General features: G+C 37.5%; 2 protein-coding genes across 4 annotated transcripts; both read left to right on the top strand.

Moving 5' to 3' along the window:
- The first annotated feature begins 84,913 nt into the window (after positions 1–84,913).
- On the top strand, positions 84,914–244,051 carry LOC131036862 (GATA transcription factor 26). 2 transcript variants are annotated; one of them, XM_057968860.2, is made up of 9 exons: positions 84,914–85,424; positions 153,784–154,149; positions 239,943–240,202; positions 240,290–240,408; positions 240,571–240,640; positions 240,946–241,049; positions 241,182–241,407; positions 241,722–241,836; positions 243,116–244,051. In XM_057968860.2, the coding sequence occupies exons 1-9, from the start codon at positions 85,385–85,387 to the stop codon at positions 243,607–243,609; spliced, it is 1,794 nt and encodes a 597-aa protein (XP_057824843.1). In that variant the 5' UTR covers positions 84,914–85,384; the 3' UTR covers positions 243,610–244,051. The 2 variants fall into 2 exon arrangements, with proteins under 2 accessions (XP_057824843.1, XP_057824842.1); XM_057968859.2 differs by having other exon boundaries at positions 239,943–240,408.
- Positions 244,052–282,705: 38,654 nt separating this feature from the next.
- On the top strand, positions 282,706–287,468 carry LOC131036871 (kinesin-like protein KIN-8A). 2 transcript variants are annotated; one of them, XM_057968878.2, is made up of 8 exons: positions 282,706–283,724; positions 284,405–284,678; positions 284,768–284,818; positions 284,916–285,008; positions 285,095–285,334; positions 285,638–285,760; positions 285,911–286,834; positions 286,996–287,468. In XM_057968878.2, exons 1-8 carry the CDS (start codon positions 282,955–282,957, stop codon positions 287,029–287,031), a joined length of 2,511 nt encoding a protein of 836 aa, XP_057824861.2. In that variant the 5' UTR covers positions 282,706–282,954; the 3' UTR covers positions 287,032–287,468. The 2 variants fall into 2 exon arrangements, with proteins under 2 accessions (XP_057824861.2, XP_057824860.2); XM_057968877.2 differs by having other exon boundaries at positions 286,930–287,468.
- The last annotated feature ends 890 nt before the right edge of the window (positions 287,469–288,358 follow it).

Raw genomic sequence — 288,358 nt, 5'->3', positions numbered from 1 at the left:
ACTTACTCTGCTTGATCAGATCCTTTTCATGCTCCTATCTGCCTTTACACATATTGTAGATACATCTCCTGGTTTGGCAACCAATCAATCTTACATTCAACCAAAATTGCCAACACTACAACAAAACAACTCATTGACCTTATAAGCAAAACAATAGGTCGGTAACACATCACAAACCTAAGATCTCATAGAGATTACAAACAAATCGTTTCAAGTATGACTATTGGATTACATAATAATCATTTCACATCATTCAAGACAACCTCGACCACTCCTTGATCACCACTTCATCTATCCCTGTAACTCATCACGCGGTTTCCATTAGATGCAATGAACTTGCTCATTCCCAAGATAAAACCATTATCTTTATGTGCCAAAAACCATTTCAAACTCTTCTCATACAACATGCATATGTGGCATAATCATTATCGCTCACCTTTTGATCATAAACCAATACAACCGATTCACCAAGCTTCATTGGTTAGGGTTTATCACATCAAGAGGTAGGGTTTACCGGTTGATCTCACTTCTTCTTGATTAATACCAATTTCCTTCACAAGCTCACTTACCAATTGCAAAACATCATTATTACAACATCATTACCAGTTATAATTGACATCAATGACAACATAATAATTCATCAATGCAATCTTCATGCAAATGCCAACAAGAACTGTCATAACAAAATCATCATCATAAGATCGTTCTTATAAAAAGAATAAAACATACATTTATCCATAGATAACATGCATATAGTTTGTCGAAAATCATATATATCAACAATAAAAATAAATGTTGAAAAATAAAATGATATAATAAATAAATAATTATAACTTGAGTTATCACAAATATGATCATACATAAATGGTACATGTCTATAGATTTATCAAGAACTACCTTCAAAAGTTGTTGGAGTAGGTTGTTGGCTATCTAATGGTCCTACCCTTCCTAAACCCTCTGGTGGTCCTAGTCGAGGTGGTGGCCCCGTCACTCCTCCACTCTCCATCAGTGTCCACCTAGATCTACGATAGGAGCTCTGATCAAAACTATTTTCTCTCTGATCTAGGGGTATTGATTGCTCATATAAATATCTACAATAATATACCTCCTTCCCCACACACATCATAGCCATTATATTGTCTCCATGAGGACTCTGGGTTGTAGTCTATTGAATTTGCTCTAGTAAGGCCTCTGATTTTCTATATTTGTCAATACTAGTATCTTGCGCCACTATCAACCCCCTCAATTGTCCCTATAGCTGAGCAACCTGGGCTCGTAAGGCTACCACCTCTCCATAATCTAGCCTTGCTACCTAAATAGGAGGAGGTTGTCCCTTAGGTTGTACCTAATCCTATACCTGCGTCTGTGCCTAATAATGACCCTCACCCTTTCCCTAGGGCTGTATAGGTGGTTGAGGCTATACTTGTGGAGGAACTCTACCAAGTCTCCTCAACCTCCTCCCTCTATCACCTCCACCTCTTCCATATCCTCCATCTCTCCCACCTACTACACCTTGTTGCCTCCTCCTCCTAGGTGGCTCCTCCTCATCCTCGTCCTCTAGCCTAGGTTGAATCTCACCTGGCCCCGTTAGTCTTGGAAATATTGGCAATATGTTGGATTTAGTTAAGTTTTATCATTGATGTCAACACTGTATCCTGGTTGGATATGGTTCTACTATCCCGGTTGGACCTATCCCAATTAGACTTGGTGTTTATCTTGGTTTTATCTGCAATTCTAATCTAGTATGATCAGATCCCTGGTTTCAGTTTTTAGATGCTTATTCAGGATGGTTAAATGCTTGCCATATTATGTTGGTTTGTGATTTGGTGCTCCGGTAGCTATCACTTATGTTCCTAGTTGGTATTCCCGGTACTGGTTAGCTTTACCGGTTAGCGATATTTGATGATTTGGTTAGGTGATTTTGGTCTTCCTTATGAAACAATTTCAAGCATGCTGAAGGTACTTCTTGATCATTTCCTAATTGTTTGGTGACTTTGCATTGGCTGGCGTGCTATTATGGTGGTCCTATTTGGCTCAGGGTAGACTTCTTATGTTATTGCACTGAAGGTTTCTACCGGTTGGTGAAATGTGTTGGTGATTGGTTAGCATGATTTCCCAAGGATATAATTGTTTGGGAATTTGTTTTAGGTCCACTCTATGTAATATAAATCATAATATTGGTCTGGTGATATCGTGTGATGTAATTTTTGTAATTATGGGTTTATGGGTTTAGGGTTTAGCCAACCTTATCAAGAAGGTTGATGATCTGTATTTATAGGTGACTTATTCATGTAATTGGGTATGGTTTGTTGGGATCGATGGTATGGTATGGGATCAATGGTTATGTCTACATTATCATAGGAAGGTTTATGTGCAAACATTGTTATATCATTCAGCGAAAGGTTTTGGTGTTGCAGGGCATACATCTATGCTTAACCGGAACTGTATCAAGCATTAGGAGATGCTACTTTCATAATTCACTTTCCAAATTGTAGTTTGATGCTTTTGTAATTTAGTGAGACTTCTATTTTGTGATGAGTAGTGAGCTCTAGGTTGTTGTCTTGATTGCAAGTGCAATCCCCATTGTAATTATTTCACATAGTGTTGCAGAAGTATTATTCGATTGTGGGTAGGGTTCCCCACCATGGTTTTTCCTTTTATCGGGTTTTCCATGTCAAATATATTGGTGTTGTGTGCACTGTGCTTTCATGTTTTATATTTCATTATGTTGGTTTCCTTGTGCTCTGGTATAAAGGTTATAATCTACAATAGTTCTGATTACTAATAGAAAATTGATTCACCTCCCCCTCAGTTTTCTCTCGGTATCAGATTTGTCTAACAATTGGTATCAGAGCAAGGTCCTCTCTACAGAATCTTAACCGCTTGAGGAGATCTGATGGCATCTGCATTTAGTTCCATATTTAATCCCTACCAAAAGGAGAGTCCTAGATTTGATGGCACAAATTACAAGATATGGAAGGAGCGAATGAAGATTCATCTTAGATGTCTTGGAGCTGAAGTTTGGGAGATAATGGAGAAAGGGTATTACCTCATGATCCTAATTCTGGAACACCGACACCTGTTGATGAACAAAAGAGAGCTGAAAATGATGTTAGAGAAAAAGAAGCATTTCTAAGTGCCATATCTGATGAAAAGATATTGAATGTCATAGAGTTGGAGAATGCAAAGCAAATCTGGATAAAGCTTGAAACTCTTTATGAAGGTGACCAAGCAGTAAAGATTACAAAATTTGAAGGCTTCCAGGTAAGATATGACACTTTTAAGGTAGGAGAAGATGAGAAGATCAGTTCTTTCATGGATAGAGTGAATGAAATTATCATGGGAATCAAATGTTGCGATGGATCAGTTAGTGAGGATGAGGTTGTGTCAAAGATTCTAAGAGTTCTACCTCTGGCTTACAAGATGAAGGCTACTGTAATTAATGAACTCCAAACAATGTCAAGTACCCCTGTTACCAGAGACACATTACTTGGAAAATTGACTGCTTTTGAGCTTGAGGAACTTGGAGATCAGAGTGCTACTAAAATAGAGACTGCATTTAAAGCATCTACCTCCAGTAAGTAGAAGATAGATTGGAAGGAATTATATGCTAAAGATTTGGGAGACATTGAGAGAGAAGATGAAGAACTTGAAGAGTTGGAAGCTCTAATTGCTAGAAGAATCCCTAAAGGACCGTCTGGAAGTAAGTAAGAAGGAAAGGTCCCTTTTAAATGTTTTTCAAGTAATAAGATTGGTCATTTTGCTTCTACATGTCTGGAGAGAGCTGCTAGGAATCATGAAAGATTTGTGAGGAGTTATAAGCGTAATCCAGAATATCAGAGCAAACCTAGATTTAGAAGGAATGAGGATAAATCATGTTATTATGTTGGTGATGATGATCTTAGTATTACTGATAATGATGATGATGAACCTACAAGTGGATCTGGTAATGGAAGCTCCAGTAAAGATTGGATCTTTATTGCTATCAAGGATGATTCTCCAGAATCTGTCATTGAAGCTACTGATACTAAGGAGAAGGCTTTAGCTATTAAAATTGAAGAAAAGGGTGAATGGGTTATTGACAGTGGATTCTCACATCATATGACTAGTGACAAGAGGAAGTTATTAACTTTGCAAGAATCTAATGGCAAACTAGTCAGATTTGGAGGCAACAAGGCATGTAGGATCAAAGGAAAAGGAACAATATCCTTGGATGGTAAGACTAATACTGATAATGTTTATTATTTTGAAGGGTTAAAGAATAATATTTTAAGTGTAGGTCAAATGGTGGATAGAGGATTTCATTTGCAATTTAAGGATGGTAAATCCAAGATTATCAATAGATCTGGATTGGAGATTGCATCCAGAACTCATACAAAAGGAAACATCTTTCATCTGAACTCCGGTCAGAAGGCTTGCTTGCTTTCTCATATTGATGAAAGATAGTTATGGCATAAGAGGATGTGTCATGTAAATTTTGGTTGCATAGTCAAGATCAGTTCAACACAAGTTGTCAAAGATTTGCCCAACATTGTTAAACATCACAATCTGGTATGTAGAGAATGTCAAATGGGTAAGCAAGTTAGAACTTCTTTTAGAAGCATACATGATAAATCTAATGAAATTCCTGATCTGATTCATATTTATCTATGTCGACCAATAAGGACTAAAAGTTTCCGAGGTGATAGATATTTTATGTTAGTTATTGATGACTATTCTAGAATGATGTGGATTGCATTTTTGAAAGAAAAATCTGAAGCTCTTGAGAAATTCAAAATTTTCAAAGCTATGGTTGAGACAGAAACAAGATTGAAGATAAAATATTTAAGATCAGAGTAAGGTGGTGAGTTTACATTCAGTGAGTTCAACAAAATTTTTGAGAAGCATGGAATCAGAAGACAACTTTTTGCACCTAGAACCCCACATCGGAATGTATTAGTGGAAAGAAAGAATAGAACCATATTGGATGCTACAAGGATAATGATGACTGAAGCTAAATTGTCTAATATCTATTGGAGAGAAGATGTCAATACCACTGTATAACTTTCAACAGAGTACACATAAAAGATGATACGGATAAGACTCCTTATGAATTGTGGTTTGGTCATACTCCTACTATCAGCTATTTCAAAAAATTTGGAAGTAAATACTATATCAAAAGAGATGATGCATTAGGAAAATTTGTTCCTAGAAGTGATGAAGGAATATTTTTGGGTTATTCTACTAAGAGAAAAGCATATATATGTTATAACAAAAGATTGAATAGGATAATGGAGGGCATAAATGTTAAAGTGGATGAGAAAGGCAATAATCAGATCAAATCATATGACTATGGACCGGAAGATGAATTTGTCAGACCAGAACCGGTAGTGCAAGAATCTATTCAGAGCATTGAACCAGTGACTCTGGCAACATCAAAAAATTCAACAGTGACTGTTGAACAATAGAAAGAGTCATTAAATCAAGAAAATTCAAAGACTCCCAGGTATGTGAAACTAAATCATTCTAAAGAACATATTATTGGAGATAAAAGGAAAGGTGTGATGACTAGAAGAAGGTTAACTACTAAAGAGGTATGTTTAATTTCTCAAATTCAAATTAAACCGACATCTTTTATTGAAGCAAGTAATGATGAAAATTGGATGAAAGTGATGGAAGAGGAATTAGATCAGATAGAAAATAATAAGACATGGGAATTAGTTCCTAGACCTAAAGATAATAATATTATTGGAACTAAATGGGTTTTTAGAAATAAATTAAATGAGGAAGGTCAAGTTGTGAGAAATAATGCTAGACCAGTTTGCAAAGGTTATTCATAGGAAGAAGGAGTTGATTATGATGAGACTTATGCTCTGGTTGCAAGAATTGAAGTGGTAAGACTATTTCTTGCCTATGCTGCACACAAGAACTACAAGGTATATCAGATGGATGTCAAATGTGCATTTTTGAATGGAGAGATTGAAGAGGAAGTCTACATTGAGAAACTTGGTGGATTTTATTTATCAGAGGACAAGGACATGGTTTGCAGATTGACGAAATCTTTATATGGGTTGAAACAAGCCCCTAGAGCATGGTATGCTAGATTAGATAAACATATTTCAAAGCTTAGTTTTAGTAAAGGTAATGCTGATAGTAATCTATATTATAAGATTGAACATGATGACATATTAATCATTAAAGTCTTTGTGGGTGATATCATTTTTGGTGGAAAATAAAGTTTATGCATGAAATTTGCTGATGATATGAAGAATGAATTTGAAATGTCTATGATTGGTGAGATGAATTTTTTCTTAGGTTTGCAGATCACTCAAACTGATAAAGGCATTTTCATTTTTCAAACTAAGTATGTGAAGGAATTGCTTAAAAAATTTGGACTTGAGAATTCTAAACCTATCGATACTCCTATGATAACCAGTTGCAAATTGTCAAAGGATGACGAATCTCCTAAAATTAATCCAAGCAAATACAAATCAATGATTGGTGGATTGTTGTAGTTAACTCAAACTAGACCTAATATAATGAATGTTGTTTGTATTGCTTGTAGATTTCAGTCAGATCCTAGATAAACTCATGATATTGTTGTCAAGAGGATATTCAGATATCTAGCAGGTACAACAGGCTATGGGTTATGGTATCCAAAAGATGATGATTTCAGACTATGTGCATATATAGACACTGATTGGGCAGGAGATGTGGATGATTGGAAGAGAACTACAGGTGATGCATTATTTCTTGGAAATAAGTTGGTTGCATGGCTTAGCAATAAACAATCTTGTACTTCACTATCTACTACTGAAGCGGAATATGTAGTTGTTGCAACTAATTATACTCAAATATTGTGGATGAAACAGATGTTGAAAGATATAAGGGTAAGTTATGGTGAACCTCTTTTTATTCATTATGATAATACTATTTGTAGACACCCAAAATTGTCATGTCTAATTAAATAAATATTTTATTTATTTAATTATCTAAGCCTAATTCTTCTATTAATTAAATAAATCTTTATTTATTTAATTAATTCATTTATCCTCTTCTAGCCTTATTTCTCATTTAAATAAATACATTTATTTATTTAAATTATCCTTTTCCTAAATTAAATAAATATCTTATTTATTTAATTGATCTCATTTCTTCTATTAATTAAATAAATCTTTATTTATTTAATTACTTCATTAACCTTTTCTACCCATGACACGTGTCATTCATCTCTTAATTCCTACACTACCTACCCCTTTCATTATTTTATTATTTCTTCTACCTACCCTCTAATCCTAGCCGACCTCCTTTTTTACACCTCTCAATCTTATCCCTCCATTTCATATAGTGTCTTCTATTTAAGGAGATGCTTCCTTCATTATCAAACCCTAATTACTAATCTTAAGGACTTGACTATACTATGATCCTACTTGCAACCACATTCCGTTCTTTGTTGAGCTCTTGTGCACATAAAATCTGAGGGCAAATATATCAAGCAAGATCAATGGAGATAGGAAGAATGGAGATCAAAACCCTATTGGACATGTGATGGTATAATCTTTGTGATTTCATTTGATTTGCATTGTCTTAGGTAATCTTCATATGTTATGGTGGATCTTTGTTGTTGTTAGGCTAGGGTTTGGTGGTTGAAGTCATTTAGTCTTTCAATTTTGTTATTATTGTTAACCATTTTCACCATATACATTTTGGCACACCTAGTGGGACTCTTGTCCCTTGGCATTTAACCTCCTTGTTGCAGATTTTGTGTTTTTGAAGTTGCAAATCAAACGTTTTCGACAGCATTTTTGGTATTTCTGCGTCTGCGTAATTTCGGATCGCATTTTTTATTTTCTGGCGCGTCTGCGACAACTTAAATCGCGTCTGTGTTATCGGCAACATTTTATTTTGCAGGTTTCAGAACTTGTGTTTATGCCCTGAAATCGCGTCTGTGATTGCTGGAGCCACGTCTGTGTTGTATACCCGTGTTTGTGACTTATAGCCGCGTCTGTGTCTCGCATAACCACGTTTGCGTCATAGAACCACGTCTGCATCGAGGATAGTCACGTCTGTGTTTAGCAGTTTCAAAATTTTGAAGTTTATTCATTTAATTCCAGTTTCGCATTTTGGGTTTCAGATCTGGTTTATTTTGCGCTAACATTTTCAGATCTCGCTAACGAAATTGGTGCAGCTTGTCTTGGAAGCAAAACGTTTGGTTGAAGGCCCCTATTTTCACAAAGTCTTTTGGGTTTAAAATTTACCTAACTTGTGTGCTTGCAGGAAGGGGATTATTTGAAACAATCCAAACTACTAATAAATTTTTGTTGCAGGTCCTTGGCAAGGGTTTTTGGATTTTTATTGTGTGCCTTGTTTTCATAGAATAGCAAACACTTCAATTGGTGCACTAAAATTGAATCATTGTCTTTTGTGTCTTGAGCAATAGGCTCTTTTTGTTTAATCTTTAGAGGGCCTGTCTTCCCATGTGGTCATTAGGACTACTAGTGAGAAGAGAATGACCCAAGTGGTAGCGAGGAAAACCCACCTCTTCCGAACCACTATAAACAAATGTATTCATGGTGAAAACTATGGATAACATGTGCTGATTAGTTCATACCGACACTATGTCTCCCCATAAACCCGTTTGATCAAATTTATTTGATCATTTGTAGGGCGTAACCCCTACCGGCTGGGAGCCTTCTGTATTTACATAACTGAAAGTGTCGCATGTATGGCCACACAAGCGGATGCCCTTACTAGCACCTTTTTGTTTTAGAAGCCCAAATCCTTCTAGTTGTTGGGGTAGGAGGTCGGACCTTTGGTAGCGGCCCACACACATACGGTTCTTAGTAGAGATACAAAGTTTGCCACGGGGAGTTTTCGTGGGGACTGATGCTTGGCTGACCCGAGAAGTGAGTGTCGAGGGTGGAGCCAGTGAGGTCAAGCATCTAAGTATCCACTCTGAATAGCATAGCCTTGGGGGTAAAACCCCATGTGGGATCAACAACTATTGTCTTGGCCAGCCATAAGAATTGTGCTTGACTTATTTTAAACATTCAAACATTCAAGACCAAACAGCAAAACATTGTGTCTTTTGTGTCTTCAAGTGTATGCAAAACAATTTTACATCAAACAACACACTTTTCTTAGAGTCATTGTCAGTCTAAACACTTGCAAACATTGAGTCCTCATCAACATTGTGTCCTCTTGTCACGAAAAATAGTCAAATAGTTAGATTTGGTCACAACAAAATGACTTCATAGATTGGAAAAAATTGCACAAATTTTACAAAAACGCGTCTGTGTTTGTTATAATCGCGTCTGTGCCATATAACCGCATCTGTGAAGGGCATAATCGCGTCTGTGTCCCAGAATCAATAGTGCATTTCAAAAAAAATCTCAGAAGCGCGTCCATGTTGAACAGAGTCGCGTCTGTGTCGGGGAGCCGCGTCTGTGAAGTATAAAGGCGCATTTGTGTTCAGAATTGCAAAAAATTTTACAGTCCAGCAAACAAACACAGTCAGTTTCAGAATTTTTGAGCTTCCTAGGTTGTTTCTCCAGGTTTCATCTAGCATTCAACCTATCTTGGGATCTCACACAGTCCATCATTGCTTCACATCTTGCATTACATTCACACTTGTCTAAACTTGAGTCAAAAGGTCACTTGCTTGTCCTCACTATACTTTGTCAACACATTACATACAACAATACTTTGCTAAGTGGTCTCTCATCAAGGTTTCTTACCTTTGGGTCTCATTTGGTCTTACTTAGAGTCAAGGTCAACTTTCCTCATCAAGAGAAACTATCCTCTCTTTGGAAGCCACGCCTACTCTACTACATACATACTTGGTCTTACACTTTGGACATTGCAAGTACACCTCAGATTCATTTACACTCCATCCAACTCTTGGTCTTCCATACTTTTTCCATTTTTCATCTAGTCTCACACATCTTGGTCAATACCTAGTTCATGGTTGAAACTCGTCTTCAAAAATCTAGGAGAGAAACTAAAGAGGCTCAAGAGTCTGCAAACATGAGTTCTTATGAGTATGACAATGATATCTTTTTCAATACTGATCACACTACATTACCTAAAATGGATGTCTATAGAAACATTCCAAATGTTGAAAACATGGGCACTACAAACAATAATGATACACATAATGACAATATGGACAATTTTTCAATACATTCAGCAGATGTGGAAGAATCCATTATGAATCCCCATTTCAATTGATTGGTTGAGGAAATAATGAGGAGGGATAGACAATACTTCTTACAAATGATGGCACAAAGTGGAGCCAAGATACCTCATGATTTTGACATGTCTCAAATAATGGAAAATCAACCTTTGCAACAAACTCACTCCAACATGGATCAAAGGAGGCCTAATAGTGGAGGAAACAGAGGACCATATATGGTACCTGAATCACCATCATCTTTGCTTCAAAAACCAGAGGTCCCACATACACATGGTCAAGCATATGATACTCACCTTCGCAGACCATTATGGAAGTCTTATGCAGACAGATATGCTCAATCACATACTCAAGCTACGAATCAACCAAAGCAATTGGATATTCAAAGGCATGCTCAAAATTTGGACACAAGGAAACCCCGTGTCAAATTTGGGGGCAACACATTAGAACATGACATGCCTGTAGAGTATGGTATACATGGACAAAATAGATATTTCATTCCTCAACATGAATCTATACCAAGTGCTCCATATACACAGCATCACTATAGACCTCCTCCATATGAACATGTGTATGATCAATATCATCCATATATGCAACATGCTCCTCCTCAAATTGGTGCCTCAAACATGGGGTATGGTCCAAGAAGTCGATCTCCACCTAAGAGCAATTTGGAACAACAAATCAGGGACTTACAAAAGAAAATGGAGGACATAAATACACCGAAGCCAACATACACAATGAGAGACATGTCCTTATCCATTCGACAAGAGCATTCCAATGCCTCCATTTCCTACACACTTTGTGACACCTAAATTTGATAAGTATAGAGGAAAAGGGGATCCTAAGGCACACATAAGACAGTTTTTCACAGCTTGCATTGAAGTAGCTTCAGAAGAGACATATTTGATGAGATTATTCCCACAAAGCTTAGGTGATCAAGCTATGGAATGGTTCTCCCAACTCCCACCTGGTATTAAGTCATGAGGTGACTTAGCAGAGGCATTTATTCAACATTTCTTCTACAATATAGAGACAGACATATCAGTCACTACCTTATGCAACACCAAGAAAAAAGAGGGAGATTCTTTTGCATCATTTTTACAAAGATGGAGGAATCTAGCTAGCAGATGCTCTTGTGAAATTCCACAAAAACAAATGGTAGAGATGTTCACACAAAATGTTAACAAAGACATTGGCTATGATCTAAGGAAAGCTTGTTTATCCACCTTCAGGGACGTTATTGAAAAAGGCTTAGCAACAGAAAAGGTCCTAATTGAGCAAGGAGTCATTAAGATATTTAAGGAGAACAAAGATGACTTTAAAAGAAAAGACAAGCCAAGATTTTGGAATAAAAACAAGAACACAGTCAATGATGGTGTTGTTGATGCCAATACAGTGCGACCCAAATTCATCTTTTTGGGATCAAGTTCTACAAACAATCAAGTGAATACTCAAACAACTTCCAGATCACGAAGGAAGTACACCTCATTGGGAGAACCACTTGAGTCAGTCTTCAAAAAGCTAGTGGCTAACAAAGTAATCACAGTTCCAGATTTTCCTCCATATGAACCAAAGGTCAAACCAAATTGGTGGAATGATGATGAGTATTGTGAATTTCATAAGAGCAAGGGTCAGAAGACAAAAAATTGTCATCGACTGAAGAACATCGTGCAAGATCTCATTGACAGAGGTGACATTGAGATTGAGGGACATTCATCCAATCAAGAACATGAGATGTTCAAGGAGCCGTTCCCAAAGCATGACAAGGGAAAAGCTAAAGTCACAGATGATCAAGCCAACTATACTAGAGCACCTTACAACTATGATTCAACTATCAATCACATCTCGATGGACAATCATGTCTCTACTATTATCATCAAGGACAAAACTCCTGAGAGTACTACCCAACGACCCAAGATTGTCCTAAGAGGTGTTGGATCTTCTTCCGAACCTACCTCTAAATGTCATGTTACAACTCGTCAAGGTAAAATCACTTTGCAAGGTGCCTCCACTAAAAATACCACTTCTTCATCAACCAAACCTGAGTATGACCTTGTAGAACAGTTAGGGAAGACACCCGTGCTCATCTCCATCCTTGAGCTCTTACACATATCCCCCGCTCATAAAGCTATTCTTGACAAAATCTTGAGAGACACTGCCATTCCTACTGATCTGAACGTGGACCAATTTCAAGCCTTGGTGGGATACCTTTCTATTCCACACTCCCTTACATTCACAGAAGCCGATGACGCCTCCATAAGTCAACCACATAATGCACCATTACATGTTGAAGCCTTCATACACAAACATAGAATAAAGCGAGTCCTGATAGATGGAGGAGCTGGTCTAAATATTTGTACATTGAGCACCATTAAACAATTGAGATATTATGATAAAGCTATAAATTCAACAAATCAAATCACCATCAAGGCATATGATGATGAAGAATGCTCATCCAAGGGCACAGTCACCTTACCTCTAAGAATTGGACCAGTTACAAAGGATGTGGTTTGTCAAGTCTTGGATCTAGATCTCACTTATAATATATTGCTAGGACGTCCTTGGATTCATGAAATGAGAGCAGTCCCATTGACATATCACCAATGCATTAAGTTTCCTCACAATGGAGTCGAGGTAACAGTTAACGGTGATCCTAATCCGTTCATATATTGCAATAACCTGAGATCACATACTGAGACCATCATTCCCAGTAATCGTGAAGTTGTTCCTTCTTCAGCATACATTGATCCTGAGTCATTGAAACCTTTGACATCAAAACAAGGTGAGCTTAAAGGCAAATTTCAGGACAAAGGCATGGGAGAATACACTTTAAATCAGACCATGTACTTATGACAAGTCATGAGTTCTCCAAAAGAATATGGAAGACCACATCCTAACAAGAAAGTAGACATCATGGTACTCAAATGGGACCCTACTACCTTTCAAAGATGGGGTGAACTGGAAGAGGAAGACTTATACAATATGCTCTACAAAGATATTGAAAATGACACACAAGATCACATCAATATACCCTGTGAGAAATATGGCAAAGGCTTCAAGATTCTACAAAAATTCGGGTATGATGGAAAAAGCCCTCTTGGGTTATGAAAGGAAGGCATCATGGAACCTTTACAACCTGAATTGACTGTAAAAAAGGAACGCTCGAAGGGACTTGGTTTCCTGACTTCCAAGATCCACGCTAAAAGGACAGAAGAAGCATTACAAATCAAAGCTGCCAAAATTCAACAAGAGGATCGCTATTCCACAGACTCCAACAAATGGGAATGGGGTTCAGACAAATCCTCCAGTGATTACGAACTCACTGAGACATTCAGAGAGCCAGATGAACCCACAGAAGAAGAGGAATTTTATAAAAAGTTTAGAGTTGGTCAAGAAACAACCCATGAGGATGCCACATGGTCTTTTTCTCAAGGTTCTAGGTTGAAATCACATAGGATGAGAACACCTGTCCCAGAATGCACTACTAGTGATGACAATTTGGATTCGCTCGCGATCGAAATTGATGAGGAGAGTGCCATTGATGACCTCGATGATTACCTTGACATACCCGAATATAACTGTATCTTCACTCTTAGCCCCGCAAACTTTGAAGACATTAAAGGCCTTCCCCTTGTTCACCATCAACTCATTGACTGGGATCATGAAGGACCAGCACAGTTTGACACATTCCAAAATGATGAAGTTATTATTGACTATCTTGGCATACAAGACGACCTTCCCCCTGGAGACCATAAAGCAGGATACATTATAGAACTCAACAACATGGCATATTTTGGTGAGGGTGTCGGACCTTCTAGTCGCAAAAATGTGAAAATAAGAACAAACCAAGGGTCTTATGGTGAAAACCACATCGTGGCGCTATCTAATCCCAAAAAATTAAAAAGAAAGGACGTATCTGAGGGCGAAAACCTCTCTGAGGCACCCGAAGATGGAAGGCTTGACATTCTCCCAGCATCATATGAGGAAAAGTCATCCATGTTGGTAGAGGAGACTATCAAAACAAACATTGGTACAGAAGAGGTTCCACACAACATATTTCTGGCTCAATCATTAACAGAGTCCGAAAGGTTAAAATTCATAAGCTTCTTCAAACAACGGCAAATCAACTTTGCATGGTCATAGGCTGATATGCTTGGACTAGATCCGGATTTGGTAATGCATCATTTGACAGTCAAACCAGGGGCAAAGCCAGTGAAACAGAAATTAAGAAAAATGCATCCACAAGTGGCATTACTAGTCAAAGCAGAGCTAGAAAAATTATTAGATGTCGGATTCATACGCCCAATCATGAATGGATCTCCAATTTAGTACCTGTCAGTAAACCGGACCCCAACATCAGAATATGTATAGATTTCAGAGACATCAACAAAGCTTGTCCAAAGGATGACTTCCCATTACCAAATATTGGCTTGATTGTTGATCTCACGGCAGGTCACGAAATGTTATCATTGATGGATGGATTTTCTGGTTATAATCAAATAAGGATTGCCCTCGAGAATCAACACAAAACATCATTCACTTGTCCTTGGGGAACTTTCTGCTGGAATGTCATGCCCTTTGGGCTAAAAAATGTAGGTGCTACATATCAAAGAGCCATGACTACTATCTTTCATGATCTCATGCATGTAACGGTGGAAGATTATGTTGACGATCTCTTGGGTAAATCAGTAGATAGAGATACACATTTGGACATACTTTCAGTCATCTTTGATCGGTTGGAAAAATACAAAGTAAGATTAAACCCCAAGAAATGTGTCTTTGGAGTAACCTCTGGGAAGCTCCTAGGATTCATTGTGTCCAAAAGAGGAATCGAAGCCGATCCGGCAAAATTCAAGGCCATCTTGGACATGCCACCACCTAGAAATATCAGTCAACTTTGATCCTTACAAGGGAGACTCCAGTCTATACGGAGATTCATAGCACAACTTGCAGATAAGTGCAATCCTTTTCAGCACTTGCTACATAAAAACATCAAATTCAAATGGGATGATAACTGTCAACAGGCTTTTCAGACACTCAAAGATTATCTTTTGAATCTGCCAGTCTTGATGCCACCAGTTCTAGATCAGCCTTTGTTACTATACATCTCAGCTACTCCAATAGCACTGCGGGCACTCTTAGCACAACAAATTGTTGAGGGCAAGGAAAAGGCAGTATACTATATCAGTCGCACGTTGGTGGGATATGAGCTAAACTACACACCAATCAAACATGTATGTCTTGTCGTGGTCTTTGCTTCACAAAAAGTATGACATTATATGCTCACTCATAAGACTAAGTTGATTGCAAGGATAGATCCGTTGAAATACCTTCTTAACAAAGCAACACTTACTAGACGACTAGCCAAATGGGTAATGATCCTGAGTGAATTTGACATCGAGTATGTGGATAGAAAAGCAATAAAAGGACAAGCCATCGCAGATCAATTAGCAGATGCCCCCATGATTGATGATGTTCCTCTAAGTTCAGAATTTCCAGATGAATCCATTTTAACAATATCACATGCAAAGTCATGGCAACTATACTTTGATGGCTCATACACACAGCATGGAGTAGGAGCGGGCATCCTCTTTATAACTCCTCAAGGAGATTCTATACCAAAATCATACCGCTTATCATTTCCTTGCACTAACAATATAGCGGAATATGAGACATTAACAACTGGATTACGAATTGCAGTTCAGTGGAAGATCCAGGAACTTCATGTTTTTGGGGATTCTCAACTTGTCATCCGTCAAGCAACTGATGATTACCAAACAAAAGATGAAAAACTAATGCCTTACAAACAAATGGTGGATGACCTAAAACAACACTTCACAAAGATAGATTTTGAGCAGATACCAAGAGAGCAGAATCGCGCCGCAGATGCCATGGCTACAATTGCTTCACTGATCGATCTAACGCCAAATGAAACCTGCTATGAGTTCTTGGTGGATAACCTTTTGGTTCCATCATATGAGATCACTCCTACTGAGATGATATGTGTTGTTGGTCCTGAGTCCCAGTTATATGGTTCCATCTTCACATACCTTCGTGACAATACCCTACCTCCTGATCTATCAAATAACCAACGTCGCACCTTAATTTGCCAATCCTATTGATATGTCATTTTAGCTGATATCCTATACCAACGAGGTCTAGATGGCACTCTTCTTAGATGTTTAGAAAGCGACGAAGCTCAGATTGCGTTACGTGAAGTACATGAAGGGATATGTGGTCCACATGCTAGTGGTCCTACCTTGGCCAAGAAACTTATTAGGACTGGATATTACTGGCCCAATATGGAAAAAGACTCATATCAGTTTATCAAGAAATGTAAGCAATGTCAAATTCATGGAGACTTCATACATGCGCCAGCACAAGAACTACAACCACTTGCGTCTCCTTGGCCCTTTTGTCAGTGGGGACTTGATCTCATAGGCAAGATTCACCCTCCTTCTAATGGTCATAAATTCATTATCACTACCACAGAGTATTTCACAAAATGGATTGAAGTCGTGCCTCTCACACAAGTCACTGGAAAACAGATTGCTACGTTCATCCTTAACTATATCATTTGCCAATACGGTATTCCTGTTTCCATTATCACTGATAACGGGCGTCCCTTCAAAAATCAAGATGTTCGTGAACTTTGTGACCACTTCCATATTTCCCATTGTTTCTCCACACCATATTACCCCCAAGGTAATGGCCAAGCTGAGGCATCCAATAAAACAATACTTAAAATCCTTAAGAAGACAGTCGACGACGCTGGCCGTAATTGGCATATCCAACTTAATCCTGCACTTTGGGCCTATCGCATAAGTGTTCGCACACCTATAGGAGCTACACCTTATTCACTTGTCTACGGCACTGAAGCCATCTTGCCTATTGAGGTCGAGTTACTCTCTTTACGGGTCTCTTTGCAAAATATCATCAGTGATGAAGATTATAGGGTCTCTCGCTTACAAGAACTTGAACTACTGGATGAATGGAGACAAACTATTTTTAATCATCTCAAGGCTTACCAACAATGAATGAGTCACAGCTACAATCGCAAGGTCAAGCCTCGAACATTTGAGGTAGGTGACTTGGTTCTCAGAGAAAACCCCAAGAATCAGCAAGACAGAGAGAAGAAGGGCAAGTTCGAACCAAATTGGCTTGGTCCTTACATCATTATAGCAGCATATGGATCTGGGGCATATCAGCTCTCAACTACAGAAGGTGAACCTTTGGAGGATCCTATCAATAGCATGCACCTTCGCAGGTTCTACACATAGCTTTTCGGAATATCCTAATTCAAAAATACAAAAAAAAATCAAAAATTCAAAAATACAAAAAAAAATCAAAAAATTCAAAAATACAAAAAAAATCAAAAAAATTCAAAAATACAAAAAAAAATTATAAAACAAAAAATCGTTACTTGGTGAAAAGCTGGCAAATAGGTGCCTTGTGACACAGAAAAAATCAAAAAATCAAAAAAAGTAAAGAGAAATAATTTCATCCAACGGTGAAAACCACTTCGGTGGCACCCTGGGCAAGTACCATGGTGAAAACTGGGTCACTAGTGCCATGCGTAGAGACATCGCTCCTCCCTCCTTCAAGATCCACTTTCATCCTTTCACTTTGTACACACTCATGACCAATTCATCCATAATAAACTTACCCATTCCCATCATGGCTTGTTATTGATCTACCCAAGATTGGTTAGCCATTCATAATAAACCCCTCTTTCCATCCATAATAAATCAACTCCTATCTGTGGCTAAGGCAAATCCTATGTCTAGTGATGGGTGTGGAACTAAGAACATCACATGTTTCGAAGAGTACAGTTTCTTCCAGCTTCCTTCAGTCTATTCGTGCACAATCCGCAATAAAGCAACATTTGCATCTCCAGTCCGCAATAAAGTTCTGTCTTCTTCGCAATAAAGTATCAGTTTCATGGATTCAGTCAGTTTTAGATGAGACAGCAGCAACAATGAGCTTCAACAAATCAAATCTTTCAACAGACTCAGACAACATATGGTTCAGTGCTATCTATCCTTTTTGTGAAAGTAAACATTGTGACCACAATCAAATAAGACTTATACAAGTGACAAGAGACATTAAACTTGAGGACTACAGTGGATGTTGGTGTCGAGTCTTGGTTTTCTTTTGATTTTATCTTTTGGTGACATGTCTTTTAGCTTTTCCGAGATGTCTTTGACTAGAGATTCTATCGCCAGGATGTCTTTGACTGGAAAGGCGAGGATGGGGTATCGTCACCTATTTGTATTTGTTGTTTGTGGATTGTCTCTTAGTAAAGCTATGACTTGTCCAAGGATATGAGGACACTGTGAGTCTAGTATGAATTGGGGAATTCCTTGTTTGTGACTGTCTTATCTCCATGCAAACAGGTACAATGACTTTCTAGGTTGAACATATGCCTCGATTGTCATAACCTACTTGCCATAATAAAGCTCAATGATGATAACGCACAAGAAGCTCTTTCACGTTCATATCTGCTATCTTTCATCCCCCTTTCTTGATTGACTTCCATCGTCCTTCTTGAGTCCATGTAGCCTTCTATCACATGACTGAGTATAATGACACACCAAAAACATTTGCATTTCATGTAGTTTGCACCTGCATTACCACATATAAGCATATCATACATATATATAGATATCACAATTGCACCACATCCTGCACACAACACATGTTAGCACATCTTACATTTTCATCATGTAAATAGTTCATTTGCATTATCATATTCATCTGCATTACATAAATTCACATTTGCATCATGCATCACATATAAAACATAAAAGAACAAAATATATATATATATTGCATTGCATCATGTACATATTTGCATCCATATTATAAGCATCACATAAAACATACATCATAAGAGCATCTCATCACACAGGTACACATGCATATAGCTGTCGCAAAGATGAATCATCTCATGTATCTATAATCATAAAGTGTCATGATACAATGATGTCAAAATCATATGGCTACAATCACCCGCAAGTGTCTACATCATCATACAAAATGGTACAATAATGATACATAGGGAGCCCTCTAAGGCTATGATGAACTCCCTCCCTCGGAGCCACTTGGCCTCGACGGAATCTGAGCCCCTGAAGGACCTGCCCCAAGATCATCCCTCATGTCCCCTCTATCTGGTGGTGGTGGAGGACCCATGACCCCACCACTCGATGCATGTCTCCTCTGGCTCCCTCCCATAGCTGTCGCTGTCCGCGATGGTCTATGGAAGCTCCTCGCCCGCTGATCTGCTGGCACTGCACCATAATAGAGATCCCGCTAGTAGGCAATATCCTCCCCTACCCGCAGGACATAAGCATATCCTGCCCCTATGTCCTCCGCTGCCTGTCTCCCCGCCCTCAGCGCTGTCTCAGACTCTATATAACACTGAATCGCCTGATCTCGCTCCTGCTTAGTATCTCAGAGCCTCCTCCTAAGCCGATCCGTCTCCCTCTCCAACTCCTGGATCCCATCTACCTGGCCTTGGCAGATCTCCCTCAGCTCTATCAGCTCATCCTCCTCTGCGTCAGCCTCCTCCGCCTTTGCTTATGGCTCCCCCTGTACGAGTGCCTGCACCTGTACCTACCCCTATGCGTGTACCTGTACTGGTGCCTGTACTGGCACCTGTCCCTGTACCTGTCCCTGTCTTTGTACCTGTCTGGGACCCTGTGCGGCTGGCACCTGTACTGGTAATCCACCGCGACCCCTCACCACCCGAGCTGGTCTCTCCTCTCCACCCTCCCTCCGAGGTGAAACCCTCCTCTCTCCAACTACTCCCCTTCTCCTCCATCGGCCCCTGCCCCCATCACCTCCACCATCATCATCATCCCCCCCATCATCTCCCTCAAATAGCTCCCCCAGATCTGTTAAGCGTGGGAAGGGATGCTCCACCCAATATGCTGTATACTCGGCATCCATGCCGGCATCGTCGACCTCTAGCCACATGTCCTAGGGTAGGGGCACCATCTCTGCTAGCTGAATAACTGCCTAATCATATGACAGTAGAGGCCCAAACTGTACCTGATCTTTCAATGTCCGTGCATACATGCCTGAGCCTCGTGGCATCCTCTGGATCCGGCCAAACTGCCTGCAAACCCTGTCTACAAGCTGCCTCTCTAGCACATAGGGCGTCCGCCCAATCAGATACTTGCTTTGGAAGGTGTACGGAAGCTCAACTACATCATCCTCCCACTCCTCACATCCCAGATATGGCCTCCAGATGACCACATCAATGTCATCTATCACTCGTCACCAGTGCTCCAACCTGCCAATCCATGGTTGCGATGTGATCATATCGTACAGATGAACAAAACTGCGTCCATGTCCCCTACCTCTAAAGTGTATTGGCCTCATCACTGGCAGATGCTCATAAGCCCACACCTACAGCAGTGTCACCCTGCAGCCCAATCCCACTGATCCATGATATACGAACTGATGCAGCTCATAGTACAGGTGTGCCAGCACACACGATCCCCAGGCATATCTGGTGTGTTGTGTCACCAGTGTCTCCAATGCACCTCCCCAGCCTACAGCCAACCCCCATGTCGCCCTATCTGGACACAGGAACCCACTGATCGCTCCTCCTACCACTGCCGGCAGCGCTAGCCCTATGGCTGTCATAGTATCCCATGCCACGTGTCCTGCCCTCATCTCCAGTCCTGGGTCCTGGAATACTCATCTTAGGGCCTCCCTATCTGCATCTCGATTGTATGGGATCAGATCCCCATCGATCGGTATCCTCAGTATCCTGTAGACATCCTCAAGGGTGACTTTCATCTCACCCATCGGCAAATGAAACGTACAAGTCTTTGAGTGCCATCTCTCAGCCAGTCCAGTCAACAGTCCCATGTTCGCTCAAAAATCAGGCACATATAGCACATGTCTCAATCCCATCTCCTCAATAGCAGCTCGCTCCTCGGTTGTCAACTCAGGTCGCAATCTCTGAGTCGACGGGAATCTCTCCCGTGACTCCAGCATCAGCAAATACTTCTGTAGTCAAGCAAATCAATCGTGTCAGTCATAGTGACATTCACTGTCTATCACAAACTACTACTTTTTGTCTGAATGCATATGGCTATCTATCCTAGTGACACTCATTGTTCATCACAAAGTGTTGCTTCTATCCTAGTAGTTCTCCCTGTTCATCACAAAGTACTACGTGTGTGACACTCACTGTTAATCACAAAGTGTTACTCACATTTGCACTCCCTATTCATCACAAAGTGCTGCTCACATTTTAGTACTCCCTGTTCATCACAAAGTACTCTATCTTGGTACTCACTGTTCATCACAAAGTGCTTTGATCTATCCTAGTCTTCCTTAGAGGACATTTGCAGCTTATCCAATCGGCAGCATATGTTCATCACAGAACTGCCGATTTGACCTAGAGGATAAAAATTTGCATTTTTTAGACATAAACGTTCTTTCCTGACACAAACATGCTTGAAGACTGCACAGACGTGCCTGAATAACACAGACACGCCTGTATGACACAGACGTGCCTATGCTCTACACAAACGCACCTGGGTGACATAGACCAACCTTCTTGGCACAGATGCCCCTAAATTATACAAACGCGTCCGCATTTGACATAAACGCGGTTCTAAACACAGACGCGCCTGGCACCCACACAGACGCGCCTGGCAAACACAGACGCGCCTGGCACCTACACAGACAAGCCTAGGCATTTTTTGACATTTTTGAGACCCTATTCTAAGCGCATTTATTTCTCTACCTAGCATGCATTAATGACAATTAAATGCGTCAAAGTACGAGGAGGTTTGGTGGTACTTATCAGCTCTCCTACCTCTGCTGGCCTCTGAAATTGGCGAACGTGGTCGAATCTATGAACGAAAGCCATCGCTGCTGACTGCTACTACTCTATTTTTGCTCTGCACTCTGATCTCTTGGATGTGTGGATGACAATGAGGATGTCTTTTGCCCGTGGTCTATCTTATAGCCTACCCTAGCCCTCGCCCTTGTTTCCCGTGTCAGTCTTCTTTATCCCGTGACTCTATCACTTTATCTTGTCAATCCATTCTATCCCGTCTTTCTTATCGAGAGATTGTCTGTGGTCTTTTCAGACATTTTCATCCAATCTCTCGAGGGGGCATATCATTCCCATCTTGGGGCAACTCTGTATCAGTTCATATTATCTTCTTTGAAACAACGCGACAAGCCGCATTGTCTCAAAGAGGGGCAAAATGTAGACACCCAAAATTGTCATGTATAATTAAATAAATATTTTATTTATTTAATTATCTAAGTCTAATTCTTCTATTAATTAAATAAATCTTTATTTATTTAATTAATTCATTTATCCTTTTCTAGCCTTATTTCTCATTTAAGTAAATACATTTATTTATTTAAATTATCCTTTTCCTAAATTAAATAAATATCTTATTTATTTAATTGATCTCATTTCTTCTATTAATTAAATAAATCTTTATTTATTTAATTAATTCATTAACCTTTTCTACCCATGACACATGTCATTCATCTCTTAATTCCTACACTACCTACCCCTTTCATTATTTTATTATTTCTTCTACCTACCCTCTAATCCTAGCCGACCTCCTTTTTTACACCTCTCAATCTTATCCCTCCATTTCATATAGTGTCTTCTATTTAAGGAGATGCTTCCTTCATTATCAAACCCTAATTACTAATCTTAAGGACTTGACTATACTATGATCCTACTTGCAACCACATTTCGTTCTTTGTTGAGCCCTTGTGCACATAAAATCTGAGGGCAAATATATCAAGCAAGATCAATGGAGATAGGAAGAATGGAGATCAAAACCCTATTGGACATGTGATGGTATAATCTTTGTGATTTCATTTGATTTGCATTGTCTTAGGTAATCTTCATATGTTATGGTGGATCTTTGTTGTTGTTAGGCTAGGGTTTGGTGGTTGAATTCATTTAGCCTTTCAATTTTGTTATTATTGTTATCCATTTTCACCATATACATTATTGTTATTGATATGTCAAAAAATCTAGTATTTCATTCCAAATCAAAACACATTTCTATAAGGTATAATTTCTTGAAAGAAAAGGTTGAAGCAAAGGAAGTCTGATTGGTTTATGTGCCTACTAAGGAACAAATTGCAGATATTCTAACAAAACCATTTCCTAAAGATACTTTTGAATATCTCAAAGATCAGTTGGGGGTTACCACCCCTCCGGAAGAGACTTAGAGATGCAGTAATGCATCAATCCAGTGAGCCTATCAAACATACTTTCTGATTCAGGTTGATGAGATGATGTTGCTGCTTAGGGCGAGTAGTCAGCCATTTGGTTCAGATTTTCTTTTTGGTTTGGTATTCATCCTTTGTCATTGATGTCAAAGGGGGAGATGGTGCTCATGTGAAAAACAACTTGGATTTTTTTCACATTCAGTGTTGGGATCAATGCCAAAGGGGGAGATTTTTGGCAATATGTTTGATTTGATTAAGTGTTGTCATTGATGTCAACACTGTATTCTCGGTTAGACTTGGTGTTTATCTTGGTTTTGGCTGCGATTCTGATCTGGTATGATCAGATCGTTGGTTTCAATTTTTGGATGCCTATTCAAGATGGTTATATGCTTGCCATATTTTGTTGGTTCATGATTTAGTGCTCCGGTAGCTATCGCTTATGTTCCCAATTGGTATTCTTGGTACCACTTAGCTTTACTAGTTAGCAATATTTGATGATTTGGTTAGATGATTTTGGTCTGGCTTATGGAAATGGTTTCAAGCATGTTGAAGGTGCTTGTTGATCATTTCCTAATTTTTTGGTGACTTTGCATTGGCTGGCATGCTATTATGGTGGTCCTATTTGGATCCAGTTAGATTTTTTGTGTTATTGCACTGAGGGTTTCTACCAGTTGGTGAAACGTGTTGGTGATTGGTCTTAGCATGATTTCTGGCAGATATATTTGTTGGGAAATTTGTTTTAGGTCCATGCCATGTAATTTAAATCATAATATTGGTCTAGTGATATCATGTGATGTAATTTTTGTAATTATTGGTTTATGGGTTTAGGGTTTAGCCAACATTGTCAATATGGTTGATGATTTGTATTTATAGGTGACTTAGTCATGTAATTGGGTATGGTTTTTTGGGATCGATGGTATGGTATGGGATCAAAGGTTATGTATGCATTATCAGAGGAAGGTTTATGTGCAAACATTATTATATCATTTAGCGAAAGGTTTTGGTATTGCAGGGCAGACATCTATGCTTAACCAGAACTGTATCAAGCATTAGGAGATGCTACTTTCATAGTTCATTATTTTCAGATTATAGTTCGATGCTTTTGTAAGTCAATAAGACTTCTCTTTTTTGATGAACAATGAGCTCTAGGCTATTGGCCTAATTGCAAGTGTAATCCCTGATAAACTTATAAGGCACTGAGAGGGGGGGTGAATCAGTGCAAGCAAAAACTTAATAAAACTGATAACAACTTTCACCAACTTGAGAATCAATAAGCATGCAAGAAATTTAACCACATAAGGAAACATCCAACAAAGCATGCAAACCATAAAACAATGATTTTTCACGTGGAAACCCAACTAGGAAAAACCACGGTGGGAATTAGTACCCACAAATATCTTCTAACTATATTTTAGAGATCTGACCGGTTAAGGTCATACAACCACCTTGTTAGGGGCACACCCGCTTAAGAGTTTTTTAGCCCGGTTAAGAGCTATACAATAAGACCTGTTAGGACCCAGCCCTGTTGGGAGCTACCCACATTATTGGGATTTACAAATACAAGCTAATGTGTCACCTGGTTAGAGTATTTCACCTTCGAACCTGCTAGGATCCTACCACACCTAGTTAGGAGTGACCTTGTTAGAGGATTTTATTGCTGCAACTATTAGGAAGACAACAAGTTCAACTGATATGAAGTTAGAACCTCTGTGCCTAATTAGATCCACTTCTACTCAGCTTCTATCACTAACTAAATGTCAAACCCTAACTTCTCCTTCAACCACATGATCAAATTCTCACTCTTGATCCATAAAATCATACAACTTACATCACCTTATAAAGAACTTTGTTAAGTCGGCTAAGAACCTTGGAACAATTCCCTAGGTTCATTGAATCTAACCACCTTTTACATTTTCCCTCTCATTACACTTTTCTCTTGTCGGAAAAATAATTCTTAACTTAAAAACATAACAATAAGTCTATCGGTTACCGATCAAACTAACTCTGCTATACTAGTTCTCTATTCTTCCTGATTGTGATTGGCAAATTCATCATAACTCGCTCAATACACTAAATCTATTGATGTGGTTTGGAACATAGGTGCATGTTCCTGTCTCCAACACTCTATTAAAACCACAACATCTAACTCTTCAGCAATCATATGTACCAGTCGCTTGATCATCGCTTTGTTCTTGCTTATCAGTTGACAAGAACTTAGCAGTTTTGTTGTCTAACTGATTCCACTACCTATTGGTCTAGATGACCTAGATGACTAAAAAAACATGGTTGCCATTAATGACAACACAAATAAAGTCATCATACAACCTATTACAACTATATCATCATCATCAAGCCAACAATCCCCATTATAATTATTTCACATACTGCTGCAGAAGTATTATCTGATTGTGGGTAGGGTTTCCCACCATGGTTTCTCCCTTTACCAGGTTTTCCATGTCAAAAATATTGGTGTTGTGTGTACTATGCTTTCATGTTTTATCTTTCGTTGTGTTGGTTTCCTTGTGCTCCGGTATAAAGGTTATAATCTGCAATAGTTCTGATTACTGATAGAAAACTAATTCACTCCCCCCTCCCTCTCAGTTTTCTCCCAGTATCAGATATGTCTAACAGGAAAGGGATACTCTGCAAAGTATCTCACAAACTCCTATGTCATCCCAACATCAATTATATGTCTCCTCATATCCCCAATCCTGATATGAAATAGACTGGAAATATGCATGTGCCCGCTCAAATGAAACCAATACCCCACGGGTAATGCTCCTTATGCGTCCAAGCAAATTCAGCAGTACCCTGGGGCACCCCTTGAGCCCTTATGCGTATGTTGTAGCACATGGGTAATAATATGCATCTCAATAACGTAAGGAGTCCAACCAATCAACTATCTCACTTGAAAGGCATAAGGTAGCTCTGAATCCTCCTCCTCCCAGTCCTCACAATCTAAATATGGTCACCAGATGACTGAATCCATATTATCCAAAGCATGTCTCTAGTACTCTAGCTTTCCTAGCTTGGGCTGCGATATCATACCGTGCTCCCATGCCCATATATGTAATAATGTGACACCAGTAGAAAGGCTAGCAGTCCCATCATAAATGAACTAATATGGATAATGATACAAGTGAGCCAGTAAATCGACACCCTAGGCAAATTGTGTGCCCATTGTCACCATCCACTCCAAAGTCCGACCCCATCCTACAACCAACCCATGTGACCTCCTATCAGGGCATATAAAGCCTCTGATCAATCTTGTTAAAATTGAAGGTAAGGGCTCATAGTACTGAGCCATCTTTGTCCAACTAATCTTTGTACCATTTATGTCCTGATCATCAAAGACTTTGTGACATGCATCTAATCCTGCCCTACCATTCTACTCATTTGCAACTATCTCTCCATGTATCAGAATCTTTAGAATCTGATACACATCCTCAAGAGTAACTATCATCTCTCTGGTAGCTAAGTGGAATGAGCTATGCTCATTGTGGCATCTCTCTACCAAAGGAAATTGACATACTGAGATTCACCTAAATCTTAGGCATAAATGCCACATGCCATAGTTCGTTCAATCCAAGAATTAGATGATCTATCGGTGACAAATCTGGACATAACCTCTGTGTAGATGGATATCACTCCCACAACATCATGACATCCAAATCCTCCTCCAAACATCAAAACAAGCATGTTAATCAAACTTGAAACTGAAAAAATATCAACCTTATCTATTATCTACTAACACTATCCCATCATCTCTTGTGTAATTTGATCAATCCATAGAGTATCTATTAGTTGGCCACCATCAATCACAATGTTCTCATCCAAACATCTAAGACTTTGTAGTTTTAACTATCATACGCACTAAAAGGATAAAAATGAAATAAATTTGTGTGAATGTGCAATTATAGAATAAATGCATGGGAAGGCATCATATATGCGCAATTTTGAGGCTTTAATGCGTAGGTTCTAAGCAAAAGAGCAACAATATTGATTAAATGTGCATAAATAAATTTTTTGCACATATGAAATAATTGACACAAACCCCAAATTTTGAACATAATAAATGCAACCTAAAATTCAAAGGAAGGTACACATATCGGGGGTCCATAATCCTCAATGTGCTTGAATCGACAGACTCGCTTGAACCTGTACTGGGACATCAAACTAACCATTTTTGCTCAGAATGTTTTGCTCTATTGCTCTCCACAACCAATCTTCTAAAACCAAGTGTGCAAATGAATTGGAATGAGGCCCCTAACCAATATTTATAGCTAATCTAACCCTAATTGGAGATGTATTGACCATTACTATTAGAGGCATACAAACTTAATTTTCATAGCTCCATTTCCATCCATTTTACATCATGAGAGCTTGTGCTTTCCCCAAATAAACCAAACATTCATTCTTATTTATCAGGAGAGCACCCACCACTTTAATTTCTAAAATAATTCCTCATGATCTATCTCCTGAGGTGATATACTACCAACACTAAATCCATACCAGGGGCAAATCGAGGCATGTATTATGTTTGTAAAAAAATTATTCTTTGAAACAACGAGATAAAACACATTATCTCAAAGAGGGGCAAAATCTATACAGTTAAAAATGGCTCGAGATAAATTAAATATACCAATTTATTTATTTGATTCACATTTATCCCATTCTTCCAATAATCAATGTATTTAATTAAATGTCCTAATTCTTCTAAAGTTCTCTATAATTAAATAATCCTAATTTTATTTAATTAGTCCTCTAAGACATAGTCATATTCCTAAAATTCACATCACTATCCATATCATCCTCCACATCATCTTACACCTCACCTCCATGTTGTTAACAAAATTAAATATTATTAATATTTTACTAGCCATTTATCCTCAACAAACCTCCTAGTCAAAGGGGAGTGGAGGCCTATGTGGCATTCCATTTCCTATTTCCTCTCAACCTTCCCTACATTGTAGAGATTGTTTTTTCCACATCGTCTTGGTCAAAGGAGACTCATGAGGCACTTGTCTAATAAAACCTATATTCCCTCCAACCTTCCAACAACTTAGGCTCCTACAACTTTTCTCTCATGGTCTTTGTGAGCATCCCACCATGTGGCTCCTTCTCCCACATATCCCTCCATCTTGTCAATGTAGGACGAACATCTTCCTTCTATCTCTCCTCTCATTCAACCAATTCAATATTGACCCTCCATTTCACAAGGTTGCTTCCTCAACCATTGATTTATACCACCTTGGATCTAAGCCATGATTTGCCTATAAAAGGAAGCCTCTCATCCTTATTTTGGAGCTAGCTAATATACTTTCATACTATTTTAAAGAGATTAATAGATCATAGCAATAACAAAGTGTGCCTTTGGCTTTAGTTTACATAGTTATCATAAACATTTGCAAGTTAATTACCATAGCATAGTAACATCCATTATTGCATTGAAGTCTCATTATCTCATTTAGCGTAGCCTTCATATCATTAGCTTTATTCTACCAATATCATTAGCTTCACCACAATCTTCATCATTACAACATTCCATCATTTTAGCTTTGCATTATAGAATCATTTACTTTGAATTCAAATCCACGACAAGTCCATTTGTCTTAGAGTCATCTTGTAACAAAGGAATGCATTCTAAGAGTATAATTATAGTAATCAAAATCAAGATCTCGAGCGATAGGACACAATGAGACACGGAGGAGAAATTTGCAATTTGAAGGTATAATTGTATTTTTTTATTAGTTTCATTGGCGATATTGGTTTTAGTAGAATTCTAGAGTTTCTGTGGTAGCTTATTAGTTTCTATTGTATTTCCACTTTCCATTATCACGAGATCAGTTAAGAAACATATGAAATTGCTAGGGTCTTTAAATGAAAATGTAAAAGGCTTTTGGTGATATTCAAGTGTTGATGAGCTTAATGCAACAAGATTCCTAAATGTGCTTAACCCCAATAATAAAAGATTGCTTTGAGGAGATATGACCAACACAATATGCTATCAAACTATAATTCTCATACTACTCTACAAAAGTTGTTGAAAGAAAAACAAAAGCTTAAGTTCAAATTTATGAACTCTTGTGAATGTCATATTGATTATTGTTAGAGTAAAAGGTATTAGTTTACTTAATTAATTAAATCATATTAATTTAATAATTAAGTCACCTTTTCTCTATTTCACTTAAGCTAAATTTAGGAAAGTTAACTCAGGAATATTAATTTCTTTTAGGGTTTATGTTTCTAGGTTTGATCTCCTTTTAAAAGGATTGATCCCTTTGTAATCTTAACCAATTTGATTATTATTATTGCATTCTTTTGCTCTAGGTTTTCAAAGCAATCTTTGAGTTTTGTGAATCTTCCATTGTTGTGACAGGTTATATGCATGCAGGTGTTCACTAGGTTCTGTGAGGTTGTATTTCCACAACTTTAACATGGTATCAGAGCTTCAGACCTGAGGCTTTCCTATTCTTCAGATTGGGAGATTCTACCTATATCAGGTCTTTTGTTCAATTTGGGTTGATTTGGACCTCACCATTGAATCCGACACGTGTCAAATAGTCAAGATTGACCTTTTGTTTGTCAATTTTTTATTCATGAGGCTAGATCTATGAGGATTTGAAGATTCAGTTTTTTTTTTCTGATCCAAGGGGCACTTGATTTTAGGAGCAATTTGGGCCCAAAGGACTTCATGGTTGGCTTCAGGAGGTCGATTTCATAAATTTTCATATATAATTCAACCAATTTGGGCATCAGAGACCTCTGAGGCAAAAAACTTTTTACTTGTACGGATCAATTTAGCTAAGGGCACACAAATTGAGGCAAAATATAGGCACTTTGGCACAAAACAAAGGCCACCATCATGCTCAGAAGGCCCAAAAACCCCTAAATCGCTTGTCAAATCATCAAAATCGGAGTTCAAAAGAAAAAAAAAATTGGTGATTTTTTATTGGCACGCTTTACGATGCATTAAATCTGTACAAACATACTTGCACATGCACCTGCACCTGCGTTAGAAATATTTTTTAAAAAAATCAACTCACTCTTAAAACAAATAAATTTTGATTGCTGGGTTTTTAATTTTTTTTGTTAAAAAAAATTTAAAAAATCAAATTGGTGCATGTTGTTAAAAGATTTTTTAAAATTAACAAAACAAAACTCAACCCTTTGAAGCAAAAGTACATTGCATCAGTGCTGACATCATCATGACATCATTCTGACATCAGCGATACAGATGGCTTGCATCGCCCCCTATGACCCTCTTTGTGCCCTAAAAGAGGGGTTTTTTTTGTTTTGGCCATAACTTGGGCATACAATATCTTTTTTTGGCAAACGAGATATCATTGAAAAGTTGGTTTCGTCTACTTTGCATATTTGTGGGTTTTGTCACCTATTTTTTCTTATGGTGCATTATACAACCATTTGAAGTCAGAGGTGTTGTTTTCAGTCCTGAACTCGTAACTTTTCACCAGTTTCTCCATTTTTTGCGATTCTAGCAGTGTTGGGATGATGCTTTAGAACTCTTCACAACCATCCATGCACTTTTTCCATATTTTACTCTATGTACATTTTATTCAGTTTTTTGTGTTTTCACACTCTAGTGAATTACTTGGACATATGACATCGTGGAAACTTCTCATTTGCGTGGGATGACTCATTTTTGGCTATTCTTCATGTATTTCCAGTCTTATGTCTTTTTTTTTTACATCCTGAGCTTTCATTATAAGCACTTATGATTTTGTAAACACATTGAGATAAAGTGCCTCTATATTGCACATGTATTATGGGATCTTGCACATCATTTTTGTGCCTTATTGTACTCGCACTATGATATAAAGTGTCATGGGGGTTTGATGTTTTTCTTTGTTTGCCTTCATATCTTTCTCATGTGTGTGTACCTTGGTTTGCACACCCTTTGTATTTGCTTGTACTTTCATGTCTGCACGGTCAAATGTTCTTGGTTCTTCTTCATGCACTACATTATGGCTTTCAGATTCAATGTCCCTGTCATACCTCTCCCTTGTCGGCATTATGGGGGGGGGGTTCTACTGTTGGTGCTAATGCTTCCTTAGTTTTATATTGGAGTGAGCTATGTATTCAGTATTTGTTTCTATGTACTAGGCAGATGCAGTGGATGGTTACCCATACATTTCGGTGAGATGGAATACTTACCATATGGACACTCTTTCATTCCAATTTTCTGGAGGCGAACTCCCATTTTTTATTTGATCAGTTCTTTAGATTGTTGGTACTTGTGCCATCTATATCTTTTTGCCTGTGTTTGTCATCTGATTCAGATTCGAGTAGTCTCATTGAGGGCACTCGTGCAGATTCATGTCTTCTTGATCCTAATCATCTTTTGTTTCAGAGGAGGTTCTTACTACAAGATCTTAGCAGTCAATCTACGATAGAGTTTGTAGCTTCTTCATGCTTTAGTGATTTTTCATGCTCGTCTTTTGTTCCCATCTTTTGGAACATTCTTGTTTGGAGGCTTCTTAGTCATTCACTTGAGCTTTCATCTCTTCTTGGAGAGGGTTTTTGTTCCCACGAGGTTTGCTCTTTTTTCTCCATTTAATAGAGATTTCATTGTACTTGGGTACCTCATCAGGCCTTGTTGTTGGGACCCATTTTGACTTTCATACATCTAGTCCTTAGTTGTTTTTTAGCTTCTCCCTAACTTCATCTTAAGAGGGGATGTTAGAGTAAGAGGTATTAGTTTACTTAATTAATTAAATCATATTGATTTAATAATTAAGTCACCTTTTCTCTATTTCACTTAAGCTAAATTTAGGAAACTAAACTTAAGAATATTAATAATTAATATTAATTATTAATTGCTTTTAGGGTTTATGTTTTAGGTTTGATCTCGTTTTATAAGGATTGATCCCTTTGTAATCTTAACCAATCTGACTATTATTATTGCATTCTTTTGCTAGACTAGGTTTTCAAAGCAATCTTTGTGTTTTGTGAATCTTCCATTATCGTGACAAGTTATATGCATACAGATGTTCACTGGATTATGTGAGGTTGTATTTCCACAACTTTCACAATTATTATTTGCAAAAAAAGAAAAAAACATTTATAATAGTTCAATCTTATGAACCCATCATAAACCATAAAAATAGATTTGTAAACCCTCTTAGATGCCATCTTCATTACTGTCCACAACAAAAATTAACAAAGATAAAACAATAACCATATTAATGTTAATAATTAATAATAAATATAACCTTAATCTACCTTAAAGACATAACTAAAAACAAAACTAATGCACAAACCCCTATATTATCTTACACAATGATTTAATGAAAAAACAATCCAACCGTTCCAAATGGTCGGTTACCATTGTGAAAAAACTTTGAATGACAAAAGATTCTTTGGCTTTAATTCGATTGGACGTTCCCTAGTGGACAACCTAGCTACCTAGTCAAACAAAGAAATGATTTTGAAAAGTATCGCCTAAAAGGAGCCTTGACCAATAAAGGCTCTTATCCCAATCCAAAATATATACATGAAAGAGATGTTATCACGGCAAAATAATTTGCAATTAAAGATAAAGATTATGAATACGCTTTAACCATTTTACTTAATTAATAAATAAATAATAAAATATATCGACTTTTTGTATATTTAGAATAATAATACCACATATCAATGTTCGCGGGGCCTTGCTCTGAAGTAAGATGTTATTAAGAAAGTGTGAGTTTATTACGAGAAGAGATTAAGTCTGTTGTGTTTGTTGCTTTTTAATACCACTTGTTTGGCTGTCCCTAATTAATTTTAGATTGTGCGACTCTTAGTATGATTATTTTAATTAGATTTGAAATTTATGGGAGAATTAGAAGTTATCTTGACTTTAAGAGTTGATTATTATTTTGATTATAATTTTGAAATTGTATTTAAAAATTTCTAAAATTATATATATTGGATTTAAAATTATGAACTTTGATTAAGGTTGTTTTCAATATTTTATGAAAGATATTATCACAACCACAATTTGATCTAAATGGTGTGACTATTTCTTATGTCATGATTCGTCTTATATAGAATCAAACTTTTATTACTTGAAAAAAGATTTATATGGATGATATCTAATGGAAGGAAAAAATAGATAATGCTAACAAGTGCACAAGGTTTGCAATGGAAGTGTTCAAGTTTATCACTTTCTAGCAACTTACTCAAGCCTTGAAATCGAGTTAAAAGTGATAACTAAAAAGTGATGATAAAGTAGAGAGACTCGTGTATTAGTTCTACAAATGTTACCAACATATGTACATGTGTGGTGTTTAAGAAAATTTTCTCTAAGCGATAATGCGATGTGTCGATGACCAATGGATGATTATTTTGAATGCATTCCTTAAACACATAAATCAAGGCCTTAATGACTCAAGGAAACTTAGGAACATCAACATGTGTGCAAATTGATTACAAATAGAAGGGTACTCTTAAGAACATAAACTTGCGTGTGAACTAAGTGTTATGGTATGTTGTAGTGTCAAAAATTGCATACCCCTTTGTAATTCGACCTACATATTTTTTAACCACTTTGGTATCCATTCCCCTAGTACCTGAGTAGGCTCATTTCAGCCCTTGCATCAACCTTTTCCCTCTCAAGATGCTCAAGACACCTTTCAACAACTATCCTTTTGATTTTGCTTCCTGTTAGCCACGTGTTTCTCTTGTCACTTGTCATTTTTTAGTGTGATTTGTCTGGACACTAGCACCTCACGCGGACGCCTGCGCGCCACGCATTCGTCCCGTGACATCTTAACATTCGAATGTCGGTTCTAAGCATGCCTTTCCACTTGTCACTTGCGTATGTTGATGGAAACGACTTCGAACCTTTCAAATGGCTCGCCAACCCTCTTTTCCCTCCTCTTCTCTCATTTTAAACCCATCTTTCTCTTCTTTCAAGCTCTCTAGTTCCTCCATACAATCTCTCTGATTCTCTTGGCTCTCAAAGCTCTCTCTCTTGCTCCCGCTTTTGCTACAACAATCTCTATTTTGCTACATCATTCTCAAGCTCTCACAGTATTCTTTTGCAACTCTCCTGGCTTTCTCAAGCCTCTTTGGTAATATCTATCTATTTATCCTATCTTTGAGCATCTTGGGAGTTATCACATCCCCCTTCTATAATTTATCATTTATCATTTATCATTTATCTTCTCTTGTATTTATCTTTTATTTGATCAATCTATATGGGTTGTCTGTGGTGGTGGAAACACTAAAACAGGGGGTCTGGCTGAGGCAAACTCCAAAACACAACCCCCAACATTTTCCTTCTTGCTTGTGTGCAGGTTTATAATCATAGGAAGAAGATCATTTTGTTGGAGGCTTCATATCATGGACCGGTTGTGAGCTTCCTTATTTTCCCTCTTCTCAAGTCATTCTAATCTTTCTCATTCTATGTTATTAGTCTATCTTGTTGTTTTTCTACATATATTTAATATTATAATTGTATCTGTAACCCTCGTACGATTTTTGTGTTATGTCTGTACTGGACAACAGCGCGTCGCGCTGGTGTCCCAACTCCGTGCAGTCATCCAGAGGATAGAGACTCAATAGAGTCATTTGGGAGTCTCATCTGTTGTTTATTAGCTTAGCTTTTCACTTTTATCTCCTGGCTCACCTTAGCGCTAGTTTGAGTGAGGTAGCGGCGGATCAATTTGTCCTTTGAGATTCATCATCTCAGAGGTGACAAATCCCCTCCTCTATATATGCATTCTTTAGCAATACATTAACCCCACTCTAGTGTGTCTACAAAACTAATTGTATATACATCTTTTATGAATATTCTTATTACACATATAATAAACAACGTTAAAATTGTACAATATTCACAAAAAAAGTTAGGTGTAGAAAGGAAAGTCAAACATGACCAAGTCCTCAGCATAGACAAAAATAAAGAGCAAATCCCAAATAGTACTACGTAGCTAATGCAATGCTAGGAAAGGGAGGATCCTAATCATGAGGCTTTCCCCACACATCCCAAAGGGTAGCATCATCAATTGACTCCCAAAAAATGAGACTATCATTATATTCTTTAGATTATCCTTAGTAGGTGGTTGGGCATGAATTAAGGAAATGATGAGTTGTATAGGAGGGAAGGTGCTTGAGTAAGGTCAACTAACTCCTTCATGTCTGGGAGTAGGAGTAAAGGGTTGCTTGGAGGGTTAATTCCATCCTCCATAAGCATCAAAATCCTTGGAATTTGGGGATGGGGGAGCATAAGAGTGAGAACCTCAGACACCATAGCCACATCTAGAAAAATGACAATGCCCATATTGATGACCTCTAGGAGAGGTAGAGTCAAGCAACATTTTGGCTGCTATATAAGGCACATTTCCCTAGTGCTCCAATAGCTCCTAAAGGTGAGCAACCTCCAATACAACTTTACAAATTTGCACCTAGACCTACATAAGAACATTAGAATAGATGATAGATTTAGTGTACAAAGAGAAATTATTACCAATAATACATTGATTAAATTGAGAAAAAATCAATATCCTTCCATATGTTGAAAATAACTTTCAATTGGAAATCATGTCAAATTTGTTAATACTTGGTCAATATAGAGGGCCTAAAACCACATGCTAAGAAAAAGGGGTAGGTTGAAAAGGTCTCAAAAATAATGGATCTCATTCCAAGCTTCCTAATTTTGGACAAAAATACAGAACAGGTGATTAATCATCTCAACTCATGCACAAAATGGACAGTGAGGGTTGGGATGCCTATGTGACCAAGACAGACCCCCATTAAAAAGCCCTGGTATAAAAGAAAATAGGAAAAATGAGTTAGTTTAGGTTACAAAATAGTCAATCAAATACATTGGAGCTATTTATGTCATGTTCCATGAGAAAATTGAAGCTTCCAGCGGTGATTAAGCTAACCCCTCATATGAAAATGCGAAGAAAACTGAGAGTATCCCTCACATAGCCTATATTTTCAAATCTAAATACCACTTCTAATATTTCTACCAAGGCTTAAGAGATTTCTCCCGTTGGCAAGAGACATTGCATTGATGATCGAATATTTCCAATGATGGAAACTTGAGTTAGATATCCATTCCGCAGTTCATGATTCATTCATACCGGAAGATTGATTGAGGTTCGGTGTGGTTCGGCGAAAAGAACAGGCCATCTGACAAAGTGTACAATATTTGATTGGCAGATCAGTTGTGTTGAGTATTTGGTGTTTTGAATCTCAGAGATGCATTTTGATTGTGTAATATGCCTTATTCCAAGATTGTAGCCTCTGGTGATAAGTTTTGGGTGAGTTGGAAGATCTGGTAAACATGTTTTTGAGTAAAACAACGTTTATCAGTTGTAACATGTGAAGATTCTTTATGCGGATCTTGTGGATCGATTTTGGTAGTCATTTGTGTGTTCGAGGTTAGTGAGCCGACATGTGGGAAGTGTATAGATATTTTGTTTTTGTCCGCTTGGTTGTTTTTGGATTAGATTGAGCCGACTTTAGGTAACATTTTTCATTTGTGTGTTATGCAGTTATTGGGCCGACATGAAATAAACCTAAATTGTTGATGCGTATATATTAGGCCAATTGATTTGATCATTGTTGATATGATAGAGATGTTTTATGTATGTATGAGCAATTGTGCACACTTTCAAATGCGAAATTGAAGGATTCTTGCTTAGAAATACGATAAAATATCATAACAAAGCAGTGGTGCAGAACAAGGTATATTGTGCTTAACCAGAACTATTTCAGGCATTTGTAGATGTTTCTTATTAGTTTAGATATTCCAATTATTATATGTAATCATTCTATAAGGCAGTGAGCCTTCCGGGTTGTAGCCCTAATTGTAAATATTGAGCAGTGAGCTCTAGACAGTGTGCCTGAATGCATGTGCATTCCCCTTATGTAATATTTTTATACTTCTGATACAGGAGCATCCCCGGTTCTTGGCAATCTTGCATCAACCAAAAATAATTCTTTTCTATTTGTTTTATGTTTTGCAGTTTCAACATTTCATTCTACATTTCTTGCATTGTCTCGCCGGATCTTACAAAGCTATATTTTGCTTGAGGACATGATCAGCTTCCTTATTCTTAAACCATGAAGCATTTGGATCATTTACCGGCAATTTCTCGATTATGGATTCTAAGACAGTTTTATGGCATCGAAACCGCTTGGACCTATGTGCATTAGTAAACCTTCCCTTTGATCCGCACTTTATCCTTTGGATTTTTCAAAGGAATCTCTTTGGCGGAGGCTGACCTGTTGGTTTTCATGTTTGATCTTGTTCTTCGGCAATTGATCCCTCTTGGGCCGACTGGATTTCCCTGGATCATGTAAATCATTATAATAAGCATTAGAATTCATTCTGAGAAAACATAGAAGATATAACCTAAGATTTAGAGGTCCAGAGTTGTCCGATTCTGTAATTGAACATGTATGTAACAGGCCAGTGAGCCGAATATTGTAACCTAGATGTTACTGGTTATCTGTTATCAGTTTTCATAATCTAAATCATTTAGTTCTGCATTGCCTCCATCATATTCCCTTGTTTCCATTGTGTTTACTCTTGCTGCCCAGTCTAGATTGATCTCTTTGAGGTCCCTCCTAATCGGTGATTGCACCAACTTCTAACAAAGTATTAATATTGTGGGTTTAAATCCTACCGCAGGTTTTCCCTTAACCAATTTTCCACGTAAAAATCTTGGTGTTATGGTGTTATTGTTGTTTGCTTTGTGTTTCTGCACTTTACTTTCATTCATTTGCATCAAGTGGTTTGAAGGACAGATTAAGAATGCTAAAAATTATTGAACACTAATTCAACCCCCCTCTCAGTGTTCCTAGATTCCAACAATTGGTATTAGAGCCTAGTTCCTCAGAAGAAGCCTAACAACTTGAGGAGAATTCAAGAAAGTGAATCAATGGATTCTGGTAGTCTGAAGCAGCAGCTTGTTGTAGCACTTGAGGATCTTGATCAAGCACAAGCTAAGGTCCGACAAGTAAAAGTAAACCATTAAGTATGCTGAGAACTTCATTGAAACATTGAAGGATCAGTTGATCAAGTCAAGGGAGAAGAGAAAGGATCTTATTGATTAGTTTAAACAGAAAGAAAGTCAAAGCATTGATGAAGAAGCCTTGAGGGAAAAGATAAAAGAATGTGACAGACTTGCTAGAGCTAATACAGTCCAAAAGAATGAAATGGAATCCATTGCGATGAGACTGATAAAAGAGATTGAAGAAAGGAAGAAGAATAAGGAGAAGTTTTCTCAATCCTGAAAGAAAAATTTGAATAATGTTGCAGACTTGAGAGTGAGCATGGACAATTGAAGCTTGACCTGCAAGACTCCAGACAACATGAGGAAGATCTTGAAAGACAAAGTATTCTTCTCATATATGATCTTGATGTTGCAAATGAGTACAAGGAGAAGTTTCAGATCAGCTCAGCCAAACTTGATGAGATGCTTGAAAGTTAGAAGAACCCCAATGATACTCAAGGTCTTGGATTTGAGAAAGGTGAAAGCTCCAAATCAGCACAATAGAATAACAACTCAAGAAGGCCTCTGGTAAGGCAACCTAATGCTCATAAATTAAATGGTAATTGTTTTTTTTGCAATAAATTTGGTCATATGGCTAGTCATTGCATAAATAGGATGAATAATAATGCTCCATATTTTACCAGTCAATGTTTCAAATGCAATAAGTATGGCCATAAGGTAAATATATGCATAAGTGTGATGAATAAATTTCATAATAGGAGAAATGTCAAATTTTATGCATGTGGTATGTTTGGACATGTTGCTAATAAGTGTGGATCAAGAGGAAATCAGATGAAGTTTAGACCTACCCAAGGAAATGTTGTTTTCTATGCTTGCAACAAATCCGGTCACATTGCTAAGTATTACAAAAGCAGAAATGTGAATAGGAGAGGTCCAGAAGATAAGAATAAGAATGTGAAGACTGATGAGAAGGGTAAAGCAAAATTTGAGGAGATCAGAGATCATATGAATAAAAATTGGGTGAAGAAGAGTGTTTATGAGGCACGAAGTGGGCACGCACCTAATTCTGGTGCTAAAACCTCATCCAATAACTAAGCAAAGGCATTTGGCCTTGGGGAAGCTAACATGAAAATCTTTCAAACCCCCTGTTTGAGATATGTGCCTGATTCTAGTAGGTTTCAAAGGATTATATGATGATTATAAATTTTTATGATGGATTTCTAGAAGAGTTCGAGCATCCAAAGAAGAATTTCTGAGAGACATAGAGTATCTAGAAGTATTAGGGTTTAACTGCATTTATTGTAGTGAAAAGTTAGGTTCCTGAAGGATAAAAAGTGATTTTACCTCTTTATCTCTCACCTTGCGATTGAATAAAATAAGTCTAAAGAGCTCTACAAAGAAGCCTATCGGGCAAGATCAAGTACTACATATTTTCAAAGCAATTTGGCAAGAAACCCTAATCCGATGCGAGGTATTTATCAGTAGAAATTTCTTAGTTTGAAATTTGTGAATTTGAAATAATGGTTGCATCTAGTATCACTACTCCTCTTGTTGTGAACATCACTGAACATGCCCATCTGAGCTTCAAGAATCATCCCTTCATTTCCATGGAGGGTGACCCTAAAAGTGCATTTTCATCGATGCCCTACAAAGTACTACATATTAAAGATATTAGGATATACATGCACTATCCCATTGAGGAATTATGAAGCTCTCAAATGTTGAATCTCTATAACAATCAACTAGCAGATAAGAGTTTGGTGTTGAAACCGGAATTCTAAGGACTGGAGGACAAGGATTTTGCACAGCTCGTCGGGTTTCCAATGTTCTATGAACAAGAATGGATCTAGTTCATCTTGAGATGAGTACATGATGAACTTATATGGTTGGACAAGCCCCACAAAATCACCAAGATAGTCATTCAAACCGTAATAGGATTACGTGCATTCGGAGAACTGTTATCCTTGAAAGAAGTGAAGAATGACATTGTGACCAATGCGACATGGTTAAAATTTGACAAATGGGCAATGACAATTAACGATATCTTGGAGCACGATATCAGGTTCACATCAATGGTAATTGGGTATATAATCTATTATTCTAGCAAGGAAAACTCTATCTCCGGCACTGCCATTTATGTCGCATATGAGATGATGAGAGAGAATAAGAAGTATGATCTTTGTGAGCTGCTCAAGAGTGAGCTTATCAAGAATATCAAGAAGATAAAAGAAAATAAGATACATCCTTTCAAGTCCGGCACATTTCTTCTTTGCATATTTTTCTACCTCATAAATGAGATTCTGGGTGTTGGTTCGGTGAAATCGACATGTGATAGACCTGTACGAGTTCAAATTTGGGAACACCTATAAAATTTTGGTGACTTCAAGGTCCGGAACAAGAATCTATGGGGTTATTTCAAGAACTTCTAGAAGGAAATGCATGAAAGGAAAAGAATCCCTCAAACTATTATAGAGAAATACCAAGACACCATCTGCTTCATGGTAGATACAGACCAATGTTTGATGGAAGTCATAGAGCCTTGGACAGTATGGATCATGCCAATGGGCTATGAGGTAGATGAACAAATTTTGGAATTATATTTACAACGTTTGTTGATTCAACCAGTGGACCCCAATGAGGAGAGGTTCAAAACATACAAGGATAAGAGTTTAAAATTTCATTAATAGTTCAAGAAACCAGTGATCCAGAAGAAGGTCTGGAAAGAGGTTGAGGCTCTTACAGAGAGCATGGGGATATGTAAGGAAGTGGTCTAGAAAGTTAGAGAGGAAAATATTCTCTCTGGGGGGCAGACTATAAAGAAGGAATCAAAACCAGAAGTGCCTAAACCTAAGCCAAGGCAAGTCAAAAGCATAGCTCCCTCCTCTGATTCTGCAAAGCCAGCCAACAAGCCTAAATCTTCAATCAAGCCATTCGGTGGTGAGAAGAAGAGGAAGACAATCAGATTTGTGACTATGGATGATGAAGAAACTGAATTTGATGAGGCAATGAAGGAGGTGAAGGCCAAAACTCCAAAAGACACCAAGATCACAAAGGAGAAACCCTCCGATAAAACAAGATCTGGTAAGAAATCAAAGACATCTGAGTTTGATGAGGCACTGAAACAAGGTAAATTCACTATTGTACCTCTTGTAACATTAGAACATATTGTGAATGAAGTTGTTAAGAATGGTATGAAAAATTTGATGAATCTGACAAGAGAACACTAGACGAGGCTATTGAAAAATACCTAAATATATATAGTAAATCTCTAATTGAATTAATTACAGTCCTACCCAAGAGCTTGTATGCCATTTTGGATGCTAGAAGGCAGACAACAAATAAAGAATATGAGAGATTAAAGGAGTATGTATTAGTCAACTTATGTTCAGTTATTTATACAGAGGAGATAGATATATTGCTTAAACTAGCAAAGAACGAATTCAAGAGTAAGCACAAAGTAAATAAAATCATGTTGGGGAAGATTGATGAGGTAGCAAAGGAAACTAAAAATATTTTTCCAAAAGTTTTGTTAGATAATCAGTATGAGGTAAATGAGGCTAAAGGGAAAAAAGAACCTCATTCGAAAGAATAGGACATGACATCACAGGTCAATCCAGAAGTTGAACAAACAATGGATGACACTTATGTCCAAGAAGTCTAGACTGATGAATAGGTAGAGATCAGTGTGCAAGAAGTTAGGGAAGAGGATGCAGGGAAAATAGAGGAAGGAAAGGACAAGGTTGAGAAGTCTCTAGTTGTAGTAGTCAATCCTCTGGTTCCTAACAATACAGAAAAGGAGAAGATGGAACCTAAGGTTGAGGTTAAAACTGAGGCAAAAGACACTGCTGAGATAGTGAAAGGAAAACAAGTCATTGATGATACAAAGTTCATTCAAGGTCTGATTAACCTCGCTTCTTTCTCTCCAATTCAAAAGCTTTAACTTTCATCATTTGCCCAAGCCAAAGCTAGCGAGGATCTTTTGAAGTCCCATACTGAGGATAGTATTTTGTTAACCCTAGTAACTAGTGTTTTTGAAAAGTTGATGTCCTCATTTCAAAAGGATAATTCAGACATACCATCTAGGAAATTAAAGAGTTTGATCAATTCTAAAAGGCTCTGAACTTTGAGGAAAATGATTACAAAAGATAGGTCCACATTAGGAGAATGTATGAAAATCAAGCAAGATCCAATGTCCAAAGGTGGTAATTTGTATAAATCGTGTCTATCCTTGAACAAGTTCACCATGGATATTGAGAAGAAGTCTCAGGAGAATAAGGATTAGTTAGAAAGCATATCTAAGTCGAGTGATCCTTTAACAAATTCTTTGAATAATCATGAAGATCAAGTAATCTCATTGCTTGAGAAGATTCAGAGTCTGAGCTATGACCGAGAAAGGTCAATAGGCAGAGTCAGAGAACTTAGGATCCACATTGTTCCTAGGTTGTATATAATGCTTAATGCCTTGTAGGATGCATAAAATGCTCTGACTGCTAATGAACCAAAAGATCTCAAGACTACAGAGGCACAATCTTACTTGTTTAGTGTATTCATTATGGTATTGGAGAATTTGTAGAAGGGTTGGGACAGTCACTTGGTCACATTAAAGAATTCATATACATATATCTTTAAGTTTTTGTGAGTTAAGTCTATATGTACATATGTATATAGCATTTTGGCTTAAAGTTTTGGTTTTCAGGACCCTACCTTTGCCAATGAAGTCAAAGGGGGGGTATAGATAAGTGAAAAATATTGATCTTAGGGGGATTTATTTGATTATTTTATTCTTTGGAATCCAAAGATTAGATTTTTGGTTGCAAAATGTATAGTACGTTGGTTTTGGTCTGACAGTCATTTTTCACTAATTGTTTCCATCAATGCCAAAGGGGTAGATTGTTGGCAAGAGACACTGCATTGATGATCAAATGTTGTCATTGATGGAAACTTGAGTCAAATATTTATTTTGCAGTTCATGATTCTTTTATACCGGAAGATTGATTGAGGTCCTGTGTGGTCCAGTGAAAAGAACAAGTCATCTGACAAAGTGTACAGTATTTGATTGGCAGATCAGTTGTGTTGAGTATTTAGTGTTGCAAATCTTGGAGATGCACTACGATTGTGTAATATTCCTTATTCCAAGATTGTGGCCTTTGGTGATAAGTTTTAGGTAAGTTGGAAGATCTCGTAGACATGTTTTTGAGTAAAACAATGCTTATCAGTTGTAACATGTGAAGATTCTTTGGGCGAATTAATTTTGGCGGTTGTTTGTGTGTTCAAGGATAGTGAATCAACATGTGGGAAGCGTGTGGATATTTTGTTTTTGTCTGCTTGGTTTTTTTTGGATCGGATTGAGCCGACTTTGGGTAACACATTTCATTTGTGTGTTATGTGATTTTTGGGCCGATATGAAATAAACCTAAATCGTTGATGTAGATATATTAGGCCAATTGATTTGTTCATTATTGATATGATAGAGATGTGTGATGTATGTAGCATCTGGGAAGGAATAACATTAATAATAGTCTAAGAAGTCTCTTGATCCTAGTTGGTGAGCCTAAACTTAAGATTAAAATCAACCCAAGATAAGAAGTTCTTGGTGGTGTGATGAGTGAGGTTGGGTAAAATCTGCACTCATTTAAAAAAATCAAAGATGAAACCAAGACTACTCGGCTAGTTGTTTGTCTTGAGGACTAAGGATAGGAGATCAACAAATGGATTGGTGATTAATGGATAATAAAGGGCACACAGTATATTAAGGGGGGGGGTGAATTAGTATATACCAATTTTGACTCAATTGATTAAGTGTTTCTTACCATTAATATCTTCTCCATACATCACATCTAAATTTAGTATTAAAATCAACTACTAGCAACATATCAAGTAAATAACATAAACACACATGAACACCATATTTATGTGATAACCCATAAGGAAAAAACCATGGTGATAATAGTTGTTTGCATCTACTACCCAATCCAGCCTCACAAAATAATAGATCACTCACAATATGAATTAGGAACCAACCTACTAGAGACACCAATCCCCAATTGTGTTTGCAAGAACCAATCCCCTACACAAATATTTGAGCACCAACTCAATATTTGAGACAACAATCCCACCAAAATACAAAGATATGAATTGTGAGACCTTCAAACTAAAAACTTAGCTTGCACTTGATTTGATCAACTTTCAAAACACTCTCCCATGCTACAGATGATATTATGATGAAACTGCATAGTGATATGAAATCTCTAAGATGATCCTCCCTTGATATGGCCTTATTCCCTAAAAATATTGGGATTTCCTTTTTTACCTCATTTTCTACAGGGTTAGGATAACTAGGAATGCCATTAAATCTAGTTGCCTATCTTTCCAATTGCATAAGCCTTCTATCAAAAGGAATTTCCCTTTGATGTCCACCCTGATTAGGGCCAAGATGAGCATTCTAATTATATTGCAAGTGGGTTGCTATTGTAAATTTTGATTCACACTAGGGTGAATATATAGGTTCCCCAATGTGTTTTTTTTAGGGTTAAAGTTTTGTTGTTGAGGTTATTGGGGTTGTTGAAGCATATTTTATTGATTCATTCCTTGATATCCACTTGGGTTCTACCCTACTTGAGGGTTTTCATATTGCATAATCACATCACCAACATATGGATTGTACCCATAATATTGATATATGTTGGACACAATGGATCACTGAGAGGGGGGTGAATCAGTGATATGAACACTTCTTTTCTAATCAAGGATATACCGGTATAATATAAAATAGACAGAGTGCTGACCGGTAACCCAAACAATGCAAACTTAGTGTGTGAAGGGATTCGCTATAACATCAAAATAACACATACATAAGAATGCATCAATAACACTAGATATATGAGGAAAACCCAATGTGGGAAAAACCTCGGTGAGAATAGTTGTTGGAGATCTTCTACTTCAATCTAGCCTCATAATGAAAATGATCTGATTACAATTTTAGGGCACCAACCAAAGGATCACCAACCCTTGATTTATGAGCATTGACTCAAAGGAGCTACAACCCCTGCACAATTTATGGGATACAACCTAAAGGAGCTACAACCTCTGCACTAAGCACCTACTTAGTGAAGACAATATGAAAATTTAAATACATAAGTAAATTACCTCTTGCAAATGAAGTTTTGCAAACCTCCAATATTCTTCTCTACCTGTTTCAATCTTATCAGTCTGTGAAACCTCCACACACACTGCAACATTGTCTTTATGCTGGTCCTTACTCTATTGAAACTTCTCTCCCTCTGATTGTTGGATTCACTTCATACTTGCTCACAATTTTCCAGGTTCTGTCTCTGTCAGTTTGTTCTTTGTTGGTTCACACACACCTTATCGGTTTCTCCTTCAACACACAGTCACTTAAGATTTTTCTTGGTTTTCACTCAAACAATCTTTTCTCCCTTACTTTCATTCGTCAACATCATCACTTTTGATATAGCAGCATCAACCTCATTGATTTAGACTTGTATATTTGAAAACAAGTCTTTCCACCAAAAACCAATTCAAACTTTAGGAGGTTAGGGTTTCTTTTCTTCAATCAAATCCATATCCAATCTAATTCGATCTACCTTGGATCATTCACCTGCTTTGGGGAGATGCATTTGTACACGTTTTTATTCAACCAATGCATGTTTGCTAAAAATAAAAAACTTAACCCTACTTTACGGCCTTGATCTTTGTCGACCCCATTTATAATCCAATTGTTTCTTTCTCGAGGTCAATCTACAATCAGAATTCGTGCTTCGATCACAATTCCTCAACTGTCTGATCATTCTCTGTCATACATTCTTCCTCGAGTTGCATCAGTCAAATATCATCCCATGATTTACGAGTTTATCATTTAATGACCATCCACTACACAGGCAACCATGTCGATGAACATTTCATTGACCTCTCCATATTTTCCACCTCATCTCCACGAGGGACACATCAACATTTATTCAACTTCACCGACATAGGGTTGGTTCAAACTTGAATAATCGGGAAACCCTTCTACTGGTATGACCAACACATTGATCAATCACTCTTACTAGCAACACATCATCCTAACAATTCATCTTGCCTTCCAGTATGACTTCATGTCATTCTTCCTATTCAACTCACCGGGTGTTCTTGTGATTCATCAATATTCTCCCTCTTCATCATAAACAAACAACCACCCTTCATACTAGTTTATGCCTTACCAGTTATAACTCAAGCATGCCAACTCACTCCTGCATCTCACCTCATACCAGTGGTATCATCTATCAACTCATAACATACTTCTCTTCTTTATGTCGGTTCGATCTTCTTCATACCGGTTGACACACTCTACCGATAATCTGCAATACCGATTGACATCAATGACAACTCAATGCCAACAATATATTGCCCCTCCTACACTTTCTATTGGAGGTTGACTACACATAGAGGGTTGTGATGTTGGCAATGAATTTATTGGCACATTTGCAAGGATGGATAAAGCAAGCGCAGATATTGGCAGTGTTTGTTGCTATGAATGGGACATAGAAACACTCACCATAGAAGTGTGTTGAAAAGTAGGAGCATGGTAAGATGTATCAGGTGCATTAGAAAAAGACATATTTTGTGTAGACATATTCATATGTAAAAAATAAGCATTAGTAGCACTAGCAACAGATGTATTAGTTTGTGTTGCAATACTTGGTGCAAGGACACTACTTAAATTGAGTAATGTTGTAACTCCTCTTTTTCCTCTAATGACTGCATCATAGCCACATGTATCCCAAGTTCCTCAACCTCTTGGTGTAATTACTCACTAGTAATTTCTTTGGATACTTGATAAGAAGTGGAACAAGTGTTTGCATTAGTGAATTGAATCATATTAGGTTGTGACCCTAATGCAACATATGGTGATGTATTTGTAATCTCAAGGGTAGGCTGAGTAGGTGGGTCAAATACAACTTGAGGAGATTTCTAATGATAAACTCTTGCTTCATAATCAGCCTTGGCTTGATTTTGGCATAAAACTTCATTGATTCCATCCTAAAACATTCTATCTTTAACTAGGTTAGGCATGTAAGAGTATATTTTAAGAATATTATTACCACTAGTTGCAAGTAAAAGTTGAGAATCATGGGAAGGGTCAACATAACGTACTTCATTACTTTTAGAATCCAATTCATAGCCTGTATATTTATGGGAACTACTAGAAAGTTAAACAGGTCTACTCCTTTCGGCTATATATTGGGCATTTTTTATCACTAGTAAGCAATGGAGTGGTTGTTCTAACTTCTTTATACAAACTAGAAGGATCAATAGCTATAGAAGGGGTTGACTTACCAAATTATTTTGCAATTCATCTTCTATTTGGTAATCTTGGATTCAATTGCTTGTTTGGGTGACCCATGTAGAGAAGTCACCTTTTGTTCATGCACAAATTTCTTCAAATGATATCTTATTTTATTCTTCACTTGCTTAGAGATTGTAGAGTTACCACCCACTTCAAGTGGGAAAATATCTTAGTAAAATTTGAGTGCTACTTGTTATGCAAATAAAAAGCAAAACTTTTATACATGACTATTGTAAAATATATTTGAATTAGCCTAAGATGGACTACTAGAGTGGATTAAAACTCAATTAGCGAAGCTCAATGCCCAAGCTCTTGGAATAGTGGCAAAAAAAAAGGACCCAACCAAAGGTTGAAATCCTCTACACTTCTAGCTCTACAAGACCTAGGTGGGTTTCCCTTGCAATATCTATGACATTAACCCTTTGTGCTTAGATATTGTGAAAATGCAAATATGTTCTCAATGAAAATATACCATGGAAATGCACGATCTCCTTATAATTTTATCCATTCATGGATATAAAAAATTTATCATTTTTCAAGAAAAAATTATAATCTAACCCTCTCCTAAAATAATATGAAAAAATAAAATGGGTCATATAATTGGTTATTGTTTCTGAACTAGGAAGTGGGTCACTCAAAAGATCGGTGCCTATCATAGGGCAAGAGAGTCAAATTATAAGAATTAAATCTATTATCCTAACAAATCAACTCAAACTAGTGGATGTTTGATGCAGGAACATCCCCGGTCGATGAGCAATCTTGCATCAACCAAAACTGTTTCCTTTCAGTTTTGTTCTTGTTTAATTCATTGTGCAGTTTTCTATGTTCTTACAGGTTGGTACCAGTAGTTTCTTGTTTTTCATGGTAGATCTTATTTTTGGTTTCCAAGCTGGTTCGTGTTCTTAATTCCAGATTTTCAGTTCATTTGGGTTCTTTTCCGGTCAATTATCGCTTCCGATTGACTGTTTCTGGGTTCCGAGACAATTCTTGTGCTTATCGGTTGGTTTTCCTTCATTACTGGCATGGTTCTTGGTGTGTGGATCTATTTTGGGTCTTTTCTGATGTTCTTTGGTGTGTGGTTGACCTTCCTACTGAACCACACTTCATGGTTGTTATTTTCCATAAAGATTTCTTTAATTTTTAGGGCCGACCTAGTTACACGTTTAATTTTCCTGCATTGGTAAATGTAATCTTATGAGGCTGACTTGGATATGTTTCGGTGGGTATAAATATGTTGTTATGTAATCATTTGTAGGGGTGGAGGAAGTAGAATTGAGAATTAGGATTGAGATTCGCATTTTATGATCCGATTGATTCTTAGAATCCCGATTGGATTTTATGTGGCTGATAGCCTGCATGTAACTGGTTAACTACCAGATGTTCTTTGATGATTATATGATGATAACCAGATGGTTGCCAGAAGTTCTAAACCAATAATATTATCTATTTATGTAATATTGCTATGTTTTATTGTTGCTTTTGTTGTGTTACTCTTGTTGCATAAGCTGGTTGATTCTCTTTGAAAGTTTTACTGGTTATGGTTGCATCAAGTGGTATCAAAGTTGGTTATGGACTGGCTGGTGGAAGAATTGTTTGTGAACATTTAGGCATTCCTTTGGGTGGACAAATTGTTGATTGGAGGTAGGTTGCGCGTGTGTTCAATAGATCACCGAGGGGAGGCAATTGAAACCGGTAGTCAGATCATCAAGTTGAGGCAGTTCACCAGAGTGGAAGAGGAGATGTCGCCTAGAAGGACAAACCCCTAGAGGGTAGAGCAAATGATGGAAGACTTCAAGAATGAAGTGAGGAATGAAATCCGAAACACTTTGGCTGGTTTGCGGTGAAACCCTGAATCTGAGGATGAATATGAAGAAGCCGGTGAAGAGCTCGAAGAAGTTGAAGGACCAAAAGATGAAAGTGTTAAGCCTATGAGGATACGATTAATATTGAGAGGGGGGTGAATAAGTAGTAAGACCAATTCAAACTTCAACTCAAAAACAAACTTATCTCAGATCTGAAACCATTTATCAAATGTCTCAACTTCTTTAATCAGATCTAATAACATCTTTATAAAATTTTCTTAACACATTAATCAAATCATTTATCAATACTTTCACCACCAAAACAATCATATAAACTTGATCATTTACCAACTCATTAACCTTATTAATTAGATAAATACTTTCACAAATAACTCCTTATTAGTACCGGTAACCTCTAATAAACTTCTGATAAAACATCATAACCGGTGTCTCAGAAATAATGCATGAAATGAAACATAAACAAGAACGTCACATGAAAAACATTCCACACATGAACACCATAAGTTTTTGATGTGGAAACCCAAATGGGAAACACCACAGTGGGAGTTGGAAACCACCAATATTTGTACTCTTTTGAAGTACGCCCTGTTAGGAGCTTACAATACGCCCTATTAGGAGCAGACCCTATTAGGAGTCACCCGATTAAGGGATTTGCCTAGAAACCAGGTTAGGAGCTTGATGACCTGTTAGGATCAACCTTGTGAGAGGGTTTAACACTCTTTTGAGAGATTCCTTGTTAGGGGACTTAAATGTTTAAGTTCTGTTAGGACCTACCCGGATAAGGGGGGATTTAACCTGTTGCAATTGTTAGGGAAAAACAAATGAAAGAAAATGATTTGTTACTTGCACTTCTTTGCTTGTTTGATCAAATCCAATTATATACAACACTCTGCAACTCTTAGGCAGATCTCACACTTCACTTGGATAGCTTAACACATTCTCTAAGACCACCGACACATTGAACATCAATTGTGTCAACCTAAATAGCCATCTCAACTAGGTCGGCCACTAAACCCTAAATAATATTATGAATTACAATATAGATCATAAGAGATTATCTTAGATCAATCATACAAATCATTACAATAAATTACAATGCAATATCAATTGTTGGTTGATCATAACCCATCACGAAAATCCAATCTATATCCTCAAAACACTCTACTAAGCGTTTCATTGATTCCCAAGAAATTCTTCCTTGAATCATGCCAAAACAACAATTAAATCTTTCACGCGGGTTGTGTCATGTTACCAACTTCATGTAGACTCGTCATTGATCACCGTCATAACATAAATCATTACCAGTTTGATGATTTCTTCACCAGTCTTAAACCCTACTAAAACCTTAGCAAAACTTCATCAGAAATTTGAAACACGCCTTCTGGTTAGATGGAACCGGATGACAGGGAGCTTATGGTGACAAACCGAATGAAGTCTTGTGGTAGAAATAAATCAGAATTGTAGAAGAAAGAGAGTAGTAAATAGAGTTAATGTGTAGATCTAAAGCAAAGGAAGATAAGCAAAGAGAGTCAGAGGTTAGAGACGTCGGTTGAGGCACTGGAGGACCTAAAGCAGAGGTTCGCAGATAAAGAAGATGTTTGGATCATAAATGAGCATGGGCTCTTTAATCTGAATCCTTTTATATGTTTGTGAGTTGCCTCTCATGGAACGTCTTTTTCTACCTAGGTTTTTTTATGCAAGATCATCCCCAGTCGATGAGCAATCTTGCATCAACCAAAAATATTTCCTTCCAGTTTTGTTCTTGTTTAGTTCATTGTGTAGTTTTCTCTATTCTTACCGGTTGGTACTGGTAGTTGCTTGCTTTTTGTGGTAGATCTTATTTTTTGTTTCCAGGTTGGTTCATGTGCTTAATTCCAAATTTTCACTTCATTTGGGTTCTTTTCCAGTCAGTTGTCACTTCCGGTTGACTGTTTCTGGGTTTCGGGATAGTTCTTGTGCTTACCGGTTGGTTTTCCTTCATCACCGACGTGATTCTTGGTGTGTGGATCTATTTTGGGTCTTGTCTGATATTATTTGGCGTGTGGCCAACCTTCCTGCTAAACCATACTTCATGGTTGTTATTTTTCGGAAAGATTTCTTTAATTTTTAGGGTCGACCTAGTTACACATTTCATTTTCCTGCATTGGTAAATGTAATCTTATAAGGAAGACACAGATATGTTCTGGTGGGTATAAATAGGTTGCTATGTAATCATTTGTAGGGATAGAGGAAGTAGAATTGAGAATAAGGTTTGAGATTCGCATTTTGTGATCCGGTTGATTCTTAGAGTCTCAGTTGGATTGTATTTGGCTGATAGCTTGCATGTAACCGGTTAACTACCGGATGTTCTTTGATGATTATATGATGATAATCGCATGGTTACCGAAAGTTCTAAATAAATACTATGATATTTTTATGTAATCTTGCTATGTTTTCTTCTTGTTGTCATTGTGTTACTCTTGCTGCATAAGCTGGTTGATTCTCTTTGAGGGTTTTACCGGTTATGGTTGCATCAATGTTCTACACTAATTTTTTACATTAGTTAATCCTCACATGATTTTCTACAATTCTACTTATAGATCCATAATAGTCATCCAATTTACTATGAATCATTTAAAGCATTTAATTATGTCCTTGAAAGAAACTCATAAACAATACACATAATCATAGAAACATTGTAATGATGAACATCACAATATCCTTGATATTTGTATTCATATAAAATTGAATGCACACTAGGGAGACAATTTTGCAATGCTTTTCTTGAAACTCATAACCTGGTTTGACATTTACTATTCAAAATTGAACAATTACAATTTGTAATTCTCCTCTATAGCTCTAGGTTTCATACTACATCAAAATAGCCTACCAAAAAAATTAAATTAGAACCCTTAATAAATGGCCTTGAATTCCCTTTTATAGCACAAGGGAGAAACTAACATCATGACATTTACAAATTAAGAGTTGGTAGGAGAGGCACAAAAGACAAAAACCCCTAAAAACACTAACATATAGGACAAAAATTTATCCTTTTCTTCACTTGAAGGTAGTTGAGGAAGTTAATTATACCGGTGACTCACCAGCTACATTTGCACACCAAAACAAATTTGATCTGATTCACCTAATGACTGCCACAAGATATCAATTATGTGTCTTGATTAGTGACCTCTATAACAACTCAAAAGACAAGCTGAAGATTAATTAAATATTTTACATTTACTGATTCTTCAGGATCAAAGGTGGTAGCTAGAAAGATGATTGATTGGAGTACAAATCAAATCATCCACTCATTTCCTTTCAATCTTAGAATTTTAAGAAATCTTCTTGCAAAAGACTATACCTATTGTATACAAATAAAATAGAATGATTAACTATTGTAAAACCAAAAAAGATCCAACCACATAAAAACCCTATTTCTACAATTAAAAATCTACCATACACTAATGAAGAACCTAAAACGTGCAAAATATCAAAAACAAAAAAGATTGTACCATTCACATGCTTAGTAGGGTTTGATCTCCATTGTTTCCTATCTCCATTGATCTTGCTTGATATAGTTGCTCTTAGATTTTGTATGTGTACAAGAGCTCAATAAAGAACGGATTGTGGTTGAATAGTCTCTTGATTGTTTCATCGCATGAAGATTGATTAAGTGATTAAATTGTTAGGGTTGATAAGGATGAAGGAATCCTCTTATATAGAGAACACCTTAAAGAAATGGAGGGCTAGGATTAAGAGGTGAAAGGATAAATGATCAGTGATGAGCCATAGTTTTATGCTTCTTTTATAGACATTTTTCTATCTTTAAGACTCTTATATTTTGATGATGGACTTGATGAACATGCTTTAACTGACCTTATATTCTTGTTTTGATAAGTCTTGTTACCTATAGTTGAAACCTTTATTCTAACAAGAACCATGAACTTTATAAATGTAATTATAATTATTTACTATTTTTATGTGTGACTAATGAATGTGTTCAAAATGAATGGTCATGATGTGTGGGTATAATGCTTGCTCTACCCTTTGTATGGAAGTTGCATGGAACAATCTTTATGAAGGAGCAGGGTCTCATTTATAGTAGTAGGGAACATGGACAAAGGATGGACAACAAGGCAAGAAGAGTTCAAAGATCTGTTGTGAATTCGGTCACTACTGTCCCTGCTCATTAAGGAGTTTTTAGACTAATCCTAATCCGTTAATAAAGATTGTTAGTTGTCATGAAGGATGTTAGAGAGGATTCAGGGAAAATCTACAAATGTTCAAGGAAGGACAAGAGTTATGATTATCTTATCTTTCCTAGCTTTTGAGTTTTAAATAAAGCTTCCACCTAGATAGTAGGGAGTGGAGCAAATGTTATGGGATTTGTTGTTAAGGATGAATGTTATAAATCATTTACGTATTCATGTGTTGTTATTTCTTAATCTTATACTGAGTAATGTTATGATGTCTAGTTGATTTATGGATAAAGAAAGTATTTATTTTCTAAGTCAATATAGCGTTTTGATATGGTTGTGGACTTAACAAATTAATTTCTATGTAGTTCTCATCTCAAGAGACTCATCCAAGGGGACCCACTTGGTGAGGATTCCATATGGTTTTCTTTTACACATTTTATTCTTCAAGTTACTTAATTTTGTTTCATTTGCTTGCTCACTGTCTGTTCCTGCAGCCATAGTCTGTAACTATGTGACTGTTCCTGCAACCACGATGGAGCATAATCGTTATTTCTATACAAGTTGAATAATCGGTATTTTGTTAGAATAAATTAAAATTATCTTTAGAGTTGTGATTTCAAGGAATTTCCTTTTCTGTAAACGGTTGTTTAATCACTTTCAATTGCTTAAAAGTAGGATAGACTTGTTCCTGGATATTCTAAGTGCATATACTTTGCATTCCCATTTCAAGTCACACGTCCTCAGATTGATAGATAAATGGTTTAGAATAATGGAATTTAGATAGTTGCTCAATGGAAACTTGTGTCTCTAGCTTGAGTACCTAGCTGTGTGATAACCATTGTTTTGCCCCCACTGTCAGTTAGGAATAAGGTTACATATAGAAAATAGGAAAATATGAAAGTGATTGTTAAAGGCAAATTAAGAGATGAATGACAAGTGTCCTGGAGGGAAAAAACTAATGTATTAATTAAATAAATAAAGATCTTTTTTTTTATCGGTAATATGATTTATTTTATTATAATATAAAAAAAGCAGTACATTGTCAACACGGATTGTCTCAAATATCAAAACACCCCAAATCCCATCTAAAACCACCAAACCACCCTACAAATCCAAATGTCAAAACCACCATCCAAAAAACCCACCAACACCAACCCACATCCAAATTACATCCAATATGTAGTTTTTCGAGCTTAAAAAAGGATGCTCGATACGACATTGCTATACAATAGTAACTAATATAGCAAGTATATACGATACCATTGAGAAAACAGATGAAAATTTGAAGCTTCCAGCATATTTTTTAAAACAAAATCTATAAACAAAGCAACCAAAAAATAGATCTACCCGAGTCCTAGCTAGATTCCTTTCATCTCTCAGTCACAACACTCGTCGCTCCACCTGTCCCGCTTCCTCCATTTCTTCGGAGAATTGCCAGTGGCGCATTCATTTCCATTAGCTCCACACTCCTATGTCTGGTCATCGGGCATTGCCTCCTCCCACCTCCTTCCTCTTCCCCTGCCTCCACATGGGCCTGCCTAATAACCTCCTCTAGTTCCATAATTTGCACATACAATTTCAGGGCCTCCCATCCTCTACTCGTCATCTCCTGAAACTTGGCCTTCACCTCTTCATTTCATCTGAGGAAATGAATGGGGCATATGTTTTCCCCCAAGTTCTCGATGATATTTTGGGATACCTTCAGCCACATCAAACCCCCGGCCCGACACTACCCATTCCAACAAAGACTCCAAATTATCAAGATATTCTTGTGGTACTATAGATTTCAATACCCTTCGGACCTCCGCACATGAAGAATCTAATTACAAGCCCCACACCATGATGAGGGAGTAGATGTCCGCCCTAGTCCTGTATGTATGACCTATCACTGCCAATTCTTCTCCCAACACCAACTGCACCGCCTTCAGGAACAAAGGTTCCTTCGAACGGAACATAGTCATCAATCGTCTCTCCGGAACTTGCCCCAATAATGTAGGCATCATTTTGGAGGTTCTCAATGTAAAATTGGCCTCCATTATACCCACCAACCACAAAACCACCTCTCACTGTCAAAAACTGCTTCCTTGGACCAAGAAAGGCATTCACCAGCCACATTGAATGAAATTTCATTTCCATTTCACCTATTAATGCGAAAATCCCAGCTTCTGCCACTGTTGTAGAGATATTTGGCTTAATTGCCAATATCAATTGAGGTAGCCTCGACACTCGGGCAAAGAAAAAATACACTCATCTCCCTTGCTTCATCTTGATCGTTTGTTCTGTCCAGTACAACCATTTAAACCTGCCACTGTATAATGTCATCATCTCGACCCCACCACCTCGTCGCCCATTTGTCAAGTTCACATGCCACATTGGATAAACAATCTACTAGAACATTACCACCTCTTCTAATATTAGATATACGAAAATCTTGGAAATAAATTAATTTTGATCGAATCAAAGCTATGAATTTGTTTAGCCTCCAGTTCGGGGTTTCTCCTTTCATAATTGCATCCACTACTACCTTGGAGTCTCCTTCCAAATGCACATTCAGAGCCTTCCTATTAACAGTCAATTTGACAACTAATAGAGTGGCATGCACCTCAACTTCATTGTTAGTCCCTTATTGTAATCTTTTTGCACCCTTGAAAATAATCAACCCGTTTGAATCACGAGCAATGTATCCTGCCCTGGAGACCCTTGGGTTACCCCTAGAAGCCCCATCAAAGTTGATTTTAATCCCCCCTCGCTCCGATTTAGACCACACTTCCTCCTTGGGCCCATTCACCTCACACAAAGGATGAACCCTAGAAAATCCATGAACGATTCAATAAATAAAGATCTATTTAATTAATAAAATTGTGACCAATTAAATAAATAAAATGTTTATTTAATTTAGGGAAAGGATAATTTAAATAAATAAAAATATTTATTTAAATAGGGAAAGGATTAATGAATTAATTAAATAAATAAAAATCTAGTTAATTAATAGAAGGCTTAGGATAAAATAATCAAATAAATAAAATATTTATTTAATTAGGCTAGGACAATTTTAGGTGTCCACCTATTTATTGTTGATTCTAACAAATTGAAATGCAAATCAATTTTGTATTCTTCTTTCACCTTTTATCAATATTTATCTCTTGTTGTGTGTTTCTTCAATTATCCTTTATCGTCAATGGTTTATCTATGGTGGTTAAATTGATGCGGCTTTTCGAACTCTAATTTGTAGAGGAAACACAACACCACAACCTTAAGCTTTGCACATGAGCACTTCAAACATTTTCTGGAGCTCAAGGGATAAACTCTTCATGATGGAATGAAGAAATGATTGATTTCTTTTATTTTTTATTTATGTCAACAGGAAACTGGCATTATTTCTTAAGCAAGTAAACAATGACCATGGGTAGCCATTTACTTTTGAGTTTGAACATTTTTCATATTTGCAAATTTGAATTTGATTCCATCTCTGAACATGCACAACTATGCAACCAATTACCATCGATATTTTGTACATGCAACCTCTAGCATTAAAAAACATTATCAGTGGGTCTATATTTTATATTTGAGCATAATACATGTAGAGGTTGCCATATGGAAGCTCTCCACATCTTGTTCCTAGATCAAAGACTCAATATCTTGGCACAAAGCGTTGTTGCGCCATGTGGCAAATTTAGACACCACCCACAAACTGATATTTTATTTTGCATGTTTGTGTGCGGGATGTAGATTTGGAGGCTTTTTGATCATGCACAATTGCACAATGCATCTAAAATATTGATGACATGAAGGTTAATTGGACCTTAACTCTTTTGACCCTTCCTTGTCCATGAGTGCACGAGATGAGCAATCCTTGACACATGTACATTTTATCCCTTTGAAAGCATCATCAAATCATCCTAGTGAATCAATTGCTTCAACAAAAGTTACTGACTTGATATGTTAATCCTGTTGAACACTATCAAATGCTGAGAGGGTGGGGGGCTGCATCAACATACATAAAAACTAATCATATTAAACCTTTACCACACTATATATCTCATTCATGATAAGCATGAAAGTAAATAATAGAAATAACAAGACAACCACAAAAGAACACCAATATTTTTACATGGAAAACCCAAACTGGGAAAAACCACGATGAGAGTCAAATTCACAATATATGTATTAATTGTTCACAAGATTTAGGCCATAGGCCAAGGAGCTCATTGACCCTAAGACAAATTGCACAAGCAAGGCATACTGCCTTGGAGAAAGATACAATGAGGACTTGCACAATTGAAGATCACTTCTTCAAGGAAATATACATAAACTTTGAAATGATAACAAAGGATTGAACTGCAAGAGTACTACATCTACCAAAGTGCAAATTATTGTTCGCACATATGAAACAGTTTTCAACTTTTTCCTCTTACACACCCGAGCCTCTATATTATATCATTGTTGCTTCACTCAATATCCATATTCAACTCACAATAATTTTGTTCTTTATATATCAACCACAACCTTGAAAGCATTCATCAGGTCGGCCTACAAAGATGTAACGTGTACATGTATAGCAATCAACTTGAAAAAAATCTCCAAAGTAAATCTGGAGTAAAATGAAGTATGTTAAGGGTCACACCAAGTCAATACACCTTTCAGATGTATTCAAGATAGCACTTATGCATCCACACATTACCACGTAGCCCAAAAGCATATGAGTCAGCCTCAATAGATGAAACAAATGAATCCAGATCAATACAACAAACAAAACCATCAAATAAGACCAAAAAAAAAACTTGCAAACAACCAAGGAAGCAACACAGATCATTAGGAATCTTGAAGCAACCATCCATAGCACTATCTCATCAATCAATCCAAGGAATGCATCACATTCCTCCATATTGCTTCACCATACAAAGCTTATTGGAACACAAACATACATAACTTCAACCATAGATAACTCAAAAACCAAAAAGATTGAGAAACGATAACATATTATGTCTACCAACACTATACAATGACTCCATAGCCATTTGACACAGATTTGCCACAAATCAGACTAGAAAGACTTCTCCACAATATTATTGTTATTACATTGTCTAGTTGACAGACCATCATGTCTTCAATAGTACGACATTTGAACATTTGAAATCTAAAAAATATGACCATGTGACTAGCATACTTCAATTGTATAAGCATCTGATACACATCCACCATACTCTAGAGCAAGAGCCAAATAGACAAATTGTTCACTGGAATAGTTAGAACACTGGAAACACCATTATTTATTATCATAAATATCAATATGTATGTTCCATACAACTGCAGGACTTCTATATCAACAAATATCAACCACTCACCATATAACACCTTCTGAACCAATAAATTTGACAATAATCAGACTACAAGACATATCACATACTAGACCACAAGTCATATCACATGCCGAACCACAAGAAATATCACATTCAACCAAAATTGTTACTAGGTAGAATCTCTTCATCTATCTATATAATCACAAAGTTACATCACTCTTTTCGTCGTCCTATAGAATAGCAACACTAGGCCACAAGGCCATAACTAGACCAACTAGACCGCAATCGAACCATACATCTAGACTAACAAGTTTGACATCAATGACAATATAATCTTGTATTTGCAACAAATCCAATCTAGCAATATTTTGTTGTCTCGCTAGGACACAAGAACTGTCCCAATGAAAGCTCAAGTTCCAATAAAAAGTTGACCTAGACCCCTATCATCCTTTTGAACTAGAAGTGTCGTTGATTTGGTCGTTATCATCATCTTTTAATTTTAGTCTATCATCATAGTTTGACAAGGTTATGTGAACCTTGTCGATGTGTGACATCAATTTCAAAACTCTCGATTTTTCTTCCCTTCGAGAGACCTCCTTTGCATCAAAAACATCATAATGAGAAAGTTTCCAAAGAAAAAATGGGTTGCAAGAACTCCTATGGGCTTCAAAAAGGTTTTCAAAACCTAGTTTACTTTTGTCGCTTTATAAAAAAAGAAGAAATTAATATTTTGTTGGGCCTGAGATGGGTTGTGAGAATTGCGTCAAGGTCTGATGTAGGTTTCAAAACCATGTGAAAAATCCAATTAAACGTGAAAATAATTATGAAATGAAAAATGTGTGCAAAATACAAATGGATTAAAAGATATCTAATTAACCAAACATACACAAAACATCATACACCTCAAGATTAGAATGATGAAATCAAAATGGATCTAAAAAAAAACAATGCAATGCAAACCAAAATGTCTGCTTCGATTTGATTATTCCTTGATTTTATGTGTGCTCGATGATTTCTTTAGATGCTCGATATTGCTCCATGATTATTGCTACAAATGATAATGGATGATGATGAAGTGGAAGTGAGTAATGATTTCTGCAGAGTAACAGTGTAGTTGGATGAAGATGGATGATATGCATAGGAAAAGAGGGGGATTAAATAGGAGAGGGGAGGAGGAATAGGGGTGAGGGAGTTAAACAGTTGTCCTTAAGGAGGACAAGTGGAACTCCAAAGGAAGCCATGTGGAAGAATATTCCACACTTGTCCTTGGCTCAAAGGGAAGAGATGAGTGTCCCAAGGGAGGGACACGTCTTGGTAAGGAATGACATGTGTCCTCAAGGACACATGTCTTTTTGGGGAATAACCACCCAAAAATAGGATATTTTCCAATATTTGGAAAATAAGGAGGAATATGCACACATGAAGGTTCAAAGGGAGGGTTGGTTTGAAAGGATAGGGTTGGTTAGAACCCAAGGGTAAGGATAGGGGGTAGGTTAGATGGGGGTTAGGCTAGGTAGTTAGAAGTTAGGAGACATGTGATCATAAAGGAATATTTTAATTAAATTAATTTAAATAAGGGGATGGAAAAGGAGATAATTAATTAATTAAAGGGTTTGGAAAGGGGTTAATTAATTAAAGGGATTGGAAAGGGGAGATTAATTAATTAATCGACTAATGGGGCATGGCTCCATTTCATTAATTTAGCCAAAAGGGATACTTGGTCTTAATTGAATAACATTAATTATTCAACCAATGCAAGGGACTTAGGAGATTTTATTTGATTAAATTAACAAGTCAAATTTAAGTGTCTAATTTTTTTTCCTCTTCGTGGTGGCACTAGAATAGCGTCGGTGTGAAGACAATATGACACTTGCGAGGGAAGAAGAAAAAAAGTGGAGCAAGAAAATGCCCCAAGTGGATGAATGAATTGTCAGGGATTCCCCCTCAAGAGGGTGCACAGGGAAAAAGGGTCTGGGTAGCGTCTCAAAAGAAACATTGGCCATGTGGACAGGACATAAAGAAAGAAACAAAACAGGAAGGGGAGAAAAATGCAAATACAATGGATGAAATGATCATGGAGCGTGAGCACCCGTGAAATTGGACGCCATGTACTGAGCACTTATTTTGATTTAGCATTGTATATGAGTCACCAAGGTATAAGGAATCAAGGTGGAATTTCACAGCCAATGCATGGTCAGACACATATAAATAGACATGCAAGGTTAATCCAACACCACACAAAGTTACAGAGACTTGTAGGATATGGTGCTAGAATAACGACAAGCAAAAGATATGCCCCAATGTAACATGAGATAGCAAAGACCTCATGAGGGTACAACAAGGGACACATCCAAAAGACACGCCTAGCAAAAACCAAAAGCAACAATATCACATATTGAGCCTTGTTATTCCCAACACACCATGATATAAAAGATCGTGGTGACCAAGAGGAAACAGAACCCAAGGAGCTTACAAAGATAAACAAAGATAAAAAAGAAACAAAGCCAACATGAGATCCTCAAATATATTTTGCCAAAAGGATAACTGATCGGATGAGGATTGACGGTGTTTGACTTGAGGAAGGATACATCTTGTGCAGGCTGATGATGGGTGTTGTTGATGTAAGAATAATATATCTCGAAACAACACCAGGATAAAAATATTGATGATGATGGGATGAAAAAAGGTACTTGATATGATCACGATGACAAAGACGCTCAAAGATGATTGTTGAAGAACCAGCTAATAGGATATGATCTCGAAGGACACTACTGACGCAAAGGATGAGACCTAAGGACACATATACAAGTGGATCTAGATGGAGACAGATGACCGACACTATGTACAAGACACTATCTACAAGATGTATAGGAGACTATGGATGATGGATGAGGACCCAATTGTAGACACCTAAAATTAATTAAATCAATATTTAATCAATCTAAGCCTATCAACATAATTAATTGATTTAATTATGTTATCCTTATTCCTCTTGGTATTGATTAAATCTAATTTAATTAATCCTATCATTATTTTCCAATAATTAATTTATCAAATAAATTAATTATTCCCCTATTCTTCTAAAGTCCCTCCAATAATTATCTCTTCTAAACCCACTCAGTTAATTAATTTTAGTTAATTAACCTAGTCTTATGATTCCTACAAATCATTTTTCCTAATCCCCACTCAACCTAATTAATTCTTCTAGAATCTCTCATATTCCCACTTATCATTATTCTCAAATTTTAAATTCCCACTCATGTCACATCAATCATTGAGCCTCTCAAAGAAATTCAAATTTCTTTGAATCCCCCTATGCATCCTCATTTTGAAATTCAAATTTCCTTTCCCCATTTTTCTTAAGGAATTTTATATTCCTTTTTATTTCTCCAATGCATCTTTGATCCATGTCCACTATCTTGAATTAATCATATCCTTTCATAAGCAAATCAATCTTGGCCCTCCATTGGCCTCCTCCAAACTATAAATTGAAGCATCTCTCCTTCTCAAAGAGGTCTTCCATTCTTCTATCCTTATGCTGCCCATTTCTCTTCTATCCTCTTCCTATCATACCAACATAATGCCATCATAATTCTTCATTCAAATCAAATTCTCAATCTTCATCCATCAATAATCCATCAATCCAAATCCTATCAAATCCTAATCTTGTTGAGAAAAGGAGACAAATCCACATCCACATCAAGCAAGGAGAAAATCAAGTGGAGCATCAAAGGGGCACCTTCACTTCATCAAGCTCAATCCAAGGGAGAGGTGAAAGACAAGGTATAATTTTGGTTATTTGCATGTGTATTGTGTCTTGTTTGATTTCTTTGCATTCTAACCTCCTTTATTCGTTCTCTGTCTTTTCCCCCTCTTCACCAAGGACAAGCATGAGGTTGTCCTAGTCAAGATGAAAAGCCACGAGAGATTGATGATTGATGTGGTGTTGTTGATGTGGGAATGATATATCTCGAAACAACACAAGGATTGGGAAGGATGCATTTTGATGATGATGATTGGATTGCGATCAAGGCTTGTAGAAAGGTTGGGAACAAGACCAAGGATACGATTGGATGATTGGATTGGAACTTGACCTTGGATAGTGGAGGGATATGGATAATATTTACACGTGATGGCGGATTACAAGGAGAAGATGGATTGATAGGATGAATTGTGTGGCAGTAGCTTAGAGCTAGATACCAATGACAAGGAATGCAAGAGGCGATGGAATGATATGAAAGGAGGATGAAAGAATGGAGGATAGGATGATCAGGATTTGGAGATGGAAGCATTATGGATGTGGCTGGGAGATGAAAGGATGAGGGACGGAGGTATGGAGGAACTAGGAGATAAAGATAGGTGGATGGATCAGGTTATGGATGAAGCGATGGAGGAAATGGGAGATAAGGATAGGTGGATGGATGGATATGATAAGATTACTAATAGAGGGATAGTAACTAGAACGAAGTGAATGAAAGACAAGGTGATGGGTGGATGAGGACTGTAAAGGTATGCAGAAGGATGACATGAAAGGGAGGAAGGATGGGTGGATAGGAAGGTGAGTGAAGGAAAAGTGTTATAGGGAGAGGCCAAGAGGTTTCCAAAGCATGCATACATGGCGGCCTTTTGTTTTTGTCAAGATCCAGGAGAGGATGGAGAAAGTGAAATGGATTGGATATGATGGGTACGGTAGGTAGATGGAGATGGAGTAGGAAATGCCTAGATGGCCAAAAGAAGTTGCCCCCAAGTGCAGAGAGAAAAAGGATAAGGGGAATTATGTATGTCATCTATTTGCCAGGTTTTCATCACGGTACTTATGCAAGGCGCTTGTTTGCCAAGTTTTCACCATTGGACGAATTATTCTCTTTTTTTTTTTTTTTGGAATTTTCTGATTTTTGGGAGGGAATTTATGGATGGAGATGGGTGAGGATAAATGGATTTGGAGGATAGGTGATAAGGGAGATGGATGGAGGACTCAATAATAAATTTTCATAACAAGGTATTAGGAGCTTATTTATAGTGATCACTATATGTTGGCACAACTTTATTAGGAATAAATGAATTATACAATTTTCTGGATTGGATGGTTTTTATGGGGGAGGTATGTGGTGCAAGGGACATGGTAGTTGCAAGTGTTTGGATGGAGTGAGGGAGAGTGAGAGTGATGGGGGGGTGTTGTCAGGACCAACATTGGCACATGTTGTGGAGGAAGTGGGATGAGCGGAGGGGAGATGGATGTAGCATGTGGATATGATGGAGGAATTATGATAGGGAGCTTTGGGACATAGGGACCCAAAATAGAATTAGGAGATGAAGGGGAGGAATGTTTATCTTGTGGGATATCAACTTTGGATGTTATTGTAGGTTTTTATTTTTGATTAATTTCTTCTTTTTCTTTGGGATCCACATTGTTTTTGCTTTTGCTTCGGTGGGCTTCAGCGACCTTTGGGATTCATTGCATTTTTGTATCAAATGTTTCTTTTTTGGAGCATGTCTTTTGAAGTGGACATGGTGATTTTTTTTTTTTTGGATTTGTAACTTTATGCATTTTTTACTTTCCATCCAAATTATTGCTAGTAGCATTGGAAAGAACATGCGAAGGTGTAGGAGATAGAGGAATTATGGATGAAGTGATGGATGTAGGATGTTAGATGGAATGTGGGGATATGTGCCTTTATTGATCTTGATTGGGAATGAAAGGAGTAGGAGGTTTATGATGGGTGATGGAGATTTGGTATTTGTGTATGGAGGGATGAGTAGGAAAATATGGAGGATGGGATTTTGGGATATAAGGGCCCTAATTGGATTTAGCATGTGGGGAATATATGAAGGGAAATTTTGGGATATAGGGACCCCAAATGGATTTAGAGGATGAAGGAGGGAGATGGATGGTTGTTTTGGCTTTATATTATGGAGGAGGGGGAATGGTGATAAATGATTTGGAATAATAATGGGGCAATGGGATGATGTGTTTGGAAGCATACTTGGATTTTGCATTAGTTGTACCAACATTTTTGGATGAAGTGTCGTGGGATATGTAATCGAGACCATGAGATCTTGGATGTGCTTTAACATGGATGAGATCCAAAGTACCTTGCTCATGTAGGCCTAAGCCTTTAAATTGATAGTTCATTTTTTTTAGCATTATATCTAAAGTAGGATACTTGTAATCCGGGTAACAAGATGCGAGTCCTTTATTAGATGGAGGAGAATGGGTGGTGTATATGAGATGTTCTTTTGCTACGAGTGAATTACCATGGATGAATGTAAGTGAACTAAGGGGATAAAGTGATGGTGGTGGCATATTTTGGATACCATTAAATGGAGGATCAAGAGGTGAATCATATGTGATAGGAGGATCTTGAGTTGGAAGAGGAAATGCTAGGGGCTCTTAAGGTGGAGGAGGTGGAATGGTAGGATCTTGATTTGGAAGAGGGCATGATAAGGGATCTTGAGACAGAGGAGGCGAAATGGTTGGATCTTTATTTGGATCAATAATTATTTCAACATGCTCTGGAACAAAATATTGGCATGATGGGATTGGTATGAATGGTGTGAGGAGAGGTGAGTGGATAAACTCTTCAGATGGAATGGAGAGAATGAGGGAAGGTTCAATGATTGGGATAGATGGAGTGGATGGAAGGATCAGAGGTTCTTCAATTGGGATAGATGGAGTATATGGAAGGGTGGTGGATTCATTGTATGGAGTGTGAATAGTAGTAGAAGTAGGTGATGGGGATTGCAGTTGAATAGTTTCAATGGATGGGAGGTTTTCAACGGTTTTAGGAAGTGGGAGAGGAATGATGGGTGTGGGAGTTGGAAGTGAAGTTGGTGGATTGCTATAAGATGGGGTGGACGAAGGTGGACTAAGGTAGGATGGACTAGATGGTGGAGGATTACGGTAGGATGAAGTGGATGGTGGGTTGAGATAGGATGAAGTATTATGGTTGGTGCCACGTGCTTGTTCCTGAATGTTCATCACAATGATGGAAAAAGGTGGTGCCTATAGATAACTGAATCGCAGTTGTGAAACAATAGGTTGCGATGCCACTCGAGGTTGATATTGGGAGGCACTAACAACTTGTGGCACTGATTGGATGGGTTGGGGCATAGATGATAATGACATTGTGTAATTCATGCCCTAATTATAGCTTGTGTGACAAATGATGGTGGATTAGGATAAGATGCAGGATTAGGATTAGAGATCATGTAATGGTTTTGGGTATAATGAGATGGTGGATTTGGATTAGGGATGTAAGTGGTAGTGTTGTGAGGAAAAGATGGAGGTTGAGATAGGACCATGGGAGAAGATGGAGGTATGGATGCTGCATATGAGGGATGCATGGATGTGATATATGAAGGAGTTGTGGGCATAAAACATTGTGGATTTCCCTTGTCAAAGGTGTGATAAGGATTATGAGGATGTGCATGGAGGAATGGTAGAGTAGCTAGAATGAACAATTGGATTTTGTATCTGACACTTGGTGCAAGCTTGCTAAGGATGAGGGCATCAATATTTTCAATCTCATATTCATCTTGATATACCATACTCTCATCATCATCGGAATGGGATGCAATGGAAGAAAATGAAGGATAACCAAACTCATTATAATAAAATTCTGACATGATTAGTTGATGAGTTGGAGACATGAAAGATGAAAAAGGATGACAAAGTAAAGCTTAGAATAGGACGAATGACAAGCTCAGACTAGGACGAGGACTAACTTTGAGGAAGTTGGAAAGAGAATGAAGTTTGATGTTTGATTTTGGATGTTTGATATTCAATCTCTAACTCAAGAATAAGGCAATGATGACATAAAGTAGCGGATGAGAGGTGATGATGGATGATAGTGACAACGCAATATTGAAAGGATGACCAAGATCTAATTAGTGACTAGGAAGATCAAATACAATGAGATAAACCACGCATTGGATAGACTATAATAATGATGTCAGATTTGAAATGATTACAACTAAGGTTATGACTCACAACTAAGATGATAAAAGTGACCATGCAAGTCAAGACCCAGTTAGACGATAATGATGACATCAGATTTGAGATAATGACAACCAAGGTGATGACTCAAAAAATGGGATGATAAAAGTGGCAATGCAAATCGAGACCTTGGGAATAAGGTAAGCCTGCTAGACTATGAAGCAAAATCGCTAGACAAATTTTGATAGCATAACCAGACAACAAGGATCAAACTCACTAAAGGAAGAGGAAAACCTGCCACAATAAGGATCAAACCCGCTAGATCTAGGTGCAAACCTGCTATAGCATCAAAGATAGAAATGATAGGTGAGAATGATGATGAACATGCTAGATTAGGGTGCAAACGCGCTAGGCCTAGGTGAAAACTTGCTATAATATCAAAGACTGAGAGAACTGACAAAAGTGACAATGAACACGCTAGAGTAAAGAGCGAACCCGCGAGTTTTCAAAGCAAACCCATGATAGTTTGAATGACACTAACTATGCTAAGTATATCAATCTAGCTCAAAATAGAGGCATTCCCTCTATACCAAGAAGCGAACCCGCTATAAGACAACAGTAACTAAGATTGTGTGAAATGTGATGTGTTTGATGACTAATACTAATTTTGACAAAAGATCGTTGTGACACAAACACAACAAGGACATACAAATGGAGTGTAATATACAATCATGTACTTCCTAGGATAGTCAAAGGACAATACTTGTTGAATCCCCTAGCCTAGAATACCACATCCAACTGAATAGATAGAAGCTTGGTAGTATTGACTCCACTCCACGATGCACACTTCTCAGGCATGCCAAGCTTCGAATTTCTAAAGATCCTAAGATCTCGAGAAACGTTCTATGTCAAAATGGGGGGTACATGAGGGGTATCTTCGGTATGCGCGTATCACAACATTTGAGTCAACAAGTAGAAGGATTAGGGCCACTATAACAATGGTTTGTAGTAGTTTTTCAATGGATCTAGTCCAACAATGAATTCGTGAAGCAAGCCACTCAAGGTTCCAATTGAGCTTATCGGTGTAGAGAAGGCCTCCACATACGACGAATTCACTCAACACTATGGCCTTTTGACCAAGTATTTGTATAGTGGCCCGAAAAAACACTGCTTGAGGTCACGTTGGGAGAGACAATATCCCTAACATGCCCCTATTTTGAAACACTCTCTTGAGGCGATGAGGCCCCCAAGAGGTGATTCTCTAGTATAAATAAAAGCGGGCGTCATTAATCACCTTTCTTTTCACCCAAGGTCCAGGAAGGCGAGGGGAGAGGATACTTGGTGTAATAGATGGTCCACCCTACATGTGCACAAGTGTGCCAAACACAAAAAAGTTGGTGTTATTTTCCTTTAAGAAATTGAAGTGTGCCTAGATTAAGCAAAAGACACAAATGTAAAAATGAAAAGCAATAAAGGAAATAGTTTTCGTGAAACCCTTCTTTAGCGGTCCTACAACAAATTGTTGGTGTTTTAAAAGCATGGGGTCTTTAATTACATGATTAGCTGCACAAACATTAGTGAAAAATCAATCAAACAACCAAAATTAACGAGTTAGTAATGATTTGATGAAATACGAATTCAGAAAAATGATTGTTAAAACACAGAGACCACAAACCCGCAGAAACACAGTGCATTCCTGTGGCTTTTTAGTGCATTCCCGTGGCTTTTGTAATTTTTTTTTTTAATGCAAACCCATTGGAGTTAGCTTCAAACCCATTGAAACTACCCACAAACTTTCCATAACTTGTTACATAATGTAGATTTTTAATTAACCAATAAAAAAAAATGCAAACAGAGTGCAAACCTGCTAGAGTTACCCACGAACCCACTACAACTACTCGCAAACCTACTGGAGCTTATTTTAAACACATAACAAAGAGCATCAAAATCCAAAATTAATTTACCAGTGCAAACCTGTGAGAGTTGACCATAAACCCACTAGAGTTGACCATGAACCCACTATTTCTCTTTTAAACTACACATAAAGCACAGAAAAACATGACAACAAAAAATTGGAAATTTACCTTTTGTACGTCGGTGGGAATGCATTCTTGTTGTTTCAAGTAGGGTTCTCGTTGCTTCTGAAAGCAGACCCGCTAACTAGTTTTAAAACCCAAAAAGCATTTATAGAAATCCTGAGAGCAAAATAGTTAAATTTTACTGTTTGTACAATTGCGAGATTGCAAACTCGTTGTTTCAAGTAGTAATGACGAAATCGATGAAATAGACCTTCGCCGAGGTAGAACTCTGCGTGTATTTTCACATTTTTGCCTACAAGTACTCAAAACTTGTGAATTACACACTCAAACAACAATAAACGTCAGAAATGACCCATGAAGTGAGTCCCACCAAGCGTGCCAGAAAATGTGCAATGAAAAATGTGTGCAAAATACAAAGGGATTCAAAGCTAGTTAATTAACCAAACATACAAAAAACATCATACACCTCAAGATTAGAATGATGAAATCAAAATGAAACTAAAATAACAATGCAACGCAAACCAGAATGCCTGTTTTGATTTGATTATTCTTTGTTTTTATGTGTGCTTGATGACATTTTCGGATGCTCGATATTTCTCCATGAATATTGTTGCGAATGACAATGGATGATGATGAAGTGGAAGTGAGTAATGATTTATGTAGAGTAATGGTGCAGCTGGATGAAGATGGATGACATGCATAGGAAAAGAGGGGGATTAAATAGGAGAGGAGAGAAGGAATAGAGGGTGAGGGAGTGCAACACTTGTCCTCGAGGAGGACAAGTGGCACTCCAAAGGAAGCCATGTGGAAGAAGATTCCATACTTGTCCTCAAAGTGGCTCAAAGGGAAGAGACAAGTGTTCCAAGGGAGGGACACATGTCTTGGGAAGGAATGGCATGTGTCCTTGAGGACACGTCTTTTTGGGGAATAACCACCCAAAAATAGGATATTTTCCAAATTTTGGAAAATAAGGAGGAATGTGCACACATGGAGGTTAGGAGGGAGGGTTGGTCTAAAAGGATAGGGTTGGTTAGAACCCAAGGGTAAGGATAGGGGGTAGTTTAGATGGGGGTTAGGCCAGGTAGTTATAAGTTAGGAGACATGTGATCATAAAGGAATATTTGAATTTAATTAATTCAAATAAGGGGATGGAAAATGAGAGAATTAATTAATTAAAGGGATTAGAAAGGGGTTAATTAATTAATTAAAGGGATTGGAAAGGGGATATTAAATAATCAATAGATTGATTAATTAATCAACTAATGGGGCATTACTTCATTTAATTAATTTAGCCAAAAGGGATACTTGATCTTAATTGAATACCATGAATTATTCAACTAATACAGGGGACTTAGTAGATTTTATTTGATTAAATTAATCAGTCTAATTTAAGTGTCTACAATAATTAAGTGTTTATTTGTTTGTTTTTTACCTGTCATCCATCCTTCCTTCTTCATGCCCTCGTGAGAGTTGCTTGGATGTTCTAGTGAAGGCTAGTGCTCCTATGAAATGACTTGTGCTTTGGGTTGGATGTTCATGTTTGACACATGTACTCTCTTCGACGATTTAGCAAAGGAGAAGGCTCTTGTGAAACATGATGATATCAAATTCAATAGCCATGTCACCTATCAAAGGTTCACCAAAGAAAGCTAGAAGCTTGAGCGAATGATATGCCTTCGATGAAATGAAAGGCTTGTCGCATCCTCCACCAAATGGGACACTTCACAGCTCCATTGAAAGCCCTGAATTTTTGTAACAAATTTGTATGTTTCAATGAAAACACTAACATGGACATGGGGAGACAACCGACAGGATGTACAAGCGAGAAACTACATGTGAAGACTTATACTTGACTAAGTTAAAAAAAGGGCCACGAAGGGGGACACAGTAAAATCAACCATGAGAAATCAAATGAAGGACCTGAGATATATTAAATTGATCCGGTTACATGCATTTCCTAGGATGAAAGGGTCGATCACACAAAATTTTATAAGGGCATAGGTTATAACTTAAGAAATTGACAACCAAACAAAAAGTCAACAATGAAACATAAAGCAAAGACAACAAAAAGCAATGGGGGTTATGGTTTAAGAATTTTAAATAGATTGCAAAAAATGTCCACACCTTAAAACCATATAGATTTAGCAAGTGATAATAGATCCAAAAATGAGAATTTACAACTAGTACCCCCAATTGGCATTGGAGAGAAGCACAAAGCAATATTGTTTGGTGAATGATGGGCTTGCATATGTCATAATTAGGTTGGAGGATGAATTTTCCAAGAGACTTTATGTGGATGTTGTAGCTAAAGTAAAGAAGTTGGTACATTATTATATACACTTTAATATCTTCACATACACTAGGGTTGCAAGATGTAACAAGGCACCCATGAAGCTCCTAAGGCACCCTTGTGATAGTATAATCTTATTTGAGATGTGCAATAAGTTGGGGAAGCTCACAAGTTGATTGTCAACAAACACGAGACATGCTTTACCTTCCCCATCAAGATTAGTGCATTTTCCTATCTTGATATGAAGAGTGTCAATGCTACAAGGATATAAATGGCTACCTACACTGTGAGATCAATGTTGGTGACAATAGATAAGTTTTATCTAATTAGAAAGTTTATCCCAATTAATGGAGAATTCTATAAACACGAGTCAATGATTAAAGAAAATTGGGATGATTGCATGGATAAGTACAATGTTATAATTAGAGACTTCTACAAAATGGACTTGGATTTTGAAAATATAGCTACAGGTCTTATGATCCCCAAAGGTTTGAAAGAAGATGAGAACAAATTGCACCATTTTTACAACACTATGGGAATCTTCAACATCCCCATATTCAATTTTGATCCCAACATAACTAAAGTTGGACATATGGATGAGATAGAAAATTAGGTGGTCTAATGGACCAAGGAGTGGTTCAATGGTCCATATGTTATTGTTACCTAATTTCACCTCCAACTCAATCAGGTAGAGATGGAACAACATTTACACTTAAGAACTAAAAGTACGTGTCTGATTATGCTAAGTGATAATACAAATAAGTGATGCTATCAACTGGAGCAAATATTCAATGCAAATGTTCTTTCAAGAAACAAGGATGTGCATCTTTGAACAATAGATTGCTTTCTTTATTCATGAATTCAAAAAGTATAATGTCCCACACAAGTTGTGGGATTGACTCATTTAATACATTATGAAAGGAACTATACATTTACAAAAGAAAAGCATATAAAAGAGTAGGGATCTATCATTGCCTGAATGACAAATCCTAGAAGCTGAGTTGTTGCATGTCTTCATACTCCTCTCGCTTAATTAAATGCAACTACATGCAAAGAGAACCTAATAAAATGATGAATGGAAATGATGATTAATGAAATGAAACACCTATCATGAATAATTACAATGATGAAATGAAATGGACTAGAAATGAAATGGAATGTAATGAAGATGAATTGGTTGTTTTTGTTAACGTTCAATATACTCAATCCCATAATAAAATAGATAAAATCATTTTAAAATCTCAAGCCCTTGGAAAAGTAATGTAGGATATGAATGGCATGCTTATGCAAGACACAATATGAATGCAATTAATCTTAAACATGCAAAATATAATTAATGCATTGTTGTCATCTTGTCGACCATCTTGTCATGCTTGTTATCATCATTGAGACTTTAAAATGTTGTAAGTTAGTACAAACATCGATGGTATAATTACACCATGATGACCTGAGTACCGCGTACATAGATTTTGATTTTGTAAGTTAATACAAGCATCGAGGTATAATTGAACAAAGATGACCCAAGTATTACTTGCATAAAATAAACAAAAGTTAATTCTTTTCCTATACAAATCTGAAATGTCCTCGATGATACTTTGTCGATCATGTCCTGCGATAAATTTGCACAGTACTAATGATTAACTCACAAACAACTGACAAAGAAAATATCATGCTCCCTCATTACTCCTCTAGTTCAAGACATCCTCGAGTCACTTAAGAGACATGATAACAAAAATTAAGATACAACAGTTGAACACTCATGCTAAAGTGATCAAACCATGATTCAAAAGAAACCTTCCATTGATTTTTGTTTATTGATCTTGATGCTAAGTTTGATAATTGTTTTCCTAAATTTTGAGCGATGTTCAATGTTGAATTTCATGATTGTTGTTTTAAGATTGTTGTCTTAATGTTGTATGTCTATTGTTTTGAGCTCAATGTAGATTGTCCTAACTAGGTTCAGGATTTTGTCCCCAGTCCAAAAACAAACCTTTTATTATGGATATGTACAATGATCACCAAGCCATGGTGAGACGCTGATATAATGCCTAATTATTTACATAAGGCTTTATTTACAGATATGTATAATGATGACAAAAGTGCAGATGCATAACATATGTACCAACAAATGGAAGAGTTGATCTATCACAAGTAGCGCATGTGTCCAGGTTTTCACCACTTTCTTTTATTGCACCTTTATTATCTTTCATGATTCTTTTAGATTTTTATCTTTTTCCATTTTTTTTTGTATTTTTTGCTTTTTCTGATTTGTTTGTATTTTTTCTTTTCACTCGTACATTGGATGAATTAGGTGTAGAATTTATTGAGGTGGATTCTATTGATAGGATCTTCAAATAGGTCCCCTTCAGGTGTAGACAACTAATATGCTCCAGAGCCATATGCAGATACGATGACAAAGGACCTAGCTAATTAGGCTCAAATTTTCCCTTCTTCTCTCAATCTTGTTGATGGCGAAGATTCTCCTTTAGTAACAAATCACCAACCTGAAACATCCTTGGTCTTACCTTGTGGTTTTATCATATTGACATCCTTTGTTGATAAGATTTTAGATGATCAAAAGTATGTTGATGGTGTTCATCTAGCAACCCCAACTCTTGTGGTATGGCTACCTGATATTCTTCATCTGGGATGAGTTCTTTCAATGATACTCGAAGTGAAGGTAGTTTGACCTCAATGGGTAAGATAGCTTTTAATCCATACATAATGGCATATGGTGTGGTTCCAGTGGGTGTGCGGATTCTAGTACTGTATGCCACAATGCAGGGTTTAATTGGATATGCCAATCGCAGCCAACGTCGTTAACTGTTTTCTTTGGGATTTTTAGAATAGTCTTGTTTGAGGTTTCTGCTTGGCCATTCCCTTGGGGATAGTAAGGTGTGGAAAATCGGTGTTGGATACAGAAACTATTAGAAATGTTTTGTACATCTTGGTTCTTAAAGGGCCTACCATTGTCAATGACAATGGAGATAGGAATGCCATAACGACAGATAATGTAATTTAGGATGAAATAGGATTTTTTTTTTCTGGTAATAGTGGTTAATGGGTCAGATTCAATCCACTCTGTAAATTACTTAGTGGCTGTGATAATGAATTTGTGGTCTTTTGAGGAAGAAGGATGAATATTATGCACGAGGTCAAGTCCCCATTGACAAAAAATCCATGTAAATGTCAGCGATTGCAGCTCCTGTGCAGGTGCATGTATGAGATTGCCATGAATTTGACACTTCTTGCACTTCTTAGCAAACTGAAAATATTCTTTTTCCATACTTGGCCAATAGTATCCCATTTGTGGAAGCTTCTTAGCTAGAGTAGGACCACTTGAATGAGTACCACAAATACCCTCATGAACCTCTCGTAAGGCAGTTTAAGATTCGTCACATTCTAGACCCCTAAGGAGAGTACTATCAAGACCTCGTCGATAAAGCGTATCAGCTATTAGGGCGTATCGAGCTACTTGACGGATAAAATTTCATTTTTGGTTTCGGGATAGATCGGGTGAAAGGGTATTCTCTTTTAGATATGTATAGATCTTCCCATAGGTTGAGGAATCAAGACCAACTAGATTACAAAAAAATTGGGAATCAAGACTGTTATATGCAAGAGTAAACATTTGTTCCACCAGTAATTCATAACAATTTTGCTTTTATGGAATTTGTCGGAGCAAAGCAATAGTTGCCATGGCATATGCAGCTTTGTTGTCTAATCTAGGAATTTATTCAAACTTAATCTCAATGAAGTATCTCTTGAAATAATCTACCATTATCTTTTATGACATCAACTTGTCATCTTTTGTTTGATATTAATTATTGACTTGATTGATGACTAGTTGAGAGTCTCCCTAGACCTGTAATTTTGCGATTTTCGATTCCACTGCTACCTTGATATTGGTGACTAATGCTTCATATTCGACAATATTATTTGTACAAGGAAACATCAACCGATAATATTTTGGAATTGTGTATCCCTGAGGAGTGACAAATAAGATTCCAACACCTGATCCATGTTGAGTGTAAGGTCCATCAAAGTATAGTTTCCAAGGGTGTGTTGTAATTGTAAGGACATCTATATAAGGTAATTCAATGAGCATATGGCGATCATCTTGTAATGGTACTTCAACTAATCGGTATGTGATCACTTGACCAATGATTTCTCTTCTATCCACATATTGAATGTCAAATTCACTCAATATCATCACCCACTTTCCTAGTCTACTTGTTAATGTGGCTTTGCTAAGAAGATATTTTAGTGGATTGATCTTGGCTATTAGCTTGATTGTATGTGTTAACATATAATGCTACAATTTATAAGAAGCAAACACCACTGCTAAACATGCTCTTCAATGAATGTGTAATTCATAGCCACTTAGTGTCCTACTGATGTAGTAAATAACTGTTTCTTTTCCTGTAGAATCTTCTTATGCTAACAAAGCTCCCAAAGATACCTCAGTTGCTGATATGTAAAGTAAAAGTGGATTTCCTGCTATTGGTGACATCAATATAGGGGGATTTATCAAATATTTTTTCAATTGATTAAAAACTTCTTCACATTTTTAATCCCACTTGAAGGGAACATTCTTATGTAACAAATCAGTAAAAGGATGACATTTGTTAGCCAATTGCGAGATGAATCTTTGAATAGATTGTAGCCTTCCATACAAAGAAATTAGTTGACTGATGTTCCTAGGAGCTGAAATTTCCATGATTGCTTGAAACTTTGTTGGATCTACTTCTATGCCTTTAGCTGAAACTATGTATCCCAAGAGTTTGCCAGATGTGACACCAAACACACAATTTTTTGGATTGAGTCGCACATTGAACTTTTCTAAACGTTGAAATATATTATCTAAGATCTCTAGGTGTCCTTCCCTAGTGAATTATTTCGCTAGCAGGTCATCTACATAATCCTCCATGAATGTGGGCATCATGTCATAAAAAATTATAGTCATTGCACGTTGATAAGTCGCTCCTGCATTCTTTAATCCAAAAGGCATGGCATTCCAACAATATGTACCCCACGAACATGTGAAAGTTGTTTTACCTTGATCTTCTGGTGCTATCTTGATTTGATTGTATCTTGAAAAACCATCCATGAGTGATAGCATATAATGGTTGGTTGTTAAGTCTACAATGATGTCTATGTTGGGCAAAGAAAAGTTATTCTTTTGGACAAGCCCTGTTGAGATATTTGAAATTTGTACATGCATTTTGATGCCCTTATCTAGTTTGGACACAAGTATAATGTTTGATATCCAATTTGCATAGTCGATTGGTCGAATGAATCCCACATCTAACGATTTCTTCAATTCTACTTTCACCAGTAGGGCTATGTACAAATGCATCTTTCTTAGTTTCTGCTTTACTAGTTTGGCTCCAAGAGTTATGGATAAGTGATGCATTATCAAATCAGGGTCTAGTACTGGCATATCAAAGTAGGACCAAACAAAATTGATTTGCCTTTATTTGAAGAACTTGGTGAAATTTGGTCTTTCTTGCTCTATCAATGATGCATATAGGTGTATGATCTTTGTTGTTTCTTCAATGCCGCTGTTCATTGATTTTGTAGGCTCAATAAAAACTAATGATCTTTCCTCATAATGTTCGGGAAGAGTGTCAAGTATCTCATCCTTCAGTGCCTCTAAGAGGTTTTCACCATTGGATATACCCTTTCCTTTTAATTTTTCATGATCTAATACTGCCATTGCATGGTTTTCAACATTATATATATATTGTTTGTTTCATTCATTTTGTGACTAAGATACTTGGCACCCCTTGATTGTCAACTTTGTTATTTAAATCACTGGTGGAACTTGTTTCGGTATTTACAGAACATAGATTGTGAACAATAGCATCATCATCTAGAAATGTGGGTATATCAAGAGGTTTCGTTTGTTCCTAATCAATAAGTTCTAGATGTACCAAGGGTAAGGGATCGTCTGGTTGGTTAAGGTCAAAGGCAGTACGGGTCATAATGGAAACATTGTCAAGGTTTTCAACAACAAAGTTGAGATCTATGATGTTACTCTCATCAAGATCGTTTATCTCGCTTAGTATCTGATTGTGCTTACTAGAGTCATCGTGAATATGTTGTGATCCAAATTCAAATGGTCGAGAACCCGAGCTTTGTCCCTAATAGAGTATAGGTGCATATGTTTGTATCACATCTATGCCTTTCTCTTCATAGGATTCTTCAGAAGGTGAATCCAATTCCCATTCATTTGAGTCTGTTTTAGAACTAGCTTTCAATTTGAGGATTTGTTCATAAACATTGTGAGTGGCTTCTTCTTGTATTTCTTCTTTGTATCCTAGTCCTATCTTGTCCCTTGTATTGGAGGAAGTATATTATATCAGTTCCACAATGCCTTATTTTTGTTTTCCTATGAGACCTTTTCCATCATATCCCATTTTTTGCATGATTTTGAATCCATTACCATATTGTTATGTTGGTAACCTGATATTTAAGACCTCTTCTTTAGATTTCTCTTCATCTTTGTAAAGCCATTGTAGGATGTCTTTGTCATAAGATTCATCAACTAGAGTACCTGCTTTTACAAATGCACCATAAAAAATCTTGATTGACTGTGAAGATTGTTGTCTGGATGTTGATGGTTGTCCATATGACCTTGGAGAAATTGGTAACTTTGAGAGACATAAGGAATGCTCAAAGGAATACTCTCCAATTCCTTTGTCTTTAAACTGTATCTTTTTCTCAAAATCTTTTGATAAAGAATTGAGAAGACTTTCATTACTTTCATGACTTGAGGAACTAGAAGCAAGAACTTCCCTGTTATGTGGTACAATAACATCTTGGACTGGCTTGAGATTGCTGCAATATTGGAAGGGATTGGAGTCTACTGAAATTGTGATTTCCTATCCATTATAAGGAAACTTCAAACATTGGTGGCATGTTGATGGTATTGCTTACATTTCATTAATCCAAGGTCTACCCAAGAGTATGTTGCAGGATAAGTCTATGTCTAAGACTTTGCATAGTGTGTCCTTTTGAATCGGTCACACTCTGATTGGAAACAATACTAATCCTTCAGAGGATCTTTCTTCTTCATCATAAGCCTTTATGGTGAATTTTTTTTGGATCTATTGCCTTTTCTAAAAATTCTAATGCACGGATAAGATTTAAGGTACATATATTTAAACTGGCTCCTCCATCTATTACAACATGTTTGACTTGGTGCTTATAGATTAAGACCTCAATGTGAAGTAGAGAATTGTGTGGATGATTCAAAGATACGTCATCATTCTCTGAAAATGATAGATAATGAGGTGTGGTTAAATGCCCCACCATGACTTGGAATTGAGTGGTATCCAAAGTGGTAGGTATTGTGGTATCTAGTAGAGCCTTCTCTAGAATGTCTTTGTGTTCGGGTGAGATTTTGAGAAGTTCTGATATGGATATCTGAGCTAGAGTATTTTCCAATTGATCCACTATGTTGTATTGATTTGGAGGAGTAGATGTTTTGGATGTGGTACCTTTCAAAATGACTTTAATAGCTCGACCTCTTGTCGTCACATTTCCGGTGCATTTTCTTGTTTCCCTTTGAATTTGATCACATTAATTTGTTAGTCAGATGCCAAAAGGTGGTTAATCACATTGTCATAGACGTAGTTCACCTTGGTACCTTTGTTTGCTGATGAGGATCTTTTTTTTTCAGAATTTGGAAGAGGATTTTTAAAGGCTCCATGTTCATTGTTTGTCTTGTGTCCCTCAAAAATTATGTCACCTCTATCTATCAAATCTTGTAACAAATGTTTTAGTCTTTGACAATTGTTTGTTCTATGCTCCTTGCTTCTATGGAAATCATAATAATGCACTTCATTCCACCATGTTGGTTTGACTCTTGGTTTAAAATCTTGTGTATCAGGTAGCATTGTGAGATTTTTTGCAAGGAATTATTTAAAAGTTGATTCAAGTGTCTACCCAAAAGGTGTAAACTTCCTTCAAGGTGGATAAGGGGGTAGTTTAGGTTTCTTCTTCTCTTGATTATTCATGGGTGTGGTACCTGATAGGTTTAGGATTAGTTTTTTGGTTTTACATTGTGTGCATCAACCACACCATCATTGACAATATTTTTCTTCCTTGTCCAAAATTTTGATTTGTCATTGTTGTTATTGTTGGTGTGATTATTATGATAGTTTTCCCCTTCTTTGAAGAACTTTATTTCTCCTTTCTTTACCAAGGCTTCTTCAATTTTGATTTATTTCTCAATGAGTTTGTTGAAGCTAGGTGGACATTGAAATTCAAGTGCATAGCTCATCTCATTGTTTAGACTGTGAATAAAAATGTCCATCTTCTCTTGTTCAGGTATGGGTCAAGGATATTTAGCAGATAATTGTCTCCATCTTGGTAAGAAAGTGAGGAAAGATTCTCCAGTTTTCTGTCTTGCATTGCATAGATGAAGCATGGTCACTTCATGTTCAATGTTGTATGAGTAGCAAGTTATAAATTTATCTACCAATTCTGGAAATGATTTTATATTGAGAGTAAGTTTTGAGAACCATTCCATGGCTTGTCCTCCTAAGATCTTGGAAATTAACCTCGTTAAGAAAGTGTCATTGTGTGATACTTCCATGCTTGATGCACAAACCTCTATAACATGGTCTTGTGGATCTATTTTGCCCTTATATTTTTCATATTTAGGGGTTTCAAAATTAGGAGGAAATGGAATCATTCATAAGCTCCTATCAAAAGGATATAGACATATGTCTTCCAAGGAGTATGTCTTTGTTGTTCCCCTTTACATATCTTAAATTTGTTGTTGAAGTGCTTGTATTTGTTGTGTGAGGGCCAAGAGTGGATTATCTATATTAATCCTTGCTTCACTATTTCTATTGATCCCATCATCATGAGTTTGAGTGTCATTAGTTCAATTGGTATTGTTTTGAGCTTCACTTGTCCCTTCGGTTTGTGTCAATTATGTCACATCAAAGTCATGAGGTAATTTGACACTCAAGTTTGTCAACATTAGAAAGTATTTCTCTTTGTAATTTTCCAACAACTTTTCCATGAATTTACCAAACCTAGGATCTTGTTGTGCTTCTTTGATTGTTTCCTCATATATTTTCTCCTCATCATCATTTTGATCACGTGGTCTATATCAATGAAAGAAAATATTTTCTTCTTCCATTGTGGATTTTTGTTTTTGTTTTTGTTGTTTTCGTCTTCTCTTCTTATTTCTAGTCAAAACTAGCATACAAGTGACTAAGGTTTTTAAGCTTTGATCTTTGTTTCAAGTGCTATTTTGATGTGAGTTAACCAAGTCAAATAGGAAAGATCCTATTGATTAGATAAATTTGATTTGATTTAAAGCCCTTGTTTCATGATTAAGGATGATAAATCCTGATAATGAAATTGTGCTGAAAAATCAGAAGTAAAAAATGATAACTATGCACATAAAACATTTTGATCTATGCTGTGTTAAAAATGTTTCACTTGCAAAACCAGACTTTCTTAATTTTGAAATTGATTTTTTGACGATGAAAATGACCTCAACTCTGGAAATTTTATTTGAATGACTTTTGTTTTCTATCAAATGTTGGATTTTTCTCTTTGTCTAAAATATGAATAGGTATATGCGCTAAATCAGACTATGAATGCGCTAAAATATTTGATCTATGCACTACTCTATGACCTCGATGCGCTAATTTGTACTCTGGATGCGCTAATTTGTTTACTCTATGCGTTGTTATGTTGGATCTATGTGCTAAATTTCCCTAATGTTCAATGTTTTGATAGGTTGATCTTGTTTCGAAATGAAAGTTTTGCATGTTTCAATGGATGAATTTTTTAAAATAATGATTGTAAACACAAAAGCAAGTAGTCAAACAATTGTTTTACTCTATGATCTAAACATTGAGTGTATGTTTGGGGCTCTTTTCAAATCCCATTGACTTCCACAAGTTTTTGTTGGTGTAAATAAATATTCATTATGGATATTATTACACTTTACTTAAGTTAACTTAGGATAATGCATCTCTTCGTAGTTTGGATTTGAGACACTTAGGGAAGTGTGCACATAGGGATAGAGCTTGTAGGAGAAATTCCACCTTTTGTGGTCTTATTTTGCTGTTACACTCCACATTCGGTGGGTCATCCACCTCTTGTGGAATATTATATTATTTCTCCTACCTACCCCTAGTATTTCTTACCTACCCTTGTTTCTCATTGAGCCACATGTCATAATTGTGTGCTCGTACATCCATATGGCCTTGCTTATATAAGAAGGTCTATATTCATTGTATTGAAGAATCTAGTTGATCATTTTCATATTGATGAGAATACAGTTTGTTCTTGTCATTCTTTTGTCTCTATTTTTATACTTTTCATTGTGCCCTTGATCTTGGCAAAATCTCACAGTTTTGAACAATTGAAGACAAAACAATCAGACTCTCCTATTCTCAAGGGTCATCATAATATCACATCTCACAGCTTAGAATCTTCGTTAGCTCAACAACCATGTCACACCCTAGGGTGCGCTCATTTTTTTGCCTTTTGCTAGAAGTTGACTCAAAGAGAATTTCTTCTCAATTGAATCGTTTTCTTGGGAGCCTTATGGTGAGTGTCTTGGGTACAAATTCTTCCCCACCCTTGCCCTGTGATATTATAACATTTGGTTATTGACTCGACTGGATTCTACACTTATGGTTCTTAGTAAGTATTTTTGTTCGGTGCGTCAACGATAAACTCCCCCAAGAGGCCTCCCAACCTTTAGAACAAAGTCTTTTTGCATCACAAGGATACTAGGGGAGGTTTATCAATGAACACTACAGTTGGAGGTGATTTTCATCACAACCACATTTGATTATAGTGGGTTGGAATAACTTGGATTTAGTCATTCCCACTTAGGTCATTCCCCTCTCACCCGACTTTATGGGCTACTCAGGAGGACAGGGCTTCTAAAGGTATTATCCTAATGAAATGAATTGAAAGAGTGACTCTAGCCTTTTGTTCACCAAATTAAGGGGAGAGTGTATGCCTATCACTTTACAAGCACATAATACATGGTGTTCTTTAACCTTCTACTTAAACTAGGTGCCTCATTTAACAAAATGAAATAGCTCCAGCCCCTGTAGACACCATTAGTAGTTTTAGATTTTGGTCTTGGACAACGTATGATGTACCTACAAAATAGAAAGATATAGATTAGTCTTAGAAATTTAAAAATCTGCAAACCGAAGTAGATGTACTAAATTAGCTTCTCTATGCGCTAAAACTTTCATTATATGTGCTAATAAAACTAGTCAACATGCTAAAAGAAACTTCCTACACACTACTCTGTCAATTTAATGCCCTAAAATAAGAAAAACAAAAAATGCAATCGGATCTTGTGGATGCGCAAAAACGTTTGGTTGATGCATTGATTTGGGTAGTGAATGCGCCAAAACAAAACTCTTATGCACTAATCTTTAAGACCGAGACACCAATATTTGTAGCATATGCACTAAAACTACTTCTCCGAGCTAACTTGTCAATAAACCTACAAAAAAGATATTAAAAAAAATGGGGCAGAGCCCCACGGTGGGCGCTAAAAAATGTGTATAGAATTATGTGTCAATCCACTTAAATCCTAAAACACATCAATGAGACTATATTGAAAGCAAATTTAGAAAATGAAACTCAACTTCAACCTTCTTAAGAGTGTCCCATTGTCCTCTATCTCCAAGGATTTATTTAGCCGCTCTCAAATTTATGCACTTGTGGCTTTCAAAATGACAACCCAGAGAATGTGATTGAATTTAAATGCAAGAAATTCTTCCTACAATACTAGATGAGATGCAATTTTGATCTACATGATGTTGAAAATGATCTACGCTAAAAATAGAGAAATTTGTGGATCATGCTTCCTTAAGAAGAACTAGGTGTTATGTGGAGGATGGCGAAACAAAATGAATGCCAAGTGTCCTTAGTTAGTTGCGAATGCCATGTGTCTTTCCAAGTTTGTTGAATTGGTTGAAGATATTTGATCAATAAAATATTTGAGAATATTTAATTCGTGAGACACATGTTGACATGACAATTCTGTTGAGAACGGGCATCTCAAATTGACTGGTTGAAAGCTCAATCGGATTGCATTTAGGATTTGTAGGGATTAGTTTGGCGTGACTTTGATTTGTCTAGGCGACATCAGACATAGAAGTGTTTTATGTGAAGTCACATTTCTATCTCATTGAACTCGCAGGTCACAACGATAAAGCTTTTGGTTTCGATGAGACATTGCAGTGTTCTTGGCGACAAGAAGGGATTTTAATGAGACATTACAATTCAACAAGACCCTTCAAGTAGGTAGCCGAAGTCATGCTGTCATGGCGATGAGCTAGGTTTCAATGAGACTTTGATGTGGTCTTGGTGAAAAAGGCCATTTGGATATAGCGATTGGCTGATCTTGCCGATATAAGTCCCTTGTCGTTGGGACATTAGTGTTCAGTGAGACAGTTTGAGCAGATAGACGAAGTTGTGGATCTCTTCGATATCGATAAGGCACTTGTGAAGTCTTGGCGACATGATAGGATTTTGACAAGATAGTTGATGAGTCTTGGCAACATGATATGATTTTGATGTGACATCAGTGTTCGCCCAAACTTTCCAAGGAGATTACCGAAGTCATTCTCTTAGGCCGATAAGCCAATTTCGACAAGACATTGGGTTAGTCTTGGTGATAAGAAGATTTTCGGTGTGACATCTTAGTTCGGTAAGACAGTTCAAAGAGCTACTCGAAGTGATTTCCTAGGCTGACAAGACCATATCAGTGAGACTGCATGGGCGTCTTGGTGACAAGTGATGGTTTTTGACGTGACATAAGAGTTCGGTGAGACATGTCAAGGAGCTAGCCATAGTGATGTTTTACACCGATGAAGAACATATTGATAAGACTATTGTGTGGTCTTGGCGACAAGCAGATTTCATTGAGACTTTGCAATTCAATGAGACATGTTAAGGAAATTGCAGAAGTCTTAACTCTTGCTGATAAGCCATGAGATGAAGAGGTGGGGACCATGTTTGACCCGTGCTAACCTTGTTGAGATGTTTGATGATGATTGATCGAACTGTATGATTGGTCCAAGCTGGAGTTTTGTTGTGAAATTCTCTCAAGCCGATTTTTAGGTGTATACAACCACCTATTGTGTTTATTGCTCTTGTTGCTTAAGGTTTTTTTTTCCTACTGTAGTTAATCCACAGTTCATTGCTATGATTAATTAATTTTTGCTTTACTTAGTCTTTGAAATATGATTTTATTCAACTCATATTTTTTTGTGTGAATATAATGTACATTATGTCTTTTATAAAGTAATATAATCAAATCTTATTTATTTAAAAAATAAACTTACTAACATCAATTCAAGACATGTTATTTTTACACTCATAAAAGTAAATTGCCATATTTTAAATTTTCTAATAATTTTGTTAAATAAATCTATTAATGGAAAAATAATAAATTTAAAAGAAAATAAAACAAAAATAAGCAGCGTAGCCCAAATATAACATAACACAACGGCAGGCCGTGAGGTATTGCAAGTCAACTGACTAATTGCCAAACCGACTGTTTTCTCGCCTAAGCATAATTACTCAAAGTTAATGAGAACAAAAACAAAAAAATAATCAAAAAGGTGGGCGAAGAAAGAAGACTCATAATAATATCCGGACATTCTGACCTCTTGGGAAGTTCCATTTCCGAGACCTTCCAAGCTATTTTAGCATTACCAAAACTGCAAAGCTCAATCTGAAAATAATTTTCATAGATTCCGCAGCTCCCAAGATTTCGATCGATGGTAGATTTGTGAATTTTGGTGAACTGTGTATATTTCTGCAATTTTTTTAATAGTCGTCATCGATACCTTCTGCTTTGGGCTTCTGTGTGTAAAATATTTGCTGTTGAAGAAGCCTTTCTGTGCTTTCAATTCAATAAAATATAAAACCCCAAGCGTTTTTTATTCTTTGTTTTTTTGCTTTTGGTTTCCGTTAAATTGGCTAGACCTCTGGAAGCTGCTATTATTAGTGGTGTTATTTTGCATGTTGTGGGGGCAGAGTTAGCAGAGGAAGAAACAAACAAATACACATACATGGGCAAGCAGGGTCCTTGCTATCATTGTGGGATAACCTGTGAGTGTAAACATTTTTCCGGACTTAAATAATAAAAAAAGAATTTTGTGTGTGTTATATTGAATGCAAGGAATATTGTTGTATTGTTTTTCAGCCGATTATCGATTGAACAGTATGATATTATGCCCGATTAAGTATTGGGGTTTTAGGGAGGGAGGGACAGGCCGTATGGGGATATTATGAATTTACTGTTATTGGAATTGGTGTTCAGTGCTGGTAATGGATTAATTAATCAGAAGGGTGGTGATGGGTTATGGATTGGAGTGGGATTTTGTAGTTTCAAGTAAAATTATATTTTGTCTAAACAGGTTTGACCAATCTCACTGGTGTATTTTGTTTTGGTTCAATGGATTAGTGGATAGCATCCTGGAATAATAAATTTAACATCCTTCCCGTCATCACACCTAAATAATAATATTTGCAGACTTCATTGACCTAATTGTTATATAAATGACCCTAAACCCTAGTGCAAAAATGCAGTCTGAAATCAGCTAACAGAAACTCAAATCACCCTAAGTAACTGCAACTTCAAACAGTCTAGAGTCTAACTTCAATGCCAATTATGAATTATCTAATGCACCCTCCGTTATCAATCTCTTACGTTGTATTTTGGAGACCGGCTTGAGTCAAGCCTCTCAATCATGATGGTTTTGATTTGAGCTGGTAAGCTACTTCTGCTTATTAAGGTGCACGAATTCAAAGCTTCCCTCTAACTAAAGTCAGCTAAGAAAAACTGAAATCAACCCAAACAACTATAATTTTAAAGTTCAAACCTTTTAGAATCAATCCTCAATGCCAATTTTGTAACCTATCTGATTATGAATGACTTCTTTTGCATATTTTTTGCTCGGACTGAATCAAGCTATGAGGACTATTCCCTTGACTGTCATGTTTTTTAAATTTTGGCTGCTATGATGGTTTTGTTTATTTGGACATCCAAGTTTAAAGCTTGGCTGTGGATGAATTCTGTAGCAGGGTATTCACACCAGTTGCTAGAAGGTTGGTGATCTTATTGACCAGTGAATGGTAAAAGTCTCACCTCTGCATACTGGGTAGCAGTCTGCCCTAGCTAATTGGTGCTGGTGAGCTTGTATTTTACTGCAGATTGGGAATTCGATTGACAAAAAAAGTTCTGCGTTGAGGGTGCACTTGAATAGCAAATGTTTATATGCTTTTCACATCTTTAGAATAAAAGGTGAGTGGACTGTCACAATTTACATCACTTTTCTCTGATCACTTACATCCAGTTCACATTTGTTGTGTCATAAATATCATCGCAAGCATGAATAGCTTGCTTGCCAGCCAATGGCAAGACAAACTCTCGACACAAAGTTCAGTAATTATCATCTTGAGCTATTTAAGCACTATTTTTCTCAGTTGGGCACGGTGCTATTATTCTACATTTGAGGATATCTTTCTCTTATTATTGTGATTATACTTCTTGTAACTTGGCTCTAATGTGTTGAGGGCAGCGCTTAGTACAGGTGGTTGTAAGTTAAAGCTCCTACGGATTTATCACATGAATAAAGTATGAGGCACATCTCAAATGGCACCATATGGTTCTTTGACCTTTCCTCTGGTTTTCGTAAGTAGTGCCTTGGTTAATACAAATAGGGGAAGTTCGGTTTAATGTTTAGATAGTTACAGTTGCCAACTTAGACTTTACAAGGTCTAGATAACCTTAGTGTAAATCACTCAGGGAGGACCTTGGCTTACCATGGTTTCTTATGCCAATAAGATCAAAATTTCTTTCCATTTCGCAAATTTTCAGAATGTAGACAAAATTGCTTTAAGGCAAGTCCTTAATCTTTGTTTAATGTTTACATATGAATAGCATTTGTTCATACTTTATCTCTTGTTTTCTTTTTGTTTTTTGGACTATTGTTTTCCATCCTTGGGGAAACATGTTTTTGACTCTAGTAAATAGACGAAAGAATTCTTTTTAGGCAAGGGTGTCTGTCAAACATAAGGCATAAAGTATGCATCGGCAAATCCACCGTTATACATAATAATTTAGATACACCTGAAAGCAAGTGCCCTTTAGTGGCTGCTTGTGATTTCCAACTAGAACCAATTTTAAAAGTGACAATGATTTTAGTTGTATAGACAACATATACACTACCCCTAACAGCGGATCAATATGAATTGGTGAATCATGCTTGTTTAGGAGCTCAAGGTTATCAACATCCCTCAATTTCAAATATATGATACAAAGTCAACTTTTTTTTTTGGCTGTCTTTGGTTATCTTCTTCAAAGATTTCTGTGTTTAGTGAATCCTGTTTTGTGGTACCATTTTCCTATTGTTTCTTGTAGTTCAATGATTACTTCCAATGAATAGCTTTATGATTGTGGGATTTCTCTCCTTGTATGGGCTGCTCTGTTAACCTCAGTTTTATGTATTTTTTAGTAAATTTTTGCCTATTTTTATTCCATCAATGCAATGGAGATTTGAAATGCAAGATACTTCTCTAGTCAGATATTTCTATAACCTGTCCAAATTTTCATTGAAATGTTGAAACAGTCAACTTGAAGTTTGATGTCTTAGAACGTGAAGTATTAATGTTCATGGCTCATAACTACACCAAGTTAATTTTTCATTTTGTTTAAGCAACTTTCTGTTCACACTGAAATCATCTTTAGCATATAAGCTCAACTTTATTTATGCGCATTGGAATGAAAACAAGTTACCAAACCTTCTACTCCCTGCAAAGCTGCTGTTCTTCTATTTGCCTTTTATAGGGTTTATTTAAAAATTAATATGTATGATTACACTGATGATTACTGGAAGCAATGCTGCATATCCCTATGAGCCTAGTTCGGAGATGAATTATTTCATGTGAGGAGAAGTGAATATAGGATTGCAAATGATTGTATGAACAATTAGGATGGAGTGCTTTGTGACGTGTTAAATTATTGAAATAGAGAATTAACATGATGCTGACACAGTTATAATCAAGTTCCTTACGTTTATGGAATATCAGGTCAATTACTGATTGATATAGTTTTCTGAACTGTTTTGTGGTGGAAAGATTAAATTTTGCAAACAGATTCTTGGTCTATGTCATGAGCTGTCAGCTGGCCTGCAGGTGTCAGATGCTTCTTGAACAGTTTCTTGACTGTTTAGCTTTCTGGTTTTGCCATGTATTTCCCGTGGAACCCAACATGATGCTGCCATATGTTTCACAGTGGATTACATAATTGGAATGCATTGTGAAATTGACAAGAGGAATCTACTCAATTATGCCAAGCTAATGGTGAATTATGAAACCTTTATTTTAGTTTGCAAATGGATTGTGGACTACCTACATCCAACCTGGATGTGCCTAGATCTGTGGGCATTCAAGTCTAATTTAGTTTTTATATATTATAATCTGGATCCAAAGGGTTAAAAGGAGATTGGAGATCTTGAAACCAGAGGATGTGGTCAGCTGGTTGGCCCAATTATTCTTTGACTAGGATGTAGAGGTATTGAATCTAATGAATGGTTGGTAGGAAATATTTCATACCCTGAAAGAGTTATAAGCAGCTTCACCAATTTGTGCATGCAAGCTGTTGCGTAGAAACAGACTTGAGCAAATATCAGATGTTTGTTGTCTGCGTAAGTGTTACACTAGGAGGAGACTCTGTTTATAGTATTTAAGTATTTAAACTGAAAGTTTTGACTTGAAAAGGAACCAAATTGTCTTTAGGAGAACCTCACTACGAGGCAATCACCCTTAGGTGCCCCATGTGACATTTGTCAAAGTGCCACTTAATTCTGGGAATGTAGGCCACTCCTAATTGAGATATGAAGAAACATTTATAAAGACAATGAAAAGGCATGTATGAAGACTATACACACACACAGAGAGACACACATACCCAAATGAATCCATAAGGATCCATATTGATTTGAAGACTCTGTAAGATTGAATGCATTTTCTTCTATATTTATGCAGTTTGAATGGGGCAGCTCAGAGAATTGGTACGTAGCTAAATGCAAGATGGTGACTAAATTTTCAAACCACATCCAATGGATTTAGTGTAGTGCAATCAGCTTTATTCTGTTCTTGCTTCTTGAGAATTTCAGGATGCTGATGTCCGGTATCTTGCTGATTTTATGCCTTCGTAAGGTAGGTAGATTGAACTGCTATAACAAATTTGCTACAATTGGTCAAATCTTTACTGGATTTCTGTCCTCATGTTATAGCTTTGTGTGAAAACCACCTTGTTTTACATGAAGAACTTACTTTTGTTTGTCATGTCAATTTTTAAAAAATACATTTTGTTGATTGCTTACTGTTTATCTAAGTTGGGTGGAAATACATATATTAGTTAGGCAATTATGACATATCATAAGGTGAAGGTTTAGTGCTCCATAATGGAGCCAAATGGTCATGGGGGTAAGCAGAGGACTCATGCTCGTCACAAGAGTCTTTCTCCCTGTCCAGTCAATGTTATGGCCAACATACCTATGTTAAATCCTAATTCCCTGGGTAGCTATACAGGTATACTCCATTCCCATCACCAAGGTACAACATAAGCCTATCTTAGATGCTTTTGGAAGCAAGAATAAACCTTAATGATCATCCTTATCATGCCTTAGTTATATACTTCTTGTTTTTTTTAAAAAAAAATTGTGTATCTTCTTGTGCCGTGGAATTTACATGGCAGTTTGTCTTGGAATGTAAGAGGCTTTTAGAATCAATAAGACTCAATGTCCCTTGAAATAAAGGTAACTATCTGTAAGGGAGTACCTGATGTTGCAAGTAGGCTTCAGAAAGGGACATTCTTTATTTGTATGGAATACAATGCTGGTGTTCCTTGTTTATGGACTGGGCAAGATGAATTACATTGTTCAATTTCAATCTGTCATGAGAATGGATTTTGGCTAGCAATTTACTTTATGATTTGTGGAAGAAGTTGTACATTTGTCAAGGTATGTAATGTCCCCATTTGGGCTTTACCTTGATTTAGTACTGAGACAACATTTCCGACTTAAAGTGAGAATTGTGATACATTTATAAACATAGTTTTATCTTATCTGAAGACGCTTTATCATAATATTTAACTTAAGATTCTAAGACTAGTTTGGAAGATAGAACTTATCTTGATAGCTTCCTCTGATTTGTATCCTCAATGATATAAATTGCTGTTGCTCAACTGAGCCTTCAGATTATAGTAATAATAGGTTCCTCACAACTTATCCTATAGTTCTTCCTTTCAACTTGATCTTCAAATGCTATGAAGTGACTATAAGTCTGCCACACGATTCTCTTCACAATGAAGCTCTTTATATCACCTTTGAAACTGCTATAAATCTGATCACAGTTCTGCCACAATATGGTCAAACTTTCTCTCTCCATAGTCTGCTATAAACTCTTCTTATGTCCTCCCTTTTAGATCTGCTATAATCTTTCTATATATATCTTCCTTGGAGCATATCTCATATATATCTCCTACCCCTCTCCAACTTTCGTACAATGGTTATTATATACCTTCTCAAGTGGGATAATTCCCCTTAGAGACATCTCCCTTCATATCAAGTTGCAAACAAGTCATACGTCTTCTAAATGTTTATTCATATTAATCTATTAATTAATCGCGCTTATTGAGGAATCTTTTCTTTAACAAAAGCATATCTTAATCTCACCACTTGCAAAGTCTTTTCATTGGCCAGCATAAAATATTTCTTTTATGATTCGCATCACTTTACATCAAGGAAATTGCACCCTTTCATGCACTAATCTAAGTGTTGCTTTTGATCAAACCATATGTTATATCTTAATCATAAAATCAACTTGCTTTATTGAATTTCGCTGCCTTTCATTCTTTGCTGTTCATTAATCTCTAAAAATTATTTCGATCTTGTAAATATATTGATGACCTTGTAAACATATTGATGGACTTGTTGCTTATTAGTTATCATTTGTTCTAAACTGCTGCATTGTTTCATCTAACTAATCACTCCTTCACTCGCTGCATATTAGAATGATAGAGACTGCATAGTAATTTCTGTATTATAGATTACTGTACATTTGGGGACTATATTAAATAGCTGTCTTCGACCTTTCCTTAACTCCTTAATAGAGTCACTTGCCTTGGACGTGAATTGGCCTTTATCATTAAACATATCGTCTGTTTTCCTTCTATGGAATCGGCATATAGTGCAGTTACTTCTGTTGTTTGTCATAGTAATATATTCAACTTTAACTTTTGCTGTTGTTATGGAATCAGCCTTGATGTCTTTTGTCATAAATGTTCAACTTTAATGTAACTTCAGCTATAATCGAATTATATCAATGACATTTCTCTTTATGATTGATGCAATCGATCTTTCCTTGAATCGATAGTCTTTGACCAAAACATTGGATTTTACTTTAATTACTCTCCCGCCACAACATATCGTATTACAATAATCTCTAATTGTATATGTTCATCATTGTCGTGGCTTTTTGATCATTTCACTATTATAATGTTTACGTTGAGGGATTGCTATTTGATAATAATCTCAATCCCCATTAAAATCTGTGTTGATATCTTAGCAGTTTACATTCCTTCCCCAATGTAGGCACGACTTCTGTCTTCTTCGATAAACTTGATTAACTTCTTTACTATTAATCGATGCTTAATCCATAAGATGGATTTATATGTCGCAACATGATACAAGGGACCGCAGTATTAATTATATTAACTTCCTCTCGCTTCCAGTGATTAGTCTTCTGTCATAAATTCATAATTGTCTTTATCAGTCATTACTTCTGATCTCATTCTTGGCAAAGATAATTGCAATCCTTCTTTAATCGCTGTTGTAATATGGAGTTGCCATTTCTTTAAACTATTATCAGTTATTCATCATTGGTTCTATTGCCGTCTCTTTAATAAAGTCGCTTGTTTTCAATGAAAGTAATCAACCTTGGAAACTTATCTGTGCTATTAAGTCGCTGCCTAATAGATTAATGATTGCTGTACCAAACAGATTAAGTCGGTAATACAAATGCTTATAATTGCTGATGCTTATCACTCTTCACAATCACTGTTTCCCTCATTAATCAGAGCGACACCATTAATCCATATATCTCTTTCATTTTGAAACATAATCGGCCTTTAGTCTTCCTATTTACAAATGGTGTTTTAGATACATTTGTTATTTGCTCTAACGAAACCACTGCATGTATAATTGCTACCCATATTTATATGTGTCTTCATAGCTATAATCTTCATCATTTATAGAGTCATTTAACGAGACTATCTTTATTGTTTTCTTCTTCATATATCTTGATAACTAATTTTCTTTCTCCTTGTGTGTGATGTCCCCTTAAAAGTTGTTGCTCATTCAGTCACAACTAAATTGTATCTCTCATCTCACCACTTCCTCTATCAAACTGCCTCATATTCATCATATAATAATCTTGATCATTCTTAATACATTGCCATCAAACCATTTGGTTCCAACTGCATCAACTTCATTATAAGGATAATGCAAGGAGCTTTCTCAATATTAACAATATTTGATGGAGTCTTGTTTGGGGACATCACAAGGTATGCTACTACACTAGATAAGTTTGTGGAGGCACATATTGGCAAGCTTGGGAATTCATTGGATATACCCAAAGTGTATGAGGAGGCAACAAAAGAGTTCCCCAAAAATCAAGAAAGAGAGACAACCCCATGGCATTCTAAGTAATCCCCTATAACTCTTAACACCATTCAAAGTGGAGGCAAAAGAGGAGATCCAATCCTATGGAGGAGAGATGGATGTAGCCAATCTTGAAAATTGGAATGCAAATTGAGCTATATTTGAGACTGCATCTGATTTGTGTAGAGCAACAAATTTCTTTTGCACATGTTAGACTTTCTGGTCAAGCACTCACTTGACAGTGAAGTTATGTTCATTCTTTGGCATTGAAAATTTGCCACCTATTACTAAGTGGGAAGTATATAGGAAGCTAATTAAAGACCAAATTTATCTAATTTGCTAGAATGAAGTAAGTGTAATGGAACAGAAAATCTATAGGGAATGGCATAAGAGTTTCAGAGGTAAGTGGTTCAAAAGAGTCTGACTTCACAAGACCATAATGTGACAGTGAAGTACCTTGAAGGAATTTATAGTCATCTAAGGAAGAAAGTCTTGATTACCAACATTAAGACTATATAGGCATGTGCCCAAGCACACTATCTTGGTATGGACAAGAAGAAAGGTGTTGGAAGAGTGAATGCATGGAGTTTGATAGAATTGGATGGCACACACTTCAATGAGTGTATGCTTCCATTTATTATTCAATGGGGAGGTTACGTGGTGGTTGTTACATTGTAAGTTATGTTTTAAACATAACTTATGTGGTTTACTTTTTAGACATAACGAATTAGTAATGTGTGGTTTTAACATCATTAACATAAGCAATAAATGCCTATGTACAAAGTGTAGTCTAACATTATATTTTAACTAATAAAAATTTCATCATCCTCTCCAATTTCTTTCAATCAACAATTTGCTTCAAAGCCAAAGGGTGAAGCTTAATGGAAAGGTAGGTGGAATGCTACTGCTCTTGCAAAGAACAAAGATGCTAATCAGCGTTGTGAGCATTGTGACGTAGATGATCATACTAAAGAGAAATGCTGGAAGCTTTGTGTGGGATTGCATCCCTAGAACCTTATCACGAAAGAACGATAACTTCCTTGGTAGAGGGGAAAAAGATATGAGGCAGCTTTGATGTGGATGAGAAGATTGCTTACATTTATTTTCAAGAAAAGTTAAGTTTGGGTAGCAAATATTGTATGGTTAGATGTGAACTGACTAAATATTTTCTTTTTTATATTTAAATAAATAAGACCAAGGATGATGCTTCTTTTGATCCTTGCTCACACTAAATCTAATTTCCATAGTTAGTCAACAATCTTGGGTTGGTAGCATATGATTATCCTCGTTCATAGTTATTAGTTTGGATGAAACAAGGATTGGAGATAGAGGTTACCAAACAAATCAATATTAAGTTTGGAATAAGCAAACATTTCATTGATAAGGTTGAAGTGGATGTTTTACTGTTTGATGCTTATGGTGTTTGTCAGTTCTCATATGCATCTAAAAAATTCTATCTTTAGGAGAAGAGCCAACAAGCGTTACTTGCTCAAGGATTGGGAGTCTCCTGTAATGTCCCCTTTTGGGATTTACCTTAATTTAGTCCCAACTCCCAAGACAACAATTCCAACTTAAGGTGAGAATTGTAATACATTTATAAATATAATTATATAAAATCTGAAGACATTACATTATAATATTTAACTTAAAATTCTAAGAATAGTTCAAAAGGTAGGACTTTGACAATGCTATAATCTTGTTTTTTCTTTATTGATTTGTTATCGCTAATGTTTGCCCCTTTATGCTAAAGCTGTTTGTCATTGGCGCTTTATGGTCATATTTGATTCTTAACACTGTCATCCCCAACGGCTAGTAGTTGACTTCCTAGTTGCTATTCCTGCAACCGTTATTGTGCCTTTGGCAATGGCTCTTGAAGAACGATCCAACATAGACGCCATATATAAAACTGATAAAAGCCCATAAGGTATATGCTCAAGCAGTTGGTCCAAATATGGAATAAAGAGATGGAAGGTTCCAAATCCCTCCCTGGGAATGGTCACATCCTTATCCACTATTCAGTGACATTGGTTACTTATACAAATCATGCCTTTATCCTTAATCATTGCCTTGCACTACTAATTATAATTGCTGCATTACTTATTCGCTTGTAATTTAGTTAACTTGACCTTTCCTTGGGTGGTGATAGGGATAGCATGCTTCTTCATGATTAATATAACCATCCTCTGCTGAAATTAATCTTTCTTCCATGTCGATGATGATTGATGAATACCATAGCAATCAAAGGATTGTTGTATCATGCTACTTCCACATGATATCAATATTGATTGCCCTCATAGATGGTCGATCCAATAGATGGATATTGTACTGACTATAGAGATCGCTCTGAATATAAGGATTCACCTTCCTTAAGGTAATCCTGAATATTTGTTACAATATGTACGTATCTGCATGACATCAGTATTGTGATCTTTGATAGTTGCTACTTCAATGTAATGTTTCCTTAATTTCATGCTAGTTCCCATAATATTTAATACCTATTAAATATCGTGCTAGTTTTGATAATGATTAGTTTAAATCTTTAATTAGAACTTATTTAATCGTTTATCGAATCTAGTTGTCTTCAGGTCTGGAATGGGGACATTACAGTCTCCCCCTCTTGGAAAATGCTTGCCCACAAGCATTCTTATATTGTCATGATGATTCCTTGGATGACGATCTTGTAGTGCTTGCCTATAAGCGGGTCATCCAATGTTGCATGGATTCTTGACATGGACGTCTTTTGGGGATCTTAAACCTATATCCATGATCAACCTTAGAGCTCCAACTGAAAAATTGAATTTCCAAATCATCCTTACTTGTGTACCATCACGTAGATGCTGTGCTACTCTGATTTCAGTAATCTGATGATTCTTCCTCGAACAGAAATAGATGACATGGTTGGCCTCATCTTGAGTCATGAGAAGATTTGGTTCAACCATAGAATCAAACTTTGATTGAGATCCAAGCAACAACTTGCTAAACAAAATGAACTCTCGCATGTAGATCCTGCATATAAAACATAAGAACAAATGCATATGCATATTCATCTCATTTTTAAGGTTAGACAAAACACTTAAAATTATAATACATAAGAGTTGGAGAGAAAGAGACATGAAGGCTTGCTTGGAGCCATTTCTACACCAAGCCCAAGAGAGGTCGCCTTCTACAACCTTCTCTGTTCACTTGGTGGCTCTCACTTGCTTGGCTATCAAGTCCATTTCTTCCATGTTATCATGTCTTGTGGGGAATGGATAGAGAATGTAACCGTGTTCCTTGACTCCTCTGTGTAAGGGCCCTCCATGTTCTAGATGCCTGTGATGTCCCCTCCCAATCTGTAAAAAACAAACAAACAAACAGTATTCCGTGAGAAATCTCCTTGTATTCTCTTAATGAAGGGTGTGAATAAGGAGCAGTGGATAAGCCTATGATATAGGACAAAGATTACATGATATCTGATATATGATCAATGTTAGAGGATGGTGATCAATATGTTTCTGATGAAAGTCATATAAGAAATAACAAGGCAGCGAAAGAGAAGAAGAGCAATTATACTATTAAAAGCAGTGATAGTATTAAAAGTTTCATTATACTAGCCGATTCTCATAGTAAGATATAATATATTGCTTCATGTTTGAAATGCAAAATCAGCATCACAGAAGGTTCATTCAATGGCAGCTTTGATCAATCTAAGTAATAAATGTACATAGTACCAATATTAGGTTATAAAATGGTAAATCATTGAGAATAACATCTTATCCCAATAAGGTAAAGATAAATGAGGAATTGATATGTTATTCATCCATTTAAGAATAAAGACTTGCAAGCATCAAGAACCATCCAGAAAAGATAAAATGATGTTTACAAGGAGTTGATCGGTTATAGGCATGAAGTCAAGTATTGAATATCAACTACTTCCGATTAATTAAAGCACGGAAGACAATGATACTTATGATCTTTATTAACATGAAGACAAACCACATATACCAAGGGGAGGAGACTTAAGCAACTATTGCATCACATATTTAAATGCCGTCAATCATATAGTCTCCGATAAAGTACGTAGACAATCAGTAGAACCTATCAATGTCATGTTTCTCACCGTGCTAACAATGAGTGACAGAAGTATGTTGAGCGATCATTGCAATGACTCTATTATCGGTGACTCTTGTTAAAGAGGTACTTAGTCTCAGGACAACCAAACACACATGCACTGTCACCACTCAAATAATGATGGGAATCAGCGACCAAAGGATGGTTAATCGTTAGTTAAAAGATGACAGCAATAGAAGATCTTAATAGAAGTAGCGACTATGATTCCCACCATATCAACAATCAGAAATAACATATCAAAAGGTGGCAATGATAACATATCGTATGAGTATATTTAACGACATTTACTGCAAAAGATCCATAGGTGTTAAGTGGAAATTTATAAAGGGCAGTGATATGATTTGTTTTGAGGCATGTTTACATTAACAAAGGTATGATCTGTTTATTAACCATCTAATCACTCAAAGGGAGTGATTAGACATACGCAAAGAGCAAATAACAATTAATCATGGAAAGGTGTGAATTGGAAAGATATGTCTCTTAACAACCAATATATAATGAGAATCATTCCATTTTCAAGGGGGAAGAGAATGGGAAAGAAAGAGGCAACAGATATAATAAGGAGCAGATTTTTAATAAGGGGCCAACGTAAAAATCAAGCATAAAGAAATTAAGATACAGTGATCTTGGTATGATCTAATACATCCCTGAAGAGCAGCGATTAAGAGAAGTATTGTAACAAAAACAATATTATTGAAGGCATCCAATCTATAAGAAGAAAAAATAACCGACTTCATAAAGATAATCGCTGAAGGAATATAAGTGGAAACAGTATTGATGGTCTATATTGAATAAATAGAAGTAAATTATATACGATAAATATTTATATGTTCAAGGAAATATCTAAAATAAATAAATCATAAAATCCTAATTTGCCTAGAAGAATGTATATGGGTTAAAAGAAGATCTGGAGCAAAAACCAAAGGGAAATAGTTGAGCAGAATTAGAGAGGAAGTATGAGCAGACTTCTGAAACATGTATAGAAGATTTATAAAGAAGAATGTATGCAGATTTGAGTATATCAGAATTCATCATTACATAAGTTCCATTGTCAAACTAGAGAAAGCCATCAAGATAAGTTCTATTCTTCAAACTAGTATTGGAATTTTAAGTTAAATTGTTAAAATGAAATGTCTTTAGATTTAATGAATATTTATTATTACAATTCTCATTATTGAGTTGGAATTGTTGTCTCAGGACTAAATCGGGTATCTCCCCAAGGGGGACATTACAATGCCACTTTGGTAATCTTGGAATGGCCTACTTACAAGCCCCTCATTATCCCTTCATTACATTTCATACCCTTCCTTCTCTTGTGGTTGGAATTCCCTCAATAATCAACCATGATAGAGTTTGGAAAGATACAATAGGGCATCTTGAATGTCCTTCCTCTCTAAGTCCAAGAGCGGTGGACTCTGTCTACACCCCCTTGGCCTCATGGGACCATTGGTCAACTACCATGAGATAGCGTATCTAGAGGAGGACCTCATCACCATTTTCCCTCCTTGTACTTCCTTATATAACTATCATGGCCTTAAATAAACTTATATCTTTTGGTTTACTCTTATTGTTTTCATATTCTAGATCAAACATGAAGCATACTCTTGAAAACACAAAGTATCTACATGAATGCATGAAGACACAAAGCATACACGAAGTAGACATAGTTCACTTGGCCCACAAGAGGCAAGAACGTCCATCCAGGACCCAATCCATCTCTTGGAGTAACCATTCCATATGTAGTGCCTTCACATGTCCATTCCACCGCAGGCCTTATCCAACTTATTGGTAGGATTAGACAAAACTTTCATTATTAGCTAAGTACTAAAATTACAACACATAAGTGTTGATTGTAATTAGGTAGGAGTGGCGGATTCCAATTGCCTTAGGCAACATTGGAATCCGCTCAAAGGGCTGGCCCCCCCTTCAACGTGTAGGGTTGGGCCCTCTCTCATGGCACTCCCTAAATCCTCACGTCACTTAAGGAAACGTGCTCCCATATATAGTGCCGACCCTATTCTAATAAGGCAATTCGCTCAAGGAGATTAATAATAATTAATAGATATTAATTATGTAAAAGCCGACTTAACTAATCTTTCACCTCATATAAATAAAGGGCAACTTCACATCATTCATCACTCAATACAAATCTTTTCATGCGAATTATACATCTGCTTAATGCGAAATTTGGAAGATTGAAGAAGGAACATATGCGAATCATATCTGCCATTGAAGGTGCTAACATCAAGTGCAATACCATCATAAAGGAGTGCGAATTGCTCCAGATTCAAGGCGCTAAGGTTGCAGACCTGTTTCAAGCAAAGGTGCAGACTTAAGATGCACTAAAAGTGCAGATCTAGTGCAAACAAGAGTACGGACTTGACTGCTGGTTGGTGTGCTAAAGGGGCAGACCTAATGCTTATGAAAGTGCAGACTTGTTTGAAGATTTCATCAGCCCTAAGAGTGAACATTTCAGACCTCTTCAAGTACTTGAGATAAGTGTTGTAATCAAAATATTGAATATAATCCATAATCAGATCTGAGGATCTTTTCTGGCTGGGTTTTTCCTCCTAGGAGGTTTTCCCAGGGTAATTGTGTTTTGTTCTTATTTTGTTCATTTCTATGTTATGTCTAAATCTAGAAATCTCTAAATTTTATAGCAAACAATCTAGGTAGAAACTAAATTCTGATTTCTGAGTTTTATATTAATCTGAAAGTATAAAATCAACTACCATGAGATAGCGTATCTAGAGGAGGACCTCATCACCATTTTCCCTCCTTGTACTTCTTTATATAACTATCATGGCCTTAATTAAACTTATATCTTTTGGTTTACTCTTATTGTTTTCATATTCTAGATTAAACATGAAGCATACTCTTGAAAACACAAAGTATCTACATGAATGCATGAAGACACAATGCATACACGAAGTAGACATAGTTCACTTGGCCCACAAGAGGCAAGGACATCCATCCAGGACCCAATCCATCTCTTGGAGTAACCACTCCATATGTAGTGCCTTCACATGTCCATTCCACCGCAGGCCTTATCCAACTATTGGTAGGGTTAGACAAAACTTTCATTATTAGCTAAGTACTAAAATTACAACACATAAAAGTGGGGGAAAGAGATAGGAATGGTTTGTTTGGAACCATTTCTACACCAATTCTAGGAGAAGTTGTCTTCTACAACCTTCTTTCTTCACTTGGCGGTTCTTACTTGCTTACCCTTCAAATCTATTTCTCCCAAAGTAACCTTGTCTTGTGGGGCTAGGTAAAGAATGTAACTGTGTTCCTTGACTCCTCCATGTAAGGGCCTTTCAAGTTCTAGACACCACTTTGGTTATTCTAGAACGGCCTTCTTATGAGCCCCTCGTCACCCCTTCATTACATTACATACCTCACCCTACAAGATGAGCTACTACTAAACATAATGTCTATCATATCCTTAAAATATTGAGGTGCTGATAATATTATGATGCTATCACGTATGCTGCAATGATAATGATGAAGTTCTAATAGTAATAATATTTCTAAGATGCTTTATTCTTTATGATACTAAGCAATAATCCAAGAACTATTGTTAAACTAATTTATCTGCTGAGTCTAATGTATATGATGTTCTTAACAGAATCTAATGATTTACCATAAATGTAAATGATACAACATACCAGTGATAAAATGATTTGCTGATTCCTTTGTTCCTTTTGGAATGTCCAAGATCAGACCTATGATTCTTGTTTGATCTTTTATTTAGAGGGGTTGAACAGTTAACCTAAGTTGTATGGCAGTTACATAGTTTATCCTGTAGGATGGCAAGATTATGCTCTGATACCACTGTAATGTCCCCTTTTGGGATTTACCTTAATTTAAAACTGAGACAACAATTCCAACTTAAGGTGAGAATTATAATACATTTATAAATATAATATTATCAAATCTGAAGACACTACATTATAATATTTAACTTAAAATTCTAAGACTAGTTCGGGAGGTAGAACTTATCTTGATAGCTTTCTCTGATTTGACAATGCTATAATCTTGTCTTTTCCTTATTGATTTGTTATCGCTAATGTTTGACCCTTTATGCTAAAGCTGTTTGTCATTGGCGCTTTATGGTCATATTCAATCCTTAACACTGTCATCCCCAGTGACTAGTCACTGACTTCCTAGTTGCTGTTCCTGCAACCGATATTGTGCCTTCGGCAATGGCTCTTGAAGAACAATCCAATATAGACACTAATATAAAACAGATAAAAGTCCGTAAGGTATATGCTCAAGGAGAAGGTCCAAATACAGAATAAAGAGATGGAAGGTTCCAAATACCCTCCTTGGGAACGGTCACATCCTTATTCTTTCCTAATCACACCTGTCCATTATTCAATGACATTGGTTACTTATACAAATCATGCCTTTATCCTTAATCATTGCCTTGCACTACTAATTATAATTGCTGCATTACTTAATTAGCTTGTAATTTAGTTAACTTGACCTTTCCTTGGGTGGCGATAGGGATAGCATGCTTCTTCATGATTATACAACCATCCTTGGCTGAAAACTAATCTTTCTTCCAAGTTGATGATGATTGATGAATAGCGTAGCAATCATAAGGATCGTTCTATCATGCTACTTCCTCATGATGATATCAATATTGATTGCCCTCATATATGGTTGATGCAATAGATGGATACTGTACTAACTATAGAGATCGCTCGAAATATAAGGATTTTCCTTGCTTACGGTAATCCTGAATATCTGTTACAATATGTACGTATCTGCATGGCATCAGTATCGTGATCTTTGATAATTGCTAGATCAATGTAATGTTTCCTTAATATCATGCTAGATCCCATAATATTTAATACCATGTATTAAATATCATGCGAGTTCTCATAATGATTAGTTTAAATCTTTAATTAAAACTTATATTATCGTTTATCGAATCTAGTTGTGTTCAGGTCTGGAATGGGGGACATTACATCTCCATCATCAATCCTTATCATGGTAAATCCAAGTTCTTCTTGGTAAATTTTAACAAAGCTAAAAAATTGATTATGTTTAGAAGACAAGCAAGCTAACGAGATGATTGGTTTGGATTATAAAGCTCTACCTAGCAAAAGAAAAGAGCAAAAGCAAACAGAAAATTTTTGAGCAACTTCAAAAAGTATTCTAAGAGCCAAAGGCATACTACACAAGAGACTAGCAGAGCATGAAATCTAGTTATTAACAGATTCCTCTATTCCCAACATAGACATTTTTTGTAATTCTCTTTGTGAGGTAATTGAGGTAAAGAAACAATTCAAGAATTGTTAGATTAGGTTGTAATCCATCCCAGGACAAGCTGTCCAGGAATAGCTTCTCCAGAAAGAGTTTCCTTCTGTTTTTGGAATAAATGATAGGATGAGTGTAAAAATAGAACCCAATTCTACATGTCAATGCCAACAACAATGCAGGTTGAAGGATGAGGAAAATCTGTTGGTTTTATAAATGGTGAGGGTTCAAGTGCCTCCATCCTCAAGGTTTTTGTGCTGATAGGTATAACTACAATGTTAGCAAGGTGGTTATAATGGAGTGAGTGGATAACAAAATTCCCTTAGCATAAATTTGGTGGTCATTTACATGCCAAATATTTATCACAATTAACTGCGTGTGTGTTTGTATATATATAAAGTAAATGTATAACCTAGTATAAATATATTAAGTAAATTTATCTAAAGGTTATTGAGTAAATTTATCTAAAAGATATTGAGAGAGATAAATTAAAGTACCTATCTAACCTATGTCACAAATCTACTATCAGGCTGATATCTATTGGCATCTTTTAGTTAGATGTATTTAAGATATCTTGCTGGTTATTTCTGAATGACAGATATCTGCCTTATTCTTTTCTTTAGTCTGTCAGCAATGAGAAACACTAACTTGTTTCAAATATTGATTCTTGTGATTATCTATCACCCCACTACTTCTATGAAATAGAAGAAACATATTTTTTTGAAGAAAATTTGATAATAGGATTATATCATCCATTTTGATCTGTAATCATATTTTTATATATTATGTATGTGACACATAGTATGTCATCAATCGATAATTATGTGATTGTTCAGAGTCTTTCGATCTGTGACAAAAAGCAGGATCATTTTCAAAAGGGAAAAGAGTTCTTTTTTCCCTTTTTCTTTTTTGTTGACAGAAGGTTAAGTATTAGTGCTAGGACGATGCAAAACAAACAATTTGATTTGCTCAATTGGTAAAGCAGAGATCTGAAAATCCTTGCAACAAGTTCAAATCTGGTGCTTGGCATGCAGACTTATTTACTTAGATTAATATGGTAAAGTTTTCATATATCTACACACCAAATGAATTTTTTATTTGGTAATTCATAATATGAATTATATTATTAACTATAATATGATTTTTATGACCAATCAATAAATTTCTTGAAAAACTTTTTGTATAGTCAAATTAGTCACCATTTAGATATTGTGATTTTGGCAAATTGAGACCTTTGCCAATTTAGTCAACAATGTCAAATTCTATGACTTCATCTTATTCCATATACACATCTCCATCTAATATCCAATAAATTAGTCAAAAATGCCTTTTTTTCAAAGAAATTACACAATGTGCATTTTTATCTTCCATTGCCATTGGGCCTAAGTAAAATGGTACATGGAGAGCATGCATTGATTATAGAACCCTGAATAAAATAACCACCTTTTTATAGATTGATGACATGTTGGATCTACTCTAACATGCTATGTACTTCACCAAGATAGACTTGAAAACAACTAGCTAAGAGTAAAGGATATCTGAGGATATATGGAAAACAACTTTCAAGACTAAGAAAGGCTTAGATGAATGGATAGTGCTTCCCTTTGGTTTCTATAAAATTCTTGCAACTTTAATAAAATTCATGTATAATGTACTCAAATCACTTGTAGACGTCTTTGTCATTATGTATTTGGACAACATATTTGCATTTAGCAAAACTTATGATGGTCATCTAATGCATTTCAAACAAGTTTTGCGAATGTTGAAGGAGAGTAAGTAATTTGCTGCTCAATGAGGAGTATGAATTTGGGCAATAATTTGTGGTTGATTTTTTGATTTAAGATCATTTTGTTGTATTGAATTGCGATTTTCTTCTGGGATCAGCTGTGTGATATGGAAATCAATTCATTGTATTCAAGCATTGGCTTTAATCATTTTCCTCATAGTGGGTCTAGTAGAGAGAACCAAAACATTAGAACCTAGTTTTATCAAACAGTTGATAGCAGAAGAAATTTGCAATCACTAGTCTACTTGGAACATGCGGTTGGAGGAGAAGAGTTGAGGATTGATCCTTCAAAGATAGAGACACTCGTGTATTGGCCCAAGTCTTTCAATGTGACTAGGATGAAGATCTTTGTAGGGGCTGTCCAATATTTGCGAAAGTTCATAGCACTATTCTGCACGATAGCTACAAGTGGTAGTCCTTTACATGGATGGGATAGAAATCAGCAGTGTTCTTTTGAAGAATTGAAACATAAAATCAGCAATGCCTCAGTTTTATGCTACATAACTTGCATCTACCATTTGATGTGGAAATGTATGCAATCGATTATACAAGGGAAGCTATTCTATTGCAAGGAGATAATTTGGTGTGTTATCATTTTGAACTTTTTCATGAGTCAGTTTCAAAATATCCCACTTCAAAATATTCAACATAGATGTGAATCCATGGTTAAGGAATATGAAGTACTTGGAATACTGATAAGTATTGTAATTATTCCAACTTGTCACTAAAGGGGGATTCTAGTAGTAGTAGGACAAGCACAAATTCCACTTTAGGAACAGTTTCTCAATGCCATACAAGCTAGCTTTATATTGATCCTATAGGAGTACCATAGTGTGGTCTCTAAGTTCAACATTGTACTCATTCAAAATCCAACTCATGATGAGTTCTAGAGCTTTATTTGGTATCTTTTGTTTCTATTAAATGTGTGATGGTGCTTTCACTTGTTTATTCATTTCCTTTTCATGTTCAACTTAATTTGTAGGGTAATTTATGTAGATCTGACTCTTAGTTTGTTAATTTTTCTCTATGCAAACTCTTGGGATCAACGCTTGGTATCAAAGCACATTTTTTTCACTTGGACTATAGTTGTGCAAGAATCTCTTGCAATATCAGAAAGAAGGTATACAAATTGGTTTTGTTTCATTCTATTTTGATGAGGAAATCACATGAAAAAATCCTCTTTGACAAAAGTCTAAAATCTCATTCACAAAGCTTTGGAAGAATAGAGACATGAGTTTTTGTCACTGTTTCATGACCTTGTACTTCAACTAGGCCCCACAAAAATCTCAGTGTTCCATGCAAAAATTAATGTTGAGGTACTAGCTGAATGGCTTTAGTAACTAGAGACATATCAAACCATCAACAAGTTCGTATGTGTAGAAAATATCACCTCATCTAACACTAAAGACGCCAAATTTGCTACTTTGCTAGTGCAAATCTTTATTGAGATTTAAGTCCATTGACACTTGGTCCAATTTCATTGAAATGGTATATATAGAATGCTATCCTTTCAAGTACTATTCTTTCATGTACAAGAGATTCCAATTATTGATACAAAAGAAGCTCATGGACATGCCATCAATATTGAGGGACATGCCAAGATGAATTAGAAAAACCAAGCCTCTTTTTCTCTTGTGCACAATACAATTTCTCAAGATAAATTCAAGTTCGCATTGAACAACACTAAGCTTAAAATGCAACCCTTGCCCTAGCAATATATTACTATGCAATCAAAAGCTCATACCCCATACCAAGATTGTAATGAAACTACTCACACGAGAAGAATATAGTAGGAATAAGATACATATACTTTAGAATACTGGTAATTATAGGCCACTTCAAGGGGGAAAACCTCCAAAGGTCTCCAATAAGAACATAATTCACAATATAATGATTAACTACTACTCATTACCTCCTTTATATAGGCATCATTATGTAATATTAGTAACCTAATCTCACTAATGCTGACTGAACATACTATAATTGTACCTAGAGACTCATAAATGACTCAATTGGAGATTATGTGTGCCATAGTTTGTTTCTACATGTCCCAATGCATGCTATAGGATAAGGGTGTAGCATGCCCCTCCTCTTAAATGTTGCCTCAATGTTGGTGATCCTTAGATGCTTTTGCAAGAATGCTTTGTCTACCAATTTCGCACTGTCATGAGCTAGATTCTTTTTCATTATTAGATACTTTTTAATCTTCTTTGTCTATAACCTCTTAGTTTGTGTTTGAAGGATTTCCTTAGTTTACAAAATGATTATGCCCTTCTCATTAAGCTTTGGTAACTTTGTCTTGTTGAAATTATGTGTTGATCAACGTGCTTCTTAATTCTATTTTGTGCCATTGTCTTGTTCTCCTTGAGACTAGAGAGTACCTATTGTTGGTGATGAACATGTTCTTCCACTACTCCAACCTTTCGTTGTATCTTCAAGTAAGAGGTGATGGATGGTAGTAAACATTCTTGAGTGCCCATCTATAATTATTGAGAATTTTGTGATGTAAGAATCTTTGGTTGTTGCACTTGTACTGAAAATAATTGTTCTAGACCCTCTTTACTCCCTTGTGAAGCATATTTTGCATTCGTTGAGAGCTTACCATTTGCGGTCGCTTTGCATGGAAACCTCTTAGTTCAAATACTCTACCCTTTGAGGGAAAATGCATGAACATCTCTTGAAAGTTCATTTCAATTATGCGCTAGGTATTAACCAATGGACTCCCAAAACAATGTCTACTCTAGCAACAAGGATAGCAAAGATAGGATAATCTAGCATGTCATATGAAAGTTGATTGTACTTGTTTGCTTTGATTTGGTGAGTTGGTTGAAGTAGCTATCCATAAGACTATTACCATAATGTGGCATGAGTTCCTCTTGGAAAACAAATCATATGACAATACTTCCCTTCTTTTTCTTCTTTTTACATAGATAATTATACCAAATGAATTGATCTCATTCCAAATATGACGATGCCATTGTGTTGACATAGAACATGATGAAGATCAAGTAATGACAACATTTGGCATAGGTTAGATCCTTGCCATCAAGCTTGCACATGTCCCATCTTTGGCATGGAGTTCCTAGTGGGGGTCATAAAATTATTTGGGTGATGGTTTGGCATTAGATTTGATTCAAAACAAAAAGCTTCATGTTGATAAATTTGCATCTCAAGTCTTGTGATGTGAAGGTTCATGTCTAATTGAATTCTTGAGGGATGTTAATTCTTTGAATATTGCATTGATATCTTCTTTCCTAGCCATTTCTTCTTAACTATATCTATATTTCTTTTCTTAGCCACTATCAATAATGTTTCCTCCTTTACTATGGCGGTTGTATGTTTATATAAGAATCATTAGCTATAGAATCCATCTCTTCTACTATTTGATCATCTATTTTAGGAGACTTTCTAGGTGTGATTAGATTCCTTGTCTTACCTCTTGTTGAAGCCCTTGTCATGATGCAAAAATAATTTTCATAATAACTTGAAATAAATTATAACAATTTGAAAGTTTTACTTTAACTTATCTAGTAGAGAACTTATTGGGGTTAAAAAAAATATCCAATTTTTTTTTTTTGGTGAAAAAACATCCGAAAAAATTTGTTGTTTTGTAGCTTTGGGAGTGACTTTGGTAAAGACCCTAATTTCAAAATAACTCCTTCAAATTTGTTTCAAATGACCTCAAATCTATGTTGTAGTGGCTTTAATATGTACTTGATCGACACTCCAAATTGTAGGTTAGATTGTAAAGTGCAAAATTAAGAGATTTGCACTTAATTGGGAAAAAAATCATTGTTTCATGCCCTTTTGAATGTGAAAACCATTCTCTAATATCACTTGTAACGAAATTACTTGCACAAGAGTGTTGGCATTATGTGAACCGGTATGAGGACATAATGACATTGTATGTTGTCATTGATGTCAATATACTGAAGAGGTGAGAACCGGCATATGAGTGAACCGACATTTGTGCCAAAGTGAAGCGGTGTGCTTGTTCAAGGTGAACCGACATATGGATATGGGAACCGACACATGGAAGCGTTGTATGACTACCGGTTGGTAGTCTCAACTTTAGGGTTTCTGGTTGAAGTGCTTCAAGCTTGTGTGGCTCAACCGGTGACATTGTGTGATGAGTTAGCATTGTAACGAAGAACAGATCATGTTGCCACGTCAGCCTTGTACGCGTGAAGGATCTTGCATGAAGGAGATTGTTCCTATCTACCTCGGGAATGTGCGAAGTCTGTAAAACGGTGATAACGTGTGATGGGTTATCAGCCGCCATGAAATCGGTGAAAATGGACGATGGAGAATGTCTTCAGATTGGATCAAGACTGTTGCAATTAATGGAGTATTCTCAACGATCAGGATTGAACCGTTTGAATTCCTTAACCTAACAGGTTTAGGGTTTAGGGTTTATGCTACCGATCTATTTTTTTTCCTATAAGGACGATGTTGTGTCTCTTTCTGAGGTTGTTGGCAAAAGTTGTGTGTGTGTATCCAAGAGAAGGGATACGCGATTCTTGCCAGACCAAAAGGAGAGAAGTGATACCTGCAGAGTGTAAGTGCAGAAGGTGAAGAGGAGCTTAAGCGGATCTACATTGACATTGAGTGCTGTTACTAGATCATTGCAATACCTGTTGATCTCTAACCACCTCAACAGTTGGAAAATCCCTTAACAGGGTAGCCTTAACCGTCTTGCTGTAAATCCTTTAACAGGGTAATTCAAAGCTATCGAGTTCAAAATCCTTTAGCTATTGAGTTCTCGAAATCCTCTAACAAGGTAACCTTTAACAGGGTTTAACCCTTAACCGGGTATTGTAGCCATCCCTTAACCGGGTGATCCCTAACAGGATCGGTTCCTAGCAGAACCTATTGTAATGTCTCTAACTGGACAAGGCTCCTAACAGAGCGGACTTCTAAAGAGTTCAAAAACAACTTGTGGGTATTCATCCCCACCATGGTTTTTCCCAGTTGGGTTTCCACGTGAAAAATATGTGTGTCATGTGTGATGCTTTTATCTTGTGATGCTTTCTTATTGTCTGCCAAGCATATGATGGTTTTGTGTTTTATGCCCGTCAATAAACATGTTGAACTAGCTGTTATTATGATCTGATGATAGATTACTTTTTATGCATAAGGGTGAAGTGGTAGTGTAGTCTTGAGTTGAGTGAAAAGTTGAGTAACCGGTTAATGCTTGTCTTAGTCATTCTTAGCTTTACCGGTTGCACTCTGTTTCAAACCGGTGTCACTGTTTGCCAGTCATTTGAAATGTCTGCTGTCAAACTGGTTTAGGACTGTATTTTTGTCTGTACTGATTCACCCCTCCCTCTCAGTACCGGGTTAGTACTATCCGTTCATCATTGAGTTATCAAAGAGAAGAATATATTAGGAATAAGATACAAATAATGGAGAATTCTTGATAATACATGTATAACCAATTTGAGAAAGTTTTCATAGGTTTGTGATACAAGTGGTGTCTTAGGCATTGTACTCGTACCCCCTTTTCAACCTCAATAACCGAATTGAAAAGCCAAAAATCTAAGTGTGAAGGTGTTGACGTGTTTGAAATTGCATTGCGGCAAACTCCATACGGCCAACACAGAATAGAATGTACTCGTTGAGTATCCTATCCTCTCTTGAGATAAGGAAATCCCTAATGCTGTTTCTTTGATCAATGGGGACGACCTCAAGGTTTCAATTGTCAGGTCTTGACTGCGGGATTACTCAGTGGTCGATGTGATTTGTTGGGAGCACAAGGGGACTTACGATTTGCAACAAGCTGGTTTGCTGTGATTCTCAAATTACGTAATAAAGAGCAAATGGAAAGGGTTAGGAGATCTAAAACTAACAACACGAGTATGCGGGTAGACGGATTCAACATAACCAATTCCTGCTTGGCCAGAATAGCTCACAACCTTGTAGGAACAGTGCAATCTTCAAAGGGACTTGGAAGTTTTTTAGACTGGAGACGCACGGCTAAGCACCCAATTCTGGCGCAGCTCAGACGGACACCTGCAATTGAACTAAGCACAATCGAAGGCTTAGGTTAACCATACAAAAGGATGCACAATCAATATATCCTCAATGGTATGAGCCTGAATCTATCAAATACCTGCACACCCAAAACAGAAAGATCTATCTAAAATGCTGAAAGAAACCATGCAAACAGGATGAAAACAAGACAATAAACACCAAATCAATGTTTATATATTGATTTCAGCTGCCTATTACAACAATTTCTCCAGCATCTCTATGCTACTACTAAGATCTAACCTATTCTACCTTCTAAAATCTAACTACAAAATTCTAACCAACTCCTTTACAAAAGAAAGGCCTCTGCCTTTTATAGAATTTACAATATTGAATCGAAGGCTAGGATGGACTGCATCCAAGGGTCCTGATCTGCCTTCTAGAAACTAGTAGCCTTAACCCATGCCCATTAAATTCTCACTCACCCATTCAACCACAATTTCAACTACCTGCCACTATTTGGCTTCAATTTGAGTCTATCCGGTAGTTGGACATAACTATCCACAACTGACTTGTTTCTCCCCTTTCTTTCAAAATATCTGAGTGGGGCCTTGTTGACGTGTATTTTGTACACAATCATACACAGAATAAAATACCTAAAGGCATCTTATCCTCTCTTGAGAAAATAGTCTCTAACTGCTGAAGATTCGCGTAAAGGATCAGTTAGGTAGACTCCAAGGTTCTTTTAGTGGGGTCTCCACGTGTGGATAAGCTCCAGTGGTATGATGTGATTTGCTGGAATCACAAGGGGACTTACATTGAACTTCCGATCTGCTTTGCTGGACACAGGCTCTGACTAACTTAGATTAAAAAATGGAAAAAGGATAAGGGCGAAGAGAGGATCTAATCCTAATACTAAGAATGTAGGAGCAATGATTGATCTTTGACAAAACTCTAACTAGATCTTGTTTTGACATCAATGGAACATCTACACAAGACTAGTGCGATCTTCTAAGGGAGTTTTATGATGTTCAAATCATCACCGCAGGCATAGATACCATCCAAGTTGATGCATATCAATGAAGAGGCGACAAATTGAAATTGAGCTTAAGCTGAACGATTCCAGTCGACTACACAAGGCAAGTTTGCAATCAACAAACTGCTAGTAGTATGGATGTACGAATTCCACCATCAATCAATCACATTCCCTCCATTCATTTAATCATCTACCATCTAAGATTGAAGACTCAACAAGAAACCATGCAAATTGCAAGAAAAACGACATATTTCACCATTACTTCAATGAAAATGGAGTTTGTTTACAATCAATGGCAACAATTTCTTGCCTTGTCCTCCTATTCTACTCTCTAACTACTTTCAACTATTTACAACTCTCTCTAATTCTATCTGAAAATTCCTTCTTACAAAATGAAATGCCTGGGCTTATATAGTGCCCACAATACAATTTGATGGCTTAGATCAATTCAAGATCAATGGCCAAGATTTTACAATGAAAACCCTAATTAGGGTTTGTTACAACCATTACATAACATTTAATGCTTGACCAATGATAAAATTGTATTGCTTGGACACATGTCCCTTCTAGAAAAATCGACCAATGGATAGCCGGGGTAGGTACATCGAAGTTTGTGCCACCTTCCATGAGTTAAGTACATTGAATCTGGACATGCTGAGGTGGACTTCACTGACTGGAGGAGTGATGACTGGGATGCCACCTCATCTGACACTTGAAGCTTGCTAGATATTCAATTTGATGTCGTTGAGAGGCTATCTTTAATTAACTCTTGTTCTAACTCCTTTTGTCCTTGATGTGCAGGATGATGTACCTCGCCTTGGAACGCTGGATTGGAAGAGGTCGCCCTTGTCTTGGCTTGATCGTCCTGGCGAAGACCGTCCTTGATCCGGCTTGATTTTTCTTGATGAGATCTCCATTTGATGCCTACACAACATTTCAAAATTAGTAACATGATTTTGCAATATAAATTAGAGAGCAAATTTTAGGAAACTTAATGATAAGTCCTTTATTAATCATTTCCTAAAAACGATTGAGCTAAGGCAAAACAAAATTTCAAAATTAAGGCAATGACAATCAAAATTTGAAATTAAAACAAGAGATCTTGCCATACCTTACTTGAGAGCTTAACTCTAAAATGCAAAATGAATAAAATTCGCCTAGGCGAAATTGAGGTATAAATAGTCTTCAATGTTATCTCCTCAAAAGATCAATTTCACCACCTTTGGATTTCAACGTGATCTTCAAGTCTTGCCTCTTTGACAATTCGCTCAAATGGATCTTCAAGTTCGCCTTAACAAATCCTCCTAGTCTCGCACCTTTGACGTGGTCTTCGATCCTTGACAAATTCGCTCCAACGAAGTCTCCAAGATATCGCACCACCTTTATTAGTAAACTCCAAATCGCACTTCTCCCTTGTCTTCCTTAATTCGCATGTAGAAGGATAAAATGATGATGTGAAAATGAAATCTTCCACTCCCCATATATAGCGCTTGGATTGCATTTATCCCTTAGGCCGACTTGAGGATATAAAACAATTTTTTAAATGATTTTTAAATGATTTAGCAAGGCCGACCTCCCTTTGTAGCGCTTCAAATTCGATTTTTATTAATTAATTAATTAATTATTAATGCCTTACGTTTTTAATTTGCAAATTTCGATTTTTAATAAAGGCAAAATAATTAATAAAAGATCAACGCCACATTAAATGCCAAATTAAATAGGATTTTCAATTTTTTATCGAACTTAGCATTTAAGGAAAATTTGAATTGCTTATTTGGCGCCAAAACTATGAAAATGAGAGGGACGTACCTCATCGCCCTGGTCCCTTGGAGAGGGACAGGAGCGATCCATGATTTTGTCTTGATTTTTGCATTTTTCACGTTCAACTCCTTCATCTCCACGTTCAACATTAATCATCATGATGAGCTCTTCGAATTTGATTGCCTTGCATGCGTTCATGAGTGTCTTTGGATGTTCATCGCCTTGGTCCTTGTCCAAAGGACAGGAGCGATGTGAGCCTTTTACCTTGATTAGCAATGTTTGGACGTTCAAAACTCTTGTATGTTATCTTCAAACGATGCCTTAGACCTTGCATTACCTTATGAAATCTTGTTCTTACGTAAATCTTGCACAAAATGACCAATGCATCTAACATCGCCCTGGTCCCTTGGAGAGGGACAGGAGCGATCTATGTCCTAGGATGCGAATTTCATCATTGTGACGACCTTTTAATGTTTGTGCTTGCTAAAGACGCCTTGAAATGTCCCTCGCCACCTTGTCTTGACTTGGATCGACCTTGAACTTGCATAGGAAGTAACATCACCATTGTATCGCCCTGGTCCCTTGGAGAGGGACAGGAGCGATCCTCCTTTTGTAGCCTTTATCTCACTTTGTCAGGTTCCAAGTCTATATTCAACGGATTCGTCTTTCTTCACTCCATTCGTTCATGCCTTGACATCGTCTGTAACTTGGCCAGAAAAGCAATTATAACAAAAATCGCTCTGGTCCCTTCCTGAGGGACAGGAGCGAACTAGGCATTTAGGACCTTTGTGGACGTCCAAAAAAATCTTCATTTTGTATTCAATGCGTCCATCTCATGTTCTTCCTTGCTTTTGAACGTACACTTGTCTTGACATTTGCCTGGATTCTGTCTAATGAAGGAAATCACTCTGGTCCCTGGGAGAGGGACGAGAGCTACAAGGTACCTCGCCCTGGTCCCTTGGAGAGGGACAGGAGCGATTTTGCTCTTGTGGGCCTCATTTCACTTCATCACCTTCGAAAATTATATTCAACGGATTCGCAATGCCTCCTTTCATTCATTCATGCCTTGAGATCGGTTGAAATTTGGCGAGAAAATCATCTACAACAAAAATCGCTCTGGTCCCTTCCTGAGGGACAGGAGCGAACTTAAGCATTTTATTGTTTTTGATCAAGTCTGGATGCTCTATCATGCTCATTTCGTCCTTCACCATGCCTTTGATGTCTCGATTCGTTCGAACAAGGTCAGGAATGGCTCAACTAATCATTTTCGCTCTGGACCCTTGGTGAGGGACACGAGCGATTCGCCTTGGTCCCTTGGAGAAGGACACGAGCGAAATTTGACTTTTCGCACTCTTTATCAGGATAATTTTAATGGAATATAACATTTAAGTATAAGAAATACTTTAAGTTATATTCCATATATACTTTCAGGATGTTTGAGAGTGGTTTCAGACCTCCAGGAGTTATATTGCAAAATCTAGTTTTTGGAGGTTTTTTCAGTTTCCAGACTTAGTCAAATTTCAGGGTCAGGACATTCCAGACTTAGCCAAATTTCAGGATCAGGACCTTACTCAAGCCGGACTTGTTATCCTGTTGATCTCCCCGACAGTGCTTCAAGTTATATTCATTTGATAAAATGTACCTCTTTGGACCTTTTCACATCGTCAAGACGTTAAAATCCTGCAAGGACAAAGCAATATTGGATTTGTAGCTCCGGTCCTTCACTGAGGGACAGGAGCGATTTTTCCCCTGGAGGCATTTCTGTGCTCATGAAAATCTTCAATTTATGTTCAATGGAAAGATCTCGCCTTTCTCCGTCACTTCCAATTCGTAATTCATCTTGACCCTGCAAGAATAGTAAGATATTTGAAAACGAGCTCCCGTCCTTCACTGAGGGACAGGAGCGATTTTGCTCCTACAGGCCAAAATATCATGATTTTACACATTTTATCACTTCACAAGGTGAAAACAAATCATTTCCAATGCCCAGGATCAAATATCAAAAAAGTCAAAATTTGGTCAAAAATATTCAATTGGACAAAAATTCACATTTCATCTTCAACACTTAGACAAATTTAAGCTCTGCATCAACATTCCAATTGAAAATTAGACCATTCTGGCGAATTCATTTCATTCAAAATTTGCATTCTAGAAAAGGAAAATCAAAAAGCTCCCAAAACCGACTGGATTCTGGTCCGAAAAGACGGTAATTAAAACCCTAAGGCTTGACCCTAAATCCAGACAACTAACAAACTAACAAAACCCTAGAAAAAGCAAAGCGAAAATGAGCAAAACGAGCAAAAAAACATGGGTCCCCATTTGCAATGGGGCGATGTGTGAAAACGTCACAACAGGCCTACAAGCAGTTTTACAATAAAACAATTTCAGCTTTTTAGAAATTGAATTCCTGGAATTAAATCCAGCTGTGTGCTTTTTCTCGAGAAGGCATAAACTTGCAGCATTCAGAGTGTTCTTTGGTCTTTGGTCCCGGTGGTGGACTTCATCTTTGTTCCGCGACACAGTTCCCAATGTTTGGTTGCTCTCGTGCTCCTGCAGCGTGTTCCCACATCTTTTTTCTTTTCCAATCTTCAGTGCCTGGCCTTGATTGCGATCCTTCTTCGATTTGTGTTTCAGGTCTTTCTCCTGGTTCTCTAATGACGTCCTACGACCTGCGAACGATCAATTTCATTTCAATAAATCAATTTGAAAAATTAATTAATTTAATTTAACAAATATTAAAATTTAACGCCTGGAGGGTCATTGGAAAATTTCCTAAGTTCTAACGTCTTTACTCCTTCCGCGAATTTAGTTGTTCTTGGCAATTTCGGGCAAGAGGGGCATTCAAAAAGTTTAAAAAACTTTGACATTTTCACCCTTTAATGGTGAATTTCGGGATTTTGGAGTGTTTTGCAAACTTTAGAAACTTTCACATTTTCACCCCTTTATGGCCAATTTCGGGATTTTAGGCACTTTTGCAAACTTTTGCAAACTTTGACATTTTCACCCCTTTATGGCCAATTTCAGGATTTTGGAGTGTTTTGCAAACTTCGGACCTTTTGAACGTTTTGCCAACTTTTACCTTTTAGGTGTTTTCACTTAAAGGTCACTTCGAAAATTTTGGACCTTTTTGGCCTTTTGCCAACTTTTCACTTTTCTAACATTTTGGCTAAAAGGTCCGAATTTCGGCCCTTTGAGGCATTTTGCCAACTTTTCACTTTTCTAACATTTTGGCTAAAAGGTCTGAATTTCGGCCCTTTAAGGCATTTTGCCAACTTTTCACTTTTCTAACATTTTGGATAAAAGGTCCGAATTTCGGCCCTTTGAGGCATTTTGCCAACTTTTCACTAAAAAGTGCGAGTTTTGGCTCTTGGGTGAGTTTGTCAACCTTGGCACTTCCGCAAACTTTATCTCCTTTGTATCCCTTGGCAAAAATCGGCATTTCAACTTCATTGCAGGCCTTAACTCTTTCTTCACATTTAGACGATTTTGCGAGAATTGGGGAGTTTTAAGTTCGCAATATGGCCCTAGAGGCCGAATTTGGTTTTAGCGGCACTTGACCCTTCATATCCCCTTACTCTTCCGCAAGGACAGAAAGGCACAAACTGGGGGGCCCCTGTCCAAGACGGGGATGGGTGTGCGATTCGCACAACAAAAGGTCACCAAGAGTTGCATCTTTTAGAACATCGAATTGCATATCTCTATTTCAAATTTGGAGAAGATTTGACCAAACTTGTGAAAGTTATGCAATTGTAGGATTTTCCTAGCATTAGGGATGCCATGTTTCGAATTTGATGAAAATCCGACCAAAATTGTGAAAATTATGCAATTGCGGGATTTTTCATATAGTCAAGGATGTCATGTTTCAAAATTGGGGGCGATCCAAGCAAAATTGAAGAATTTATGCAATTTCAGAACTTTCATTTGCATTGGGATATTTTGCTGTTGTGGGCTTTCATGCATGTTTGCGATATTTCCTCTTATCCCCCAAACCTACACCTCAATCCCTTGTTGCCTTCATACTTAGCTAAAATCCCCCATTGTGGAATTCTAACCCCATTTGAGATTTATCCCTTTCACCACAAAATTCTGCAACTTCCAACTCATCCTGAATCTTCACCATATCCTTTTGCTGTAATGTCCCCACTTTGAAATAGGATTTAATAATAAAATTAAAATACAAAAGAATAAAAATAAAATTAAAAGTAAAATATAAAAGAATGAAATTAAATATAATTAAAATTTAATTAAGTTAATGAATGGTCAAAAGGCATGAAATGAAAAGTTGTGACTCCCTCAAACATGAGAAATAAAAGGGAGAAGAGAACCTCATTTGTGAGGGAGGAGAAAAGAAAGAAGGAAGCATGGGAATCAAGGAAGAGTTAATAGAAGAAGGAAGGAATGGGAAATAAATAAGGAAGTGACTCTTCCAAAGGAGGGCAGAAATTATGAAGGGTTGTGACTCATTCGAAGGGTGGTAATTGTAAAAGGTTGTGACCATTATGAAGAGGTGTGACTCTCCCTCACATTGGAGGATATAAAGCGGAGATCAGTTTGGGAAATAATATATTGTTATGAAGGGCAACAATGAAAAGTGGTGACTCAATGCTTATGAAAGGTGGTGACCCTTCCACCAATAAAGTATAAAGGAGAATTCATTCCAAGCATTGAATGGGACTTATCAATCAATGGAGGAAATCAATACAATTAGCATCAATTCTACTAGGAAAGCAAAGAATCTTCAACAATCAAATACAGATTGAACCATTCAGCAATAGCACTCATCCAAGGGAGCAGCGTTCAGCTTTCAAAGAGGGAAACAACTTAGAATTGAATGTGTCCAAATTACCATAGCAGACTGAAAATAAATAACCTGCAATAATTCTGCAAGTATAGTGGGCAAGATTTAGTGCTCTCCCAAATGGGGACATTACGTTTGCCTTCACTTTCTTTGCCGAATTCTTCTTTTGCAGAACTTTGATCCCATTAGGGATATATCCAATATCCATTATACCCCTAAATCTCCGCAATTATCCACTTCACCTTGAGATCTTCACAATTGTCCACATGACCCTTGAACTTCCACATTTTTCGGCCAAGAACTCCATTGCGGAATTTTGGTCTTGACAAAGATATATCCACATTATCCCCAAATTCTTGCAATTTCCACATACCTCCAAATTTCCAAAATTTTGAGTACCCTAAAATTTCCAAAATTGTGTAAAGGGCATAGATTTCCACAATATCTTTAGAGGATGTGTTTTTTTGTTGCTGACAAGTGCTGAGAATGCTTTAGATTTGCAATTTGAGGATTGCAACGCATGATTTTACACTATGACTCAGAACTAGCATCTGCATGAGTAGATTAACATCAAAATCTCCAAGTTTCACTACAGATTTGAACTGCAACATGTTATTGTTGAACACAATGTACCATTGAGAGGGGGGTGTATCAGTGGTTCCTAAAAATCTTTTCTCTTTAAACCAAGCTTTAAGTACCAGTTAACAACCTAAACACTAAGCAATCAAACTGGTAAGATATGAGAGGATATCAAAAGAGGCAAACACACAAATGCATAACCCACAACACCAGATGTACGAGGAAAACCCTATATGAGAAAAACCTCGGTGAAAAAAGCTGCTAGAGTCTACTGCTCCAATCCAGCCTCACAATGAAACAACAGGTTACAATGATTTAGGGCACCAACTCAAGGAGCACCAACCCCTACTGATTTTAGGGCACCAACCCAAGGAGCACCAACCCCTACACCAAGCACCAACTCGGCGTAATACAATGAAATACAATTTTAATGCAATGATAGCACCTAGTTGCAAATGAGTTCTGCAACGCCTGATCAACTGATGTCTGCCGGTTATCACCTTCCTCTATTTCACCAGTCCTTCTACTGCTAGTTATTAGATTGCTCTCTTTGATCTCTTATGTGTTACTCTCTACCTCTCTCATCTTTCTCAGAATCTCACCCTACACAGTATCACACTTGGATTCCTTCCTAACCATTCAATCTGTACTGGTACGCTTGACTGTTAAGATTATAACAGTTTACCAGTTACTTTGTCTCTGCTGGTTAGAACCTCTCACCGGTTCAACCTGCTAAGTCCATGCTCTAACTCTCTGTGAAAGGAACTCTTAGACATATAGTCTCTCTTATTGCTCAAGCTCTCTTTTCTCTCACAACTCTCATTTCAACATCACTCCCTTCAGTCTCGAGTTCACATATTTATATATGAGGGTTCTCGCCAAAAGCAACATTCAAACGATGGCGTGCAAGGGTTTTCCTCTACGAACTCAATCCGCATCAAATCTGATTGGATCTGTTTTTCTGGAATGATGATCTGCACCATATCAAACAACACTGCCATATCCTTGCCTTCCAATGTACATTTTCTATTTTTAGATGTCTGCATCATGCTTTTCGGCGTTGCTCTGTCAATCATCTTTAATGGCTCGGCTGTTTCCTTCAGCCAACGAGTACAAGGATTAAATCGTCCTGCAAAGTCAGTTCAATCACCTTGCCTCTCTGTCTCCCTTGAGCTGCAACATCTTGCCATCGTCCCACGATTTGCGGGTTCTTCATTAATGTCGACCTGCTTGTCAACTATCACATCGATGAACACTTTGTCGACCTCTGCGTGCTCGCCACCTGGTGTCCACTTGTCATCCTTGTCGACATCCACCTATGCTCAGACTGCAAAGTCGGTTTGACATCCTTCACCAATCAAGACTCACTATTGGTTCAACTCACCTTACCGGTATAACCTAACTTCACTGATGGACCTTCATACCTGTTGACCTCTTCTCTGTCGGTGGATCGACTTGGTCTTCCATCAAACATGCTGCTTCATCCACTAAGTCCATTTACCGACTGCTTTATACTTCTCTCTGTATACCGGTGATCACATCCCTTTGTTCTTCTTTGCTTGCTCACTGGTGGTCCTGCTTTATTGGTAGATGCTGCACTTCATGTTTAATGGTAACATACCTTTTCTGTCTACTTACACACTCCATCCTTCATACTGGTTGATATCACTACTTACTTCACCCATACCAGTCACCACTACTTACTCACCGGTGACTGTTCCATATCGGTTGACATCAATGACAACATAATGCCAACAATCTCCCCCTTTGGCATTGATGTCAACATACTTTGTTCCTTCATCCGACCCATTGGACCATTCTCCCCCTTTGACAACAATGACAAAGGGTTGGGGCATCCCTCCATCTAATTCATGCTCCACCGGTTATACAATGTATTCTCCCCCTTTGACCACTATCCGCTCAACCAACAACATATAAGAATAAAATGTGATTGTACCATGAGTGCTATCAATTGGGAAAGTAGATTCTTGTAATTATGAAATTCTCTTGGGTATTCCTACAACAATCCCCTTCTTCTGCAGTTGGTTCTTCCGGTACACCTGTCTAGTGTTCCTTTCACTCGGTGATCCAATTAATTTTTATTAAAGTGCAAATTGAATAGACGTTGAAAGAACTTTCAAAAGAGGATCACTGGGTACTACCCACATGCTCAAGCATGCCGGTACTGCAGCATAATCACTTGATATCCCCCTGTCCAGTATATGGTCCAAGAGATAGGAGATTTTACAATGAACTCCCCCTGAACCATAGATCTTCATACACATTTAAGTGCATGAAGCAGGTGACATCACTCCTAACTTGTGTCTCAGATACTCAAATGTGTTTACCGGTAGAGGCTTGGTGAAGATATCAACCACTTGTTCACCTGTAGGGACATACTCTACCTTGACTTCCTGATCTGCCACCTTCTCCCTGAGAAAAATGATATTTGATGGCAATATGCTTTGTCCTTTAGTGCATAACCGGATTTTTTGATATGTTAATTGCACTGGAATTGTCACACTGGATGGAAATGGGGTCAGACATCTCTACCTGAATATCCTTGAGGGTCGCTTCATCCATAGCACCTGAGAACAACATGTGGCAGCAACACTGCCTTAGCAGTAGATAGAGAAACGAAATCCTGCTTCTTGCTGTGCCATGAGACCAACCGGTTACCTAGGAAGAATGCACCACCACTTGTGCTCTTCCGGTCATCAATGCACCCTGCCCAATTAGCATTAGTGTAGGCATGCAAGATAAAATCCCCTTGCTTGGGATACCATAGTCCATAATTAAGTGTCCCTTGTATATACCGGAATATCCTCCTGACTGCATTTACATGTGACTGTTTGCGTGCAACTTGAAATCTAGCCACCATGCATACTGCCTGCACTATGTCCGGTCTAGAAGCAGTAAGATATAGCAATTTGATCCGCTACCGGCGATTCATCATCCTTGCTCAACTTGCATCCGGTCACCATGGGGGTACTTACCGGTTTGCTATCTTCCATTTGGAATTTCTTCAACATGTCCCGGGCATACTTGGTTTGAGAAACAAAAATTCCCTTGTCTCGTTGTGAGACCTGCAGACCAAGAAAAAATGACAGCTCTCCAAGCATGAACATCTCAAATTCTGTTTTCATCTGATCAGCAAAGTCCTTGCATAGAGTGTCTTTGTTGCCTCCAAAAATGATGTCATCTACATGCACAACCACAATGATCATGTGGTTTCCAACTGCCTTGATTGCAAAAGTGATAGTTTGCAATCAAGCAAATTCATCCTTAAACAAGGAGAAGTAGGTTCTCATCATGCAAGTCTCAAACTCAAGCCATTCCTCACGCAAGATAAGCAATTGAGGCAATTCATTAGGACCGTGATCTATCCAAATGCAAGTTGTTTTCCCATAACCCCCATAATCAAATTTATAACATTCAAAATTAAGATCAGGGAAAGAGACAACCTGGTGTTGTTCGTGCTCTAATGGAAGTGCTTGCTTGCCATCTATCGGTACTTCGTTGAAATAGAGATCGTCTGCTGCTTTGGGAGGTCGCCATTGGTGATGTACCATTCCATGAGCACCTATGATATGTTGATTGTTTGCAATTTCTTCTTGAGATAAACTTAGCGCCCCTTCGAATAGCTTAACATTCTTTGCTTTCATAGTGACATCTTGCATAAACCATGCATCCTCATGAAACTTCGTAAGCATATCTTCAAAAATTAGGGACTCCTTGATAGATTGAGCTTCAAACATTTCCTCTAGTTGATCAAATGAAATTTTTGGTGTATTTCATCTTCAAGCAATGTCTTAGGAGGTCGGAGTTGATGATGAATCACATCACTTGCATTAGCTTGTTTGTTTTGAAAAAAATTCGACAATGATTCCATTTGTACTTCCTCCATGAGATCTTTTAGCGCCTCCTCAAATAGCATGATGATGATGGTGTCTTTGAATGCCCTCTCAAACTGTTCTTCATACTTGGACTCTCTTGTGATAACTTGTATTTCTTTGTTCAATATCTCAACTTGATTGTCCTCTTCTCCTTCAATGCTGTTACTTGAAACTTCCTGCAATTCATTCTCAAGCATCTCCTTTTGTAGTATGAATGAAAATTCTTCAAGGAATTCTTCTTCTTGAAAGGGATGTGAATCATTGTCCTTCTTTACTTGCATTTCAACTTATTCCTCTTCAGGTACAAGGTGTAGAGAGCTATCCATTGCCATGCCTTGATCATCAGGTGAACTTGTATCATATACTTGCAATGGGTTTCCTTCACTATCTATTGGTGTAGCAATGCCTTGTTCATATGTTCTTCTAAATTCGGCTACAAGGTGTGCACTCCAAGATCTATTCGCAATACACTCTTCCTCGGATAAGGCTGGCAATCCAAACTGATATTTGAGTTGGTTGATAGCCATTTCACATAATGAGCAAGTAAATTTGGAGTGGGGTGTATTATGAATTCTACACCACACTGGTAGCAGTATTTTTTCTAAGTGCAATTCACCATCGAAGAAAGGCTGACCTTCAATCATCCCTAAGAATCTTGAAAGGGGATCATTACTTTCTGGAATACTGAAATTGCCTTCTTTCACTTCTAGCTTGGGACATCCCAAAAGAAGATCTTTCCTTGCACTGTCGATTCCATCCCTGATAGGTATTTCAAGCAATGCATCTCATCGTGTTCATTGGTCTCATGGATTCTACACTGCCCTGGCCTTGCGAACTGGGACAAACGGCGTGGGTATAGTTGTATATTTAGTTTCCACTATAGTTGAGGAATATCAACTTGTTGCTCATCATGAAACTGTTGTTGCCCCATTGAGAAATCTCTTTTTTTTGAATTTTCTAATTTTTGATTTTTTTGGTTTTTTACTTTTTTGGATTTTTTGGAATAAGAGAGATCTTTACGAATCTTGAATTCAACTTGAAAGCTCAACTAGTTCCAGTTGCATGAGGTGCTTCCTTACTTTCGCAAGTCCGACTGATAATTTAGCGATCACCCTCTTTTCTTGTGCAAATTCTATTGGCGACTACTTCAAAGTATGACTTGATAAATTCCAGCATCAACCGCTTCATTCATGTATCCACAATCATGCCTTTTATCTGCTTCAATTCTATTGAGCGCGAAGAGGAGGATGTGAGTCTGAAAGATTTGAGGTAGCTTCTCCACTGATATTCCTTGCAAATATGAATTGATATGATCTGGAGTTCAGCTGTTCAAGAATTCATTGCGATCAACCCTCCTTGCACCAATTCTGTTGATGCGTTTTTCATGCACATACAAACACAAAATAAAATACCCAAAAGTATCTTATCCTCTCTTGATCAAAATCTCTCAAATGCTGAAGATTCACTTAAGGATCACTTGAGATAACTCCAAGGTTCTTGTATGTCGGGTCACGACGTGTGGATAAGCACAGGTAGTTGTTGTGATTGCTGTTTCATCAAGGGGCCTTATGTTGTATTGTTGAATGCTTGAATCGCTGGAACTTAGATTTTAACTATTTGCTAGGAGAATAAAAAAAAAGCCAAAGATGTAGTGTTTAGGAAGATTACGCTACTCCTAAGAATGCAAGAGACAATGAATGCAAAACAACAACTCCACAAAGCTTAGTGCACTCTTCTAAGGAAATTAGATGATTTTCAAATTGTTACCAAGCATAGACACCATTAATTGAATGCATATCAATGATTGAATAACAATTGAACTTAAACCCATTCAAGTCTTCTAGTTGACCACACAAGGTGAACTTGCAATCAACAAACTGCTAGTGGTATGGATTAGGAGTTTCACCATGAATCATACACAATTCCTTTCATTCATCTAGTTATTCATCATCTAACATGAAGATCCAACAAGAAACCATGCACTTGTAAAGAAACAACACATTTCACCATACTTCAATGAAAAGGAAGTTTATTTACAACTTTGGCAACAATTTCTGCCTTATCCTATTCTACTCTAATTGCTATCTACTATTCGCTATTAACCTCTATTCACTATTGACTACCACTATCTATTAACCTTTTCAAATGAGAAGTTTGAGCCTTATATAGAGAGCTCATTACAATTCAAAGGTTTAGATTGATTTGAGATCAATTCTTGAGATTTTACAATAAAACTAGGGTTTGTTACAACAAATTTAGTTCTGGCCAATGAATTACAACATTTGGACACATGTCTTATGTAGAATAGTTGACCAATAGATAGTAGGGGTAGGTACATTGGAGTTTGTGCCCCCATGGGTGAGTCAGGTGCACTGAATCTGGACATGCTGATGTAGGTCTCCTTTGATTGGTGGAGTAGTGATTGGGATGATGACTAGGACGCTATCTCATCTTGCACTTGTAGACTTGGTAGATCATCATGAATGAGTATTGAATAACATTTCTTGATACTCAACATTATCCAGCTTCAGCAATGATGATGATGATCTTCCAATTTTGATTAACTCTTCTGAAACTATCCTCTTGAATGTCTCAATGGAGGTGCAAGGTATAGATGTTGACTCCCTCTTAGTTTTGAATCTTGATATTGCCTTGTCATAACTGATTCTTCACTCTTTTGGAAACTCTTTCTTTGTGATTCTCTTCATGCTGTTGGTGTTGTGGATCATGTCCTTGTATAAGTGAATCCTTCTTGTGTAGTCACTTTCCTTTATGTCCTTGTATTTGCCGATGAAGTTTTCCTCTTTGAAGTTGCATGGTCGCGGGGTCTTGCAATCTTCCTCCTTTCTTTTGCTTTGCAATCTATATCGCCATCCTATCATATCTGCAAAACAAAACAAGTATGATATCAACTCACATGATATATAATTTTATACATCTTTTGAGTGTGATCTCTAAATTTCCATGTATTGCAGGTCTGATAAGTGCATTTAGAGAGAAGGTTGCTCCTTGGTTTGAGAAAATTCGTTGTCTTCTTGATGAATTTGCTTCTTCCTTTATGAATTTCGTTGTCACTATTGATTAAAGTCATTGCTTTCGGATCAGTTTTGCTGTTGATGCTGATTGGATTCTTTGCCTTGCTGATGAAATTCACTGTTGAAGGAAGAACTTGCTGTGAATTGTCGATTAAATGAATGCTTTGAGTCCTCCTATATAGGTGCCGTAAGGGCAAAAGACATATCTTTTAGGGTGAAGGCCGACTTTAGTTATGAATTTTGACATTTTGCTTTGTAACCTTAGCAGATTTTCAATGTAGCTTTGCAAGATTTGATAAGTCGGCCTTTTGTAGCACCTTTTCTATTTGACATCAAGGCAGATTTTCATGAGACCTTTGCCATTCAAACCCTTGGTCAGATTTTTGAGAGGTCTTTTCAACACTTGGCCATGGCGGTTTTTAAGGATGGCTTTGCAACTTTGCTCCATGGTGGCATTTGACAACACCATTGCAAGTTTAATGGCGGCTTTGAATAAGATCTTTGCATCTTAGCATTGAGGTGGCATTTCAAGGGGGCTTTGTATCTTGTCACTTTAGGCGGCTTGTTGAAAGACAATTGTATCTCAGGGTTAAGGCGGCAATTTAGAGGAGCTTTACAACTTTTTCCCTTGGGCGGCTTTTGGCAACACCTTTGCACGTCTTTTACTTAGTAGAATTTCATCACACCATTGCATCCTTTGACCTAGGCAGTATTATTAGCATCTTTGCAACTTGGATTCTTGAGACACCATTGCATCTTTAGCTCTTGGCGGTAATTTAGAGGACCTTCGCAAATCAATCTTTAGGTCGGCATATTGAGGTACCATTGCAACTTTTGATGAAGGCGGCTTTATGGGGTGTCATTGCGACTTAGCCTTAATGGCAAAAATTTGGATGACCATTGCAAGTATTGATTGTGGCGGCTTTTGATGACCCCATTGCATTTAAACATCTTGGTGGCATTTGAAGCATCATTACAACTTCATATCAAATCGGCTTTTTAGGAGGTCATTGCAACTTTTGCTTGAAGGGGAAGATTTGAAGTAGCTTTGTATCTCAATCTCCAAGTTGAATTCTCTTGACTTCTTTGCAATTTCATGTTTAAGGTGACCTCTCTTTGACACCTTTGAAAGGTATGATGGAGGCAGTATTTGTGAATACCATTGCATTCAAACCTTAGATCGACTTTTTACACCACCTTTGCAACTAGACTTCAAATTGGCATTTTAGGGGGTCATTGCCAGTTAGCCATCGAGTTGGAATTTTGAAGAGGCATTGCAACTCAACACCTAGGCGGCATATTAGGACTCCATTGCAAGTAGATCAAGATGGCGGAAATTTTGATGTCCTTTGCATGTAATATTTAGATCGACTTTTTGAAGGAGCATTGCAGGTCAAGATCAAGTTGGTTTTTAGGGATACCATTTCAAGTATTTATTCTTGGCGGCAATCAGAGGCACCATTGCAAGTCATTACCTTGTCGGCATTTTGAGACCCTATTTCAACTCATTCTTGAAGTCGGATTTTCAAATCACCATTGCAATTTCATCATCAAGTTGGAATTTTGGAGGAAGCATTGTAATTCAACCACCAAGGCGATCTTTACAAGGAGCTTTTACAACTTTTCCACCAAGGTGAATTTTAGGAAGACCTTTGTAATGTTTGACTAAGGCGGCTTTTTAAGACCCCTTTGCACCTCAACATCAAGTCGGTTTTCAGAGGCACCTTTGCAAGTTGACATCTGATCAACTAACCAACTTTGCAATTCACTTCTTAGTTGGCCAACTAAAAGACCTTTGCGATCCATCTGCATCCCAAAGCTTCATCAAGGCTTTGAGACTATGTTTGGCAACTTTCCAAATCTTGATTCAATACTTCATCCTTTGGTCATCTAAGGCTCCTTTGCACTAGATCTTGATGTTTCAACACGATTGAGACAAACCTTCATCCCAAACTTTAATTGAGCTAGAGTAGTTGACTTCAATAATCTTAATCCTTCGCACACCTATTGACTCATGAATTTCATCCTTAGTCATGGTGTTTGGAATTGCTCTAGAACAAGGGAAACCATTTGAAGATAGGGTTGCATCTCATTTCATCTCGAAGAGAGAGACCTGATCGACCCTGATGCAATTACATGTAAGAGGCTAATAGCAAAGATACGACAACTAAGCTAAGGCAACTAACCTAGAAAATGAAAAATAAAAATAAAAATGGGGGCCCCCATTTGCAATGGGGCGATGTGTGAATTTGTCACAACAATCACAACGTATTGAAATTGGATGATCATATGCTACCTTCACATCCTTCAATGTTGTGCATATTGCACCACATCCCCATCCTTTTGACAGGGGACCCCCGATTTTGGCTTTGCCCAGTTGAAAGAAGAAAGAGAGAGAAGGGTTTGAGCTTTTTATCAGAATCTTCGCGTCTTCTTTGGCTCAAAATAACCCAAAAACCATCGCTTAGGGCAGGAAAGGAAATGATCGGCTTTCTTGCTTCAGAAGGTAAGATCACAAGTCTCTTTTGGCTTTCATTTTCTGTTCAAAATTGCCAAAGAAACCCTGAAAAGGTCGCGGGTATAACATAGAGAAGAGGGCGCAAAGTCATTGTTTTTGGTACCACAACCCTTATGCAATCACCAGAGAAAATCCTAAGAAAGGGGGGTCCAAGTTTTTTATTTAAGGCACAGTGTGAAATTTGCGTGGCTTGTAAAGCCTCAAATTGGTGATAAATTCGGGATTCATGCCACGATTTTGAGTTGCTATCCCCTTTGTATTCACCGGTAAATCCCCCTACAAAGCCGAGAAAGGAACCGATAAAAGGCCAGGAGAATAACAAGGGAGGGGTCGATTAATATAAAGTTTGTATTCTAAAGTATCAAAACACAAGATGAAGCTGCATTTTCCTCTCAAATGCCGAGAAGAATACCTGAATTCGGCCTAGAAGATCAAACGTGAAGTGAAGAGGGCGAAATTTCATTGTCCCAAACCCTCTGTATTTGCTGATAAATTTCCCCGAGCTGGGGCAAAGACAAGAAAGATTAAGCATCAAGCATTTACTTTTATTTCATTTTTTGCAAATGATCCAAAATCGCCGATGAATATGCCGAGCCTTCAAGAACAAAGCCAATGCATAAAATCTGAGCACAAAATGATAAAGTTTGACACTTTTTATTTAGTCTTATGTCTTTCCCATAACCCCAATTTCAATTGGAGGATCTAAAACGCCGACAAAATGTTGAGAAGAATGCCCCCACGCAAAGGCTCATGTTTGAATTTCTCCTCTAAATGCTAAGTTTCTCCCCTTAATGACTAAATCGTTAGTGCTAGGCAAATAACAAAGGAAAAGGGGGGTCATTTAAAATAAACTTGAAATGTCTAATCGCCTTCTTGCAATTCACTTAAAATTGCTGAAAATTTTCCAATGCCATGAAAATAGTAATGAAGAAAAGAAGTTCGGCATTTTTTCCAAATTTGTGAGTTTTGCAAACAAAGAACAAGGCGTGTGATTTGCATTCCTCCCCAAAAGGCTGAGTTTTGCAAACGAAGGTGGAGGGGCGAAAAAAACTGAATGGAGCGTTTTAGGTGAAAATCACTTTACGCTGTGTCTCACATTTCTCCTCGAAAAGCCAAATTTCTCCCTTAATCGCTCAAATGAATGAAAAGATAAAGAAAAGAAGGGGGGGTGTTTCAAAATGTCAAGCAAAATGAAAGCTTGCACTTTGCCTCTCTAGGCCGAAATTTTCCCTTATTAGGCAAATTGAAGAATTAAATCGCAAGGCAAAACTTTTTCGCATTTTGCCTCTAAGCGCCTAAAATACCTTGATAGGAAAACATTTAGTTAAATTATAAACGAAACTTTTTCGCATTTTGCCTCTAATTGCCTAAGTTTTCCCTTTAAGTGGCGCGATTTTATATCAAAAGTTCATAAGGAAAAAGGGATTCAAATTGTTTTAAAAGAAAACATCTTTCATTTTCGAAGCCCAACGTCGCCTTGAAAATAATTAATATTTGTTAAAATTACATAAATTTTCAAGGTGATTAATTCAAGTTAAACTCGCTTTTGTAGATCAACGCCGTTGGAAGGAGTCAAGGAGAAATCTAAAACGCAAATTGAAGACATGGTCGCGATCGAAGTCGGGAAGCAAAGATGCAGCTCACAAGATCAAAATGGTGATGCCGGAAGCGTTGCCAATGAAGAGCGCACTAGAGAGCTAGAGCAAAGCATGAGGATACGTGCCACCACTAGACAACAAGTTGAAGTCCACCAGCAAGAATGAAGACAAAAGAACACACAAAATGCCACAAATGTATGCATACTCAGAAATACACAACTGAAATTGATTCCAGAAAATTAGTTTGTAAAACTGATTTGTCTTAATGTAAATGGCTACCTGTGGGCCTTGTTTAGAAAGTGGTTGGAAGTGGCAGTTGTGAACTTATGAGAATTAATAGGCATGGGCTAAAGTTGCCAAGCTTCTAGAAGGTAGATTGCAGCCTTTGGATGCAGTCAATCCTGCCCCTTGATCTGAATTGTAAAATCTATAAAAAGGGCATTGCCTCTCATTGTAAAGGGTTAGATTTTAGTAGTTAGACAACTAGAAGTGAGAATTAGTTAGATTTTTAGGAGTTAGAGGTTAGAATAGTTAGATGCAGTTTGTAGGTTAGGCGTAGAATAGAACTGCTAGAAGAAGTTGTTGTAATGGCAATCAGAGTCAATATATGAACATTGATGTATGGTGTTGGTTATTTTGGTTTTCTTCTATATTTGATGCATTTCAGATTCATACCATTGGGGGCCTGTTGATTGTAGGCCACCGTGTATGGTTAGTCTGAACCTTATTATTGTGCTTAGTTCAATTGTAGGTGTTTGTTTTGGGCTGCGCTAGAATTGGGTGCCCGAATGAATTCGTGCAGTCTGAAAATCCTTCATTACCTTGGAGCTTGCATTATCCTTGCGAAGTTGTGAGTATATCTCTGGTGAAGTAGGGGTTAGTTTATTTGAAATCTGTCTACCCGCAACACCAACCATTACTACCATTGCACTCAGGATCCTTAAACCCTTCCTTTTTACTCTTATTTTCCACAGCCTGAAAATTGTAGCATCGTCAGATGCAGACCAACTTGTTGTAAACGTAAGCCCCTTGTGTTACCAACAAAACACATCAAACAGTCGAGTTATCCCGCAATCAAGACCTGACATTTGGAACCTTGAGGTTGTCCCTCTTGATCATCTAAAACAACATTTAGGATTTCTTTATTCAAGAGAGGATAGGATACTCAACATTCTATTCTGTGTTGATCGGAGAGAGTTGATAATTTGACTTTAGCCACGTCAACAAATGTCTAATTCATCCAAAGAACTTGTGTGCAACATGATACTTTTGCTATATTTTCAGCCTTTATTGTGGGTAAAGAAGCCGAAGGTTGTTTCATGCTTAACAAAGACACTAGATTGTTCACAAGAAAGAATGCTCCTCTACATGTACTTTTCCTACCAACATTACCTTCCCAATTTGCATTTGCATATACTGCTATACTGAAATCTTCACGTCTTGGATACCACAAACCAAAGTCCAAAGTGCCTTATTTGTTTGATTGCATGTACATGAGTTTCTTTTGGTGCTGCTTGAAAACATGCCACCATGCCTTTTGCTTGCATAATGTCTGGCCTTGAGGCTGTCACTTATAGTAGGCTCCCAATCATTGATGTATATAGTGTCTGATTTGCCTGAGGAGATTCATCATCCTTGCTTACCTATATAGTGTCTGATTTGCTTGAGGAGATTCATCATCCTTGCTTAATTTACAACATGTGACCATGGCTGTGCTAACTAGTTTGCAATCTTCCATCCTAAATTTCTTCAACATCTCCTTGTTGTACTTGGTTTTTGAGGTAACTATGCCTTTGTCAGATTGGGAAATTTGTAAACCAAGAAAGAATGATAACTCACCAAGCATAGACATTTCAAACTCCTTTTGCATTTCCAAAGCAAACTCTTAGTACAATTTGTTAGTGCTGCCTCCAAAAATGATGTCATCTACATAAACCACAATAATCAACTAATTTTCACCTCCAGTCTGGATGTAGAGATTGCTATTAGTAAGTCCTCTTTTGAAGCCTTGCTTCTGTAGATATTTGTTAGGTCTTGAGTACCAGGCCTTGGGGGCTTGTTTTAGCCTATAGAGTTCTTTCTTCAACTTGCACTCATAATCCTTATTTTATGATAATAGGAACCCTTTTGGCTGTTCAATGTATACCTCTTCCTATAGATTGCCATTGAGAAAATCTGACTTAGCATCCATTTGATAGACTTTAAAGTTGAAGCAAACAAATGCCAAAAACATTCTAATAGCTTCTATTCTTGCAACAGGAGCAAAAGTTCCTTCAGAATCAATACCTTTAACTTGGGCATAACCTTTACAAACTAACCTTGCTTTTTTTCTTACTTCTTGATCATCTTCATTCAGCTTATTCCTAAAGACCCAATTGGTACCAATCACATTCTTATCTTTTGGTCTTGGAACAAGTTCCCATGTCTCATTCTTTTCAATTTGATTCAACTCTTTCTTCCATTGCACAATCCAATGCTTGTCTTTTCTAGCTTTTGCAAAATTATTAGGCTCTATTTTAGATAGTAAGGAGAAATTTGCATGTTTTGATGTACTTGCTCATCCTCTTCTAGTCTGCATTCTAGTATTTTTATTGCTAAGAATTAGTTGTTTTGAATGATTCATTTGTACAAATTGAGATGGTTTCTTGTATCTTTTTGTCCAATTTGTTCTTTTTTATCTTCTTCCTTGCAGATTGAGTCTTCTAGATGATCATTTGCTTGTACTTTCTCCTTTTGATGCGTTGCTTCATCCACTTTTATATTGACACTTTCTACAATCTTTTGCAATCTTTTACTGTAACATCTATAAGACTTGCTTCTCGAGGAATAACCAAGGAAGATGCCTTCATTAGATTGCAGTCAAATTTGCCCAAATCCTCATCATCTCTTCTTATGTAGCACTTACTCTTGAAAACTTTGAAGTATTGATTGTTGCTGGTCTTCCCTTCCATAATTCATAAGGTATCTTACTATTGTTGTTTTGATTTGCCCTCTATATAGAATATTTACTATTGTGTTGACTGCTTCTTTCTGAAACGTATCTGGTAGCTTAGTTTCATTCAACTTTGTTCTAGCCACGTCTTGCATGGTTCATTCTTCCTATCTACAACTCCATTTTGTCGTGGAGTCCTTATTGAAAAATTTCTCTATATTCCATGATGCTCAAAAAGTCTTCAAATTCATTTGAGGTAAATTCACCTCAATTTGATCTCAAGCAAGTGACTTTCAAACCAATTTCATTTTCAACCAAGGCTTTAAAAACTTTAAACTTATCAAATGCTTCAGATTTTTCTTTTAGGAAAGTAACCCATGTCATTCTAGAGTAATCATCAATAAGCAACATAAAGTGTCTTTCACCTTGTAAACTTTGTGTTCCTGTAGGCCCACAGTTATTTGTATGGACAAGTTACAATGGCTTTGTTGTTGAGCACTCATTTCAATTGAAGCTTGTTCTTGGCTGTTTCCCATGTTTACATTGTTTGCAAAGAGTATTTTAAGGTTTAGCAATCTTCGGCATATCACTTATGGCTTGTTTGGTGCTGATTATTATTAGCATATTCCACCATTGCCGTGTGTGCATAGTTTGTTATCATTTGTTATTGTCTGCTAGTATACCGTAGGATATGATTTGTTTGGTTGGTTTAATTTCGTTGTCGTTTCATAGCATAATTTAGAATTTGTTGAACCTGTCATTATTGGAATTTACACGAGTTCTCTCATCTTATTGTGTATATATACATGATTCCGATTAAATGAAAAATAATTCGATTGCTCTGTAAATTACAATATGGTATCAGAGCAGGTGTAGGGGAGTATTATGGGATTAGTTTTGTATTGGAGTTTTCATTGTGCATTTTCAGGCATGCGTGGTGTCTGAAGGAGATTCGTAGTGTTTGCCCTCACAGCCGGAGTCGGAGTATTTCCAATGATTGTTCTCCTGTGCATGATGCTACTGATTTTTTCTTAGAGGAGCTCTATGCGTGGAGTGCAAAGGCATTTTTTTCATTGTTTCTTGACCGAAGTTTCTATCTTGTAAAATCTGATTTGGTTTGTTGAGTGAGGCAATTGAAGTCAACGAAGTGAATGGTATTTTATGTGATCGGCTTCAGAGCGGTTCGTATGCTTGCCATTATACGTCACTGGCAGCATATATCTTTGAAGGCTATGTGTATTCATTGGCTTGATCTAGGCATTCATGAGGTTGCATGCTTGTTATTTCTAGTTCACTTTTCTGGATGAGCGCTGGAGTTGTCCTTCATTTGATTATTAGTAGATCAAGTTCTGTCTTGCACATTGGCAACTTTATTTCCTGTGCATGGTCGGTTCACAGTTTCTTCATACATTGACTGGCACTTGTTCATCACGCAGTCTAAAGGAGTACGAGGTGGATTTCTTCTCTACCAAAGGGCATAGACGTATATGCCTTCATATGTTGATCTACTCATAGGTGGGTGTTGACGTTGAGAGACAATAACGATGGTGATTAGGCTGAGGATTTGGCTCAGTAGATCATCCTTGGATCGTCGGACTCTTTCTGATCTTTGGTAGAAGAAATTGATGGCATTGGTCTCATTCTAATTACTACCGACATGGTCATTCAACTGAAGCCCTCAGTTCCAAGGGAAGCTTGAAGTTGTATAAAATGGTGGTCTTATCAGATAATTATCTTTGGTGTTTGGTATGTGGGTTATTTGTGTCTTCTTTGTTATTTTAATCTTCATATGCAAATTCAATTGAACAAAATTTCTAGAACTCGAGTTGAGAGTTCTTTTTGTCTGTAGTTTTTCGAGTATTGATGCTTAAAAGTAGCATGCAAGTGCCACATTCTTTGTTGTGTAGGCTAAAATATAAGAACCAAAGTAGTCGACTTGGAAGTACTTTCTTTTTAGGCTTAGAAAGTTACAAAAACAAATTAAACATAAAAATTTAAAGCCTATGTTTTAACCAGAATTGTGTATTTCTCAACTATTCAAAGGGGGGTTATTTTTTCCTACCGCTATGGCAAGAAGTTCTCCAAAATTTCTTCTTCCAGATTCCCAGCTATGCATGGGAACAATTATTTTGCCTGGAAGACCAAACTCCAAACTCAACTCGAGTTTGAGGAAGTTTGGGATGTGGTCAGTGGCACCACAATCGGACATAAGACGGATGTTTAGGAGCAGAAGAAGTTTGATCAAGACGACATAAAGGAAAAATTGATCATTCTATTCAGTTTGTGATGATGTTCAGCCCTTCATCCGCGATTCGTCCACAACCAAAGATGCATGGGACAAATTCAAGACGATGTATGAGGCGAAGAATCAAAATCAGATCCTGAATTTGCAGAGTCAACTCCACAACTTGAAAATGAAGAATGGAGAATAGTTAGAATCCTTTCTCAAAAGGATTGCCGAGTTGAGAGCCTCGCTACAAGCATTGGGAGAAACAATTGATGATGCTATCTTGGTGCCTATTGTTTTACGGGCCCTACCATCCAGATACAAGGTGTTTGTGACAACTTTGAATGTCACATAAATGACACCCACCTTTGAGAAGCTAGTGAATCTTCTTCAGAAAGAAGAGTCTATTAGCCATGATCATAGTGAGGAGGATTATGCTATGACATCACGTCATATAGGCAAGAAGCCTATGCAGCAGTTTAGTAAACCTCCCAAATCTGGTAATTCATCCAGACCTCAGAAGAAATGTTCAATCTGTGATAGAGTTGGACATGCTATGAAGAATTGTTGGTACAACTCCTTCAACAAAGAATCTTCCAACAAAACACATCCAAAGAAACCCTTTCAAAGTGGCAAACCGCAATGGGAGCAGAAGAACAAACAGAAGCAACAAAACAATGTTGTTGAAGCCGATGATTCTCCAGACGAGGAATATGTGCTGTCAGCCCACACTTCAGAAGATGGTTCAGAATCTACCTCCATCTGGTATGTAGACTTAGGTGATGGCATACTCACAGAGTACTTGGCGAGTTTTTTTGCTCTGCGAGTATTTATGACTGTAACTCACACAAAAACTCGGCGAGTATTTGGAAAAAACTCGGCGAGTCTTTGGAAAAAACTCGGCTACATTAAAAAAAAAAGACCCAAACATGTCAAAAAATTGTCTAATTTTTTTTTTCAAGTCACTCTCATTCTCTTCATTAGAATATATACATGAAATATAACATTTAAGTATAAGAAAGGAAAAAGACATATTTAAGTTATATTTCATGTATATATTGGCAGGATGTTTGAGAGTTGTTTCAGATCTGTAGGAGTTATAATGCAAATTCTAGGTTTTAGAAGATCTTTTAAATTTTCAGACTTAGTCAAATTTCAGTAACCAGTAGGCTCCCATCAGCATAAGTCACATTTCAATATGTCTTTTTCCTTTCTTATGCTTTAAGTTATATTTCATGTATATATTGGCAAGATGTTTGAGAGTAGTTTCAGATCTGTAAGAGTTATAATGCAAATTCTAGGTTTTAGAAGATCTTTTAAATTTTCAGATAGTCAAATTTCAATAACCAGTAGGCTCCCATCAACATAAGTCACATTTCAATATGTCTTTTTCCCTTCTTATACTTTAAGTTATATTTCATGTATATATTGGCAAGATGTTTGAGAGTGATTTAAGATCTGTAGGAGCTATAATGCAAATTCTAGGTTTTAGAAGATCTTTTAATTTTCAGATGGTCAAATTTCAATGATCAGTAGGCTTCTATCAGCATTCTCTCACTCTCTACCTCACTCAATTTATCTGCCCTGAATTCTAGACCTATCTATGTTCCTATCACTCTTCCTCCATCCCCTCTCTCTACTACTCTCTATTTCACTCTCTCCTCTCTCCCCCAAGATCTAGACCTATCTCTCTCACCCTCAGACCCCTGCAAGGGGTGCTACGCTCAACCTCATTTTGGCGAGGTGGAGGAGGCACATCGGACTCCTAGGACTAGACCCTCTAGTTCTATCTCTCCCTTATTTTTCACTAGAGCTAAGAAAAAGAAGATGTAAAATGTTTTGATGTAGTATTTACTATAGTTTTAGAAAAACAATTTGCTATTTCATTTTGTTTCAGTCAATCAGCTACTGACATTCTATAAGAGGATGCCATTTTGTACCCAATTTGCGTTTAAATCAATCAAATATATCTAGACTCAACTTGTTTCTTTTGTGTTCTCATACATTGACTCATTGGATGCATCTCCTCACTAAATTTTGCAAAAAAAATGCATTTTTAATTAAATTTAAGCAATTTGTTGAGTTGCCGAGTACTAGCCGAGTTTTTCCCTAGTTTTTTTATTAGGCCTTGGCGAGTTTTTGCTTTTGGTGAGTAGTTCAACTATGCTACAAAGCACATGACTGGATAAAAAGAGTGGTTTTTGACACTGAGACCTCATCATGGTACAATAACTCTTGTAGATGATACCACCCATGAAATCAAAGGTATTGATGACATCTCTTTACAATTTGGCATACATAAGTGTAGGATCACTAATGTCTTGTATGTGCCAGGACTTACCAAAAATCTTCTCTTTGTTACTCAATTTCTTGATCATAATCTTAGGATTGAATTTGATTCAAGGATAAAAAGGTGTCTTGTCAAAGATAAGCCTAAAAATGAAAAGATTGTTGCTAGTGCTACTGAGGTTGGTAGAATGTATAGGCTTGATACAGTAGCAAATCATCAAGCCTTAGTGACTAAGGAAAATGATCTTTCAATGCTTTGGCATCGTAGATTTGGTCACTTGAGCACTAGTTACTTGCTCAAATTTTGTAAAAATAACATGGTCAAAGGGCTTCCATCCCTTGAAAAATCCAGTGCAATTTGTTCTAGTTGTATTGCTGGAAAACAACACAAAACACCCTTCTATCCTAATGAGCATCGTGCAAGCCAACCTTTGCAGCTGGTGTATATCGATCTGTGTGGTCCCATGCCACCTAGTCACAATGGATACAAGTACTTTCAGCTTTTTGTTGATGATCATAGAAGGAAAATGTGGGTATTTTGTTTGCAGCATAAAGATGAAGCTCTTTCCTATTTCAAAGAGTTTCATACTCAGGTGGAGAAAGATACGGATCATTGTATTTGTGCCCTCTGCTCAGATCGAGGGGGGGAATACACCAGCACTGAATTCTCCATATATTTGAAGGAAAACGACATTCAACGTCAACTGACTGCAACATACACACCCTAGCAAATTGGTGTTGTAGAACGGAGAAATCACATCATTGTGGAGATGCTCTGCAATATGTTGAAAGATTCGCAACTAGAGCGTGCATATTGGGCTGAAGTTGTACACACTGCAGTTTATCTTTTGAATCGTGCTCTGACCAAAGCCCTTGATGGCATTACTCCAGAAGAAGCATGGCCAGGGGTGAAGCCGTCTATCTCACATCTTCGTGTTTTTGGATGCACTGCCTATATGCACATTCCTAAATAGAAGAGAAAGAAACTTGATGAAAAATCCATGTAATGTATACTTCTTGTCTATAGTAGTGAGTCTAAGGCATATCGCCTTATGGATCCTTATACAAAGAAGATATATATTAGTAGGGATGTAATCTTTGATGAGAAGAATGATGTAAGTTATCCTCCTACATCTTCACCTACTGAAGATAGTGCTCCTATATTCAATATGGATGGTAAAAATGATGGGAATGTTGATAGTCAATCACCACCCATCAATGTCACAAAACCATTGCCAAAAGGGTATACTAGTACCATTCGAGATGCAAAGCTAGATGGAGTTCCAGACACTTCAACTTCAGGTCCGAGGACTCGCAACATGGCTCATAATGAGGTAAATTTTGCACTAATGACTTCAGTTTGTTGAAATTTTTGAGCCATCTACTGTTCAGGAGGCACTTGAATCAAAGCCTTGGAAAGAGGCTATAGATGTAGAGTATCAATCTCTGATGAAAAACAACACTTGGAAGCTTGTTGATCTACCTCCTGGTAAGAAAGCAATTGGTTGTAAATGGATTTTTAAAACTAAGTATAAAACAGATGGTAGTATAGATAAACATAAGCCTAGACTTGTAGCCAAGGGTTATGCCCAGAAAGAAGGGATAGACTATGAGGAAACATTTGCCCCCACTGCAAAGATAAAAACCATTAGAATGATTTTTTCTTTAGCTGCCCAATTTGGATGGAAATTGTACCAAATGGATGTAAAAAGCGCCTTTCTTAATGGAGACCTTAGGGAAGAGGTCTATATGACCCAACCAGAGGGATATGTTGCACCTAGTAAAGAAGAAAAGGTGTGCAAACTTGTCATATCCCTATATGGTCTCATACAAGCTCCTAGAGCCTGGTATATCAAAATTGATGAGCATTTGCTAAAACATGGGTCCACTAGGCATCCATATGATCCAAATCTGTACCTCAAGGATCGAGGGGAGGATCTTGTGATCATTAATGTATATGTTGATGACTTAGTTATCACAGGGAGCTCAGCATAAATGGTTGACTCAACCAAAAATGATCTCAAGAAGGCTTTTGATATGACAGATCTTGGGTTATTGCATTATTGTCTAGGCTTAGAGGTATGGCAAAAAAATCACCTTATCTTTGTGTCATAGAGGAAGTATGCCAAGACACTACTTGAGATGTTCAAAATGGTGGATTCCAAATCCATATTTACACCTATGGAATCATGATTGCAGTTATCTACTTCTGATCAATCTCCTCAGGTGAATGCAACTTTCTATCGTCAAATGATTGGAGGTTTGATTTACCTGACATATACTAGATCAGATATCAGTTTTGCTATTAATTATCTTTCACGATTCATGCAAGAACCAAAGACATTTCATTGGGTAGTAACAAAAAGTGTCTTAAGGTATGTTCATGGTACAATGGATCATGGATTGGAATATAAAAAGAATGATCAATTCTTCTTGACAGGGTATATGGATGCAGATTATGCAGGTTTAGTTGATGATAGGAAATCCACTTCTAGATTTGTTTTCTTCTTGGGTTTTGGTCCTATTTCTTGGGGAAGTAAAAAGCAAGCTATAGTTGCTTGTTCTTCAAGAGGCAGAATATCGCGCAACAGTTTGTGAAGCAGTTTGGTTGCGTCACATATTAGAAGGATTGGGGGTACCTCAAAATCGGCCTACAGTTCTCTATTGTGATAATTAAAGTGTTCTCAAGCTTGTTCGTAATCAAGTGTTTCATGAACGGACCAAGCATATTGAAGTTGACTGTCACTTCATACGAAAACATGTTCAACAAAACAACATTCGACTTCAATTATGCTCTACACAGGAACAACGTGCTGATATCTTCACCAAGCCTCTTGCACGTGTGAAGTTTGAACGTTTTTTCAGGATTCTCTCATTAGTACTTTAAAGCAATGATGTAATAAGGGGGGAATGTTAGCATATTCCACCTTTGCCATCCGTGCATAGTTTGTTATCATTTGTTATTGTCTGCTAGTCTACCGTAGGATATGATTTGTTTGGTTGGTTTAATTTTGTTGTTTCATAGCATAATTTAGAATTTGTTGAACCCATCATTATTGGAATTTACTCGGGTTCTCTCATCTTATTGTGTATATATACATGATTCCAATTCAATGAAAAAAATTCGATTGCTCTATAAATTACAATAATTATCACTAGATTATCAAAGTTTGTATGGCCCATTCTTCTATGCCATAACTAGCTTTCATTTGTTTGTCCCATGTAGCATTTTTCTCCCTTGTTTTCACTGAGGATGTTAGATTGTTTGCTGTACTATTTGCATCAGCAACAACTTTTCTTGTACTTGCCTTTCTTATCTGACAACCACGAGCATGAAAAGTAAGGGTGTGTCCTTGATCACACATTTGACTAATACTAAGAAGATTATGCTTCAACCCTTAAACATACAATATATTTTCTGTTTTTGTGTTTCAATTATCAAGACAAAGAGTACTTTTTCTTGTTATCCTTGTTGTCGCATTGTCTCTAAATTTTATCCTACCTTCATTTGCTTATGTTGGAAAACAGATTTGTCACTTCAATTTTGATACTCGCTTGCCCACAAAAGTAACAAATCCAGCCAACAGTTGAGTCACTTGCAATGGTATTTGCGAGTACTCTCTGCTTGTTTTACAAGGTGCAGCTACCTTCAAAAGATGTACAATAAATAAAATAGGATATGGTTTTAACTTGAAAGCAGAAAAGGTACTAACATCTACCCATAACCATGAATGTAGATGTGGGAAATTGATTTAAAACGAAGTGAATGAAGATAAATAAAACAAAGTTTAATTACCTACACCCACAAGTAGTATGCAGGGAAAGAATGAACAATAGATCCTTTTTAACAAGTGAATCAATCTGAATTCAAAGTTTCAGAACTGAACACATACACAGTTTTGGAATACAAAATGAATACTGAAAAGTAATTATAATGACTCAAAGTTCATCAATAATTAAAAGAGGACATTAACAAATGCAAAGACTTGACAATATCTCCTTTATTTCTTCAATACTCAGAATATGAGTTCACAGACTCCATCTACTTGTACATCAATATCATGTAGAAAAGGAAAACTTCTTGCTCCTTCCTCCCCCCCATCATATGACTAAAAAAAGCCCTCCATTCAAATGATTTGTGTGATAAATAGAAAGAAAAAGTTTCTCCCCTTATCGGTTGTGGGTAACTGATTCTTGAAAATCCGATGGTTCCTGAAAGTCATTCACATTTAACCCTTTGTAACTGATTCTTGATTCGACCTTTGATTTTCCCATCTAGTCCGTTACATATACAAGCTTTATTTAAATTCTTTGTCTTGAAATGGATAGCTGGCAGATGATTTCGATGTTCCATAAGATAGGCTTATATAGCCAAATAAGGCCATTGTATGCTAGAATGGCCTATTTCTGTTCAGCTGTTAGCTGCATAACCTAAGCGGCCAATGCTTTTGATAGTTTGTTGTTGAAGAACAAGCAACGACATCTCCTTCAGCCTTATATTGTTGTCCCTCTACTTCCTTGAGGCGTCTTTTGACTGCTCAAAGTTATGCTGACCAATCCTTTCGCAAATACAATATTGCCTTAACTTCAGGATATATTGTATCGGCCTCATACTGTCCTTGAAATATTGTGATCCTTTTGGTGTTGGGCAATCGAGGATTACAAGAACTTCGGAACTATGAATATCACTCAACAATGCATTAAGTCGGAGTATCAAAGAATTGGAGAACTTTGGAATTTGATTGGCCTGTTTCAAACTTCCCACGGGTTCTGACTAATATGATAACTTTCCATGAATTGGGTCAAGTCTAGAGTATTTGAGAGCCAACTCACTAGCCGACATTATGTTTTCCCCTTTCTTTGTCTTCGTGCTCGGTAGATCTGAGGAAACAAGAAACTTTGGACTTGATTCTAGACTTCTACAAGGTGCCGACTACCCGACTTTAATAGGTTTTGAACTCACTAAACGCTTTTTTTTTTTAAACTTGCTTAGTCGGGTCCACTATTACAAATGGTTTATGTGATGCTGGAACTTAATTGGCTCTCTTATACATTCAGCGAATGTTGAACTTGGTGCTTTGAATACATCAACCGGACCATTTTTTTTTTAATTGACTCTTGGTGACGGGTACCATAACACTGCGGAGATAAGATCACTTGGGTGAAACATGAGGATCAAGGATCATATAGAAAGTTTAAAATTGGGTGTTGCTGGAACGAGGCCAACAACTTCCTTCAAAATGAGAAACTTACTCTTGTCCCCTGTCATATGGCTTGAGCATCCACTTACAACGTACCATTTATTTCCTTCATTTTGGGCATGAAAAGCAGTTTGCACAAGCATATATTTTTCTTTCTTTTGTTTTTCTTGCTCTTTCTCCCTCTTCCAAACTTTTTTAGTTTCTTCCTTTTGGTTGCCAAAGGTATCCACCTTCTTGTTTTGTCTAGGAGGTTTGACAAAATCATTTCTACAAATTCATGCTGTATGACCATATTTGCAATAACCAAACCGATTACAAAAAAGCAATAACCAAAGAAAGAGTATTGGAACTTGGTCATGTGAGATTGCCTTGGAGGGACTGATCCTCTGAATTTGTCCTTGTTGTCTTTGCGAGGAATGCTGGTTTTCTGTGGGATAACACTTTCTTCTTCTTGTTGCTATCACTATTGATGGAGCGCTTAAGCACATTTGCATAGCCGTTAGGTTTTTCTTTATTTATCTTAATTTGGATCTTCTTTAGTATTCTTCAGAATTTTGTCATAGCCAAGACTAGTCTTAATGAATGGTTACCTTTGAGAATTGATAATATCTAGTATTTTGGTGCTCTTCTTAAACTTTATGCTTGTGTTCAATTGAGCTGTTGTTTTCTCCAATTCCTTTCTTAAGGAAACAATTTCCGATTCTAGCTTCTCGCAGTTTTCTTCCCTTGTCTTTAGCTGGGTTTTCGCCTCCTCTTCTATTTGTTTTGCCTCTTCTAGTTCAATCTTTAGGTTGATGATAATCTTTTTTGGTTCTTCAAGGCATTTGTGACATTTTTGCTCTTGAATCACGATTCTCTTCATATTTTTGCAGCTGCAAATTTTGTTTCAAATTCCTTTTCTTAAGCTTCTTGATTTCACTTAAGGCACGAATGAGTTCTTCAAGATCCACGTAGCCATCCATTTCGACAATTTCTTTCTCTTTTGAATCCATCTTTTCTTTTCCTTTGTCTTCTTTTTCAAGGCAGCATTATTTTGCCATGAAGATAATGTCTTCTCTATCACTATTGAAGATACTTTCATTGCTCTCCTCGGATGAACTGCTAACCCCTTTGGAGTAGAGGCTTTTTTTTGTGCTTATAGAAGTTCTTCTGTTCATATTTACCTTGTTTGTAGCTCTTTTTGTATTGATGTTGTTTACTTCCTTTCTTTATGTTATGATCTTTTTCATCATCGCTAGTTTCATTTTCTACATATGGACACTTGGCAGCAAAATGTTCTACTTTTCCATAGTTTAAGCATATAAAGGGTAACTTACATTTGTATTTGCCAGATCCTTTCTTGAGCTTTCTCACAAGATGAGCTTCCTTTGCATCTGATTCATCTTTGGAGCTATAGCTTGATTCAGGTTCTTTATTCGTCTTCTTTGAAGCTTTGAAGGCTGCTTCTCGCTTAGATGGCTTCTCCTTTTCATTCCTCATTTCATATGCCCAAGAGTATCCCATATAGTTCATCCATTGCCTTTTTATCTAGATCTTTCATTTCTTCAATGGTGAAAACTTTGGCATCGAATTTCAAAGGGAGAGACCTTAGCACTTTTTGCACAATTATTGAGTCCTCAATCTTTTCACCAAGTCCTTGGATGGTGTTGATGATTTCATCCACAAAAAGCAGATAGGCTGCAGTATTTTCTCTGTCTTTCATTTTTAAGCTTTCAAATTGTTTTCTATGGAGCTTAACCTTCTTAACTTAGTCATCACCTTCATAGATGTTCTTAAGTTTGTCCCAAATCTCTTTTGCCGATTGACAAAGTCTGATCCGGATAGGCCACTCAAAATAGCATTTATAGCCTTTGCATTGTTTTCGTTAGTCTTCTTTCCAGCTGGATCTGTTGGTGGAGGTGATGGAGCTACATAATCATTCACTATTGATTGCCAAATATCAAAGCTAAGAGCCATTAAATAAGTTCTCATACTTGTGCTCCAGCATGCATAGTTTGTTCCATCGAATAATGGAGCTCTATTTGAAGAGAAACTTTCTTGACTAGCCATGTGTGCTCCTGAGATCTACCTTCTAGCGGTTAGACTATTCTTGAAGTAACATGCTTTGATACCAACCATTGAGCATACAAAATGATACTTTGGGGGGGGATGGCAAATCAGTATAATACAATCTTTAACTTATTAAAAATTCAACAAATCTCAATAGAGCAATCACATTAGATCTACCAAGAAACACAAGATTTATGTAGAAACCCTTTCAGGATAAAACCACAAACACTACTAAGCACTAACTTAGCAAGAGACATCAATCTCTTTTATTGAGAGGCACCAAGCTCCTAATGAACACAATTTCTGCCTTCTTGAATATAGTGTCTTCAATGGATGATGATCATTTGATGGCAACCTCATAAAATCTGCTTGCAACACCTTCACATATATTTTCTTATTTAAAATTCTGCTGCAATAACTCTGCTCTTCTCTAAATCTGAATGGTATTGCATTTATTTGCTTGCTTTCTAACCTCCATTTCAACTTCTATTTAGGACCTAATCATGCCTCTTCACTGAATAGGGTTGACCATCTCAAGGAGGGATGGCCACATAAAAAAAAAATCATTTTAATTTCCCCAAGAGGGGCGATAACATTAAGGGAGTTGGCCCATCTCAAGAAGGACTCATTTAAAATTAAATAAAATTTTCTTAAAAGAGGGTCAGCTCAATTTTGGTCTTAATAATTTCATTGAAATATACAATTAGTTGCCTTTGGCCTTCACACATTTAAACCCCCTAAGTTACATGTTAAAGCATATGATTTTCTTCTTTGACAGAAGCAATATGATGACAACGATTTGCTCTTCTTTCCTTTGGCATCAACGACACGAACATTTCCAACAAGGAATATGCCAACAAAAGTTGTGGGCAAGGCTTATGTTCAGATAGTGAAATGAATGGACCAATTTATGCGAGTGGGTAAACTCACCTTCAGCTTTAGGTTGTGCAAGGCCAAGGTGGGTATTCCTTGAGGTCTCTACAATGAGACAATTAAAGAGAAATAAACCATTAGACTCAAGGCCCTTAAGCAGCCATACCCAAAATGCTATGAACTCCAAGATTTGTAACTATGTTCATGCCAGCATTGACTACATACAAACCTACAAGACCTTCAATAAGTAGATAATAACTCACTCTTACCATGCATCATAAAATAACAGCTGCAGTATTCCTTAACAAATGATACTACTTAAAATTGCATACACATGAATAAGAGGAAGAATATACCAATATGATCCTCCAACAGTATATTAGTTTCAGGTTAGCACAAGATTTAATACAGTTTACAATATTGAACCATATAGGCATGGTGAAACCTAAACTATTGCTATAGCTAAAGAGAGATGATTATAATACAAGGTGTTTAGCTCTTCACCAATTAGATTGTTGCTTGCTCCATTCGGAAATAGAGTCTCAACGTGCAAAGAGGATGGGAACATGTCTACAAACCAACGAATGGAACAAAGATTGCATATAATTATAGACAACCCCAAAAGATAAGGAAATCTGCAAATGAATAAATTTAGTTATTCCTTGTAGATCAACAATACCCCACATGCAAAAAATGAAGACTTTTACAAAAGAGTTGGCAATGCATTAAAATGGCTGGCATGAACTAATCAAATTTTGTTAGTCATGCCAGCAAATTTGGTTAGTGAGAGATGACGACTAGGTTCAAAGCCCCTCTTGAGATATTGTAGTCTATCGTGGAGACATAGTTTTACAAACAAAACCTATAGACCACCTCTTCCCCTAATCCATAAACATGCTTCATCATCTATAGAGCTGGACATTTATCACTTGATACCCTAGAAACTGCTTGAAACACATATAAACATTGACCCAATGACCAACAACTTGCTATATCTTACAAACATGTATATATTACATTCTATTCAATCTTGATGCTTGGGCAAGAATACAAGAGTGGTCAATGAATTTGTAGGCTCCCCATGCCGATTGCATCATCTTCACATGGTTGTGCACTTGAAACCATGCCCCTTGCATCAACAACCATATCCCTTTGTATGGAAACCATGCCTTTGAGGGGCCCACATGCACTCAAATGCATTTGCAAGTCTTCCCTTGTCTATTTGTGTCCACTTGAGATTATTAATAGTGTCTTGAGTTGTGTGGGGATGTATATAGAGTTTTTCTGTTTGAATGATAGAGTTTCAAGAAAAATGCATGCCGAAGGGGTGAGATTTTGATATGGCATGTTGGGAAGGGAAACTCTGAATTGGCATATGCATGCATGAGAATCTCTAAAATATCGAAGTGAAGGGAAATGGGAAAAGGGTGCTAGGAGAAAGGGACTTTGATTGTATACTTTTAAGGGAAACTTGGTAAAGGCATGTTGACATAGGAAACCCAAAAATCTTGAAATGGAGGGAAATGGGAAAAGGGAGCTTGGAATGAATGACATGTAGGAACGGGAACACTGAATTGGCATGTCAAGATGGGAAACCTTGAAATTTTGAAATGGAGTAAAATGGGAAAAAAAGGAGAATATGAAGGAATGGCATGTTGGGATCGGAAACTCTGAAATGGCATGCTAGGATGGAAACCCCAAAACCTGAAACAAGCTTGGAAAATGATCTAAAAACCTTCACATTTGGAAATTTTCAAAATCTAGGTTCATGACAGTAAAAAAGTGGGGAAAGCACCACAAACCCAAAAAAATCTAGAAAGATTTAGGAAAACTTATTAAAACCTAGAAGTTAAAAAATAAGGAAAGGGAAGATTTAAAATGTTTCAAGGTTTAGCAAGGTCCAATAGGAAGGCCAAGACAAAGAGTTAGAGGAGAGTGGAAAAGTGGCAAGGGAGTTAGAGGAATTAAATAATTAATAATTATTTAATTTGTGCAAAGGGATAAAATAAATAAAATGTAATTTTATAATTTTTTTTTTAATTTTTGAAAGAACTTTAGAAGATGAATAATTAAAATATTTAATAGAGGGAAGCAAGCTAATTTAGTAAATAAAAAAAATATTTAACTATGATGAACTAGAAGAATGGATGGAGGTTGAATTAATTAAATGCTAATTTTTTTTACAATTAATATTGGAAGAAATGAATAATTAGTAAGATAAAATCATTTAATTAAAGTGGCGTTTGGGGAGGAGAGATTTGAATTTGAATTAGAAGAAGTGGGATTAGTTTAATTAGATAATAAAATTATTTAATTAATTTACAAAGTCTATTATATAACTTTAAAATGTTCTACCTAGTCTAGTGCAAGTTATAACAGTTATGCTTATCTTTTTAATAGAATTACTTAGAATTGTAAACAATAGGGTTTATGTGGTTGGCCAAGAGGGAAAGTGTATATAAGATATTCTATCCATTGTGTTGCAAGTTATATTACTTCTATAGGATTTTTTGGTGCTGTATAAATTCCCATCTTTCTATCTGACGTAAACTTTCTACCCACTATATTGTACATACATGATACTTGAACTTTACTAGGTTATACAATAGATAGACATGTAGGAAGGGAAACTTTGAAATGGCATGTCAAGATGGGAAACCCTGAAATTTTGAAATGGGAGAAAAGAAACTATGAAGGAATTGCATGCAGGAAGGGAAACTTTGAAACATGCAGGACACAAGACTTAGAAATTTTTTGACCATTGGGGTAGGTGCCAACACAATCCAAGGCAATGCCATAGGGACAAATAAGGATGTGGAAGAGTGCGGAAGTCTTGTGCACTTGTGCCCATTTCCAAGACATATTTGAGGCCAACATATGGATAGTGTTAGGTGGAAGAGTGGGGAGCTCTTGTGCACCTGTGCCCATTCCCAAGACATATTTGAGGTCAACATATGGATATTGCGCTCTTTATGTTTTTAATGCTATGGATATTATAATATAGGATTTATGAACTATGTATTCTAGTTTTTGCACTTCTAATATAAATCAACTTTTCTTTGCTTAATATCCACTTACATAATTTAATTATGTATTTTAATATATAGTACATATGTTAGCAATGAATATGATTATATCTGAATTCCTTTAATGTTTAATTCTTTTGGTATGAAAATATTTCTTTTGTTAGAAATTTTCTATATATTATATACTTTTTGAAATTTTAAGTCCGTTTTGTAGTGTGTTGGGGAATAAACCAAGTTGGGGATGAGTTGGGTTTGGAATCTATGAGAGCAAAGTCTAGATAGCTGCCATATTGTTGGATTAGTATGGTACCTTTAGTGCTTATCATAATTTTTAGTTTTTTAGCTGGGATTTAAATATTTATAGTGAATTCCTTAACTTCTATATTTTTTTCTTCTACCCTAGAGAGTTCTTCAAATTTTGTAGTTTAGTTTTGCTACTTATATTGGCTGGGTTCTTTTTGCTCTTTTTTGTTTATTGGACATTCTCTTTGGTGAAGTTCTCATAATTATTTATTTGATCTTTCTCATATTATTCATGTTGTTTCTATTCGTCTTATTTGTGCTATTATTCTTCATCAACAACTTTCAAATATTCTTGTTACCTTCAATTTTGCATTGATTCCAGTGCTAGTTGCACTTTTTAATACGAGGGCAGATATATAGTTTCGACCAAATTTTATGAATTGTGTGGGATTATGTAATGGTTTAAGGCTACTATAAATCTTGGAGTTCAACATATCTCGAAGGTGGGGTAATCTAGTAACTACATTTTTTGTTGTATCTATTAGAAAATTGGGCATAAACAAATAGAAGCTTGAAGATTTTTATGCACGTAATATTGTCCTTCTGTTCTGCTCATTTCGTTCAATACATTTTACATATTTTTAGGAGTTTCATATCCTATATTATAGGAAACTTCCTATAACAACTCCCTTTTCATAGATGAGTTGTTTTAACAACTCAAATCCCTACAAACACGATTACAACCAAAAATTACAGTATTATATTAACCTACACATGATATTCTAACAAATCATAACACCTAATGATGTAACATTCTTGACACTCCCATATTACATCTTTCTCCAAATGTGGATTGTTGGAGTAACAATACTTGATGATCACGTTCAATAGTTCATAAAAAATATAAGGTAAGAGTAGAGACATACACATCTACTAGTGACAAGCAATAGTGGAAGTAGCTTCGCTAAGCTTCTTTAGTAGAACTAACAATTGACACTTATGACATCCTTGTTTTCCTAGTATCGATAATCTATTTGAGAGATCTTTGTGGGTATTTGGGTCAATTGTGCTTTTATGTTGTGTCTTTCCTTGTTTGTCGTTTAGCCATTTACCCATATGTAGAATCTTGAAATTAGGGCTAGGTTTATAGGTCATTTGAGTCATCTAGCTTGTAAAATGCCCAAATGGGTATCTCTAGTTCAAATTTGAAGAAAATTGGCCAATTATGGTTGGTTGGAGCTTTTACTAGTCCCAAGAACCACCATTGGCGTCGACAATAGTTTTCAAAACCATTGGAACTATCGATTGGTTCTTGGTTCTTGACAACCAAGGAAAGCAAGAAGGGAAAGAGTTTGTTGTTAGGGGTTCCAGTGGTTCCCAAAACAATCAGATTCTCTGACTTGGTTCCAAGTTCTTGTTCTAACCTCGATCGCTGATTGCAAGGAACAAAATTTGAAGGAGATGAAAAAGACCAAGTGTTGAAGCGTCCGAGCTTCCCATGGTGGGAACCTTTGACAGAGTTCCTAGATCTTGTTCTGACCTCAATCGTTGACAAAATGAAGACACCATCTCTAACCTTCATGTTTACCTCCAAGAGCTGGTAAAATAGAGAGTTGTGTGCATTTTCCTGGGTGATTCTTATTTATAACATGCGCAATCTTGGGCAGGAAGACATCATTTTAATCTAGGTGCATCACCACTCTTTCGCTTTCATGCATTCTTTCTTTCCCTTTTCTCTTTGCAAACTGGTAGAATAGGATTAGTTGTAGGATTTCTAGTGTTGGGCTGGACCACATCGCTATACTTCAGTTAGAAAGGAAGCCAACCTTATCTAGAGGTCTGATCTCATTTGCTAGGTCTCACACCTTGAGATAAATCTCATGTTTCACTGAGTAGCTATTTTTGGAATCTAGCATAGGGTGCAGTTCAAGTGACAACGCTAACCATATTGCACTTTTAGCTAAGGATACGGACAAATACATCTATCTAACATCAAGGTTATGAACAAGGACACACATTTTCTGACAATTATGATTGAAACAAAGACATCCATTCATAATTATTAATTTTGTGATTGGGGACAAATGCATTCAATCACTATCACTCAACAAATAGGATTAGGGACATACACATCCAATCACAACATAACAAATTTGAAGACTAACCTCATTGTCGCATATGTAGTGATTGTTATGGATCTTTGCTATATTGATCATTGATGATATGAGACAACTATCATTGCCACTTGGAAATTGATCTTGGCTTTAGTCATTTTGGCAGAAGTACTTTTGTCCCTAAACTAATTTTGCAACCACATCAGTAATAACTGATGAGAGATTGCTTAATGCCCTCCAACCTCACATGCCTCCATCCTCCAGTACGCTTGCTACTTGGCAAATTTGGCTTTGAGACTCGATACAAGTTGACTTTTGGACTATGAAAATGAAATACAAAGAAATCTAGATTCTGAAGACATCTGATTACGAAGAAAATATACAAGAGCTAAGTGTTGGAGAGGTTGCTAATTGTTGCAACAGGACTCATTACAGGTCACCTTACATGTGTCCTGTGGTACCACATTGATGATTTGAGAGATGGTACGCCATGTATAAGTGAAAAGAGACTTTCATTGGTATAATTATCATATATGAGAAGCCTCTCTTCCTTAGCCTAGAAATAAGCTCTTAAAGGAACTATAATCTCATGTCTGAGCTTGCCGACCATCTCTATATGCATCTCAAACTTTTCCCTATTCATCTAATTAGAATTCTTGTAAGTAGTTTCCTTTTTCCCCCTCCCAATGATTTCGGCAGTAATGTCTTTATATATTGTGAAACATAAGTGGCTTTACCATCTTTAACTCTGAGACCATGGATCATTCTCTCTTTCTCAAACCAATGATAACCAGCAAGTGGAGTGAATTTTGGATTTGGGCCAACCCTTATCAACTTGCCATTCAAGCATTGAGGAAGATGTCCTACAATAGACAAGTGTGCCAGACAAATTTTATACACATATAATACTGTGCTACTATTTTGCTTATCTCGTTCAATACATTTTACATGTTTATAGGAGTTTCATCTCCTTTATTAAAAGAAACCTCCTATAACAACTCCCTTTACATGGATGAGTTGTTTTAATAACTCAAGTTTCTGGAAACACTCGTACAACCAAATATTACAATATTATATGGTATTCTAACAACTATAACACCTAATGATGTAATATTCATAACAGTCTCAATATGGAGTTCAATGTTACCTATTTTGTTAAGCTCTAACCCCAGTCTAAGAAATTCTATATGCTTGTTTTGAGGGGAAGGGGAAACCTTTTATCCACAGCATCTTGAGTTTGTTTCTAAGTGTGTGTAGTTTGTTTATTGGTGTCTCTGCTTTGGATTAAATATTATTGGACATTCAAGGTCTGCTGCTGTGAGGTTCAAGTATTTTTTGAAACTTCATCTATTTCATGAATTTTACATAACTTGAAAGTAATAATCATCTGATTTGAGGTATGCTTGGTGGGATATGCTGTTCTTTGAATTGAAGTCTTGCAGATTTTCCTTTTTGAACCTTCTAGGTGGTGGATGGGAGTTGTGCACAAGGTGCGTTGACATGTCCATTTGAAACATAGATTACCTCATTTCACTTTACATAGTTAAATAATCTAGAAGTTTTTGGGCCTCACATAAATGATGGCGTCAACTAATATCAGTAAAAAGGAAACTCTTTGCAGGGATGCTGTTAGTCTACAACTAGATGGCAATTTGCTTGATACATTTGGGCCTTTGGCAGCCATTGAATTTTCTTGACAGATTCATTGGCAGACAAATGTGCCTCATATTACTTATTCTTTTTATAACATATGTCAGATAGGTTTTGAAGGTCCAAATCATCCACAAAGTCTCCTTCAACTTCCTTTGATTCTGTTTCCTTTACTACATTGTTTCTTCATGTTGGGTCTTTGGCTGTGTCTCTAGAAGGTTGAGTGTCTTCTTGGTCATGTAAACCATAAAGCTGAATTGCCACTGAATTGAATTTTTTCATCTTGTCCATTTTAGCTCAACTTTTGTAAGTCTTAAGAAGAAATATATGCCTGAGGTGGCACACAGAGCGAATCATATCAACAGATTTCGGGTTGCTACATAATTAGAAGCTTGTGATTATTTTTAAACTTACTTTTCTAATTTCACGTCCCTGATAATTCCTTTGAGCAAATCGCAAACCAACTTGACATTTTTATTCTTTATGTTGTTATGGATCAACTAAATTTAATGAACACAATGCCCTCAGTATATGTGACAATCAAGTTGTATGTTGTTTGTCATCAATTTATCCATCAAACATCATAATGCAACCCATTCTGATTCTGTTCAGTTACTCTATCGACATCCTCCTCCATCCAAATCCACCCTCCCTCCCTTGGAGCCTCATTACCAAAACTTTGAAACCCATATAGAAAGTACTGAATAAAGATGACAACCACAATTTATCAATATGGAGACCATGACAGATTGAAGGCCAATAAGGAAAACCCAAAATTTTCTAGTGGTTTTCCTTGTTTGTTTACGTTGTGCTCAATTCCAACTGTAAGATCCATATAATGCCTTTTTTAAAAGAATATAGCATGATTAGAATTCAGGTATACAGAAGTTATCATTTCACGTGGGAATCTGATCATCTTTTTATAAATTGATCAAAGAACTGATCTAATATCTCATGTTTACAAAATACTATTAGTTCCTCATCCTACACATAGAAAGTAACACATATGTAGACAACTGTTTCTCAATTTCTTATTTCTACATCTGGTATGATGTTTCCCAAACTGATGACCACACACTAGTAGTTTTTCTTAATCACACAAAAATAATTTCTCATTAAAAACTGCATAGAAATGCATCAAACTCAATAACTGCATGTTGAATGAATAATTGTATGTGAGGAAGTATTGCTCTGAATAAATCTTAGAAGCCCAGTCAACTATAAAATTATAAAGCATCTCTTTTTTGTTAATGGAGAAAAGTATCAGTCTAAGAATAAGGACGGCCAGTTTACCACCTACTTCACACAATTCTGGGTGAATTTCAATATGCTCAGAAACTATATGCAGCAATAGGCATTCGTAAAGCAACAATATTTTTCCAATATGTGATCTGTATAATTGGTATTTTGTATCTCCTTTAATTTCAAACACAAGGAACTGTAATTTAATGTTAAGCCACCAAAAAAGGATATTCATTTAATGATTAACTTAGACTTTTAATTCCTGTAGTCATGTTTTCTATTATAAAATAAGGGGGTACCACCTAGTTATGCAAATTTTATTGTGTGATTGTTTTGTTAATCCTTCTTCATTATTTAATTAGAAGGTTTTCTAAATCTTTCTTGCCTGGTCACTTGTTATTATATCCATGAATTTGTAATGAAGAAAGATGCAAACAGTTTGCCTAGTTCATTATTTGAGTTCAAACATCTTATGTCATGTTTAAACTATAAAGATATTTGCACAAATTTTGTCTGAATAATGCATAAAATGGCAGACACTCCCCTATGGCGAAATGGACCTCCAGAGAAGCCAGTGCTATGCAATGCATGTGGATCTAGATGGAGAACAAAGGGTACACTAGCAAATTATACACCGTTGCATGCTAGGGCCTTTGAATCCACAGATTCTTCAGAGTATAGAAGTGCTCGTGGTAAAAAAGCATCACAGACTCCAAAACAACAGAGATCTCACAAAAGAAAGGAATTTGGTCAAGATGTTGAGTTTGGAATTTTTGGGTCAGAGCCACATTATGCAATAGGATTTGATGAGGATACTAGTAACAGATCAAGCTCTGGGTCAGGAATATCATATTCTGAAGGGTGCATTCAGTATGGGGGTACAGCTGGAATTGATAGTGAAGGTTAGATTCTAATTCATGCATATTGTTGCAAATTGCAATTATAATTTAAATTCTTTTCCTTGTTGCTTCTAATCATGAATATTTAACGTCATTTATTGTATTTACAATTGCGTTTATGGACTTGAGAATTTTTAAGATGAGTCATAAAGACTAACTATGCACATGATTCTGTAAGCAACTGTATAGGTGAGGAATAATGATTTGCTGATTATTGGTGGTTTAAAATTCTCATTCCTTTAATGCACTAATTTTCACACTTGTCTCTTATTACTATCAACCTATTTCGTGTCATATGAAAACAACCGTTAGTTTAGATAAAAAAAATGAGACAACACTGAATTGGTAAATTCTTGGAGTAAAATTAAGATTCCTTGTTAAATTATTGCTACATAGATATTTAATAGAAATGCAATTTAATTCCTTTGTGAATTCATTTTATTTCCTAGCTCGTTTTGACCATTAGAGGGTTATGCTGTAAATTCCTTGTAGTTTCCATTCCCATAATAGTTTTTGTTTCTCATTAAGCTATAGGCTTTTAATTGACTTCTTTGTTAGGTGATAAATCATAAAAAAACAACACATCTGCTTAGAATGATGATGCCCCTATTTTGGTTAGCATGCCCTAGGAATATAATCAATTGCCCGACGATTGATTTGATTGTTATCGAATTCAAGGGAATTTGGGATATGATGGTGCTGCTTCAATGAATGTCTTTGATGTATGTGGTCATTTTGTATACTTGTCTTCTATAAAACTACTGATTGGGATGTTGAATGAACAACCATTAAATAGGTGCATAGAGCACACAGACAAAAGAAAAACAAGGAAGCAAACAAGGGAAAAGCCAACTGAAATTGGAGAATTAATGGAAAGAATACGAACGGTCCCCAATATATGAAACCCAATTTTTCTATGCTACTGAACCCTAGAGATGTGCATTCAAATACTCTTTGGAACAACAATCAAGCTCTAAGCTCTACCTCAAAACTCAATCTGTTTCTCTTGTATGGTCAACTCATTCAAAAGACAAGATCTCTACTATGTATAGCACATTTTGAAGAGCACACTAAAAATACGGAGAGGGGGGAGGGGGGGTGAATCAGTATTTTAAACTTTTGAAAACATGAAACCACATAAAACATAAAGAGAGCAACCATCAAGACGCAAAACACCGAATTTCTAATGGAAAACCCTTTCAATAAAAAAAACCATGGCACACAAAAGTGCACCAGCCCAGATTACATAAGTGAGAACCAACTCACTCAGAGAACCACGTCTATTCAGCTGAAGCACCAACTCTGTTCAGCTGAAGCACCAAATTCAGTTTGAGCACCAACCCAAAATTAGGAACTCAAAAATGAATCACCAAAGTCTGTAATGAAATAGCAGCACTCAGCAAAATAGATAATAGCAGCTCTGATCATGTAAATTCTTAACAACCCTCCAAAGTCTGCCCACACACCTTAGCCACATCACCTGGTCTATCGGAAACAGAAAAATCAATCCTCTCCAAGACGCTCAGCTAAAATGAGTAATCAATACACACTAGCAAAGGAAATTCATCGACTCTTTTCATAACAGCCAAACCAAATGCCCAATAAAATAAAACAGCTTGTTAGGATTCCTTTCATGTGAGACTCAAAAAAAGGTATAATAACACAGTTCTCCTAAAACACATGCTCAGACTTATCTGTTACCAGCATCAATTTTGTTCATTCTTCCTGATCTTGCTGTAAGATCTGTTACCCATATCTCCTTCATACGGTGATAAAAAGCAATGAATCACAATTCCTTTTCAGCATGTCTTCCCCATACCCACAATTTTCAACTGCCCAGTTCCCTTTTTTTGAATCACTTACGCACACTCCTATTCAAGCAAAATGGCAACTTTTTTATACTCCAAAATCCAAAGACATCACCAACAACTCAACACAATAATTCCATGTCAGCTAGTAATATATTAGCATCAAATAATACACACGATTTCCTTTATATACGGCACATGACACCCCAAAAATAGACAACACTAAAAAAAAAACGATTCCAAAAAAAAATGCCCAACTATTTGTCTTCAATAAACCAGATACCAAAACTATTAAGAAAAGATTACTCCATTCAATTTGGAAGTAACACACAACTGTATTTGGTCGCATAGCCTCCTTACGTCTTTATACAAGCATTGAACTTTTTTAAATTTGAAACAATATATTCATACCCACGTTCTTCTCCCTTTAACATTTCTCACAGCTTGCATCATCAATAAAAACGATTCCCTTTTTTAGTCTAATGTGTTACATTTGCCGTCTTTATAAAAATCGACCCTTTTTTATATTGAAGAGATGACATGGCAGGTGATATGGCAAACAAGTAGACAAGTAGGTAGCTTAAGCAGATAGGCAAGTAGCTCAATCAAGTAGGCAAGTAGCTCAACCTAGCAATCAAATAGCTCAAACAAATAATTGCAAGATAATCTTAATCAACAGCCTTTGACATGAATGACAAAATATGCAACAAACTCCCCCTTTGTCATTGATGGCAACTCCATCTGCAACCAGCCTGAAACAAATACTTCTTTGAAACAATGCTGCTCCCCCTGAATTACTACTCCCCCTTTGACATCATTGACTGATTTCAATCTACAAAATTGAAATAAGGCAAAAAAGAAATTTGACAATAAACACTCCCCCTGAGTTAGAACAACACTTCAAAAATTGAGTGAAATCACTCTCAACTTCTGTCTCAAACGTTCAAAAGTATCCCTTGGCAAAGGTTTAGTGAACAAATCTGCAATATGCTCTTTAGTAGAAACATATTCCAACTTAACTTGCTGATTACTAACTTGTTCTCTCAAAAAATGATATTTAATAGGAATATGTTTAGTCCTAGAGTGCATAACTGGATTCTTAGAGATATTAATAGCACTTGTGTTGTCACAAAAAATGTATATAGGATGATCATATTCTACCTTTATTCTTTAGTGTTTACTTCATCCAAAGAACTTCTGCAATGTACTTCGCTTCAACTATAGACAAAGAAGTAGAAGCCTGTTTTTTACTTAACCATGAAACAAGACAACCACTTAGAAAGAATGCACCTCCACTTGTGCTCTTTCTATCATCAACTGAGCCATCGCAATCTACATCTGTATAAGTTGTGAGTGTAAAATCATTACCTTTGGGATACCATAACCCATAATATAGCCTGAAATGTAGCAACATAACCAACAACTTGCATAATGTCAGGACTAGTAGCTGTAACATACAATAAACTTCCTATCATAGATCTGTACAATGTTTGATTTGCATATGGAGACTCATCATTTTTATCGAGTTTACATCCTGCCACCATAGGAGTGCTTACTGGATTGCAATGCTCCATTTTAAACATTTTTAGCATTTCTCTAATATATTTTGTTTGAGAAATAAAAATATCTTCATTTGATTGATGAATTTGTAAGCCAAGGAAAAATGACAACTCACCCAACATGGACATTTTAGATTCCTTCATATTGGTAGCAAAATTTTCAAACATCTCTTCACAATCACTATCAAAAATCAAATCATCAACATAAACTACAACAATCAACATGTGATTACCTTCTTATACATATAGATTGCTGTCCGCTATCCCTCTTCTGAATCCTTGCTGTTGTAGCTAACTATCAAGTCTATCATACCAAGCACGCGAGGCTTGTTTAAGACCATAAAGAGCCTTTTTAACTTGCAAACATTGTTTTGATTTTATGATACCACAAACCCATCAGACTGCTCTATATAGACTTCTTCATTCAGATTACCATTAAGAAAAATAAATTTAACATCCATTTGAAAAACCTTAAAACTTTTAAAAGTTGCAAAGGTTAAGAACATTCTAATTGCTTCTAAACGTGCAACAGGAGAAAAAGTTTCATCAAAGTCAATACCCTCTACCTATGCATAACCTTTGCACACAACTCTTGCTTTGTTTCATACTACTTGGCCATCTTCATTCAACTTGTTTTTGTAGTTACACTTTGTACCTGTCACATTCTTGTCTTTGGGCCTTGGGACAGGTTCCCAAGTTTCACTCTTCTGAATCTGATCAAGCTCCTATTTCATGGCTGCCACCTAGTAATTGTCTTTTGTTCCCTCCTCAAAACTCTTAGGCTCACTCTTGGATAGCAAAGAGATGCCTTCGTCTTCAAAGTAATATACATTTCTTCTTGTAGTTCTTGGTCTGTCCTCTTGCAAAATCTGATTGATAGGATAATTCTTTTGAACAAATTTGGATGAAGTCTTCAAAGATGTTCTGAATGTGGTCTTACTTTGATCAATTGTAGGTGTATTTTCTGTAGTTACACCTGCTGTCCTAGACTGAATATTTGAAGGTGCATTATCAGGTTGTGCATCTGCTGCCCCATATTGAACACTTTAATATGTATTTTCAGAATTTCCATCTGCTGTCCCAGCTTGTACATGTGAGGAAGACTGTTGAACAACACTTTCTACTTCATCTCCCTGGGAACTATCTTCACCATTTTGCAACTTGTCACCTGAGTTAGTATTTTCATGAACTTTCACATTAGCACTTTCAACATCCTTGTGTAATCTTTTGTTAAAACATCTATAAGCTTTACTCTTTGAAGAGTATCTGTTGACTCTAAATTTTACTTTGAAAGAAGACAACCTTATGGGAAATTCAGTGATGGGGTACCTATTGCGCGAGACTCACTGAATGACCTCCGGATTTAAGAAGCTGACGCTTCCTATTAGTTTTGGGAAAAGGGAAAGAAGAAACTTAAAGCAAAATGATCTAAACTACTGAGGTGGTACGCCAGAGCATTTTGTAAAAGCATTAACAACATATAAAACCCAAAGACATACGGTTTTAAAGCCCATTCAACAATCTACATATACGAACAAAACCACAATTAAGACACAATTAAGACACAATTAAGATCCCTTTGCAACATAAAGAAATATCGATCACGCATCTACCAGATAACAAGTGCAAAACATAGTTTAATTGGCAGTGTCTTAGATATTTATTTCTAAAGTCATCAGAATTACAGGGAAAAGCACAGAAAACCATCAAAGAATACTGAAAAGAGGCATCACAAAGGCCGCAAGCACAATTTGATTAACGTTTCCTCAGGAAACAACAACAGCTAAAAGGCTAAAATTCTATCTAAGAAAACTTAATTGTTCCTTCAAAGTTCTGAACTCCCAAAATAGGGAAAAACAAAGCATAAATAGAGCCCACGGCTCTACTAACAGCTCAAACATCCGCTAGCCATGCGCAACCGCCTTTGAAACAGAAAAACACTACCGTGGCATCCTGCAAGAACACACCCAGCAAAACGGCCTTCGAGGTCGTTACTCCCATTCAGCCACGACGATCTGAACAGAAAATAGTTTGTGCTAACTGCAGCCTGGCAAACAACGCACCCTAAATAACATGTGGCATCTCAGGGGGACCCCCACAGAAGGTCATCCAAACAGAAATAATACCGGTAGCGCGGAGATTCCGTGTGTCTCCATCTTTCTCAAGACAGAGGGTGGGGTCCAACATAAAACCGAGTCATCAAAAACCGATCCACTTGGCAACTCCGCGTTCCTCCAAACTTCGAACATAAAACACGACCTGCGAGGGGCAACGTCGAGATGACATTTGGCCTGTACGTTGAGCGCAGCTAGAAAGTTAAAGAAGGAAAAAGGCACCCCGATCAAAATTCGGCTCGTGGACTTCAACTGAAAATAATGTGAAGATTTCTTGGCGACTAAAAGGGGGAATTCTGTCTGCTGAATGCAAGAACCCAAAATTGCTGGTTTAGAGACTAGACTTCATGTCAAGATGAGGCGGAGTAGGTCAAAGACCTGCTGCAATGAGGACCAATCTTCCTCGGAGGGCAATACTTGCGTTTCCAGATACTGATAATGCTGATCCAAGCAGATAATTTCATCAAAAGGCAAGCCTACTGGTTCATCATGGACCAACTTCAAGAGCGCATAGAGCTGAGCTAGGGGATGCAGGAGACGTTCAACCTCTTCTGCCGAGATAGGATCATTCAGGCGCTGGATGAAAGTCCCATCCTGTTGCAAATGCTCGACCTGACTTAATACTTGTTCAACCCCCAGTACAGAACCATCAACGGGGAATGGAGAAGGCAAGCCTAATGAAATAAACCTCTCTATACGCTGCTTGATATCTGGGATGAAGACTTGCAAAGGCTCAAGTGTCGCTGATACGTGCATGACCAGTCTATGATGATTGATGAAAACATTCGTCTTCTTGATTAGTTGCCGGCGGTCTGCAATCCCTTTCTCTCTCAATTCTTCATCTTGGGCTGCATATAGGATTTGGATTAGGTCTTGAGCCATGGGGATCTTAGGACCAAGGATGACCATAGAGCTGTTGACAAGGGCTCCTGCCTCGGCGCAGAGAGATTGCGCTTCTCGAATGAACCTCAGCACGGGCTGCAGTGAGGGGCTGTATTGCTTAATTCTCTCCCAATGAGAAACATACAATTCTGATAGAATCAGAATTGTCGAAAAGTCTTGAGAAACCTGCACAGGGGGAGGAATACTTAGCAACAGTGAGACCTCCTCGCTTTTTGAAGCCACTTCATGTTTTAGCTCCTTGCACCTGTTTTGCTCAATGATCACCTGGCTTTCTAGAGCGAGGATCCTGGCACTTCCATCCTGCACCGCTTGTTGGAGCTGCTATGTACGGTCCCGTTCTTGTTGCAACAAAACCTCCGTGCCTAGAAATTTCCTTCGGACAATTCTAGGTTGGTCTCCCTTTCACGCAACTCTGCTTTGAATCGGGCCTTCTCCTCTAAAAGCATAACCTGCGCATCACTTAGCTTCCGGGCGTACTCTTCCTTTAGGCGGACTTCTTCGCGCAACTGAACTTGCACTTGGGTGGCATCTCTAGAAGCTGCTCTTAACTGCTGGATCTCCAGGGCTTTCTCTTGCAATTCTTTTAAGGCCACGTTCCTTGTCGCCTCCTGGCCCTTCAATTGGGAGCTCACGTTATTAAGGGTTGACTGCAGCTATCCCTTCTTTGAATTGGCCTGCGTCAGCAAACCTTGGAGTCGATTGATTTCTGCACTCTGGGCCTTGTCTTCTTTCCTTTGCTGGGTCAGGGATTCTCGGAGATGTGCATTCTCCGCTTGTATCTTGTCCAGGTGACGACTCTTTTTGATGAAGTCTGAAGACATGGCCTTTGAAGTCTCTTCCATTAATTCAACCTTGTCAGATGTCGTAGCATTCAGAAGGTTGACGCCCATAGCATGCAAGGTATAATCATTGGGCCTCATTTGGGATTCCGACTTATCAACCTTGGGGAAAAGATTTGCAAAGAAAAGACAATCTTTCTCTTCACTGAAATGTGTCTGCAGGTGTGGAAGAGCTGGACGAGCACCCTCTTCTTTTCGTTTGCCCGTTCTACCAATGCGGGCAGTCTTGGAATAGGCGACTTGTTGCTGGAAATCATCTGGGTTATCAATAGCCTGGCCTACAAACCCTACGCCAGGGGGAATCGCAAAGGGGAACTGGGAAATAGGCCCGCCAAAAGGGGTCTGAATAGGATGAGCAAGGGTTGACGGAGAAAACAATGGGATGAAAGGAGAGGCTCCAGACGGAAAAGGACTTGTAGACGCTAACCCCATAATTGAGGGAGGAGTGGACTCTCCAAAACCAAGCCTACACGAAACGAAGGTTGCTTCAGACATCTGCATGGAAAATACCGCGAGGATAAAAGCGGGGGCCGGGAAAGGAATGGAAGCCTGCGGGAATGCATCTTGGGGTTCAAACGGCGTCCCGGCTAGTGCCAACGTAAGGGCAGTGGGGACTTGGGTTTGCATTGTGACAAGAGGGACAATAGAGGAAACAACTTGAGTAGAAGAAAAAGGTAAAGAAGGGCGTACTTGAACCGTAGAAGTCACCAATTGCTGCGGATCCAAGAGGACCCCTGGGGTTTGAGAAGGCGAACTCTTCTTTGCTGAACTCGGATGCTGCCTTTTTCTTGGAGGGGAGTCATGCGCCTGCTTCTCAGCTTGTCTCTTACCAGCCTGGGAACGGGGCCTGCGAGCGGAACCAGCAAGAGGAAGGAGGATATGGGGCTCTGGATCTTGCCCTTCGATATTTATAACCTCTACATCCTGCCGTGGGGCCACCTCGGGGGACGAGTCCCCACGTGGGGAATTGTCACCTGTCTCTTAATCTGATTTATTGAGTTGACGCCATTCTAACTTGAAGCACTCGTCCAAGGGGGCATTCTCGATATTAGGTCCAGGCTGACTTACTTCCTGCCGATAGATCCAAAAATCTTCCCTCTTTTTCCTGGGCCAGGCATCCGAAGTCATGGTTTCTAACATCGCCCGAGGAATAGGCTTCGCGGGGTTGTGTTGACGTTTATTTTGTACACTGCCTAACACAGAATAAAATACCCAAGGGTACCTTATCCTCTCTTGAATAAAGCCTCTGATTGCTGAAGATGTCGCGAAAAAGGATCAAACAGGATGACTCCAAGGTTCTTTGATGTAGGGTCTCTACGTGTGGATAAGCACCAGTGGTCGTTGTGAATGCTGTTTCATCAAGGGGCCTTATGTTTTCGTATAGGAACAGAATTTCGTAAAACTATCAAGTTCTTAAAAAAGGATCAAAAGATAAGGTTTGCAAGAGATGAATTCTAATCTAATCCTAAGAATGACTCAATGTAGGCTAGACCTGGCAAGATTCTACCAATTTCAATATTGCCAAAACATAACAACTCAACTGAAATTGATGCGATCTTCTAAGGTGACTAATGATTTTCCAATTCATCAAGGATCGTAGACACTACCATGAAGGTACATATCAATGGTTCAATGATGATTGAAGGTTTAAGTAATCCAAATATCTCCAGTTGACCACACAAGGCGTTCTTACAATCATAGATGGCACACTCGCCGAAAACTCGGCGAGTGACAAAAACTCGCCGAGTTTTTGGACCTGGCGAGTAGTAATGACTTCTACTCGCCAGGAAAACTCGCCGAGTTTTTGCCAAAAACTCGGCGAGTTTTAAAGAAAAACTCGCCTGGGTTAGCATAACAGCAAAAAACGGCCAAAAATACATGCATTTTTTGTTTTTCTATATGGTTTTGGGCTGAGAAGGGGGAAACTCACTTGGAAGGGCCACCCTGAGAGCCCACTATGCCCTCAAGTAATCGCCGAATTTTTTGGTCTGTCCGTCAGGATTCATATACTTTAAGTTATATTCCATATATACTGTCAGGATGTTTGAGAGTGGTTTCGGACCTCCAGGAGTTATAATGCAAAATCTAGTTTTTGGAGGATTCTTCAATTTTCCAGACTTAGTCAAATTTCAGGATCCTTCGGCGATGCCCCTTGACCCCAACTTTGAGTTGAAAGTTTGAAACTATGAGTATGAATGATGAAATTTCAAATATGATGAAAGTTTGAAAGTAGTTTTAGCTAGAGCTGGGGAGAGGAAGTTGTATTTACTTTTGGTTTTACAAAAACTATTTACTATTTTGCTTCCAGCCATCAGCATTTCTCATGAGGATGCGATTTTGTAGACACTTTGCAATCAAATATATCTAGAATCAGCTTGTTTCTTTTGTGTTATCATTTATTGACTCATTGGATGCATCTTCTCATTAAATTTTGCAAAAAAAATGCATTTTTTATTAAAATTAAGCGTGTTTTTACGTTGCCGAGTTTTTCGCCGAGTTTTTCCGAGTTTTTCCCGAGTTTTCGCCGAGTTTTTTTCTCAGGGGCTTGGCGAGTCGAGCCGAGTCGCGAGTAGTTCAACTATGCTTACAATCAGTAAGAAGCTAGTGGTTTGGAATGTGAATCTCACCAAAGATCAAGCCCAACACTTAGTCCTTCAAATTTAAATACTACTTCGACCAAGAATGATTCAAGAAAGTAAGCAACCATGAAAGTAGCCACAAGATTTGCAATAAAACACCATAACTTCAATATTTTATTGATCTCAAAGCCAAAATAGGCAACAATTGCTTGAAATTCTCTCTTCAAAACTCAATCTTGCTACAAAATAACTTTCTTCTCTCCAAAAGCTCTAATTCTAATTCTAATATCTCATTTCTAATTTTCTAATTACAAAATGAAAATGAATGAGGGTATATATAGCATCCTCAATTACAATGAACGGCCCAGATCAAAAGAAGATCAACGGCTGAGATTCTGACACCTAAACCCTAATTAGGGTTTATTACAAAAAGTTCCCCTTTTATTGAACAATATTAAATGCATAGCCAAATATTTAATTGGCACAAAAATCTAGGAAACATAGACCAATGATAATTAAGGTGCCACATCATCCATAACAACCTCTCTTCTAGAACCTTGTTCCCTTTCCAATGCTCCTTCTTAGCATATGCAGTGAATCTAGACACAATTCCCTCGATCTCAGCAATAGGAATCTCTGGAAGATTCCTCATTCGTTCCTCCAAGTGGATGACCTGATCGAAAGCCTTGAGAAGAGCTGTATCCCATCCAAGTTCGAGTTCTTTGATTTTCTCAATCAGGAGCATGGTAGCGAACATTTGATCCCTTTGCTCATCCGTGATAATATTCTCATCTTTGCAAAAGATGACCTTGACCTTCTCCAACTCTTGAAGATTCACATCTGTCTCATCTTCAATCCTTCTGCCAAGAATAGAACATAACACCTCAAACACCTTGTCCTGAATTGGATGGATGATCTCCTCAACTTGATTGCATTTGGTACTAATGTCTTCGAAAAGAACTTCCTTCATCTAGAGTAGGGTTGACCACTGGAGTAAATTATGAGCTCCTCCATCCATTATCTTTTCTTGTGCTAGGATCTTCCTTGGTGTTTGCCTGATTACTTGCAGAACAGGAATGACAACATCTCTAGTGTGTGCAAAGGCGGCTACTGTTATCATTAGGTTGTGAATGATCTCAAGGACCTGGATAGCTCGATGGGTAGTCTGCATCATTCTTGTTGCGAACTCAATGGCAACGGTATGGGATTTGTCAATCCAAGAGCTCATAAGCTGGACCAAGCTCTTAACTCTTTCTGCCTCACCCACTGATTCAAGGGGAAGTGCTTGCACAGGAGATACTGCTGGATCCTGACGTCCCAAAGGCTGATTGAGATGGCTAAAGTAGCCTCTCCAAGCATCGACCTCTCGCTCAAGCTTTTTATTCTTTTCCATTTCTTCTTTAAGCTTGTCTTTAAGTGCCTCAAATGAATCAGTTGCCTCATCCAGTGTCTGCTCGGCTGTGAGTGGACCAAGCTCAAATGTTTCTACATCATACTCTTCTGCAAGGATTTCACCTTCATATTTGTCCACTGTTGGTGTAGCTATCTGCAACTTCCTGGATCCTGTCTCATCTCTGATCATCTTGGACATTTTGGTGGCCTTCTTCCTTTCTGTTACTCCCTGAGAATTTCCAACAAGGCTTTCTAAATCAATTACATTATCTTCATCTTCGATCACAATCACCCTTGTTAGCCTCTCCTTCAACCAATCTGGAATTGCGGATCTTGTCTCTCTAACTTGTATCTCTTTAGGCAATGGTTCTTCTTTTCGGAGAGGAGATGTCACTTCATCATCATCCTTGTCTTCATGCAGCTCATTGACTTGACTTGATGAACGTTGAGGTGCTTGCCTTTCTTCATGTTTATCATTCTGGACCATTGATTCCATAGATTCCTCAACTTCAAGTACCCTCTTCTCTTGTCCTTGACTTGTCCTTTTTTTATGTCGGGAAGATTTGCCAGATGAGTGATCTCGATGGGCCTCTTGCTTCTTCTTGGAGGATTCTCTTTTCTCAGGTCTTTCTTTCCTCTTCGCACCTCTAGAATGGGGATTGCCTTCACTTACACTTTGAAGATTACCTTCACTTGTGCTTCTAGGATGAGGATTGCCTTCACTTACACTTGCTCCTCCTTCTCTTGGTCTTTCCTCCAAAGTAAAAGTCATAGATATGTTCTGTTCTCTCAACTTTTGATGTTGCACATCAACCCATCTGCGAGTACAAGACAAAACTGGAGCCATCAAAGCCTTTAAGTCAAAAACCTCAGGTTCATTCCAATCTATCTTTACTGCTTTGTCTTCTCGGTCATAAGATGATTGGAGATGTCTGCCACTGTCCTGAGCTTGATCAGCCACTCTGTAAACTTTGCATTTCCTGATGAAATCCAAAGGTAACCTGGAATGCATCTTTCTTTTCACCTCTAGATCATCTGAGAGATTCATCAAAAAGTCCTCTATCTGAAATTCATGCTTGTACTTTCTACCAATTGTTTCTTCTATATATCCATAAGGATCAAAATTCTCTCTCAAGGCAAAGAATGAAAATGAATATAAGGCCAATTCTTTCTCTGCATCATCCATGGCTAGAGCATTAGGACATACCTCAACTGAATTCCCTAGTATGATAGGCACAGGAATTCCATTTCCATGCCTGTGTCTGAATGCCTTTGCATAAGCTGCCAACTGCCTAGTCACCTCCAGTAACACTATTCTGTCTGTCGGATATCTTGGCAACATATATGGGGGTGAAGGACACCCATGAACTCTAATATATGTAAACTTCTGGAATTGGATAAACCAAGCACCATACCTTTTTACAAGCTCCTGTGCATCTTGAGATAACCGGTTGTGAATCCCACCTTGCAATGTCCTGGTGATGTTCATCGTGAAGGTATCATTAACCAACTTGTAGTTACTTCCAGGTGGATGATGCAAATGAACATAAGATTCACAAACTCTGACTTCCCCGGGCCCTCTTCCGATCACTCCTCTGTGAGGTAGTCCTGCATATTCAAAACTCCTGATCAAGGCATATATGATGTACGAGCTCATGTGGAAGGATTTGGTAGCCTTCAGTCTTCTCAACTGCACGTCCAAGCAATGGCTAATAATTCTAGCCCAATGAATTGTTCCTTTCCCTTGAACTATCACTTGGATGAAGTAGAACATCCACTTCTCAAAATAGAAGGCTTGGGGAGCCCCTGTAACTCGATTGAGCAAAGTTATCAAATCTCTGTACTCCTCCTGGAAGTCGATCCTATGTGGTGTATTGGGAATCTTGCTCAGGCAAGGACAACTTTTGAGTAACCAATTCTTATTGATGATGCTCGAGCAAGTGTCTGGATCATCTTCGTACATGGATCTAGCCCCTTTCAAGCTTTTGTAAATCATATCTTTATGTTCTGGTAAATGGAGAGCTTCACTGATAGCCTCTTCTGAAAGGTACGCCAAAGTGTTTCCTTCCTTGGACACGATCGATCTTGATTGTGGGCTATAGTGGCGGGCGCACTCGATCATCAGCTCATGGCACTGGACTACTGGAGGGAAACCGGCCGCCTTGATAATGCCACTTTCAATTATTCTCCTTGCGATAGGTGATGGCTTTCCAATGTAAGGGACCTCTCGAAACTTCTTCACATTGAAGTTTCCCAAGTTGGTATCTCCAATGTTACTCCACTTTGACACGATCTTGGTCTCCAATTCTTCATTCCTTTGATCTTCCTTCATGAGAGCTGGACGACTGGTGGATGTTCCTGGCTTTGGGGTCGCCATCTTGACACCTACACAACATTTCATAATGAGTAATATATTTTGCAATTTAAACATTTAGGAAACTTCATGATAAATCTTTGAATTATCATTTCCTAAATATAATTACGCAATTTGAAATCCAAAATTTGAACAAGGGAGATCTCGCTATACCTCTTCTTGAGAACTAATTCTAAGAAATGATGCAAAATTAGGCAAGTTTGCTAGGCAAAATGTGGGTCGAAGTCTTCAAAATGCGCTTCCTTTATCAACTTCACCACCTCTTGTCTTCAACACCTTGAGGAAAATTCGCTCCACCTCTAGCCTCCAACAAAGTTCGCACTCCTTCTTGTTCTTCAAATCGCACTTGAATGAATGATTAAAATAATGAAAACACACCCCAATTATATAGGCGCTCACCATCTCATTTTCTCATAGGCCGACTTGGTGAGAATAGGCCAAAAATAAACAAAAAATTATAAAAGAAGAGGCCGACTTTGCAAAAAACATTAAAAAGATACCTTAAGCGCTCCATTTTTAAATTTAATTTAATAATAATTAATTTTAAATGCCTTTATAATTAAAAATTTCAATTTTCTAAGGCTTCAAAAAATAATTATTAAATGCTATGCGCTTTTATTAAATGTCAATTTGATTCTAAAATATTTTGGAGTTTTAGCGAAATTGGCATTTAATGTTTTTAGAGGACATTGGCGCCTAGGCATGGTAAAAATATTACTTTGTAAGAACCTCGCCTTGGTCCCTGGGAGAGGGACAGGAGCGCCTTTTCATTTTTGGCCTTGTATTTCTTGCTTTTCACGTTCAAAATCTCTTCCTGGATGTCCAAAATAGCATTTCTATTGGGAACTTTGAGTTTAATTCATTTCTTTTTTTTGGAAGGAGCTTGCCTTAAAGCATTTTCGCCCTGGTCCCCTGGAGAGGGACAGGAGCAATCTTTGTCTTTGTCCTTGATCCTTGTCTTCCAAATCGCCATTTCCTGTGGTGGGGTAAGCAATGATCCTTATTGTCCCTTTAGTGCATTTTCAACTTGTTTTCTCAAGACAAAATGAGCTTTTCCAAGGATTTTCGCCCTGGTCCTCCAGTGAAGGACAGGAGTGATTTTTAGTTTATTGCACAAATTCTTAACCACATCAATATCCAATTACCTTCAAGGCGTAAAACATCATTCCTTATTCCATCTTGAGTCTTGGAAACGAAAGTAGCATTCCAAAATTAGGCATACTTGAAGATTTTGCTCTGGTCCCTTGGTAAGGGACAGGAGCGCCCTAGCCAATTTTCACCAAGTTTTGTGGTCCTTGCAACTTCATTCTTCCTTGAAGCATTTTAAATATCACCCCAATCTTATGTCTTCATCTGGATTCGTCCAAATTTGGGGAGGAAGACTTGATAATGTGTTTTTCACCCTGGTCCCTTGGTGAAGGACAGGAGCGCCTTGGCCATTATGAGCTTACTTGTGCTTGGCTATCTTTCAAAATTATCTTCAATGGAGTGATTACGCCTTCCTTCCTTCATCTCAAACTTGAAACTCGCTTTACCTTTGCCAAAAATTTGTCTTGTGAGAAAATCGCTCTGGTCCCTTGGAGAGGGACAGGAGTGCCTATTGCAAATCGCTCTGGTCCCTTGGAGAGGGACAGGAGCGCCCTTGTTACTTAGGTTGATTCTCTCCTTTGTAGGCCATTCAAGTTATATTCAATGAATAAAACATACTTCTTTTGACCTATTCAAATCGCGAAATCACTTAAATCTTGCGAGGATAATGCAAATTCGGAATTCAAGCTCCGGTCCTTCAGTGAGGGACAGGAGCGCCTTTTGTCCTGAAGGCCAAATCTTTTCACTTTTCATCTCAAATTTCCTTTGCTGGGGAAGATATCATCCTTTGACAATCGGTGAACATCAGCCCAAATCTTGAAAAGGTCCAAAAAAGGGGCATACAAAGAAAATCGCTCTGGTCCCTTGGTGAGGGACAGGAGCGAATTCATCTTGCTAGGTAAAAAGTTCAACCTTTCATCGCTTTTGACTAAGTCTGGGTGTTCGATCATGTTGATTTCATCCTTCATTGCACCCTTGGTGCTCCAATTTGACCAATCGAGGCCAAGAATGACCTGAGTAAACCGTTTCGCCTTGGTCCTTCAGTGGAGGACAGGAGCGGATTCACCTTAAACCTTCAAAATTCATCATTTTCGAGTCTTCAAAATCTTCAAAATCATTAAGTTATGTCCAATCACCTCCCTTGGCGACCCTGCACAAAACAATTACAGGAAGTTAGAGACAGATATGCACCAAATAACATTTTCGCCTTGGTCCCTGGGAGAGGGACAGGAGCGATTTTGCCTTTATAAGCCAAAATATCCAAAATTTAGGTCTTCAATCACTTCACAAGGCATAATTAGGTCATCTCCAAGGCCGGGAATTGGTTATCAAGCCTTCAAAAATTTGGTCAAAATTTATCCGGACAAAAAAAAAGGCACAATTCCATCATCAAAATGCTAACACTTAGACATAACTTGAATTTGTCCTCAAAAAAAAACCCCGACTAGACCTAACCTGAGACATACCTGATTTCCTGACAGGCTCATCCTATTTCAAAATTGCAAGCCTCGGGAGGATGCATAATAATCTTTCAAAATTTGACTGGACTTCGGCTTGAAAATATCAAAAAGAAACCCCTAAGGCTTAACCCTAGTCCAGACAACTCACTCACTTACTCAAAACCCGAAGAGCAGAGAGAAGAATAGGCAAAACAGAAGCAAAAAGAGGGGGCCCCCATTTTAATGGGGCGATGTGTGAAATGGTCACAACAGGTTGTACCTCTGCAATACTGTATAAAAGCCAAAGAAACGGGACTCGGACTCGGCTCGGACTCGGCAAGGCCGACTCGGACTCGGACTCGGGACTCGGCGTCAGACTCGGCTCCAAACTCGGCTGGACTCGGGATAGTGAAAAACTCAAGAAATTTAGAGATTTTTAAATATTTAAAACTTGTTTCAGACACCCTTTATTGAATACACCTTAAAGACACAATAACATCATCAAACTCGGCTCATTTGATTACATACACAAGTATACATCAACCACATAAGCATAAACGCAAATTGTAGCTGAAGAAAATAACAAACATAGATATATAAATATTGTCAAATGTATACAATATTACAAAACTCATGGAATAAAAAATCCATGTCATCATATGATCATCATCAAATGTTTCATACAAATACCAAAGGTAAATACAACTACAAGTCTATGGCTCAGAGGAGCCTGCACCCTCCGGCCCCGGCCCCCTGCGAAGGCGTCTAAGGTAGGTCCTGGATGATTCGACTGCCATAGCCGCTCCCCGTGACACCATGCCATGCTCACCAACATCAGGAACATCCGTGTCACTATCTGCCTCTGAATCCCCTGTCTGTGCTCGTGCTCTCCGCTCCTCCTCTGCCATGGCTACAGTCTCAACCTCTATATCTACCTGGTCGATCCAATCAGTGTCAGACTTGGAGGTTAAATTTTCTCTACTTCTATCGACGCAGTTTCCCCCATACTTTTTGACGGGGGTTTGGGGGCAGTGCCCCCAAGGTGGGGTCAAGGGGCAGTGCCCCTTGCGCACTCCCTGTCGCGATACAGGGCAAGGTCGAGGGATAGCGCCCTGCGAGGCCAAAAAAACTTATTACAAGTCTGAAATAGGGTTTCTTTGAGAGTCTTCCTTAGGGCCTAGTTTTGCTCTTGTTGCTAATTGGGTCTTGCTTGGTGAGTGAGTATCATTCTTGAAGGTCCAAGCTAGGTCAAGTTGGTGAGTGATAAAGTTTGGAATGTCATCCTGATCTTCAAATGCCTTGAAATTTGGCTAAGTCTGGAATGTCCTGATCCTGAAATTTGACTAAGTCTGGAAAACTGAAGAATCCTCCAAAAACTAGATTTTGCAATATAACTCCTGGAGGCCCGAAACCACTCTCAAACATCCTGACAGTATATATGGAATATAACTTAAAGTATAATACTTAAATGTTATATTCCATAAAATAATCCTGACGGAGAGATGAAAATGTCAAATTTCGCCCTTCCAAAAAAACTTATTACTTTTAAAAAAAACTTTTTAAAATGTTTTTTTTTTGTCATTTTATTAACCCAGCCATTAGCCGAGTCTGGGGCTCAGGACTCGCCAACTCGGCGAGTCTGGGGCTCAGGACTCGCCAACTCGGCGAGTCTGGCGAGTTTACTCCCCAGACTCGGACGAGTCCGAGTCCGAGTCCCTAGGACTCGCCGAGCATGACTCGTACTCGGACTCGCCGAGTTTGGGCGAGTCCCGTTTCTTTGGTACTATAATTAAAAGCTCAACCATGGGGGGCGCTTGAGGACAGGAAAGTCATTGAGACCCACATATAAATTTGAGTCATCAGCCTGAGGGTTTGTACGCCATTCCCACGAGCTCCGCGGCTCATGCTTTACTGCATTTTTCCTCTTACTGAGGCAACCATCGGGGTTATAGCTCTAGGAATCATCAATCACTACCAGCCCAAGCTGCTAGCTTGGATGTCAGGAGCTCTTCTGCGATGTTTCTCTATACTAGAGTGATTGGACCAATCGCCTTGTGGTCTTCGGAAATAGAGGTATCGTGCTTTCCTGCTCCAATGGCTCTCTCAATTCTCACCAATTGCCACGCGATCTCCAGAGCAAGGGTCCTCTCAGTCACAGACGGGCAAGCGGAAAGGTTCCTCGGAGAAACCATGTACTCAGACGAAAGAAAAATCACGGCCTATGAACCAGTCACAAGGAGGGCGCTCAATTTGCATCTAGTTCATCTGGACCTGAGAGAAACGGGCCAGTGGTTCTTTAGGGATTGAACCAAAATCTTTAAGCACAGGAATCAGGAAAAAGTTAGAAAACTGGTATGCATCAAAGGAAGCTAGCAACAAGGGTGTCCAGGCCGACACCGACATCTTGTTTCCCGACTCATCACAGGTCGCCAACCGCATGTGTTGGCTGAAGAAGGCCTCGTTCTAGTGCAAGAGCAGATGGACTGAGACCGAGGAAAACCTGAACCATCGCAACTGCTGAAATTCTGATAATTGCTTCACCATGGCTCCAGCTATAAAAACGGAGAAGTCAAAATGGAAAGACTCCCTTTGTTTTCTGCATTTAAAAAGAAAACCCATCATCGCGGTTGTGATGTCTTGGTCATTATTGTGACCGCATAACCAGGCAAGGGTGGAGGAAATATTTTTGAGATCCTCATGCTTCAGGTCGTTGTGGGACAAGGGGAACCTCAGGAGCCCGAAAGATAGACTTCGGTTGAGCGTACTCGAGCAAAAGACAATGCATCTCTTCTGGTGCCCCGGAATTCCTCCATTGTAGTCTCAAAGAATACCTCTGTCCCTTCGAAAATGGGACAGCACATCATATTCCTAATAGCTTCTGGGGAGATCACCACCCTCAAAGATGAGCTGCTGATTGAACAAGAGGTGAGATCAAAAGTGTCGGCGCAGACCGCTACGAGCTCTGGACAGTATGGAACCATGGGGACCACAAATTGAGGCGCACCACTACCCCAGAAACGAGTTGCCATTGATTGTGACTTTGCTCTGTGGTGGAGCATTCTATTGCATGCAGCCTCTTTGAGGTTCTTGGGCTGCTTGCGAATTTCAAGTTCGAAGACGTTTTCAAAAGAATCTAACACAGCGGACGTATTGCGAGTACCTACACATATGCGTGGCGTTTGCTTGCATAAACTCCTACTTCGAGGTACCGGGCAGGACATCACCAACTCTGAATCAAAGTTCATTAACTTGTGCGAATTAATGTTGAATGACAGGAGCGTTGGAGTTCGGGAGCATTGGCGTCTTAGCCACTCGTCACCTTGAGCTGGAATTCCGTTATAAATCTTTTCAAACATTCCTTTGCACAGTGCTAGCCTCAACGTCAGAGTTTTCTTCAGAAGATGGATACTCCTGTTAGGCTCGTTAGCAGCAAAGCGTAGGTCGCTTTCCTTGGGAACATCTCTGACCGGAGGCTACAGATGATGACACGGCGGAAGAATCCCTTGATAATCGCTGCCATCAAATGGGTGCTTGGTGAGGATTTCATTGACAATGCGGATTGGTACCTTGTAAACACAGATATCTTCTCACGCTTTCGTGGCCTCGTTGCTTGATTTCAGGTTGGCTGGGCTATTGGCTTCGCAGCTCACCAAGGCGCTCTTTTCTCAGGATTATCTGGGCGGGTTGGAAGATGTAGTGGCATACCATGTCCCCTTCAGGGGCCTCCCCTAGTGTCTGATCTGAGGCGCTTTATTACTTCTAGCGACGAAGTAACTTGGCACCCGCTCGTTGGCGGTCTGATGATGATGATGCTGTCCTCCCATCGGTTCTGCGTCGAGCTTGCTGTAGAATTCCTCTTGCGGCTTCACATGATAGTCCCTGTTCCGGACGGTATTGAATGGTATTATGATTTCAGGGACTACATCTTCCCTTGGGTTTTGACACTGCACATACAATCGAACCTGGTTGTTATCTACATGGCTGGGGTGGCTGATGGCAATCATGGCCACGAGTGGTCAGAGGGAGATGACACTCCAGATGATAGTGGGGACTCGGACTTCCAGATGGAGGACGACGAAGACGAGGAGGATCAACGAGAAAGTGGTAGCCAGTCTTGTAGCACTTTGTCTTATTACTTTTTGTAAAACAGGGCCAAAGGGCCGCCCTTGAAATGTAAAAGAAAGAACAAAATGTCCATAGTATGATAGTTTTTTCCTTTTGTTTAATCATGGCATATCTTGTGATTTCAATTACCTCGGTTGGATTACGACTGAGAATAATTAAAATAAATAAGGCACGCAAAGCACTATTTACAATATACACATTTAGAGAGGGAAAACCTTAATGGAACGGTTTGAGGTGGAACCCATTGACTGGGATCTAGAGAGTCTCCATGCGTATCCTCGAGGTTGAATGAATTAAAACCTTTGTAATTTATGATGCAGAAAGGCCCCTCCCACAAGCCGTCAAACTTAGTGTGCTGACCAGGCTTGGCCGCTCTTTCATTATACTTCAGCACGAGGTTCCCTGGTCCGAAAACCGAATTGGAACTCTTTTTGCTGTCAAACCACCTCTTGATGGTTTGCTATCGATTTTGGAGAGATGCGAAAGCTGTCTCTCTAGCTTCTTCGAGCTCCATAATTTCCGCCAACTTCACGGCCATGGGGACATTCTCTGCCACTTCAATGGACTTGAGTAGCTGTAGGGCCGGGACCTCTAAAGAGATGAGAAACCGCACATCCTTACCATAGACAAGCTTTTATGGGGAGTTTTTCAATACCTGCTTGGGTGTTATTCGGTCCGCCCACAACGCGCTCCTCAAGTGGTCGTGCCATTCCCTCTTGTATTCTGAGCCTATCCTCTTGATGAGCCTAATAAGGTTCTTATTAGTGGACTTGACGAGCCCATTCCCTTGAGGGTAGTAGTTAGAGGAGGTTTTGAGATAGATACCTTTGCTGAGGGCAAATTGGGTGATTCGCGAACCGGTGAATGCACGTGCGTTGTCTGATATAATGGTCTTCGGTGGACCATATTGGCAGACCAGATCTTCCAAGAATGTCAACACTTCGCTCTTTGATGAACTCTTTAAGGGGACGGCTTCGGACCATCTGGTGAAGTAATTAATAGCGGTCAGGATCCACTTATGTCCGACTGAGCTTGGGGGGTTGATCATCCTTATGAAGTCGAGTCCCCATTGAGCAAAAGGCTCTTCTACCATCACGGGTCTGAGTGGCATTGCTGCTTTTCTGCCCCCACTAGTGTAATACTGGCACTCCTTGCATTCTCTCACCAAAGTGTGCACATCTTTGAACATGGAAGGCCAAAAATATCCGGCACAAGTGATTTTGATGATAGTTGTTTGTGCTGAGAAATGACCTCTCGACGAGCCATAGTGAAATTAGTGTAGGATTTAATCAGCTTGGCATTGATCTATGCAGCGGAGCAAAACCCCATCAAAATTCCTTTTGAAAAGTATGCCATCTACGAAGCGGAAACCACTGTTTTGAAGTCTATTTCTTTTCCGGAGGGAGACCTTCGGGGAAAATCCCCGTCTTCATGAAATGCTTTCAAGCCTCCATCCAGCCTGTGTTTGGAGAGTCGGGGGAAACCATCACGACTTCCTTTGTGGCCATCTCGTCTTCACGGGGTTCGCACTCCTGAACTATATATTCGCATAAGCCTTTGCCGCAAACTATTTTGGTTGGCCTGACATCAACGTTGTACTCCAGGATCTTAGTGATCCAATTAGCCCTCTTTTCGGTGATGTCACCTTCCATGATGTATTCTTGGATTGTAGGGTGAGCTACATACACGGTGGTCTTGTTGCAGGCAATGAAGTGCCTAAATTTCTTCAATCCCTTCACCATGACCAAGGCTTGTTTTTCGACGAAGTTATATTTAGCCTCATATTCTTTGAGAGTCTTCGAATGGAAGGCTATATGATGCTCACTCCCCTTTTCGTCATCCTTCTGGGTCAGGACCATGGCAATGCTATACTGACCTGAAAAAACATACATTATGAAGTCCTTTTTTACATATCCGGGTTAGATAACACGAGGGCTGAACAGATGGCGTCTTTGATTTTGTCAAAAGCTCCTTTGGCTTCGGGAGTCCATTTGAAATGTGTCTCTTTCTTGAGCATCAGGGTGATGGGCCTTATTATTCCGGCAAAATCAGAAATGAAACAGCTGACAAAGTTGACCCTTCCTTGGAAAGACTGGACTCCCTTTTTATTGACCGGAAGGGGAAGATCTTTTATTGCTTTGACTCGGTCAGGGTCAATGGAGACACCTTCCTTGGACACTATGTGTCCTAGTAGCTTACCTTGAGGGAAGCTGAAGATACATTTCTTTGGGTTTAAGGAAATCCCAAACTTGAGGCACTTTTGGAAAACCAGCTCGAGATGATCGAAATGATCTTCTCAGTGTTTAGAAAACACTGTTAGGTCATCCAAGTATATCAGAATAATTTCGGGTTTTGACAACCCGAAATGCATCTTTTGATATGTGAACGTTCCCCACTTGGTGGTGAAAGTTGTCTTGTGTTGGTCTTTCGGCTTTACCAGGGCTTGATTATATCCCGAGAAACCATCGAGCATCGAGAACATTTCTGATCCTGCCACCGTGCTCAACAACTGCTCCATTGACCGCGAGGGGTAGTGATCTTTGAGAGACACTTGATTTAGATCTCTGAAATCTACACAGAGCCAAATGTCTCCATTCTTTTTCCTTACGTGCACCAAATTGGACACCCACATGCTATGTTTAATGGGGTAGATAATCCGTGATTCGATCAACTTCCTCAACTCTTGAGCCATGAGGGACGCAATCTTCGGGTTGACTGGCCTTTGCTTTTGTTGGACTGGCTTAGCTCCATCAGTTAGTTCGATAGTATGCTGAATGACGTTGGGGTCATAACCTTTCAAATCCTCGTAAGACCATGCCAGGACACCCATGTACTCATCACAATACCGGGTCAAGCGTCTTCTGTCTTCCGGAGAAACATCTTTTCCTACTTTAAGTATCCTCCCATCTCCTACCTACATTTCGGTATAATCTCCTTTATCGACCGTAAGCTTTCACCTATCTTTTTTGGCGTCATCATGGTCGAACAAATTCTCCAGGGTGATCAGACCATTAGGAAGTTTATTGGATCTTAGCTGGAAGTTTTGGTCTCCGTAGGCCTCCTTCACTTTAGGTTGCAGCTGATCTGCAAACTCCCCTGAGTTTTGAATGAACAGTGCAATCTGCTCATCACTTTCGAAGACTTGCCAGTGGGTATCGTTATCAGGGATAGCCGGTCCGCAGACCACACAGACTGCTTGGGAATTGGCAAGCAAATCCGCGGCAGGGTCGAAATGTGATCCGATTGTAGCCATCTAATCGGCAGCAACATTTATTTTTTGGGGGATATTCTGGATATTGAAAGCGTCGAAGCTTTCAATTAAATCCCACATTCTGGCACGGTAAGATCTCATGCGGACATGCTTGGTGCTGGAATTCCTCGAACTTGGTGTACTACCAGTTCAAAGTCGCCCAAGACTCTTAATTGCTTAATACCCATCTTCTCCACCAGGCTCAGAACTTGGATCAGTCCCTTGTACTCTGCCTCATTATTTGAACATGCAAATTGTAGACGAAAGGACTTCAAGATTCGTTCGCCCGAAGGTGAAGTGAGGCAAATCCTAGCTGCGGAACCTACTTTGCATCTCGCACCGTCAAAGTGCAAGGTCTCGAGAGTAGATGACAATTCTTCTTTAGAACATGGTTCTTTGGTAAGCTTTGGGATGACTTGGTTTTCATCAAAGATGCAATAGGTACTTAGGCCGGTAGCATGGTAGTTGGAGAATGGATAGGAGTCTATGAATTCGTTTAGGAAAACCTCTTGATTTGGCGGGATCTCCTTGGTCACTTCCTCATCCTCTAGGAGCTCTACGACTTTCCTTTCTTCATTCGAGATGGAAGTATGAGTGGGTTCAAAATTAATCATGGCCTGGTCTGCTACGTGCTCGGCATGAAGGGGCTCTGAAAGGATTTTGAGTTTGGCACCACGTTGAGTGCGGAGGATGAGATGAGACCAATCTAAATACAGATAGCCTTCTATCTTGGCAGTAAATCTCGGGAAAGGCAGAGCTCGAAAATAGGCGGGATGTCAATGATCACTACTTCTTGGGGCATAGTAATACTAGGACATGCGAACAATGTCAGTGGGAGGCTTTTGATAAGACCTATGGTCTGGACTTTGTTCTCGTCTAATTGCATGACTCGCCTATTTAAAGGTTCATACTTGATATTCAAAACCTCAGTGATCTGTCTAGGCATGACAATAGTGCTAGCTCCAGAATCTATCATAGAATTATGCAACAGCTTATCCCCGACTATAAGGGTTAGATAGAATGGGTTCGGTTTGGGCTTACCCTCCATTTGAGCCTTGGGAGACGTGGTCTCGTTGGTTAACACAGTCGGAGAGCATGATTTGTCTGTAGAGGGTTGGGGCTCTCTTTCATTGTACTTTAGAGCTTTGGCAGAATTTCCATTTGCATTTTCACTGACGTCGGACAGGGCCTTTTTCAACCAATTCTTTTGCTCTGGGATGCTAAGGAGATCCCACATAGATACATTGGATAGAGCCTTCTTTAGCTGCTCCACCACGTCTAGTATTGCAGGCACCGATGCTTTTGGCTCTCTTGGCTTATAGGGGACAAACTCTTTTTCCTTGGGTAAGTGGGGACAACTGCAGGTTGCTCAGGAGCTTTATTTGCGGGCGCTCTCCTTGATGTGTTCATATTCTCCCCGGTGAAACGCATTTTAGAGTGGAGATTATAATCTGATTGTATGAAGGGGGCTCCCTCTTTTGCAGTAGTTGCGCCATTTGTTAGCACCGCATCTTCGTCTTCCATCCAAGAGAATAATGCGTGATCTGGGGCTATCTCTGTTTCCTGTTGCATTGACATACCCTGCATTTGGGCGATGAGAGATGCGTTATCCATACCAGGGGATGCATAAACAGACTCATCCGACGTCACGCCTAGACTCCGTTGCTCTGCAATCTTTTGCTGTAGATTTCCCCTCAGACAATTTCTTGGTGTGTGAGTGTTATTGTAAGGGAAAACAACAAGAGTTAGTATCATCCGCTAGATTATTTTGACCCACTGCCAACTCCTTGTCGGTGTTGGGGTAAACGGTCTGCAAAGGATTGGGGACTAGGACTATTTGGCCGTTCGGTTGGGTAGACTTATCGGCACGGTGGTTTGCATGCTGATTATGCTGGTATGGGGGTCGGTTTCCTTGGAAATTTTGCAGAAAAGGGGGTCTAGCGGGTGAGATTTGGGCTCTTTTCAGATTAACGATTTCGTTCGAGAAGGATCTCAACAAGTCTTTCATGTCGTTGACCTCTGCAGCTAGAGACGATTGCAGAGTGACACATGTTTGTTGGGGGCCGGGGTACACATACATAGATTGTGGGGTAGATGTGCTAGGGACGACCTCTTCAGGAGTTTGGTGAGATATCGCAGGAAAGACGGGCATGATGGGGCGAGGGGCAAGCTTCCTGGCGTCGATCAAATTATTTTCTGCTTGAATTGCTATGTCTAATGCTTGCGGGAGGGTATTGCCTCCTAGGGATTGGATCATCACCGATATGTCTGAATTGAAAGCCTTTAAGTAAAAGACAAACGCCATATCCGTAGGAGGGCCGACGGATAGAGGTATTCTTTGGCAGGTTCTCGGGAATCTCAAATTGAATTCCATCAACGCTTCCTGAGAGGCCCTCTTTATTGTGATCAACTGGTGCATCAATGATGATCTGTCGGCCTTGTTAGAGAATCTCTGAAAGAAACGGTCCCCCAGTTGGTCCCAATCTGCTATAGTATTAGGTCCCAAGGATCTGAACCAATCCAAAGCTCTTCCTTTGAAAGAGGCTACGAGCAATCTCAAGGCTACATGTTGCTCAGTAATGTCGTGAACCGTGCAGACACTGGCTATATCTTGTAAATGTTCCCCGAGAGTCTTATGACATTCTCTAGTAATCTTGGGTATGGCTTTCAGTGCGGCCGCGGGGATTGGTCCCTAGACTACAGGTGGAGTAGGGGGAATGAGGGGGCTCCCGTTATTCCAGGTCATGAAATTTCTAGGGGGAACGTGTGCCATCACTGTGAGGGTGACTGCATGAAAGACAGGTAAGCTCTGAGAAGAGGAAGATGCAGCCGAATGAACGTTTACCGAGGGGGGGAGGAGTAAACTGGGATTTAGGGCTGTTTGACTCCTAGTAATGGGCCTGTGACTCATAAACTGGCTCAGGGCTTATTCAAACTATTGTCCCACCGGGCGTGCCAGAAAAAGAACTGTTGACTCTAAATTTTACTTTGAAAGCAGACAGCCTTATGGGAAATTCAGTGATGGGGGACCTATTGTGCGAGACCAACTGAATGACCTCCGGATTTAAGAAGCCGACTCTTCCTAATAGTTTTGGGAAAAGGGAAAGAAGAAACTTAAAGCAAAATGATCTAAACTACTGAGGTGATACGCCAGAGCATTTTGTAAAAGCATTAAAAACATATAAAACCCATAGACATACGGTTTTAAAGCCCATTCAACAATCTACATATACGAACAAAACCACAATTAAGACACAATTAAGATCCCTTTGCAACATAAAGAAATATCGATCACGCATCTACTAGATAACAAGTGCAAAACATAGTTTAATCGACAGAGTCTTAGATATGTATTTCTATTACAAGGAAAAGCACAGAAAACCACAGGGAAAAGCACAGAAAACCATCAAAGCATACTGAAAAGAGGCATCACAAAGGCCGCAGACACAATTTGATTAATCTTTCCTCAGGAAACAACAACAGCTAAAAGGCTAAGATTCTATCTAAGAAAACTTAATTGTTCCTTCAAAGTTCTGAACTCCCAAAACAGGGAAAAACAAAGCATAAATAGAGCCCACGGCTCTACTAACAGCTCAAACATCCGCCAGCCATGCGCAACCGCCTTTGAAATAGAAAAACACTGCCGTGGTATCCCACAAGAACACACCCAGCAAAACGGCCTCCGAGGTCGTTAGTCCCATTCAGCCGCAACGATCTCCACACCTACTCGAACAGAAAATAGTTTGTGCTAACCGCAGCCTGGTAGACAGCGCACCCTAAATAACACGTGGCATCTCAAGGGGACCCCCACAGAAAGGCATCCAAACAGAAATAATACCGGCAACGTGGAGATGCCGTGTGTCTCCATCTTTCTCAAGACACAGGGTGGGGTCCAACAGAAAACCAAGTCATCAAAAACCGATCCACTTGGCAACTCCGCGTTCCTCCAAACTTTGAACATAAAACGCGGGCCGCTAGGGGCAACGTCGAGATGACATTTGGCCTGTACGTTGAGCGCAGCTGGAAAGTTAAAGAAAGAAAAAGGCACCCCGATCAAAATTCGGCTCGTGGAGTTCAAGTAAAAATAATGTGAACAGTATCCTAAGAAGATACCTTCTTCGGCCCTGTGATCAAATTTCTCAAGAATGTCTCCATCCCTTTTAATGTAACAAGGACTACCAAAAACTCAAAAATATTTAATTGAAGCAGCCTTACCTCTCCAAAGTTCGTATGGTGTTTTGACATGCTTTGCTCTAATCAACCCTCTATTTTGAATATAAACAGCAGTATGAACTGCCTCTCTCCAAAAAGAATCATTCACTTTAGACTTATCATGCTACGAGCCATTTCTTTTAATGATCTATTCTTCCTCTAACAACATTGTTTTGTTGGGGTGTCCTAGCAGTCGAGTACTCTTTATACCATGTTTCTCACAAAAGTTTATGAGCTCATTAGATGTGAACTCACCTCCATTGTCTGAATGTAAGCATTTGATTTTCTGCTCCTTCTCATTTTCAACTATGGCTTTAAAAGCCTTAAACTTCTCAAGTGCCTCTGATTTTTCCTTTAAAAAAGTAACCCAAGTTATTCTTGAAAAATCATCAATTAGGAGCATAAAATACTTCTCACCTTGTGAACTTCTGGTTCTTGTAGGTCCACACAAATCAGTATGAAGCAACTCAAAAGGTTTTGTGCTTGAGTGCTCCCTAGACTTGAAACTCTTCCATGTTTGTTTGCCAAGTTGACACTCTTTACAAACTATGTCTAAAGGCTTAGTGATCCGTGGCATGTCTCTAACAGCTTCCTTTCTGTTGATTTGAACCAAACTATCAAAGTTCATGTGTCTCAACCTCCTGTTGCATAGCCAAGTTTCATGCGTCTGTCTCAAATAACACTTTTCACTCTTGACATTCTCAACAATGTACAAATATCTAGCTGCCCCACTTCCATCAACAATATGTTTGCCATCTTTACTAATTTCACAACAATTTGAATTGGAAACCAAACTATGTCCTTGATCACACAGCTAACTCACACTCAATAAGTTGTGTCTTAGACCTTCAACATGTAAAATATTCTCAACTTTTGTCTCACTATCATTCAAAACAAATGTGCCTTTACTTGCCACTTTGGCTGATGAGTTACCACCAAATCTCACCTTGCCTCCATTTGTCTTCTTGAGAGTCAAAAACCTACCTTTATCTCCAGTCATATGCCTAGAGCAGGCACTGTCAACATGCCATATGTCCTTTTCATTCTACGCAAGAAGGGCTGTTTACACAATCAAGGATTCTTCTTCTCCTCATTTCTTTAAACCTTAGTAACCTCCTTTGCTTTGTCCTTTTTCTCAACCTTTTGGTTCTAATTAGAGAAATCTGTCATACCACTTTTATAAGCTTTTGCAGGGAGTGTGACCAAAGTTATTACATTTATAACATAAAACATTGTAATTCTTTGGAGAAGCAAAATAATTCCTATTCATGAATCTGAAATCATTTCTTGCAAACATTCTTGCAAACATTCTACAATTGATTGCTTTGTGTCCAAAGTAATTGCAAGAGAAACAATAACCATAAAAGAAAGAATTCTTAAACCTGGTCATATGTGCTTGTCTTGAGATGGGAGGCCTTTTGAAAGCATAATTTTTGACTTTTGAAGGTGAATCCTTTGTGTTGTTATCATTGTTCTTCTGTTGTTGTTCTTTTGTAGACTTGGAACTTTGATGCTATTCAAGGCCAACTCCACCTTTATCAGTAGACTGTTTTTGTGAGCTTAAGATCTTGTCCAAGGACATGTAACTTTTCTGATCAATCTTTTCATGATTCAGTTGTGTCAAATATTTATCCAACTTCCTAAGTGAAACAACTTTAGCTTCAAGTCTCTCACAACCTTCATCTTTAAGCTTGAGTTGACTTTTGATTTCTTCTTCTATTTTCTTTCCTTCTTCAATCTAAATTTTCAAATCAGCTATCAATTTTTCTGCATCCTCTAAGGCTTGAAATTTCTTGGTTTTTTCTTCATTCCCTTGTAGCAGCAACTTCGAATTCTGATTTTTCTTTTTAAACCTCTTGATTTCACTTAGAGCACTTATTATCTCTTGTTCAAGATCCACTTCTCCTTCTCCTTCATCAAAATAATCTTCATCTTCATGATTTTCAGCGTCAGCTTCTTGTAGGGCCATGAACAAAATTTCATCACTTAGGACTCCTCATCACTAGCATCTGATAGAGAACTCTCCTCCTTTGAATAAAGACTCCTTTTGAAATTTTGAGTCTTCTTTTCTTTTCCCTTGTTTTTCTTTTTGTTGAACATAGACTTCTTTTCATAGTTGCTGTCCTCACTCTTCTCATATGGACATTTAGCTGCAAAATGTCCTACCTTGCCAAACTTGAAACACTTGAAAGGCAACTTGCCTTTATATTTGCCAAAACCCCTTTTTAACTTTCTTATGAAGTGTGCTTCTTCAAAATTAGATTCTCCATCATCACTATCACTTGACACACGTTCCTTATCTTTACTTTTCTTCGAGGCTTTAAAGACTGTCTCCCTGTTGGATGAAGAATCAGAATTTGTCCTCATCTCATAGGCTGTTAAAATGCCATGAATCTTGTCAAGATCAGCCATCTCTTCAATTGCTAAAACTTTTGCATCAAATCTCAAAGGTAAAGACCTTAGGATTTTTTGAACTATAACATTATCTTCAATCTTTTCACCTAGGCCTTTAAGAGAGTTTACAACTTCATCAACTTGCAAAACATAAGCAGCAATGTTCTCTTCTTCCCGCATCTTGAGACATTCAAACTGCATCCTATGAGTCTGAAGTTTGGCTTTCTTAATTTTGTCATCTCCTTCATATGTATTTTGGAGTTTCTCCCACATGTCATGAGCTGTATCACGATGCATGACTTTCACAAATTCGGTCTTTGATAAACCACATAAGATTGTATTCATTGCTTTTACATTGCTTTCAAAAGCCTTCTTCCCATCAAAATTTGTTGGAGGATTTGAAGGGATTGTATAACCGGATACGTTGTTCCAAACATCAAAACCAAGAGACATAAGATAGGCTCGCATTCAAACACACCGAAATACATAATTAGAGCCATTGAATAAGGGTGCTCTGTTTGTAGCAAGACCTTCAAGAGCACTCATGTGAGCTATCAGGATCAACCTCCAAGCTTTTAAGCTCTACTCCCGAAGTTATCTTGCTCTAATACCAATTGAAGAGCACACAAAAAATACTTGGGGGGGGGTGAATCAGTATTTTAAACTTTTAAAAACATGAAACCACATAAAACATAGAGAAAGCAACCATCAAGACGCAAAACTCCAAATTTCTCGTGGAAAACCCTTTGGGTAAAAAACCACGACACACAAAAGCTTTCATTAACATAAAAGGGCACCAATCCAATGGGCACCAACCCAGATTACATAAGTGAGCACTAACTCACTAAGAGCACCAACTCTATTCAGCTGAAGCACCAACCCAAAATTAGGAACTAAAAAATGAATCACCAAAGTCTTAATGAAATAGCAACGCTCAGCAAAATAGATAATAGCAGCTCTAATCATGTAAATTCTTAACAGCCCTCCAAAGTTTGCCCACACACTTTATTAGCCACATCACCTAGTCTATCAAAAACAAAGAACTCAGTCCTCTCCGAGACACCCAGCTAAAATGAGTAATCAATACACACTAACAAAGGAAATTCATCAACTCTTTTCATATACGGCCAAACAAAATGCCTAGTAAAATAAAACAATTGTGTTAGGATTTCATTCATGTGAGACTCAAAAAAAGGTTCAGTAACATCGTTCTCCTCAAACACATGCCCAGACTTATCTGTTACCAGCATCAATTTTTGTTCATTCTTCCTGATCTTGTCGTAAGTCTTGTTATCCATATCTCCTTCACACGGTGATAAAATCCAATGGATCATAATTCCTTTTCAGCACGTCTTCCCCATACTCACAATTTTCAACCGCCCAATTCCCTTTTTTTGAATCACTTATGCACACTCCTATTCAATTTGTATTTACTCCAAAATCCAAAGACATCACCAACAGCTCAACACAATCATTTTGTGTTAGCAAGTAATATATTAGCATCAAATAATACACATGATTTCCTTCATACATGACACATGATACCCCAAGAATAGACAACACTAAAAATAACAAATCCAAAAAAAAACGCCCAACTATATGTCTTCAATAAACCCGATACCAAAACTATTAAGAAAAGATTCCTCCATTCAATTTGGAAGTACTGAACAACTGTATTTGGTCGCATAGCCTCCCCACGTCTTCATACAAGCATGCTGCTTTTTTGAATTTGAAACAATATATTCATACCCACGTTCTTCTCCCTTTAATATTTCTCACGGCTTGCATCATCAATAAAAACAATTCCCATTTTTAGTCTAATGCATTGCATTTGCTGTTTTCATAAAAATCGACCCTTTTTAATATTCAAGGGATGACATGGCAGGTGACATGGTAAACAAGTAGACAAGTAGGTAGCTTAAGAGGACAGGCAAGTAGCTCAACCAAACAGGCAAGTAGCTCAACCTAGCAACCAAGTAGCTCAAACAAATAATTGCTAGAAAACCTTGATCAACATCCTTTGACATCAATGACAAAATATGCTACACATTTCACTTGGATTGCCACATAGGATGGGAGTTGTTTGCTGAAATAAATCTGCTATTAGAAGGTAGCTAATCCAAATTTGGCGACTCGGAATTGGCAGACCGAAATTTGGACTTGGACTTGAGACTTGGCACAATCTCGACAAAATTCTCGACTAGGACTCAACAAAAAAAGAAAAAGAAAATTAATGCATTTAGAGAACATAAAAGCCTAATTTGACTCTCAATTTGTCATAAGTCAAACATTACACATGTCATATGATCTTCAAAATATTTGAAATTTGCATAATTCATAGTTATACTCCTAGATTCAAACTTTCAAATGTATAACAGCATCATAAGTTCATAAATGTTTACAAATTGCATATAATGACATGTCAAAATGAGAAAAACAACCAAATTCAATCTATTTCTTCCTCTTTCCCCTCCTAATGTAACTCAATTTGTTAGGCCTCGAACTAAAAGGTGCTACAATATCAAAATGATAATGAATTGTTTCTTCAACATTGTCTTTTTGGATCTCAAATGCTCTTTTTCTCCTCTCCTTACTTTTCTATTTTTCTGTTAATATCTGTTTTGGATAAGATCAGAAAAAAAAAAATTGAAGAAAAAGTCACTTTCTATTTTTTTTTAACCTCCCTACCCGCACCCCAAGTGGACCCAAGACTCCGCGCCTAGAATTTGGGAGTATAATTCAGGGACTCAGATGAGTTCTGTTTGCCCTCTCGGGTGAATAACTTAAGGCATAAAGAACATAATGCAGACTAATGCCGTAAATTTCAGACAAAGTATATCCAATGTTCTATTCATAATAAGTGTATGTTACAAGTTACATTCCGAAGTATATAAGGGTACCGAGGGGGTGTGAGTGCCAACCGTCACACCGCAACTACCACCCCTCGGTTACCGACTAACCAAAACAATTACACAATTAACTAATCTTATTCCCGTGTACAATAATGCCGCCAACATCATCCCCCCCAAAAAGAAAAGTCGTCTCCAGGCGACTTACAAAAATGGAGATAATGCAACCTATACAATATACATATCTGAAAAACTAGGGAGGGGGCTGAGGAAGAGTCCCTGAAGCAGAAGGGTGAGATGCCGGTGTCTGGGCCGCCAAGCGGGCGCGGAGCTCATACACCTGCTGAGTGCGTGCAGTCACATCCCGCTCCGCCACCAATACTCTCTCTAAAGCTGTCTTCACCATGTGTGCGGCTTCCAGCAACTCCTTCTCTTTTGTATCCACTGCCTCCGTCGCATAGACCAACCAAGTCTACTCGGCTGCCAGACGAGTCTCTACCTTGGCCTTCGCTACCCGGGTCTCAGCCGTCTCTGTGCGGGCCATCTCTAGCTGTGCCAACAACTGTGCCCTCTCGGCTGCCCATGAGGCTTGCTGACTGGCCACCTCCTTCTCCAACGCTACTTGGGCAGCCTCCCTGACTGCAGACTCTTGCTGTGTACGCCTCAATGTATAATAGGCATCCCGGTAGACCTGCTCGACCTCGTGGACAACTGCCGTCACCTGACTCTCCACAACGGGCTGACGCAGCCTCCAAGCCTGGAGCATCTCCTCTGTCTCCGTAGTCGGTCACCCCTGAGACTCAAAGCAGGTAGCAAAGGCTGCCGGGCAGCCCACCCGCATAAACTGTAAGACCTCCTCTAGCTCCACCACCACCTACTGCAATGCTTGCGTCTTGGCAACGGCCACCACAGTCCTGCCAACAGAACTTTCCTCGCCGTGGTGTCGGGCCCCATGTGTCCACATGCGGGCCCTTCATGTGCTTCTTTCAAGACACCCAAAATTTCCTCTTCTAGGACGCATCGCCGAAGGATTTGATCGGGCCCCATTTTATACAATAGGCCATTAATGAGTTGGAATGTCCTGCTCCTCAGTACCGGTTTCCTTCTTTCTCCTGGTGGCATCTCCCTCGGGAACTGTGATGTCGACAAATATTCCCCCACACTTGTGTACCAGGCGGGGAGAACCGCGATGCGAAATAAGTGAGCGTTTAGAAAATCTTCGTTCACTCCTTCGGCTGGTTCTCCTGACTGAATTCTCGACAGCTGGTCGGCTATCACGTGGCTCTTCCCAGGTCTTACTATAATGTTGAATGTAAATTCTTGCAGCAGTAGCAGCCATCGGCTGATTCGTCCTTGGATAATTGGCTTGTTTACCAGATACATTAAAGCCTGGTGGTCCACATAAAATGTGAACGGGGTGGCGAGCAAGTAATGTCGAAATTTCTGGATGGAGTACACCATCCCGAGGGCTTCCCTTTCTGTGGTGCTATAATTTTTCTTTGCCTTTGACAGGAGTCTGCTTGCAAAGTAGATCGGGTGATCTAGCCCGTGGTCGCCAACCTGGGCCAGTGTGGCCCCTATGGCAAAGTTGGATGTGTCAACGTGTACGTGGAACTCTTTGTCCCAGTCAGGATATGTTAGGATTGGCACACCCACCAACCGTGACTTCGGTTCTTGGAAGGCCTCCTCCTGAGCCGTCCCCCATATATACCGTTCACCTTTCCTTGTCAGCTTGTCCAAAGGGCAGGATACTCGAGCAAAATTTTTGATAAATCACCTGTAATACCCTGTGTCCTAGGAAGGATTTGACTCTTGTGACATCTGTGGGTGCCTCCATTTCTACTATCACCTGAATCTTGTCTGGGTCAGTCTTGAGTCCAGCCTTACACACTATGTGTCCTAACAGCTTCCCTTGAGGCACCATGAATCTGCATTTTTTGGGGTTGAGTGCTAGGCGAGCTCGCCTGCATCTCTCCATGCATTCGCCAAGTGTGGCCAAATGTGTATCTTGGTTGCTGTAGATGGACTAGTCGTCCAGGAACGCCCTGAAGTTCCCTACTGACATCTTTTCAAATATGTGAAGGATTATCCGTTGATAGGTCGCTGGTGCGTTGCATAATCCGAACGGCATTCGATTATACGCGTACACGCCATCCTCCACTATGAAGGTAGTTTTTAATTTGTCTTCGTCGGCGATGGATATCTAGTTATACCCAGAAAATCCATCCATGAATGAATAAATTTCATGACCGACCACTTCTTCCAAGATGCTATCCGTGAATGGTATTGGAAACGGGTCTTTTATGGTGACCACGTTAAGGCATCTGAAATCCATGCAGATTCGTATCTGGATATCACTATGGGCGATACCCACTCGCTGGTCTGCACTTTAAAAATAATCCCGGCTTCGAGCATACGTTCAATTTCATCATTCACTCTTGCCGCATAGTTTTTATTCATTCTGTATGGCCTCTTTCGTACAAGTACGGCCCCAGGTACAAGTGAAATTTTGTGTACGCACAATTCTGGGGATACCCCTTTGAGGTCCTTATACGTCCAAGCGAATACATCCTTGTATTCCATGAATATTTTAAACGCCGTGGCTTTCAGGACTGGGTTCCAATCGTCGCCAACCAGGATGTTTCTTGGCTCTGCTTCCGTGCCGAGGTTTGTAGGTTTTACCGATTCTTCGTACCGGATTGGTTTTGTCATGTCGAAACTGTGTGCTGGTACTTCGTTGACTGGGGCATCCCCTTCAGTGTATTCCTTGTACGCCGGCGGAAATTCGTTCTCGTCCCGATTCTCGTCTACCTGCAACATGTTACACCCATACAGCAACTCATAGTCCTCCATTTGCCAGTGAAAAAGCCCATTAAGGGAATTGGTCTCGTCCTCAGAACATCCTTGGATTTCGAGAACGCCTTCCTCGTTCGGTTCCCTTCTGTACTTTCCTCCGTCAACTCCGCCTTCGCCGTCTAATTCCGACTCTGACACGAGTTCTTCACTCACAAGTTGTGTCTTCAGGTCGATAATAAATTTTCTCCCGGCTTTTTCCATTGACAACGTGTTACGCTTCCAGTTATGATTCACTCTGGCTGCCACCAACCACCCTCTGCCCAGAATGGCGTCGTATCCTTTCTTGGCTAGCGCAATCACCACGAAGTCGAGGACAAATGGTTGTGTCCCGATGGTCACTTGTTGCGCCATGAGCATTCCAAGGGGTTTGATACCATGTTGATCCGCTCCTAGTAAGTTAAAGGTTGACGGCCATAGTGTTGGTTTGCCAAGCTGCTTCCAGGTTTCTTCTGGGAGCACATTCACTCTGGACCCGCCATCGACGATAGTGTCAGTCAGAATGGTTCCTAGTATTCCCATTTCTACCACCGCTGGGTGTCGACCACTGTATAGTGTCAGGACCAATGGGTCTGTAGGTGTTTTGCCGGTACCATCCGTATTCCGGGTTGCCTGACTGTGCGGGGTTACTTGGACCGCACGTAATTGCGGCATCGTTTCCAAGAGGTCCTTCATTTTCACCGGCACTTCCATCTGCAGCATTTGCTTCAAGATATTCTCCTCCGCCTCAGATCAGGAGGTACTTACCACTTCTTGGGTGCTCCTTTGTGCCAACATTTCCTTCGCCACTTCCGCCTTAGCCTCCAGCACCCGCTGCTTCTCCGTGCTAGGGTCCGTGTATGTGGCCTTCTTTGCCTGCGACCGTGTGATTGCCAATACCCATTCCTCCGTCCTGTCGACGTTGAGCAGGTTTACTCTAGACTTTGGGCACGTTCCATCATCGTGGTCTCCAGGCCCACACCATTTGCATAATTTTTGTGGGGTTTCCTCTGAGGTGCATTCTCTAGCAAAGTGGCCCCATTGATTGCAGGCTCGGCACTGGATCATTGGCTGTCCCTTTGCATCATATTGGATTCGGCTCCTATTATTATTATTGGTCCTCCCCCCTCGCCGGTTGTTCTGATATCCACCAGATGATGCATTATTGTTGGCGGTTTGCGACGTTTCGGCGGTTGGCTGCTCTTGCGTGAAGAGAACTTGTTGGTTCCTGGTTTTCATATTGTAGGGACATTCCTTTGTCAAATGTCCCGCAATCTGGCAAATGTCGCAGAAAGCCTTCTTGGGACAGGACCCCTTGGTGTGTCCGTCACTCCTACAGTCGGTACACCACACTTCATTTTCTTCCGTCTTACTTGTACTCCCTTTCATGGCTTTGAATTCTTTCAGCATTCGTTCCATGTCCTTTTGGAGCGCGTGTACCTTTTTACTCGATTCGCCACTGCTACTGCTCTCCCCGTCAGAATCTTCATCATCGTCAGATGAATATTTATTACTTTTCTTCTTCCTTGATGTTTTGTATTCGGTCTCTAGGTCCATCGCCCTATTATAGGCGTCGTCATATGACGTAGGGGGTACAATTTTCATTTTTTTCCGTAGGGAGGATTTCAATCCCTCCACAAACCATTGTTTTTTCAAGCCCTCAGCCGGTTGGCTTTCCATTTTACCCAACAATTCCTTCAATCTCCTACTGTATGCCCGTACTGTCTCCTTGGTACCTTGTTTGGTATTGTATATCTCAGTTACAATTTCTTTGTCATCATGGAGCAATCGAAACTCCTCCGTGAATTCCTTCTGTAGGTTGGCCCACGTGGCCACTTTTTGCTTATCTACATCGGAGTACCAATCGATGGCAACTCCCCGTAACGTGGTTGGGAACTGCTGTACCCAGTCATTCTGGTCTGTCACTCCGTTGGCAGACCAAATGGTTTCACATGTACGACAGTGCCGTAAGGTGTCTTCCTTGCCGTCCCCTGTGAACTTTGGCAATTTTTGTTTACTTGCCATCCCTGGTCGTCTTCCTGGGGGCGGTTGTGTCTGTGTCTGTGGCCCTACGCTGCTTCCTCCGGTGGCGTTGGTGGTGTGTCCTAGAGGTACGGTGTTTTGCCTGTCGTGTGTGGCACCTACACCCGTACTGTTGCCCTCCCCTTCGCTCTCACACGTGCCTACTCCTGCTTCCCGTTGGTGATCTTCACTCCGTGGCGTAAGGGATAAGTTTCTAAACTGATCCCGAGTCTCCTCGATTAGATTTCGCCGTAACCTTGTTTCTTCTAGAAATTCTTCGTGGCTTCACGTCCTACGATGATCTGGCAACGCGTAGAAATTTCCGTCGGCCTCTGCACCCTTCGTGACACCTCCTTGGTTCCCCTCGGGCCCCCCTTCGGCAGGTCGTCCTTCGGCAAGTTGCCTCAGCCTCCATCTATGTTCTACTTGCTGCTCCAGAATCAACGCCCTCTGTGCGGCCTCCCACTTGTTCATTTCTGGTTTTTTATTCCTATCTTTATTCAATAGGTTTGGCATTAATTGTTGCACATTCCCATAACTCACAATTCATAAATCAAAATATGTCTTTTATTAATTCATCTGCTCAAATACAACTCGTGTCAATGACACTTTTATTTGAAAATAAGAAGCTCAAGGTTCAATTCCCTCCTGGCCTGGCACCATCTCGTTCCGTTTCCCGTCAGCTATTCTCTTCGTAGTGTTGCAAGATTTGTTGTCGTCGCTCTTCCTGGGCAATCTCCTCCAGGCGGGCCTGTTGTGCCAGCGACGCCCGTGCAAGCAACCGGGGGAGGTGGTTCATCAACCGGTTTACTGCTGGGCTCACCTCCAGCGTTGTCCACACGGCACTTGGTGGGATTTCTGCCTCAGCCGCTTCTCGTCGGACGTAGGTCTGAATGGCTACTTGGAGCAAAATCGAAAATTCCCGCATTGCTGTGTCTTCTCCTGTTTACAGTTCTGTTCGTGCGTCGTCGGCCTCTGGGTTTATTTCACCAACGGGTAGGCCCATTGTGTTTGTGCGCCATCTGTGTCTTCCGTTCCTGAGTACGTCTAGGCAACGGCGCCAAATGTTTACCCTCTCGGGTGAATAACTTAAGGCATAAAGAACATAATGCAGACTAATGCCGTAAATTTCGGACAAAGTATATCCGATGTTCTATTCATAATAAGTGTATGTTACAAGTTACATTCCGAAGTATATAAGGGTACCGAGGGGGTGTGAGCGCCAACCGTCGCACCACAACTACCACCACTCGGTTGCCGACTAACCAAAACAATTACACAATTAACTAATCTTATTCCCGTGTACAATAATGCCGCCAACAAATTCTCCCTAGAATTCTTTCGGACTCACCGTGCGAGTCAATGGCGAGTGGACTCGGGAGTTTGGAGAGTTCTGGAGAGTACTCATAGAGTCCTCAAATGATGAGCTAAACCAACAAGGTGTTGTTTGACAAAGAATAATTCAAAAGAAATTCGAACTAACATACACTTGACTCTACAATTGATAGTTCATTTGAAAATTAAATTGCTGCTGTTTGATACAAGGATTCTGATGGAATGACTAACTCCTTGACATATGACATTGGCTGATCATTGTGAAGTATGCGTGCAGAAATAGGTTGCACTAAAAATCAATTGATTCTTCAATGCACAAAAACTCGTGCTTGACAAAGATGTGCGGGGATGTGCCAATAGGCAACATAATGCATGGGCACAAGTTGCCCAACACAACACTATGGAGATAGTTACACTAGTGTTCAACAAACTATCAAAACATAGGGTGCAAGATTGCATTGTGTTGAGAACACGGTTATACTGAAAGTGGGAGGGGGGACGGTGAATCAGGATAACAAACTTTTATTTTTTCAACTTAATATTATAAACATGTAACTTTATCTCAAAGCATATTCATTGCATACTAACATTCACATGAGAGCTAACTATTATGAACACAAGATATATATGTGGAAACCCTTACGGGAGAAAAGCACAGCAAAATAGCTTCCTTATATACAAGAAACTCTATTACAAATTCGTAGGTATCAACCCACTACAGGCACCAACCCCTCATTAGAGGCACCAACCCCTCATTTTAATTTGTGAGCACTTGCCCACTAGAGGCACCGACCCCTTATTCAATCAGACGCATCAACCCCTCATTCAAATTTCCACCTTTTAACAGATGATGGATGATCCTATTCTTCACAAGTTCTGCTATAGTTCTTCCTCTAAACTTGATCTTCAAATCTGCTATGAAATCATCATAAAACTGCCACATAATTCTCTTCTCAATGAAGTTTTTTATATCATCTTTGAAGCTGCTATAACGCAAGTCTGATGCAAAGAGATCACAATCTCTTCTTTATAATCTGCTTGTCAAATTCATATATACTTTTGAATTAATCTTCTATATAATGCATTATCTCCATGCTGTATGTACTCAACTATCTTCTTCTAACACACACAACGCCTCACTCGATTCTTGCTTTATGAAAAAATATCTTCCACATACCCCTTTGTGAGAGGTAGTATCTCTTGAAAGAGATATCCTTTCTAATGGACACAACCTTTGGTCAATTCATGTAAACAATTCTTATTAACTTAATACATTTCGTACCTCATGAATTGTTTGCTTTAACCAATGATTCCTAACTTGGATCTTTATGTGTTGTCTTTAATATAGTCGTTGTTTTATCAATGGTTTGTTATCGCTGCTATATTGCTTCAATTAAATCACTGTTCAGTAGTTAGCAAATCACTGCTCATAAACTGATATATTAGTCTCTTGTTCTTAAACTCCATAAACATTAATCGCTTCACTTTGTGAATTGTTTTCTTAAAAAAAAATACTTCTTTACGAGTTGTATCAGATTGACCAGCATATTGATGCGATTACATTTTATTAATGTTTTCATTTATGATGAATCTCTGCCTTAACAAGTCAAAGCACACTTGATTATTTCTTTGAAAGTTTGTTAACTTCGCTTCTCAAGATCACACCCTTAATCTTTATCGAGGTTGCTTCATAATATTAATTGTTGTATGGATTGGGCTTGCTGACTTGTTTTGTGATTGCTAAATTTTCTTCAAACACGATCACAGCCTTTGATTTTTCTTCTATGTAATTTCTACATAATTTAATCGCTGTTAACATTAACCCTACTTCTCATCATTCAACAACGAAGTTACTTAGACCAGTATGCATGTTGCTAGACGTTACTATTTTGTGTAGTTGACCTTCTTGTTATAGTCGACTCTATCATTTTTAATTTCTTCTTCCATAGTCTTAATTAAATCGCTGCTCTTTAATAAGTTGACCATATTATATGTTGAAGTCCACTACCCAATCAAATGAGTCAGCTATCGTACTTTCTTCTTGATCACTGCTCTCTTATGGATTTTCCACCTTTATTTTTATCAACATAAACTTATCAACAACCTTTGATAGAATTATAGCTGAGTGCACCAATTTGTCTTTATCTTCAGTATGAGTTATCTCATGCCAAAAATATGAACTATCGACTATAATATTTGTTTTATCTTTGTCCCTGCTTTGTGAAGAATCGTGATTTGCTTGTCTTATCTTGTTCCATCACTGCCTTTCTTAGCTCTTCTTCTTCTTCTCTTAATATGTGTTCAAATAGAATTGCATTGTCCACTTTATTAACTTTATGGTTAATTTAATTTCAGTGACTTTATTTGATCGTTGTCATTTGTAAATACTTTATCGTTGACTCTCATTGCTGCTCCTATGCTAAGGAAACTCTCGGTTCTGATTAAGTCACAGAGCTTGCACCATTATGAAGGGGAGTCAACCATCATTGTAGATTCGCATAAACTTGTCTTGAAAGATGATGCAATCTGTCTTGGATGTGCGTATAGATTAGTGTTGGCCTTTATACCTTTACACAATCTTTTGCATCAATATTATGCCCTTGTTACTATCACACCTGCAATATGTATATGCACAATCATATGTTTAATATATCTTGTATTTGGATCCAACACGATGATAGGATATGATTACATTTACAGCTTGCATATCCAACTCAATACCAACAACTATTTCCTTCCAAAGACACATATTTTGTTTCACAATATTAGTCTTGTTGATTGACATTTTTATCCAACCTTTCTTTTCCTCACAAGTCTTCATTGTTGGACCCTCATATCATTGTTGACATCAAATTCCTTCTTGACATCAATGATAATTATGTCTTCCCACTTTGACATCAATGACAACTATTCCAACACATTGACCCAAGGATATTCCTACATCATATGCCTTTGGTAAAAAGATTGTGAGCTAGGTGCTCACAATATGGTTTGCTCAAATAATTTGGTCACTTAAGTTGGATTACATAAACTTATAAAATCTATGATTTTAAGGACCTTGGACCTCAAACATCGTAATTTAATAATTTACTCATTTAACACATCATCAAATTTAAATTAGTACCAGTAACTCCAAATGTAATTAAATAAATGAAAATATAAATAACCAATTACAGTTTGGAGTTCTAGTACTCGTTCCAAGAAAGTACATATACATAAGTCATGAGTACAATGATGGCATACATGCCAAGATATTAACAATCCAATGTAAAATACAATATACAATAATACAAATATACATAAATCAGTCGTCCTTGCTTGCCACCAACCACATGGTCATCAATTAGTTGAGGATGGGAACATGGCCTAGACGCTTTTTCGCCCAGTCACAAAGCAATTATGTTTCCCCAGAGTCATGAAGAACCGCCGATCCTACACTAAGAACTTGTAGGAAAAATCTGATAATTTCTACCATCTACCACCATTAACTACACTATCTAAAGTGTCAATAAAATAGATAAGTCTAGAAAAACAATTGTCCATGAAAGACTGTTGGATTTTGCCAAGATCAAGGGCACAATTAAAGCATAAAAGAGACAATAGAATGACAAGAACAAACTGTATTCTCATCAATATAAAAATGATCAACTGGATTAACCAATACAATGAATAGAGGCCTGCTTATATAGGCAAGGCCATATGGATGTATGAGCACACAAATATGACAAGTGGCTCAATGAGAAACAAGGGTAGGTAGGAAATAGGTGTGGGTAGGTAGGAGAAATAATATAATATTCCACATGAGGTGGATCACCCACCGAAGGTGGAATTATCACTCCACAATAAGTGGATATGATAGTGTAATAACAAGATCAACACCATAAAAGGTGGAATTTCTCCTACACACACTATCCCAATGTGACACAAACACCCAAGTGTCTCATATCCAAACTACTATGAAATGCATTATCCTAAGTTAACTTAAGTAAGTGTAATAATATCCATAACGAATATTTATTTACACCAACACCCCCCCTTAAGTGCAACTTAGGGGAATGAAGACCCAAGCCAACAATGCAAGATGGGTCTCGGCTACAAGGCCATGATAGGCACCCATGTACAACATGCAAATGCAAGCAAGACAATGCAATGCAATGCAATCTCTCACAAACGGAGAAAGGGAGAAAACCCAGTGGGAAAAAACTCCCCCCCAAAAGAGAGATGAATGTACAAAAGAATCTCAAAGAAGAAGGACAAAACCTCAAAGAGGAAAAAGTCCCCCCCATAAGAGAGGAAGGAGAAGTCAGCTGACCCCCCCTAATGACACATCCCGCACCCCCAAGAGAGCTCGCAACTGCTGGAACTTACTCTTGGTGAAAGGTTTGGTGAATATGTCAGCAACCTGCTCTGTTGTAGGACAATACTGCAGATCAATGACCTGCTCCTGGATGAGCTCTCGGATATAGTGCATATGAATCTCGATGTGTTTGGTCCGCTGGTGCTGGACCGGGTTCTTCGAGATGGCAATAGCACTCTGATTGTCGCAATGTAGGACTGTCGGCCGTGGAGTAGTGAATCCAAACTCTGTGAGAATCTGCTGGAGCCAAATGGTCTCAGTCGCTGCGTTAACAGCGCCTCGATACTCAGCCTCAGTCGAAGGGAGAGCAATAGCATGTTGCTTCTTGCTCTGCCAACAAATGGGGCCCGAACCAAGGTGAAAACTGTAACCAGAAGTAGACTTACGATCAACTAGATCGCCAGCCCAATCGGAGTCTGTGTAACCAACCAAGCGAAGTCCTGTGCCTGTTGCATAGTGAATCCCATAGTGATGTGTACCCTGGATGTAATGTAGAATGCGTTTGGTGGCTTTCCAATGAAGCTCATGTGGTTCCTGCATGAAGCGGGAAACCATGCCAACTGCAAATGAAATATCAGGGCGTGTATGAGTCAAGTAGATGAGACTACCCACAAGCTGACGATACAAGGTGGCATCAACTAGTGGAGAAGAACACTGAGCCTCAAGCTTGACTCCTGAAAGAAAGGGAGTCGGGGCAGGCTTACAATCAGCCATATGAAAGCGTGCAAGTAGATCAAGAGCATACTTGGGCTGCGATAGAGTAATCCCGGAAGGTGACTGTGAAATCTCTATCCCGAGAAAGTAGTGCAAAAGACCCAAGTCAGTCATAGAAAATCTGTCATGCAAAGCAGATTTGACCCTGCTAATGATGGATGAAGTACTCCCTGTAATGATCAAGTCATCAACATAGAGCACAAGTATCAAGTGAGAGTCATCCTGTCTCAAAATGTAGACATTTGGATCGGAATGACACCTGGTGAAACCGGCAGAGAGAAGAAAGGAATCCATCTTGGCATACCAAGCCCTGGGGGCCTGCTTAAGGCCATAGAGAGATTTCCTTAGTCTACAAACCAAGGAAGTATCCTGGATGAAACCCTGTGGCTGCTCCATATAAATCTCCTCATCAAGATCACCATGAAGAAAGGCACTCTTCACATCCATCTGATGTACAGCCCAACCATGAGTTGCAGCAATAGCAAGTGTCAAACGAATGGAGTTCATCTTGGCTACGGGTGCAAAGGTCTCAGTATAGTCAACACCTGCTACCTGCGAGAAACCTTTTGCAACAAGCCGAGCCTTATACTTATCCACACTGCCATCCGCTGCAAACTTGGTCCGATAGATCCACTTACATCGAACCATCTTTCTCCCCTTAGGGAGATGGACTAGATCCCATGTGTTGTTCCTCATCAAGGAACTATACTCTTCCTCCATAGCTTGGTCCCACTCAGGAACCCCTGATGCTTCCCTAAATGTCTGTGGATCGGAAGTGGTAGCAATGAATGCATGTGGAAGATCCTGATGTTGTGATCGAGTTCTCCGTGTATCCGAAGGATCCCCAACAAGAGAACCCGCGGACTCAAGTGTCTGTCGAGCCCAACGAGGTCTAGGTGGAGGTGGAGAACGAGGCTCCTCAACTGCAAGTGGACCCTGCGGAGGTGTAACCCTGCGAGTCGGAGTTGAGGGAGTCTCATCATCGGAATCACTAACATCACTATCCACGATGGAGGAAGGTGGAGGAGGTAGAGAGGCTAAGCTAGGAGAGCTTTCCTCAAAGTGAACACTCCTCTCAATGAATACCTCATGTGTCTCTGGATCCATCAATCTGTATGCCTTAACACCCTTAGGATATCCAACAAATATGCAAGGCCGACTCTGTGGTTCCAATGCCTTGCGTTTCTGTGGAGGTATGCAAGCCCATGCTGGACACCCAAAGACTCTGAAATGTCTCACAATCGGTTTCCTACCAGCCCAAGCTTCAAAAGGAGTAATACCTTGTAAAGCTTTGTGAGGAACTCGATTCTGGATGTGTGTGGCACAACTGATAGCCTCAGCCCAAAAGGCGGGATCAAGAGAACGTGCATGAATCATACAGCTAGCCATTTCTTTGAGAGTTCGATTCTTGCGTTCTGCAACCCCGTTCTGTTGTGGAGTGTATGCAACAGAATGCTGAAGATCAATCCCCTCAAATGTACAAAAATCCCCAAGTCTCTTGTTCACATATTCCCTGCCATTATCTATACGAAGAATCTTGACCACTTTCCCTGATTGCTTTTCCACACGAGTCTTGAAGTCCTGAAATCTGTCAAATACTTCACTCTTATGAATGAGAAAGTAGACCCAAGTGAAGCGGGAGTAGTCATCAACGAAGGTAAGAACATAGCGGGCCTTACTAAATGAAGGTGCTGGAAATGGACCTGCTACATCACTGTGAACAAGTTGAAGAACTTCCAAAGCTCTCCAAGTTTTCTCTTTATCAAATTTCTCTTCGGGATGCTTGCCCATGGAACAACCTGAACATACACCCTCTGAAAAGCTGATTCGAGGAAGACCTGTGACCATGTCTTTAGTGCTGAGCTGCTGAAGATAGCGGTAGTTGAGGTGACCAAACCGCTCATGCCATAGCTTACTTTCTGAATTTGAATGAGTAAGCAAGGCCCTAGAAGATGAACTTGGCACAAAGTGGGAGAATGAATAAAGCCTTGAGTTGTCATTGACTTGTCCCACTGCTACCAAGGCATCATCATCAAGTTCCTTTACCACAACTGAATCTGGTGTAAACTCAACCTTTTTCCCATTCCCATAGTGAGTGATTTGGTAGATGGAGAGAAGGTTGGTAGACAAGTTAGGAACATAGAGAACATTCTCAAATGTTCCATCATCCATGTCAACTGAACCTTTCCCTTCAACCTCTACTTGTGTATCATCACCTATGTAAATGTGAGGTACCTTAGATGGCTCCAATGAAGAAAACTGCTCCTTTGTAGAACCCATGTGATATGAGGCACCCGAGTCAAGTATCCATTGCTGTGAAGAACCTGTTGTAGCCACAAATGCTTGCCCTTTTCCCTTAGACTGTGAGGAAGAAGAAGAAGATGAATCCTTCTTTGTGTAGGCGGATGGCAAGTTGATGTTGTTTTTCTTGAGAAGATTGGTTAACTCATCAACTTGCTTTGCGTGGCATCGATGCTCATCATGACCATACTTTTTGCAATATGCACAAGTTGGTTTATCCTTCTTAGGTGGTGTCCCCTTCTTGGAAGAGGATTGAAAATTGCCTTGTGATGGAGAGGATGATTGTCCCTTTTCCTGGTGTGGTTGAGACTTAGATTGTTTCTTCTTCTTGATGGAATTTTTGCCTTGACTTCCTTGATTTCCTTGATTTGCTACCAAAGCCTTGGACTTTGAAGACTTGAGAAACCCCATGTTCAACAACTTAGATTGTTCCAATATCAACATTTCTGTGAAAGCATCAAAAGAAGGCATAACATAAGAACTCCCCACTGTCAAACGATGAGTTTGGAAGCTAGATACAAATGCTGCATATTCTGGTGCAAGCTTGTCCAACAAGTTGAATATCAATTGAGCATCCTTTTTGTCAATTCCACAATCCTTTAGCTTTGCTCTTAGCTCATTTGCTTTGGTTACATAATCTTGGATTGTATCAAAATTCTTGGGATCTAAGTTGGTGAGCTCATTATCAATCTGATAGCCTCTGATTTCATCAACTTGTCCATACAATTTCTGAAACATATCCCAAGCCTCTTTAATTGTTTTACACTTCTCAATGTGAAAAATGAGGTCATCTGATACATACTTGCGTAAGGTTCCAAGAGCCATGCAATTCTTTGTGAGCCATTCTAATTGAGCATTTGGATCAGCCTTAGGATCAGGTGGTGCTGTTATTGTTCCATCTATGTAGTGTGTGAGACCCTTTTCCATTAGTTTACTCCATACTTTAATTTTCCATGATGCATAATTATGTGGAGTTAATGGTGGAAACTTATTAGGACTCATTGCAACAAGAATGGAAAGAGCACAAAGAGAGGCACAATCACAAAAGACACCCCCCCAAATTCACTCAATCAAAGAACCCCCCCCAAATGTGATGATTTTGGCACTTTATAAGTAGTGCGTATACAATGGGCCACTTGCAAAAAATGGCAAAGTGGACTTCTGATTTACAATTTTACAACTGCCTCAATAAAGCCAAAAGAGACTCAAACTGATAGTGCAAGAGATCTAACTAAGATCCAAGCAATTTACAAGTACCTAATAGGCCAAATAAGACCAATATCTGAAAGTACAATTTTCACTCAAAATCTCTGAAATCTGATCATAGATTCTGAAAGTAGACGAAAAAATAAGCACTTTCAAAAAAAACGGCACCTAAAAAGGAGGTCGTATGAGCTCAAACGAAGCCTTTGAAGTTGCAGAATTGAGGATTTGACAGGTACAGTTGAGAGAATCCGAAAATTCCGAAAAACCTGTGCATCAAAATCAGAAAATAACCACACCACTGCGAAGATCACGAAATTTTAGCCCATTTCAAAAAAAATTGCACCAAAAAAGGAGCAAAAATGAGCAAGATATGGCCTTCCAAAGTTGGACTGCAAAACTGAAAAGCTCAATGGAGAGGGGTTAAAAATTTTCAAAAAATGCTGATGTGGCGCTGATGTCAGCAAAACACTGTGTTAAATTTGACGGCTGTATGACCGTCACGAAAACTTCGCCTTCCTGCTGATTGGGCGTTCGTACTGTACAGACTGCTGACTGTGTCTGACTGTGCAGGCCGTACAGATGACGTGGCACTGTACGGATGCTTACGCGACTCTGTGACTGGGCAGTACGGAATGTACGCGTGGCGATGTACGGATGCCTGTTTTCGGGCCACGTGGCTGGATCCTGTTGCTGACGTGGCGGTTCCGGAAGACTGGGCGGTGCCAGGAGTCTGTGCCGGCGGCTGTTTGTGCGTCGCCGGTGCTGGAGACGAGCCGCGCCGGAGCGGAGGACGGGACAGCCGGAGCCGGGGAGCGGAGGCGCCGAGAACTGCCGGAGCTGATGGGCGGGGGAGACGCCGGCCTTTGGAGATCCCCGCACGGGCGGCGGCGGCGACTGGAAATCGGGGGAAGAGCCGGAAACCGCGGGCGCCGGTGGGATCTGCGGGTCTCGGCGGCGGAAGCTGTTCGTCGCCGGCGGGGTCACAGTAGCCGATGTCAGGTGCGGGTCTGCGACTGCGTCGGCGTCTGGTACGGGTCTGCGGGTACCGTCAACCTGCGGAACCTGCACAACCTGCAACGAGGGTACGGCCTGGTACGGGGGTCTGTGGACCCCTCAATAATTTTTTTTTTTTGAAAAAAATTTTTTTGCTTTCGGATTTTTTCGAAATTTTTTTTGGTTTTCTAATTTTTGAAAAAGAATTTTTTTTTTTTTTGAAAAATAACAATAAATCCGAAAATCCGTACTATGTAGCAAAATTGGGGAAAAAAATTTTCCTCACCAAAATAGGTCGACTTTATAGTCGAAATTTATGGAAATGGCCTCCCGGATTCAATGGTGATGTCCAAATCGCTGTATGATGCCTCCAAAAAATGAAGATCCCCAAATCCGAAAATAGAAGCCTTCCACAATGTCTCCAAAAACTGATCAACGAAGCCCCAATAGCTCTGATACCATGTTGGATTTTGCCAAGATCAAGGGCACAATGAAAAGCATAAAAGAGACAATAGAATGACAAGAACAAACTGTATTCTCATCAATATAAAAATGATCAACTGGATTAACCAATACAATGAATAGAGGCCTGCTTATATAGGCAAGGCCATATGGATGTATGAGCACACAAATATGACAAGTGGCTCAATGAGAAACAAGGGTAGGTAGGAAATAGGTGTGGGTAGGTAGGAGAAATAATATAATATTCCACATGAGGTGGATCACCCACCGAAGGTGGAATTATCACTCCACAATAAGTGGATATGATAGTGTAATAACAAGATCAACACCATAAAAGGTGGAATTTCTCCTACACACACTATCCCAATGTGACACAAACACCCAAGTGTCTCATATCCAAACTACTATGAAATGCATTATCCTAAGTTAACTTAAGTAAGTGTAATAATATCCATAATGAATATTTATTTACACCAACAAAGACAATTTCAGAAACTTCTTTATCCTTCTAAAGACCTCTACGAAAAGAGGCGAATGCAACTCGTTTAAGGCAAGCTAATAAAAATTGCTTTTTTGTGCAGCAGCACATCATAGTTTCTGTGCTTGATTAGTTTAAGTGTTTCTCCATCCACCCCAACAGAGTGGTATCAAAGCATAGGATAAGGGATTTGCAGATGCTTGAGACAGAGAAGTGTAAGCCTGATCAGATTTATAAGGAGATTGCAGGTGCTGTGTTTGATAGAGTCAAGTCCAAGATGATTGGGAATGCAGGTTTATGAAGAAAGCCCATGTGAACGGTAGGTCATTGTGTTTGTTTGAAGCAGTTGCAAATAGAAACTGCCACGTCCAAGGAGATTACCGCTGTTGTAAGCAGCTGCTACAAACAAAGTTTGTTGTAGATTCCAAGATCAGTGATTTGTAGAACACAAAAGTCAAGCTGCCTCAAGAAAGAAAGTAAGAATTCTGTTCAACTCTCCATAGTGTAAGAGGTTTGCAGATTTCAAGTTACATTTTAAGAAGGCAAAGTTTCAGCACTTGGTATATTAATGAAGTTGAAATCTTGAGAATTGGTATGAATGTAGAAGCCACCAAGGGAGATTTTGGAGACCCAACCAATGATTTGAGGAGTAATATCGTTTAAGGTGAAGCTGCTGATTTGTTTAAGTCTCTAGGAATCAGCTATCGCCATTAAAGGAGAAACCACTGTTTGAGAAGATCGCTGAAAATACTTTTACCTCCTGTAGGAGAAGGCAAAGAAAAGTAGTTCAATATATCAAAGGAGAAGTCTGAAGACATTTTAGGTGAAACGAGAAAGCTGAAGGAACATGAAGCTGCTGAATAATGGAATCTTAATCAAATGAATAAGGTGAGTTCAATTCGTTTATTTCAATGGGAAAAGTCGGTAAAAGAATAAAAAGGGAGACAAATAGTCTGGAAGAAGAATTAATAGAATTAAGGAAAAATAATTTAGAAATTGTAGCAATAATAAAACAAAGACAAGCAGAAAAATGTAAACTTTTAGAAGAAAATTATGATCTTTGGAAAGAATTGAACAAAGTTGAAAAGAAAAATGAAGACCTTGAGGAAAAGTTAAAGTTGTTTGATGAGATTAAGAAAAAGAATAAGGAATTAGAACAAATAGTGAAATTGTTTGATGATTTAGAAGAGAAATTGAAGAAATTAGAAGGGGAGAATAGAACATACAAAAAGAAAATATCAAAATCGAATGAAGAGAATGAATGTCTAAAGTCAAAATCATCGGTTTATGATGCTTCATGTAATACAAAAGATTTGTGTTTGTTATTCGGTAAGTGTGATTTTGCTGAAGTTGTTTGTGATAGCGATAAACATGTTAATGAGTCCAAAAATCTTGGTAGATATGATGATAATATATTTGATTCTAGAAATGTTGTTAGTTGTTTTGAAAAGAATGATGGTTTGAAAATCATGAAAAGAATGGGTTATAAAGGTCAAGGACTAGGAAAACATGAACAAGGGATAAGAAAATCAGTTGAGCAAATAACGAGGCCAAAGTATGAAGGCCTTATAATACGAGTGATCCAAGTACAAGCAAATCAGTTCAAGGAATGAAGAATATGCAATGTTCACATTGTAACAAGAAAGGACATATAAAGGACAAGTGTTGGGATTTACATCCTTGTAATATTTGTGGTTTAAGGAATCATTGCGAAAAGACATGTTGGAATAAAGACAAAAAGAATGAATCTATGATAGGATGCATAAAAATGGATTGTGGATGGAGCTATGGATCAAGTTGGTAGAAGATTACATGCATGATCAAAATATTATTCAAGTATAAATGCTCATATGTTGGTAACAATCAAGCAAGACATCAAGGTTTAAAAAGGATAACAAATGTTGTTGGTCAAAAGAAATCATTGTTTTGACATCTATAGAAAAAAGAGTTGCAAGAAGTTCTAGAACAAAGTTTTAAAATCAATGTTTTAGAGGTTGCTGCAGCAATTGGACGAAGCTAGGAGAAAGGCATCATCGATGAAAGAAAAGATTTGAAGATGGTTTAAACTTATTAAGCAAGGAGAAGTTTCAAAGTCTAAAGACTTGGTTGCAACCACTAGAAATGAGATAAAAGAAAGACAACAATCAAGAGCATTGTAGATCCAAAGATCAATTGGAAAACATATTCAGAAAGGCTTTAGCAAAAGAGCAATTTTGAATAATCAAGAGACAATTTGGGTATTGTAAATATTGATGTTATTAGTGATAGAAATTAAGGGGGAGTGTAGGAAGAATTTGGTTCACCTACTGCCATTAAATACGCTGTGTAGAAGTGTCAATAAAATAGATAAGTCTAGAAAAACAATTGTCCTGAAAGACAATTCCAGAAACTTCTTTATCCTTCTAAAGACCTCAATGAAAAGAAGCAAATGCAACTTGTTTAAGGCAAGTTAATAAAAAATGTTCTTTTGTGTAGCAGCACATCATAGTTTCTGTGTTCGATTGGTTTAAGTGTTTCTCCATCCACCCCAACAGAGCCTAGCTACTTGGAAACAATGGCAGAATGGAAACCATGGTGCAACTTGATATATCTACATGCACATTACTATATGATAATGCAATGACATATTATCAGGATATGATACAGAAACATATTAAGTAAATTTGCTAGGCAATTCATCTATTTCAATGAACTAGGCTTTGGCCAAAGCACTTTTAAAACATGGATTTTCCCAAAAAGAGGAACATCCTTCTTTGTTGTTCCATATTAGACACCCCTTCCTAGAAACATAGCTTATCACACACACAATGCAACATATGCCAATGATCCTATGCTCATACATTCTCCTATGATGACACATTTTGACACTTCCTATATGGGTTATCCTATGCACCTCATACTGATTCAAGAATCTACATGTTTATTTTAATGCAATACTGATGCATTCATGCTTACAATTATTCATATGCATCTATAATGGTTCATTATTCTACATGGCTGTTATGATGCAACATGTCATGTCCCCTCCTTGATTGTTATATATATATCCTAAATGAAACAATTACTATTATTAATTAATATAATAATTACCAACAAATTATTATTTGAATTTTATTTATTTATTTATTACATATTATTTAATTAATATTTATTACTAATAATATCCTTGAATAAAAATAAATTAATATTATATTATAAACATAATTTAAATATTATAAATTATAAGCCATAGCTTTATATAAGTTATCCATCTCAAGGTCTAATAATAAGAAGTAACCCGATAATGATAATCACATAAACTACTTAAGGCACCGTGTAATAAGGAAATAGGAGAGTACGATAAAGAAGAAATTTAATAGACAGGAGACTTAGAAAACCATAAGATAGAAAACCATAAGATATGTGTTAAGTCCGATTCATGAAAGGATATGTGCAATCCATACTGTGCTGGAAGATTGTATTCTTACTTGGAATGGTTTTATTCTTAAGGCATATATTGTCGTATATATGCAATGACAGAGATTACTCATGATTGGTCCGTTCTTGCATGTGACAAGACATGGTAATGTTTAAAGAAACATTTGAAGTAATCTGTGCGATCTGTGTTGAGCAAGTATCACAATGGGGATAATAATCAATGTAAAGACAGCGAACACCCACTATTGAATAAAGGAGGTAGCGATTAGTCATTGATATAACAATTTATGAATACACAGCGATCCAAATCAAAGCCAAGGATTGGTAACCAGACTATTATGACAGCAACTCAATAATCATCGTTTATGTTTAATGTTTGTCAAAGACAGTGATTTCATAACACAAGGATGGTTTAATAAAAGTGAAAAGGTTAATCCACGTAAGCAATGTTTGAAGAAAAGTCATGCCGGACGACAAGTTCGATCAAAGACAATCATGTAATGACACAGATAGAAGCAGCGATTTTATTAAAAAGATTTTTAATAAAGCAAAGTTACGATTTTTAGAGGTTGCGATTTATTTGGCCAAATGGTGCGATCCACTAAGAAGAAAATTTTATTAAGTTAAAGAAAAAAGGAGAGGTTTAGTTTAGAAACGACGTGACTCATGAAGAAAGTTAACATGAAGAGTTGTCTCTCTTCACAAAGAAAATTGAAGATATAAAAGGAACAAAAATGAGAAGTAAGAGGGTGGTGTGTGTACTATGTGAAATAAATAAAATAAAATTTAGGTTCTAAGTAGAGAAGATTTATTACAACAGATGTGAATAAATGAGGTTGGGGAAGGAGTGAGAGATATGTGTGGAGTGTGGAAATTATATTGAATTAAGAGAAGGCTATGTATGGAGATTATATCAGAGTCAAGAAGGAGCTTATGAGGAATTTACAGCAGAATTAAAGAAGAGTACGTGGAAGGTGTATTATTCTGATTTGTTACAGAAGAGCAGAAATAAACATGAAGAAAAAAGGACTTCAGGCAAAACAGTGGACTCCCATCTGCAGATGATAATTACAGTTTGTGAACTTCAACAGCAAGCTGCGATCTGCGTACAGGTAAGAGGGGTTAAGAGTCATAAGGTATATATGTGTGTGGACGTGTGTACCACACACACACATATGTACTAATGCATATTTATGAAATACATATATCACTATGTTTACTTATATGAATGTGGCAATAAAGATAGGTACCCATGTAGAATATGTATGTATATTTAGGATCATTAAAAAGATTAAAGAATATGTAAATGTAGACGTAAATTATGGAATGGAAAATAGTAATAAATTGTAAAATGTAATATAAATGTGATTATATGATGGAGGCTATAGGGAGGAAATTCCCTTAGCCTAATGGAGGGATTATGATAATCCCTGGTAGGCAGTATATATCTATATGCATATATGTTATGGCTTGGTTGACAAAGTTCATCCAAGAAGAGACGGATCTGGCCGGTCCTCTTTGGTAGACTTGGATGATGAGATGCATCATCCAAGGCAAGGAATTGACCATATATGGTGGTCTTCCTTGGTATGGCTTGGGTGTAAGAAATTACATCCAAGACAGGAATCGAATTAACCTTCGATTTCCTGGTATGGCTTGGGTGTAAGAAATTACATCCAAGACAGGAGTCGAATTAACCTTCGATTTCCTGGTATGGCTTGGAACCAAGATGGGTTCCAAGAAGGCGAGCTTTACAGCCGCCTAAGCGCATGTCCCAGTGTTGCATTTGTATCCTTTTTGAAGAATTGAGATTAGTGTTAATTAAGTAATTGAACTTTAATTGCAAATTAGATTGGTTATGTATATATTATTGTTGTGTTCTAACAATCTGTTTTGCAGGACAGTGATCTCTAACTAGTAGGGACATTACACAACTCTAATGCAATCGTATACATGGCTTTTCATATGCATTCATAATGGTTGATTATGCTACATGGCTGTTATGATGCAACACTAATGCAATCATATACATGGCTTTTCATATGCATTCATTACATATTCACGATGATAAACATACTGCAGACATCTTTTGAGAACATACAGTATGACACATGTATGTATATAATTAGTATATACATATATATGAGCATACATTCTTAGAAAAGATAACATAAGAAATCAGATTTAGTTATGGTTATGTGTAATTTCCTTTCAACATATCTGTTCACAGTATTGGCAAGAATGCAGATTTATAACAGCAGTTAACAAACACTAAAAAAGTCCTTTTTTATTAAAATATAAAATAGAGAAGGTATATTGCATGTATGTATACTATAAGTATACATATATTTGATATACTGTATATGTGTATACATTCTCAAATATAACATTTTCATGGTTAGTTTCAGTTTTAAACTAACAACTTTTCAGATGAACAAGAATCAACATATGCCTATATCTCTATGTCTCTATATTTTAACTGTATTAACGGTTATTGTTTCAGTTCACTGTGAAAATGAAATTCAGTCTATATGTTAAATGAACTTCCTCTGTTTTTTTTAATGTTTTCACGATGGATTTATTTAATGATTTTTATGTTCTTGATTGCAGATAACAATACTAATAATAGTTGCTACCGGTTATATCATAGATTCCTTGAATTTCATTAATAATTTGCTGTTATTGTAACGATATAAACTAATTTCTGTTTCTGTTTAATGGGAAAGTGAAAATGAGAACATGATCTAATCTATTCTTGTTTGTTTCTTATCAGCCTATGATGGGAATGAATGATAATAGATTTTCCTATACAACATGATATTGTCTCTCTGGTTTCACCTAGAGTTCTGTGAAAATCTAATGGTCACGTGACTAGATGTATAACATCTGTATTTTTTACATTTGATCATGTACCCATGTATCTAATATTAGATATATAATCAAATTTTACTCAGAAATTAAGCAAGATTTATACAGTTTCAGATTGAACACAAGAAATGTAAATCCTACTTGGTATCAACTTGAGAGGAATCTATTGCTTTCTGAGCAAGTCGGTCTGCAATGATATGGTGGTTCTTTTGCTTACTGGCAACACCCGATTTTCAGATTGGTGCCTCTGATCAGCTCGAAATCCTCTTATATATATATATATATATATAGATAGATAGATATATAGATATATAAGTAGATAATAGTGTATTCCTTATGCCTTATCTATGCAAGCCTCTACAAAGGGAATGGAGGTTCAGAAAACTATCAAAATGTGAAATGTGTACATATTGCTGCGCATGAGTTTCAAACTAATAGCAGAAAATGATATGGTGTTACCTCTATGTTGTCACCTCTCTTTTTAAAAATGTTATTCCTTTCCAAACATAGCTTATCGGCTACCTCTTTCAACGAGGCATTACAGACATAACGAAGAAATAGCTTTTACTGCAGATCAAATTCATGCATTCGGCCACTTGGGCTGGCTGTTACAATGTTCTATGAAAATGCATTGATTCGATCAACCTCCCTCTTGATATTTTTTGATAGCTGAAGTTTATGGTAATTATTTTCTATGTAATGCACGTTGGATTTGAAATGTAGTATTTGATTTTGAATGTTTACGATTTCACAATATATGTGCAAGCTTACTTTTCATAATAAATTGGCCTCCAAGCTAACATGAGGCATACTAAAGTAAACCATAATAGTTACTTATAATGGCACATATTGGCATGCTTACACCACCATATGTATGCGTCAATGTGTGTGCAATTTAAAAAGAAAAAACACAATACGCTTGATATCACACTAATCATTTTTGAACATATATCATTTAATGGAAATAAAAAATGACATTTTATTTTCGTAGCATTTCGATATGTACTTGTTATCAAGGCAAACATGCAAGAGTAAATACAAGGTCCACAGTTTTATCTTTGTTTCTAACTATTTGCATTATTATATTAACAAATATATGTATGCATAGAGAATTTAATTAGAAAGAATTCATTATGTCATTCATATGCAATTGTTTGTGAACTACATGGTGTGGTATGGCTTCCATCATGTTCATTATTTACCCAAATGGCTAGGGCTCCTCTCCTCGACCAGGCTCCTCTCCTCGACCATGTTCCTACCTTCAACTAATCCTGCATCCACTTAAACTCATTTGCACGTCAATAGGTTAGCCCTCAAATATCATAATCATTACATGTGCATAATCTAAATCATCATCATTTCTCATATTAAATCTGAATACATCATCATTCTATCATTTAAATCTATTTAAATTACTAAATCTAAACATAGCATTATTCTATTTCATTTTTTTTAATCATTCAAAAATTAAACAAAAAACTAACTAATTTAATATCTAAATCAAGTTTTATTTCATTATTTTAATCAAGCAAAATGATGGGACGTGACAATGAGTCTTAAGTCCCTTTCCCTTCTAGTGAATAAGATATTCTTGTACTCTCTTTGTTGGGTCTTCTTGCCTAAGTGTATATCCAATATTTGCACAATTTCCTCAGTACTTTTCTGATATCTCATTTCTTCAATTAGGCAATTTATTGGTTGTGGGCCTAAACCTTTAGGTGCATGGTAGGAATACAAATTAGATACATTGAATATTGTTGAGATATAAAAACCTTCCAACAACTTGATGTTATAAGCATTCTCATAAAACTTGTGCAAAATGCAACATGGATCAATCTTCTTGGGTTTTAGCTTGCTATTCAATCCTATGGGAATTGTTCCTTTCTTAGTTGTGCCATGACTAACTTGCCCCTCGAGTAAGCCTTTTGTTTTCTATGCATATCCATGTGCAATTCATACCTTGCATTTCTCTCTTTGAGTTCTTCCACATGAATTTGCTTCATATGTTGCGTGACATCGTCAACTTCTATGCTCATGTTCCTTCCAACTAGCCAAAGGAAAATTTTGGCCTTTGGCCATGCTTCAGAGAACCATATCTTCGTCAAAGGGCCGATGTGTGGATCACCTTTAATTGTTTTGAAGAAGTCAAAGTAATGTCCTTTTATGGTGTAGGTGTAATGTCTCGAGCTAAATATTAAGGCAAGTATTTTGGCTATTTAATTTTTTGTCTTAAATATTTAATTAGAACCTTCGATTTTGGCCTTTGGCCATGCTTTAGAGAACCATATCTTTGTCAAAGGGTTGACGTGTGGATCACCCTTAACTATTTTGAAGAAGTCAAAGTAACGTCCTTCCATGGTGTAGGTGTAATGTCCCAAGCTAAATATTAAGGCAAATATTTTGACTATTTAAATTTATGGCCTAAATATTTAATTAGAACCTACAAAAACTCTAGATTAAATTAATGTTTACACAATAATTGTATTAACTCAATAACATGCCTTAGAATTCATTATTTAACTCTAAATGATGAGCTCTAATTGATTCCTACTTGACTCTAGCAAACCTAGAATATTTGCCTTACATTTATAGAATTAACAAACCGTAATATCATGGGTTGTGTTCCAAAAAGAAAAGAGATGGCAGCTTGAAATATATTATGCAGGAACTAGTTAGACCATATTTAATCAAAGTTTTACATTCACAAAAATACCTAGATTTACACATTGGATTCACAAACAAAATGAAATTGCAGAACCCTTCATTTACATTAAACAAGATTGAAATCCCTAATAAAATGTGGCTATGGCAAGAATTACAATAGAAAGAACAACAATATGCCCTAATAATCAACATATTGATTGCATAAGCTTTTGGTTGAAAATTTTGTACACCTGCGAAGACGTGCAAAATTGTGGTTTCAACCACAGTGTGTGAGTATAAAACTCTCTTAATTTAGGGAAGGTTCCCCCTTTTCTACTAACTAAATACTTAATTTTAATTTAATCTAATTTGGGTGGGATAGCAACCTTTCCTCTTTTTTCAGAAAAGATTATATTCTTTTCTCTTCCTAGAAATGAAACAACAACTTTAAAAGATAATAATAGTAGCTAAAGCAAGGCGAAAGAGGAAATGAAGTTTCCTAAAAGCACAAAGACTTCCATCACCTCCTTCGGGACGGGAAACCAACAACTAAGCACAAAGTCTTAAGTTTCTATAATCCTATCTACCCTTTTCAGAATAATATAACCAAGAACATTATACATCATATGGCAGTGCAAAGTCTGCAAGTATGATGCACCTTTGAATCACTTAAAATGGGAACAACCACCAGCACAAAGTCTTGCAACTCTTCTCAACTTTTAACACTGAACTATATTAATTCATTCTTTAATATTCTTAGCACAAAGTCTGCAAATAATCAGAATGAAGCTCTTCTCAACAACTTCTACAATCTCAAACAAATACAAAGAAATATTCCACTATGACATGAGAACACAATGGACATATAAGTTTGGCTTTAACACAAAGTCTGAAATTCCAAACTCTCTTGATATTACTTGAAGAAAAATATTTTACAAGTATAAAGCTCAAAGTCTCTATGATTGCAAATTTCTGCAGAGTTTTCTTGCTTGCTAAAAAGATCCCAAAATTACAAAGAGCACCCTCCTGTATATATAGGTGAGGGGCTAAGAGAAAAAAGTGGGAGAAGTCTAACTAACTAAGACTTATTCCACAACTAACTAACTAACCATGACTCATTCAAATTATAGTCCTATTGCTAACCAACTTGTAATTTGTTTACATGTGATTACAAGTTATAAGAATGCAAGTAATATGACTACTAGCAATTACAACCTTTCACTTTACATGTAATTTGTCAAAACTAAATTACAAATGCATAATTGAAACTAATCTAAGTGTTTGAGACATGACTTTATTTACATCATCCTCTGTTTAAGAGGTCTTTATGCTGCTACAAGGTACTGAAACTTGAAGTATTTGAGATAGGTGAAGGTATTTGTTCGGGAACATCAACTTGCATCATTTGTCCATGAATGGTAATGACAGCGCTTGTGAAGATCAACCGCTGAACTTGAAGATAATGAGCATTCTTCATTGGTCACTATAATAATCAAAGTCATTTCTTTTTGTCACCTGGTGCTGCTACAATGCATTCCTCTGCTGCATTGCTCCTTCATTTGTCAAGTTCTCTCTTATCATTGCATTGACTTCCACATTTGGTAATGGAAAGAAAATATTCCCAATGGTGAGACTAGAACTGTCATCCTTGATTTTAGATAGGACTCGACTTAGCCACTTTTTTCTTCTTCATGGTTCATGCCATCTTGACCTTCTCTCTGCATATGAGAGCATAGTTTTTCCATTTAATGTCATCAACATATGACAACACTGGCTTGGCTTGTGCTTGCTGTCCTTACATGCATTGAAAACCCCTTGCAATCTAGTCTCAAGGACCCGACTGCAAGTATTGATCTTGCAAAGGAAAGATGTGGGAATGAGAGTATGTGGAGACAAGGTGAATTTCGGATCTTGGGGGGTGGAATGCGAGTGAAAAGCAGTGAGCTTGAAAAGGTGGAAATGACCTTGGAGACTCGATTGCAAGTGAACAAGTCTTGCATGTTTGGAAATAGCTTGCAATCGGTTGCATATGAGTGGCAGGGATGAGCTTGCAATAAGAAAACGATGGGGCATAAACGGAAAAACTCCAATATTTATACTTGCAATGAGGTCTTGAAGACCCGAATGCAAGTGAGCATGTTTGCACAAAAGGCACCAACTTGCAATTGGGGTTTTGAAACCCAGTTGCAAGTGTCTATGAAGACAAGGCAACAAACTAGAAGAACATACTTGCAATCGGGCTTGAAACCCTGATTGCAAGTATAATGCAAAGGTGAAACATGAAGGACTTGCAATCAGGTTCTAGAGACCCGATTGCGAGTAATTTTAACTTGCAAAAGAAAATAACCCCTACATACTTGCAGTTGGGTTTCTAGAACCCAATTGCAAGTAAATTACTTTATGTTATAAAAAAGAATTCACTTGTAATCGGGTCCTAGAAACCCGACTACAAGTCTCTTTATTTTTTTTTAAACTTTAAAGAAACAATGACCTCACTTACTTGTAATCGGGTCCTAGAGACCCGATTGCAAGTAGGTGAATTCACTTGCAATGCCTTCTAAAAGTTCCTACCACTTGTAGTGATTGATTTGAATCTCGAAATTGCATAGAAATATAGGAAAATGAAAGCAAAAATCAACCGAAACTTGGACAATGATGACAAAAAAACCCATGCATGATTTGACATCAACAAATATGAGTTTTTTGCCTTGTAAAATGTGCCTTGAAGAAGAAAACTACGAATTTTGTGTAAAAATTTGTAATTGTTGTCTCAATTTTTGGAAGTTCAAAAATTGAGACAACACAACCATAATATAATCGAAAATACAATGGCTTACTCCCAAGACAACCTTTGAATTGAACTATCTTGATGTTGTTGAAGAGACATCACCATTAAAGCTCAAATATGACGACTAGGTGAGACTGGTCTTTCAATTGAAAGGTTTTGCCCTTCAATGCAAGATCTATAGGGTTTTTTTCCTCAAATTTGGATGCCTAAACAAGTGCTTATTGTGATTTTTGCTGTGTTACACGGGGATGCGTTTCCACCCCTCAAATGTCATTCCAATCCCTTGAGGTGTTTGGAGGACAGGGGGACTTTATGACACATCTCCTAGGCATCCCCTCAATTGATAAAATGTAGAAACATCTTAGAATGTGTCCTCAATATTGGGTATGACAAGAAACACATAGAGGATGATTGACCATCCTGGGGACATCTAGACATTCCATGATGAAAATTACTTTTTAAGTTTTAAAAAAATAATTCCTAACATTAAAAAAGAGACTGTTAAGTATATCATGACAACATTATAACAATAATGTAACATGACAACGTTATAATAACAGCAATAAATATATCATGACAACACTATAATAGCAATTAAATTAATTATGACAGAAGTGACAACAACAATTTTAGTATAATAGCAGTAAATTTATTGTGATTCAAATTCATAGTTAATGATATAAGTTGTATAATAGTTAATATTAACTTGTTCAAAAAAGCATCAAACTTTGAAATTCTTAATATGATATTAGAGTTGGTTATTATTGTCGGTTGCAAAAGAGATCAAAGGTGCATTTTCCATGGTCTAGTACAGTGTGGTATTGTGTGAGAAGTACAAACAAATAATCTTTTTGGATTGTGGCTGGCATGTAGGCTTTTGCAGACATTCATCCAACATTGTTTTAGCATTGTCATGTTATATTGTTGTTATACAGCTGTTAATTAACTTGTAGAAATTCAATTCTCTCTCTCTCTCTCTATATATATGTGTGTGTGTGTGTGTGTACGTATATATGTATATATATCTTAAAATTCCATACGTTTATTGCCGACGTCCCCCGAACATCCCCTAAAAATGGCTCTTAATCTACCATCCTCGAAACATGTCCCCTATTGTCTTGTCATCCCTATTTGTGGAATGTAGGATTTTTTGTTAGGGTTTGTGGGTTTTCTTTCATTATAATCCTTTGTATTATAATCCTTTGTCTTTCCTTTGGCCCATCATACATCTAGAAAGGGCATTGAAACTTGCAATAATGGTCTCCTTCCCAAGATGACACAATTGGGGCTGCCCTTATTGATCGAGAGTCATTTCCCCTTGAATTGTGCCTGGAATAGTCCTTACATGTGTGTAAATATGCTTGGGAGGTATGGAGAAATGTCTTCTGTGAATTATAATTGTCCTTGGCAATAATGGCAAGGGTCCCTTAGGGTTAGAAACTGTAATGTCTCCATTAAGGAGAATCTAAATCTAATTTGGGAGATAGAACATATCTTGATTTGTATACTTGAAACATGTGCCCCAATGTTATACATGGTTTCTGCTCATCTCAACTTTCATATTAGAGTCATAATAAAATAGATTCCCTCACAACTTGATCTTCAAAGGCTATGAAATGACTATAAATCTTCTCTCACAATGACCTGCGATAAACTCTTCGTGGGTCCTCTCCTTTAAATCTGTTATAGAGTTTCTATATATTTTTTTCTTGATGTATACCTGATAAATATTTCACACACACTCCCTCTTCACAATCTGCAACCTTTCTCCTTAATGTTGGCTCCTCGTGAGTATGCTATCCTTTTTCCTTGATTCTGATATCTTTGTGAGATCAAAGACCCCCCCACATGGCATTCCTTCCTTTATAACCTGCTTCCACATCACAAGATAATTATAGATGATGCTCAAATATATGCTTTCTGAGTGCTGCTTGAGTCAAATAGAATAATTAAATCTGATTATGTATTGGACATATATATCTGCTGTAGCCTCCTCTTAATTCCCTGTTTCATTAAATATCCTGGGTATCGAATGGTTGTATCTTATGGAGAATAGACATGTCATTTGATGATGATTAATTAACATTGCACCTCTCCATATTTAATTCGATACTGTTAACTGCATCCTTATGATAGTCAATATTATTCCTTAATTGCTGCTACCCATAACTAATGACTATTATCAAACTAATCATCATCTCCACTCAAACCGATATCGCGTATGTCCCTGTTCCCTCATTAATCGATACTTGCCTTAGTTGGTATCCTTGAATCTGCATGTGTGATCGACCTTCAAAGTCCTTCCTCAGTGATAATATAATTAGACTTGATTTCATGATTGATTAAATCTTTATTAATATCGCACATATTTGGTTATAAACTAACTTTGAAATAAATACTATATATCGGTTAACATATTCCTTGATGTATATTAATTGTTGCCTTAATGATACATTATTGCACCCTTTCGACTTTATATTGATATGATTCCTTTGAGCGCTTAATTATTAGCTAAGGTTAGTCTTACTGAGTGATAGTAATCTTTCCTTATGCGATCGTAATCTATTATGTAGTCACCCAGCGACAACCTCCCGCTGTAAAGACACTTTGATAATAGTCACTAGCAGCATGCCTCAATACTCCAATCACGTCATGCTGCTTAGCCACAAAATGGTGTTGTCTCCTTTTAATATCAAGTTAATATTTGATGAGGTTCAGTTTGGGGACATGACAGAAAGCCTATCTACCTGATTAATGGTAGTGAAAGTTTTCTTTATTTGCACAGTTGGGTGTACATGTGGAGCCACATTCTCAATATAAATGATAATTTCATGCTTGTGAAAATCTTTCTAGAAGATGTGTCATCACCCTACGCATTAATGGTTGTTTGGTCATGTAGGGAAGTAGGTGAGATGAGTTGTGAGAAATGGTAGGATTGTTGAAGTTGGGGCATTGATGGTACCTTGCAATTTGTACAAGTTAGGGATTAGGGTTCGGAAGGAAGGCATGTCAATGAGAGGAAGTTTGACTCTTTGACGAAAACTTGTGAAGGAGTGGGGTTTGGCAAAGGTATGATAGGATGGACAAGGTTGAACTCCAACAAAGTGAGGGAAAAGGGTGGGGTTTGGAGGAAAAGGATGACATAATGGATAGCTTCGATAGCCCGATAGGAGAAGGGAATGAAGGTTGGGAATGGTTGTGAGATATGCATGAATGGGGAAGTTTGAAACTAAAACAAAAGTATAGAAGAAAGTGGACTTGAAGGAAAGTTATGCGGGGAAGGGAAACTTCACAACTTCGATGACTTACTTTGACTTAGAAAAGTGGTAATGCCTCCATACTTTAGACATTTTGAGAATCTGAAGCAGATGCATGGAGGATGAAGGGGAAGAACTCTTACACAAATTTTGTAATGTTTCATTTTTTTGGTCTGTTCCAACATTCTTGGAGAACACTTACTTTTGCAAAATGAAATTTTAACAACGCTAGTGAGTTCTTAGAGCCTAGATATGCACAATGATACTTTTTATGTGCAAGTCCAACATTTTGGGAGAAATCAAAACTTCTTGGAGAGGTCCATCATCCTTGGATAGTGCCAACTTTCTATAGGCTAAAGTCCTAGACACTTAAGGAGTTGATGGAATTATCAGGATAGTTTAATTGTCTTGTTTTAACATTTTCCATAAGACCTTGAGATGGTTTTAAGGGGAAAATTAATTATAACAGGTGTTGAAAAAGAAATTAAACGACAACTTATATTTAATTATTTAAAAAGGTGTTTTAAGTGTGTAGATAAAGTGTCGCTAGGCTCAAGGTGCGGACAAGTGGTCATAAGAATACTTTATGTTATTTTATTAAATGAAAAAGTGATTTTTTGACAAAACAATGAAAAAGCAAAACTCTTTTTTTTTTTCAAAAAACCAACACTTAATTTTTAGTTGCTCTATTTTAATCCGGGCTATACTTATGTAGCTCTTGGCCTTATGATGTTGTATCCACTGACCTTTTTTTGTGAATATTTGTATTATATTTTCTAATTGATAGAATGCTAAATCACTTTTTCATAAAAAAAACAAAACAAAAAACAAAGTGTTTTTTTTATTTTTTTTGTATAAGTAGCAAAAAAGCAAAAAATGCTTTTTCCCCAAATAGCTTTGAAAAAGTTATAAGAAGAGAGATTTTTTGAAAAAGAGTACATTTTTTTTGGAGCTATTTCATATTCCAATAATGAACACAGTCATCTTCTCCATTTACCAAGGATGGAAACCCTTCGGATATTTGAAAGCATCTAGGGTGAAAACCCCTCCTAGTTGTGTGACAATCTCATCTAGGGATTGAGATTGTATCCGGGCTATACTTATGTGGCTCTTGGCCTTATGATGTTGTATCCACTAACCTTTTTTTGTGAATATCTGAATTATATTTTCTAATTGATAGAATGCTAATGCACTTTTTCATAAAAAAAACAAAACAAAAAACAAAGTGTTTTTTTTATTTTTTTTTGTAAAAGTAGCAAAAAAGCAAAAAATGCTTTTTCCCAAAATAGCTTTGAAAAAGTTATAAGAAGAGAGATTTTTTGAAAAAGAGTACATAAATTTTGGAGCTATTTCATATTCCCATAATGAACAGAGTCATCTTCTCCATTTACCAAGGATGGAAACCCTTTGGATATTTGAAAGCGTCTAGGGTGAAAACCCCTCCTAGTTGTGTGACAATCTCATCTAGGGATTGACAGTGGTCTTTATTTGGCATCATTTTCAGAGCAGTAGTATTGGGTGTGGGATTGCCTGCTATTGTTTTCAGATTTTGGTGTGAAATTTTTGGAGTTTGCAGGAGTAAGTATTTATATTTTTGTTGGTGGTTATTAATATATTGGTGAGACTCCATTTACAGGCCGTACTTCAATTGCTGGGCTAGTTTGGGCTGTTGACATTATTATATATTGCAGATTGGAGACCTTGGGGCATATAAAATATTGTATTTATGGTCTAATATTAGATGCCTTAAATATTCTTTCATCATGGACATCATTTCTAGTCATGGTGTGAGCTGTTTAGTGTAGATCATTGCGATTTCCAGGCCTGGTATGATTTATTTCAGCAGTTGCTACAATTAATAATCTCAATTCAGACCTTTTTCCATCCTTTTTCGAAGTTATTTTGGCCTCAATCAACTCAAGTTTTTTCCAACTCTACATGCATAAGGTATTTGTCATTTTATGGAATTTTAGTTTATCATTTAAATGTTTGACAGAATACCCATATTCAAAAGTCTGGAAGAATGAGATTTGAGTTTGGTCCAATATGATTGTAAAAGAAAATCATTCATCATTATAACAATTGGGAAGTTATCTTACCGGATATTTTCATTTCTTAAGTATTTTCATTGTAATTGATCCTTAGGTGGTAGTATGTTGGATCTCATTTATTTTCTATCATTCTTTGCCTTATATGACATTAATTGGAATTGGGTGAGCTAATCTGCCATTTTGGCATTGATGCAATTTTGCTTGCACTTACTATTAGTCTACCAAACAAGGCCTTGCATCAAATGAACCTCGATAAGGGAGCAAAATTGAATAGACAAGTGGAAAAGCTACTGGAATGAGATCTCATTTGGAGCCTTTACGTAGTGCTAGTAGTACTTGTGCCAAAGAAGGGTTGTGAATGGAGAATGTATATAGACTTTTGTACCATCAACAAGATCACATCAAGTATAGGTGTCAAATGCGACTCATGGATGATCCAATGGATTCTCTTAGTCTTTGATAGAAAACTTGGTGTGACTTACTGTGACTTGCAAGTCACATGGAAAATCTCATTGAGTAAATGTGACTTGCAAGCTTAGTCACCACCAAGTACTCACCATATTATTGCTGAGTTCCTACCAAAAATATCAAAATCTTGCCAAATTTTTACAATTGACTTGTGCGTCATGTAGTTTGATTTGCTTGGTGTGGAAAAAGAAAAACCTAGGCATCCAATATCATTTTCCATTCGTTTTTACCTTGCTTTCTGTTGTGCGAATCGCACACCCATCCCCGTCTTGGACAGGGACCCCCCAGTTTGTGCGTTTCTGTCTTTGCAGAAGAGGAAGGGGATTTGAAGGGTCAAGTGTCGCTAAAACCAAATTCGGCCTCTAAGGGCTGTTGTGACGTATTCACACATCGCCCCATAAATGGGACCCCTGCTTTTTGTTTTCTGGGGCTTGTTTTTTTGGTTTTTTTTTTAAGGTTTTGTCTGTTAGCCTTTGCATGATGAGTGTTGTCAGGGTGAGTCAATAGGGCCCCGGAATTAGGGTTTCTTTGAGAGTCTTCTTTAGGGCCTGGTTTTGCTCTTGTTGCTCATTGTGTCTTGCTTGGTGAGTGAATATCATCCTTGAAGATTTGAGTTAGGTCAAGTTGGTGAGTGATGGAGTCTGGAATGTCATCTTGATCTCCAAATGCCCTGAAATTTGGCTAAGTCTGGAATGTCCTGATCCTGAAATTTGTCTAAGTCTGGAATGTCCTGATCCTGAAATTTGTCTAAGTCTGGAATGTCCTGATCCTGAAATTTGACTAAGTCTGGAAAATTGAGGAATCCTCCAAAAACTAGAATTTGCACTTCTTGAGGAAAAAGTTTAAAATCGCCAAAATGCCCAAAGGGGCGAATTTCGGACCCTAGGGCTAAAACTGGAAAATGTTGAAATGTTGCAAAAAGACCCTTTAGGTCTGAAAATCACTTAAGTCCTCCAATTTCAGACCCTAGGGCTAAAACTGGAAAATGTTGAAATGTTGCAAAAAGACCCTTTAGGTCTGAAAATCACTTAAGTCCTCCAATTTCGGACCCTGGGGCAAAAACTGGAAAATGTTGAAATGTTGCAAAAAGACCCTTTAGGTCCGAAAATCACTTAAGTCCTCCAATTTTGGACCCTAGGGCAAAAACTGGAAAATGTTGAAATGTTGCAAAAAGACCCTTTAGGTCCGAAAATCACTTAAGTCCTCCAATTTCGGACCCTGGGGCAAAAACTAGAAAATGTTGAAATGTTGCAAAAATACCCTTTAGGTCCGAAAATCACTTAAGTCTCCCAATTTCAGACCCTGGGGTCAAAATTCGAAATTTTGATAAAGTTGCAAAAAGTTCAAACACTCCGAAATTTGCAAAAGGTGGGTTTAGGTTCGAAAATCTCCAGCTCGCCAAAACACCAAACATCCGAAATTTGCAAAACACGTTTAAAGGTCCGAAGTTTTTTACGAAAGGCATTTAGGTCCGAAAACTTTTCTAACTTGCAAAAACGCTTAATGCTCCGAAATTTGCAGAATCATACGAAAGGTCCGAAGTTTTTTGGCAAGGCGTTAAGCTTTGGAAATCGTCAAAATTGCAAAATACCTTAAAGCTCCGAAGTTTGAAGATGCAAAAACTTGCGAAAATGGGCCTAGGGTCCGAAGTTTTTTAAAACTGCAAAAGGTGTTAAATGCTCCGAAATATCTCTAGTTCGCAAAAACCTAAGCGATCCGAAATTCGCCATAAACCCATTCAAAACGCCCAAGACTCCAAAGGTAAAATCACGCAGAAGTAAATCGCCCAAACACCATCAAGACCAAGGATTGGATTTCACATTCGAAGAGAAAGGAGAAGCATTTTCAAGATACATCTCACAAAGAGCTTCTCAAGCCAGACGTCGTAATTAAATTTAATGTTTGTTAAATTAAATTATTTAATTTTTCAAATTGATTTATTAAAGTGAAATTGATCGTTCACAGGTCGCAGGACGTCATTAAAGAACCAGGAGAAAAACCTGAAACGCAAATCGAAGAAGGATCGCAATCCAAGGCCAAGCGCTGGAAGCTGGAGGAGAAAGATGCAAGAGCGCGAGAACAACCGAGCATTGGGAAGCGTGCCACCAGACCACAAAGTTGAAGTCCACCACCGGGACCAAAGACCAAAGAACACTCTGAATGCTGCAAGTTTATGCCTTCTCGAGAAAGTGCACAACTGGATTTGAGTCCAGAAATTCAGTTTTAAAACTGAAACGACTTTATTTTAAATTGCCTATGGGTCTCGCGCAAGATATTTTTGTGGATAACTATTCCCAACCACCAAGAAGATTGGATAGACTCAAATTGAAGCCAAATAGTGGCAGGTAGTTGAGATAGTTGCTGGTTGGATAACTGAGAATTAATTCGGCATGGGTTAAAGCTGCCAGCTTTTGGAAGGCAGATCAGGACCCTTGGATGCAGTCCATCCTAGCCTTTGATTCAAAATTGTAATATCTATAAAAGGCAGAGGCCTTCCTTTTGCAAAGGGTTAGATAGTTAGATGCTAAGTTACCGGTACTTCACATTTTGCCCCCAAATCCGGATGCGGTGCGTATCGGATTCGGATTTGCCCTGGAATCCCTGTGGATTCGGACAGGGTACCGATTTTTTCCTCCTGAAACGTATCCGATATTTGACTCACGAATCCCGACGCATCCGGTGTAGACGTGGCGATTCCATACGGTTTTTTTGACGAGTCCGCATCATTCACAAATTTCGAGGGTTTTTTTCATGGGTCAAATATGTCGTTTAACATTTAAAATCCTAAAGCAAAGCCAAAAATAAAAAATTGCGAAACCATTCCACGCCACGCACAGTGAAAAAGGAAAACCGAAAAATCGCGAAACCATTAACAAGCGACGGCACAGAGGTGAGAGGAGGCGCGTAGACACAGAGGAGGCGCGCGATGACGGCGAGAGGCGTGCAACGACAGCGGGAGGCGCCACAGCAGGAGGGCTTCGACATCCTCCATTTTTTCCCGCAGGTTTGATATTAATTTTTTTATTATAGTTTGCTATAGTTTGTTAAATTTTATTATAGTTAAAAAAATTTATTAGTTTGTTAAATTTTATTATAGTTTGTTAACTTTGTTTAATAGTTTGCTAATTAAATTGTTTGTTAAATGAAAACAAACAATCTAATAAAAATATAATTTTTCATTAGATTGTTTGTTTTCATTTAACAAACAATTTACAAACTATTAAATAAACTATAATAATTTTTTTTAAAAACTATTCATATTTAAAATAATAATAATTTAATAATAGGTATATTTTTTAAAAACCTAATAACTTTCATAATTATAATAATTTCACTTTCATTTTAAATAAATTATTAAATTTAATTTTATATATTTAACATTTATAATGTATTGTTTAATATTAAATATTAATAATTTTTTTTTTAATTTGTTGTAGAAATCATAATGGCAATGACTACTAGCTCTACTCCTCAACAGACTTTCAAAACTGACCCAAATTCACCTTTATGGAAATATGTCAAAATAATAGACCAAGTAAAAGGTGGTGGAACATTTTTATGGATATGCAACTTCTGTAGTGTGAAAAAAACTAGCTCCTACAGTCGTGTCAAAGCCCATTTTTGTGCCATTCCCCAACAAGGAATCAAACCATGTCTAGGAAGGGATGGAAATGGGATGTCACCTCAAGAAATAGCAGGATATATTAGAGAGCAAGAGGAAGCAGATGCAAGAGTTGGTCGTGCCTCAAACCATCCTTTGTTGATAGGAAGAGGAAGTAGATCAAAGAGGCCCCCTACTTCTCCATCTTATAGCGATTTTCCTGATATCGTGGTAGAGAGCCACCCATTCTTGGACCCAATTAGTGAAGAACCTGTTATTGTGAAGAGAAGCAGGGGACCATTAGAGAGAGCATTTAAGAATGATGCTAGAGAGATTGCAAATCAATCCGTTGGAAGATGTCTATATGCAAACGGTTTGTCATTTAATGTGGTACGATCACCATATTGGTAGGATATGTTGAGAAAGGTAAATGAGGCTCCACAAGGGTACACAGGGCCAGGTTATGAGAAGGTGCGTAGCACCTTACTAGCAAAGGAGGTAAAAAACATAGACAATGCATTGGCTCCCATTAGAAATTCATGGAAACAAACAGGGGTGTCCATCATTTCGGATGGATGGAAGGATACCAAAAATCGGCCATTAATTAATGTAATTGCAGTGTGCCCTAAAAGGGCAATGTTTCTGAAAGCTGTGGATTGTGAGGGACAGGTGAAGGATGCACAATTTATTGCTAACATCCTTATACAATGCATTCAAGATGTGGGACCTCAAAATGTTGTCCAAGTAATAATGGACAATGCAAAGAATTGTAGAGCTGCAGGTATGTTGATTGAGACACGGTTTGAACACATATTTTGGACACCTTGTGCTGTCCACTCTCTCAACCTCATGCTACAAAAGATAGGCAGGAAAATACATTGGATCAAACAAATTTATGTTGAAGCTGAAGAGATCCAAATGTTCATCACAAACTATAACATGTCACAGGCCATTTTCAGATCATTTTCACAGTTGGAGTTGCTAAAGGTAATTGAAACACTTCAATTTTTAAAATCTACATTTCACTTTGATGGTTACTTAATTTTTATTTTTTTATCATGTCTTCTTTGTATTCTAATTTTTATTTTTAATTTTTGAATAGGTTGCCGAGACTTGATTTGCATCCAACACAATCGTCTTGAGGCGACTTGTGAAGGTGCGACAGCCACTTGCTAGCATGGTAATTAGTCAAAGTTGGTCCCTATGGAGGCAATCCAATACTGAAAGGGCAGCAAATGTAAAGTGCATGATCCTAGATGACACTTGGTGGGATCGAGTGGAATATCTTTTGAGTTTCACTGAGCCCATCATGAGTATGATCCGTTATACTGATATGGATCACCCATGTTTGGGAGAGGTATATGATGGCATTGACTCCATGATTGAGAAAATGAAAGCCATCATCAATGCAAAAGAGCAAGATCCCGAAGAAACTTTCTTCAAAGAGTTTCAATCAATTTGTGTTGAGCGGTGGAACAAAATGACCACCCCACTACATCTTCTTGCATTTGCATTGACTCCCAAATTTTATAGCGATGAAATGCTTGCTAAGCCATCAAGGGTACCACCGTATAGAGATTCAGAAGTCAGTGAAGGGTGTAGGACAGCACTTACTAAACTCTTCCCAGATTCTGAAATGGAGGATTTAATGACAAGTCAGTTTGCTGATTTTGTAGCCTCCAATGGTCAAAGTGTTTCCGCTCTCCATGACAAGTATAAAAAGGATTCTCATGCTTGGTGGTACCTCAATGGCCATACATCACCAAACCTTCAAACTCTTGCAATCAAAGTTTTATCGCAAGTAAGTTTCTTAATTTTTATTGCTCTCTAAATTTAGATTTTTTACTATTTTATAATTGTCACCCTCTCACTTTGTGTCAATTATTCAATAGGTTGCTAGTTCCTCTTCATCTGAGCGAAATTGGAGCACATACTCCTTTATCCACTCAGTGAAACACAACCGACTGGCAGCAAGTAAGGCGGAAGAGCTCGTTTATGTGCATTCAAACTTGCGCCTTCTTACTCAAACAAAATGAGTATAAGGATGGGAGCACAAAGTTTTGGGATGTAGATCCAGAGCGAACTAATTTGGATCTTTCAGCTGCCACACAATCTTTACTTTCTGGGGAGTCTGATAGACAATGTGCTGCTGTGCAAGTGGCAGTGAGGCTGCATGTGGTTCCAGTACTCTACCTACATCATCTAATGTCAATGATGATGTTGATCTTGATCTTCCTAGTGACCCATATGATGCTATTGCTGATTATTAGTTGTGTTATTTTATTGTTGAACGGTTGAGCCAGTGAACAATGAATTCGATATCTATCATAACATTCAAAGTTTGACAAATGGATATTTCATATTAGATTAGACTTATAGTAAATTTGTAATTTTGTTATAGACTTATAGATTTATAGTTATATCAATATGAATCATATATGATAGTTCCAAGTTTTGTTTAGCATATGGATGATATGTGGGATTCTAAATTTAATTTTTGTTTCTACTTATTAGACTGTATATATGTATATATTTATGATTTTTACATTTTTTTGTATGGACGTACCCATACGTACCCAGCCCCCCCTAGAAAAATTGCCGTACCAGCGTACCCTACCCACGTACCTGTACCCATGCCCGTACCCGTACCGGCAACTTAGGTTAGATGGTTAGATAGTTAGAGATTGTTAAATAGTTAGACTCTGTTGAGAGAGTTAGATTTTAGAGTTAGAATAGGTTAGATTTTAAGCAGTAGCATAGAGATGTTGCAAAAATTGTTGTAATAGGCAGCTGAAATCAATATATAGACATTGAATTGGTGTTTATTGTCTTGTTTTCATCCTGTTTGCATGGTTTTTCTTAGCATTTTAGATAGATCTTTCTATTTTGGGTGTGCAAGTATTTGATAGATTTAGGCTCATACCATTGAGGATATACTGATTATGTATCCTTTTGTATGGTTAACTTGAGCCTTTAATTGGGCTTAGTTCAATTGCAGGTGTCCGTCTGAGTTGCGCTAGAATTGGGTGCTTAGTCGTGCGTCTCCAGTCTGAAAATCTTCCAAGTCCCTTTGAAGATTGCATCGTTCCTGCAAGGTTGTGAGCTATTCTGGCCAAGCAGGAATTGGTTATGTTGAATCCGTCTACCCGCATACCCGTGTTGTTAGTTTTAGATCTCCTAACCCTTTCCTTTTGCTCTTTATTGCGTAATTCGAGAATCACAGCAGACCAGTTTGTTGCAAATCGTAAGTCCCCTTGTGTTTCCAGCAAAAACACATCAAACCACTGAGTAGTCCCGCAGTCAAGACCTGACAATCAAAACCTTGAGGTCGTCCCCTTTGATCAAACCAAAAACAGCATTAGGGACTTCCTTATCTCAAGAGAGGATAGGATACTCAGCTGGTTATTCTATTCTGCGTTGGCCGTATGGAGTTTGCAGCAATGCGATTTCAGACACGTCGACACTTCCCTACTTTTTCCTCTTTATTTCGACTTAAGCAAAATTGTAAGCAATAGAGAAGGGTTTGGGGTAGTTTTTTGAGGCAAGTTTGATCTTAGTTTGAAGATTGAAATGAAATTGTGTTTTTTCACAAATTTGTGTATCTATATTTTTTTTTGAATTTGAAACGACAGTTGTTGAAAACCTAGTTATTTTTACCCTCCATTTTCTAATCCTAACCCATCAAGTGTCATTTCATTTTATCTTCTAAATGTTTGCCATGACAATTTTTTTAGGTTTTATTTATATTTTTTTTGTCTTGTTGATTTTTTTGGTTTATGTTTATCTTGCTGATTTTTTTTTTGGTTTATGTTTATCCCTCTGATTTTTTACTACGTTAAAATCAGCAATGGCAAGTTCAAGGCAAAACTATGGCGAGAAAGACATTATATGGAAGCATGGGATGTGGGTGATGCAAAGGGCAAGGTCCACTATTACCTTGACAAGCTTCTTATGATAGGAGGATTTAATAGTTATAATATTACTCTTCTCAAATATTTGAACATGATTTGAGGGTTTTGAGATAAATGGGTGCCCTACCTATTAGTTTTGATGCGGAAAAATAGAAAAGAAGATGATAAAAGAAGCAATGCAAGTGGTGATGAATTCTAATTCTAATTTATCCATAGATTCATTTGTTTCCTCATGTAATCATCATCTAATTTCCCTTATTTGTTGAGACTCCATAGAGTTCTATCCTTCTTCCATCATCCAATTTCCTTATTCCATACAATGTTCTAAGAGCACAACCTTTAATAGAATGTTCCACTTAGAATTAAAAACAATACCATGAAGGCTAGGATGGAAACAACAAACTTTCAGTGCTACAATACTTTATCCTTCATCAAGGGTGGCAACCTTGATAAAATATTAACAATAATATGATCAAGGGTGGCAACCTTGATAGTGATTTAATTAGTTAAGAGTAGTTGTACAAAGCAGGTAGATAGTTTGAGTGATAAAATATCAGGAAAATTGTGAAGTCTATAAATAAGACTTTTTTCCTTGGTAACATTATGATAAGTCAGAACCCAAAGTAAATGATGTTTCCATCTTAAATAGAGATAGTAAGCAACATGTTCATCACACCAAGTAAATCAGTCTTATATGGGGAAGATACGAGGGATCAATACCATCGTCAGCACCTTCATCAAGAAGAAGACATGATTATCATATCCAAGAGATTATGAGCATCCATGAACCACTATCACTGATACGAGAATAACATCATGATTAAGTTAATCAGTCTTATATGGGGAAGATACTAGGGATCAATACCATCGTCAGCACCTTCATCAAGAAGAAGATCATATCCAAGACATTATGAACATCCATGAAGCACTATCATTGATATGAGAATAACATCATGAAATCTGTAATCACCATTGTGGAGATCAGTTGCATACATCTGATGGAGAATTCACGTCAAGTAGTTGCTCACTATGAAGAAAATCATCATGGCATCTCAGTTCTATATAATATTGATATACAAACAGAAGATAGTCATCAAGTAATCACGAGCATTGACATAATAATAATAAACATCCAGATCATATGACAACATTACTAGCATCTGATCTGCTATCACGGTGAGGATCGACCAAAACTAGTAAAGAAGACATCAAACATTATTTGATATACAGATTGGTATATATATTGGAGGAGAGTAACGATATCGATGAAGGCATCTTATTAAGTATAGTAAGGTATGGATAAATATCGATTAAATATTAGTGAAAGACAGCGACTTATATAACACTAAGCAATATCATATTAATAGGAAGATGATGGTTAGATCAATATGAATCATCAAGCCAAAGATAATATTTAATTAATTGGTGATTATATTTAATGAAGGAGGCAACTACAACTAACCGATTATATGTTAAGTAGTGCAATTAGCATATGATGAAAAGAGACGATCATGAATAGACAATAGACATTGGATATGTCTTTTGGGACACAACCTATCATTCTGTTTTGCAAGATATAAGGAGGTGATCAGACTCACTTCAACAATCATCAATTGAGTTGGTATCTTATTCCTTATCCAGTTTTGGATTGCTCTTTGAGAGCAATTGCAGTAGGCACATAATCAGTTACATAAGGAAAAAAGTCGTTAATCAGAGAAGGCACCAATCTTGCACAATTTCATAGCCATATCTGCAACAGCATTGTCATCTATTGTTGCAAGCATATAAGTATACATCAGGAACAGCAACGTATTACCACAGAGTGATACTAACATCATACACCTGCATATCTTTATCAGTGAATCAGACATAGCAGCAGTTCAAGAAGGTACATTGCACATTTTCATCAGTATATCAGAAAGGGCAAGACCCCATCATCTGCAATTCATAAAGTGGCAGCAGATCTCTCTTTGCACACATATAAGTATCTATTTAGACACAGCAATCCCTAAGTATTTCAGATTACTTAGAGTTTTCTTGCTTAATTATTCATATCCACATCTGAGATAGCAAGTAATCATTGCTTATTGTCATTTAATATATAATTCTATTCATATTATCAATCACACAAGTTTACTGCAAAATCAGATATTGTAATCTTAAATAATTTAAGTAATTGTCCCATAATTTCTAGTTATTTTAAAACAGGACATTACAACATTGTTTGAATTTGATGCTAGAGGATATTGGGAAGGTGTGGTTAAAGATGCTAAACAAGTTACCAAATTTATTTACAACCATACTTGTGTCCTTTCTTTGATGAGAGATCACAAAAACAGCAAGGAGCTTGTGCTCTAGGGAGTGACATGACTCACCAGACACTTCCTTACTTTGGAGAGCATTGTAGTTGCAATTCCTTCTCTCAAGTAAATTTTGGTGAGCAATGCCTAGATAGTCTCCATATGCTAAAAAAATTGAAGGGGAGAAGGTTTCAAGCATAAATTTTGATGAGTTCATAAAAAATTTAGACTTGCTCAAGGTGAGTAACAATTACAAATATTAATTTCATAAGGAATTATCTATTTGCTACTTTTTCATCATTTTCAATTTTTTAGGTGATAAAACCTTTGTTCAAGGTTCTGCATTTGAGAGATGGGCATGACATGCCATTGGGTTACCTCTATGAGGCCTTGGATAGGGCCAAAGGGACCATTTTACATTACCATGGTTGAAACAAAAGAAAACATGAGATCATTACCACAGATGGATGAGCCAAATCCATCAACCAATACATGTCTTGGTCTACTACCTAAACCTAAAGTTATATTTCTCTAATATATTTAAGGTTGATGAGGAGGTCATGGTAGATATTGTCTCATGCATTGATAAGACGGTACTGGATAATGAAATTAGTGACAGTTCTTTATGAGTTAGAGGTCTACAAGGCTGTAGAGGGGAGGCTCATTTCTCGAGCTTAAGCAATTCAAAGGAGGGAAAAACAATGGCTTGTAAAAATACCAATCCTTTAATTGTTAGCTTAGTACTAGAAAGTTGAAAGTTTTGATTTAAATTTTTCATTAAATTCTTATAGTTTTTTTAATGTTTGATTTGTAGATTTGTGGTGGGAGAATTATGGTATTGGCACACCAAACCTTTAGAGGCTAGCTATTCATGTTTTGTCCCAATAGTGCTTTTGGGTGTGAATGCAGTTGGAACCTATTTGAGAGAATTCACATGGAGAGAAATAGGTTGACCTTTGAACCAAAAAGGTGTAAGGCATTTCTCATGCTGCCATTGACTTGGATGACATCCATTCTTTCTCAGATTGGACTATTGAAAGAAAGCATAATGATATCTTGATTACTAATGAAAATGTTGTTTAATCGGAGAGAACAACAAAAGTAGTAGAGGTGGATGCATTTGAAGAAAATGAAGACATCTTTGAAAAATGATCGGTTGTAATGTTGATACCAACTTTTTGAGGCTTCAAAATTTTACACTAAGATGGGAAAGGGAGGATGTAGATTGTATTTGGATTTTTTTTGATATATGTAAAAAGTTATAGTATGGTACTCTTTTATTATTTATACTTCTATTGTCAAAATTCATGGGTTGTGAAGTAGACATAAGTAGTGTGAAATATTGTTTGAAGATTGATCTCAAGAGTGGATTTCATTAGATAAAAAATTGAGTGGATGAATGGGAAACTGCATTCAAAACAAAGGAACGTTTGGACAAATGGTTGGTGATGCCATTTGGATTGACCAACATACCAAGCATGTTTATGAAGTTGATGAATTAGGTTTTGAAGCTATTTTTGTGTTTTATGGTGATTAGCTTGATGACATTTTGTTGTACAACAAGATGATTGAGGAGCATCTTGCACGCTTGTAGTAGATTTTTGCATGTCTATGGAGTGAAAAGTTTTTCATAAACCTAAAAGAGTTGTAGTTTTGATAAGAAGGAATTGACATGGGATTTGTCTCAAGATGAATTGCGTATGGATTTGGGGAAATTTTACATAGTTGTTCAATGGCTTGAACCAAAGAGCACAATAGAAATTTTTAGTTTTCATGGATTGGTGAGCTTCTATAAAAAAGTTTAGGAAGAACTTTAGTGGGATATGTGCACCCTAGATGCACTGAATGGGGAAGGGAGGATTTGAACAGATTAATACTACTGCCAATAGTTTTGAATTCTTGAAGAAGAATGTGTAGAGGAGCAAGTTCTTGTGCTCTCATATTTTTTTAAGATATTTCGGATTGATTGTGATGCCAAAAAAAATCCAATTGGTGCAATCATGAGTGAAGAAAGTAGAGAAACTACATATTCTAATGAGAAATTGAATGAGGCTAGGCATAAATACTTTATCTATGACTAATAATTTTACACCATTGTTCAACCTTTGCACAAGTGGAAACATTGTTTGTTGTGTAATGAGTTCACGTTGTACATTGACCATTTGACATTGAAATTCATCAATATTCAGGCAAAGGCAAAATAGGACATATAAGATGGGTAGAATATTTGCAAGTTAACTCTTTGTGGTGAAGCATGGGGTTGGCACAACTAACAATTTTGTAGACGCCTTGGATAGGAGTAGACATTATTGTCCATGATAATCATAGTTCCACGGAGTTTCCTAATGGGGGGGATACTGGGACGTGGGACTGATATCAAGGATCAGGGGACCAAGGGCCTAAATTTGGGGATGACAGGAGGACGACATGGAGCGGTTGGGGGGGGGTTGTGCGGTGCTGATATAAAAATAGAGGTGAATTGAAATCTTCAAGGCAAAATCTATAATATAACATCTCTATGAGTGCCCCATGAAAGGCCAACTAGTTTTCATGAAGTTAAAGGTTGCAATCAGTACGTAATGACATGTGCCATACAACAAGCGACTTGATGGTGTCCCCATTAGAGGTGGTGGTGTTGTGGGAGGATGCTTCCCCTAAGTCCCCAAGTCTCGAAAACATCCCCCTACAAGGGATGTGGGTTTTTTGGCGGAGATGTGTCCTTGTGGAACACTGATGATAATTGTAAAAATAGAGGACATGAAGGGAATGAAGGATTTGTATGGTGTAGGTCCATATTTTATAGATGCATGGATACATGCCTAGAACCTTGGGCTAGAGACAAAGGCTCGTATGAAGATTTTTTTGCATAGGAGGGATACTTGTTCAAGAAACAACAATTACATATTTTATGTAGTTTAATGAGATAGAATCTCATTTGAGAGTTACATAGTGGTAGACTAATGTAGGGGGGGAATCCCAGCTTAGCCGGCCACATTCAAACTAGAAATCTACATGAATTAAAATGCTGCAAATCAGCAAACAACTTGAAATAATAAGTTTCAAATAGGAAACTTCTATTTAAATTCAAGGAAATGGCCTCAAATCAGCCTTACATCAAAGTGGGTTTCAAGAACCACAATCTACAATAGCATGGGCTGCATTACATCAATTATTTTTGCACTTTTGGAGATGACAAACATGAGGTCTTCCCTGACTTTGCAGTTGCAACTTCAACAATTCTTCTCCTCATGCATCCTGAAACCTACAGTCTTGTTCTTTTCTTCTTCATGTCCAAATTCCCCCAAAATCTAAAAATGGGAATCCTCCAATTTAATGTTGAAGCTTGCCTTTTAACTGTCATGGTTACCAAAACTCCAATTTGAAATTTTTTCCAAAAGTCGTGCCCAAAAAAGGGAAAGACGTCTTCCCAACTTGAAATTTCCTTAAAAGCTTTTGGATGCTTTGTGAATTCCACTCAATATGACCCCAAAATAGAAACTACCCAATAACTCATTCTTGGGTGCCCATTTTTGAATTTTCAAAATAAAGAAAAGTATTTTGAGTCAAGGCAAGTTGTGACTCCCTTTTTCAACACCCAAAAATGAATATTTGAAATTCAAATTTAAATTTCATGTTCTGCACGGATGCTCTTGCATTAGGCACCAAAGGTAATTTGAAAAAAAAAATTCTCAAGTTTTACACATGTAAATTGCCTCACATTTGGTGATCTGTTTACAAAATCCTCTTACCGCACATGTAAACTGCCTCACATTTGGCGATCTGTTTACAAAACCCTCATACAACACATGTAATCTGCTTTCTATTCGGAGATCTATTTACAAAAAACTTACAACATTTATAAATGTTATTGCAAATTGCCTCCTTCGGCGATTTGTTCACAACCATAGGAACCTCACCTTCTCAATTTTTCTTAAAATCTCTTCTTGTAGGTTGCATATACACATGGAGCAAAACTCATGCACTCCACCCTCAGATCTTGGTGCAAACTACCTCCGTCAGCGCTTTTGCCTGCATACTCAGGAACTCCTGCTTCGATACCATTGATGTAGGGGGGGAATCCCAACTTGGCCACCCACATTTAAACTAGCAATAAACCTGAAATAAAATGCTGCAAATTGGCAAACAGCTTGAAATAATAAGTTTCAAATAGGAATTCTATTCAAATTCAAGGAAATGGCCTCAAATCAACCTTACATCAAAATGAGTTTCAAGAACCACAATCTACAACAGCATGTGTTGCATTACATCAATTATTTCTGCACTTTTGGAGATGACAAACACGAAGTTTAATGGCAGCTTTACCTACAAACAAACTTGAGGTCTTCCTCGACCCTACAGTTACAACCTCAACACTTATCCTGCATCCTGAAACTTGCAATCTTCTTCTTCATCTTCTTTATCTCCAAAATCCCCCAAAAGTATTAAAATGGGAATCCTCCAATTAATGTTGAAGTTTGCCTTTTAACCAACATGGTTACCTAAAGTCCAGTTTGAAAACTTTCCCAAAAGTCATGCCCACACAAGGGAAAGACATGTTCCCAACTTACAAATTTCCTTAAAAGCTTTTGGATCCTTTGTCAACTCTACTCAATAGGACCCCAAACTAGAAACTACCCAATAACTCATTCTTGAGCGCCCATTTTTGAATTTTCCCATTGAAGGAAAGTATTTTGAGTCAAGGCAAGTCGTGACTCCAATTTTCCACAACCAAAAATGAATATTACAAATTTGAGGAAGAATATTCCAAATTCAAATTTGAATCTCATGTTCACCATGGATGCTTCTGCATTATAGACTTGGAGGACATTTTGATGTAGATAAGTTAGCCAATATTGGAGGAGAGATACTACTAGTTGCATATGTGTAAGGATGTAAAAAGATTTATATAGAGATGCAAAATGCATCAAATTGCAAGGGAGTGTCCCAAAATTCTAGCTTGTAAAAGCCATTGTGCATAGTAGAAAAGAGATGGGAGGAACTATCCATGAATTTGTTGGAAATATTGTTGTCATTGATGTCAAAGGAGTATCGCTGCCATCATATTGCTGTTATCAAAGTGTTAGATTTTGTGAGAACTGAGAATCGAGCTAGGATCTAATGCCCGTTGTAGATCGCATGCAACTCAACTCAATACATGATCAAAGATAAAAACAATGGAATGAAGAGAAAATTTAAAATGAGAGTAAATAAAGACAATGCAAGAGAATTTAAGAATAGTCTTGATATTCTCACTGAGCTATCACGGAACTAGTGAAGGTGAGAGGAGAGTGCTACATATATAGAAAAAAGAGGGCATATACATCCAAGAGGTGCATTAACTCCTACTACCCATAAAAGGTGGGAGGTTTTACCTACTTGGTAAATGCCAAAACATTTGGCATAACCTCCTTAAGTGAAGACAAAAAATGAGTTATGGAAGTGGCACATAAAGCTAAAAGAGGGTGAGAAACCCAACTACCTTAGAACCTACTCAGGTAAGGACAAAATAGTGGCTATGATAGATAGCACAACAAGACAAAAGAGGGTGTGTAACTCAACTACCTGTGTGTGGGAGAGAATGACACATGCAATTGATGTATTTCTCCACATGTCCTCATGTTAACCACTCCTAATAAACCTAAGCAAGCTTAAATAATGTGTAGGAAAAAAGAAATACCCCCTAACATAAGGAAAATAAAAAACTTACATTGATGCAAAGGAGGATCATTATAGACCTTATATGCTAAGGAGAATTAAACAATAATGGGAAATATTTATTGTATTCAAAGTCAAAATTTAACCTTTATGGGCCAACCCATGTTGGTAGATCTTGTGTGATTGCTATTTTCATGGTGGATGAATTTTAATATTTAGGATGTTGTCGCTTATGATCTGAGCCCAATCAAATTTAGCCTTTCCATTGAAGTCCTGCTCTGTGAAATAAAACATCCACTCCTCAAATAGGTTAGATTGGGGGAGCCCCATGACTCGGCTAAGTAGTGTGACCATGTCCCCGTATTCTTCCATGAACTCGCTTCTATAGGTCTTTTTGACAATCCTAGTGCTCAGGGTTCTTCTTACTTTGAACCATTATTCGTTTACTATCACCTTGCACTTATTGGGATTCATATCAAAAGCGAGTCGAGCCTCATCTATGGTTACCGCGTTGGTGCCCTCGGGAAGCAGGATGTCAAATGCTTCTCCTATGGCCTTTGGCGTGAAATCAACCATCACCATTCCATTTGCAACTACCACCTTGCTCTCCGGCCAATAGTGCTTTGCGGCCTCGACCACATGCTCATAATTTTGAATTGCCGGTGGGAAACTTGCAGCCTTTGCCATGCCGCTTTCTAGCATCCGTTTGGGCTTTCTGTATGCATTTGGAGCATATACCCTCTCTCTGAAGTTTTGAATGTCTACATGCTCGAGGTCTGTATCTCCAACATTCTCCCGATTGCTCTGGACCTTCGACTCTTTTATCACCCCCTGATACTGATACTTCATCTTTTCAAGCTTGCGGGGAATGTCAACTTTGGATGTATGTGATGTCCCTGGTGCGTCAGGTGCTTTGGAAGATTCTGCCACCTAATTAGGCATCTATCCTGCACACCCAGACATGAATTATGACACAAGTTTAAGGTGAAAAACGTGGGTTAGTAGTGCCAGAAGACGACGTTAGCACTAAAATCGTTGATCAGCGAGATAATTCAAAATTTGAAAATATGTTAAATAGGCTATTTGAACGCTTTGAATTTTGCGAATGGAGATAAATGCAATTTGGATTTTGAAAATCAGTTATTTTTTATTTTGAGCAAGTTTTAAAATATTGTTACTCATGCCGCGGGTCTGAAAATTGTAAAAAGGTTTCAGTTTAAACACGCTATTTTCAAACTTGCTTGCTTTGTTGGATTTGGAAAAGATGATTTCTGCGTTTCAGTTTATAACAAAGCCCCTAAAATTTATCTCTGTCTCAAATTCTGGCTGGAGGCTGAATTGGGCAAGTGGTGATTATTTGGGGTTAAGTTGAAGGTTTACTTGAATTTGCCTTTGCACACTAACCCTAGGTTAAAACATGATTATTTATATGCAAAATTATAACCATGCGAAAGGCAATTTTGATCCTAACTGGCAGCGACCATGAAGGTTTGTTGAATGCGAACTGCTGGAAACCTAGCGCTTAGAGGGTCTCTGCAATTTGGGCCTGATGAAATGAAATGAGAGGATGCCTTCCTTTGCAAACTGCAAATCGCCTCTTACCTAAACAACGCAATTATTGATCCAACGTTCTCCCTCTTGCAAGAAACTCGGGCTTTTGAAGACAAAAGGCGCGATTTTGAACTTCCCCGAGCGACCTTAGCCCTTCACAATACTTCAAACGTAGTTTTGGGACAATGGCGAGGGTTTGGGCGATGTTATGCTTCCTGGGAAATATTTCAAATCACTGAACGTTGCTTATATCCATTCACCTTAGAAGATATTCGGCGCATTATAAGAATGCGCAATTTGCTTCTTTGTTATATCGCCTTTCAACTTCGGGTTTTTTACCCAATAAGGAGCGAACTTTGATTGCCTTTTCTCAGTAAGTATAAAATTCGGCTATTCAGCTAAAAATGAGCGAACTTTAGCTTTTAGTTCAAATGCCCATTCTCTAATATGAAACTCGCGACTTTTATGTTTTGTGCAAATTTGGCTTTGCAGATGAAACGCCCTTTTTACTTCGCGCACTTTGACCCATTCGTTCGATTTTGGCATTTTAAGCTTAATACGCTCCCTTTGTGAACTTCTGGCCTTTTAACCGAAATGAGAGATTTTGCTTTAAGTTTTGTACACCCCCCTTTTACAAACTTTGGGCTATTTTACCGAAATGCGCGACTTTTAGGTTTGTGATGCCTTGCTCATAAGGAAACTCATGTTTTTTTAGGCAAAAGGCACGATTTTCATCTTTCACTTTTAAGTTAAAATGCCCCTTTCTTGTGAAATTCAGGCTTTTTGGTCTTTTTGAGCAAATGTCTTCTAGTTTAATTTAGCATCCTCCTTGCAAACCTGAATTTCAGCCGATTTGGCCAAAAGGTGCGAATTTGGCTTTTAAGTTATAACATTCTCTTTTAAGTTGCCAATCTTGGCCATTTCAACCCCTTTGTGAGATTTTATATTTTATTTTGCAAATTTTAAATCTAATTCAGTGAGAAAGTGCTACTTTGGTTTGCCATAGGCATTTTGACTCAGATAGGCAAATTTCTCCTCAGTTTTCAAAACCTCTTGTTAGCTTGGTCATCTGACTTAGATGTGAAATTTTGCTTCTCATTTTCAAGGTGCGAACCCTCTAGGATCTAGGACTCAGGTTAGCTCAATTTTTAGGTCGGATCATCTTCTCAAAGCTCAAATTCCTCACTGTTGCAACTCATCTCTGCGAACTCACAAAACTCCTACTTAGGACCTCAACGAGGAAAGACAATGAAAGGGGGGGACCTTGTCGACGACGGGGAGTGTATGCAAGGCACAACAGTCTCCTAAATAGATGGAAAGCTCTTTTCAAACTGGTTCTTGTTGATATTGTTTGATGCTTGGATTTAATAATACTAACAGTTTGATTTCTTTCTGATTGGTGCACACAACCCTAGCTGTGAACAATAACATAGTCAAATTCCTTGGGCTAGTTGTATGTTTGCCATGCAGGAGAGAAATGCAGTCACAACCTTACCTTTGAAATCACAGTAATTAATATTCTCTGCCTAACAATATTCTGATAATGACCTCTTAGTAGGAAATAATTGATGTGACTTAGTACACTACTCTATGTTTATCAATATTAAAAATTATTCTTTTATTGCACTTTTTGTGATTTTTAACTTACACGATCATGCAGGTTCTGTGCACACTCCTGTGTGGGATTCACCCATTCCTTCAAGAAAGCGTACATGCATGTATCGTAAAAGACCTTCTTCAGTTGAAAAACTTACCAAAGGCCTTCGTTATATATTGCATGAACAAGATACATCTTATCTACCATTGGGTTCAGAGGATCTTCTCTTTGCATGTAAAACTCCAATGGTTGCTGCTGAGATAGGACTTGGCAGTGTGCTTATTAGGCAACCAAAATCAACAATGTGCGAAGAGGAGTCAGAGGCAAGTTCACTTTTGGTAGAAAATAAGTATAATAGATTTGGTTTTGTAACTCAGGCTGATTCTCAGGTATTAGCCTCCTCCACACAGCTTCAGAATGAGGATGGCTCTTTACTTGGTAGAGAGAAGGAAAAGCTGAAGTATAGAATGGATATTGAAGAAGTGTTTCAGGAGCATTCAGATAATTTTTTAATGCCCAATGGACTTTTGTAAGAGACTACATATTTGGATGCTGAAAATTTCATGTCAATACACTGAACTGTTTTCTAAGATTCTTGCATATGAAAATGGTGCAAATATTATCACATTTTTCCATTCCTTTTATTGTTTTTTTGCTCATTACATTAATATTCCTCCTTTTGATACTGTAGGGACAATTTCTCTTACAGCAAATATGAACTGCAAAGTTGTCATTCACCACTGATTTTTGTGGAACTGAAAGTAAGTTCTGCTTTTATTATACCCCCGTAATGAGAACAATGAGTGATTGTCTTTAAAATATTTTAGAAATCAAGGCAACAATGATGATCAGCACTTCTAATGTGACATTTAAATTTATTCTCTTATATAACCATATTACTGTGGATTTGACTGTTACTTTCATGGGCTGAAATGATGCTAATAGCTATAATATATACTTTGTTTACCAGCAATTCTGTAATCTCCTTTCATTATTTGCTATCTAAATAATATTCAATTAAGATGCCGTGAAGCTAACTTGTTTGCAGTTCTCATTGGTATAATAGGATATAATAAATTTTGACTCATTTATGGAAATTTTGACGGCACAAGATCGAACAAACTTAATGAAGTATGTCTCTTCAGTGGATGCTGCCAAAGTTCCAGAAAGGTTAGTGACTATCATCTTCATCGGCTGTTTGTGGCATTGATTCCTTCCAAGCATAAGGATCCTTCTAATCTCTGTCCTTTTTACTCTAGATTTCATTGAGGATATATAACCTTCTTTGTCTTATATTTGCAGCTTACAGTGCATGTTTAACAGTCTCCAATTTGAAGAGGCTTTAACCAACTTTCAGGACCTACTTTCTGAAGGCATCTTTGACATGTACACATCGGGATTAAACCCTCAAGTACAGCAGATTGTGAAAAAACTGATACTCACAGATCTGACAAAATCTAAATGGATAGAAAGATATTCCCAGTTGCCAAACCGTAGTAAGCGTAAAAGAGTTCTATGTTCCACAAAAGTAAGTGGGTAATGCTGCAGAAGAAATTTTAAGTTAGGAGATGTATGAAATCTTATGCTTTATAATATTTACCATATATGATATGGATGACATTAGTGATTTAAGCAAGAATGTTTCAGTTGCAAATCTTTGAATTCATGTGATATGCCAGGTTGTACAGAGTAAAGAAAGATGATGCTGCAGAAGGAATTTTAAGTTAGGAGATGTGTGAAATCTTATGTTTTAGAAGCTTTACCATATGTGATATAGATGAAATTATTGAGTCCAGCAAGAATGTTTGAGTTGCAAATCTTAAAAGTCATGTGATATGCCAGGTTATACAGAGTAAAGAAACATTGAAGACAAAGGGGTCAAGTTTACATTCCAGATGTGGAATGCATCCAACAGTCAAGAATTCTTTGGGGTCGCAACCTTGTAAAGCTGTTACAGGTATATCACAGATAATTACTCCATATTTTTCATTTCATGGGGGACTGCATAAAAGTATATAAAGCGGTTACTGAAATTTTGTGTTGCTGAAGGAGATAAAAATTTGATCTTCTTGATTGTAGCATAGTCTTCGGCTGTAGCAATCCCTTGTCAATCATATCTGAAGTATAGAGTTTCAACTTCCAGGAGAAGACTATTTTACGATTTTCTGTTTTAGTCTTTTAGGTACTATTTCCAATGACTATGGGTGGCAGGGTAGCAATAGCTTGTGGAGCATGGGGAACAAAGTTTCATAAGACAGACTACACAAGGTTTATGAAGTCTGATAATATTATAAGTTCCTAAGTTTACAAATGTTATTTACAAAGTCATAGGTAAGTCTGATAAGCATTAAATTTTAATAGCTAGCGCCAAGTCTGATTGAGAAAAATAGAAGGGGCTGTGTCTCGTGTGCCATTGACTATGGTAATTTGTTGCATGTGAATGGCTTAGCTTCTTTTCTTTTCTAAATTAGAGATGCTTTGGTGATACTCCGATGATTCTTGTTAACTAACCTGTGGGATATGATATGATCTATAAGCCTTAAGACGTTTTGGACTCTGCATTTAAATTTGTTTGAAATAGATCATCTTTAGATACTTTTGTAAATCTATTTCTCTTGCATGGATTAGGATTATAGATCTGCATGGTTTAAACTCCATGCTCGTGTGCTCAACTTAGGGTGTAACATCACCATCTTCACAAAATGGGCATTGATAATCCAACATTTCGCTGACTAGATTTATTGCATTCTGTGTACACTGTAACTCAGCCTCTTTGATAATTATGTAAGAAAATAAATCAATAAATTGAATATCTACAGATGACCAGAGTATATCAATAGGATTTGAAAGCATAAGCTACTTTAGAAAAGTACCCGGGTAAAAAGAACTGTAGGATCTGCAAGTAACATAAAACTAAAGTACTAAGAAAATGAGAATGTAAAGATAATTAGAGGGGATAAGACTGATGAGTAGACAAATTTTATACATGTTTAAGTGCAGAAAGCAAAGGTATAGGAAGAATGGGTGCAGGTGTGGATAGAAGGGGTCCCAAATTTTATGGTTCTGGAGTTTGGAAGTATGTGTAAAGACAAATACACGTGCACGCACACACAAATGCACATGCACATGCACACATACATACACACTCATATGTCTACACACACATACCTGTATATATAATGTGTAGCATGACTTTTTGTTTTGATTTATTTTGACAATTTGAATGCCAATCACAGGATCAGATAATAGTGTGAAGAGCCCTGGGAACAGGCAAAGAATTCGAAATCCATATCATGAGAACATGCAGACAGGATATACCTCCAAGAGTCCCATGGAATTTGATGTTGAACCAAAGACCGAGTTTTGCTTTAGTCCTAGTAGCCTATTTGCATCACCTATAGGAAGGAGTTCTATTCTGCTAGATTCCATGGGAACCCTTGGCAGTGAAAGCTTTGAACAGGATTTGCTCTTGGATGTTCCTTCAAACGTGTCCCTTCAACAGGCTGAGCTTTTGCACAAACCTGATTGGAAATGCAAAGACTACAAGGATTCCTTGAGCGATGCTGACAAGCTTGAGAATCCAAACATTGTGGAAGAAATGGTTAATAATATGTGGGGTTCAGAAGAAAGTTTAGAATGGAATGGCCTTTTCTGGAATGCTCCTAATATCCAACCTGACGAAACACTGCCCAATGGAGCTGCTTTGTACCCTGGGAAACAACTTCCCTGATTGTATGCAGCCTGTGTATCTTGTGTGTAATTTGCTAGTTCTTTGTTATTTTTTTTCTTTTTGTTTCTGTTTTTTCTAAATTCTTTGAACTTAAGTTTTAGTTTTCCACCTTGGGCTACATTGAGGGGTGAATGTGTTTGTTGAGATGCAGTCAAGAGTGTATGATAACAGGTGTAGATCCTTGTGCAAATGATACTGCTGAGTAGCAAGTGTTTCTGAAACATTTGAGTGCTGATAAGTGAAATAAAAGTGCAATTTCATAGCACGTAACACTGCTTGTTGGAGGTGAATCTCATACAGGCTATATTTGATTCAATTAATGAAGTTTTGACTTTAAGTCCTATGACCCTCTAGAGGTTCAGGCCACCAGACTTTTGTCTTGTGAGACATCATTGTATTTATAATTGAGTAATTAAATTAGTATTTTCTTTTTGTATTGAAAGATGCACGTGTTTCCTTTTTTTTTTTAAGAGGGGGAAATCTTCCTCTATAATAAATGTACCCAGACACAGCGTAAGTGATTAGTTAGGGATTCTGTTCGTCTGGGAGAAAATTGTTTGTACCTATTTTTGTTATTATCTCAGGTTTTAACTAGTTATATTTCTCATTCAATGAGTTGTAGCGATTCTTAACATGATTTGTGTTCTTAGCACTACCAAGATTCTTAAGAGTTGAACTCATTGTTTATGTGTGTTGTGAGAGATAAAAGAAATAGAATTATAGCCTAGTTATCTAAGGCAATACAATTGACACTTCGAACTCATTGTTAATATGTTGTGAGAGATTGAAAGAAAGAGAATTATATTCATTACCTAAGACAATACAATTGAAACTTGATTTTTTTTATTTAATTTTGGGGCGAATTTTTAGAATTTAAGCCAGTTATTTTTTTAACTGTAAGTTTAGAAGCATAATTTTTACACAATCAATCATAAGAAATATTCTCTATTGTGTAACATATAAAAAGGCTACTAAGGTTTACAAGAATATGTTTTCATAATATAAACCAAAGATAAAGCAGGCCACCTCTCTTTTCACATTTCAATTCCATATTATGAAAGAAAATCAATTCCATATTAATGAGGAAAAAATTATGTAGTCATTTTTTAAATGGATGAACAATGCAGTTCTTCATATTTTATAAATCTTAAATAAAATATAATAACGATAAAATGTGGATAAGAAAAAAATGTTAAAGAAATTATATTTAAGAGATAATTTAAATTAATAAATATTGAGAAATTAAGACAATCATACATGTAATTGAATTTTATAAATTTTCATGATATCTCATAAAATTATAAGGATGTTTTTTAAGATAAATGGAGGAGAAGATCTAGTAGTTGAGCACCTAAACTTTGTGCTTTGCAAAATCTTATGTGAAAATTCAAATAACTCCCAATATTTTATGGCAGCTTACTTGGAAATTCACCTAAGGTTTCAGGGTCACATCATCAAATATGATACCACATTAAGATGTTTTTTGCCAAAGTGTCGAAAAAGTCCAAAAAAAAGAGAGACCAATAGCTATGCATTGAGTTATGTTTTATTGGTGCGCTGATGTGACATGATTTGTCGTTTTTATATCTAAGGAATACATTTAATTCATTTATAGGTAGTCATCATCAACACTAACAACTTTAAAGTCACAATATTTGGTGCAGTTGTTAAAAATATTGAATGCTAAATCAACAAGTGCTAAAACAATTATTGGAACAGATTCAACTATTAGATTCTCTTCCCTAAGAAATGGAAAGTTAAATACTCATAAATGAATATATTTTACTTACCAATTACATGGAAACCTCTATTACCTCTATTAGAAATATACTTTAAATAAACAGATATTGAAGGTTTAAGTTTGACTACATAGATAAAGAAGGGGATTTCATTATAATATTATTAGCTTGACCGTGAGGTTAAAAATTTGGGGATACAAAACCTAAACAATATTCAAAGTAAATTAAGAAAACCTGTGACATTTAAAGTGTTTTGCATATTATTATTAATTTATTATTGGTTTTGACCTAAAAATTAAGATGTGAAAGAGGATATATAAAGTGGATATTACATAAGAGAGTCATCTTTGATATTAATAATTTTCTTACATGCAATTTTTTTTTATAGATGCTATGGGAAAATAGAGTAGTATAAAGGTTGATATCCAATAGAATTATTGAATATTGTTTCTTTCTAACAATATAATTAGAAACCTGTAAAAGAAAAAAGTAATAATAATTATAAATAGATAGTAAATAAATAATCAAGACTAGACATTTATATTAATTTAGGTAAAATTTTAATATAATTAGAAACATGTAAAAGAAAAAAGTTTATTGCTTTGAGTTAGAAAAGAAAAATAATAATTATAAATAGATAGTAAATAAATAATCAAGACTAGACATTTATATTAATTTAGGTAAAATTTTAATTAATTTGTATAATATAATTACGAAATATGGAACATGAGAATGTAATGAAATTTTTTTCTTTAATATTTACAAGATTTTTTTTATTAAAAAACTTAAATTTATAAAAATATTAATTAATCATGATATTTAATTGCACAATAAAACACAATCAACTTTTGAACAATATAAATAAGATCAATAAAATTAACATTAAAAAAAACCACCATACTCGGAAGTAAAAAATCAACATGCTTGCAAACGTCCTTAATTGGGCTTTCACTTGTTAATTTTGCTATATGGAAATGGAGAATATAGTATCTTAGATCCTTTCAAAGAAATTTGTCAATTCAAATGAAGGATGCCATTCCTTTACAATAATTTATGCCTTTAAGGTTGTGCTCTACATTTGACTCGGAGCTTCAGTCGTATATGTAGAGCTTTACTCCATCACTATAGTTCAATATATGGCATACTTGATTATTTTACGCGACTCAACATGATTTAATATTTCCAAATAAATTGCCTTGTTTCTATCTTTAGTAAGTTTGTATGTGCTTGTGTCCTAGACCTTTGCTAATGTCATTACATTTATTCTAATTAGTTTCTCTTCATGCAATTGTGTACCCTTAAGATTTATGATACAGTTCATTTTTCAATATATTTTGGTTTCATAATGATACCTATTTTTAATTCTTATCTTGCATATGATTATTTTAAGGAGTTAATTTTTTTTTATTTTGTATAAATTTACAAATAAATTGATTAAATTGAAGTTTTTAAAAGCAGTATGTTGTCTTTTAAAATCTTTAAAATCAACGGATAATTTGTTTAAGAAGTTAGAAGTGATAAGGAAAGACAAAATAGTGTGGAATGAACATGATATAACAAACATTTAAGAATAAAATAGGATGCAAATTTTGTAGGCATATTTTATTGATTGTGTAAATATATGGTTAAAAGAGGCTTCACGAAGGATTGGAGAATTACAAATTTTTTACTCTACAAATATAAACATAGATAATGCAAATTAAATTCCAAATCACCTAAATGTATAGGAGAATATCTTCAAGAATTTAGAGAAAGATACTAAAATGGCAATAAATAGCCAAATCAAATGACTAAAACATAGGATCTAAGGATAAAAGATGAGAATGACCTCACCAAGAAAAACCCTAGTTTTTCCCATGAATTTGAAGATGAACAAGGTAGAAGTTTACAATTTCAACTCCTTAACGATATCATAGATATCATTATGAATGCTAAATTCGAAATATGATTGTGTTCTTTTAAGAGGGGCACTAGCTAGAATAGATTTTTATAAATAGGTTAAAATTAATTAGGAAAATAGGTGTTGGGAGATTGAGACAATAGGAGGTTCAGAGAAAAGATATGTTCCTTGGATGTTTAAATATATTGATCATGTTGAAGTTGTACTGCAATATGACAAATTTTTTATACGAGGGCAAGTCTGTTAATTCCAAGCTTGGAATTTTCATTTTCATCCTAAAGGTCCATCTTGATCACATAATCCCATGTGGATTGAATTGCCACACTTAAATATAACATTTCATAACCCTTTTCGAGGGATTTTGTGGGTCAAATTGGTAGAGTAATCTAGTGTAATTATAATTTAGACAAGTGTTCTAACCTAAGAGTTTATCCTAGGTGTGTAGAAATTGATTTGAATAAGTCTCTACCAAGTAATATAAAGATGATAGGTATTAGTTTTAAAAATAAACAACCAATAATTTATCTAAATAAGTCCAATGCATGCTTTATTGCCATAAAGAGACACATTTGGTAAATGACTATCCCATTGTTGGCAAGAGACATTGCATTGATGTTTAGATGTTGTCATTGATGGCAACTAATGTCAGATATGTCATTCGTAGTTCATAATTCATACCAGAAAATTGATTGAGGTCCAATGAGAAGAACATGACATATGGTAGAGTGTACAATGTTATGATTGGCAGATTTGTTGTGTTGTGGATTTCGAAGAAGCATTGTGGATGTGTAAGTTACCTTATTCCAAGTTTGTGGCCTTCGGTGACGAGTCTTGTGTAAATTGGAAGATCCGATAGATAGGTTTTTAGGTAGAACAATGTTCATCAACAGTAACATGTGAAGATTCATTGTGCAGATCTTGTAGATTGATTTTGGTGGTTGTTTGTATGCTCAAGGTCAGTGAGCCAACATGTGGGAAGCATGTGATCAATTTGTTTTGTTCCTCTTGATTGTTTTGGATTAGATTGAGTCGACTTGGGTAACATGTTTCATTTGTGTGTTATGCGTTATTGGGCTGACATAATGAAGATCTAAATTGAGGTTGCGGATATATAAGATCGATTGGTATGATCAATTTTGGTATCCGTGGTTTAGTAAGAAATGGTTGTGAACCATTGTGCGCAGTTTCATGTGCACAAGTGAAATATTTGAGCTCGAGAATATAGTAGAATATCAGAACAAGCAGTATAGCAGAGTAGAGTAAGATTATGTGTTTTGTGCTTAACTAGAACTATACTTAGGCATTTGTTGATGCTATTCAATAGTTCAAACCTTCTTGTATCTCTTGTAATCATTTTGTAAGGTAGCGAGCCTTCCGGGTTGTAGCCCTTTTTGTAATTTGATCAGTGAGCTTTAGGCAGTGTGCCTAAATGCATGTGCATTTCCCATTGTAATATTTCACTTACTCCTAACAGGGTATTATCTCATTGTGAGTAGGTTCCCGCCGTGGTTTTCCCCTTAACTCGGTTTTCCACGTATAAATCTGGTGTTATGGTGTTGTGGATGTTTGCTTCATGTGTTTACATCTTTCTTTTGTTGATTTGCATTAGATGGCTGAAGAATCAGGTTAATAATGTTAAATTGTACATAACACTGATTCACCCCCCTCTCTCAGTGTTATTTGATTCCAACAATTGGTATTAGAGCCTAGTTCCTCGAAAGAAGCCTAACAACTTGAGGAAGATTCAGGAAGGTGTTTTAATGGATTCCAGTAGTTTTAGACAACAACAACTTGTTGCACTTGATGATCTTGATCATTTTAAAGCCAAAGTCCGAGAATTAAAAACAAATCTTAAGGATGCTGAAAATTTCATTCAGACATTAAAAGAGCAACTAAGTAAGTCCAAGGAAAAGAGAAAGGAGCTTGTTGATCAGCTTAAGCAGAAAGAAAGTCTAAGCATGGATGATGAAGCCCTGAATGAAAAGATAAAATAATGTGAGAAGCTTGCTAGAGATAATGTAGTTCAGAAGAATGAGATGGAAGCCATTGTGATGAAATTGACAAGGGAGATTGAAGAAAGGAAGAAGAATGAGGAAAAGATTGCTCAGTGTTTGAAAGACAAATCTGAAGAATGTTCCAAACTTGAGAATGAGAATGGACAGTTGATGAGTGACCTTCAAGATGCTAGAGAACATGAAGAAGATCTTGGAAAACAGATCCTACTTCTTAAGTTTGATCTTAAAGCTGTAAATGAGTATAAGGAGAAGTTATGGATCAATTCAATCAAGCTTGATGAGATGCTTGCAAGCCAAAACAATCCAAATGATACTCAAGGTCTTGGATTTGAGAAAGGTGAAAGCTTCAAATCAGCACAACAAAGGACAATTCAAGAAGGCCTCTGGTAAGGCAACCTAATGCTCATAAGTTCAATGACAACTATTTTGTTTGCAATAAATTTGGTCATATGGCTAGTCAATGCAAAAATAGGATGAATAATAATGGTCCATCTTTCTCTGGTCAATGTTTTAAATGCAACAAATATGGTCATAAGGCAAATGAATGTAGAAGTGTGATAAATAAATTTCAATATAGGAGAAATGTCAGATGTTATGCATGTGGTAGGTTTGGACATGTTGCTAATCAATGCAGATCACGAAGAAATCAAATGAACTTTAGACCTATGCAAGGAAATGTTGTTTGTTATGCTTTCAATAAATCTGATCACATTGCAAAGTATTGCAAAAGTAGAAATGTGAATAGTAGAGGTTTGGAAGACAAGAACAAGAATGTGAAGCCATATGAGAAAAGAAAGAAAAAGTTGAAGAGATTAGAGAACAGATGAAGAAGACATGGGTTAAGAAGAGTGATGATAATGCAGTGAATGGGTTCGCACCTGATTTCAGTGTTGGAACCTCATTCGGTAACTAAACTAAGGCATCTGACCTTGGGGGATGCAATCATGAAAATCCTATAAAACCACCTGTTGGAGATTTGTACCTGGTTCCGACAGGTTGCAGATGTTTTATTTGATGTTCACTGATTTAGTGGAAGGTTTTACGAAAGTGTTTGATGATCCGTAGAATATTTCTTGAAAATTTGTTTGTATGAAGGGCATCCGAAAGAGTTAGGGTTAAGCATTTATTATACCAAAGATTTAAGTACGCGGAGGATAAAAAGAGAATTAACCTTTCATTTCTCACTTTGCAATTAAAGCGAGAGACCAAAAGAGCATAGTGAAGAATAATTTTTGAAGATTCAGAGCAAAAAGAAGATTTTACATGCGATCTTGCATTCGGTTGAAAGGTATTTATTTGTGAAACCCCTTTCGGTTAAAGTTTGAAATCTGAGACTGCTAAAGTGGCTACATCTGGCACTGTGAATCCTTTGGTTGTTAAAATCACTAAGCGTGAACGAACGAACTTCAAGAACCATCCATTCATTTTGATGGAAGATGATCCTAAGAGTGTGTTTTCATCAGTGCCCTACAGAGTATTGTACATTGAAGACATTAGGGTTTACACGTATTGTCCCATTGAGGAATTGGGAAGTTGTAACATGCTGAATCTTTATAATAACAACTATCTGATAAGAGTTTGATATTGAAACCGGAATTTCAAGTATTGGAAGACAAGGGTTTCCCGCAGTTTGTTAGATTTCCGTTGTTTTATGAACAAGAATGGATTCGGTACATATTGAGCTGAGTACATGATGAATTCATGTGGTTGGACAAGCCCCACAAGATCACCAAGACAATTATTCAAGATGTGACAGGATTGTGTACATCTGGTGAGCTGCCATCATTGAAAGAGACGAAGAATGATATTGTTACTAATGCAATTGGGTCAAAATTTGACAAATAGGCGATGACAATTAACGACATCCCGGAATACGACATCAAGTTTGCATCAATAGTCATTGGTTACAATATTTACTATTGTAGTAGAGAAAATTATGTCTTCGATACTCCTATATATGTTGCCTATGAAATGATGAGAGAAAACACGAAATATGATCTTTGTGAGTTGCTTCAAAGTGAAGTTATTAAGAATTTGAAGAAGATAAGGAAAATGAGAAGCATTTGTTCAAATACGGAACCCTGATTCTATACATATTCTTCTACTTCATGAGTGAGGTTCCGGGAGTTGGGCAAGTGCAGTGGGCATTTGACAGACTAGTAGGAGTTCAGATTGAAGAATACATACAATTCCGGTGACCCTAAGGTAAAAAATAAGAATCTATGGGGTTATTTCAAGAATTTCCAGAAGGAGATGCATGAGAGGGAAAAATCCCTAAGGCCATTGTGGAGAAATATCAAGACACCAGCTATTTTATGGTAGACACCGATCAATGTTTGATGGAAGCAGTAGAACCCAAGATGGTATGGATTATGCCTATGGGTTATGAGGTTGAAGAACAAATTTTGGAACTATATGCACAACATTTGTTGAGTAAACTGGTCGATCCCTCTGAGGAGAGGTTCATAACATACAAAGAGAAGAGCTTGAAACTGCATCAACAGTTCAAGAAGCCTGTGATCCAAAAGAAGGTGAGGAAGGAGGCAGAGGCTCTTGCAGAGAGAATGGGGATAACAAAGGAAGCGGTTTGGAAAGCTAGAAAGAATAATATTATCTGAGGAGCACACTGTGAAGAAGGAGACTAAACTGGAAGCATATAAGTCAAAGCCTAGACAAACCAGAAGCATAGCTCCCTCCTCCAGTCCTACAAAGCCTGCTAGCAAACCAAAACCATCAGTCAAGCCAGCCGGTGGTGGTGAGAAGAAGAAGAAGACAGTAAAATTTGTGACTATAGACGATGAAGAAATTGAATCAGATGAAGCTATCAAGGAGGTGAAGGATAGAGCTACAAAGGCCACCAAATTCTCTAAGGAGAAACCATCTGGTAGAGTTAAATCCAGTAAGAAATCAAAATTTGAAATTCATGAGATAATAAAGAAAGGAAAGTTTATTGTGAAAGCTCCTATAACACTACATCAAAAAATTTATGAGGTTATCAAGAATGGAAACTTGAAGCCTTTGACTGAATGGTTTTACAATTGTGATGAAAATGGCAAGTGAGCCTTAGAAGAAGCAACTGTGGAATATATGAGCATATATAGTAAGGACTTGATAGAATTAATGTTTGAGATTCCGAAGAGTTTGTATGAAATTTTGGATGCAAGGAGGCTAACCACAAGCAAAGAAGATGAAAGACTGAAAGAATATGTATTAGTTAATTTATGCTCTGTAGACACACATTTTGAGTCCTTTGAGAAATCAGTTGAGGAGAAGGTTCAAAATGAGTTTAATGCTAAGAGGCTCCGAACATTGAGTCAGATGATTGTAAGAGACAGAGCCACATTAGGTACTTGTGTGAAGAATATGCAAGATGCATTATCCAAAGGTGGCAACTTGTACAAATCATGCTTCACTATCCAAGTTCATTGCAGACATTGAGAAGAAGTCTAAGGTGCATAAGGATGAACTAGAACATATATCTTGGTCAGTTGATCCTATGACAATTTCCTTGAGCACTCATGAAAATCAAGTAATATCAATGCTTCATAAAATCAGAAGCCTGAGCCACAATCGAGAGAGAATAATTGGCAGAGTTGGAGAATTTAGGAGTCTCATTACTTCTATGTTAGACGCTATGCTTATTGCCTTGAAGGATTCTTAAGATTCTTTGACAAACAGTGATCCGATAGACCTAAAGATAGTAGAAGCCCAGGCTTATCTTTTCAGTGGTTTGATAACAATTTTGGGGATCTTAAAGAAGGGTTGGGATAGTCACTTCAACACATTAAATAATTCCTATGCAGACATCTTCAAATTTTTGTGAGTATGTAAGGATTGTGTGTACATATGTGTATAACATTTTTTGCTTGAATTTTTAGTTTCTGGAACTCTACCTTTGCCATTTATGTCAAAGGGGGGTGTATAGAAGTGAAAAATGTTGATCTTAGGGGGACTCTTGATTTTTGGAGTTTGACAGTCAGATTTTTGGTTGCAGTGTATTTATTTTGGTTTTGGTCCAACACTTAGTCATTTTTCACTAAGTGTTGCCATCAATGCCAAAGGCGGAGATTATTGGTAAGAGACACGACGTTGATGTTCAGATGTTGTCATTTATGGAAAATAATGTCAGATATGCCATCGGTAGTTCATAATTCATACTAGAAGATTGATTGAGGTCCGATGACAAGAACAAGACATCCGACAGAGTGTACATTGTTATGATTGGTAGATCTGTTGTGTTGAGTATTTTGTGTTACGTATTTCAGAGAAGCATTGCGGATGTGTAAGTTACCAAATTCCAATTTTGTGGCCTCCGATGATGAGTCTTGTGTAAATTGGAAGATCTGATAGCCAAGTTTTCTGGTAGAACAATGTTCATCAATAATAATGTGTGAAGATTCATTGTGCGGATCTTACAGATCGATTTTGGCAGTTGTTTATATGTTCGAGGTTAGTGAGACAACATGTGGTAAACGTGTGATCAATTTGTTTTGGTTTGCTTGATTGTTTTGGATTGGATTGAGCTGACTTGGGGAACACTTTTCATTTGTGTGTTATATGTTTTTGGGCCGACATGATGAAGATCTAAATTGAGGTTGTGGATATATAAAACCAATTGATATGATCATTTTTGGTATCTGTGGATGTGTGGTTGTGAGTGATTATGCGCAAGTGAAAGATTTGAGCTTTGAAATACTACCTAATATCAGAACAGAGCAATATAGCATAGCAGAAAGATTATGTGTTTTGTGATTAAGCAGAACTATAATCAGGCATTTGTTGATGCTATTCAATAGTTCAAACCTTCTTGTATCTTTTGTAAGGTAGTGAGCCTTTCGGGTTGTATCCCTTTTTGTAATTTGAACAATGAGATCTAGGCAGTGTGCCTGATTGCATGTGCATTCCCCATTGTAATATTTCACTTACTCCTAATAGGGTATTATCTCATTGTGGGTAGGTTCCCACCATGGTTTTTCCCTTAACCAGGTTTTCCATGCATAAATCTAGTGTTATGGTGTTGTGGATGTTTGATTCATGTGTCTACATCTTTATTTTGTTGATTTGCATTAGATGGTTGAAGAATTGGGTTAATAATGTTAAAGTTTGGAGAGCACTGATTCACCCCCCTCTCAGTGTTGCTTGATTCCAACACCCATTAGGAAAATTAAATTCACCAAACCTCTTCCATGCTCTTCCCTCTTCTCACCCCTTTACAACTCTCACCTCAAGATCCTCCTCTTCATAAGATTTCCTAAATGCCATTTGTGCAACCTAAAACTACCACCTCTTCTTCCCCCCACCGTCTTCCCTCACTTTGACCCACCTTTACAAGTGCCCCCTACATCCTATAAGGATGAGTTATCATGGTTGATGGTTGGAAGTTGATTAAAAGAAGTAAAGAAATTTCTATCTCTCATCTTCACTCTACTCATCCCTCTCTCACTCATGACTACGTCGCTCCCCCTTCCTCTTCTTCATTGGAATACTCCAAGTGATTTTCTATCTCCTTCATTGGGATGTCTCTTCTTCCTTGCAAGTTTAATGTCAAATAGACTATAAATAAATGGGAACCTAGAATCTTATTTCTTTAAGAAGTTCTATTGAGTCATATTCATCTTGATAATTCTCTTCATAATATATAAAAATATGCATTCTTCTTGCATACTACTCATAAGGATGGAAGTGGAGGAAATATGATAGGGATGTTTCCACGGGTTTATAAATTTATCATTGATAAGGATGAAGATACCTCACATACTTACCTTTGGGCTCTTAGTTTTATCAATGAATAGACAATTGGGGTTTCTTTTATTTAGATCCTAATAATGCCAAAGAATTAAATTTATCCCTCTTCTTCTCCATTTCTTCTTTACACTCCAAAAGGAAGTGACCAAGTTTGCCACTGTTCCAATGAATGACTTTAGACTTTCCTGGAGATTTAAATCTCCCCTTGGACTTGAATTTGGATTTTTCAGGTTGCTTGTTATTCTTATTTTATATTTCTCTTGGTCTTCCTCAAACACTCAAGGCCTCTTAACAACATCCTCTACCTTTAGAGTGATCGAAGTACTCCTAATAGCTGGATGAATAAGTTATCCCTTAAGTCTAGCAATGGACACAATATAAAATTTTGTATCTTTCCTCCTCATCCATATTTTAATTTAGTCACCAACATGATAAATGTTTCTACGTGTTCTATAATTTGTTCAACTTCTTGCATCCTCAAAAAATAGAGCTTCTTCCTCAAGAATATTTTTTCGCTAAGTATTCATGGCTTTATAAATTTCTTCAAGTTTCTTCCATAAAGATTTTGCACTATATTCTTTGTGAAGATTTTTAAAAATAGAATATGCAAGGAACAATTTGCTTAGGCCCTTTTCTTTTGGTCCACTACATCATACTAAGACATTTGAGTAGCATTTGCAAGCCTCTAATATTGGCATCAACAACATCCCATAGACTATAGTTAATCAACATATATTTTATTTTTATCTTTCACGTCTCAAAATTCATGCCTAAATTTTTTTCTACTTCAATCTTGCTTGATATGCTTGTCATCTTTATTTCTTGTAAGAAAGATAACAAAGTTCTCTCTTTGCATCCAAGAGGTTGTGTTCTATTGGTTAAAACATTGAGTTCTCATTGTGGAGATCAAAGTTCAAATCCCAAAGGGACATCTAATATGGAATTTAAAGTTGTGATTATTAGTCTTCCACAGTTGGCTTCTAGGTGGTTTCTAATAAGTGGATTCTAATTTGTGACTCTTGGACTTCGATAGGTTGATTCTAGTGTGGTTGCTCGAAATGAGCTAATGGTGGTTTCTAATAAGTGGATTCTAATTTGTGACTCTTGGTCTTCCACAGGTTGACTCTAGTGTGGTTGTTCGAAATGAGCTAGTATTAGTGTCATGGTTGTGGTTGCTCGTATGAGCAAAATATTTGTAAATGATCTGGAATATAAAAAAAAGAGTTCTCTTTTTGCACAAGCTCCCATTTAAATAGTGATTAGCTAAAAAAATCCTCTACTTCATCATGCAAGAGCATTGGAATCAATGCCCAAATAGAAATCAAGGGGCACCCCATGAGAAAAAACCCTTACCCACATAGTGGGAATCCTTCCAGCAGTGAATCCATGTAGTGGTGGACAACATTCATGCAAAATACTAGATAAAATCGATTGAGACTACATGTATGCTTTATGGAAACCCAATTTTTGTCCTCATAGATATAGGTGCAATTGAAAATTTCATTGCACCCAAGATCTTGAGTATATTTCCTAAGAGAGTTGGTTATATGGTAAATACATGGTCTATAGAGTATGCAAATTAGACTAGAGCTCAGGAAGAACAATGCTTATTTGAAGCTAGGGTTGAGCTTCCAAGGTTTTCAATCAAAGTAAACTTGTACATAGCCCCTTTAGGATCTTATGACATAATTTTAAGAATGAATTGGGTTTGGAGACATAAGACTAAGGTTGATTGTTATTCAAAGACGTTTGAGTGCATGGATGACACATTGGGAATAAGGTGTTCCTAGAAGGCACTCAACAATGTCAAAATTTGACAAATTTTTACCAATTAATTAAAACAAGTTAAGAGAAAGGGATGCTAGTTATTTGCAGTCACAATGGAATAATTGGAAGTTTTTTTTAGATGATATAATATTTTATAAGTCTTCAAGGCTCTATGGAGTGGGGGTTGAAGACTCTAGTGAGCAAGGAGAAATCTTTGCAAAAAAAATTCTTTATCTTTGGGATTACCAAGATGTTTTCCCTTAAGAGTTACCAAGGTTACCCCCTAAAAGGGTGTTCAATTTCTTGATTGACCTAGTTCTTGGAACAAAACCAGTGTCCAAGGCTCCCTACCACATGAAAACAATAGAGCTAATGAAATTAAAAGGACAACTTCAGGAGTTGCTAAGAAAGGGAATGATAAGACCAAGCGTATCACCTTGGGGAGCACCTATGATTTTTTGAAAGAGAAGGATGGTAACTTACGATTGTGCATAGACAATTGTATGCTCAATAAGGCTATGATAAGAAACAAGTACCCATTACTTACCACACATAGATGATCTATTTGATCAAATGCATGGAGTTGCAATGTTTTCTAAAAATAATTTATAATATGTTTATGACCAACTAAGGCTATTAAAGGATGATGACATCCATAAGACGAGCTTTAGAATGAGATATGGACACTATGAGTTTACAGTGTTTCCATTTGGCCTCACAAATGCCCCAACATTGTTCATGAACCTAATGAATAGTGTTTTTCGTATCTGTTTAGATAACTTCATCTTGGTATTCCTAGAAGATATATTTATTTATTCAAAGAATGAGGAAGAACACTATCAACATTTGTAGATATACCTTCAACATTTGTGAGAGCACAATTTTTTTGGTAAATTGTCAAAATATACTTATTGTTAGAAAGAAAGTCAATATCTAGGTCATATCATTTATGTAGAGGGAATAGTAGTGGACCCTACCAAGATCAAGGCTATACTAGAATGGTCGACCCTTGGGAATGTTCAAGAAGTGCAAAGTTTTATGGGATTGACAAGCTATTACAAGAAGTTCGTAATGAACTTTTCTCGAATAGCCAAAACCATCACCTCTCTCTAGAGAAAAGGGAAGAGATTCGAATGGATTGAAACTTGTGTCAAAAGGATTTTGATCACATGAAAAAGAAATCGATGTCAACACCTATTCTAAAGGTGCCAAATCTAGAGGGTCATTTTGTAGTGGTCACAAAGCCTTGGGAGAAGGCTTAGGTGGAGTTCTTATGCATGATGGGAAAGTAATTGCTTATGAGTCAAGGAAACTAAAATCTTGCAAACAAAATTATGGCCCCCATGACCTCAAAATTGTAACAATTGTGTACGCTCTTCAATTGTGGTAACATTACTTGTTGGGCAAACCCTTTGAACTTAAGTCAGACCACCAAGATCTATAGTATAACTTTTCTCAACCAAACTTAAATGCTCAATAGAAAAGATGGTTGGAATTCATTTTAGACTATGATTTTAAAATAAGTTATATCAAGGGTAAGGAAAACCAAGTAGCAGATGGCCTAAGTCAAAGGAGGCATATTTTTTCTATGGTCTAATTTACACCAATTTCAAAACACACATTTTACAACAGTCAGGAGAATATGAATACTACAAATAGGCTAAGGAAGCCAAAGGATCTTAGATATGAAGGGTTTTATTTTGAACCAGATGGTCTAATAAGATACATAGGAAAAATGTACGTACCAAATTTGACAGTATTAAGGAAGTTGGTTTGGAAGGAGGTGCATTCTACACCATATTCAGGTCATCCAGGGGTTACAAATTTGTTAGTAGATGCTAATATTCTATATTTATGGAAAGGAATGAAGAGAGATGTTGCTAGGTATGTGGCAAGTTGCTTCAAATGTCAGAGGGTGAAGGCATAACACCAACACCTAGCGAGATTATTACAACCATATATCGTTCTAGATTGAAAATGGCAAGTAATAAGTACGAATTTTGTTCAGGGACTACCCATGTCTAAAAGAAAGCATAACACAATTCTAGTGGTGGTAGATAAGATTACTAAAGTAGCCCACTTTATACCTGGAAATCTAATTAATGGATCACTTGTCATAGCCTAAAAAATTGTGCAAGAATTTTTTTGATTGCACGGGTTTCCAAAAAAGGTCATTTTAGATAGAAATGCTAGAATGACATCAAGTTTTTTGCAAATCTTGTTTGCGGTCTTAGGTACTTAGCTAAATATAAGTTCAACATATCACCCAAAGATAGATGGTGATACCAAGAGGGCTAATCAGATTTTAGAAGATCTTCTACAAATATTACATGGATCATAAATACACATGGGATGACTATTTACCATTGGTAAAAATTTCTTACAATAAATCTTACCAATTTGCCGTCGAGATGGCACCATTTGGGGCATTATATGAAAGTAAGTCTTGAACTCCTATTAGTTGGGACAAGCTAGAAGATAGGATTAGCCTTGGTTTAGAAATGCTCTAAAAAATGGAGGAATATTTAAGGTTGATTGGATAGAGATTAGCAAAAGCTAATGATCGACAAAAGAGTTATGTAGATGCAAAGTGAATCCCTAGACAATTCATAGTAGGAGAGAAGGTACTCTTGAGAGTGAAATCTCAAAAAATCTCCATCAAGCTTGGAAAGTCTTCCAAACTAACTCCAAAATACGTGGGGCCTTTTGAAGTCCTAGAAGTCATTAATCCGGTTGCATATATAATTGCTCTACCTCTAGCTCTCACTAGATTGCATAATGTATTTCATGTTTCTTATTTGAAAAAATATTTATTTGATTTTGATCACATGATTGATTGGAACTCTTTGTAGGTGCATGAGCCAGGGGTGATTATGATTGATCCTCTCAGAGTGCTCAAGGTGTGCAAGTTCTACTTGTGTAATCTCATGATTATATAGTACAAAGTCCAGTGGGACTAGTATGCAAAAGATACTTGCCACCTGGAAAGAGTATGACGAGATTTGTCAAATGTTTCCTCATTTGTTCAATGTCTTTAATAGTTAAAGAACTCTTTTAAAATTCCATGTTTTACAACTTGACTCTTTTACATTTTTATTGTCACTCTAATCATTTAGGACAATGATTCTTGAAGGGGCAGATATGTTACACCCCTCCTTATGTTACTGATAAAGTTTCTCATACTTGCTTTGAGATTTTGTGGTGAATATGTGATTAGATGATGAATTGCATTCGATAGATGTTTTCATTAGGTTTTCATGGAAAGAATGTTCCAATTTTTATGAGCAATTAATGTGATTAATGTTTCGATGTTTATTATAATGGGCATGGATATGTGTATTGTCTAACTATTTGAATTTATTACTGAGCAAATCTTTCTTCATTGAAAAGTTCTAAGAATTTGTAAAGCCTTTAGCTCAGCGATAAGAAGAATATAACCAGCATAGGCTTCCAACGTAAACAAAATAGATAACTGTTCAAGTTCCCCTCTACTGCTTTCAATATTAAGAAAATAGATAACCGTTTAAGTTCTTCTCTTAGAGTATTCTTTAGAGGAATCATATATGCAAAAGATTATACTGCTTATTATACTATAGCTAGCAAGAAGTTCAAATTATGACCAAACCCACAAGATTGAATAATTATTTTTGGTTTATATTAGGACATTCTCTAGTTTAAGAAAATATTCATAAGATCTGAGTGACACTCTTTTCCTTTCAAAGGGAAATTTCAGTGAGTAGATGGGTTATCTGTAAATATATTTGAGACGGTTGTCAAATCATCTCTTTATGTTCTGGATGGTAATATGAATGTAAGGTTAATGTATAATATTATCTTCTTATGTTTCATGAAAAGTCTTCAAATAGAAAATGTTGTATATAGATTGTCATTCGAACAAGTGGGGTGGTGAAGTGTTTGTTTTCTAGAGCTTAAAGGTTATACTAACAATCTTTTCCAAACTATATGTGTAGCACGTTGGTTCAAGGATGAACTTAAACTCACCTATAGAATATGGAACTCAAAGAGAACTTTTATAATAATAGTGTGCGAACTCCAAAGTAGCTGAATTTTAAAACCAAGGAGTAGTAGGGTAATTGTTTTATATTAAATAACTAAGCTAAGACATTTGGGAGGTGTTGCTTTCTTGAATTCTGTAATAAACTTATGACTCATTAGCCGAAAAACCAGTTACATCTAGTAGTATCAAGATAAGAGCATGGGAAAGAAATTGAGTCAACTTATGACCTCTGTTTATCGACATCATATTCACTTAGACTTAAGGAAGATAAGGGTAAAATGGATATGCAACTTGTTCTACTTAAAACTAAAGTTGTAGATAAGGGGTGTTCACATTATTCTTATTGCACTTGTAATAGGAATCCAGTGGCAATTGCCAAGGTTGGAGTGCACGATCGCATGATCAAAGGTATCTCATCGACCAAATCTAGTCAAAATTAATAATACAACTTTGGAACATCTGTGGTACTCAAGTCGAGTAGTGGTGGGTGAGCAGTTGATTGCGCTTTTAAGAGTGCTTAACTTCAAAACCTTTGGCCAAGGTGACACAAAGTTCTGCTTGTGCCCAATCAGTTCATCGTGTCCAAATCTTATCCAAGCGTCATGCATAGTTAGGAGGGGTCTATAGTTGTGTGTCCAACTAGAGTTTTGTAGGATACAAACACCAGACTCAAAAGGCAACCTTGACCAATTCTTGTGTTTGTGCCCTTGTGAAGGGTATGACCACTTCTAATGGGAAGGTGTGCGGGGGACCGATAAGTCTGTGGTAGGAGGAATAGCATTTGAGTGATGTTCTCCCTCACGTAGAATAAATTGGGATACAATTCAATCATGCAAAAATCATAGTAGACTCTAAACCTTACCCTCTTGTCTTATGTTATGATTTTCAAGTTTAAAATTTGAAAAGTTAAATTGAACTAGATAGATTCTATTTCAATCATGCTAGCTGATAGGGAGAAACCCATAGGAGGACCAATTAGAGCTTAGTATAATCTTCTTGTTAAGAGACTCCTTCAAATGAGAGAGGAAAGGTTTTGGTTTTCTTGATAAGGCCCACCTTCAATGTTCACAAGCTTCACTCAACCCAAAACTTCCTCCTTGAGTTCTTCCCATCATTTGTTCATACACTTGCTCAACTCAAACTACCAAGCTCACTTACTCAACACTTACTCAAACCTTTCTTATAGGTCTAAACCCCTAATATAGTAACTCTACTCAAACTGAGATGTTAGGAGGCTTTCTTGAATGTTTTCAAATGATTTCATATGGTTCTTCAAGACCATTCAACCTTACACAAATCGGGTTCACACTTTTTACAAAACAAGGCTAAAAAGGGCTACTAGCCGAGTAGGGCTAATTTAGGTGAAATTTGTTCATACTGTCCAACGACGGCAAAAGAAACCATGGATCTTGATTGGGATGGTCTATTTAAGGTCCTAGCTCATAGATTTTTCAAGTTTTAAGCCTTGAGATGGTCAAATAGTGACCGTCCACATTTATAGCCATAAAAGTAGGGTTTCAAGAGGGTTTTCAAGCTTGCATTGGTAGTTACACAACTCCTTCACAAACCAAGGCCTAAAACTAACCATTGGGCTCTGCCACACCTTGGAGATCACTGATCAAACAATTTCCACTTGTCATTTTGCCAAACACTTGGCAAACAAACTGTAAATGAGCAAAATACACTGTCAAATCACTGTTTTTTCTAATTTTTCACAGTTGTCCCTACATTCCAGCTGATTAGGAGTACACCTAGAACACCACCATTACAAATAGATGCTACCAAACAAGTTTTCAACTTTTCTGCAACATCAAGAATCATTTTCCAATACAAAAAGCATTCATAGAGCAAATTTTGTAACAAAAACCATTATATTTCCCAAAACAAGGAGTTCGCTGCCCTTCACAAACAGTGACACTTTATAATGCAAAATGGATAAAGTTTGGTGCTCCAATCCCTTCAAAATGCTTCATGGGATAGGTGCAGACCTTTGTCCATGTCTTGTTTCAATATCTAGTGCTTAGAACCCAAATTTTGAGCATAAAGGAAGAATACTAGCCAAGTTAGACAACTTGCCTAATAAGTGCTCAAACTCATCTTTTCCATCACGACTGATAGAAAAAAATTAAAATACAATATGTAAAAAGGTCTAACTTGGTCTTCGAGGTTCATTTTTGCTTGGTTACCCATGGAGACCAAGTGTTTCAACCCATTTTCCTCAAAACCCCAGTTCAGGGCAGCCAACTGGCAAAAACTAAAAGATTTTATTTGATAAACCAAAACACAGTAAAAACCCTAAAACAAAGAATTAAAAACCTTCATACAACCATGACACAAACTCCCATGAAAGAAAAGTACGGAAATATTTCACTGTACAGACTGTTACAACAGATTAAGCTTAAAAAACATGAAAAACAGTCATATTTCATTAATTTCCTCTTGCTAATACAAAGCCAACCCATTTACAATGTTTGAAGTGTCCTTATATAGGAACACTCAAACCATTCCAACTATTATGGCATCCATAACTACCTTGTAGAGTGATTTTACAACTTTTCTCACTTTTTGTCAAAATGTTGCTTGACAACATTGGCAATTTTTGACTCTTAGTGCATTTTTGACTTACAAGACAAATATCTTCCACCTAACCATTTGAGAAGGTTTCAAATCAATAAATACACCTACTCCAATTCCTTTCTAGGCTTGTTACAAGGTTTTGAGCATATTTTCACTATAATGCTATTTTTGGCTTACAAGGCACTGTGGGCCAAAACTGGAAAGAAAACTTGAGAAAAACTATCTAACAACTCTAAGATAAACCTAAACCATAATGAAACCTAAAACACACACTTGGACTCTTACAATAGTCCCTTATTCAATTCTTGATCCCATCAGGATCAAACAAGCCAAAACTATGAAGGTGCTCCTGCACCACTAGCATTTATAGTTATTTCATAATGCTTACATACATTGTCAATTCATAAAAAAATATATTCAATGCAACATTTTCTCATACACTTTAGTTATCTTCTTTACTTGTCAAATGTTAACGTTCAATTACTATTTCATGTTAGTAGGAAAGTGTTGTTGCAATCCATTAGATTTTTCTTAGTATAGTATAGTTTATCCTTGAGTTAGAGAAGTTGACTAGGTTAGCTTGAATCATAAGCAGATATATAGAGCTCTACAAAATGAAAAAACAAGAAGAAATAGTTAGATTCTTTTATAGATAAATCTTCTAATCATGGTGATCTAGTGATGCTTTAATTATTTCTACTAACACTAATAATAATGAAGTTTGTCTCATTGAATTAATTCTCTCCTACCATATCAATTCTCACAAGGAGTGGTTTTATTTTGTATAGCTTATGATAGAATTTCTTGGTGACAATAGTATCAAGTTGATTGTGCGTAAGGGAAAGGAACAATAGTGTTTCAATGACAGAATAGACAAATCCTTGATAAGGCTTTAATTACTTCAGGATTTGTGAGAAACTTAATTTGTATATATCCGAGTTGGATGGTTTTGGTGTGTATACAATTTTTCAAGTCTACTTGTAAGTTAGTGTAATGCAATACAGGGATGGAGTGTGCTTAAAAAACTTGTTTGAATGAGTCTTCAATGTTGGATTTGGTTTTGTGGTTCCTATCCATAGCCTCCATTCCCATTTCAAGAGTTCCCCCCTAGCTAACTTCCAATATCTTTTAGAAAGGGCCCTATCATCTTTTAGAAAGGGCCCTATCTCCTTTGTCATTAACAAAATTGGACTTCCCATGACTCGTTTACATCATTACGAGTGCATCCTTCCATAGGTTCAACCTGTGTCTTGATTTCAAGATCACCTTACCTATAACTAGGCCTATCTCCTTGTAGCCCTTCCAAAGTGGTTTTCCAAGCATAACTAACTACACAAACATAGTCCATCAAAAAGGTGTACTTTTTCAGATACCCATTTGGACATATTTTAACATATCTCAGATTCACTGGGGTTTACTTTGGAACATTGTCTCCTAAAACTGATTGTTATGTTGCAAAAATGCCTAATTAGGACTATTCTTCAAAGCAAGTATATGATATTGTTGTCCAAAATGCTAAACCTTCCTTCCAAGGCTACATTAAATTCAAGGGGAGTCCCAATATACAATTTAAAACATTGACTTGCATCCTTAACCCACCAAATCTCAAAACCCAATCCCAACCTATCTTCACTAGCCTAATACATGAGGATATTAGGCCTCTACATGCACCAAATTGATACCAACTCCAAACCTTGCACTTCTAACACTATTAACATGTCTAACATCCTATTTACATCCATTCCATTGACTTGCAAATGTTAGATCAGTGGAATGGCCTTTTTAGCATGTTTGTTAACAAAACGCTCACAATTAGGGTTTATCAGACCAGTTTTACCAAAATTGCTCCAAAACGCTTGAAACTAGAGAAAATGCAACCAATCAAAGCCAATGTGTCCTTAACTCATCAGTATATCAAATCCAAATTCATTTCATGATAGTAACAACCTAGACGGACTCGTACAATAGCCTGTAGTAGCAACTTTTATGAGAAAACACAAAAAATTTGAAGTTTTTATTGCTCTTTATGCATTCAAAAGTCTTCAACAACCTTCCCTCAACCTATGCAAGTAGTATTTAACTGATTAAAACCCATGTCCAATGGTTCATAACCAACTTTCAAACTTATGACCATTGGACTTCCTAAAACATGAACATAAACTATGACAACCTTCTAACCAACGTTAGATATCTATGTGTAACCTCTAAAACATAACTCCACATTGAAATAAATGATAGATACATGTCTAAAATGGTCTCTTGGACCTTATTACAAGACCAAAATTGAAAAGACAAAACATAATGTCAAAATGGCCATTGGAGGTATGACCATACTAGGTGCTCCTGCACCATACTCCTGGGGTGAAGAAGAATCTCAAGTCCCTTTTGAGATCAGGTCTTGGACTATGATTCCATGCTTCAGGATGTCTTCCTTAGTCATCCATGTGGCATCCTCCTCTTGTAGGCCTCTCCACTTCACTAGGTACTCATGATAAACCTTATGCCTTGTCTTCTTGGCTTCCTTGTTGTCCAAAATGCATTCAACCTTCATAGGTTCACTTGGAGGAAGATCTCTATCCCAATCTTCATCTACACTTATTGTTGGATGTGCATCTTCAGCTGCTTACATAGAACCTTTAAAAGGGAAAAGATCGACAATATTAAAAATAGGTGAGATAGCCACTCCAAGAGGGAGTTTTATCTCATAAGTATTGGCCCCAAACTTGTGGACCACCCTACATGGTATACTTGTCCTTAGGTAGTCTCCCCTTCTTCAAATGTACCAACACTAGATCTCCTACCTTGAATTTAACATCTCTTCTCCTCAAATCTTCATGGGCCTTGTACTTCTCAACACTTCTTTGAAGATTGGCTCTTACTTGCTGATGTATCTCCTTCATAGCTTTTGTAAATGCTTCACCCTCTGCACTTCTCTTCTCTAATCCTCTCAAATCCCTCAACTCAAATATACCTCTTGGTTTTATCCCATACACTACCTCAAACAAGCTTTTCCTTATGCTCCTATTGATGGAGTCATTGTAAGCATACTCAGCCTATGGAAGGATGAGATCCCATTGTTGACCATGTTCCTTTGTAAGACATCTAAGCAAGTTTCCCAATGACCTATTGACCACTTCATCTACAACTTAGTATACTTGTCCTTAGGTAGTCTCCCCTTCATCAAATGTACCAACACTAGATCTCCTACCTTGAATTTAACATCTCTTCTCCTCAAATCTTCATGGGCCTTGTACTTCTCAACACTTCTTTGAAGATTGGCTCTTACTTGTTGATGTATCTCCTTCATAGCTTTTGTAAATGCTTCACCCTCTGCACTTCTCTTCTCTAATCCTCTCAAATCCCTCAACTCAAATATACCTCTTGGTTTTATCCCATACACTACCTCAAACAAGCTTTTCCTTATGCTCCTATTGATGGAGTCATTGTAAGCATACTCGGCCTATGGAAGGATGAGATCCCATTGTTGACCATGTTCCTTTGTAAGACATCTAAGCAAGTTTCCCAATGACCTATTGACCACTTCAGTCTACCCATCTGCTTGTGGATAGTAGGCAGTATTGAAGGTCAAATTGGTGCCCAGTTTTCTCCATAGAGCCCTCCAAAAGTGACCTATGAACTTAGGATCTCTGTCTAAAACTATGGTTAGTGGCAGCCCATGAATTCTCACAATCTCTTTGAAAAACAGACTTGCAATATTAGATGCATCACTTGTACACTTGCATGGAATAAAATGATCCATCTTGCTAGATCTATCAACCACGACAAACACATTATCAAACCCTCTTTGAGTTTTTGGTAAACCCAACACAAATTCCATACTCAAGGACTCACATGGCCTATTTGGTATGGGTAAGGGTTGATAAAGTCCTACATTTGAACTAGACCCCTTAGCACTTTGGCAGATTACACAACTTTCCACAAATTTCCTAACATATACATGCAGTCTTTGCCAATGATAGAACCTCTTGACCTACTGCAAGGTCTTGTCATACCCAAAATTCCCACTCAAACTACCACAATGCTTCTCCCTTATCAAGTTGGCTCTCATAGAGAATTTAGGTACACACAACTAAGCACCTTTGAACAATAGCCCACCTTGTAGCACAAAATTAGGGTATTCACTATGAAAAACATCTTGAGACTGATTACAAACAACAAATACATCTTTGAAATCATCATCATCCTCGTACATACCTTTGAGTGCATCTATACCCACACTTTGGAGTTGGATTTCTTGCACCATCATGGATCTTTTGCTCAAGGCATCAACAACCTTATTAGCTTGACCTTTCTTGTTCTTGATAATGAAGGTATAGGCCTACAAGTACTCTACCCATTTCATGTGTCTATGGCTCAATTCGTCCTGACTGTTCAAGAAACTTAGTGCATGATTATCAGTGTAAACAATGAATTCCTTTGGCAAAAGCTAACGCCTCCACTTCTTGAGGGCCTGTTGCATAGAGTTCTAAATCACATGATGAATACTTTCTTTTGGCCTCATTAAGTTTCACTAAATAATGCCACTGGTATCCCTTCTTGACTCAAAACTACCCCAATGGCACAACCACTTGCATCACATTAAATGGTGTACATCTTGTTGAAATCAGACAATGTAAGTATGGGTTACTGGTCCACACTAGTCTTCACATATTCAAAGCTCTTTTATGCTTCATCAGTCCATTGGAAGCTATTCTTCTTATCCCCATTGATAGTATCAATGATAGGAGAACAAATATGGCTAAAGTTATTTATAAACTTCCTATAAAAACTAGCTAAGCCATGAAAGCTCCTCACCTCTCGAATTAATCTAGGAGTTGGCCAACTGAGTATGGCTTCTACCTTTGAGGTATCCATCTTCAATGTACCCTTGGAGATCACAAAGCCAAGGTAGACAAGTTCTTCTTTCATAAAATCACACTTTTTGAGATTGATCATCAACTTCTCCTTATTCAACCTTTTCAAGACCATGTTCAAGTGTTGCAAATGCTCCTCTTTAGTTTTGCTAAAAACAAGTATATCATCTAGATAAACAACCACAAACTTACCTATTAAGGGATTCAAAACCTCATTCATTAGCCTCATAAAGGTACTTGGTGCATTGGAGAGTCCAAATGGAATGACAAGCCATTCATACAAGCCTTTGTTTGTCTTGAAAGAAGTCTTCCATTCATCCCCTTCTCTGATCCTAATCTAATGATAGCCACTCTTGAGGTCTATTTTGAGAAGCAGCATGCCCCTCCAAAAAAATCCATCAAGTCTTCCATATTTGGCATAGGGAATTGGTACCTTATGGTGATTTTATTGTCGGCCCTTGAATCAGTGCACATCCTCCATTTCCTCCCTTTTTGGGTGCTAGCACTATGGGGACAACACATGGGCTTAAACTTTCTCTTATCGGGCCCTTGTCCAACAATTCTTGGATTTGCCTTCTTCTCTCCTCATTTTGTTTGGGGGTCATCTTGTATGCAGCCTTATTTGGTGAAGTTGCACCTAGTATGAGATCAATATGGTGACTCACATCTCTCATAGGTGGTAGAGCATTGGGAAGTTCATCAACAACAATGTAATTATACTGATCTAAAAAAGCTTGTACTTCCTTAGGCACATCATCCACATAGGTTGTCGTTAAAGTTATCTTTGGTCTGCTTAGGACAACATATCCCTATCCTCCTTCTTCTTTCAATGTTTTCATGAATTCCTTCTTTGCAACCACCATGACACTAGACCCAATCTACTTACCCAAGTCTTCATCTTGTAGAGGTGTCAATGTGAATGACACTCCATCCTTCTCTATCATGTAGATATTCTTGTGTCCATCATGCTTAGCCCTCCTATCATATTGTCATGTCCTCCCTAGGAGTGCATGTCAAATATCCATTGGAACGATGTCACACAATACCTTATCCTTGTATCCTCCAATATTAAACTCCACCCATTCTTGTTCATTCACCAAGACATGTTGACCATTGTTTAGCCAAAATACTTTGTAGGGGATGGAATGAGGAATCCTCTTCAAATTCAACTTCTCTACCATATCTAAAGACACCAAATTATCAGTAGAACCTAAATCAACCATGACTTTACATACCTTACCATGTGATTTGTAGGTAGTTCTGAATAATTTCTTCCTTTGGGAAGGTTCTTTGACTGTTGGAGCTTTTATGAGTGTCCTTCTCATCATCAAGGACTCAGCTATCTTCAGAGCAGCATGTTGAGAAGGTGAATTAACATTTTCATTGTCATCTTCATGTACTAGTTGAGTTCTCTTTTCACCACCATGAGAAGTGGATGCTTGTTTCTCAGGGCACCTCCATGCTTGATGCCCAAATTGGTTGCAATGGTGACACCTACCTGAAAAGGTATTTGAACCCCTTCCTTGTCCTCCAAACCTTCCTCTACCATTTGGTCTTCTTCCTCTAAAGTTCCCTCTTTGGCTTGGATTTAGTTCTTGGCTGCTGCTAGATTCTTCTTATGTTTTGGAGGACTGTCCTCTTCCCCCAAAGGAGCATCTACCTCTGTTTTTCTTGTCTTGTTTCCTCTTCAACTTATCCTCAACTCTCATTGCTAACTTGTAGCACTCCTCTACCATCCTTGGTGTAGTGAGACTCAACTCATCTTGGATGTTGTACCTCAGACCATTGAGATACCTTGGCACCATCTCTTCCTCATCCTCTTCATTTCCTGTCCTTATACTTAATTTGCAGAATTCCTCTGTATAGGCCTGCACATCCAACTCTTTTTGCTTGAGATTTTGTAATCTCTTAAACAATTGAATATTGTAGTCACTTGGCAGGAACTTCCCTTTCAGTTTTTCCACCCTCCTATCCCATGAGGTTATCTTATACTTCCCTTTCTTTCTTATTTCAGTTTGCATAAATTCCCACCATAGCAAAGCATGTCCTTTCAGTTTTGATTTTGCCACCTTCACCTTTTGTTCATCTTCTACATCTTCACACTCAAAATGGTTGTCCAAGGCCCCTATCCGATCTAGGAGCTCTTCTCCATAGAACTTCCCTCCATACATGGGTAAGTCCACTTTGGTCTTATGACTATCTCCTTTGACTGCTTTCAAAAGCCTAGCCATCCTTAGTTCTTCAGGATCTATTTGCTCCTTGGACCCTTCTTGGGACTCTTAATCTTCCCCTTGGTCACTTACATCTCCCATGACCTCATCTCTTCTTTGATTGGATTATAGGGCTTCAATCCTCACAACCATCCTCTCTTCTAACTCTTTCATCTCCCTAGCATGCTTTTGCTTCAACTCACTGACTTCTCTTGCAATGGCATTTCCCTTTGGAGGCATCCTTCTCTTAATGTCAACACAACAACAAACTTTATTTCCATAAATCAGAACTATGCTCTGATACCAATTGATGTAGTACAGGGGTGGAGTGTTCTTAACAACCTTGTTTGAATGAGTCTTCAACTTTGGATTTGGTTTTGACATGGTTCCCATCCATAGCCTTCATTCCCATTTTAGGTCCTTCCCTAGCTAACTTCCAATATCTTTTAGAAAAGACTCTATCTTCTTTGTCATTAACAATATTGAACTTCCCTCGACTCCTTTACATCATCACCAATGTATCCTTCCATAGGTTCAAGCTTAGTCTTGATTTCAAGATCACCTTACCTATAAATAGGCCTTTCTCCTTGTAGCCCTTCCAAAGTGATTTGCTGAGCATAACTAATTGCACAAATATATTCCATAAAAAAGGTGTACCTTTTCAGATGCCCATTTGGACATATTTTAACATATCTTAGATTGACTAGGGGATACTTTGGAACAATGTCTCCTAAAACTGACTGTTACACTATAAAAATGCCTAATTTGGCCTATTCTTCAAAGCAAGTATATGATATTGTTGGACCCCAAATGCTAAACCTTCCTTTCAGGGCTACAATCAAGTCAAGGGGAATCCCAATATTCAATTTACAACACTAACTTGCATCCTTAACCCACCAAATCTCAAAACCCAATCCCAACCTACCTTCAGTAGCCTAATACATGAGGATATTAGGCCTCTACATGCACAATTTGATCCCAACTCCAAACTTTACACTTCTAACACTACTAATGTGTATAAGATTCCATTTACACCCATTCCACTAACTTGCAAAGGTTAGACTAGTGGAATGGCCTTTTTAAGCATGTTTGTCAACAAAACCCTCACAACTAGGGTTTATCAGCCTAGTTTCACCAAAATTGCTCCCAAATGCTTCAAACTAGAGGAAATGTAACCAAATCAAAGCCAATGTGTCCTTAACTCATCAAACTATCAAATCCAAATTCATTTCATGACAATAGCATCCTATACGGACCTGTACAACGGCCCGTAGTAGCAAATTTTATGAGAAAACACATAAATCTGAAGTTTTTCTCTTTGTGCATTCAAAAGTCTTCAACAACCTTGCCTCAACCTAGGAAAGTGGTATTCAACTGATTACAACCCATGTCAAATGGTTCATAATCAAATTTCAAACTTATGACCATTGGACTTCCTAAAACATGAACACAAACTATGACAACCTTCTAACCAATGTTGGATATCTATGTGTAACCCCTAAAGCATAACTCCACATACATAAATGATAGACACATGTCTAAAATGGTCTCTTGGACCTTATTACATGACCAAAATTGAAAGGACAAAACATAATGCCAAAATGGCCATTGGAGGTATGACCATGCTAGGTGCTCCTGCACCATAGTGAGAGGAAATTTGGTGGGAGCTAAAGAATCTTGGATTATAAATTTATTTAAGTTGAATGCCTCTCCATATTGTAACTTTACCAAAGAAAATTTAAAAACTTAAAATGAATGTTTGTTGTGGTACCAACATTTGGGTCACATTTATGAAAAAGGTCAAGGACAAATATCATTAATAAAAAATGGTTGATAGCTTTTCTAATTATTCCATTGGTAAAAATACTTTTTGTGAAGCATTATGTGTTTTGTAAAAAACATATTTCTTCATTTATTGATAGAATTTAGATGTATTTAATGCAATGGATGTAGGTTCTATAGGAAAATCTTATTAAATGTGTCATTCATTGATGATGCTTCTAAATATACTTGGATTTATTTAATGTTCATCAAATTAAAAATTTTCATTAAGGAATGTAAGATCGCAGTGTAAAGCAGAAAATCGAACCCTAGGTGTTCCCCCACTCCAAGGAGAGAGAAAGGAGGTCACTAGGATTGACGGTTTTCACTTAGGAGAGACTTTACATTCAAAAGAGGGGTTGAAACTCACAAGATCCAATCCCACACAATGCAAGATTGAATTCTAAATGAGTTTCAAGGGTTGAGATAGCAAGGATACCCTCTTTTGTAAAGAATGTAGATAGAAGGATTGAACTAGGAGTGTATGTAAAAGTAAGAAAGATTCGCTTGTAGATGGAGATAGGGACACAGGATGAAGCTACAGACCTGAAATTAGTAGTAAAATGTCGAGACGATGCTGTCTTGCAAGTTTGAGAGAAAGTTGACGGGACGATGGCGCCCGGAGTGCACACGGTCCTCCGAAAAATCTACGAAACGAAGGGGGATCTGTTCGTCTCTGCACAAGGATTCCAGATCTTCAATTACACATGCGTACCTGCAACCTACACACACAAAAGAGAGGATGATTGGGGGGTTAGGGATTAGGGGTTTGCCTTCAGGTCAAACCCCGATTTTGGAATTAACCAAGAAATGAGAATGTTGTAAATGTAAATGTTTGTAATGTAATCAAGTATTGATACCTTGTTGTAAGAATGTTTGTATTCTTACATGCGAAGGTGTAATGATGTTGTATGTTGTAGGTGATCTCCTCTTCAATGGTTGAATCCTTGTCTTGAATGAAACACCTAGCCTTGAATGGAGACTTAGAATGCTCAATTGCTTGAAGGAATGCTTGAATGTTTGAATGTTTGAATATCGCTTCCGCCTCTTGCATACATATGTTTTTCTTCTCCTTTTTTTCTTGCCTCCTCAAATGGGAGGGGAAATGTAGTTTATATACTTGTCAATTAGGGTTAGGAGACTGATTTTTCCGACCTTAGGCCGACCTAGGAGCATTATTTTCCAAATTGCAAACTTGAAGACCCGATGCCCAACAAGAGACCGGGCCCAAAATAGGGCCAGGGACCAGGGCGCTGGGCGCCATGGTCCCACCTCCCGGGACAACAAGGTGCAAGGAGGATTAGGCCAAGGTGTAGAAAGATGCAGTTTTTGATGTCGTAAACAAGTTTCGAGGTCTCCATTCAGGTTCAACATTGCGCCACCATCGTGAAGACCCAAATGCAGTCGAAATTGCAAGTGTCACAATTTTACGATGCTACATTTAGCCCCCACTTTAGCGGGAGTATAAGCGTACGCCCATACTTCCGGTAAAGTACAAGGAAACAACATTGAAAGACTTTCACCACGTCAAGGAGGCAAGATACACCAAGCCCCCAGTGGACTAAGGATCTTACGACTTTGATTGACAAAGTAAAAGGGAAGATCACGAGGGAGAACCATGACTGTCAGTAGTAAGGTTCCCTCACTATGAGTCATGCAAGAAAAATACCAAAAATTTTCAAGGCAAAGCTAAGTTCGCCAAGAAATTTTCAAGTATCTTGAAGAGATATGAATGGAGTGTATGCCCCCTACGTTAAAGCGATCGCACACGCCTCATCGGGGGTGATTGCTTTAAAGTAGTGATACACATAAGAATGAGAAGGGAAAGGAGCATGTTATCACAAAGATTTAGCCCCCAAGTGTGAGATAAACCCAAGGATAATAGACACAAAACACAAAGCACGAGGTGACTTCGCTTTCCTTGGGGTCAGTATGCTGTATGATAATTCATGTATATCATATGTATGTATGCATAATTGTTCTTCATTCCCTAATCAAGGAAGGTCACCTAGAAGGAGGGAACACATGTGTCTTTTGAGTCAACATGAGAGAGATCAAAAGAGATCTCAATGCTTTGCATCATCCTCAATTAGACAACACTAAGGACAACAAATAGAAGAATGAAAATAACACATAGAAGAAGTAACAAAAGAGATCAAGAGAGGAGGAGAGAGTCTGCTATGCTAATGAACTAGTCTAGCACGTCATCCACCCCCCGATCTTGCTGATCAATATTTCGGGAAGGCAGGAAACACGCTAGAGGAGGAACATCCAACACAACAGATGGAGCTATCACAAGATCCAAACAAGGGCTATGTTCATGTTCCAAGCCACGTTGTTCTTGTCTAGGAGCTAGGATAAGTGCTTTAGAAAATTTGTTAGATAAATGGTTATCAATATCAACATATTCATATTCACTATCAGAAGAAAGAGGAGTAACATTTTCATCATGAATAACATTTTCATCTATATCATCATCAAGATTTATAAAAATAGGATCTTTAACTCGCACAAGATCAAAACCATCATGCATCTTATGTTTAGGAGATTTTGGCTCAATTTTCGGCTGAGGAGAAAATGGAATAATACTAGCTGAAGGTGTTTTTGGGGATTGCAAAGTTTGGGAAACAGCTGCACGAGCTCTAAGACAACGCTTTCGTCGGCGTTCACGTGTAGAACAATTTTGTCTAGTCTTAGTAGGAAGTTGAGAAGATTGAGGAGGAGGAATGTTCTCATCCTTATCACTTGGGTGTTTAGGTTGTGGTCTCTTAGGTTGGACAATAGGAGAAGAGGAAGGTCTCTTCTCTCTATAAGAGGAAGGAGGAGGAACTGCTCCATATAAAGGAGGAATATCTGGTTTAGGAAGGAGACCAAGTCCATCATGACGAGGAGGTATAGGTCTACCTTTAGAAAGTTTATTAGACATAGACATAGTCACATCCATAGGGATGGGTTGGGAATCTTCTTGAGGAAAGACATTAATTTTATCTTTCAGAGGAAGAACTTCCTTCTCAAGAACGATAGGAATATCAAGTTTGGGTGTTCTAGGTTCACTTAGAGATAGGATCATATCTTTTTTCCACTTTTGATCAGATTTGAAAAGATGATCACTTCGCGGTGGAAGAGATTGAAATTGTTTAGGCCAAAAATAATCAATAGGAACGCTAGAAGTTCTTTCAGCTGCTTTAAAGAGACTATGACTGACAGTAACAACTTCACCATTATGGGAAAATTTCAAACACTTGTGAATAGGAGAAGCAATAGCTTTCATGGAAGATAGCCAAGGATAGCCTAGCTTCACACGAAATTGTTTGGATGATGGAATAATAGCAAATCTCACATCAAGGGATTTGTTATGGACCTCAATAGGTAATGTAATAGAACCAATTGCAGGAGAAGAAAATGCATCAAATAGTTTCACAACCACATTTGTTTTGTCATAGATCACTTGATTCAATTGCAAATTAAAAAGAAATTCTTCAGTAATGACATTAACCATGCAAGAAGGATCAATAAGCACTCCACGACAAGGTGTATTCTTGACTTTTGCAACTATATATAAAGGACCATCAGGTGCCCTGATAGTTTCACTGGAATCAAATGTGATGGAAGGTTCTTTAGGGATTTTCTACTGCTCCACAAAGTTAATCACATTCGGAGTCATAGACACAAGACCATCAGGTGAGAAAGAGGAATCGTTAGTCTCAATCACATTAGAGGTATGAGAAGGTAATGGATCAGTAAAAATCTTAAGATTTTGGTTAGGAGGAGCTACATATGTGTTGCCTTTATCATTCACACATGAAACCGAGATAGTATTGTTATCAATCAAATCTTGAATTTTACCCTTCAAAGAAAAACATTTTTCAGTATCATGCCCAGGTTGACGATGAAATTGACAAAAAGATTTGTTATCAAAATAGGGTGAATTAATCTTTGCAGGATCTATTTGCTTTATAGGAGGGAGAATAAGCACATTTTGTTCCAATAATTTATTCATAATACTATGCAATGATTCATTCAAAGGAGTAAACTTTCTTCTTTCTTGAAAAACTTAGAAATAGGAGGCACACCTGATGCTGCATTCACATTGTTGTTGGTGATGTTTTCATTGAACTTAATGAACTCTCTGTTCGGTTTAAACTTCCCAAATGGTTGTTGACTACTATCACCCTTATCACTCGGAGCCATAGGATTTGCTTGTTCCATTTGACTCACAGTCAGTTGATAATTGTGAAGAGTTGCGCACAACTGTTGGAAAGAAGTAAACTCAGAAAACAGAAGTTTTTCTCTAATATCTTTTTGTAAATTAGAAATAAAGATTCTTTGAATATCATTGTCAGGTACTGGAAAAGAAATTTGAGCACATAAATGCTTATATCTACCAATGAAATCAGTCACTTTTTCTTTAACACCTTGTTTACAATGCATTAAATCAATCAAAGTAACTTTAGGACTTATATTGTTTTGAAATTGTTGAATAAAAGCATTTGCAAGTTGTTGGAAGGAAATAATAGAATAGGAAGGCAACGAGCAATACCATTGTAGAGTCTTATCTCTTAATGTTCTAGTAAACAGTTTTGCAAGCAGCCTTTGGTCATGAGCAAAATCGGTACATATTGTTTGAAAGGTCTTAACATGTGTTAAAGGACCACCCTTACCATTATAAAGCTCCAACTGCGGGATTTCAACATGCTTAGGGGGGATAGCTCGAACAATGTCAAGAGAAAGTGGGCTCGCAACATCAAATGTGGGCACACTAAACTTAGATTGATTCATAGAGGCAATTTGTTGCTGTAAAGAAGAGACAGTTTGTGCAAGATTGTTAATGGTCGCTTCAGTCGAAGAGTTCATATTAGACATGTTAGATTGTGATGGAGGTATTATGTTATTGAAAGAAGGTATTGATTGAGAGTAAGGTGGCGGGACACTATGATAGTTAGTCATAGGAGATGATTGGAAAGAAGGAACACTACAAGGAGGAATGGAATGGTTAAATGAATTGCCCCCTTGCGTCATGTTCATTTGTGGAGATGTAATAGGGGCTCTCATTGAAGGAATGAATGAGGAAGTCGGATTGAATGAAGGAAGAGGGTTGATTGAAGAAGAAGGATTGCCCCCATGACTGGTGATCATAGGTGGAATGTTTTGTATTGAAGTAGTCATTATGTTTGATGTAAAAGTAGGTATACTAGCAATAGAAGTTGTCAAAGGGATAGAATGATTGACTTGAGTAGGAGGTTGTGTATAACCTAAAGTTTCGGCACAACTCTTCATAGGCATCACATTCGAATCCACAATGTGTGCAATACTACGCAAAATATCAATTCCATTCTTATCACTTTGAACCATACGTTTTAGACCCTCAATTAATGAAAGAGCTTGACTATCGGGGTATTCTTGAGACATCCATTGCTGAAAATCATCAAATTGGTTATCCAATTTCGAAAGTTGTTCTACAGAAACCTCATGGAGAGCTTCTTCATCATTAAGAGGATTAGAGGAATTACCCATGTCCTCGTTAAAAAGGCCATTCAAGTTAGGTTCCATCTCCTCGGTAATTAAACCTTGGAAAGACTTAATTCTAAGGCTTCGTCTAACGGGAATAGTGTAAGTAGGGCTTATTGTTGTAAAACTCATGCACTAGAGAGAGAGAGAAAAGATTTTGAATTTTGAAAATAAAGTTGACAAAATTGAACAATGAGATAATGATAATCCAATTTGAATTTTGTGAAAGAAGAGGGAAACACAACTTCCAAGAAAGGTAGGCACAATTGAAAATTAGGGCCAAGGGGGTAGCACTTAATTTTAATTGTTATCTTGAAAATTGAGATCTTGAATTTTGAATTTATTTTCGAATTTAGAGGTAGCAAATTTCAATAAAATCAGCCAATCTCCTAGATTTAAGCTGTTAAATGCAATCATGACAATCTCCCGAAGTTTCAGAAAAAATGTCGGGGACCGTGGCGAATGGAGTGCACATGGTCCTCGCAACTTGTTTTGAAATTTTCAGGGATGAAAGATATGATGATTTTAAAGCTACTCTGAAAAAATTGAGTGATTTTACGATTTGTAGATCGGCCAAATTAAAGTTGCAATCTCAAAATTGAACCCTACCAAGATTGTTGAAAATGCAAAATTTGAATTTTGAAAAAGAGAGGGAAACTGAAATTTTGAATTTTATGATTTTAGAGGGAATACCAAAAGCAATGCAAGCTTTGAAATTTAAAAGTTGACTCAATTTCATGCAAAATTCAATTTTGAAAGTGGAAATCAAAGTTGTTGCAATTAAACACTTAATTTCAAAAGTCACAAACTACAAGAATTTGAATAAAGCACTGAAATTTCGAATGAATGCCAACACACTTTTCAGATTTAGGACTGTAAGAAACACAATTTTAACACAAAATTTCAATTTCAACAATTTTTGAATGATTATAAGCCTTAATCCAAGCAATCACTAGACCAACTTTGACTTTAATTTTGAAAGTGTTAGAATTGATGAAATCAGCCAAGATTCTGGATTCTAGCAGAAAAATATAGTAAGATCTAGCTCCCGAAATTTCAAAAAAAATGTCGGGGACGATGGCGCTCGGGGTGCACACGGTCCTCGCAACTTTTTTCAAAATTTTTAGGGATGGGAGATATTATGATTTTGTTACAGAATCCAAAGTTACAGCCGATTTGGAGGTGTTTTGATTAGTGAAATCATCGGTCAAAGGTTGAATCAAGAGGGTTTTAAAAATTAGGGTTTTGACACTTAACCACTTAATTTTCATAATTAAAGCACAAATATGATTTGACAATTTGCAATAGAAGGGTAGATCTGAAACAAGCATTAACAATTAAACATTTCACAAGCTCAATTACTAAAAAGAAAATTTAGGGTTTTTATGCAATTAACCTCTAAAATTTGCAAAAGATCAAACATGGAAATGTAATTAAGGAAGCAAATTTTTTTCAGATCTAACCATGAATAATCAGAATTAGGATGTTCACGTCGGGTTCACCAAAATGTAAAGTGAAAAATCGAACCCTAGGTGTTCCCCCACTCCAAGGAGAGAGAAAGGAGGTCACTAGGATTGACGGTTTTCACTTAGGAGAGACTTTACATTCAAAAGAGGGGTTGAAACTCACAAGATCCAATCCCACACAATGCAAGATTGAATTCTAAATGAGTTTCAAGGGTTGAGACAACAAGGATACCCTCTTTTGTAAAGAATGTAGATAGAAGGATTGAACTAGGAGTGTATGTAAAAGTAAGAAAGATTTGCTTGTAGACGGAGATAAGGACATAGGATGAAGCTACAGACCTGAAATTAGCAGTAAAATGTCGAGAGGATGCTGTCTTGCAAGTTTGAGCGAAAGTTGACGGGATGATGGCGCCCAGAGTGCACACGGTCCTCCGAAAAATCCGCGAAACGAAGGGGGATCTGTTCGTCTCTGCACAAGGATTCTAGATCTTCAATTACAGCCGCGTACCTACAACCTACACACAGAAAAGAGAGGACGATTGGGGGGTTAGGGATTAGGGGTTTGCCTTCAGGTCAAACCCCGGTTTTGGAATTAACCAAGAAATGAGAATGCTGTAAATGTAAATGTTTGTAATGTAATCAAGTATTGATACCTTGTTGTAAGAATGTTTGTATTCTTACATGCAAAGGTGTAATGATGTTGTATGTTGTAGGTGATCTCCTCTTCAATGGTTGAATCCTTGTCTTGAATGCAACACCTAGCCTTGAATGGAGACTTAGAATGCTCAATTGCTTGAAGGAATGCTTGAATGTTTGAATGTTTGAATGTTTGAATATCACTTCTGCCTCTTGCATACATATGTTTTTCTTCTCCTTTTTTTCTTGCCTCCTCAAATGGGAGGGGAAATGTAGTTTATATACTTGTCAATTAGGGTTAGGAGACTGATTTTTCCGACCTTAGGCCGACCTAGGAGCATTATTTTCCAAATTGCAAACTTGAAGACCCGATGCCCAACAAGAGACCGGGCCCAAAATAGGGCCAGGGACCAAGGGCGCTGGGCGCCATGGTCCCACCTCTCGGGACAACAAGGTGCAAGGAGGATCAGGCCAAGGTGCAGAAAGATGTAGTTTTTGATGTCGTAAGCAGGTTACGAGGTCTCCATTCAGGTTCAACATTGTGCCGCCATCGTGAAGACCCAAATGTAGTCGAAATTGCAAGTGTCGCAATTTTACGACGCTACACGTAGTTAAAAAGGAAATAAATTAGAAAATAAAAGTGTTGATATTTGAAAATTCTAGTGAATATTGCTCCAAGGAATTTGATGAGTTTTATAAGCGTGCAAGTATTGTTAGGTAGAAGACAACACCTTACACAGCCCAAAAAAATGGGGTTGTAGAAATGATGGCTTAAACCTTAATGGAAAACCTAATATAAGTACATTGAGTGGTATGTCTAGTTGGAACTGTGATTTTAGGAAGAGGTTATAAGCACTTCATGTTATTTGATTAATAAATCTCCTTACTTAAATTTGGTTGGTAAAACTTATTATGAAGTATGTATATGTAAGAAGCCTTTTGTTCCACATTTAATGGTCTTTGGTTGTTAGGATTATGTTCATGTGTCTCAAGGAAAGTAATTTAAATTGGATCCAAAAGCCTAGAAATGTATCTTTGTAGGTTATGGTGATAATGTAAAATGTTACAATCTTTGAAATCTTTTAACTGAAAACAAAAAATATTTTGAAAATGTGATTTATAGGGATCCCATTTTGCAATTCTCAGCTTGGGATCCCCTTGGTGAATGGGATCTCATTTTAATTTTCAACTCGAGATCCCAAAGCAAAAAGGGATCCCATTTCATTCTAAGTGGGATCTCGTTTTGTTGATTGCAATTTTACATTTTCAACTAAGTCCAAAATCTCCACCACAAGTGGTCTCAACTTTGTGCACTTACCCAACTCCAAATTGATTGTTAGACTTGATGATGTGATTTGTTGAGGATTTATCGGTCATAGATGCCTTTGTAGTTATGTTTCCTATTTGAGGACTCATTGGTTGAGCTTATGCAACACCAATGCGAGTCATTAATGTTGTCTACTATTCTTAGAAGATGCTCTTCAAGGTGTGCATGAAGTTTTTGTATAATGCCATGCTTTTGTATACGTTATTTTGGTTAAACCATTTTTGGTTTTTGCATCTCTCCTTTCTTCTATATTGGAGGTATGAGACAATGATTTTCATTTTGTTGATTTTAATATTATTGATTTATGCATCTTCATAATAGTATCTAATGCCAATCTTGTAGAAAGAAACTTATTTTAAATCTGTATACGCTTTGAAGAAATTTTTACTACAGTAATTTCACCTTGTTTATCAACACCTCTTATTAGTTGTTGTGAGCCAACCTAGTGCATGTTTTGTGTTGATTTGTGTGCTTGGTTGTTGTCTTTAAGGACATCCATTCTTGTTTGAACATTAGTTTGGAGATCATTTGAAAGTTATGCAAGGACTTGTTACCGAATATCTATGAAAGTAATCTAGCAACATTTATTAGAATACATCATTTTAGGTCCATGACATGCTTGTGTGTTGTCTCCAAACCTCTTAGAGCCATGCAATTGATCTATTAAGGGTCTAGCTAGTGAGAACTTAACCTTGCAATTTAATAAATTCCCCAAAGGTGGTTCTAAACATTGTCCACCCTTATGAACATTGCTACATAAAAGACATGATGCAAGAAAATTCTAATAGTTCACCTTCTATCAAATTAGATTTATGAATTATAGTTTATATCCACACTCATAGAAATGAACTTGGATAGTACACAATTAGATTTATAGTTCAACAACAAATTTTAAAGTTTCAAATAAATTAGATTTGTCAATATTAAAATTAAAATTATATATCATATTAAAATTAAATTCTTAATTTATTCCTAAGAACACAAACAATATCAAGAATAAATATCTACATCAAAATTAAAACTAAATATCAGTATTTAAATTTATTTAAATAATTTTTTAATTTAAATTTAGTTAATTGTTTTTAATCAACTTTAATTTATAAAAAGCATTTATCTTTCAGCAATATAGGTTTTGTGTGAGTTTGAAATCCCCTCCCTCTTTAACTTTTAATGACAAAAGTGGCCCATAAATTCCCTAAAGCAAAACAGCAAATATAAAAACACTACATGAAATTATTACTTCCTGCCCTTGGTGCACATAAAATCATTGCAACTTCAACGGATGGGGTGGGGGGAAACGCACCTCTATGCACAACATCCCTGTAGAAACTGGCCGTTAGAGTCAACGTTAATCAGACCGTTAAATACAACCGTTGACACATTTTTGAATTCAAAACCACCCAATGTCGACCGTCGATTCGTATAGCAACGGATAGCTGAGATTAACACACGAGCAACCACAACCGCCAGCTGTCCTATTATTCGATCAGCCCAAGTCTTAGGAACACAGAATCTCAATCTCAATACCTAGTTGTTTGTGATCATTTGATTTCCATTTTATTGTGATCATTTGATTTCCACATTAAACTGGTTTGTTTTCTTAGTGATTTGAGATTGCTCTACTTCTGTTCCATCACTCTGGACATTTTTGGTAGAAATCCCAAATGGGTGAGGGCAATTTTCCTTATCAACATCAATTCTAAGGGCTAATTTTGCTCCAGTTAAGCAGCCTTTAAGCCGCCATGCCAGTTGCCACAAGGTCACATTCAGTGACTAGTCCCGGAGCCCTTCGAAGACGTCTCAAAGAAGATGAACACGACCAGGGTCATAATTCTGCCATGAGGAATCCTCATTATAAACTCAAGGAAAAAATGCGATATATGGCCGAAAGCAATGAGAGCAGTGCTAATAATAATTCTACTACAAAGCCCCTAAACCAGCCCTTAAAAACCAGTCATGCTAGCATTGATCTCCTTAGCCCGCAGGTGACTTCGGTGGCCTCTGCAGAGAAGCGGAAATCAAAGATATCTCAAAACCCAGAAAAGACAGACGCATTACAGGTACTGGGCCAGTGCAATTTTATCAAAGAGCAGAGGGGCAGGGAGTCAAACCTTGAGCGCTTGGTGCTGTCCTGCCCAAAGCCACTTCCGTCCTCAGGTAGTACAGCCGTGGCCAGGAGGCTCACCATGATTGGGGTTGGGCATAAGGAGAGCAAGTGCCTTGGTGGGCTTGTTGGTGGTCAGCTGGAGACCATTTCAGAAGGCGGTGTGGCCAAAGGCGGGGAACAGGGGGCTCGGATTATGGTTTATGTCAGATTGAGGCCAATGTCAAGAAAGGAGAAAGAAGCTGGATGCACTAGTTGCGTTAGGGTTGTTAACAAGAGAGATGTATATATTACAGAATATGGCATGGAGACTGATTATCTTAGGCTCAAGAGGGTCAAAGGCCGGCATTTTGCATTTGATGTAGCTTTCCCGGACGTGACTGGTCAGGAGGAAGTCTACCGTACCACGTAAGTAGCTTTCTCCTCTACCCTGGTTAGTCTATAATTTTATACAGAAAATTTTGTATTAGGAAATTTGAATCAGGGGCTGATTTAGTAAGTATAAAGAAAAACACTGTATGAACAATGTCCTGACTATTTTATGACAGCGACCAGCTAGGTCCTGAACCTAAATTCTGATTTAAACTTTTCAAGAGACTCAAATTTGGGACAATGGTACAAAGTGATTTAGGCCTTCAGATTTCTGCTGTAAATTCTTCCAGTGTTCATAGAATTCATCCATGTGTTCAGTCCATGTGAATTCAATAGTAAAAAAAGCAATACGACAGCCCCAATAGCATTTTCACAACTAGAGAAAATCATTTAAATCCTTGGTTTATAGTTTCATTGAACTTCTAGCAAAATGAATATATACAACAAAATTAGGATCAGCTATATAAATTTGTGTTCTAATATGTGTTTGTGTTAACTATTGACTTCAACAGTTCGTTTTTTCGTTTTCCCATTCCTTAGTAATTTTACTATGTCAGGAGCTCATTTTTTTCATGAGAACAAATCACAAAGTCAGTTGCTGAAATTGAACTAGAAGAGCAAAATCAACCTATACATGCTTTACATACAGTTTGTTCCTTGTGCACTTTGCATCTCATTGCAATGTCATGAATCCAATGTTTAGATTTATGTTGCAGAACGGCAGACCTTGTAGAGGGTGTCTTACAAGGGAGAAATGGATCTGTATTCTGCTATGGAGCGACTGGTGCAGGGAAGACATATACAATGCTGGGTACCATACAGAATCCAGGAGTGATGGTTTTAGCCATTAAAGATTTGTTTATGAAGCTTAGACAACGGAGTTGTAATGGTCACCATGTTGTTCGCTTGTCTTATCTGGAAGTCTATAATGAAACAGTCAGGGATTTGCTTTCTCCTGGCAGGCCTCTTGTTCTTAGAGAAGATAAGCAGGTATTGAATGTTTGGTCATTTATTGGTTGATCTCATATTGTTCCATTGGATGCATTTTCCAACCCATGGATTGCTTCTGGGATGTTCAGGGGATTGTAGCAGCTGGGCTTACTCAGTATCAGGCTTACTCTACTGATGAGGTATGTTTCTGTCTTGTTCACAATTTCAAATGGTTTTATCATTCTACTCATTTAGATGGAACTTTACTTAAAATTTTGCCTTCCTTTATTGTCAAAGGTCATGTCATTACTTCAACAAGGTAACCAGAATAGAACAACTGAACCCACTCGAATGAATGAGACATCATCTCGATCGCATGCTATCTTGCAGGTATGACTTTTTTCACATTCATGCATAGTTGGAATCTAAGTTTAACAACATATTAGATCCAAGTTCATATTATCTTTACTTTGTAGGTTGTAGCGGAGTACACAGAGAAAGAGGGTTCTGCTACTATTACCCGTGTTGGCAAGTTGTCTCTCATAGATTTGGCTGGTTCTGAGAGAGCTCTTGCAACAGATCTCCGAACTGTTAGATCTCTGGAAGGAGCCAACATAAATAGATCACTTCTTGCACTTAGCAGCTGTATAAATGCCCTGGTTGAAGGCAAAAAACATATACCATATAGAAACTCTAAACTCACACAACTACTTAAGGTGCGTGTCTTTGCTGAATTCTCTCAGTTAACCAAATATACATAAATGTGCATAGACATAAAGCATCCACGGATCTACTTCACTGTTTGTGGCAAGATCCAATTGTTACAGGCCACAGGGAACCCAAAAAGGCTTTACCTGTTACTTGGATCTTAAAATTACAATCTCCAATCCTGGTCCTCTAGGTTTTATGATTCATTTCAATGATGAAGAATTACTACTTTCTTTGCTTCTGCTCCTGTTTCTTTGTACATTAGATAGATAAGAGGGGATACTTTTGATGATTAACACATGGGATAGCAGGATTCATTGGGAGGGGCTTGTCATACAGTAATGATTGCAAATATAAGTCCCAGTATTCAGACCTTTGGAGAAACCCAAAATACTCTTCATTGGGCTGATAGGGCAAAGGAGATTCGCACAAAGGTAATTTATCAATCATTGTTTCCTTTGAGTGCAAAAACTTTCATAAAGATTAGCATTGAGCTGAATCATTAGGTTTTTGTAGAGAATTGCATTAAGAATTTTTGTAGAGAAAGGCATTAAATTACTGATTCTTCTTTATCTGTTTTTCAGGCTTCTGTTGCCCATGAAGAGTTTCAACATCCCGAAACCCAGACTGAACAGTTAAAGCTGCTGCTTGAAGTACAGAAGGAGAACCAGCAGTTGCGAACACAGATTGCTCGCTATCAACAGAAAATACTTACATTGCAAAGCCAATGTGTGACATCTTCCCCTGCTTTGTCCTCTTGTTCTATTGTCCCTTCTTCACCTTTGACTCCTGCTGCAATAGAAACCCAGATGACTGACAGGTACTATTCAAAGATTAATCAATGCTCAACACCTGAACCAACCCCAAGGCGATTATCTTATCATGACGGTGGTAAAGCTGCAGAGGAGGTTATTAAGGACCTCAAAAGAAAAATCAGAACCCTTGAGGTGGATAATCAGAACTTAAACAAGGAGTACGCTATTAAAGAAAAAAAGCTAAAAGCTGAAATAACAGATCTCAAGCGTGAGCACAGTTTACAGCTCAAACAGAAGGATGATTTTATTCGTAAGCTTTGTCAAAAATCCTCTTTTAACCAGTCCACACAAAAATCCTCTCCACAAGAGAAAGAAGAAACTCTGAGTTTTACACAGCCAAATGATAAAAATAATGCCTTGAAGTCCACCATACTGATATCCAGTTCTTCTGCAAAGCTGCCTTCAGAAAGGCTAAGAAAAATTATGCCCCTAATGCCAGAAGGCAACAATACTAACTCCTTACCACGAAATGTCTGTGACTCATCACTTAGGATGGGAAGAAGAGTTCAATACCCTAGTGATGCTGGTAGTCTAAAAAGTCCTCGTCAATCCAATAGATTTAAATCTCCGGGCCCTGCACCTGTAGGAAGAAAGAGAACCTTTTGGGACATCACCAATGCCAACAGCCCTTCTGCTGTACAAATCAGGAGTACAAGGACTCACAGGAATGACGCTCCCTCTATGCTCCTGCAGGTAAATTTGTTAATATTGTAGCAAAATTAAGTGTTAATGCCTTGCTTTTCTTTAAAGTTTTATCAGAAAAGATTCACTAATGGCAACTGATGCAGCTTGGATATTCATGTTTCTGGCTCATGTTAATTGTGGGCCCTCCAATGGTTGGTTACATTCTTCAGCCAGGCTTTGCTTGTCACAGACAGTCTCTCAACTGATGACCTACAACGGAGAGCTAAAGTGGATCCACCTCAAAGATGCAGTTTGATGAAAGACAATTTTTACGCAGCTTTGCTGGTTTCAGCTCAGATTGAAGTGGTTTAATCTGCCTTGAGAAATCATGGAGTTGGGTTGGATCAAGTTTGCATTCAAATACCATTGAATTCTATTAATTGTAATATTTACCATGAATAGGCCGCTTAGTACTGCTTGGTTTAAATATCTTTTTTTACCAGCACAAACAAAACAGGTAATTCTTAACATTCTTACATTGGCTACTTACAAAACTGATAAGTTTTACACTGGGTTACTTACAATGATAGTTCTGCTGTGTAGGTGAATTATCCTTCTGTGAGATATCTCATATATATTTCATGTAATTATTTTCAGTTGGACAAAGGTGTATCATTGGTATCCACAAACTACAATTATTCTAGTCCGTCTGTTTTATATTGAATCATTTGTTGTTTTTGATTGAATTTTGATTCAAAATTTTAATTTGTCAGGTAGTTCATAATTTTGGTTTCTTTCCACCACGGCAAATTTAAATTTGGTGGTTTTGAATAGTTGTGCGAAGTCCATAAATTCTTGTTCAAATGGATTCAATGATCATTCTTCCTGGTCATATCTAATCTTTCGCATATTCGGTGGAATATGGGTATGAATTGTTTATGCATTTTGATTGTCTGCATTTTTTTCCTCAAACATTTTGGATCCATCATCAGGAATCAGAAAGCTAGAGAAGAGAAATGAATTCAAAACTTGTTATTCAAATGACTTCAAATATCATTATTTCTGTTCTGAATGGCTAAATTTTGTAGAACCTTTTTTCATTAAAAGGTAAAGCTGGATTATCACCTTACTAATCAAACCTGCAACTGGATCCAGGAAACAAAGTAAAACTGGATTCGTCTTCTTTTTTGTGGCCTCATATGATTAAATTCAAAGGGCCTTCTTTTTGTGATAGGAACACCACTTCTCTAGTAAATAAGCCGGGCAACTGATCTACATTGGCCCATTTTATGAAATGGTTAGCATCGGAGGATCAAATTTGAAGGCTTTTTTATTTTCATCTTAAGAGCTTCTTTTTATAGAGACCTCCAATGGGCCAAAGGTTACTTTTAGAGAATGCTAATCTTTAAAGAAAGAGACTTTAGGTAATTTGTGAACCACTCAAATGGGTAAGGCGCTAGTTTATAAGATCCGGCTATGGAGGTAGCCGCTCAATACAACTTAAAAGAACTTACTACTTAAAAATTAACCTATTCTCCTATGTGCATATAATGCAATAAAATTATGATCAAAGGTAATAATATAAAATAATCA

This window comes from Cryptomeria japonica, chromosome 2, assembly GCF_030272615.1.
Source record: "Cryptomeria japonica chromosome 2, Sugi_1.0, whole genome shotgun sequence".
NCBI classification, from domain to species: Eukaryota; Viridiplantae; Streptophyta; class Pinopsida; order Cupressales; family Cupressaceae; genus Cryptomeria; species Cryptomeria japonica.
This window is presented reverse-complemented; position numbering and strand designations above follow the sequence as displayed.

What these genes read in the sequence shown, in the direction of transcription:
- LOC131036862 (XM_057968859.2), top strand. Translation starts at nt 85,385, where the DNA reads ATGGGCAAGCAGGGTCCTTGCTATCATTGTGGGATAACCT. An exon ending in AGCTGGAATTGATAGTGAAG is followed by an intron (nt 154,150 to 239,942) that starts GTTAGATTCTAA and finishes ACGATCATGCAG; the next exon opens with GTTCTGTGCACACTCCTGTG. An exon ending in ACCTTGTAAAGCTGTTACAG is followed by an intron (nt 241,837 to 243,115) that starts GTATATCACAGA and finishes TGCCAATCACAG; the next exon opens with GATCAGATAATAGTGTGAAG.
- LOC131036871 (XM_057968877.2), top strand. Translation starts at nt 282,955, where the DNA reads ATGCCAGTTGCCACAAGGTCACATTCAGTGACTAGTCCCGGAGCCCTT. An exon ending in GAGGAAGTCTACCGTACCAC is followed by an intron (nt 283,725 to 284,404) that starts GTAAGTAGCTTT and finishes TTTATGTTGCAG; the next exon opens with AACGGCAGACCTTGTAGAGG. An exon ending in GATCGCATGCTATCTTGCAG is followed by an intron (nt 285,009 to 285,094) that starts GTATGACTTTTT and finishes TTTACTTTGTAG; the next exon opens with GTTGTAGCGGAGTACACAGA.